General features: G+C 46.0%; 7 protein-coding genes and 1 long non-coding RNA gene across 12 annotated transcripts; 5 read left to right on the plus strand and 3 right to left on the minus strand.

The window, feature by feature from the left end:
- The first annotated feature begins 300 nt into the window (after window positions 1-300).
- On the plus strand, window positions 301-26,306 carry DHX9 (DExH-box helicase 9). Of its 2 annotated transcripts, XM_059854523.1 has the most exons (27): window positions 301-500; window positions 2,563-2,703; window positions 3,657-3,771; window positions 4,011-4,123; window positions 4,493-4,638; window positions 8,374-8,420; window positions 8,827-8,960; window positions 9,591-9,680; window positions 9,775-9,936; window positions 11,240-11,317; window positions 11,637-11,828; window positions 12,446-12,587; window positions 13,080-13,162; window positions 14,291-14,447; window positions 14,619-14,719; window positions 15,313-15,526; window positions 15,719-15,813; window positions 15,961-16,034; window positions 16,657-16,809; window positions 18,174-18,334; window positions 19,624-19,735; window positions 20,360-20,521; window positions 20,621-20,748; window positions 21,829-22,058; window positions 23,568-23,683; window positions 25,001-25,201; window positions 25,867-26,306. In XM_059854523.1, exons 1-27 carry the CDS (start codon window positions 390-392, stop codon window positions 26,120-26,122), a joined length of 3,714 nt encoding a protein of 1,237 aa, XP_059710506.1. In that variant the 5' UTR covers window positions 301-389; the 3' UTR covers window positions 26,123-26,306. The 2 variants fall into 2 exon arrangements, with proteins under 2 accessions (XP_059710506.1, XP_059710507.1); XM_059854524.1 differs by lacking the exons at window positions 301-500; window positions 2,563-2,703; window positions 3,657-3,771; window positions 4,011-4,123; window positions 4,493-4,638 and adding an exon at window positions 6,961-7,089.
- A 15,671-nt stretch (window positions 26,307-41,977) lies between these two features.
- On the plus strand, window positions 41,978-109,673 carry LAMC1 (laminin subunit gamma 1). The gene is made up of 28 exons (XM_059854525.1): window positions 41,978-42,474; window positions 85,490-85,794; window positions 87,744-87,874; window positions 89,264-89,430; window positions 90,344-90,532; window positions 92,483-92,600; window positions 92,698-92,796; window positions 92,902-93,038; window positions 93,883-94,005; window positions 94,093-94,282; window positions 94,477-94,589; window positions 95,886-96,107; window positions 96,196-96,384; window positions 97,730-97,975; window positions 98,257-98,410; window positions 98,835-98,977; window positions 99,675-99,853; window positions 100,008-100,164; window positions 102,369-102,574; window positions 102,964-103,043; window positions 103,382-103,519; window positions 103,708-103,852; window positions 104,178-104,327; window positions 104,716-104,830; window positions 105,175-105,374; window positions 105,596-105,754; window positions 106,251-106,350; window positions 106,718-109,673. The coding sequence occupies exons 1-28, from the start codon at window positions 42,084-42,086 to the stop codon at window positions 106,972-106,974; spliced, it is 4,803 nt and encodes a 1,600-aa protein (XP_059710508.1). The 5' UTR covers window positions 41,978-42,083; the 3' UTR covers window positions 106,975-109,673.
- On the plus strand, window positions 43,068-52,155 carry LOC132331260 (uncharacterized). The gene is made up of 2 exons (XR_009487532.1): window positions 43,068-46,638; window positions 52,031-52,155. It is a non-coding gene; the product is annotated as an uncharacterized LOC132331260 (long non-coding RNA).
- A 4,589-nt stretch (window positions 109,674-114,262) lies between the features above and the next one.
- On the plus strand, window positions 114,263-131,121 carry LAMC2 (laminin subunit gamma 2). The gene is made up of 23 exons (XM_059854526.1): window positions 114,263-114,671; window positions 118,488-118,676; window positions 118,855-118,984; window positions 119,858-119,956; window positions 120,420-120,556; window positions 121,003-121,125; window positions 121,237-121,426; window positions 121,767-121,879; window positions 122,150-122,368; window positions 123,159-123,338; window positions 123,770-124,003; window positions 124,215-124,351; window positions 124,653-124,803; window positions 124,926-125,131; window positions 125,399-125,478; window positions 125,904-126,038; window positions 126,779-126,923; window positions 127,136-127,285; window positions 127,757-127,871; window positions 127,959-128,158; window positions 128,698-128,856; window positions 128,945-129,044; window positions 129,259-131,121. Exons 1-23 carry the CDS (start codon window positions 114,590-114,592, stop codon window positions 129,507-129,509), a joined length of 3,525 nt encoding a protein of 1,174 aa, XP_059710509.1. The 5' UTR covers window positions 114,263-114,589; the 3' UTR covers window positions 129,510-131,121.
- Window positions 131,122-131,260: 139 nt separating this feature from the next.
- On the minus strand, window positions 131,261-154,965 carry NMNAT2 (nicotinamide nucleotide adenylyltransferase 2). The gene is made up of 11 exons (XM_059854527.1): window positions 154,831-154,965; window positions 140,404-140,492; window positions 139,615-139,682; window positions 138,832-138,910; window positions 137,657-137,786; window positions 136,961-137,041; window positions 136,806-136,850; window positions 135,936-136,012; window positions 134,559-134,660; window positions 134,261-134,328; window positions 131,261-134,140 (listed from the first exon to the last, which is right to left on the minus strand). The coding sequence occupies exons 1-11, from the start codon at window positions 154,913-154,915 to the stop codon at window positions 134,038-134,040; spliced, it is 927 nt and encodes a 308-aa protein (XP_059710510.1). The 5' UTR covers window positions 154,916-154,965; the 3' UTR covers window positions 131,261-134,037.
- Window positions 154,966-161,451: 6,486 nt separating this feature from the next.
- SMG7 (SMG7 nonsense mediated mRNA decay factor) lies at window positions 161,452-212,638 on the plus strand. Of its 3 annotated transcripts, XM_059854531.1 has the most exons (23): window positions 161,452-161,575; window positions 182,292-182,323; window positions 183,584-183,701; window positions 184,713-184,845; window positions 187,601-187,772; window positions 188,592-188,663; window positions 189,648-189,798; window positions 190,130-190,265; window positions 192,303-192,465; window positions 193,551-193,707; window positions 195,908-195,978; window positions 196,120-196,180; window positions 196,387-196,506; window positions 196,745-197,180; window positions 200,695-200,839; window positions 202,057-202,197; window positions 202,315-202,445; window positions 203,185-203,550; window positions 207,533-207,613; window positions 208,178-208,337; window positions 209,614-209,784; window positions 209,894-210,045; window positions 210,542-212,638. In XM_059854531.1, the coding sequence occupies exons 1-23, from the start codon at window positions 161,547-161,549 to the stop codon at window positions 210,653-210,655; spliced, it is 3,312 nt and encodes a 1,103-aa protein (XP_059710514.1). In that variant the 5' UTR covers window positions 161,452-161,546; the 3' UTR covers window positions 210,656-212,638. The 3 variants fall into 3 exon arrangements, with proteins under 3 accessions (XP_059710514.1, XP_059710511.1, XP_059710513.1); XM_059854528.1 differs by having other exon boundaries at window positions 202,057-202,445; XM_059854530.1 differs by having other exon boundaries at window positions 193,551-193,704; window positions 202,057-202,445.
- Window positions 212,639-213,686: 1,048 nt separating this feature from the next.
- Window positions 213,687-222,540, minus strand: NCF2 (neutrophil cytosolic factor 2). Of its 2 annotated transcripts, none has more exons than XM_059854535.1 (15): window positions 222,088-222,540; window positions 221,564-221,646; window positions 221,158-221,266; window positions 220,808-220,945; window positions 220,390-220,497; window positions 219,376-219,435; window positions 218,531-218,574; window positions 218,190-218,331; window positions 217,834-217,896; window positions 217,357-217,435; window positions 216,334-216,377; window positions 215,660-215,796; window positions 215,476-215,587; window positions 215,092-215,254; window positions 213,687-213,919 (listed from the first exon to the last, which is right to left on the minus strand). In XM_059854535.1, the coding sequence occupies exons 1-15, from the start codon at window positions 222,259-222,261 to the stop codon at window positions 213,822-213,824; spliced, it is 1,554 nt and encodes a 517-aa protein (XP_059710518.1). In that variant the 5' UTR covers window positions 222,262-222,540; the 3' UTR covers window positions 213,687-213,821. The 2 variants fall into 2 exon arrangements, with proteins under 2 accessions (XP_059710518.1, XP_059710519.1); XM_059854536.1 differs by having other exon boundaries at window positions 220,808-220,942; window positions 222,088-222,513.
- A 2,572-nt stretch (window positions 222,541-225,112) lies between these two features.
- ARPC5 (actin related protein 2/3 complex subunit 5) lies at window positions 225,113-230,099 on the minus strand. The gene is made up of 4 exons (XM_059854537.1): window positions 229,911-230,099; window positions 228,904-228,975; window positions 227,127-227,303; window positions 225,113-226,339 (listed from the first exon to the last, which is right to left on the minus strand). Exons 1-4 carry the CDS (start codon window positions 230,052-230,054, stop codon window positions 226,277-226,279), a joined length of 456 nt encoding a protein of 151 aa, XP_059710520.1. The 5' UTR covers window positions 230,055-230,099; the 3' UTR covers window positions 225,113-226,276.
- Between the last annotated feature and the right edge of the window lie 16,640 nt (window positions 230,100-246,739).

Below are 246,739 nucleotides of genomic sequence, written 5' to 3' on the forward strand. Positions count from 1 at the left end.
ACATTGCCACCCCAAATATCCCTAAAGGATCATTTCCTGCATAACTCCCTGAAACCAGTTATGCCTCTGAGCTGTTTTATTTCATTCATTCTAGGGTATTCAACATTCTTCTATTTTCTGAGAAGTCTCTCAGAAAGACCGACAACACTGAAAAAGAACTAATGTTTAAACTGAAACACTTTGCTTGGGAAACACACCCTATTCAGCAGCAAGCCAAGAAGATGGTTCAGGCAGGAGCCGGTGGAGGGGCGCTGGAGGGCGGGCTCGGGGAGCGGGCCCGGCCCCTCCCGGCCGCCGTCCGGCGCCGCGCAGGCGCTGCCGTGCGGAGCTGCCGCGGGCCCGGCGCCGGCTGGAGCGGGTGGCCGTGCCCCGATGCCCCGGGCTCGGCCATGGGGGACGTGAAGAACTACCTGTATGCCTGGTGCGGCAGGAGGAGGGTGATGCCGGCCTACGAGATCCGCGCCGCCGGCGGCCGCGGCCGGCAGACCTTCCTCTGCGAGGTGCGGGCCTGCCGCGCCGGGGCAGCGGGCTGGCCGTCCTGGGGGGGCTGTCGGCTGTGAGGGGGACTTAGGGCTGGGCCGGGGACACTGAGAGGGACTGGCGCCCTCCGGGGCCTGGGCGGGCTCTGGGCCTATTGCTGGGGCTCTCTCGGGGATCTGGGGCCCTGCCTGGGGGTTGTGCTGGAGGGCTGGAGGTCGCGACGGGAGCCTGGGCTCTACCGGAGGGAGCTTGGACCGTGCCGCGAGCAAGGGTTCAGCTCCGGGGTGGGCTCTGCCGGGAGGTCTGAGGACCCTGTCAAAGGGAATGTGGGCCCTGCCCGGCATCTGAGGTGCGTCATGGGGTCTGGGCTTTGCCGGGGGTCTCGGGGTGATGCCGAGGACCCTGCCGGGCGGCACCCAGCGCTCTGCCCCAGGGAAAGCGGGATCAGTGCCGAGGGTTTGGGAGCAGGTCTGGCAGCTCGGTCAGAGGGAATCTTGGCCCCTGCTGGGGGTGCTGCCGGGGTCTGGGCTCTGCCAGAAGGAGCCGGGGGTCTGGGGTCCTGTTCGGCCTGGGTAGGAATCACTGGAAGCCGAGGGCTCGGGGAGGGCTGGGGCGCTTTGAGCCGGAGTGTCTTGAGTGCACTAAGGTGTGAAAGGAGGGAAAAAAAGAAAAAATCCCGAATGATGTTCTTACAGGGAAAACAGATTGGTTTATTTAAAGGCGGTGTGCACTGTGTGTGACCCTTCTTACAGTTAAAATAATTGGTCAGGGGTACTATATGTCATCTTTGCCGAGAGCTTTGGTCTGCTCTTGAACGTGAGATTAAATGTATTAAGGAGTTCTTGTTGGAATGGTTGCTACTCTGCATGCTCTAATGATACTTTACTCCTACCTCTAGATATTGGGGATGTGGGAGCTGTGAATTCAGATTGACTCTGACAGGCAGCTCACTAATTGTGAGGCCATGTATAGAACAGATCAATTCATGAGTGATGCCATGGATTTGCACTAAACACCTTAAATTTGCCATTTTACCCTTCTCTCCCCTACTTATCTTCTGTGTCAGTAAGAAAACAAAGAAACACAGGGGCATTAAAGCAATTTTCAAAGTATTTTACCTGGTTAAGCAAAACTCAGATGGAATGGTTGCATGAATAGATGTATTCACAGAATCATGGAATGGTTTGGGCTAGAAGAGACCTTAAAGCTCAGCCAGTCCCACCCCCTGCCATGGACAGATACTTTCCACTCTCCCAGGTTGTTCCAAGCCCCATCCAACCTGGCGTGAGCACTTCCAGGGATAGGGTAGCCAGAGCTTCTCTGGGCATCCCATGCCAGGGCCTCACAGGGAGTAATTTCTTCCTAATATTCCATCTAACCCTGCCCTCTATCAGTGTGAAGCTGTTCCCCCTTGTTCTGTCACACCATGATTTTTGTAAAAAGTCACACTATACATATTGGGAATTTTGCAATATATCAGTATTGTACTGGGTTTGATGTGTTGATGCCCCATGATTATCTATGGAAGCTTAACAAGTGAAAGGATCAGTCACACTGAAACATCTCTCTCACTGATTTTTGCAGCCTGGTAGGATGGCTGTGAATCTTGTATGGTTACTATGTAGTTGGAGGTACCATTGTCCAGGGTATAGAATTGCTGTTCTAAAGTAAAAAAAAATCAGAAATAAATCACATCTGTGTAGTTGGAATAACATGGAGCTATGGCTGAGTGGACACAAGGTCACTCCTGTCCTTGTTGTCCAAGGGTTTGGGATTTAGGTTGAGGAAAGTGACCTTGTGCAGAGTTTGCTGCTATGTGTTGCCAGAGCCCCTTCCTACATTAATTTTTCTTCTTCCACAAGGTTTTGGGAAGCCCTTGTGCTCTGAGAGAAGTTCTCAGTATGTGAGGGCTTGCTTTTAAAGACTTACAGAAATATATAGCTGTGTATAATGGTATGTAACAATAGTTAGTAATATTAATTCTCCTGTACTTACCAGCAGCCAGGATTTGGTGTTCCTGTGGGTGTTGCTGGCCTCCAAGCCCCTTTCAGCTGCACATGAGCAGTGTGTTGTTCCTTGCAGGTCCGAGTGGAAGGCTTCAACTATGTTGGCATGGGCAACTCTACCAACAAGAAGGATGCACAGAGCAATGCTGCCCGAGACTTCATCAACTACTTAGTGCGGGTGAATGAAATGAAGAAGGATGAAATCCCTGCTTTTGGAGTAAGCTGCTCTTTCTCCTTACCAAAGACTACTCTGTTGTTGGGCTGCCATGCTCCCAGTTGTGTTTCATCCCTGGAGTTCAGTCTGTTGCCCCCGTGCAGTGATTAATGTGAGGAGGGCTGGGGCACATACAGAATATCATGGAATTGTGGAATCATTTAGGTTGGAAAAGACCTTTGAGATTATCAGGTCCAACTGTATGTTGTAGGATGAGTTGGCAAATACAGCTGCATGTTGTATTTACCAGATCAAATGATGCAAAGCTGATGAGGCTGGAAAGAATTCAGAGTCCTGCTGTGAGGTGCAGCCTGGCTTTCAAAGTGCTGAGTACTCACACCTGACATTATGAAGTCTTAGGACCAAGTTCTAATCTATAAATATGATATATAATCCTGCGTGCTTTAACCAAAACCAAACCCAAAAATAATAATAATCAAAAGTATATCAAACCAGACATGGAAAATCTGATATTTTTAAACCGTAATTGCTTCAGGCATGTAACAGGATCACTACTTTTTATGATGTTTTGTGAACACTCAGCAGTGACTATCACTTAAAGGCTGAGGAAGAGGAGGGTAACTGTCCTTACAGCAAGAAGTTATGTGTTACCTGTTGAGAGGGAAGAATCTTCCTCTATCCATTGAGGATATATGAGTTTTCTGAGTGGAAGCAGCCTCCCTGCCTCATCAGCCTAGGTGGAACCCAGTGGGAACAGGACTGCTATTTTGGTTTTAATATGCCAATTAGTTTCTTGGCAGTTCAGTGTTAAAATATTCACAGTTCTGTTACTATTGGGATTGCTTCTGAGTAGTAACTATTGCATATTTACTGGGGCTGACTGTTACATGATGTTGCCTGAGGTCTTTAAACTTCCTAAACAGTTTTCTAGTTAAATAGTAAAATTACTTGTTCTGCACTGATGTGCTGAGGTTTTCCTTCATTCTCTTCCCTAGCCAGCAGCAGGTGATAACCCCACTGGAGGACAGGAAGCAGCTAGAGATGTCACTGGTTCCAGTTCAGCTGTGGGGGGACCTCTTCCTCCACATTTGCTTTTAAAAAGTGAAGTAGGTAAGACTGAAAACTGTTATTTCTATGTATTTGAATGTGTTTTGGTGATGTTTTCTCCCCCAAATTGCAGCACTCTGCAGACAGAACACCAAAGTCAGAGTTTTGAGGCAGAGGTGTGGCTGACTACATGAGATCTGAGGGACTGGTCATGGCCTGTCAAGATGGCCAGGCAATGCCTCTCCATTACTAAGAACATTTTTTGGGGAGTTATTTTATTTTATTTTATTTCTGTGTGGTAGGCAACGGACCAGGTGCAGCACCTGTAAACTGTGGCAGTCATGCAGCTCAATGGGATCGGGGTGCAAACTTGCAAGATTATTATTCCAGAAAAGAGGAGCAAGAAGGGCAGGAGGTAAGTCATGCAGAGATATTCTCCTTTAGTTCTTAAATAGGTATCTTTCACCCCCTTTAATTTGTTATTTGCATTTATAACCAAGGTTGCAGTTTTCTTTTGATATTTTGCTATTAGTTTAAGCTGCAGATTTAAAGCTTCAGATTTATTTGTTGACTTTTAATGAAGTTAATTTGTTTAAGCTAGGGACAAATAAATCACTCTGAATAGTCTGAACATCCAGGACTTTGTATACACATTTTATTCTGAAAATAAGGAATTACTGAGGACTTTTTAGCATTTTCTGTGATATCCTAATTATTTTATAGCATACAGATGAATTACTTAATCTTTAAACTGGTAAATTATACTCTTTTTTTTCCATATTAGACCTCAGAGTCAGAAGTGCACTTAAATGCAGATGTTCACGGAGGTTGGACCTTGGAAAATGCCAAGGCACGTCTGAACCAGTTTTTCCAAAAGGAGAAGATCCAGGAAGAGTATAAATACACTGAAATGGGGCCTGATCACAACAGGTTTGGTAGTTTTAGTCACTGTCTGTGTGTGAAGGGTTCAAACTGTTTTTGACAGTGGTTGTTCACTCTCACTTGCCACGTTCTGGTTCTTTGCCAGGACCAACAACATTCCTAAGTATTGATATGGGGGTGAGGAGCCTTAGTGCAGAGATCCGAGGGATTTCCTGAGAAATTCTGGATATGCAGCTTTTAAACTGATTTCTGTCCTTAGTCAGCTGCTGGGGTGTCAGTTTCTGTGAAAAGAGAGCTCAACTGCTTTTGGTAATTGTTCTGTAAGTGTTGTTGCCTTTGTGCATTTTAAGTAAATATTAAATTTGCTTGTGTAGCAATGTGCTTTAAGGACATTTTATTTATATTTTTATTTACAGATATTATTATTATTATTATTATTATTATTATTATTATTATTATTATTATTATTATTATTATTATTATTATTATTAATTATTAATTATAATTAATTTTTTTGGCAATAGAATCTTATTTTGAAAAAAGTAGTTTGGCAGAATCATCCCAAAGGAGTTCTGAGAGTCTTAAGTTTCAGTTAAGACCAGCTGGATATTACTCTTTTTTGACTTTTAGCCTTTCCACCAGAGAATTTGCACGTGCTTCTCCCAGATGAAAGTAGTTCATAACAGATTGTGCATAAAGAATTGATGGGTTTTATTATTTTATCCCTATTAGGAACAGTCTTCACAAATCATCCAGATGTTAGCTCACTGTATTATTTCTGGTGAAATATGATGTTTTGTGGCTGGAAACAATGGCATGCTGCTGCTGCTGGATTCTCCTGAGTGGGTTTGGGGTTGGGCTTTTTTGCGTTATATAAACTTATGTTCTACAAGAGTTGTATTTTTAGAAAGACAGGAGAATTTTCCTATAACAGCCTTTTCAAGAGAGTCTCACTTGCAGGACTTATAGTATTCTTTTGTTAATGAGTCTTTCAATCATTTAGAGCATCTAAAAGATGTCTGTTGCTACAGAAAGTTGTAAATTCTCATTTAAAACCTGTCTTCGAGCCACTTCATCTCAATTTGTGTGTCTCAGGCAAGGCCAGTTCCTTCACTTGAGTGATATAAAAAGTTAGTTTGTACAGTACTAGGAATGTAAATTATGCTTGTTGTAGGCATAGCTTCTGAGCATTTCTTCTGTCTTGTAGTGTAGGCACACAGTTGGTGGTAGTTGGGAGTGGGGCTGGCCCAGCCTCATCCCCAGTGGGCACAGCTGAGAGCAGCAGGTGAGCAGCACTGACAGCAATGAGCCATGGAGTGCCCAGGGGCACTGACCAACCACCAAAGGGAGCAGAGGGCACACAGGTGCACTGCATCAACAGGAGGAGATAAAAGGCTAGGCTGAAGAACCAGAAGGACAGAGGCTTGCAGCCTTCTGAAGTGACATGGTGTTACTGTGTGTGGGTGAATGCTTAAAGCCTTCTGTAGTTGTATGATGGTATTCTGTGTATCATGGCTATCTCAACTTTGAGATGTGCTGTGACATTGTAGCTTAGGGGTTACTTGTGTAGCTCATTTTTTGTTGCACCTTCTGCAGAGTTAAACCCCATGTATTTCAGTTTATCTAGTCTTGAGCAGAATGAAATTATACTGATGGCAGTATGTTTCTCAGCCTGGCTGTTGTTCTCCTGGAATGCATTTCAGAGTTTCCTATATACTTTTTGTTCAGGGAAGGGTGTGTGGATTGCCCTGGATGGAATGGCAGAAGGGGCTATTCACTACCTGCTGCAATAAATCAAATAGGCATGAAACTATCCTAATGTGTTGTAGGGCTCATTGAGGGGCTGTTGTAAAACTGTTGGATTTAACCCTTTTTGTGTGTGTAACAGGAGAGAGATGTTTTTGGAATTTTGAGAGCATAATAAAGTTTAAGTTGTTGGGTTTTTTTAAAGAAATACCCGTTGTCATGTATCTTGCCAATCTGTTTCAGGTTTTTTGAGGTAATGATCAGAGATATAGATTATAAGAGATATGTCAGCTATGCTCTCAAAGGTTTGTGGTCAATTAATCATACTCATGGTCTGAGAACTTAGTAATAGCTGGAAAATTTGAATTTGGAAACTTTAACTATGATAGGAGGGTATAAGTTGTAAATATAAAGATGGCTGTCCTAAAACTCAAAGCGTTGAGCTCATGTTAAGGGATGGGATGTGGCTTTTCTGTGTTGGGATGCCTGTGCCTCCTTCTGTTCCTGCTGAAGACCCACACCACAGACCTGTGCCTGCTCACACATGGGCTGCTGAGGCTGGACTAGGGAATCATGTGGGATTCTGCTGCAAACTGATTTCTGGTGTTGCTGTTCTCCCCTCAGGTGGAGGAGAATGAGATTGAATGCTGACTGTAGGCCTGGCTGAGAAACATACTGTCATCGGTGTCTTAGGTGGCTGTTGTGTCCCTGAGAGCCAGTGGCCTTCGACCCCTGAAGCCACTGTGCCTGCAGGTCAGTTCACTGATAGCACAGGAAGGAGGGCTAACCTGAAATTTAAATCACTCACTTAACCTCTTTTATTGTTTGTTTGCAGCAAAAAATGAAGGATGCAGGTACAATGCGCAGCCTCCACCTGTGCAGATACCAAGCCCTAGTTTCCAAAGAGGATCTCAGTCAATAAATTCCAGTCATGCACCTTGAGTCACATTTGCCAGTTTAAATCCTGTCTTACAAGAATTCAGCTTTAATATTTCATGTGGCAAATACAGGCTTAGGTTTGGGATTCTTAAAAACATGGGTCATGATTTCTGTTCTCTACTGTTGAGGATTTTTTTTTAAGCCTGAATTCTTCCCTGTGAGGGTGGTGAGACCCTGGGATAGGTTGCCCAGAGCAGCTGTGGCTGTCCCATCCCTGGAAGTGTTCAAGGCCAGGTTGGATGGGGCTTGGAGCAAGCTGGGATAGTGGAAAGTATCCCTGCCCAGGAGATTGTAATGAGATGGTCTTTAAGATTCCTTCCAACCCAAACCATTCTGTGATTCTATGATGAATATGCCAGTTAACCTTTAACTGAATTGGTTACATGTCTACTAAGCATGCTGTTGGGTTTGCTACCCAAACTTGAGTAACTATTACTCAAGTTTGGGTAGCAAACCCAAATAGTTACTCAAATAGTTACTTGAGTAACTATTACTCTGTTACTCAAGTTTTGCTGTTTCTAGAATATGGCAATAAGGGAATAGAAATTGATGCAAATTCAAATATTCTGTCTCCTGTTCAGATAAGTACCAGGTTTTTGACTGTATGACCTGGTTTGGTTTTGTTTATGCTCTGAGCTGATCAAGTGTGTGGCAAAAAGCAGAGTAACTGTATTAAATGTTGCATCTGGTCATTAAACACAGGCTGTTAGTAGGTTACATTAGTGTTAGACCAATACTAATGTGGGATACAGTTAATGCTACATTGGGATGCATGTTAATGTTACTTCCCACCTGCTTAATAACTGTTGCCTAAAACTTGGTCAGATCAGAGCATATTTCCTAATGATGTGGCTGTAAATTTCAGTGCTGAACAGTGGCATATTCAGAACTCTTCTTATCAAATGTACTGGTTCTGTTGATGACAGGTCTGTTACCTACCACCTTGGGGTTAAAGGAACTAAGCAGTAATACTTTACCTTGGTCATTGGTAACTGACTGAGGACAGAGATCTTTGCCTTGAAATAGTGGAAAGACTAAATACGTTTGCAGAGTCAGCTGTTGGTAGTTGTACCTTTGTGTTCGTTCTTTCTCTTGCAGGAGCTTTAATGCAGAAATGAACATTTATGTGAGGCAGCTGGGCAGAAGTAAGTGTTCCTATTTATTTTTTAACTTAGCAAGAGATGGGTGTTGGTATAGAGGAACATTTGTGGGTACAGAGTTTATTATACTTATGTGTTGGAGCCACTTCCAGAGGTAAAGGATCATTTGCATGATGTTGCTGGGTGGTATTGGGCAGTCATACTTCCTTAGGCACTGAATGCAGAAAAACTTCAAAGGATTTAGCAGTAAAGTAACATCATGCAGCCAGTGTGAGCTGGGCAGTGGAGGGGCCTGGTTGGGTTTTATGTTGGAATCCTGGATTTATCAAGATTGGAGTGTCCATGAAACCTGGTCTGAGTGTACAGTCAGGTGGCCCAGTTCAGAGTAGTGTCTTCTGTGGAATGTGCTTGACTCCTCTGCTGCTCCAGCTCTGACCTTTGTGTGCTGCAGGGATTTTCAGTCGCGAGCACGGATCAAACAAAAAGCTGGCAGCACAGTCCTGTGCCCTTTCCCTGGTCAGACAGCTCTACCATCTTGGTGTCATTGAGCCTTACTCTGGGCAGACAAAGAAGAAAGGAGAATCGGTGAGTTTGGCAGGAGGGACAGGAATTATTGCTTTCATTTCATAACACAGAAGCACTCTCATAAACAGGAGTGAGTTTAGAGTTTGCTCTCTGTATTTAACATCTTACAAGCTATTAATAATTTTTATTCTTTAGCAACTGTTTCTTTTCTGGTGTGTGATTTGGATCAGAAATATAACTTCATGGGATTGGAACAGTAACTAATTTTACATTCTATTAAATGAAAAATGATTTGTAACAAATGCTATTTTCAGTATAATTTTTCTACAAGCTTGAATATTTCTGTTTAGGCTGGCTGTTTGGATTAATTGTCTGTCACATGAGCATTTTCTGGCAATTCTAATATATATACACACACATACCAAGAAATATATGTTATTTTGCTATTTGGTTGTAAGTTTGGGAACGTGTTCCTCTGGAACTGAACTCAGATATTTAAAAATAGCCTACAAATCCTTATTCAATGAAAAGTCAGCAAAACATTCCAAGAATGTGAATTCTGAACTGATGATACTCTGGCCCTGTTTCATGAAGAAGTGTTTGATGGTTCACTTGTAATAGCCCACAGTTCTGGCTTCCAGTGCCTGTCTTTTTGTGTATAATGGCATGTAGTTTTTAAATATTTCCTAGTTGGAACCCTATGAGGTGTCGCTGTCTCCTGACTTAGAAAATCAGCTGCAAAAGACTGTACGGGAACTGTCCCTGGAGATCGTGCCTTTGGTGAGTGTGGGGTTTAATACTCCAAGGATGGACCATCACACCTGCTCATTTAATCATTTATCTGTCTTTTCCCCCCCTGCTTTTGCATTTATAGCCTGAAGATCCCAGTAACCCAGTTCTGATCAGCGTTGGAAAGTTGGCCCATTTTGAACCATCACAGAGACAAAGTCATATGGGAGTTGTTCCCTGGTCACCACCTCATTCCAACTGGAACCCGTGGACTGGCTGCAATATTGATGAGGGTCCACTGGCAAATGTAAGACAACTTAAAAAATGGGTCTGTTGCTTCATTTCCCCCTGCTTCCAGAACTTCTAAATGCTTCTCCTCCCCCCGAATTTAAAGTATGAGCTGTTTCAAAGGAGAAGACAGTCCATTGATAAAATTTATTCCCTTCTTGACCTAGAGGCAGGGAGTTCTTTGTGTTTACTTCATGTATTATCAGGTCTTGACCAGCAGTGTCTTGAGTGTCCCAATTCTCTGCTTTGTCTCACCTTTTGCCTGCTATCAGGCAGCCTATACAACATTCATAATTGAAATTACAAGGAAAGTTCATGGGCATGTCATTTATAATTCTCTGGCCTCTCTTTCCCATACTTGCATGCTGAGACCCTTGTTCTGGGAGGAGAAACTGCTCCAAGCCAGTGCCACTACAAAAGCAACCAACTTCCTTACTTTTTGTCATTGCTAGTCCCACTCAGCACGGAACAAATGAAAAGCAACAGTGTGGCATGATAAAATGAAGGAGAAGGGAAAGAATTACTGGTTTGCCAAGTTTGGAGGGTAATTTGGTCAGAAAAGACTCTCGGGACAGGAACTTGATTTTCCTACAACATTCAGATTGCTTATGGCCATAATAATAATTTAATTATTTCTCTACTGGAGTTTTTTCCATAAATTACATTAATTTAGTATTGATTGTTATATATTGATTTTTTTAAATTATAGGGAAGTAATTTAAATTTAGCTGTTGCTGCATGAAACACATAACCAAGATGGACATTGCAAGTTGAGCTGGTTTCAGATCTCTTCAGGATTTACCTGTGCTAGTTCTGACTGGAACAGCTGACTTATTTGCACTGAAAAGAACTAGCCCTTTGATACCAAATTTGCATTTCTTCAGATTTCTTTTGCAGTTGTTAGGCATTGCCTTATGAATTCTCTTCAAACTTATACCTTTTCAGCTACTGTTTGAAGGGTGGGTTTGCATTTACATTAGGTCATTACTTGTATTAAAAACTCCTGTTTAAATAATCTTCTTCTCGGCTTACTGCTGAATAGGGTGCGTTTCTCAAGCAGTCAAAATGTTTCACTTTAAACAATTGTTCGTTTTCAGTGTTGTTGGTCTTTCTGAGAGACTTCTTAGGAGATGAATGTTGAATACGCTGGAATGAATGAAATAAAACAGCTCAGAGGCATAACTGATTTCAGGCAGTTATGCAGGAAATGATCCTTTAGGGATATTTGGGATCACTGTTGGTGTGACTAATCTGATCCTGAAGTTAGGATGTAGATAAGAAGAGGGGTCAGAAAGCCTTCAAATCGTGTCTTGCCCTTGCAGCTCACTCCAGAGCAAATCAGCACGGATCTGAGGAGTGATTTCATGTACCGCCTGGAGCAGGATCAGGAATTGCAGAGGGTGAGTGTGTGTCCTGTCACCTGGCATCCTTGTGCTGGGCTCTTCCTTTTCCAGAAGGGCTTGAAGGTAACACCAAGTGTAAAAGGCTGCATTTCAGCACAAATACACAGCACGTTTTCAGAAGTGCTGGGTGTTCGACTGGGGTGGATGTGGGGGTGAGGTGTGCTGTGCCAGGAAAAAGTACAAACTGGGACCTGTTCTTTGGTAGTTTTTCTTTTGGGAAAGGGAAAGGTTTAGAAAAGTGAGGCAAAGTATAGATGTGGAGCAGAACAGGGTGAGTTTTGGAGATTTTGGAAATGTCCTGGACTTTTTTTTCCAGATCCAAGAAGAGAGAGAGGCTTTACCTCTGAAGAATTTTGAAAGTGAAATTCTGGATGCAATCCATCACAATTCTGTTGTTGTCATCCGTGGTGCCACTGGTTGTGGCAAAACCACTCAAGTGCCCCAGTACATCCTGGATGAGTACATCAGAACCAACCGAGCTGCTGAGTGCAACATAGTGGTGACACAGGTGAGGAATGTGTGGCCACTGCTGTTCTGTGGGTATAAGAAATCACCTGTTGCTTAGGATAAAATTACAGAACCTTGGTATGGTTGGGGTTGGAAGGGACCTTAAAGCTCATCTTGTTCCAACACCCTTCCATGGTCAGCAATACCATCCACTAGACGAGGTTGCTCCAAGTCCCATCCAACCTGGCCCTGAAGGGGATTGAAGGATGTGTTGAGGAACCTTATTATCATTGCAGGACATGCTTCATAAAGATACCTCCTCAGCAATATAAGTAGGAGAAATCTCAGCATCACGTGTCTTTTCATTTGGAATGTTACTCTTGCATGGATTTTCAGTTTGGATTACCTGGCTTGAACCTTGCCCAGATGAAAACTTTCAGCTGATCAAGGGGAAATGATTTGGGAAAGAGCAGCTGGTAGTTGCCATATATCCTTATATCCTTCCTTTGTGAAAAGAACCCAGTGCTGTTACAATATTATTGTTCAACGATTACTTTGTAAAGAAATCTTAGGACCAGACACCTGTAACATTTAGGATTTCCTTTATCACTTTCAGTGGTATTGTGATAAACTTCTAAAACCTCTTCATTAAGTTAGGGAAAATTTTGCACCCCTCAGCCCCGGCGGATCAGCGCGGTTTCCGTAGCAGAGCGTGTGTCCTACGAGAGGGGGGAAGAGCCTGGCCAGAGCTGTGGGTACAGCGTGCGCTTCGAGTCTGTGCTCCCTCGGCCACACGCCAGCATCCTTTTCTGCACTGTAGGTCTGTATTGCATCCTTATGTTTGGAGTTTAGCAAGGGTCTGAACTCTGAGTTAGCGGCAAAAGCAGTAATACGGTTAAATTGAAATTTTAAAAAAATCTGCTTAGAAGATTGAAAAGGTTTTTTCGGATAAAAGTTTGCTGGCATGCTGTTGTGCAAAGAAAAATTAAGATTTTTGTTCGGAAGTCTGATAATACAGGTCTGATAGCACACAGAAATAATCCCATGTAGAGATAAAATTGCCACGTATTGATTGTCCTTAAAAGACAAAAGGGGAAACAGCGTCGGGTGGGAAAGATAGAAGAGTCTCTCTCGTGGTAATGCTTCGTGACCTTGCCCTTGCCCATCATTTGTACAAAGGAAAGCATTGCAATTAGAGATGGGGTTGGAAAAGGGGCTGTGCAGCCTACACACTTCCTGATTTTTAAACCAAGGGCTGGGAGGTGGAAGGTTGAACTTTTACGTGAACATTTACCTTCTGTCTCTGGTTTAGGTGTTCTTCTGAGAAAGGTGGAGACTGGGATCCGTGGCATTAGTCACGTTATTGTTGATGAGATCCATGAGAGAGACATTAACGTGAGTTAGCTGGTGATGAAAGTCTACTCTCTGTTTGCTTCTGTTCTGTTTAACTTCTGTATGTGTTTGTGTGTAGTAGCCAACATGCAAAAGGAAATTGTGTCTTAATGAGTGTCAGATGTAAGTTTTCCTTCTTGGGTGAGATTTTTTAGAACTCTTCATTATTCCTTATCTAAGTAGCAGAGCAAGGACCTGTGCTTCCTTGCTGCCCTCTGACTGTTTTCCTGTTAGGATCCCCTGTGTACTGGTCCTCTCTGGAAAATGGAATACCGGAGTACAAACACATCTTGTCCAAGTGGGGGAGCACACTGAATGACACTGTTATTTTGGAATGCTGTTTTTACTGACACTGTTATATTCACAGACCTGCAGTCTTGATAGTGATACATTGAAATTCAGGGTTTGCATGAAGTAAAATACAAGTTGATGATAGAATTAGGAGATGTATTGTATATAATCTGAAATGGCAAACATTTTCCGTTCCCTTGATTATTTGTATAGTTTTCAGCTTTGTCATACCAAGAGTGAGAGAAACCGTGAGGTTCTGACATGTTGTTTAAGCTTGTCTAGGCAGAATTTGGGGGCTCATTTGAATAAAATTGCAACAAACATTTTTCTAATGCATCTCTTAATCTATTAAATGTATGTTAATGATGTAAAATACAAGTTTGGAAATTGTGAGTGAGATTGGAATTTTGTCTATTGAGCTAAGTGAATGCCTAACTAAATACATGGCAGAACTAAATAAATGTGATATTTAAACAGAACTACAAACATCACACATACCTGCACTGAGTAACACCTATTTATTTTATGAATTATGGCTACTTTATATGTAAGCCAGGTTTAAAAATACCTGGGGTTGTAATGTGTTGTTAGGAAGGAAACAAACTGTTTTTGTAGAAAAGAAAAACCCTTCTTTACACTGGAAATCCTAAAAACTACTTATCCCAGGCATGTCAGTAGTTTCAAAATAAAGCACTGACAACTGTTTCTGGTTTTAGAAGACTTTTGTTCCACTTGTTACATCTCTTGCTCAGTAAATGTGTAATTCCTTATGGTTTCTTGGGAAGATACAGATTTTTATAGCTGTGAAGTTAATGATGCTCTTATTCTCTTTCTCTGCAGACTGACTTCCTTTTGGTGGTGCTGAGGGATGTTGTTCAGATGTATCCTGAGATCAGGGTTGTCCTCATGTCTGCCACCATTGATACCAGTATGTTTTGTGAATACTTCTTCAACTGTCCCATCATCGAGGTCTATGGCAGAACTTTTCCTGTGCAAGGTAAATCCTTGGTTGCACTTCCAGAAACTGCTTGGGTTTTCATTAATCTTGCATTCATACTCTGAAATATCCTGGTTTATTTCAGGAGACTCCTGAGAAGTGGTGTAAAGAATTATGTTCCCTTGCACAGGCTTCCAGCAGTCAGTCCTTACCATTTGTCTGTCCTTGCAGATTATTTTCTGGAGGACTGTATTCAAATGACTCAGTTTGTCCCTCCACCCAAGGAAAAGAAGAAGAAAGAGAAGGATGAAGAAAGTGGTGAAGATGATGATGTATGTTTGAATTTTAATATGAGAAATTAAACAAGGGCCATTTTTAGTACTCCAGCTTGAGTGTAATTCATTTGGCACTGTTGAAGTGAAACATCTCTAGCAGCTTTCCTATTTTTAATCAAAATGAGATTGCTGTTAACTTCAGCAGTGGAACTAAATTTTCTTCTTGCCCTTGTAAACTCAAGAATTTCTTTTTCATTGAAGCTAAGGTTCTCATGTTTTGTCAAACTACTTCTCTTTAAAGCTAAAACTGAAATGCTTTTGAAAATGAAGTTTAGTAACCTTGGAAAAGAAATAGAGAAATATGAGCTTGGTGATTCCTTCTTAGGGTGAAAATATAGATTCTCTCCCTTCTTCTCTTGCAGTTGATATTTTCAATGCTTACATACATTGGCAAGAAAATAACAGTTTTATTCAACTTTTAATTTTGAAACTTTTATTTGGGCCACTTAATTGAAATCTTCTTTTAATGGCCATTTTTTCTTGAAAGACATCTACCCAAATTTCATTTTCTTATTTGCCTGGCCAGCCAGTCTCCACAGTTTGAGTAAATTAATTTATATTATTTCCTTTGTGGTATTTTTCTTTTGTAGGCCAACTGCAACCTTATTTGCAGCGATGAATATGGCCCAGAAACAAAGCACTCCATGGCTCAGCTGAATGAGAGAGAAACTTCTTTTGAACTCATTGAGGCTCTGCTGATTTATATCAGGACTCTGAATGTCCCAGGAGCTGTCCTTGTTTTCTTGCCTGGCTGGAACTTAATCTATACAATGCAGAAGCATCTAGAAATGAACCCACGCTTTGGTACAAGCAGCTGCTTTGTTATATTTCATCTTTTCCCAAGGAAACTGCTGACTGAGTGAAGATGGGAGTTGGATGAGTGGCTTAGGGAGCTAATTTGTTGTGAGAGTGAATGGCCAGAAAAGTTTATGTTGTAGAAAGAAGAAATGAGATTCACATAGTAGTAGTTACCAACCTTTTGTATTCCTGTTGTAGGAGGCCACCAGTACAGGATTTTACCTCTGCATTCCCAGGTTCCTCTGGAGGAGCAGCGTCGAGTGTTTGATCCTGTGCCTCCTGGGGTAACCAAAGTACGGAGACTTCTCTCTGTGCAGTTCTCCTGGGCTTTTGGGGAATGTACTGCTGACTTCTCTAATAAATTCTGTACTTTATCTTGCTGGGCATTATCAGCTTTTTCAAACCAAATAACGTCACTTTGCATTTCCTGGTTTTTATAGGTTATTTTATCTACCAGTATTGCCGAGACCAGCATTACCATCAATGATGTGGTCTTTGTTATCGACTCTTGCAAGTGAGTTCATGAAGCAGCTTTTTGTTTCATAAACCCTACCCTTGGGAATGCAAAAGAGGTTTTGGGAGTGCACAGAAGTGCCTTGTGTTCCCATGCTCCCTGAGCTGAGTTTGAGGACTCTAACTCCCTCAGGACAAATCCTCATTGTCTTTAGCTGGTCAGCACAGTGACACAGTGTGCTGGCATCTCAGGGGACTGGGTTGGTCACGCTGGCACTATTCATGTGAGGTGTCACTGGGTCTCCACACCAATTTGGTAGATGTCATCTCCCAAAGGAGTTTTACAAACTCTCAGTGTCTGGCTGATGATAAAGAAGAAGGTTTTTGTAGTCTGTTACAGTTCCTGCCTCGCTGTGCATGCTCTCTGAGAAAACTACACACAGAGAGCTCATGAATTCATGAGAATTTTTTGCTTTTTGGACAGTTGTGAGAACATTATTCTGTGCAATATTTTGGGGCACTGCTTTAGAAAGAGTATGATGCTTTTAGTTTCCTGACTAACACAAACCAGGGGTGGTTGGCTTCTTAGAATCAGTGTGACTGCAAGCCATAAAATAGGAACTAATTTGGTAGGGATTAAGATGAAGGACGTTTGATCTTTAGTGGTGTTTTTCCTGTGACAGGCAAAAAGTGAAGCTGTTCACTGCTCACAACAACATGACAAACTATGCCACGGTCTGGGCATCAAAAACCAATCTGGAGCAGCGGAAAGGCAGAGCTGGGCGCGTGCGAGCCGGATTCTGTTTCCATTTGTGCAGCAGAGCTCGCTTTGAGAGGTGAGGCTGTGCTCTCCAAAAATACACTCAGGGAATTCTCCCAGAACTATTGGGTGCTGCTTTGGGTCAAACTGGGGAAATCATTGCAGAAAGCTCAGAGAGAAGATGGATGATACTGGCTCCAAAAAAAAAAAAAACAAAACATATGTTATGCTTTTATCCATAGTATGAGGTGGATACATAGTTTATGATTTTAATATTAAGAGTGTCACTGCAACCTACCAAACTTCTCAAGAAGAGAGCAATGCTGCTTGGGAATTGAGGCAAGGGAAAGAGCTTTGTAATGAGGGCAAGGCTCTATTCTGCCTTCAAACACTGGGTGCGTGTGGCATTGCCATGTAACAGGCCATTTTGTCATGAAAATGGTAAAAAGCAGAGATGGCAGATGTTAGTTTTCTCTCCATCCCCATTCCATGGCCAGGAAGCCCCTTCATAGTGGTCTAGCACATTCTCTGTTGCTGAAACTTTTGACCTCTCTGACAGACTGTTTTTCCATTACTAGAGCCTTGGAAATATCTTTGCTGGTTGGAGTAGGCAACACAGCTGTTACGCTCTTATCTCTCTCCTGGAAGTTTCATTGCCCCTTCCTCTGGCTGTTACAGCAGCTGTGTTTTGATGTTCAACTCTGTAAACTCTTGAAAGTCTCAGTTGATCAAAAACTCTCATTGAATTTCTCAAAATTTAGAACAGTTGTTGAGTACAGTGCAATGATTTTAATTAATAATTTTTGACAGTGAACTGATTTTAGGCTACTGAAGTAGTCATGGATTTAAGGTTGCCTTCCTTCAGAGAATATAAACCCAAAATATTTAAGTTCTTTGTTGCTTAAGAAAGAGTGTGTGTGAACTTGTACAGATGGTTTTTCAAGAGAAATCATCTAAATCATGTGCCAGCTGAATCAGGGTATCTGTTCAAGGTGTTTTGAAACCTTTTCTAGCTCCATTAGAAAAGTACTTTTATGTAGAGCAGGCTGAAAGCAGGTTGTCTCTCAGGAGTATAAGAGCTTCCTTATCAGAGCAGGAGAGCATCATAAAGGACAAACATGGGGCTGGACACAGCCATGCTGCTAACTGTGCTCCAGCCCTGCAGGCTCTCTGTGGTCAGCTCATGCTAGAACCCACAGTGGGCAGTGGAGATGCGAGGACTATTCCCTCTCCATTCCAGTGTGAATCTACCCCAAAGGAGAATGGAGAAGTACAGAGCTTTGTGGTAGAAGAGCCCAAGTTGCAGGAGCACAGAGAGAGCCGATGGGTGGGCTTGGAGACAGAATTTGCTTTGGAGGGCAGTGGTTTCTGCTGGTGGAATGATCCCTCATGGTGATCAAGGCCTGTGTTCAGAGAAATGGGACTTGCTTCTCATTGCAGACTTCAGACTCACATGACGCCCGAGATGTTTCGAACGCCCCTCCACGAGATCGCTTTGAGCATCAAGCTGCTGCGCCTGGGAGGCATTGGGCAGTTCCTGGCCAAGGCCATCGAGCCGCCCCCTCTGGACGCAGTGATTGAGGCGGAGCGCACGCTCAGAGGTACCCTCGTGTGCCACGGGGCTGTGCACTGATCCTGGGCCAGTGGAACTGGCTCCAGGTGGTCTGCCCTGTGTGTGATCTCTGCCAAACGGCCTTACCACCTCGGGGTGGATTGCTGGAGCAGCATGTTCTGGCTGACACAGCAACCTGGAGGCATCGTGTGGGTGGCAGTGGCTTGTGCAGCTGAAGAAATACTTGAATTCCCAGTGGAGTGTCATTCCTTTAAGAAACTTGAGCCTTCAAACTTGAGGCTTGTTTTGTTGTTTTACCAGTAAGTTATGTTAGCTTCCAGCTTCCTGTTTTCCAGCTGTGGCACTGCTGTGCTTGGCATAGACTCAGTCCAATGCTTGAGGCAGTCACAAAGCTTCTATAAAAGTACTGAAAAACAGAGGTTGGTAGTTTATTAAATAATTACCACTTTTTACAGTTTGCTGACCCAGTTTCTCAGATTTTTTCAAGAAATTAAATCTCCAGTTTATGAATCTGCATGAAAAACAAAAAAACTGCCATGTGGGTTAGGTTGTCTCCCTACTCTCTTCAAGGAACTAACTAGACTGAGTAAAATAGAGCAGGGAAGAACTCTAAATTTGTGCTTTAGATGTAAAGCATGAAAGTGACCTCAACCTCAGCACACTTTGTAAATGTCACTAAATAAGCACTTCCTACAAATTTTAACAACGGAAATATCTATTTCATTGTTTATTTTATAGTAGAATTGTGTGCTGAGCCTACGTTGCTTGTATACAGGAGGGAGACCAGAATGAAAAAATATTGCTGGGAATATGTAGTCAGGTTTAATAACTTTCTGTTCTGAGAATTATTAGTACTTTTCATACTGTGCAGCTGAGAACTGCAGAGCCAGGGGAAAAGGCAAGTGTTTTTGGTTCTAACACCAAATAGCTGTGTCTGCAGGTGCCTCCCTTTCCTGGATGACCTGTGATTTTTCAGTGCAGGTACACTGCTAGTATGTTCTTAGGAAGGTGAAACATGTTATTCTTCAAAGTATTCTTTAGGCTTTTGGGTTCAGTAGATACCAAGAAAAATTGATTTTATGATGGTCAAGGAACTCTTTGTGTTTCCTTTCCCATTTAATTGCTGGGGCTACAAAGCTGCTTTTTTTATTTTATGTGAAAAAACCTCTGGTAGCTTTGGGGATGAATACAGGTGTTAATTTTCAGGTAATGGGCGGAGGAAAGGCAGGTAAAGCCTCCAGGAAGAGAGTTGGTGGTGTTATCTAAAGATGTCTGGGGCTAGTTAACTCTCTTTGATAACAAGGGATCTTGTTTCAGAGCTTGATGCCCTGGATTCCAATGATGAGTTAACACCTCTTGGAAGAATCCTGGCCAAACTTCCCATTGAACCTCGTCTGGGCAAGATGATGATCATGGGCTGTATTTTTTAGTAAGTTGAGTGGTCTCAGTGGTAATGTTCTTGTTTCTCTGAGTTCCTGAGCCTCTTGCAAAAGAGTAAAACCAATATATCTAGATGAGCAATAAATGCAGCAGCTGGGGAGAGGTGAGTGAATCCTCATGGGAGCAGAGAAGAAATAACTTTTAGTGTGTTTTAGGCGATGAAGTGGTCATGAAATTCAGTTGAAGGCAAGACACCAGAGGAGGCTGAGTATTTCTGAATTAGGAGTGGGACTTGAAACACCTAGGCATAACAGTGAACTAGAGGTGGGGAGATGCAGAATTTAACAATGAGATAAGGAGAAAAATCAATCTCCATGTTTTGCTTTGGTAGAAGACCTGTTCTTTGTCACTGTGATGGCTATAGGGTCCTGTGATTATTGTAGGGATCTTTTCACCAGAAGAAGGTGGTGTATGGATGGAGGGGAGGGCAGATAGAGCTAATTTAACATCCACTTCCAGGGAAGTTTGTTTGTTTGTGTCATTGAAGAACTCTAGCAGATAAAGGCCAAATTCCTAAGGTCTCTAGCAGAGAAGTTTTCTCTGGTATCTGCAGCCTGCAGCAGGTGCTGGCAGCACTAACTCTGAATGACCCTGATCCCTTGGTTCCTTCCAGTGTGGGAGATGCTCTGTGTACCATCTCTGCAGCTACCTGTTTCCCTGAACCTTTCATCAATGAAGGCAAACGCCTGGGTTATGTCCATAGGAATTTTGCTGGGACCAGGTATTCAGATCATGTAGCTTTGCTCTCTGTCTTCCAAGCCTGGGATGATGCAAGGTACGTTGTCTGGCACAGCAAGTGATGGGAGGTGAAGAACACCGGGTGAGCTTTCCCTTGCCTTGGTCAGGCTTCTAATTCCCTCTGTTTATTTTTCAGAATGGGTGGTGAAGAAGCAGAGAAAAGATTTTGTGAACACAAAAGACTCAGCATGGCCACTCTTAGAATGACTTGGGAAGCAAAAGTCCAGCTAAAAGACATACTCATTAGTTCTGGCTTTCCTGAAGGTGATTCTGATTGAGTTCAACAGTTTAATGATTGCATTTTTCATTCTGAGAGGATAAATAAATAACCAGGATAGTCTGTGTTGAGCACCCAAGCATAGGGCGAGAATAGTGGATTTGCCATAACACTACTCTACTTTTACAGCTGCATTCAGGTGGAATTTTAGTGTTCTCTCCTAAAGTTGTGGTGGCTGTGGTGCAACATGGAGTTTTTGGAGGCTGAGGTTAGAGCTGCAGGATTAAAAATCTATGAAGCCGGTATCCTTGGAGTGTGTCCTCCCTTGCTTTCTTTCTCCTTCATTTGTATCTCCAAAATGTGCTGTGCTTTCCCCCTTCTTTCCATAGACCTTAGTGGGGAGTCTGTGTGATCTGAACAGTGCTCTGTTCTGTGACTTCCTGGCTTTGTGCTGCAGGAGGGATGTGCAGCAGTGTGCCAAATTACTCAATTTTCTAGAGAAAAAAATTCTTACACTTGACCAGATTCTGATTCTCCCTAATGTTGCTGAGGAGCTCAGTGAATTGGCATGGCTGCCTGGATTAAGCAGATGTTTATCTCCCCTCCTTTTCATTTTTTTGCTCCTTAAATTCCTTTATTTTTTTCCCCTCGTGGTGTTAGGATCACTGCTGCATTGGTCCGTTACTTTTTTCTGGGCAAGATGGCTTGAAAACAAGCCACCAGAGACCCTGGGGGAGATTTGTAACAAATGAACTAATAAAAACATCCATTTTAACCTCCCCCAAAGATCTGTCTCCAAAACAAATGCAGTAAACACAGTATGGTACAGCACATTCTGGGCAAACCCATTTCTCCTTGTTTTTGAAGAGTTTGTGAGAGGAAAATACCTCTTTGTAGTAATATCTTTGAGCTTTTCATTCTCCATTAAAAAATAAAAAATTCAATGTAGAACTTCAATGCTCTGAGTGTAGGTCATTGGAGATAACATCTAGCAGTTGATTCAATCAGAAAAGGCATTGATCCAGGATCCTAAACAGCTCTGCATTGATCCAGGATCCTAAATAGCTGTGTTGTGCTCTCCTTCATGTCCCATGGATTTGAGCCACCCCTCTGTTCTCTGCCAACAGAATGTTTGATGACTCAACCATTTAACAACACTGGCCCTGATAACAACCTGGATGTTGTAATCTCCCTGCTGGCTTTTGGGGTCTACCCCAATGTCTGCTACCACAAAGAGAAGAGGAAGATTCTTACTACTGAGGGGCACAATGCTCTCATCCACAAATCATCTGTCAACTGCCCTTTCAGCAGCCAGGACATCAAGTATCCATCACCCTTCTTTGTTTTTGGAGAGAAGGTAGAGACTTTGGGTTTATTCTTGATCATGTGCTGCCAAATGGTTCAAGAGGCTCTTTTTTGTAAAGAAGTAATAAGAAAAAAACCTGACTGCATTATTTACCTAGTTTTAGTGGGGAGGCATGGAGGTGTTGTTTGTTTGTTGGTTTCCTTTCCAGAAAGTAAATGTTACACGTCCTGGTGTCACTCGGCCTCCTTGTAACTTCCAGTCAACCACTTTCAGTAGAAGTGCACAGAAAGTTCCTGTGAGTTTTGTTACAACAGACAGGTCATAGAGAAAGGTCTAAATCATTATGTTTGTTAACAGTTTGTTTTAGGAGCTCTTCCATACTAATTATGCATCAGAGAATTTTTTTCCTTATCACTTCTGCTGCTTATGAATCCAGGGAGAAAACAGGAACATGGCATATGGCAGTAGGGTGCTCCTGTTCTGGCCTGTGTCATCTCCCAAGGATAATTCTCATTTCCCAAGCATCACCCAAAAGATCTCCATGACTTTTTCCTCCATCCTATGAATTTGTTGTACATTCTGTGTATGTCCATTGCACCCCCTGTGAGCTCCTGTGCTCCAGTGACAACCATTGTGAACTCAGCTGCTACTGCTCAAGGAGCAAAGGAAAACAATGTTTTTGTGTTTGGTAATAACCATAATTTTAAATCCTTTGGATACAGGGATTTTGTCTTGACAGTCTGGATTCCCAATCCATAGTTCAGTGCTGTGGTGATGCTTTGCTGCTTCTTCACCCTTTGTATCAGGATGCCAGGAGGGGTAGACCTTTGATCCACCTTGACCATCTCTCTCAAGTGAAATTCCCCTAAACCCAGCAAAGGACTTCTGAGCTCAAAGAGTTTTGCTTTTTTAAATGAAAGTACACACAACAAATGGAGAGTGACTAAGATGGTGGCTTAATAGTGGCTTAGAGAGCACCTAGGTGAGGCTGGGATGTAGGAGTATTTGTGTGCAGCTCTCTCTCTGCCCATTAGGTACGTCTTCTATTCATTCCCCTTTAAACTGAGGGGCAGGAGCCATGTAGCCAGGGTTGTTATCTCTGGTTTGATGTTGTCCAAGTTCTCAGTTCAAGCTCAAGGTCACTGTAACATGACACAGAAATGGACATCTGGCAACTCCATGAGTAGGAGCCCACTCAAGCTTTTCATCACAGCCTGAGTAACTGAAGGGTAGGAAGAAAATTCAGATATGCCCTGGTCATTTTAAGGCTGGCAAAGTAGGTGGCTCTTGTAAAAGCTACATAACTGCAGAAAATGAATATTTTAAAATGGAAGATAGTTTTTGTTGAGGCTTAACACCAGCCTGTGCTGAATCCCTGTAAACCTCTGCCTGGCATTCAATTTTGTATGTGCACATGCTCTTGTAATTTTCTAATATTATACCTATCTTTATTATGTGTTATTTGGGGTTTTTAAACAGAATTCTCCAGTTTCAGTACCCAGAGGAAGGTGCAGAGCTCTGTTTTCCATTTTAAGAGTAATTTTCCTCTTTAACTTGCAGATTCGAACACGAGCCATCTCTGCCAAAACCATGACCTTGGTGAGCCCACTGCAGCTGCTCCTCTTTGCTTCCAAGAAAGTCCTGTCAGATGGGGAGCTCATTCTGGTGGATGACTGGTATGGATCTGCTTGGTGCTCAGAATCATGGAATCATGGACTGCTTTGGGTTGGAAAGGACAAAGCTCATCCAGTCCTGACCCCCTGACTGAGGGGAAGTGCAGCTACCACAGAGCAAATGTCTGTAGAACAGGGATCCCAGAGCAAACTGTGCACCACAGGTGTGTTGGGAAAGCATCACCTTTCCTTCCTGTAAGGAAGGGACAGGTTCGTTTGAGCCCTGTTTCATGCAGATTATCTGCTTAAAATGAAAACAGGACAAGGCAATTCCCATAAAAACTGCTGATTTTTTCCTCTTTAACTGAAAGGTGAAAGGCACTATGTGTTTTCAACCTCCTCCTGAGGCAAAGGCTGAGGAAACCTTGTTTTCAAGGCACAGAAACAGCTTTAGGAGAGAAATGACAGTGTAAATTTTATGGCTGTCACCAAATAACATCTGGATGGTTGTTTTAGTTTGTTTGGTTGTTTTTTTTTTTGTTTGTTTGGTTTTTTTTTACTTTTACCCCCTAGCCAGTAAAACAGAGGCAAAGAATTCCTTAATCTTAATTTGCTAACAGTTTGAGGGTTAGACCTTTCAAAATCTTGGAGCTTCATGTTTTCGGTTTACTTTATATTTTTGTATCTTGCTGTTTTGATGCAGGAGGTTACATGTTGAATTTATCCCAGTATAGAATGATAGAATCACAGAATGTTTTGGGTTGAAAAGAACTTTAAAGCTTATGTCAGGTAGACACCTTCCAGTAGACCAGGTTGTTCCAAACCCTGTTCAACCTGGCCTTGGACACTCCCAGGGATGGGGCAGACACAGCTTCTCTGGGAAACCTGTGCTAGGGCTCTCACCACCCTTACAAGGAAGAATTTCTTCCCAATACCCCATCTAACCCTGCCCTCCATCAGTTTAAAAGACTCCCCCTTGTCCTATCACTGTCTGCTTGTATATCCTTTTGAAAGCCCTCCTTAGGCACTGGAAGGGGCTCTAAGGCCTCCCTGGAGCCTTCCCTTCTCCAGGCTGAACACCCCTAGCTCTCCCAGCCTGTCTCCGGAGCAGAGGAGTTTCAGCCCTCAGAGCATCTTCATGGCCCTTCATTAAATTTCAAGAGCAAATTTTACCAGAAGAACAGTTATGTTTTAACAATGCCAAATTGTAGGGATCTTTCAAATTCGCCTCCTGAATTTCTCACCCCTTCAATGAAAAATTAGAACTTAGAGATGAGAATATAGGTTTGTGGCTCAATGAGAAGCCTTTCTGCAGAACCTCTTCCTTCCCAGGTGCTCCCTGGCAGCCATGGCAGCTCTAACACCCTCTTTGTGCCGCAGGATCAAGCTGAAGATGCCGCACGCGGCGGCCGCCTGCATCACGGCTCTGCGCGCTGCCATGGAGGCGCTGGTGGTGGAGGTGACCAAGGACCCTGGCATCGTCCGGCAGCTGGACCCCGCCCATGAGCGCATGCTGAACGTCATCCGGCAGCTGTCCCGGCCAGCGGCGGCGGGCATGGCACTCACAGCTGCCAGCACCAGGTGAGAGCCCAGCTCGGAGCTGAGCATGGGGACTGCGGGCTGTGGTTTCAGCCCCAGTGAGGATGGGGGCTGCAGGCTGTGGTTTCAGCCCCAGTGAGGATGGGGACTGCGGGCTGTGGTTTCAGCCCCAGTGAGGATGGGGACTGCGGGCTGTGGTTTCAGCCCCAGTGAGGATGGGCACTTCAGGCTTTGGTTTCACCCCAGTGAGGATGGGCACTTCAGGCTTTGGTTTCAGTGCCTGTGCTCTGAGCATCTGTGAAATGCTTGCACTTAAAGCCTGACACAGAGATATCACTGCCTGTTTGCACAAGGACACACAATTCTCAGGAATAAAAGCTGTCATCCCTTCTTCCAAAACACAAAACACAAATTATCTTTTAAAGAAAAGATAATCCTTGTTTATTTTGGGCCAACCTTCTCCTGGAAAGAAAACACATATTTGGCTGGGCTTGCACCCCTCTGTTGCCCCTTGTTTCCATCCCTTGCTTCTGAAGCAAAGGAAACTTTTCTGAAGTGGAAAAAGTGCAAAAGTGCAGCTGTGGTTCAACCATCATATTGTGTTCACAGAAAATTAAGGTAGCTTAGCAGAGGATCGTGCTGTTTCCCATCTTTTAGAGATGCAGTTTGTGAGATTGCCTCAAGTGTGTGGTGTTGTTGTTGGCCAGGATCGGGGATGGCCCCCGCCCGCCCAAGATGGCTCGCTACAACAACGGCGCTGGCTCACGAGGCTGGGGAGGTTACACCCATGGCTCCGGCCACAGGGGCAGAGGCTACGGCGGCTACTCCGGCTGGCACTCGGCGGGAAGAGGATACCCCGGGAGTCCTGGGGGAGGCTACGGAGCTGGGGGTGGCTGCCGAGGAGGAGGAGGATTCCAAGGAGCAGGCAGGGGCTACCGAGGAGGCTATCGGGGAGGGTGGTAGTCATAGTTCAGTGGAGTCTTTCCACTTCAACAAAAGTGCGTTTCCTTCCCAAATTCCTTTCTTCTTCTTCCCAGTTTGTATGCCTTTTTTGGTTCCTTAGTACAAGTACAACTCTGTAATATATCATGCCCTTAGGGAATTCCCTGCAAGTTGTATTATTTTTAATAAAGAGTTTGTTTCTGAAGACTTGCATGCTATACCTTTGATTTTGTGCTTGGATTTGAATTTTGAAAGCTTCCTTTGCTAATTGTGATTGTTCAAGACTCAAGGCAGTCTGAGGAAATCTTGTCAGTGTCAAAGACCATTTCCTGCCAAACAGATTCCAAATCACATCTTGGGCTCAGTGGGGATTTCACTTTGTTGTCTAACAAGCTGTGCAAGCAGTCTTTGCTGCAGTGGTTTTCTAACCGTGCCAAGCAGCACTAGGTTCCTTTGCAGCCAGCCTCCTGCATGCTGTGTGACCCTCCATGGTGAGTTGTTTGGGTGATCCAAATCATGCAGGAACATGGAATACCTTTTCCAAGACTGATGTGATGCTGCTGGTCTCTGCAGAACCTGGAGTAATCTCAGAAGCATGAATTGCTCCATTCATCCAAGACAGTGTTCACTATTCCCAAACAGTCAGTCTTCATTCCTCCACATCTGTGTGGACGAGGACAGTTCTTTAATGGGAACACATTGGATTCCAGACACTGAAGCTCAGCTGGCTGCGTGGTGCTCACAGAAGTATACTGACACAGAGGGGGTAAAAAGCCTTGCAGCCCTGTTCTGTTGCCAAGTCTGACAAAATCAACCTCCCCACCAATGCCACTGCAAAACCAGTAATTATTTGTGCCTGCCAGGGTGTGGGAGATGGTGGTGGTTGCAAAGCAAGTCCAACATTTTTTGTGTTCTCATGAAGAGTTCTTAAATACTAGGTAACAGTGAAGTAGTGCTTCTTTAATCCAGCTCTGAATTATAGAGGATAGATATTAATCTCCAGATATAATTTACTGTGGAGCATGTATTATCTCCTGCTGCAGTAAACCCCACACTTCCTTCTGCTGGAAGTCCAGTGGTTTTAAAGATAACTCAATTTTAGTATCACACTCACAAGTCTGGACTAAGATCTAGTATCTGTTAAAGCTTTCAATTTCTTCTGGCTTTTACTGGTCAGCATTTAAACAGGAGGCAAGAGATGGGTGCAAGGCGAGGAAGTAGAATAGGATACCAAGGATTATCAAGTGTATGTACATTATTCTACAATACTACCAAAACATGGTTTTACTGGGGTATTTGATGTTAAAGGAGTAAACTTGATCTTCCTCTATTCTATTGACAGAATTGTTTCTAATTTGTAACTGTAAAGCAATTATTTACTATTACTGGGAAGAAAATATTAAAAAATGTTACCATTAATACCCTACTGATTGTCCTGGGAGGTCTTGCTGATTCTGGTACTGATGCAGTGATGAATTTTGTAACTCCCCAAGACATCTTGGGTACAGCTCACCCCCACAGCCCTGTTCATTCACATACAGATACAAGGATTGTGTGATCCTTGGGGTGTCCTGTGCAAGGCCAGGAATTTGGCTTAGTGATCATTGTGAGTTCCTTCCAGCTCAGGACACTCTATGATTCTAATTTCATGTTGCTTTCAAGAACTGGCAAAAAAGTTAATGAGCTCCTAAGGGAACAGGCAGGTATTGAAAAAAGTGAAAGTGTGTCTGGGAACTCAGCCATAGGTAGTGAAGGGAGAAGATGATGTGGACTTTTTAGCATCTACAAATGACAGCTTATGGTTTTATTTATGTTCTTAGTGCTTTACATATTAAGGAGTGTTGAACATGAAAGTACTGCTTAACAACATTGAGTCTGGTTTTTAATATCTAATCCATCATGGCCAGTTAAGTGGGGAAGCAATAATCCTTGCCTGCACTTGATGAATGGCACAGTCTAAACAAGGATTGACATGCTAATGAGGAGCTTAAGCAGCCGGGATACAGAAAACCGAAAATTAACCTGAAATGACATGTACATTTTCCCAGTAAAGACAGAGCCAGCAGTGAGTTTACTGTGCATGGATCTGTGCTCTGCTTCAAAAAGCCAGAGTGTCAGAGCACTCATGGGTCTTGAGCAGCATGTTGAATTACTGAAATTTAAGAAGAAAGAACTGCCTGAGCCACAGTGCCATTGACTGCTCTCTGCTGCACCCACCTGAGGCACCTTGGGTTTGTATATCACATATATCAAATATTTTTGGCTTTTGGTATCACAGAGCTCTTATAAGAGGATTTGGAAACAATAATGATTTCTTCTGTTTTCCAGTTCCAAGTGGAAAAGGAGAAAACCAGTATTAACAATAGCCTCACAACCATAATGTGAAGGATAACACTTGACAGTTACTTGAATTTTTATCTTGGAAATTAGGATTGCAGCTCACTAACTGATCTATTTTTTCTGCCTCCACATCATAAGAGTGAGGAGTGCAAGCCAGAGGAAAGCTAATGTCACAGGTACAACTTGACCAAGGTGAGTGGTTTAGCATGAAAGATCACGAGGCTTTATTTAAGTCTGTTTGAGATGACCCCTCTAAATCTGGAACTGGTCTGCTCACCTGCAGCTTTGATGGGAAAAGTTCTGGAAATGGCTGCCTGGAAGCAGTTTGGCAGTTCAAACATTGTCTGTCATAAACAGATTTATTTGTTATATAATCCATGATTGTAATTTCTTGTTGCTTTCAAAAACTGGTAAAAAAGTTAATGTTAGTTAATACTATTTGATGTTAATGTTAGTATCTGTTATTTGAAACATATTTGTCACTGAATTCCTGTTCTCTGTATTCCAGCAGCAGTATTTTTTGCTTAGGCAGTAGCTAACAAACTCTCCTCTGCTGTTTATTTTCTCACTGAAAGTTTTTAATCCCATTAAAAGCCCTGGGGAACTTAACAGTTCTCTATCATTTGCTGAGAACCATTAATCAGGACTGTGTTGAGCTACGGTTCATAAAGGTAAATTAGAAGAGAACATAATACCAAGGCCCAATAATAATGTGTTTAGTTAACAGGGATAAGTTTACAGCCTCACATTCCCCTGGGAAAATGACCTCATGGTCTCCACTGTACCACTTACTAAAGCCACATTAAAATCATGTTGCAGAAATGGAGGCTCTGTGGCAAAATCTTTCACCTCACAAAGTTGGGCACCACTTCCTACATTTGAGCAACTAAAAAAAACCAAAAAAAAAAAAAAGAGAAAAGTTTCCAATTTAAGAGCAATCTATAAATCTGCCCCACCCTGTTTCCTGCAGTCAGTTCCTTTTGCAAAGAGGTTTTAGATACCAGGACTGTATTATAGAATTCCAAGTTTTCCTCCTGCCATCTGCAAAGAGATGTTCAGGAAGACTATACTGGAAAATACATGGAGAACTGTTTTTTTCCCCATAACTACTGGTTTCATGCACACCTCAACTCCTAACCTATAGTCCGTGCCTGATGTTTATTTCCTCACTTTTCCTCTTACTTTCTACTAAAGGAATTAATAGCCACCTAGATGTTTTGGGAGAAAGGGGAGTAAGAGTTGTCCTAACTGCATCAGGGCATTCCAAAGAAGGCATGTGCAGGAAAAATCCATTATAGTGAGCAGAAAGAATAATAACATATAAAGTCATGTGGCTCTATTGCTATAATGATGGCCCAAAATTCCTACCTATGGATGGAGAACAGGAAGTCAAAGGTCCAGTCATAAATCATTGAATCATAGAGTGGTTTAGGTTGGAAGGGACCTTAAAGATTATTCCATTCCACCCCCTTCCATGAGCAGCAGGACACAGTTGCACACAAAATAAGCAAAACTCTCTTAAAGAGAATAATTTGAGATCCAGTCACAATATTAGCTGTTCCAAGGCATCTCCCAAATACATCCCTGCAGAGATAAAACCAAAGGAAGTGAGAACCTGTAAACTCTCTGCAAAGCCCACTGTGGAAGCAGAAGGAAAGGCCTACTAAACTCATAATACAAAAATTAGGCACAGCAATGGAAACTGCCTGGTTTTGCTCTTAGGAGAAACCAAATGAAAAATTTTCTAGTACATCTCTGAATGTGAGACAACTTTAGACCTCTAGATATTTATAATCTCCTGGAATGCTCCCATGCTTATAAACAAAGAAACCCAAAAGCCCCGGGGCTTGCATGGATTTATGCAGGAAAGGCAGAATGTGTATATTCAGACAAAAGTTTTCAAGTGTTACAAGTCTTGCGACCCATCTCAAACAGAACAACCAGTCTCCCACTGGATAGAACAACCCCAAATTAATGAACTAAATCTTGCTAATTCTCTAGTTTGTAATGTGAACCTCACAAAGCCAGGAGAGAGCTTTGGATTGCTGACTCTCATGCAAACAACTTAGGCATCCAAGCTGCTTGGATCACTGGGAGAGCAGATGAGCAGCAGCGCAGGTGTTTACTCTGTGACCTTTTACAGCTGCCATAAAATGGTTCATCCCCTCCCTTATGGCTAGTGCAGACATTTGCTTTGGCTAGTGGAGCTGGCAGGCTGCTCACAGGAAGCTCAGCAATGCTTCAGGAATGGAATTTGGCTTTGCTCATCCTTTGGGCGTGGCAGCAGTCTGCTACAAGAGGAGAAACAAAGAAAGAAGAGGGGGTAAAAAATACCACCCCTGTGTTTATAGAGACCAGTTCTGTGCAGTCATATGGGAGAGATGCTTCTGTATGAGCCCAGCAGCAGCACAGTGGCCCTGCTGTGCTGGTAAAGATGAGCAAGGGCAATGAAGTTGAGGGGCTAAGCCATGCTGACCTAAAAGAAAAGACCAAAAATAGCAGTGGGTCAGCATCTTCATCTTGCACCAATCCTGCCCACAGCAAAGACAAACAGTGCCTTTCCAAGGGCTTGCTAAGGAACTTGAAATTTTCCTATGCCAGGAGTGGCACTGGAGAGGCTGTCAGCTCAGGGACATCTCTAGTGCATCAATTATCGAAGATAACTTTGTTATATGAACAAAGATAACTTTGCTTCCAAAGACTTTTCCTTGTTTTCAATAGGAATGCCCATGGTAATGGTTCCCAAAGCATCTACACCAGAACGTGGATATTCGGTAAAAATTGAACGTGCAACACACATTGATCTTGGTTTGATATAAATTAGGATAAATCATGCAGAAAGATATTTCACTGCACATGCTAATGACTGCTAAGGATCATAGTCATCACCAGACAGTGGGAGAATCAGAGCAAGTCTCTATATCAGTTTGTCCCCAAAACACCAACACCTCTCTATTAAGAGGTGAGTAGAAGGTTCTGTAGGGCCCTCACCTGCCCTGCTGTGAGGTTGTGCAATTTTTTAAGCTGGCTGTGACACATAACAAAGAGAGAAAAACAAATCCAAACCCTGAGCAGAAACAGCTTACAAGTTGCAGGCTGCTGTTTGATAATCTTTATTCAAAGGGTGCAACACCAATGAGCAAAACAAATCAACAGCTGAATGTGAAAGCATTTTCAGGTTTGCAGACTCTCAAGACCTCCAGATTAAGATTTCTTCTTCTTCCCTTACTCAGGACAAAGTCCAAGAAAAATTTTTTGAAAGCTCAGAAGTTTTGTGTTTTAGTGTTTGCAGTCACATGCACTCAACAAAGTTTTAAAACTATTTAATTGTTTGGGTTTTTTCCCCCCAGAGAAACACCTCTGGGATTCAGACTGATTGTGTCACTGTGACTGTAAAGTCACTTTAAACTGTCACTTTAAATTTATCACTGGGACAAAGCCAAGTGATAAATTTAATGTTACAACAACCTTTATCTCCCTGAATGGCTCTCAATCATGAGAGCCATCAGGATCCATGCCAATGTTGCCTACTTGATATTTTTGACCAAAAGGATGTTTTAAAACATCCTGTCAGCTCTCGAGATAAATTGCTATAGCCTTAGAAGACAATGCAGGGAGAATAGTAAAGCAACATGGAACAGTGCCTGTGGAATAACAAGAGCAAGGTGGGAAGAAGACACACAGCTGGCGTGAGGAGACTAAGGTCAGAGATTTCTGTACAGCCAAGGCTGTATTATGATAGTATTTCTGTGTGAGGGCAACTGAGCCAGAGAAGTTTCTGAGCAATGTGACATTAACCTTTCCAGGCTTTTGAAGAACCTAAGAGATAGACATAGCTGAATCTTGTGATTCAGCTCACAAAGCTACTTAAATGAATGGTCTGTAATGTAAACCAAAAATCAGCATTTGTGGGAACAGTATCTTATCCTTCTGCAGTTCTTTCCAGGTAGAATACTTGCCCAAACTCAAAAGTATTAAAAAATATACATGAAAAAGAAAGGCTACATCAGGTAGCCATTGTAACCAACATCTAGAAGTGGACAACAAAGAGCATTGAAGGTGTCCCAAATTCTGGTTTCTGCATTTACTTTTTAAGGGATTGCTCCTTTCCCCATTGCCACAACTTCATCTATCCTAAGCTGTCTAAACAATGCAAGTAACTTGGCTTTTTCCCACATTATGTAACTTACTTTGCTTCCAGCTTCCATGGAGCCTTTGCTTTTGGACTGAAGATTTCCAGGTTCAGCTTCAGTAAGGTGACCTTTAAACTGACTAGAGACTCTCCAGAAGTGACCCATGGAGGAGAAGTTACTGTGAGCTTTATTACAGACTTAGGTCTGGTTTGTAAATGTCAATGAGCTTTGTAAGGAAAGCAAGTTTAGTAAAATCACACCTTCAGAAAGCATTCTCTGAAAAGAGCTTAAAAATAATTGTAAATAAATAAGGGGAGAAAAAGACCTGAATGCATAGTGGCTGCAAAGACATTTGTATGAAAACATTTATATTATTTCTGTGTATCCTAATGAAAAGATTACTTCTAAATTGTACCCAAATCTCGCATCCAGCATATTTACACTGTTAAAAATTTGGAGAGAGTTCAAAGTGGTAACAAAGTATCTAAATTGGCAATCCCCACCACAGGATGCAAAGGGAGTAACAAACTGGGAGAACATCTGCTATCCCAACTGCGACCTGGAAGGGAATGTGAGTGAGAGCACTTGGGTTAAATATAAGAAAAAGGCCAAACGTCTGCTATATACTTCAAGGGACTAACAAAGTCACTTGACATCTCTTTGTGCTGCATTGTTCATTCTGTTTTCTCTGTTTGGAAAGCCAGATGTTGGTAAACTGGGACCTGGCCTGGTGGCTTCCAATGAGGGAATGGTTGTTGTTGCCTCTTGTCCTGAGAAAGTGAATTTGTTAAAACTGAGGGTACCTGTACTTGTCCACAGGTGAGCTGGAGATGAGGTAAAAATGAGCAAAAGCTTTCAAGCCTGAGTTTTACAGGTTAATAAACCAGCAAAGTCTCCTGCTGCTTAGCTCCCTTGGACTTGAGGTGTCACATCCAGGAAGAGCAAAGAATGACTGGAACACATAAACATGAGGTGGGGCTAAAAAAAAAAAAAAGAAAACCGTAAATATTTTAATACAATTATAGTATCCCAGAATGGTTTGGATTGGAATGGCCCTTAAAGCTCATCTTGTTGCACCCCCTGCCATGGGCAGGGACACTTTCTAGTAGACCAGGTTGCTCCAAGCCCATCCAGCCTGGCCTTGGACACTTCTAAATTTAGGTGAGCTGAAAAGAACTCTTGGTGATTACGTGGAAGCTTATGATGCTTTCAAGTACTCTGTGGGGAACTACATTTTTATTTGTGTAAATTAATTGGAAGGGAGCAACCCTGAGGGTTTTGCTGGAAAAACTCATTAAGTCAAATTTACCTGTTGTGTGATCAGCTTCATTGTAAGAAGAAACATGGGTAGTTCAGCAAAATGAGGGAGAAGCTGAATATTTCTGTGGATTTGTAAAGCCCTCAAACAAGGGTATAAAGTTAATACAGTTGTTATGTGGTGGTGTCAGCTAAATCAATAATATTCAATATGTTATTGATTTCCCTGCTCATGGGCACACCCAGGGAAATTTCTTAATTTTAACTATAGAAAATGCAGGACAAACACATATAAAGTTTCCAGTATGATTGTGGAGCTTTGGGAGTTGCACAGAAGCATTGGTGGCAATGGTATGATATCTATTAGTGCATAAAGATATTTATGTTCTGGAGCCTTTTTGTTTTCTTAACCTTTGAAGTCAAACAGTTCAGGTGGCAAAAATTTGGTTGCCACAAACCACTGGCTGATGGGGAGGTGTGAAATGTGTTTTGAGAATGACTCAAGTCAAAAAGTAGTCCAACAAAAACTACATTCTAGGTTAAAAAAACACTGGGCAGTCACAGTGAGATGCTATTTTAAAGAGCATTCTGTGATTTAAAATAGTATCTAAATCTCCAATGTTGATTCAATGCTACTTAAAATACCTTTCACTGACAGGAATCTGAATCTTTGTGAGAAAACAGGACCAGAAGAGATTGACAGTGTCATTCTAAAAAGATGTAGGTTCTCCTCTGCAACTTCCCCTGGTGTTTATTGTAAGTTAACTCTATAACAAACAATTACAATTCATTGTTTAATAAGTCAACATGCTAAATCTTGATTTTGCTTCTTCATGTGATTTTAAAATAATGGGCTTATAGCTGGAGGTAATTTACTGTATCAAAGATGAATGTTGCAGTTGATTTAGTCAGATAAATGCTTTTAATACATTCAAGATACTGCTTTTAATATAATTAAACACATGATGTAAAAAATTTTCCAGAGCTCCAAAGTGGAAGAAATTAATAACAGTTCCAGGAGCTACAGATTTCCTATTGTTTATATATCTGACAAGTAAAGAACAGAATACAGGGTATAGAATTTCCCATCCCTTTAAAACCATTCCATTTTGCTGAACACTTGACTTTGTTCCTCTGATATTTCCATGAACTGAGTGTCAGGAATGAAAATGTGGGTAGTATGCTGAGGTTCCCAGAAAGCAAAATGCAGCCTACAGCTATAAAACCTGTGGTTTTTTCTTGCCTACTGAGTAATAATAATAATAATAATAATTTTTAAATCTCCTCCTTAGGTAGTTTGCTAGTGGAAGTTAAAAAAAAGAGAAGATACTTTAGCAGGAAACAGTCTATTTATAAAGTATTTTATACATTTTCCCACTGTTTATGATATGCAGTGATGAGTTTAAAAATATCATTTCCTTTCCAACAATCTTGATTTTCCTCTTTGCTTTGATGATCTTTAAGTAGCTGTGTGAGTGTTTACACAGCATTTTGCATACCTCAAACCAGCAGGAAAAATCCTTCTGTTATGAAAAAAATTATGGGTACAGAAGGAAACAGGGATTCAGTTCCACCCAGTGAATGAGGTTCCAGCACTTTGCCTTATGGATCATATGGATAAATTGTAAATTAAGTGCTTTCTTTTATTTTGCACATGCAATTTATATCAAAGCCACTGTCCATATTTCACAGTGACTCTGTTTGATCTGAATGGCAGTTTGACATGGGGATGGTATTGATGTTAAGAATGAGCCTTCAGTGTTCTTGCAAGCATCTACCTAAGGATGGCTGGGTTAGAAACCTCTAAAAATTGCAGTTCATGTATGCTCTGTAGCTTTGCAAAGACTCTGTAGAGACAATAGCTATATTTTCAGAAGATTCTGTTCATTCCAAGTAATTTTTTTTTTTCATTTTGTTTCTTGGCTACAGAGACCAGACAGATTTTTCCTCAATGGCTTCTTTTGTCTATTTAGTCTTTGGTGGCAGGGGGGCTTTGAGTTCAGAGAATGTCTCTGCTGTCCTCTCAACTGGTAATTGTCTGACCATCAACAGAGCGATGCAGGGGAGGCATAGTGAGCTGGGGGTACCTAGACTAGAACTGGGACATGCTGCCAGACAGCCAAGGACATGGCTATGTGTCCCAAAAGCAGCCCTGTAGGTCAGATTCCTTGAAGCTGCTCACCCTTCACTCTATTCTTCCTGTCATGTGCCAGGGAAGCAGCTCTGCCTTAAGTCCATGTGGGAGCAGAGACAAATTATTGAGCTGTGTGGGGAGGGACAAGCAGCTGGTGCAGATCAGTGATCTCCAGATCCCAAAATTACATCTAGTGTTCCCAGCCTCCAGATGTCATCCAGGTTTAACTCCTTTGGCAGAACAGCAAACCAGACTGCAGCCTGCTTATCAGGACAAACTATTTATTTAGCAGGAGAAACAGGAGCTCTGCTCATTCAAAGTCTGTCATTGAAAAGACTGGGTTTCTCAGTTGACTGTCAGAGAAGCACAGGGTGGTTGCAGTTGGAAAAGAACTTTAAGATCATCTAGTCCAACCCCCCTGCAGTGAGCAGGGACATTGTCCACTAGATCAAATGTTTCAGAGCCCTGTCCAGACTGACCTTGAATGTCTCCTTGAATGGCTCCTCTATTAGATGATTGAGCTGACCTTGGCTAAGAGTCATTAATCATCAGTCCAAAGGCTAAGAGACACCTTAGGCTAAGAGCTTAAAGTATACAATGCATTACAGGTTTTTTACAGGAAAAATAAAGGTCAAAAAGAAGATGGAGTTTCTCAGAGACTGCTTTTTTCTTTTGTTTTTGAAAAGCAAAGGAAACTTCATGAAAACTGGACTTGAAGAACATCAGACTGCAAAGGTGAGCTCTTGTAATGATGGAGACACTTGTACCACGGTTGCTCTCAAGAGCCATCATATATGAAAAAAGGAAGGGTTTTACATATGATAGAACATCACAATTCACTGGCAATGAAATTATAGTCATGGCAAGGCTGATTGGCAGATGATGCCATGAAAAGACAGGCTGTGACCATAAAGAACTGGGATGAAAATTTCATCCCTGTAGTTAGTCAGCAAAAGAAGTTAGCCAGCTTTCTGTTGAAACAATCTTGGGAATTCTGCTGGAAAGCCAGGAAGTTGTTTAACAACTTCATTGTGGTCATGCATCCTGCATGGTGAGATTCCCATGACCACCTCCAACACACACACTACTTTCTGGGATGCATTTTATCAGGCCTGGAAGATAGCTTCACTGAGAATGTTTTGGTGTAGTGTAAACAGGCCCAGCTCATGCATTCGAAGGATTTGTGTAGCCAAGCAAGTTGGTGAAGAACAGGACTCAGGCATTATCCAAATGGATTAGGGTAAATGAGTCCTGCTCTTTCCAAAGCAAACTTCATTAGCATGTTGGAAACCTAAATATTGCTGGAATTCTTTGGTGGCAGAGACTCCTTCAGCAGACCCTGTAGAGCAAGGATGATGGTGGCTAAATTCTCAGAGGATTTAGTGTCTCTATACTTTAAATTTAGTACCATACAGAAATAAATCTAATCAATTCCCCTGGTGCACTTTCATCCATGCAGTGCTCCTGTACTATGTAAGAACGGGAGTGAGAAGGGAAGGGAAAAGAAATGCTGAGGAACATCTCTTCTCCAAGAGATCCATGGGACTTTTCAAGGCTGAACACTCCTATCCATGCATGTCTCTTTCTCCATGGGAAAGGTGTGGGACAGGCAAGGGGAGAGCTCAGAGAGGGGATGGGAGTATAGTTTGGTTACTGATGTTACTGCCACGGGCTAACGCAGACTGCAAGATGTGCTTGATTAAATTCCACACAGGGGTACATGGCAGAATAAAAGCAGGGAGTAAAGATAAAATATACAAATCTTATCTGCTAGGAATAAAAGATTACAAATTCAATTTATATAGATGAAAATAGTTAAGAGGATGAGCTGTGTTTGAATCCACAATAGGAAGATGGAAAGCTGCACAGGCCTTTCATGTTTTATTTTTGTTTTAGCACTTTTTTTTTCCCCAGGATTACCAATATTAAGAAGAAAAAATGAGACTACACCCCAGACCCACTTGAGAAGAGATAAAATTATCCACTTACATCTTTCATTTCTCCAGGGTTTGCAGAAACTTGTAAAGAAGAAGCTTACCTCACGTGAACAGATTCAGAGATATATTTTTATTCACCTTTAGAGCAACTACTCACAATTGCTATACAAGACTATTTAGGACATTCTGCAAAAGAGTGATGAAGACAGTCAAACCTAAATAAACAAACCATTTTAATGAAACACCTTCTGCTTTCATGGCTAATAGCTCTGTTTTTCAGTTCTATTAATAAGATTAACTTTCTGCTTCCATAAAACTGTGATGAGATATGAATATTTAGTAACTAGTATGGTTGTCTGATTTACTCTGTATTTGTACTGGTTGTGACTACCTCAGGCCATTTACCAAAAAAATTCACATTCCTTTCCCACCTGTCCTTGATTGTGGAAGAATTTCTCCTGAGCAGGATGGCTTTAAGCCCTATTTTAATACAAAATTGCATATCTCATACATTGTGACATCAATCCTCTGCTGTGTTAGTCCCCAGGGCACTACAGGAGACTGCAGAGGGGTTTCTTTTTCCATCCACCTGTAAGAGCAACTGAATTGTCACTCAGCCTTTCTGAGTTTTGAGTCATCCTCACCAACTCTTTGGTGGATCTGCTGACTCACTTGCTTTCTTTAAAGTCTTTTTGGCTGTTTGGTGGCCAGGGGTGGATGTCTGCTGTGATTACTGTTGTTTTGTTTGGGTCTGCTGAGAAAAGTCCTGTAGAAGGACAGAGGCCAACAGTGCTCCTAATTATTTCAGCTTGCTTGTGGGCACACATAACATTGTTGCTTTTTTTTTTTTTATCAAAAGGAAAGAAAATTCTGCTTTTCTTTTTCTCCTTTTTTTTTTCCTAAAAAGGGGTCTATTCTAAGAGGGAGACCGCCAGCCTTGAAAGTTCTGGCCTTTTGAGAGCTGACAGAATTTCCTGTAGGAGTTGCCTTTATAAAAGCTGTTTCCTATCAGAGTTTTATGCTGCTTTTCCTTTTTTGCAATTCTTCTCTTTGTTCTTAGTCTCTCCCTGCTTTTTCTCAATCATTTAACCTGACATGTATGTCAAAAAAGAACTGAAGTAAGAACATACCTATTTCAACAGCTAACTTACAGTAACAATTAACTTACAGTCAATATGTGTGTCTGAGCCCAGCACAGTCATGAACCTTATCCACAAATACTCTTATTTTACAGCTGGCTAACTGTAGGTGTCCATCCTATCAAATAGGATGTCACTTCCTTCCAGGCCACTTCTGCCACACAGGATGACTCACTCTGCATCAGGGGTGTTTCCAGCTGTAACAATTTATTTACCAATGCATTTTTAATATTATTCGCCCTATAAGCATTGCAAGGTCACAGAAGTTCCCTAGGTTCTGTGCTTTTAAGGCACAGTTATTTTACACAAGGATGCTTTTTTTCTCTGTCGGGAAAAAATGGGTTTAAGGGAATATGTCGCAATGCTTTGATAGATTATTTCAGTAGGGAAAAAGGGAAAAGGAAATACAAATCATGTCTTCACAGGGATATGAGATTTAATTCTGGTTTCAGTTAAATGAGTGTAGGTTTACTGAATGAAATATAACTGCATCACTCGATCTGCCAGAGTGTTTTAAGGTGAAACTGCATTAAGAGTATGAACTGGATTTTGATGGCAAATAGTAAATATCAGCAAATATCTCTTTGTCAGGATTTATTACAATCAGTACCATTAAAATGTCAGGGAGGACTTTAAATAAACTGTGGAGCATGGTCCTATATAGGAATTTTAAAATGTTGGAAACTGAATAGTTAAAAATCCAAGTAGGTTATTTGGTTTAGGTACTAAGACTAATATCTCTAAACCTAAGAATAATGTTGTGTGAAGCTGAATTTTTTCCATTATCTATGGGAACCTTCCGCATATGGACAGATGATCTCATTGCATCGCTGATAGGGATTTGTGGCAACACCCTTTGATCCTGCTTGGAGTCCCTGCCCCCTTCTCCCCTCTATCCTAATCCTTCCCTTCTTCACATCGAGCTGTTCCATGTGCCTTCCTCATTGCCTGTCCTGCTGTGTCCACTCTCAGCTGCAGGCACCAGCCAGCCTGTTGCTGAACCTGAGGAGCTCCAGCAGCACGTTGTTTTCAGAGCTTCTGCCCTGATGGCATCAGCTCGGCACTGCTTTCACAACAGACAGCTTGTTTTCAGAAAAGGAGGAAAAGTGGGGGAAGCAGCGGAAATCCAGCTTTCCACTGGAGATGTGTCATCCCAGCCTGAACAATAGTGAGGCAGCGGTGACTGTGCTGCACTGCGTCCCTTCTGTGGCTGCTGGGGGTGCCAGGAGAACTCTCAGCACAGACATTCTCACCGTGGCTCTGTGGGGAGGGAGAAAGAGGCATCACCCCACTGATGTGTAATAACAGCCACACATGTAAAAACAACTCCCAGCAGCAGGATAATTTCCAGGCGTGCTGACCAGTATGTGCTGCGCAGACCTTGTGAACAGTCCGGCTCAGGCTCTCAATGCAAGGACTTCTGTAGGATTCATGTGTTTACTTTAAAACAACAATGTGCATTTCTTCCCAGAACAGACTGTATTTTTTCAGATCTTTCAGCCACAGGCTGCATTCAGGCTTTCTCAGGATCTAACCAAGTTTACAAGGCCTTTCCTTGACTCCCCTATCAATTTTTTCTCAAGGAGTAGTTTCCTGTTTACAGGAGGCTTCTGGAGGCACTTTCTCCTGTAAAAGCAATTTTATAGATTCACAGAATGTCTTGGGTTGGAAAAGACCTTTTAAGGGTCAAGTCTAACTTCCTGCCATGGGCAGAGACATTTTGGCTTTACAGGATTTCTGGATTTTACACAATCTTTACACAATTCCTTAACCTGAAAAGTTGTGGGGAGATCTTAGCATAGCTAAAAACCATAATGCAGTCTATGGCCAGGTCTGACAAAGCTGATGCCTCTAAGCAACAGAGAGATCTGGGTTATGGTAGGGAAATACCAAAAGTTCATTAAAAATTACAGTAGCTGAGGTGTGTCCCCTCAGATCTGCTTAGGATCGTGTCCTTGGATGGCACAAACCATCCAGGTTTGGTATAGTTTAGCTGGGAATCCACAAACAGTTTTCTCGCATTTCTCAAGAAACTTTTTTTTCCCCCTATGAAAAGCATTTAAATGCAAAAAGGACCTGCTGGTGGTGGTCGACAGCTGGCTGAACATGCGTGCCTAGGTGGGTGAGAAGGCCAGTGGCACCCTGAATCACAAATAGTGAGACCAGCAGAACCAGGAAAGTGATTCCTTCCCTACACCTGGCACTGTTGAGGTACCTTGAGAGCTGTGTCCACTTTTGGGCCCCTCAATTCAGGAAGGACATTGAGGGGCTGGAGTGTGTCCAAAGAGGGAACAGAGCTGGGGAAGGGCCTGGAGCACCAGGAGCAGCTGAGGGAGCTGGGAAAGGGGCTCAGCCTGGAGAAAAGGAGGCTCAGGGGGATCTCGTGGCTCTGCACAGCTCCCTGACAGGAGGGGACAGCCGGGGGGGCGTCGGCGTCTTATCCCAGTGAACAATGACAGGACAAGAGGACATAGTCCTAAGCCGAGCAGGGGAGGTTCGGGTTGAACATTAGAAGAATTGCTGAGACAGTGGAAGGGGCTGCTGTGTCCCCATCCCTGGAGGCGTCCAAGGAACGACTGGACGTGGCATTCAGGGCTCTGGTCTGGTTGACAAGGCAGGGATCGGTGGAAGGTGGCACTCGATGATCCCGGAGGTCTTTTCCAACCTGAGTGAGTCGGTGATTGTGTAGAAGGCGCCGCTTTGCGGGGTGTGCCGGTGCGGGGGCGCTGGCAGGCCCGGCGCTCTGCCGCGGTCACTCGCTCGGCGCCGCAGTGAGGCGAGGGCAAGAGACCTCCCCGCGCTGTGGGAGCGGGCCCACAGCCGCCATCGCCGCTTTAAGCCGGCACATTCCGCGAGGCGGGGGCAGCTCCAGCCCTGCTACGCTGCGGGACTCCGCTCCCGGCCTGCTCCGCGCCCGCCCCGCCTCGCCTCGCCTCGCCCCGCCGGGCCTCGCCCGTCTCAGCCCGCGGCCGGCGCGGAGCGGTGGCACCCGGCGAGCGAGCGACCCCCGTCCGTGCCCCCGCCGGCTCCCGCAGCCCCGCCATGGGGGGCGGCGGCGAGCGCTGGGCGCTGTGGCTGTGGGTGCTGTGGCTGTGGGCGCCCGCGCGGTGCGGCGCTGCCATGGACGAGTGCGCGGAGGAGCGGAGCGGGCGGGCGCAGCGCTGCATGCCCGAGTTCGTGAACGCGGCGTTCAACGCTACGGTGCTGGCCACGCACACGTGCGGGACGCCGGCCGAGGAGTACTGCGTGCAGACCGGGGTCACCGGCGTCACCCAGTCCTGCCACCTCTGCGACGCCGCCCAGCCGCACCTGAGCCATGGCGCCGCCTTCCTCACCGACTACAACAGCCCGGCCGACGCGACCTGGTGGCAGAGCCGCACCATGCTGGCCGGCGTGCAGCACCCCACCGCCGTCAACCTCACCCTGCACCTGGGTAAGGACGGGGGGCGGGCAGGGGGCGAGGGCACCCGGGGAAGAGTTAGCCTGGGCACCGGCGCAGGCTGGGGGTGAGCTGCTGGAGGGCAGCTCCGCGAAGGAGAGCTGGGACTCCTGGGGGACACGGAGGTGTCCACGAGCCTGCCCTGTGCGCAGTGGTGTCCTCGGATGCGTTTGGACCAACACAGTCAGCTCTTCCAGGGCTGATCCTGCTCCTGTCCTCAGGCCTAGTGAGGCACATCGGGAATGCTGTGTCCAGGTCTGGGCTCCTCAGGACTTGGTGCAGGACTGCAGAGGCTGTGGAGATGATGGAGAGATTCGAGCAGCTCTCTCATGAGGTGGGAGTGTTCAGCTTAGAGAGGAGAGGCTGAGAGGAGCCCTGTCTGTCCCTGTCTGCAGGGAGGGCTCAGAGGTTGGACACAGCATACTGCTTCCTGGGACCCAGCAATGGGACAAGAGACCATGGGCAGAAATGGATGCCCAAGAAGTTCCACCTGAACATGATGGAGAACTTCTTTCCTGTGCAGTGACCGAGCACTGAACAGAGGCCAGAGAGGGTGTGGAGTCTCTCACTTGGAGGTATTCCAGACCTGTTGGGACACAATCCTGTGCCATGTGCTCTGGAATGACCCTGCTTGAGCAGAGGTGGGACCCAGTGACCCACTGTGGTCCCTTCCGACCTGCCCCGTTCTGTGATTCTGGGCTGAAAGGTCACCTGCACAGTGGGCATTGCTGGGGCCATGCCTGGGTGAGTGCCAGTAACCAGACCCTGGGTGGTCCAGTGTTCAGGGAGAGTCATTGAGTCCCCACTCTGCAGGTACTCAGCCATGTTCACGAGGTCTAAATCAATGCTGCCTGTACCCCATGGTTGTGTTGGGATGTCCTCAGCCAGGGATCTTGCCCTGCACTGGTTCTTCGCCCCTTAGCTGGTAGATCACTCACATCTGCTCAACAGTGCTTGGTAAACTTGATTTTCAGCATTCTCCAGTGAATATTGCAGGGATTGCTCCACTGCAGTCTGTATTGGAGGTGCTGTTGGTTTGTGAGAGGAGAGGCTGCCCTGCCAGAGGTGCCTGGAAGTGGAGCAGGTTGCAGTGGTCATGTCCCACCCCACGCACCAGGGATCATTGAGCCATTTAGGTTGGAAAAACAGTAGAAAGAAATTGCTCCCTGTGAGGGTGGTGAGGTCCTGGCACAGAGAAGCTGTGGATGCCCCATCCCTGGAAGAATCTTAGGCCAGGTTGGAGGGGTCTTGGAGCACCGTGGTCTAGTGCAAGGTGTCCCAGCCATGGCAGGGAGTGGAATGAGAAGAGCCTAAAGTCCCTTCCAACTCAAGCCATTCTATGATTCTGTGAAAAGACCTTTAAGATCAAGTCCAACTGGTAACCCAATGCAGCCAAGCTCAGGATTGGAACGTGGAGTTTTCCAGACAACAAGCTTTGGATGCAGGTGGGAGATGTTGGTTTGAAAAGTGGCAGGCACTGTGGGAAATCACGTGTGCAAGGGCACATCTGCCGTGTATCCTCTTACCCCCTGGGGCAGCATTGTCCTTTAATTGCTGGGTGGGTTAGGCGTGTCAACAGCCAGCATTGCTGCTGAACTGCAACAGCCAGTCAAAAAAAGGTGAATTTTCTGGTTGGTTGTCAGTTCCAGAGGTTTCTTTGGCATAAAGTATTTTGGCCTTCACTTTGGTTTGTGGACAAGCTTTTCTTTTCTGTTCATTCAGTTATTCGAGCTATCATGACACGGAGGAAGGGTAATCATTTAAGAACTGGAAGACAAGACAGCTGAGAGAAAGCTGGAACCACAACTTATATTCTCATGTCATTAAATCAAGTAAATATTAAAGAAAGCCCCACTGCAGCCATTCACAGCTTCTAGTTAAGAGCAGCTGTTGAGCATTAAGTTTAGAATCAGTAACAGTCTAATTCAGGGGAAAAATTGTGTTAGGGCTTGGAGAGCTGGATCATGTGAGAGCTCTCACCTGCATTGGTGAGATGTAGTTGATGGCACTGAGTCCTGTACCAGGGGTCACCTGATGAGCACATCCATGTGCCCCAGAAGCCTCTCTGCCCTTAAGTGTTTCCTTCTGTTTGGAGCTTCAGCATAAATAAACCACATAAGCATATCTCATTGTACATTAGGAATTTTTTTTCAAAAGTCCTGGAAAGCAAAGATTTTATCTCAACTTCTTTCTTAATAACAGTTATTATAATTCTCATTATCAAGGCAAGACTTAGAGGCCCATCTGTATTACTGCTGTCCTTGGTTTTGTGTATCCATGTGTATATGGGTGTTCTTTGAAAACAGTACTGAGAGCAGTGTGCTGTGTCCTGGGCTTTGAAGAAATGCACACGTTTTGCTGAAAACATCTGCATCTTCAAAATACTGTAGCACTGCAACACTTTCACTTGTGTTCCAGGTTTCTTTGCAGGCTCTTGGAGCTTTGGGAATTTGCTTTGCTGTGTTTTTTGAATAGAGTACAACTTTAAAGCAGAAGCTCCCTGACCGACTTTGATATATTTGAGTGGGTTTTTTTGGTCTGATTTTTCCTAGTTAGGTTTTTGGGTGGGATATTTTTAGTATAAAGCCTTTTAAGAATCAGAAGCTTGTTGTGGGCATGGTGGTGGTGGAGCTGGTTTAAAGATGATAGCAGCAAAGCATTTATCTCTCTGCCCATGTGCTGTGTGATTGTCTGCGTTGCTGAATTCGTGGCAGGTTGAAGAGCTGTTGAGTACTGACAGTGCCTTTTTAGCCTGGAATGCCCTAAACTTCTCTGCAGCATTCCTTTTCCCTACTTTTGTGAGGTCTTAAAACTATCTTTGTTTGAGTGAGCTGCTGGGTGCTGCTTTTGGGTTCTGTGTGCCCGCAGGCACTATGGTCTGTGGGACGCATAATTATTGACATCACTAAGAGAAAGAGGCAAGGAGCTTGGCAAGTATTTATGCACTTGATAGGACATAAAGGCATTCTGGGGCACAAAGCCCTTTCATGCAGTTAGTTCTGCCTGGTCTTTGAGGATTAAGCTCTGTGCTCAGACCCATGTCCTTATTTGATGCTGCAATTGCCTTAATTTCTGAAAGCGTTGGTGTCCTGAATGGTTAATGCTGTTTTGCACCTGGTCAGGACCAGCTGCATTGACTCTGGGTTTCATGTACATGCTGCCCTGTGCTGAGTTTTTTGGCACTTTGAGATGTCTTGATTAACATCCAGCGATGTTCAGTCCGTGTAGAACAGCATTAACATTTCAGAGGGGCCTGCAAAAGGTCAGTAAGAACTGCAGGTCTGTTGCCAACATGTGAATGTGGATTTCTTTGAATCTCTTTACAATGTGCAGTTCAAAACAAGTTTAAAAACCTTTAGTTTTGGGACTAGGTGCCAGCACAAAGCCTGATACAGAAAAACACAGCACAGATCACTACAACTGAGTTAAAGGCTTAGATCCTGGGAGTGTTTGGAGATGACATCTGTGTCCAGAAGTTAGGGTGCTCCCTGGGGAGAGGGGAATTGGGGTAATTACCACTCCCTGCACCAGGAACATCTGGAGTTACAAAAGGCTATTTCTCTTTGTATGAGAGGGTATTAAGACCCCCTAAGTAAGGGTAGGTAAAAGGCCTGGAGACATGAAATTGCAGCTGTAAGTCAGGAGAAGAGGGAGCTGAACCTGTTCATAGGGTGGTGTCTGGATAATTGGGTTGGTGAGTGAGAGGAGGGGAGGGCATTGCTGTGTCCTTTCTTTTGCATTTCTTAAAAGTATCCCTTGGCTTCCCCATTTTCCATTTCCTCAGAACTTACTACTTATTTAGGCTTGACCCAGCCAGTCTTTTTTTTCCTTACTGCTCTCCCACTCTGTTCCCATATATTCCCAAAAAAAGGAACTTTGAGGCAGTGGTGCCAGCTTTCAAGTAGAAGATGGAAGCCAAGGCCTTAGAGTGCGTTCGTTGTCTGCTTTGTTTTTGAAGCCAGAGTGTCACGTTATTTTTACTGTCTGTGCTGTTTGCTTGTCTGTGAGCACTGGGATAGCTCTGGCATCTCCCCAGTGCTTTGTGTGCTTACACTTGAGCACAGCATTGCTGTAGACCCCTGACACACAGAAACAACGCCGTGCTGTTGAAGATGCTCTCTTGAATGCCGGAAGAAGGGGGAAAGAGGCAGCATGGAGGTACATGGAGTATTTTTGGTACTGGGTGCTCTTGCTGGGGCAAAGGTTTGCATTTTTTCAGAGCAGATTCTCTCTCTTTCCTTCTGCAGCTCTAATTTCTGTGTGCTTTCTGTTGTTTCTACGCTTTTAAAAATCCACTTCTACACGTGCCTTTGTGTTCCCTTCCCAACCAGCTCTGCTAGAGCCACCTCTCATTTTTCCCCACTGCTTTTACTTTCTGGACCACTCTCACACCTTGATTTCAGCTATTGTGATTTGTGACTATCCCAGGGTTTTGTTCCTTGGATAAAGAGGAAGCCTCCTCAGCATGCTGGTGGCTGTTTCATGGTGGGGTGACTCCGTCTCCACTGAGAGCAGCCGTGCTTATATCGCTGTGAGCTTGGAGCACTCCAGTTCCTGGGGCAGGTGACTATCCTCTGCATCTCAGTAGGGATGGTGTCCAGATGTGCTTGACTGATGATGCTGGTGGCCTAACTATGAATTCAGGACTATCTGGAAGGCAGAAAAGGTCAATTCCTTCCTCTTCTGTCATTGCCTCAGAAGAGAAGAGTGTTTGGTGCTGGAAGCAGCCCTCTGGTAGGCTGCCTGTCAGAAAGAAAGATGAAATTGCTGGTTGCCTTGGTTAAAAACATGTCAGCTCCTGAAATCCTTACTATAGACTAGCCTGGAAACTCATGTCAGCAAGCTGGATGGTGTCTTGTATACATAAAGAAAAACTTGTGAAAGCTGTTGGTTGCTAAAGAAATGAATTGCCCATCTCCTTCCCCTCCCCCTTTCCTGCCCAGTCCTTTATTTGGCTCTGAGGAGAGCCAGGATGCTTGGTTATATATACTTTGCCGGCAAAGCATGGTTTGAGGCATGACTGCCATTTGAAGGCATTTACAAGGAAACCCAGGCAAGTTGCCAGTTCTTGTGCTCAGCCCTGGCTTGAGTTGCCCGTTGTTTTTAGCAGGGCAGAGGTTTTTCTGAGTACAGAAAACCAGTGGGTTTTTTTTTTTCCAGAAGGAAGAGCTATAAAATGTGACTTAAATCAAGTAGATAGTTTATAGCACTGGGATGCAGTTGCTCTGTTTTATTCAGTGCAGCAATGCCCTCAGTTTGCCAGTTATCCCATTAAAACTTTATGAGGCTGTGGTTTGCTGCTTTCCTTAGGGAACCACCGTGGTAAAGCCAAGTGCAAGCAAGCAGGGTGTATGTATGCACGTGAAGCTTTGCCTAGTGTAGCTGCAATTTAAAGACTCAGTGGTAATTAAGGTGTTGGGAGGGCATTTCCAGCTCCAAGGCCGGAGCTCAGGGCGTGTCGGGAGCCTGGGCTTTGCCGTGGTATTTGCGGAGCCCTCGGGGAGACACTATTTAAGTTGGTCTCGCAAAGGCTTGATTTACATTTTGCAGGTTTCAACACGAGTACTGAAGAGATCGGGGCTTTTAGTGGCCAGCAGTTATTCAGTGCACTTATATAAAGGTATCACTTCCTGCGTACACTTCAAATTCACAAGTTTTTCTCCTTCTCTGTCTCGGGATGCTGATGCCTCTGCCTGACGCCTTTGGGAATGCTATACAGGGCAGACCACCGACTTTGGGGGGTGGAGAGAGCTGGAACTGTGTGGTATTTTGCTGCAAAACCTTTTTGCTGCTATTTGTGGTGCTTGCCCTGAGTTGGTAGAAGAAATAGTCGCAGGTTTTCACACACTCAGTTCCTTTTGTAGGTTTAAACCTTTGAAACAGTTTGCTGCTCAGAACTGTTAGCGTGCTGAAAAGCTTCTGGCTTAATTTCTCTTGTAGCCTGAGGCTTTGGGAGGCTCTTGTGGCCTCTCTGAGTCTGCAAGTGAAAATCCCAGGCTGCCTCTTCCCATGGAAATGAAAAACGGGATTGCTCTGCAAACAACACTTAAAATTTCCAGTGTAGATGGATGGGACAGGAAACTTGGATCTTGGGTTCACCATAAGAAGCAAGGCTGTGAGCTTATGCTTACCACCTCTGTCTGGCTGAGACCTGCTGCTTGTGTCCTGGGGCCCTAATTCAGTGCTCACCACCACTGGTGAGGCCATGCTGAGTGATTTTACCCTCTGGCTGCATGCTCTTCCCGTGGATTAACTGGGGTATGAGATCTGGCATGTTAAACATCACATCTAAAGTCACCATCTCTGGTCTGTAACAACCTTTGGAAACTCACCCTGGGCTGCTGCCCCCCATGTAAGCTCTGGCATGCAAAGAACCATTCTATCCTGCTATTACACATCTCTTAACCATGAGATCTTGCTTATTGGTGGCTACCAAGGTGTGTTTTGATCAGAAAATAACATGAGTTTCATAGTTTTCCAATAATTTGCACAAATCTTGCTGGGTCTGTTGTCCTACCACAAAGAAAGGGATATGTTTCCCCCCAGATAGCCCTGTGTGTCTCAAATCAAGCTATACAGCCTTTAAGGCAAATATGAATGTGGCTGCTTGTGTTGAGGACATCATTAGCTGTGGTAGAAACTCTTTGTAAAATTAGGATAATCTCTTAGCCATTTCCAGAGGGTGTACTGGGGATTGCTCCCATTGTCCACAGTATTCCATGAGTAAGGTTGGGTTTTTAGCAGTGTGCTGGTGATGTTGGTCGTCACATCAGCATTGATGAGAGCTTCATAACAGCTGCTAGCAAACCATGAGATCAGAGAGCTGCTGCTAGTAGGCGTGTGCAGGTGTCAAACAGGACCAGGAACGTGAGAGGAGAAGCTGCCTTTTGTAGCTTGCCAGACCAAAGGTGCAAGCTGCTGATAGCCTTGGTGGGCTTTTAGGGAAAACATAATTTCTAGGAATTATTCTCCTGTAGAAGCTTGGAAAATGGTGAAAACTCATCAGCTGTAACAGGATCTGAAATAACAAGGTAATTTTATTTAAATTTAAGGAAAGTCTCAGTCTTTTTTTCTACCAGCCCAGCCCTATTTAAGAGATCCTTCAACAAAAAAACCCAAATTCCCACCAACCCCCTCATATATTATTCAGTGGTCTTCAGCATTCTGTTTGAAACTGGGTGGCAAAGCACTTTTTGTTTCCATGCTTCTACTTGTTTTAGATATTCCAGTGTGATAGTCATCAAAGAGCTGTTTCCAGTGGTAATCATGCCTGCAATTCTGACACAACACAGCTGTGTTCAGCAATGCAGAATTTCAAAATTTCCTCATTTAGAAATATTAGCCAAAAACTATCCAAAAACTATCAAAAAACTATTATTGGACTTTTTTTTTTCTTTTTTTTTTTCCTCTTTTGGCAGGTAAACTAGTACCATCTTGTGCATGGGAGGTACATTTCCAGGGAGCTCGAGGCCTTATTTGTACAGTTGGTTGGGGGTTTGGTGTTTTTGTGGGGGAAGGGGAAGACTTTTAAGATGTTTGTAGAGATGATATATTGAGAACTTGAAAAGACCCAGGGTTTGTTGGTTCTTGGCTCAGCTTTCTGCAATGTTCTCATTTCTGGTACAGACTTTGGTGTGCTTGGAGAACTGTTTATCTGACTTGGCTTTGTGTGGGTCCTGTGTTTTACAGGAGAACAATGTAAATAGCTGTTTCATCCTCTGGGGCTTGAGATGTTTCTGTGGGCAGGCCAGGGTGCAGAAGCAGAGTTAAATGGCTTTAGGAATGGCACCTGGCATGGAGTGCAAAGCAGGCAGACCTGACCCTTCCATTGCTGTTAACCCTCTGTAATGGGAAGATCACCTCTTAAAAAAACATCCCAAACCCCCTTAAACCTATCAAGTATTAAAACTTGCTTGATAACAGAGATTGTTCATCAAATGTGTGCTCAAGTGGGCAGTGGCTGGCTGAACATGGTAGCCCTTGGTTTCCCAGTGAGTTGCCTGAAATGCTCATTCCTTTTGGTGCTCCAAGGCTGAGGGAGCGCTGTGGAGTTTGGGCTTGGCACTAACCCAGTTCTAAGCACTCTGCTTTCTTCTTACAAGTTGTTTTTTTTTTTTTTTCAAAGTCTGCTTTATAGCTCAGCCTACTTGGCATCAAAAAAGACCTTGTTCCTACCACAGTGAGCAGCTGCTTGTGCAGCATGTTGCACTTGGTCCAGTTTGGTTTATTTTGGCGGGGGAAAAATATCAGAGGTGCTCAGCAGGTTGATTTAATTTTTAAAAAACTTTTCCTTTCCCTGTATACTTTGTTTCAGGAATGTGAATTTTTCTTATCTTTGAATTAAAAGATAATGTGTCTTGGAGTCTTTTTAAGGAAATGGTTGCATTGAACCTCTTCAAGAGGGATAAAGGGACTGGTTTTTTGGTGCCTTCTTATACTCCACAATCTTGTAAATACAGTATAAGTCATGTACTTTGAAAGGCTCAGTTTGTTTTGGGTTTATCTCTTATTGAGATTAGTGGAATAAAAAATCAGCCCCTTCTGGAAAAAGTACCATCAAAATGCTTCTTGATGTCAGTTTTGTGTGGGACTGTTTGACTGAGAGAAAAGAAAATGTTCTTGTCCTGGGTCAGCTCTGATTATGATGATTATTTATAGTCCTTTCATCTGCAGTCCTTTGCATGCTCCCATCTGGTGGGATATTGCAGTGGGATTTTCTTCCCAGCAGCTTGCAGGCCTGGTCCCTGGGGAGCAGCCCTGGTCAGGCTGCCCTTGCTTCTCAGCTTCTGAAAAAACATGGGTTGTTTGTGAGGATCCAGCATGTCTCCCTCTCTCCTGCTCCTGGCTGTGGCTCTCAAGGTGCTGGGCTTACCCCACAACCTCCTTTCACTGTGTGACAGCAGCTGATGCTTCCCTTCCAGCTGCTGCTTCCTCTGCCTTCTCTGGCTGCCTTCCATGGTCTCATGGCTCCTGCTGTCCTTGCTGGAGTTTCATAGAACAAGGGATTTCTCAACACTGAATCTACTTGATGAAGCTGTTAAGAAGCTGTTGATGAAGTCTGTGGTTGCTCAAAGCTTGCAGATCTGCTTACTGTCTCCTTTCTCCCTTTTTTCTCATTCCTGAAGCTCCTTGCAGTCTTCCTGGGTTTCCTTTTCCCCCCACTCCTGTTTTCCTGGTGCTGACATGTCCCTGGGCTGTGCAGATTGGGAAGGTAACCCACCCCCTTCCTGGGATGAGGTTTTTTAGCTGAGATCTCCCACAGTTCTAGTTCTAGCAGCAGCCTTGGTCTGCCTGGGCAGCATTGCTGCTGCCCTTGCACACTCACTGCTTTATACACATGTACAGACAAGGTGCTGGTGGTTTCATCTTGGTTAGACTGAGAAATACAGTGCAAGTTCAAAATCCATAAATGCTCGGTATTCCATGGTTTCTCATCTTGCACATGTTAGGGACTGGGGGGGATGGGAGCCCCTCATCAAAGGGCTGTTACAAATTGAAGCCATTTTTTTGGTCATAAAACCAAATGTTTGTCTCTGTTGTTTCCCAGCAGGGTTGTGAAGAAGTTACTACAAGCTCAGAGTAAAGAGAGTTGAGGCTGCAGGGATGGGGCAGCTGCTGCAGAGCTGGTGCCACTGCCAGAGCAAAATGTGAACTCTGAATAAAGCCATAACCCACTATCATTGTGCAATGTCTACTTAATGAAATCTAGTTTTTGCCCTGCTTGCCCTCCCTGCCTTGTTCTTCTGGGCTTGCAGGTGGAGCTGAGAGGGTTGCTGGGCACTGGGATGGCTCTTTTGTGCCCTCCATCCGTGCTCTGCAGGCATGAGTTTACTGATCAAATGACGGGTTTACACGAGTCGCTGCCCTTGTGCTTTCTAAGCAGGTGACTCTGCACACATCCCTGTGTGCTGCCCCTTTCTCACACCTTCCCTCCCCAGGGCCAGCCCACATTGCAGGGGGCTGAGCAGAGACGGTCCTGTGGCAGCTAAATCTTGTTTCCTTGTGAACAAAGTACAGATTATTTGTAAGTAATGATACAGTGACGAGCTTTTCCAAAAGCTCTGTAGCACTTTCAGGAAGTAAGGGCCTTTGTTACTGTTAGCAACTTAACACGTATTTTCTCTGCCACATATTTCCTTGTGGCCCTGTTTTCCTATACTTCTGTTCCTTGTAAGATGTAGGAGCTGTGTCAGGAGAAGCCACAACTTTTCTGGGAGATGCTGGAAAGGCTGTGAATCATGAACTTGGGGCACTCCTTCACATCCCACATTGGCTTTCTCAATTCTCTGTCAGACTGCTACCAGTTTTTGAGTATGGAGCACACAATTTCATGAAAAAAATAGTCCAAGAGGCACTCCTAGAAGATCTTTAATTTGATATCTAGTGATACATTTAGAACTCTCTAGGAAAATGCATTTTTCTGTGGCTCTGAAAGTACAAGGGTAGCCCTGGGAAAGAATATCACAAGATTCCCAAAGCCAGGTTTGTTGTCTTTCTGTGCTTTGATTTTCTTCAAGTTCAAGCAAAAACATGGCAGTAACATGGTTTTTTGATGCTAAGTCATGTTTTGCTCATAATTCATAGCCCCATGGTGTTGAACATTGCTTGGAGCAGCTATGGTGCAGCTGTGGCATTGACAGCTCATGAACACCACAGTCACCAGCTGGGTACAGGCCTTGTAAAAACTCTTGTGTCAGGGAAGACACTAGGCTAGTTTTGTGGTGTATTTGAAGTAGTTGGCTCTGGTTTTGTTGTAGTTACTCAGCCAATTAATGGTTAATTTATCAAGGATTTGGATATGCATTTAGAGCAGTGCTGCGGTCTGACACTGATCTCTGCCTGGACAGTGACACTAACTATTGTGTGGAAAAAGTTAAAAATGTTCATAGGAATCTCAGTTCTTCCTGTTGTGAAACCTTGTACTGAATATGTCTCCTCGTTAATTTGTCTGTGAATTTATCACCTTCATCATATCAACCATTTAGTCTGTTTTGTAACTTCAGGGCTGTGGTATGTTCTTTTGTGAGCTGTGTGTTAGAACATTAACATGCTGCTCTGGTGGGTGGGAGGGACCCTGTCTTCTGGTCCTTCTGTCCTATAAATCCTGACTTTCTTTATTGCTGTTACCCAGAAAAAGTCAAAGTTGGCTTGAAAGCAGTGGGAGGGAATGAAGTGTTTTGAAAGGATGATGCCATGGATGGGAGCGTTATTGAATGCTGGGGTGCAGAGATGGGCTGTGGGAAGAGAGGTGGTTCAGCCAAAGGGACAGAATTTGGAGTTGTTAATCTGCTTCATTAGAGCTGTGTACCGGAAAGTTTGAACTGTGCTTTGAAATTCACAGTGGTGCTGGCAGCCCGCTGGCATTTGTCCTTCCTGCAGACAAACACAGCTGCTGGGACCCGGCATCCCGGTGCTCAGCACCCCGCCGTGTCCTCTGGGCCCCTGCAGAAAGCTGCTCTTGGCTTCTGGGGAACTGTGAGAGAGCAGTGGGAGAGACCCCCAGGAAAGGAGGTGGTGTTGCCATTGGAGCCATGAGGACGTGAAAGGATGAAGGGTTTGATTCACATCTCTGCTCTGTGTCTGGGATTTGCGTCACAGGGTGAAATGTTCTCTGATGAACCCCTCTGAGGAGGGACCTGGGTGCTGGCCTACTTAAAAAAATTGCTGGTAAGAGTCTGAGCTGTTGTTGTGGTTTGACACTGGCCAAAAGCCAGGCACTCATGAAAATCATTCACTTCTTTTCCTCTGCTTTAGCTGAGCAGAGGAGGGGGAAAAAAACCTGAAAGGCTAAATGATAAGGATTAGAAGAAAAACACTTTATGGGCAAGACAGGTTCAAACTTAAACAGTATAAAGAAAATTTATTATTAACAGAATTAAAAATGGGTAATCAAAACTAAAATAAACTTTTAGAACACATTTTTCCACTTCCAGCCCCTTCTTCCTTCCCACCGACAGTGCAGGGAAACAAAACATGGGGTCTTGAGTTGGTTTGACACTTCTAAAAATCTTTCTTCAGATTGCTTAGGGAGAGGAGTCTCTTTTGCTATGCCATGGGGTCCTTCCCATGGGAGAGGAATTTCCTGTGGACTTGTCCAACACAGTTCTAATGTTCATGAGTAGCAGTCCTGCCTGAGCTGCTGTAATGGGAGTCCCTCCCATGGGCAAAATGGTCTTCCCAAACTATGTGGCACGAGTCCTTTTAGTTCATGGGGTGTAATCTATTAAGGATGAGCTGTTCTAGTTTGGAAGCCAGGGTCCTCTTATCTCTGGAAGCAAGGGCCTTTCTATTTGGGTCTCTAGAGCTTCTTAGCATCCACTTGCTCCAGCATGAGCACCTTTTCTCATGGGCTCCAGGTGGATCTCTGCATCCCCCCATGCACTTCATGAATTACAGGAAGACAGTTGGTTATATTATAGTCCTCACCATGGCTTCCAGAAGAGACAGCTGGTTGTATTATAGTCCTCACTCCAGAAGAGTCTCAGCTCTGATGTTTGGAGCACCTCCTCCCCTTCTTTCCTTTCACTGACCTTAGTGTTGGCCATGTTGTTCTCATGTGTTTTCATCTTTTCCTTTTCTCTGATTTGGGAAAAAATTGTTGTTCATAGGTTTGTGTGTTCTCAAACTGTACCAATTGAAAAGTTCTTACAGGGTTTTGCAGTGCTGAAAGATTGATCTTGTCTGGGCTCCTTATTGAGGTGTTGCTAGCTGTGGTCCCCACCGCCGCCACAGCCCTGGCACCATTCAGCTCCTCTCTTCATGTGGGGTACTGAAAAGGAGAAACTGCTGCCACCACCTCTGCCTTTCTGCTCTCAGTATGGTTGGCTAAAAGCAGCTAAAAAGGCAAAGTTCACTGTGAGCTGTGCTGAGATGGCAGCACCTGCATGATCCCAGCTCTATGGCCCCAGCTGTGTGGCTGCTCCTGGTGCCGGGAGGGCCCGGATCCCACCACCCTCAGAAAAAGAAGAAAAAAAATGCATGTGTTATTTTTCTTTCTTAAATAAGTCATCACAGAGGCATTACTAACGTCTCTAATTGGGCCAGCAACGTGTCCATTGTCAGAGCTTTCAGAGATTGACTCTGCTGGACAGTAGAAGCTTCGAGCAGCTTCTCTCTCAGAAGCCACCTCTGTGGCTTCCCTCACCCACCAAAAAAACCCCAGACATACAGTTAGAAATTCACATTTCTAACTAACAGAAATGTGAATGGAGAAATCAAGTATGTGCTCCTGTAACAGTCTCTGGTCTTGCTTTGTTCAGGTACCTGTGCTCAAGTGAATCTTATTTTAAAGCATACAGCTGAAATCTATCAACTTTTGGTTTTCTCCTGCTGATGTCTTAAAGCTGACTTTCAGCAGAGGTAACCCTCCAGAAATGGCAATGGATTGCCAAGGGTTTTGGCTAGATAGTAGGCGTGGAGGCTGTTAAGGGTGTCATATGTTCCTCATCAAGTTTGGCTACCCTGATGTTTGGCTACCCTTGGGAAAGAAGTGGCAGTTGCTTCAGTGGTACTACAGGGTGTCTTGTCAGGTATAAAATAAGAATAGCCTCAAAAACAAATAATAAAAAATCCATGGTGGCTTTCCACATGTCCTGCTTCCTGAGGTAGTTGCTGAAGCCACTTCTTTATTCTTGCATCTGCCTGCAGAGGAGAAAGAGCCTTTAGGCCAAGTGACCATGGTTTGCAGAGTGGAACATCATATGCTTTTTATCATAGAGGTAATGGTTAATTAATTAAGTTCTAGTAGCAGAGGTTTGCTTTGAAGTGTAAGCAAGCATTAATAGTTAAAAGTGTGTGTAACTCCTGGGTCTGTGAGCTTTCTTTGCATCCTTTAGAAAGGCGTGTTTAAAGATTCTGAAGGGGAAGATTCATATCCTGCCTGGAAAATATTACTGGTCATTCTGAATCAGTAATTAAAAAAGGATAAATAAATAATTGGTAAGGAATTCCTGAAACATCTTCATTTACTGTGCCTAAAGAACACATGCCGCTGTTTTTTTTGAAGTATGTTACCAAGGTAAAACAATCAAATCATCATTAAACTTCCTTTCAGTACTTAATGGGAACTAATAAGAAAGGTGAGGACAGACCTTTTGAGAGTGATAGGAGAAGGAGTGATGTTTTTAAACTAAAGCAGGATTGGTTCATTTAGATATAAGGAAGAAATGAGGGTGGTGAAAACAATGGAACAGGTTACCCAGAGAGGTGGTGGATGGAAACATTCAAGGCCAGGCTGGATGGGGATCTGAGCCACCTGCTCTAGTTGCAGATGCCCCTGCTTGTTGCAGGGCATTGGACTGGGTCGCCTTTAAAGATCTCTTCAACGCAAACCATCCTAACATTCTCCAGAATGAAGTATAAGCCATAAGGATGAGCTGGTGGGGGCTTGGGTTTTCTGTCAGGGGCTGCTCCAAGACTTGCCATGTAACTTTGCACTATATCACTGGGCCGTTTTTGTCCTGCACATCTGCTGCTTCCCCTCTCTCTTCTTCACCACCCAAGGCTTTCATGCTGACAGTCATGCTTTGTGTTCTGTTGCTGTGACAACAGAGTGCAAGGCAGAAGCATTTTGTGTATGTGAATTGTGCAGTGCCCTTGCAGAGTAGCTGTCCTGGGGCTCAGTGGAGTGCTAGAAATCTGGGCAGCAAGGAATGAAGGTGTGACTTCACAGCCTCTCATGTGTGCTGTGTCTCTCAGCCCTGTCCACTTATAGCAGCTGGGGGCAAGGAACCACACAGCCCTTGGTTGGTAGGATCAGTTTGCTTGCTTAAGTGCCAGCAGTTAATTTAATGCAAAGATAACCTTTTGGTGGCCTTGGTGATCCTGAGGTGTGCCTGTGACCAGGTAAGTGCTGGCTGGGGGGAAAGAGGCACCAGGATACACAGCTCAGGGACCGACGACATACTTAGACTAGTCACAGACAACTTTGAAAACATCCTAAAACTTTTTTTAGAAGAACTCATGTGATGAGAATTGAGGAGGAAATTCCTCCCTGTGAGGGTTGGCAGGCCCTGGCACAGGGTGCCCAGAGAAGCTGTGGCTGCCCCTGGATCCCTGGCAGTGTCCAAGGCCAGGTTGGATGAGTCTTGGAGGAACATGGTCTAGTGAAAAGTGTCCTTGCCCATGGCAGAGGGTGGAATGAGCTTTAAGGTCCCTTCCAACTCAAACAGTTCTGGGATTCTCTGATGCTAAGACAAACTCACAACTGTGGATTTTGGATTATTAGAAGCTATTGTGAGCTTTCAAAACTCAGACTTCTATAAAAGGAATTTGAATTTCCACTTTTATGTCTTGCACATGGGAGCAGCTCATTAGGTGAAGCAAGAAACGAGAAAAAGGTGAGAGCAGAGAACATTTCTGGGGGAGGGCTTTCTTAGAAAAGACATTCTTGTCTGTATTTAAGTTAAAATACTGAACTCTTGTAGAGTTAGACTTTATACAAAACCTCTTTATTTGGAGATTGAGCTGTCCTATCTTGTTTTAGCTGGCTTTGCATAAGAAATAATAATGAGATATGGTTTTTTAAATAATAGCCCACTAAGTGGGCCGGGTGATATTTATGCATTTGCTTGACTAGCGTAGAAGCAGATTCAAGGGCAACAGATGGATCTAGACTAAAAAAATAACTTGATAGATAGTCCACTTGTTTGTCTTCTTAAAGCTTTTCATCACAAAGAGCTGTTAAAAAAATAATGTGAAAGTAAAAATTTCCCATCAATTATGCTGAAGATGGAGCTAGCAGATTCCAGTGCAATTAAAATTATAGGCTTATTCATTTTAGAATTAATAGCACCACAATAACTTGCTTTTCAGTTGGTGAGCTGGAAGTTCTCATGGTGATGAATGAGATAAAGCTCATGAAGGAGTTTTGCACCTCTGATACTCGTTGCATATCTAAGAGTTAAACATAAGGAGAGAGGGAGGCTGAAATGATTTGGTTAATTACTAGAACAGCTCTTGCTGTTGCGTCAGCATTTCTTTCTTTTCATCTCTTAGGAAGCTTTTCAACAAAAGTTGGCATATGTTTCTCCTAGGAGGAGGTTTTCATGCAAGTCACCTGCCACCTGTACAGAGCTGCTCTTCAGAGACAGCCAATGAATGGTGATAAATCTTTGCAGTTTATAGTAGTAAAAATGGTCATGCCTTCTGGTTTTGGGGGCAAAAAAAAAAGGCTTTCTTTGATCCTGCAAATGAATTGTATTTATTGGTTCTAGAGAGAGGATTGAGGTTTTTTATGCAACTTTCACCTACTTGCTTAATCTTCCGGGTGCCTGGAGGAATGGAAAACAAGTTTAGCATACCTGAGGGCTTTTCTTACTGAGGTCTCCCTTTAGTCTGTCCTGCCCACACAGAGCTAAAGATGAGCAAGAAAACCCCCAGAGCAACACATTTTTGCATGGGTATGCAGCAGTTCCTGCCCAGTCAACTTTTGCTGGAAAGATCCAGCCCATCTGCTGACCTGGAGCTGCCTCTGATGTGCTGGGAAGAGGTACTGAGATCCCCAATAGGGTGTTCAGGTTCTGGGGGTGCTTGTGTAGAGGGTGCACCAAGGACATTTCTGGTTTAATCCTGACTGGAAGCAGAGCATGTGGACAGATGCTCTTCCATCAGATCAGGGAAAGCTCCTTTGCAAGGCCAGGCACAGCATTGTAGTGCAACTTCATCTTTCCCTCTCACTCTCACCTTTGGGAGAAAGGTGGCGAAGAGTCAGCTCCCTCCTCCCCAGACAATGCTTGAAAGCTGTTCCCAGTGGGCTTGGTTTCAAAAGCAGAGTGAAGTCCCTGGAAGATGTAAGCTGCAGAGTCTTGCTGGGGCTTTTGGGGTGCTGAGCCCTTCTTCCTGAAAAACCTCTGGATCTTTTCATTTTTGCTGCTAAATGCATCCTTTTCCAAAGGCAATGAGTTTATGACTGCTCTGGAGCAGGGTGTCTCCAGCTCCAGCACAAGCTGAATCCTGCCAGCAAGGCAAGCAAGGGCTTGTTAGCTAAAGATAGCGTGCACACATGTACACGGGCCAGGGGGGTAGAGAGCTCTGCAGGCAATCTGATTTACAGTCATCCTAGACATCCTCAGCAAAATTAAAGGAACCAGATGCCTCCAATAAATAATGAGCCATTTAAGGTTGGCTTTATCCTTTATAGCACCTATTCTCAATGGCAGCCATCCCAGATGACACTGCATCACATATAGGGCACTGACCTTTGCATCAGATTCAACTCCACCATGTGCCCCCAGGAGACCAGGCATTGGTTTTTGGCATCTCTCCTGTCTTTGAGGCCAGTATATGTTTGTAATTCAGTAATCCCTGCAAATCATTTGGGCTGCCTTCAGTTGTGGCTTGTGCTCATGTGATTTGGGCTGGCCCTGAAGAAAGTTCTGTTCAACTCTCATTTAGTTATACTTCCTTTAGATTTATTAAATAGCTGTCTTTTGCGTGGATGGAAAAAGTTAAAAATAGAGCACTCGAGGAGGGGCTATTGTGTTGGTGCTGACAGGTTCACTTTAAGAAACACCAGGTTTTGGAAGGAGTTGTGCTCGCTGATGTCCTCTTGACCCCATACTAAGGACCTGCTTTTTGGAGCTCAGAAGAGACTGTCTCTTGGATAAAGTGGGGTTTAGTGTGCTACTATTCACTAGGTCATGTGATTATTTTAAATCATTGACTGAGCTTGGGATTTCTGAAGAATTGGGGTCTTTTCTTGTTGATTGCTGTGCAGGCATATATTAAGGAACAAGGCACAAGGGGTGATACAGAGGAAAAAATGACAGTGTAGTGATCTGTACCATACAGAAAAATAAGTTTTTGCAATTTCCCTTTCCCCAGTAGTAGTAACTGCTGTAAAAGCCAAATTCTTTGTTTTCAGGACACCTAACTTTGCCGAGCTTGCCCCAAACCAAAGCCATGCCTTTCAGATGAGAAGGTAAAGGCAGGCAAGACTTTTATTTGATGGGATTCTTTAACCATGAAACTGTGTCTGTCCCCAAACATAAACCTGAGCCACAACTATCTCTGGCCATATTGGTTGCAGAGACAAGATTCCAGATGTAAATAGTGCATGGAATGATGGAGAGCGTTTTCCTGATTCTCCCATCTCAAGCTGTTTTCTTTTCAACAGCTGTCAGCTGTTAATATCTGCATTTTGTCATTGTGGAAATCTCAGCAGTGACCACACAGCTTTTATTGCACTGTGTCTGGTGGTGTGAGCAGACACACAGGCTTATGTCAGGCCTGTGTGGGTACTTGCCAGGTATTGTCCTGTATCTGTCTGTCTGTCTCTTGTGCAGCTGTGAAAGTCACCTGTAACTTGTGTGGAATTGTAGTTCTGTGGGAAACTGGGACATGGAACAAACATGAGGGAAAGGTAACAAGCTGTGGGGTTGTGCTTTTTTGTTTTTCTTTTTTGTTAGCCTTCCCAAAATGGTAGGAATAAGGGGAGGTTTTCTGAAGTTCAGGTTTTGGCAACATAGTGATTGCTCTCTTCTGCCTTCCATTGCACTGCACAGATGTCCTTCTTGCCTCCTTGTCCAATGAGGATTCCCTCTGATTTAGTAGGATCATCTAACCTTGATAAAATAACTGGGTTACTTCCTGTTGGTTACTGGTTGTGCCTTTGTTCCAAAAGTGCTAAAGTTTGTTGCTTTGTGGGCAGTGCTGAGGCTGGAGCTGGTGGTAAGCACTGCTCCCTGACTTCACATGGAGCACAGCTAAAGGTGTTCAGAGTGAGTGCATGCAGGTACTTTCCGTCTTCAGAAGTTAATTGTAAAATGATTTTAATATATCTGGAGATTTTTAGTTGAGGAGCATTCAAATTTCTTTAAAAAATAGTGGGGACTATGGGTTTTTTTATGAGAAAATGCTGTTATGCTGAGGCTTTTTTTGGAGTTCAAGTGAGTAGCATGCTTCTGTAAGCCTTTTTTTAAAGCTTCTATTTATCCTTGTGGTCATAAGTTATGAAATAGTCACTGCCACAGGTCACAATAGTTCTGTGCTAAATTTGGGGATATAACTGGCAGCTTGCGTTTTCCCTGGGAACTTTGTTGTCAGGTTGGTACAGCAAGCTTTAGCTCCTTAGCTGTTGAGGGGAAAGAGATTCTTCATTCCATTCCTTTTTAATGTTTTTCTATTTTGCTTCCAGTGCATTTCTATTCACTAGCTTTTCCATAGCTGTGGAAGACATTGAGACTTGGAGTGGTAGAGCTGTTGCAGCCACTTGGTTTTAGTGTTTGTCTTGCCTCTCATGTCCAAGATTACTTTGTTCTTTGTGGTTTCTCATTGTGTTTTGCCAAACCCCTGTATTTCAGAGCTGCTTCCTGGTTGTGGCTTTGTACCAGCTTAGGAATCTCCACATAATTGTTCTTTGCTTTTAGTGTGTGATAGAAGCAAAACTGTGCGGGAGGTGAAAGTGTAGAAATAATGAAACTCTGTGAAAGAGATCCAGGGGTTTTCCATGTTTCTTTCCAGCTTTTTGCATAGGATTATTTTGCATTTAAAAACCAACAAATAAAGCTATTTTACTTTTTCCCCTATGGTATTATAGCTAGTCAAATTTTTATTAAAATAAATAAAACTAAGAAAGGCAGACACAGAGATCAGTGGTCTTCACCTGGCTGTAAGTGCCTGGACTTGAACAGCCATGGCAAATGATGTGGTTTCTTTTGGAAAAGTGCACTAAAAAGCCAAGCTCCTCTTCATGCCTTCCTCTTTTGTTTATTGGTGATTTTCCCAAAATGAAATGCTGCTGACAAAAGGGATTGCTCAACATGTGGGAGTACGTGTCCCACTGGGTCTGCAGATGATCTGCCCTTCTGGCAGAGGCAGTGCAGGACGCTCCATGGCCAGTGGCTGGCTGGGCTACAGCTTCCAGCTGGGGCATGTTGGAGGTGACATGTGGTCCAAGCACAAGCAAACGGGGGTGCTCAAGCATGAAATTTTTTCCAAGGTACTGCTCTAGTGAAAAGAGTAGAAATGGTACTGGACAAGCTGGAAACCTCACGGCCAGGTCCATGCTACAAGTAGATGGTGGGTAGAAAACCACCATATCTGGCTTGGTGCCCAGAGTGCATGGTGTTGGAAATTCAGGTGTGCTGCAAAAAGTCCTTTATGTGTTTTACTTATTCCTGGGCTTTCCGAAGGTGTCATCATTTGGCTGCTGCCAGCACCAGGTTGGACACCTGAACAGAAAAGCACTCAATCCCCCCCAGCTAGGTTCATTTTATCCATAATGGCCTAAGTGCTGTTGCTGTTAGCTGGAGTACTGGAATACCCCTTGCCAGGCTCACCATGGCCCTCAGAGGCTTGTAGGGTATGTTCCAAGGGTCTGTTGTCCAGCCCAGCTGCCCTGTGGCACTCCAGCACACTGCTGGAAGCTAATAGGCTTTTCTTGAGGATTTCTTAAGCACATAGGCATTAAAATTCTCTCCAAAACCACAGGGAAACAGTTAGGGGTAAAACCCTAGGAAAGGAACCTGGCTGATCCTGTTGTTTCTGGGATCAGCAGCTTTCCTGTTTACTCAGCCGGGCTTTCAAATTTTTGTCCTGCTGCTTAGAAGTAAAGTGCAACCCAAACCAGTATTTAGTTCCTTCTGGTTTTCTTTGTATTCTAGGGACAGCATAGGCCTTTGAAAGAAGGCTTTGCAGAGCTAGAAATTGCCAGGTACTGATTGTTACTGTGCTTTTCTACTGGAGACTTGCTGCCTTTGAGGTGAATTAAAATGTTTAAAATTTTCAATTATAAAATTGTAAAGTCCTCTATGTGCGTGTATTGGGAATTGACATATGGCTTCATTGCCTGACCCTGCTCTAAAAAAGTTCAGTGGGCAGTGGAGAAGTAGAAGATCAAATGGACAAGACTGGATGTTCTTTAGGGCAGTCTAGTAACTGACCATCAAGTGGCCTTTGCCCCTCCAATCCACTTGGTCTGTGTGGGTGAGGAGAAGGTTCTGATTTCTGTCGATCTGGGAGTGGCAGGCAGCTCTGAAGTTGAGGGTTTTGTCAGCAAGCCGAGATTGCTGGGGGCTCTCAGCTAGACACTTCCTTCCTAACCTCTTCAGCAGAGCACTCTCAACTAAATGAAGTTTTGCCAAAGTAAGCATTCCTGCTTAACAGCAGTATATCACCAGGAATGACTCTGACTTTAAAGCCTTAGGAAGAGGAGTTGTCTGGACACTGTAGCAAGATAACATTTTTATGTACTTGTTTTTTAAAGCACAAGCCTGGATTGCAGAGACAGGGTTTCAAGTTCTTGATCTGAAGTGAACTGGTAGGGAAAATGCCAAATTATTTTTCTGGAGTGAGAAATGTTTTGTACCTCTACTCAGCCTACTCATGGGGTGATGCCCCTGGAAGGAGCAAGGTGCTGATCTACAACTGTGATAACTCATTACAGCTTTGTTCCTGAAAAATGTCAGGGACATTCTGTTTCTGTCCCAGAAAAAGAACAGAAACAAACTTCAAAACCTTGGAGGTTGCTATGAAACAGAAGTGTCTTCCCCTTGGCTCTATTAATAAAGCCTTTAAATGTACTCAATGCTGAATTCCCTTGCCATTGCTGGTGAGGTGCAGTGTCATGTATGACTGGTAGGTATGTATCTTCTCTTGCCACCAAACATGTCTTGATTGTGGATTCACTGAACTACTTCAGGCAGAATTAGGGTCCTGTGTGCTGCCTGTCCTGTGGCACTGGTACAGAGGAGGGTGGTTTTCTGTTCCTATTTTGGAACAGAAAACCTCTTTTTCCTCCTCCTTTGGTGAAGGAAAATAATTTTGATCTTTTAACACTTCAACAATTTTTGAAAGTATACTTATTTTAGAAAATACAACTGTCCTGCAGATAACACTTGTGGTTATGTTTTTTTCTCTCTGGCTTTCACAGTTTCCTTAAAAGGGTTTGTGATTTCTTTGTGACTTACCTCTGGAAAGCTTGATGCAGTTTGCAGGAAGGACCATGTTACCCCAGACACTGCCTTGTGTGTTCCCTGCAAGACCCAAGGATGCAGCACTGCCTTTGCATCTGCTGCATGCAGACTTCCTGCAGGGGCAGGTTTAGGTTTGCAGAGCAGAGATGAGCAGAGGGTCCTGGAGCCAGCTCAGAGGATGCAGCATCTGTTTCCATCTGCAGTGCTCAGCAGCAGTCCTGTTCATTTTGGATAATTTTGTGTAAAAATTAGACCTGAACAATCTGTTCTATGGAGGATAACAGCTCTAATGGGGAAACCTCTCTGTGTGCTGCTAAGGTGTTTTGGAGCCCTGTGTACCCAAATGTTTGTCCTCTGCATGGAGGGCTGTGGCAGTGAAGCACGTTGCCCTGCAGCTGGAATGTGCTCTGGCTGTGTTATTGGGCTGGATCCCCTCCCAGGGGTGAGTGTCCATGTGGAGCTTAGGTGTAGCTTTTGGTCAGTGAACCCTGAGACCCCTTCTCCTGACTTAGTCTGGTTGCTCTCCAAAGTCTCAGGCTGCTTTAACTTGGGTGCTGCTGATTCTCACTGGAGATCAGCCATGTGTATTCTCAGTTTATCTGTCTGCAGCCTGGACCTTAATTCCTTTCTGCTTCTGTTCATAGAAGACATAAGTTTGGAGGGGAACCACAGACCCTTCTGGACTTCTGATCCAGACTTCTGCTTGGAGCAGGATCAATGTTGAATTGAGGCCAGGTTACCCAGGGATTTGTCCAGTCTCATTCTGGAAATTTCCAAGTTCTCCTCCTGATGTTTGTTCATGAAGTGGTACAGTAACTCACATTGGTGTTGATGCCAAAGCATCTCTCTGTGTAGTTGTGCCTCTTTGGATTTGTACAAGTTCTTGGTCATGGCCATCATGATTTTCCAGGTAGCAATCACAAAGCAGACTGCCAAGCCTCTGCTTGTTAAGCATCAATTATCAGATGACTTTTCAGATGAGGTTGGTTTGGGTGTTTACATCTGTGTAACATGGAGATACTGCCTTAAGAAAAAACACTTAAGTGACTGGAAAGAAGGAAAAGGAGAAGTTGAATTGGTGACCTCTCTGCTGGGTCACTTATTTCTGTAGCTGACTGCTTGGGAACATGTCATTCAGTGCTAGTGCAAAGCATGTGCTGGGTAGGGTTGAAGGGTGGCTTGTTGCCCCTCCTGTTCCCCTTGTTGGGATGTGCTTGCTTTGAAGGCCTCTGGACTTGATGCTTTCCTACTTGAAGACGTTCTTGTCAATTTATATTTTCTGCAGAGCTTCATGCATTTTTTCAAGGAGCAAACACATAACTGAAAAGTTTCCAAAGCCGCCTTAAGGAATGAGAAATGTTCTTCTCTTTAGGTGTTCCCTGAACATGAACCTCAGTTGCAGTAACTGTAGCAGTAAATGAAAAGTGCGAATTGTCCTGGTCTCCCCAAGGGGTTTTTAAATATCTGAAAGACAACAGTGGTGTCTGTGCCCTGGAGCTAGGGAGTGCTTCTGACATAGCAGAGACTAACATGCAAGGTGAGTGTTGCACAACTGAGTGTTAAGAAAGAGTGGATGGAGCTGACCCTTCTCATGGATAAGTGTGGTGGAGCAGATGTTGCATCCTGTTACTGAAGCTTGGAAAGGACCTGAGCTGTTTTGAGGTACCTGAAAAGCCTTAATTCTGAATCTTTCTTTAAAGCTTTGAAGTTTTAAAATGTTTGAAAGTAAAAAGATGTGGCTAGGAAAAACCTGGAATGAGATTTCCCCTTCAGGCAGTTTAGAACCCCTCTCCACATCACATCTCCCTGGGCTGATTTCTGCTAGTGTTAGTAGCAGGCTGATCTCTGCATTTGAGTTTTCCTTCTAGTTTGCAAAGCAGAAACTGAAGTAAAAGTAACATCTCAAGAAAAGTAGGAGGTGTGTATGGAGTGTTGGCTGAACAAGCCTGTACTCTGTGTGTGTGTGTGTGTGTGTGTGTGTGTGTGAAGGTGAGGATGATGCAGAAGGCACCTCTCCTCTCCACATTGCTGCAGCGTGCTTCAAAGAGCTCACCCAAGCTGGAAGGGTGGGCTGAGCAGCCAGAGGAACAGATGGTGCTCATTTCTGAATTTACCGTGTTTCCTCCTCTGTCCCTGCCCCCTGCAGGCATATGAAATTGCTTACCATATTAATTCCAGAGACTTTAGTAAACAGAATGTGTAAATACATATAAACATCTACTTGATCTGCTCTGGTTTGCATGTCTAGGAGCAGGGTTTTCCAAAACTTTGCTCCCAGCCTTGGGGCAGAGGAGGAGGAGTGGGAGAAGGAGCTCAGGCATGCACCTCTTGCCTTTGCTCAAGTCCACCTCTAAAGCAGCCCCCTGAGCTGGTCTGGTATGGCAGCCCTTTACCCAGGGCAGGGTCACCCCAGCTGTTTCAGCTGGGCTGGGAGGCTTAAAGCTCATCTGCCCTTTTGAAGCTTGGAATAAAAATGGTCCGTTGTGATGGAGTGGAAATGAACCTTGGTCATGGTTTCATCTGCCTTTTTAGCATCCTCAGGGTGGATCACTTCGTGCTAATCTCCCTTTCCAGGTCGGTCACCATTCTTGTTTTTGCTGATGTTTTGATTACAGCTGGTGATGTTGAGCTCCTGAGGAGTGGCTGTCATCAGTTAAATGGGTTTGTGCCACTCAACACTGCAGGTGTTGGCAGGAGCCCTGCTGGACAGCCATTGGGTCACTTTGATGACCATCTAGTTGGAGGCTTGACTTGGTGTAGAGCAAGTGATGCAAATGCTGTTTTCTGCTCCTTGTTGCTGAGCCTCAGGTGGTGAAGTCTGCCAGATGCCAAGTCTTACCAAGGGGGAGGGCAGTCACTGTCCTAGTGAGTTTAACAGGGCTTGGGCACAGTTATCCATCCTGGGACAGCAGTAGTAGCACCTCAGAGTTGTTGTTCCAGTGATCTTAAGGATTTTTTAAATGGAAGGGAATAACCCAGTTCCTTCCTAATCCTCCTCTGCAGCCAGGAGGGTATTTTGGTGAGCAGCAGGTTTTCTAGGAGAGAGGAGGAAGAGACTCATGGCCAAGTTGTGCTGGGAGTATGGTAAGGGCAGATCAGTGCAGTGATGCTTCTAAACTTAACTCACCCCTTTTCAGTGAAATTAAAAAACCAAGAAGTTGTCTAAGGTGTGTTCTGGAATTAAAAAAAAATTATGAGATTATTTGCTAGAGCATGGGGTAGGCTTGGAAAGCTTTTACACTTCAGGTTTTGCTTGTGGTGAGAAGGGAAAAACTGGTGCAGTCACTCATTAGAGGTTAGAAATAGGTTTCTTAAGAACCTCTGTTGGCATCTGTGGTTTTTAATCTCTTTAGAAAGTGAAGAGGTAATATTTTCAGATAATATAGCTACTGAAGTTACTGCTAATGAAGTTGGTTACTTGGTTTCTGAGGAGCATAAAAGGCTGGAGCAAGATCAGATTGTTCAGTAGCACCTCAGCAGATAAAAATACCCCATGGATGTGTTTTGTATGGCATGCTGGAAAGGAAACATTGGAATTATTCTATTCCATTCTACTTCTATTGATGATATCTGTATTAACTCTGGGAGAAACACTCACCCATGCATTATTTGGTGGAACTCCAAGGGTAAGTGGGTTTAATGGTATCTCAGCTCTAATTTTAGTAATTTCCAAGTGATAATGGGAATGTCCAGTGGCTCCTAACACAGTATCACTGTGGCTGCTCCACAAGCTTTGTGTGGAATCTGCAACTCTAAAGAGCTCTCTGCTGGTTGGATTTGGTGATTGACTTTGAGAAGGTTTTTGGGGAAGTGAGGGGGTTGACAGCATTCATTAAACTTCAAGAAGTTGAAGAAAGGGGGGAAAAAATAGAGCGATGGGAAGACCTGAGATGGAAAAGTTGTTATAGGAAATGACATCTTGGATGTTTTTGGGAATACCACAGTGATGTTGGATATCACTGGAGTCTCACTTCTGAGGTTATGGAGCTCTGGTAGCATTTGGCAGAGTACCTGGTGCAGAATACCTTATTGCCCATGAGCCACTGCTGTAGATAATTTAAAGTCTGCTGACTTCACTTGGAATATCAGTTAAAGCTCTCTGGACTGTTTTTTTCTGAAAGACTGTATGTGCCTATACAGTCTCAAATCTCCTTCCTACCTTTTTCTGAAATTGGGATGGAGTGGATGGTAACTCGCTGAAAGGAGCAAAACATCTCAAAACGCTGAAGTGCTCCAACTGTTAAGCCAGCAGCATGATGCTGTGATTTGCTGGATAATGCCCTGATGTTAAACATAAAGTGCTTGAATTAATATCAGGTCTTCTGTTGATGTTTTTTGGGGGTAAAAAAGTGACCTCCACTACCCCCTATAAACACTTGTCAAAGGAGATGGCCATGTGGTCAAAGACAGAAATTTCTCTTGGCTGTCTTGCCACTCCTCGTGGGGAATGTGCAAGTCTGGAGCACGCTCTGACTACAGCACTGGCTCTTTTCCTGTCCCTCATCCATAGCTGGAATTGGCTTCAGCTCCCTGCATGTTTGGTAAGGGCCTGCAAGCTGAAGCAAGAGGAAAAGAGAAGAAGCAAATGCTTCTCTTGTGCAGAAGAGGGATCAGGCATGCCCTTATGGTGACACCTCTTTCATTTAATCTCCAAATTTGAAGGACAAGTGATTTATCTGTTGCTCATGTCACTTGGCCGTTGCCCTGTGAAATGTGGTCCTGCTGTCAGGATGGGCTCTGGACCCTTGGCTGGGAAGTTTTGGATTTCATGCTCAGTGGGGTGGGGTGAGCTGGGGCTTTGGAGCTGACATGTGGGAGTGGAGATGCTGGGTTTGCTCTACGTGCTGTTCTGCAACTTGTGGCCCAGTGGGGCTGCTGTGAGGAGGAGAGACTTCCCACTGCAGCTGCAAGTTTAAGGGGTAAACAGGAGGAAAACCAAGAATGTTAGTACAGTTTGTGCTGGATTGGGCTGTCCAGACTGTGAGTGATCAAAAGGGAGCAGATGTGTGTCTGGGCGGATTTGGAAGCCCTGGTCATGGAGCACAGCCCTTCTTGGGCTTGCATGCTCAGCTGGATGCAGGACATTAGGCTTCTGCCTCTCAACCACACTGCAAACCTGAATTGTAGTCATTTCTTCCTAATTTTTTAATAGTTTCCCTTTGGGAGAATGGTGACTGTCTTGAGGAGTGGTGGTGATTTGTCTGAGCAGAGCAAAGATTAAACCAGCTCTTTGCCTGCAAGTTCTTTATGAAGCTTGTGCTGGTTTATAATTTCCTTTTACACAGGTTTGAAGGTACCTTTTTTCCTCCCCTCCTGAATGCTGTTTCATTCGAGTACACTTTTAAGATCTGTGGCTAGTGGCAGATATTAGGCTTGAGGGTTTATCCAAAGAGCTGCTGGAGCACTTCATTGTTAGACTCAGAAGTGGGAACTGGGTGAATTAGTTGCTTATAAAAGGATTTAATAGCATTTTGAGAAAAGGGGGAACTGTGAGTTTCCTCTTTGTGCTGGCACTCAGCATCCACCCAGTCCTGGAGAACAAGCTCAGAGATCTCATAACCAGGACTTAGTAATTTTTTTTTTTTTTTTTTTTTTTTTAGTTTAATGCTAATTTAAACATTATGTGGAAACTATCCTGTGCAAATAGAATTGGCACAGCTCCATGTTTGTTTGCTATAGAGATAGAAATATTTAGGAAAACCTTGCTTAGCAAATCCATCTTTTTCAGTTGTAAAAGTGTCTGTGTCATAGGGACCTTGGAAGCTCAGTGTGTTTTGGAGAGAAGGAGCTGAACCTTGAGAAGAGCTGATTACAAAAACCCAACAATTACAATTATTTTCTGAATTGCACTGTAATAAATGATTGCAGCTAGACAGCACAATGCTTTTCTTCTGCATCTTCATGCTCACAGATTTATCTGTTGAAGTTCATCTTATTTCCAGAGCTTATTGGTGTGTCCATGAAAAGGCTGGGAACAGCCTGGCTGTGTTTTCTCAGGAGCTGTGGGAGACTCAGCTGGGGGAGCATAGATTACTCTTCAACCAGCAAGTCTGGAGGAGGATATGCTCATGTTGGACAATGTGGTTTAAATTTGCAAGCTGTTACTATCTAGTCAGTTGGTTGATGAAGCAGTGAATAATTTGTGTACTTAATGTTCCTGGGAGATTGAAATGTACTTAAGAAGCCAATCTCTCCAGCTGCCTTGTCTTTGTGCAACAGAACTTAGAATAAAACGTAAACAGACCTGGTTAGGTGACCAGCTCAGTAATACCTGAGGAAATGAAGCAGTGTGTGATCAGCTTAGTGACTTATTTATCAGTGGCCTTGACATGGATGAAAAATACTTTGTGTACAAATTTTTAGCTGCACTCTCTCAGACTTCCATTTTTTTGGGGTTTTTTAGTGATTTTTTTCCCCACTCATATTTACTTACCTTCAGTACTTAGGGCTCTAGATAATTTCCACTCTTGGAGCTGAAGTGAGAGGTAGGAGGTTAAGCATGAATGCATCCTAAAACTCCCTGAAGGTCTCTTCTCATGTTTTCCAGAGTAAGCTCTGCTTAGTCTAGCAGTATTTTACCAGAGTGATACTGCTCTGTGAAGTATATGGAAAGCTGTTCCCTTATCCTCAGCAAAATCAGCTATTCCAGCAAAATGCCCCCTGCTAAATTGTCAGCACTGTCAACTTCTTGTCCCTCATCTCCACCATCATCACTGTCCTTCAGAAATCAGCAGTGCAGATCTGGATCTCTTTATACACTTGTTAAAAGAAATGTTAATTGCTTGGTTTTAGTGGACTGAAGATTTACTTTTTACTGCTATCCTTAGATTGCCAAAAAGTAATTGTGTTAAAAGTTCAAATAATTTCTTGTAAAAGTAAAACAATGTGATCTGGAAGTGATTAAATCATTGCTGGTATTGATATAAGGCTTTCTTCTTGTCATTTTGTGAAATCTTGTGTATCTAATCATGGGCCCAGAGCTTCTTCTTTCTTTTAATAGCAGTGCTTTTCTTTGCATTGGCTTGTATAGGGAGACCTGAAATTAAACTAGACTGTACTTGAGTCTTTTTGTGTGTGTTAAGAAAATTCAGCAAGTATTGGGTGGTACTATGTGCTGGTAGTGGAAATGTTGAATTAGCTTAAAAGTTACTTTTGTTTTCTGACTTGTAAAAGAAAATAGAATATTTATTTCATAAAAAGGCTTTTTGAGGTAAAATACTACTTTTTTTTGGTAGTCATACAAATAATCTCTAGCAAATATAGGGTCATCACAACTTGGTGGAGGGAAATCTGAGCATGCAACTTGTCCACACATTTGAAGTACTTGAAGCCTTCTTTTTTGGAAACTGGTAACAAATCCATTCAGTAAAACTGCTCTCCAAGTCTTTGGAGGAGTGAGGCATCCAAGAACGTTATCACTGTCCATTTACTCATCCAGAGGGAGGCTGTTCTATCTGATATTGCTGCATAACTTTGTTGAAGCTTTTTTCCTGACAGTGCCCCTGAGAGGCTTTGGAGTTATTTGCAGTGACTCAGGCAGGCATGGCTGTTAGCTGACTCTTAGCAAACAGTTGTGTTCCTCCTGTTGGAATGCATTGCCTTATGGAAGTAACACTCACCTAAGAATTTGGTCTGTGCCCTGTCATGTCTTGCATAGTTTCTGAACCCTTTGCTCTTCTGCTTGAATGGGTAGAAGGAAGAAGCTCTCCGCAATAATGACAGTTATTTTTAGTGTTAGGGAAAAATTCAGCCAAAGAGGGAACTGGGATTCAAACATCATCTCTCACAGCTTTTGGCTTCTGCAGTCAGATGTGACTCTGAAGATATTCTTGTTGTGGAGTTGAGAAGATGCAAGACTTGCCTCCTAAAACTCAACCAAGAAGTTGACACATAGGAAGCCCGGTGTTATTAATTCCTCTGCTCCCAGGGCTCCTTCTCACCCCACTCCACCTGTTTCACCAAAACTGGGAATTCAATGTTATTTTGGTGAGTGGCTGCAAATGTCTCACTTTACCCACTTGGATCTTGGCAGTCATTAGTATTTCTTCTGCTTATTTTGTGTCCATCTGCTGCCTTGCATTTAAGGAATCCTTCATAAGATTTTAATCTCTAGCAAGTCTTCTTTTCAAACTGAAGCAGAGCAAGGCTTTTCACTTTTAATTTAGTGTGGAGTTCTCTAAGGAGAAGTTTGAGGATAGAAGGAAGAGTCAGTGTTGCACGTGTTTATGGTGAACCAAGATCCTTTCACCACTGGTCCACTGCATTTGCAGCATTGCCTTTACATGGACAGACCCTGGGTTTGACTCATTTTCTCCTTTCAGAGGCTCTTGCAACTGATGAATCTCCTGTTTTGGCTCTAAATTTTATGTCATTGAAGTAGAGACCCAACAGGAAATGCATTGTGCCAAAAGAAGAAAGCTGTCTACCATGGCTGATGTATGCTGCTCTTAAGGGTTTAAAATTAGCTTTTAGGGTTTTTTGCCTATGAGTGCAAATTTTGCCTTATTAATTGCTTTAAAGATAAGGACTGATATTCAGTTGAAATCAGAAGTCTACTGGGAAGTGGTAAACTTCAAAAAATAATTACCTGATCAGACCATCAAGGAAGCAAACTGCTAGAATTTGTCGTGTTTGATATATTTTGGATTGTCCTCCATTTCTATTGCACTGTTGTACAGATCTTTTTTTTTTTAAATGATACTGTGAAGATTAATATTTGGGGTTGTGTGGTAGTAGCTTTCTGCAACTCCTAAGTGAGGTACCTGTCTAGGCAGGTATAGAGGAACAGAGACATGGAATACTATGGAGCCTTGGGAGTCTGAGCTTTTGGAGAAGCCAAAGCCTCGCTGCTGAGCCTCAGCAGTAGATTGAAGAGCATGATGCTCATCATCTTTCTTGGAGTGTCTGTAGATCGAAGGACTACAGGTAGCTTGGTTTGGGTTTGACTTAGCACTAAATTTAAGAATTGAGTGAAAACAAAGCCTTGAGAACACTGTATTGTTTTAGACTTGACAAAGGCAGAGGCTTTACAGATGGGCTGTTTCTTTCTTTAAAAAATACTATCAAAAGTGTCAGCATGCAAACTAAGGACCCTGAAAGGAGAGGGGAAAAGAATTCTTTTGACCCCTATTTTGTGGGCTTCTACTGATGGGCAACAAATTACTTGAAGCTTTAATGCACGGTATTTTACATTACTAACTGAGTTATGAGTTGTCATCTAACTTCAAAATAAGTTTTTCCATTACCTAGGGATTCAGCATTTTTAAAATCAATGTACTTAGCAGTACTAGTAAGAAAATGAATTTTCAAGTTCCTCTCCTGAGAAAAATATCTTTCTTCTGGTAGAGTTCCTTTAGGCTTCACAGCACTGTAGTGTGTCTGAAGAAAATCTCACCACTTGGCATTTGGTGCAGCTGGTTAAACTCACTTTCTGTGCAGTGACCCTCTTGGGCAGTGCTGTTACCTGAGGAAATCCCTGCTTGATGTTCTGCTTGAAGAACATGTGCAGGGGAGGGTGTGGTGTGGTCCAACAAGCTGTGGCACGAGCCTCTAACACAGGGCTCAGGGATGTGGAGTTTGTCCTCCCGTGTGCACCATGGTCCTTGGTGTTTGTTGGGAGGTCTGAACCATCTGGGCATGAAATGCATTTCTCTGCATAGCTCCCACCAGACTGCTCAGCCTCTTCTTGGAGCACAGCTGCCTCACTGCTCTGCTGCTAACAAGGTGAATTGATGGCACATCTGGAATTCCCAGGGTTGCATTGCATTGCTGCCACTGGGAACCAGACGCTATCATTTCGCTTCCCACCACACTGGATGGCCCAAGTTTCAACACCACCACATAAGCTCAGACAATTAGAAGTTCCTGCAGAAGCTCTTTTAAATGCATTAATGTTTAATTTTCTTACATATGCTGAGGCTGATGTAGGAAAGCACTTTTTCCAGGAAACTCATTTGATATTATACTGTCTCAGCAGCATCCCAGGTGGTGTTTGGTCTCACTTCAGCAACTCTGTTGGTATCTTCTCAATCCTTCCTTCACAAAGCAGCAAAAGTCTGGAAATCTCCCTCACACACAACAGAAAGGAAAGACTGTTCATGTACCCATTCTTTTTTCATAGTTTTCTCTGTTCCTGGATGGACAGCCTTTAGCCTGTAAAAGGAATTTTGATCTATAGGTAGCTTTCCAAATTGATGTGGATACACAATTGGTGTGGATACATTGAGGTGTGGATACATTGAGGTGTTTTGAAGCCTGATGTGGAGCAGATCTGGCTCTCTTCTAATCTGTCAATTAAGTCAAGAGCTGCAGATTTTGCAGCTGGACGTATCAAGAAGTCTGGACTTAACATTACCTTTGAAGGGTCAGCAGGGAAGCATCCAAATTTATTCTCTTTGTTCATGGTATTCCAAAATAATGTTACAGAATTGCTTCTGTCCCTTCATGCTAAGTCATGCTACCTTCTCAGGCACTTGTGGGTTTTGGCTAAACTCTTTTCTCAGAAATAGCCACTGCATTAAGTAGTACTTTGTCCTCCATGTGTCTCCAGATGGGATGTGTGGGTGAACATGAACTCACAGACTTGTGTGTTTAACAGTGACTTCCACAAGCACTGGCAGTGTGTACAAATTATTCTCCAGAGGCAAAGTTGAAGGCATATTCTGGCTATTACATGGGAATCAGGAACTGGAGTGCAGTTCCTTCTCTGCCTCAGTAAAAAATTTGGAAGAGCTTTGCTTCTAAATTCCCAAAACATATTTGAAACATAACTCAGTGGCAAACTTTGTTTTGGAAATGACCTCGCTCCAGCAATGGTTTTGTCAAGTCTGTTTATCCCAATTTCTTCCCCAGCTTAATAGGCTGAGAAAGTAAAACCATTGTGTGTGTGGGTGGTTGGAAATGGGCTCTATGGATATTGCTGCAATTTGTGTTTCATAAATAATGGTAGCTTGTGCATAAGCCTGTAATTGACTGTAAAGGCATTAAAAGTTAGCATCAAGGCAGGTCAGCTGCTGCTTAAAATCCATTGCTGGAGTCTCTTGGGAGGAGGGGAAGATGGAGAGGCAGGAGATACACAAACTGTGCAGCGTTAAACAGCACAATTCAAATGTGATCAAAGTTAGTTTTCATAGATGTTTACTGAAGAGGGCAACACTTAAATACTTGAGAAAAGAAAGCTGTTGATTCTGCATCGGGTCAGGTGATGGATGCTTGCAGCAACAGTATTATTCCCAAATAACAGTGCTGTTAATTATGGCCTGTGTCTGAAAAAAATCTGGGGCTGGTGAGTGGGAGTTGGAAAGGCTGAAGGGAGAGTAAAACATCAAAATTCCAAAGAATTCAGCATTCTGTGTGAAGAACATTTCTGGCCTCTCCGTGGCTGTACTGCCAGCAGTGCGTGAGTCAGTCTGGAGGGTCATGTTACTCCCAGAGCTGCTGAACTTGCTGCTGCTTAGAGCACTCATTGTATGTAGACATATCACTTAATTTGTTCTTAATTAAGCTCAACAATACGAGCTGTGTGTTTTTGATATCTAATTCAGATAGGAGCAAAGCCAGGTGTTAGAGCTGTTGCATGCTGTTGAGCCCATGTGGGTCAGGGGTGAGTGGGTAAAGTGTTGCCTTTTGACAGGGAAAAGGCTTCAAAATGTTATTTAATAGAAATTAGTGGCTGATTATCATAAGTGATGGAGCCATTGAACTGGGTGGAGCAGCAGTGCTCCAGTGGGAGCTGGTGTGCCCACCTTCAGGAGTGCTGGGCCTGGAGCAGGGGACATCTCACCTATATGGGCACCATACAGATTAATTTTCATGCTGCCTTTGGTCAGGACACCTTTGGCTCTGATCGTCTGGGTTTGTTGAACTTCTGAAACTTCAGCATCACATGCTTTGGCTTTAGGTGGGCTGGTTGAAAGAGCAGGGGAGGACATTGAGCTGCTGAAGGGTGAGGCTCCTGGGAGGGTATGCGGAAGGAAAACAGGCCTTAGGAAAACTTGCTGTTCCTGCACTGACAACATTCACAAAATGCTTTTTATTTCATTTTTTTCCCCTCAGAAGTCAGTAAAATCTAGTTGTCCTTAAAAGAAATGGTTTCACAATTCTCATCAGATTATGTGATGCTACATTTCTTGCAAGGTACTGCACTACAGTCCAGTAGACTTTTTTTCTTTTTACAGGAAGTTGGGTTTTTTGCCAGTTGGCCAAATACCATATTTAAAGAAGCTGTTGCCTCAGTTTTCTTTAGCTATTTAAACTTTTGGAGTTTTAAAGTAGTTTTTAGTCTCTTTCTTCGCAGCCATTCTTCCACCTCCACATCTCCACCTCTGAAAAGATACAGTTGGAGCTAAATATCAGAAATATTCCCTCCAACACATCCTACTGTCAAATTAAAATTTCTAAGGGGAAATTATTGAAATGGGATTTGCTCTTTAAGTTGAAGACTATGAAAATGACTTGAAAGTGGGTAAGACTTGTTGCTTTCTTGTGATTCCTGTGGAGATGTGGTCTTGCACAAGAAACATTCATGAGAGATGCTTTTCTGTGTTGCTGAGGATCAAGGATGGAAAGTGTCCAAGTCAATGGAAAGCTTTTGGTGCATCTTCTCTGGCCTGCTGCTGCCAGCAGCTCTGATCTTCGTGGGGTTGTGGTGCTGGTGGTTGCTTGCTTCAGATTTTACTGCATGGTAGTTGTATCTCCACCATGAGAAAAACTCTTTAGAAAATGTAACCTTGCTTGGTCACCAAGGTCCCACAGTGACTTGGAATGGGTGGGAATTGTCAGTTTTCGAGGGCTGTTAGTACTGCATGCACTGTTGGTGTTCTCATTGGTCTGTCAGTAATGAAAGGAAGGTAATAACTGCATTCTTCTGCCAAGAATAAAAGCAAAAGACAAGTTTTGTCTTTTCTGCATACGTAAATTTTTCTGACTTTTTTTTTTCTTTGCTTCTTGGGTAAAACTCCTGTTTTTTGAGAGTAAACTCCCACTTTCCTGTGTTTCTTCAATTGTGGGAGTGACCTGATTTCACCTATACCAGTTGTGTATGGGTTGTGGAGGAGCTTCTGGACCTTTGATACAAGCAAATGAAATTTCCAAGGATGCCAACCCACAGTAACACCAATCCAGCTTGTTTTAGTGATGATACTGGTGACAGGAGGTAGCTTTGCAGTCCTGATATGTGAATGAGATGGAGCCCTCCCCAAAATGGCCCATGGCATCCTTGATCATCTGTGATCTGCTGTGCTTGCCAAGCATAAAGGGCCTTTTTAAAACGAGCTTTTATCATTTATGCTGAAAAAGGACTTTGAGGCTTCCTGTGCAGCTAGGATTTTTGTGTTGGACATGGGATCTTCCCAGTCCCCAGTGAATAAACACAGCTGGCTGTTTTGGGAAATGGACTTAACATCTTTGCATCAAAGCTGTACAAATAAGGCATCAAGCTGTACTGAATTATTGGATAAGGTTTTCTGACTTTTACACTGACTTAAAAGTGATCAAATAAAAAATGCATTTTTCGCAAGGCTGCCTTCAGCCCAGAGCAGGGGGAAATACCCCCCCCCCCCGGATACATGACTAAAACAAGCAGCCTCGATGACCTATCAATGTTGGATTATCATGCAATAATTTACTGGGCAGCCTTTTGCTGTCCAGAGCCGCCCACACACAGGAGTCAATGGTGCCTTTGTTTGGGAGTGCTGGAAGAATGCATGATCTAATGGGGTGGTGGGAGTTCACCTTCGTTCCAGCATGCTCCAGGCTGTGCTCATTCCCCCAGTGTCCCAAACACATTTCCTTCCTCTGTCCCCATCTTAGAACGGGCTCCCAGAAAAAACAATCCATGTTTGTGTCTCTGTCAGGCTTTTTTAAAACTCCAGCACCCGTCTGTGGTGGAGCTCCCCATGCCAGAATCTTTGGTTTGGTCAGGCATGGTTTAAGAAAAGACTGTTAAAATTCTTCAGGCCTTTCTTGTTCATGATACATGCACATAAATCTTGAGGCTCTTCAGGTGAAGACAAGAAAATAAACCTAAGATTTATTATTACTAGTCTGTGTTCCTGTAAAGGCCACAGCTTGGAATGTGAGACCTGTTGTCTGTGCTTCTGCGTGGAGTTGTTTCCCTAGTGGAATTCCTCAGAAAGTGGAAATCCTTTACTTTCATTTTTCAGATGCTGGATATTCCATTTGCTTGGGCAATACCAGTGCTCTTATCTTCCTCCTCCTCTACAAATTTCTGAGAAAGCTAGGATGTAGTTGTAAAAGGACATTTGCTTCAAAACTTCAAACATTTATTGATTTTGGTCATAAGTCTGGCTTTTTCATGCACATGTGATGCAAGGGATATAACTTAGCACTTACGTGTCTTGCAGGTGTTGGGCTGTTGTTTAATGAAAGTCCTTTATTCTGAAGGAACAAGTGTCTCCAGGTGTTTCTCACTCTCCTCCCCTCCTTATATACCCTGTCCTGCTTGTGTTACCCATCTGAATGCTGAAAAATCCTGTCCCATTTCTATTAGATGGGATAACTCATTCTCCTTAAATACTATCCCTGTGATTCAGGAGGGAGGGCTCTGGCAGGGTTTTTGGCATGAGAGGCTGAGCAAAATACTGCAGTAGCTGAGAACTTGGAGTGGCCAGTTGGCTCAAGAAGCAGCGGCTGGTCTTGAAGAAGACCTTGTGAACTTGCTGGCCCCTGTCTGCTGACATCCAGATTTCTGTCCCCTGCTAGGAACACACTGCTTGTGTGAGGTTCTGGGATCTGTGTGTCTGAAAGAATTGGACCTAGTCTATTTTGCTCACGGCTGGTCCAGCATTGTGTTGGGTTCTGGGAGAGCTGATGGTTCGAGAAGGGCAGAGTTGAGGCAGGAATAAGGGTGAATGGCATGGGGCACATTTTGGTCTAGTAACTGGGAAAGCTGGCATGTCTTCCTGGAAATGATGGGGAAACAGGTCAGAAGAAAAAAGCAAAATGAAATGCCAATTATATTTGATTGCTCTCTGCCCTTCACTGCAAAATGGAAATGAAATCCAGTCAAAAAAACTAAGTAGGCTTTATTTGTTACTGGGTTTGTTTTCAATTCTTTTAACCTTTACTGAGACATAGGTTGTCAGCAAGTACTTGTGTGGGAAAAGCTGCCTTGAAACAGGAGCCAACCAAAAGAGAAACAGTAACGTTTAACCATTTCATTACTGCCCAGTGGATTTTGTGGAAAACAGATCTTCAAAGGTTTGGTTCTTTGCCCAGTCCAGTCTTCTCAGGTGGATTATTTTTTTCCTCAGCAAAACTCAGTGGCTGTATACAGGAGCGGTAGCATCGATTCTTTCCATGTGCCAGTCCCATGTGCAGGAGATTCGAGTGGATGGATAATGAAGGAGGCTGTGAATGTCCTCTGGGCTTATCTCACCCAGGCATCTGCTCACAATTCAACACTTGTAGTCACCATGCCAGCTGGCAGGACAGTTTTCCTGATGTAAATTATCCATCCGTTCTGAGGGGCCTGAATACAAGGAGGTCTTTTGTGTGTAGAACGAATTCCTAACTTCAGGGAAAAGGGAGGAGTTTCTGAAGATCTAAATGGCATTGGCTTATATGGGTTTTAGCATGGCACATTTCCTGGTGGACCTTGGGATACTGAATTTGGCAATGACCCAGCTGAGGGAGGGCTGTAATTGCTGATGACAGCTGGGCAAGCCCAGCAACGTGAGCAGGCTGTTTGGGGCAGTATGCCCTGAATGAAACAATGCTGAACATTTTCAATGCCACTTCTGCTGCCTCTCCAGGCACAGGACTTGCTCATTCCTTTAAATCTGTAATTGCAATATTGTCTTGAAGGCTTGTATGTGTGCTTGCTTACAGCAGAGAAAAGGATTAAAGGTTTTTTTCGTCATCCTGAATTGTCAGAGGGGGCTGCTTATTTTGCCACCTTGTCACTTGCTGGTGAGCAGCTCCATGCTTCAGAGAAGATGCAGTTTTAAAATTTGTGGCTCATGATTTTGAGCTCTGTATGCTTTAAAACACACATGAGGTTGCACTTGGGAAGTGCTAAGCTCATGGTCACTGATTCCAGCATCTGGAGTTCCTCCTGCAAAATGGATCTGTCACCTCTCAATACACGCAAGGAAATACTACCTGACAGTTGGCACTATCAGACAGTTCTAAGCCAAACTGAGCTCCAAGTCAGTACTGACTTCTAGGAAGAGGAGAACAATGTCTTTTTGTCTTCTAAATGTGATGTTTAAAACTGCCTTTCACCTGGTTATTGCTGTCACCGTTTCTTAGTTTAATAGCTGTATATGTTTATTCAGCCCGCAAGACATGAAAGCAACCTGGGCTGCTTATCTTTGCTAGAAAAAGTCTCTGCAGCCTCAAAGAACTGCTAGGCTGTTAAGCACAGTATTTGTGTTCAGTGTGAACAGTGGGGAAACACATTTCACATTTCCACACTGTGTCAGCTGGTCTTGGTAAACTCCATTGTTCCAGCAGTATTTACCCAGCAAGGCGCTGCACAGCCTCTCTGTGTGCATTAACTGCATTCCTCTGTAATGCCATTAACTGCACTGCTCAAGGAGTTAGGCTGCCAGCTGCCATAAATGTCTTTTTCACGTGGGTTGCTCACTTGGGAGGGGTTTGAATGCATTTTCTTGGCCTGCCATGTAAAACTGGAGATGAAAAAGGGAGGGTCCTTGCCATTTAGCAGAAGGGGTTCCCAGGGATAATGTTTTCATGCTGCCCAGAGCACAGTTGGCATGTGCTGTGCCTTTAGCTGAGCTGGGGTTTTCACAAGGAGCAGTAGGAGACCTTGTCAGGCAACAGGGATCATAATTCAGTTATAGTGGAGAGCGAAAAAAGTAGTTATTTTCTGGGGCAAGCAGCCTGTGACCCTGCCTTTCATCTAGAGCAGAAAGTTGTGTGTGTGAGTGAAAGCACATGCTCAGCCCCCTCATCATTCCCAGGATTCTTTTGAAGCATTTCCTCCCCATCTTGATGAAGCCTGAACACAGGGGTTTTGCTTCACACCAGAGGAATGCAGTACTAGTAGAAAGCTAACCACCCCAATTCAAAAGAGCTGGGTATTCCTGACAATTCAGCTGACGCTGTTTAATGAAGTGACCTTCATTGTTGTCTCTGGCTTATTTTTTTATCCCCTCTTGACTTAGGGAATGGCTGCTCTTGCCTGATGTTTTCCTATTTTCACTTGTCATTAAGGTTGCCCAAAGAAATCCCACCAGGGCTGACTTTCAGCAGTAGATTTTGCTTTATCTTAACCATGTGAGCTCTCTCATTAACCTGATGACACTTTTACTAGTGATAAAACTATGGTAGTAGTTGTGTTTTTTAGTTGCTCTCCATCCAAGATGTTGGTGAAGTTCTGGGATAGGCTGCCAAGTTGCAGGTCAACACACGGGTATGCCTGCAGAAGAAAGAGTATTGGCTTCCTGGGCCCCTTGCCTTTTACCTAGAAGAGGTGTGAAGTGTATCTTGGGTTTGTGTACCATGGACCTGAAGATGATGTTTGTGTGTCTCCAGCCTATTGTCTTGTGTCTGTCTTGAGTTCCTGCAGGTGCACTTTGTTCATACCTCAAGCATATTTTGCCTTCAGTGAGGAGCTCCCTTTCAGAAGAGCCCATGTTAAGAGAAACAGGAAAGCTGGGAGGGTCTGATCTGTACACAGGATGCCTACTTCTTACCTTTATTGCAATTCATGAGAAAACCACTCCAAATGCACAGGAACAGGATTCATCTCTTGTATGGGGCAGGAAGGGGAGGGGATGCCTAAGCTAAGTTAGTGCTGATCCTTTGGAAGAAAGCAGATTGGCATTAATGGTGGTGCTTGCTTCTCACTTGTCTTCTGTATGTAAGAAAATCTCATTAAATAATCAACCCCAAACCAACAGTGGGCTGCTACTGAGCAAGAGCCATGACTGTGAATGTCTGGCTTCCAGTCTTGTGCTTAGGTTATCCATAATACATGATCCATGCACACGTGATATAAATAGTAAAGGGTATTTTGTAAGAAGTATCAGGGGCCTTGTATCTATATATTGTCCCAGCTGTCCTGGATGTCACACACAGACAATACTATTTGGTGGGTAGTTTAAACACCAGATTGGTCTTTTTCTATTCTTGGGTGTCATGGTTTGACACTGGCCAAATGCCAGATATCCACAAAGTTCGCTTACTTTTGTTACAGCTGACCAGAGGAGAGGGGAAAAAAAATTTAACAAAGGGCTCATGAGTTGAGATAAGGACTGGGAGAAAACAATTTAAGGGCAATAGTTACAAAAAAGTTATAAAGTGAATTTAATGTTAACAGAGTGAGAGGAGGATGATGAGAAATAAAAGAAGCCTTTAAAGCACCTCTTTTCCCCCAGCTCCTCCCTCTTTCCCACCGACAGTGCAGGAAGACAGGGCATGGGTCAGTTCATCATTTGAGATCTTTTTCTGTTCGCTCAGGGAGAGGAGTCTTTTCTCTGCTATGCCGTGGAGTCCCTCCTGTGGGCAAATAGTTGTCCCAAAACTGTTGTGGTGTGGGTCATTTGTCCACGGGGGTCGAGCCTTTTAAGGGTAGCCTGCTCTAGTTTGGAAGCCAGGGCTTTTTCTCTCTATCTCTGGAAGCAGGGGCCCTCTCTTTCTCTAGTCTGCTCTCCCACTGGACTACAGCTTTCCCTGCCATCCACCCACTCCTCTTTTCTCATGGGCTGCAAGTGGATCTCTGCATCCCCTATGGACTTCATGCATGAGTTTATTTCACCATAGTCCTGTCCACAGCCTGCAGAGGAATCTTGGCTCTGATGCTTGAAGCACCTTCTCCCCCTCTTTCTTTTCCACCTACTTTGGTGCCTCCATGTTGTTTTCCCTCACATGTCCTCACTTCCTCCTCTCCTGTGACTAGAAGAAAAACTGCTGCTTGTAGGTACCACTGCCAGCAAGTTCCACTGATTCAGACTGTTGCAAGATCCCACAGTGCTGAGAAGCTGATCTCCTCCAGGTTCCATGCCATGGAAATTGCTCATCGTGGTTCCCCTGCTGGGCAAGCAGCCCGGCGTGTGGGCAGTGGCAGCTGCTGTGGTGCAGGTGCTGTTTAGTGCCTCTCTTCACGCGGGGTGTCAGGAGGAGAAGCTGCCAGCCCTGCCCTTGTGCCTGCAGCACGGCAGAAGGGCAGGGGGTGGCCAGGCAGGCAGGGCTCGTGTGGCTGCCCCGAGATGGCGCTGGCCCTGGTGCATTGCCACACGCCATGCCAGGGCTGGCCCCAGCAGCGGCGCTTCACCAGCCCTGGAAGAAGAAACTGTGCGCGTGCTGTTTTGATTTTCTTCTTAAATATGTCATCACAGAGGCACTACTGACCTCTGTAATTGGGCCAGCAGCATGTCCATCTCCAGGGCCGTCAGAAACTGTCTCTGTTGGACATGGTGGAAGAGTCTAGAAGCTTCTCACAGGAGCTACCCCCGTGGGCCCCCCTGCTACCAAAAACTAGGCTGTGCCAAACTAACACATTGGGGAATGTAATTTTTCAAGTGCTGTGTATCTTGATTTTTACTTTATTTTTTTCAGGTGTGTTGGTTTCTGGACCCTTTTCTGTGCTTCTGCTGCTACTTTGGGTCCTCCCTTGTGCCATACAGGCTTTGGGTGTGCCGTGCCTAATGCAGGCTGGCCCCTGGCCTAATCACCGGGGGCTGCAGGGCAGCTCTGTGGTGCATGACCTAATTCATGGCTGTCGGGTTGTGCGTGTGTTCTTTGAGGACACACTGTTCTTGGTCCATGGTGCCTCTGGTCTGCTCTCACGTGTGAAGGAGGTGAACACTTCAGCGAGTGCCAAGCCTCATGTTAAAATTTAACATGGTGCAGTTCATTCATTTTACAAGTTGAGGTTAAATATGTGTGACTTCTGCAGGTTGAAAAAACCTGTTTCTCAATCAGCTGAAACTCCTCTAGTAGCTTTTTTTTTTTAACTGCAAAAGAACCAGTGATGGCTGCAAGTTCTGCTTAGAGCACTGTTTTTCTTGGAAGTGGTGGGAGCATAAAAGAGCATGGCAGGGACTAAACACCCGAGGTTTTATTCCAAACAAACTCAACATTGTTTTAGCAAGCTCCCTACATGCTCCAGGATGTCCTAGTAGTACACAGTCTGCTTGCTGAAGTGGAGCAAGAACAGCTGGTACACAGCTGTATGCCTCCTCCTGGGAACCCCTGGCCAGCCCGTTGGCCAGTGTGGATAGCAGACGAAGGTGGCTGAAGAGTGTTGTGTTCCTTTTCTCCTAATGGGTTCTCTCAGGGATGTGACTCCCGTGGGCACTTGGTTTATGTGCGTGGGGGTAGATGCTCAAGTCACTGGAGAAGACTAATGAGGGAGGATGATGTGCTGATTGCCACAGACCAGTTAGGAGGGGAACAGAGGGCGAGGAGGTGAATTTTCTTCCATTCTTCTAGGAGATGGAGAACATGGGTAGCTTGGAAATCATTGCACTCTGATCTTAAAATGCTTTGGTGACTTTAGTCAAATGATGTGGGAAACTTAAACCTCATTTTGTTTTTCCCAGGGAATGAGTAGAAGAGGGCTGTAGTCGGTAGGTTCAGTGCTGGAGGAAAAGCTTTGTGAGCTGTAAAAAGAGATCAAAATATTGTCTGTTTAGGGAGGAAGCAGAGGTACAAACCACACTCTACAGTGTGACTTACTCCTCTCTGGTTAATACTGTTTCTCCCATGCAAATATTTGGGAGAAATATCATCAAATGCCGTTATTAACTTGTGCCTGGCCTTAAATACACACAAACTCCTTGTGGGTCTGATGTACTCTGTCATCTGTTAGGGATGTATGCAGAAGAGAATTGCAGCTTCTGAAATGCCTTTGGTTGCACAGAAGCTTGTAGGTCTCTTTGTCTATCTATTCAGCTTACCCTCAACTTCTGCTTTCAGTTCCTTCACCTTGTCTTTGCTTGGAGATACAATACTGGACTGGAAGAGATACTTCTGGTGTTGCTGGACATGCTCATCCTTCTGCATGATGCTGGGAGATGTTTCTCCAGAGAGAGAAATGCAGTGCAGCTCTTTCCATTCTTTTTCAGTTTTGAGTCTTTCTCATAGGTGCCTCCTCTCCCCTGCAGGAAAAGCCTTTGACATCACGTACGTGCGCCTCAAGTTCCACACCAGCCGGCCCGAGAGCTTTGCCATCTACAAGCGCACGAGGGAGGACGGCCCCTGGGTGCCCTACCAGTACTACAGCGGCTCCTGTGAGAGCACCTACCGCAAGGTCAACCGCGGCTTCATCCGCACCGGCGAGGACGAGCAGCAGGCGCTCTGCACCGATGAGTTCAGCGACATCTCCCCTCTCACCGGGGGCAACGTGGCCTTCTCCACGCTGGAGGGGCGCCCCAGTGCCTACAACTTTGACAACAGCCCTGTGCTGCAGGTATGTCAGCAGGACTGGCTCAGTCAGGTGGGCTGAGTGAGTCTCTGTGCATGGTGGCTTTGTGCCCACTGGGCTGCACTACAGCCCTGACTCATAGTGAAAGGCCCTTGCTCAGCTGAGTTGGGGTGGACAATCCACAGAGATGCTTGTGAAGGAAGAATTGAACTCTTGAGTTTATTGGTAGTACATTTATGGTACAAAAAGCAAACCCAGTGGCATTAAGGGTGATCTGTCAGTAGGGATGATGGAAGTCTTCAGAGGATGAGTGTAGATCTCTGCCAGGTTAGAAAGCAGCTGTGGACATTCTGCTTTGTTTCACATACAAGGACACAGGGAAGGAAAAATCTCAGTCCAGTTAATATTTGAAGTATCTGCATGTGTATTTCAAGCAGAAAAGGTAAGAAATATAAGATTCTTCTAAATACATAAAGCATTACAGGAATCCCTACCTTCTTGTCTTACATGTGTGTTGAAGCAGAGAAGTTTGATTTTATCCTTGGTATTTTTCTCTTACAAGTGGCTTGGCAAGGGAGTTTTGGCAGGGGTTTTTTGTTGTCGAAAATTCTTGAATGGTTTTTTTTGCATTCACGGGAGTGGTTGGGCAATGGTCAGGAGCATACAGTTTTATCTGATTTACTTGCCAATTTTTGTGTTCTGCTTGATGATTTCTCCAGTTTATATTGCAACAAGGAGCTAAAGCTGTGGTGTTTGCTCACTGGGACTCGTTGTCTTCCTTTCAGAGCTGTAATTACCAAAACTTGCCTTTGCTCTTAGAGTAGCAGGAGTAGTCTGAGACAGGCATTCAGCAGGCTCAGGGCTTGCCTGTTTCCAATTCCCAGGCAGGAGAGCAGAATCTGGTATGGTTGATTCTGCAAACTAAAGTGAAATGAAAAAATAAGATTAATGGGAAAGGACAAAGAACTGCTGAAGTGGAAAAGAACCAGTTTGGCCACCTCATTGATGTAGCCAGCCCTTGCAGAAAACCATGTCTTATCGTTAAGGTGAACGAGGAGATTTCAAGTTAGCAATTGTATAATTTTCTGATAAGCTTCTCTATGTAAGGAATAGAGATCTGACCACCAGTTTCCTAAAATACATACCAACTCCTGGTGTTGCTTTTTAGAACTGAAGTAAATGTGTGTATTGTGATTGGTATTTCTGTGTGTTTACATCAGTGTTTGTAATTCAGTAAATAAACACTGTGTTACTGGCCGAGCAGTGACACAGGTGCTGCCCAGTTGTACATACAGGGATGTTTCTTTGTGTTCTTTTCTATGGTGTTTGAAGGAAAACAGCTTTGTAAGGGGTATAATAAAACCAAGGAGGTGCCAATGTCAGTGGCTGGCAGAATGTGATATGGAATTTGGCAACAGGCTGTGTGTGCTGGCTGCTGCTGCACGAGGGCAGGGCAGTGTGTTACAGACACTGTGTAAATATTATGAAAAACTCTTGTGTTGCAAGTCAGATCTGTCTGTTTTTCTTCCTCAGCCTCCCCCAGCCTCACTCATTTGTCTGTCTCTATCTTTTAGTCTGGTGCAATATGCCTGCAGACAAATGTACCCTAAAGCTTTTCCCATTGGTGCTGCATAGCTTTGCAGGAAAACTACAGCCAGACAGATACGTACAATTAGCAAGCTGGCATTATTGCCTGCCCTGCACTTTTTGCTGGAGAGGTTACTCAGTGCTTCCCAGCTGAAAGCAGTCAGGATGTGAGGAGGCATTGGAAAGGGTCTCCAGAGATGAGAAAGGGTCAGGAAAACCCATGTGAACCAAGAGGATGTGGCATAAGGCTTCTGGGGCAGGAGCGTGTGAGATCCTGAGGTGCAGAGGGGAAAACAATGAGGAAGGAACCAGCTGCTGAGGAATGACTTCATTAACAGAACTGCTAATGACTGGTGCTCTCTCAAGGGAAAGAGTGTTTCATCTGATGGGATTTCTGTCTGCTCTAGGAATGGGTGACAGCTACAGATATTAGAGTGACCCTCAACCGTCTGAACACATTTGGAGATGAAGTTTTCAATGACCCAAAAGTTCTCAAGTCTTACTACTACGCAATTTCTGATTTTGCTGTGGGTGGTAGGTGAGTAGACAATAAAACTCTGAAGTTTTTGGTTAGTTTTTCTAGATTGCTTTGAAGATACTGATTGTATTCACATCATACCAGTAGGCTCTGGTCTTTACTGACTGTCCTAAATCAAGAATGCATTAGAACGAATTTTATATAATTTGCAAATATTGTATATAAGCTTTTGTGGCATAACTTCAGGGCTGGCAGAAATATTTTTTTCCTTGAATAGACAAAATATTAAGTAATTTGAGAGGGTAAATGGTGAAAAGAGCTAACTAAAATGAAAAACAAAAGAAGATTTTTTTTTCTGCTTTGTGGTTTGTGTGGTTTTTAATGTGTTTTTAAATTATTCTCGCCTGTGTCTGTACTTTCAAATAACAGTAAGTAGAAAATCTCTGTGTCTCTACTTCACATATATTGAAGAAGCTATCTGCTTTGGAGGTCTGGAACACAGTACAACGTGGTTGTGGTTGTCCTTTCCTTTTGCCAAAGTCTATTATAGAATGTTTTAACTTTAACTAGTTGATGATAAAATGTTTTACTGAACAGAGATGAGAGCACTGCAGGGTTTTGGCCTGCTTGCGTATGGCGGTCCTGAGACTGGGATTTGGCCACATGGGCATTTGTATTGGCTGCACCGCCAGTCTGGAGGTGCCTGGGCTTCTGTATTAGTCCCCTTTGTGCTATTTAATTTCCTACTGGTACCACAATAGCCCACACTCAGTGAACCTACCATGTTCTGGGCTCTCACAGGAGAGATGTTGTGGAAAATTTACGAACATAAAGCTGGCTAAATCTTTGCTTCTCCTACTCAGGTTAGTCTGAAGACTGCAAAGGAGTTGATTAACTTTCTTCCCTTCCTAAATGCCTTCCTAGAGCAGGCTGCACCTCTTTGTTTCGTAGAATGGTTTGGTTTGGAAGGGATCAGAGATCATCCAACCCTCATCGTGGGCAGGGACACTTTCCACTATCCCAGGTTGCTCCCAGCCCTGTCCAGCCTGGCCTTGGACACTTCTGGGATGGGGCAGCCACAGCTTCTCTAAGCAATCTGTACCAGTGTCCCACCACCCTCATTGATTCCTTATGCCCAATCTAAAGTAAAATTTGAAAGATGTTTAAAATTACTGCCCCTTGTCCCAGCACTACAGGCCCTGATAAAAAGTTTCTCTCTGTCTTGTAAACCCCTTTTAGATATTAGAAGGCCTCCATAAGATATCCATGAAGCTCTCTCTTCTCCCGGCTGAATGACAGCAGTTTTGTTCTTGATTTTGTTGTAATCATTTATCTTCAAATTTCTCTCATCTCAGATTTTGAGATTTGGGCCCTGTTTTTTGCTGTTGCTTTGCGAGTGACCTGGAGCCCTGGAGTTTTAATACCTGTTCCTTACCTCTCCTGAACCAGGTGCAAGTGCAACGGGCACGCGAGTGAGTGTGTGAAGAATGAGCTTGGCAAGCTGGTCTGCAACTGCAAGCACAACACCTTTGGGGTGGACTGTGAGAAGTGCCTTCCTTTCTTCAACGACCGCCCGTGGAGGAGAGCGACCACCGAGAGCGCCAACGAGTGCCTGCGTACGTGCGGCTGCACAGGGGACAGCCTGGCTGGGGCAGGGCCCCTGCCTCTGCTGGCAGCCACAAGCTGGCCCTGCCTTCTTTTCACTTCAGCCACAGCCAGCATTAAGCTCAGTTCATGGGACTGTTGGTCATTCCACTCCTGTCCTGTGGGAGCTTTCTGGTAGATCCCTAGGAATGGGCATCTCCTTCCCATCTTTCCTAAAGAGAGAGGTGGCCTGCAGAAATGTACAGGCTTGTACTTCATGAGACCCATGGGGAAAAAAATCTGTTTACGATGCTGGAGTATAATTGGCCTTTCAAAAGCTCCTCATTTAGCATCATCTGATTTTTGTGTTTGGGTTATTGGTTTTTACAGTTACTTGTTGATTATTTAACCTAATTTCTGGACCGCCAAGGCAGGTCTCTGTCACAGAACACCAATTTGCTTGGTGTTTTGTTCCAGACTACAGCTCCTGGTAGTTTACTTTATGGGGAAGCTTTTTCAGACAGAAAAGTTTTCTTTCTGTCTGACCTCTGTGTGTCTAGATAGGTCCCAGCTGTCTGTGGCTTCCCTCAATGGACTGGTGAAATTGGGATGTCCTGCTGTCTAGGGATTTGCAATCCAGGGGAAAGGCTCTCATTACAGCGTGGAGTAGCCTCATGTTACCTTTTCATGCTTGTTTGGACGACAGAGATTGGTGGTGCTATGTGGGAGGACAACATTTTAGCTGCAAGTGGCAGCCTGATGCTGAAAGAAGTGGGATAGCAAATGCTGGTTTTCTTTTGGGCATTGATGAGCATGGTGCCAAGTTTGTTTCAGGTCTCAGAGTGGTTAAAAGCTCCTTCCCCAGCTCATCTACAGCCGAACTGTGCAGGGTGGGATTTGTGCAGTGGGGACAGGCTGGTCCCTGATGTTGCCATGTCTTTGCAGCGTGTGACTGCAGCGGGCGCTCGCAGGAGTGCTACTTTGACCCCGAGCTGTACCGCGCCACGGGCCACGGCGGGCACTGCACCTCCTGCGCCGGCAACACCGACGGGCCCCGCTGCGAGCGCTGCCGCGACGGCTTCTACCGCCTGGCCAGCGAGCAGGGCTGTCTGCCCTGCAGCTGCAACCCCGTGGGTGAGCACTGCTGCTGGCAAACTGCCACACACAAAACCCACCTCTCCTTTCCGTCATGCTGGTCACTGCCAGCTCCGGGGTAAAAAGAGGGAGGGGTTGTTTGGATTTCTTTTTTTCCATGTAGGAAATGTTTGTTGGGTTGTATTTTGGTTTAAGTTATCCTTGGATCTAAATGGAGTTAGGGTGGCAAGGGCAGATGTGTCACCTCTGCAGCACTTACTCCTTTGAGTGTATTCTGAAATAGAGGTGGTTTTTTTTCCACTGTGTATGTGTTACCCTAGATGCTCCCAGTACTAAAGAACTCATTTAAATTCTTAATAATCAAGATGATGTGAGTGGGTATTTCTGGAAGTTGTTCATGCTGAGAAATTGTAGTGAACTTTAGCTGCTGCATCAGTTTCTCCTACCAAGTATCCAAGCACTATAAATACAAACCAGTGAAACATTAAACACAAAAAGGGGTGGGGTGAGATAAAACAAATTAAACTCAAAATATGTAGTTAAACTCCTTTAAAATAAATGGGGATGGGGATAATTGTGGCAGGAGACTATATCTTTTGTTGTGTAGGGAACCACCTAACCTGTAGGGAGTGATCCCATAACTATACCAGCCCACAGCAAGTAAGGTGGAAGGAGGGAAAAGGGTAGCACATAATAAGATATGATGTGAGGTTTCAAAAGAGAAGCTGACATAAGTCATTGCTTGCAGCATGCCCTAAAAGCAGCCATGGAGAGGTCTGCCAGGGTACATCTCCTATCTAATTTTGTCAAGGAGTCATTCACTTGTGAAATTTTTGACCAATAAAGGCCTTTTCTTCTTCTGACAGCTTTCGTGGGTCCTTGTGTTAGACCTTATTTTAAGAGGGGTGTGGGTTGGTGTGAGCTGAGATGGTTGGAAAGATGCAGGGAGTTGACTTCTCAGGTCTTTAAGGACAGCTTTCAAAGGTCTTTACTTAGCCATTAGCTTGTATGCCGTGATGCACTGACACCCAGAGTGTATTTCAATCTCCTGGATATGTTTGGATTGGTATTTTTTGTCAAGTACTCTTTTTTCCTAAATAATCCTAAGTGGGACTGCAAAGGGGATTTGAACTTTGGCTGTATATGGTAAAGGTTTTGTGAGTTGTTCTGTCCCGTCCAGCCTAATCATCTTATAACTCTTCACTTTGCTATAATCTTCTGGTGTGGATTGAAGTGGAAACAAGCAAATATTTCTGTATATTAAAATATTTTTCCCCTGCAAGTTAACTCTTACAGTGCTGACAGCTGCGAGGCTGGCAGCTACGTGGATGCTTGGGAGAAAGCATTTTGTCCACTATGGATTAAAGAAACCTGCTGCTGCATTTTGTGCAAGACCACTTGAATGGAGGAGTACTGAGGAAGGCATCCTTCCAAAAATGAGGGTTTTGCTCATGAGTTTACTAGGATTCATAGTGGCACATGTAGCTTTGTTTCAAAGAGGCAGTTTAGTCTTTAAATGCAACTTTTAGGAATCAAGGAAGGAAATTGGAGTGTAAAAGGGAGAGGTCAGGGTAGGGGGAGATGCTGATTATGGGGAGCACAAGGGATTCAGGAAATAAAATTTTGGAAATTACATATTGCAGAGTAAAACAGATCTGGAATTGGAGGAATGCAAATGTAGCATTGAGGATGAAGCAGGAGAAGGCGATTTGAAGTCAAAATTATAAATTATATATAAAAAGATTGGTTGGTAGGAACAAAAGGCTGAATATCATTTGGGAAGACTAGATAACAGTTCATCTTTCTAGAGCTGCCAGGGGGGAGATCCCTGTGAGCTAGAGCCAGTCTTTAGGTAAGGTGTCACTCATCAGCTTGAGGCTGTGCTTCCCTCTTTCTTCTTCCTCATTTCTTGGCCGTTGTGTGAAGTCTGAGTAGCTGATGGAGCCACATGTGTGTGTGCTGAGGTGCCTGTCCCTGCTGTCCCCACAGGCTCCCTCAGCACACAGTGTGACAGCTATGGCCAGTGCAGCTGCAAGCCCGGTGTGATGGGGGACAAGTGTGACCGGTGCCAGCCAGGGTTCCACTCCCTCTCTGAAGCTGGGTGCAGGTAAGGAGGCTTGCAGCTCTCTAAAAGGAAAACTAGGCTTTTTTAAAGCTTTCTCTTTTGGCTCTTACTGAACTAACCTCTCTCCTGACTCTCCCAGGCCCTGTTCTTGCAATGCTGCTGGCAGCACAGGGGAGTGCAACGTTGAGACAGGGCGGTGTGCGTGCAAGGACAATGTGGAAGGATTCCACTGTGAGAGGTGAGTTTCTCTTCCCGTGGCTTTGTTTCAAGAATGAAAAACATTTGAGCGGGGACCTGGGGTTAAGCATCAGGGAAATTAATTCTCTTTCCTTCACATCTTCAGATGCAAACCTGGATTTTTCCATCTGGAGTCCTCCAATCCAAGAGGCTGTACCCCCTGCTTCTGTTTTGGACACTCTTCAGTCTGCACCAGTGCTGTAGGCTACAGTATCTATAGCATCACCTCTAACTTCGAGTTTGGTAAAATTGAGCTTTCCTTTGTATCTCAGGTTGGGCTGTAGACTCAAGTCAGAAGCTATTAAAAAACCCTGACTCCTTATTTTCTGTGCAAGACCACAAACCTTGGGCAAACAGGTCTAGGATCCCTCTTTAGGAAGTGCTGAAGCTTCCATGTCTGCAGCTTGTTTGTTCAGATGGGGAGGCATGAATTCACAGCTCTGGCCTCAGGCACACAGTTATTGTACACCTTGCAGGTGCAAGTGGGAATTGCAAATAGAAACCTTTTCTAGCCTGAGAGGTGTGCTGACAAAGAGTTTCCTCAGTTCTAGAACAAAGTCAGGACTTTCTGATTGAGAGGATCAAAATCACTTTAGATTCAGGGTTTACATGGCTCTGGATAAAACACAGTTGTGTTTCCAATGAATCTGTAAGCTCAGGAAAAATCTTTTTCTTTAATGCAGTCAGTTTCATGTGTATGCACGTTTTCATGCTGCGTAGTCTGAAAAGAGCATCTTTTTTAATTAAAATTCCAGTGGAGAACAGTTCATATATAGGCTGCAGCTCTCAACAAATTGTAGTGGCCTGCAGGTTTTTCTATCTCTGCTTAAGCTCTTTAGAAAAGATGGTTTTGGACAAGTAGTCATCAGAGGGTTGAAAGTTCAGAGGTTTCAAGTCAGCACTTGAGTCAGGGGCTTAAATTGGAAGGCTGGTGTTTACTATCTAAATTCTTCTGCACAGCTGCTTTCTGCAGCCTGTCAGTGCCCACGCACATTAGATTAGCTAAGACACGAACAATGTGACGCAAGAAGTGTGTGCAAATCTCCATCTTCCAAGGGTGTTAATTCTTGCCCATCTGATTCTTCAGGAGAGGACGAGTGGCGTGCTGAGCAGCGAGATGGCTCAGAAGTCTTGCTGCAGTGGAGTGCTGAGACCCAGGATATCTCCGTTATCTCTGACACCTACTTCCCCATGTACTTCGTTGCACCACGTAGGTCATTCTAAAAGCATGGCTTTCTGTGCTGCTCGTGCCCTTTGTGTTCTGTCCCCTAACTGTAAGGATTTCTTCCCCTTTCAGGCAAGTTCTTGGGCAACCAGGTTTTGAGTTACGGGCAAAACCTGACCTTCTCCTTCCGTGTGGACAGGCGGGACACGCGCCTCTCTGCAGAGGACCTGGTGCTGGAAGGGGCTGGGCTGAGAGTGTCCGTGCCTCTCATTGCCCAGGGCAACTCCTACCCCAGTGAGAACGTGCAGACCTACACCTTCAGGTACAGTGGGAGCAGCTGTCACCTGGCCCGGACTGCCTTTGGCCTCTGAGCTCTTGAGGAAACAGAGATCATTAGGTTTAAACTTATGTGGGTGATGTTGCAATAGCACAGTGCTGTTGCAAAGGGAGCTTTTGAGAGGGTGCAGCTGTTAGCAGCTGAGAACTGTGCTGATCATGCTTGGCTCTTCTCCCCAGGCTGCATGAGGCTGCAGATTACCCATGGAGGCCTACTCTTACAGCATTTGAATTCCAAAAGCTTCTCCACAACTTGACTTCCATCAAGATCCGTGGGACATACAGTGAGAGAAGTAAGTCGCTGAGCAGAACATTGCAGAAGAGGGGGCAAACTAATTTATTTAGTGCTTGGGTTGCTTCATTGTAGGGCCCAGCCATAAACAGCTGTGGCAGCTTATTTGGCAAAGCTTGTGCCAGCTTTTCACCTGGCTTTCCTGTGTAGCATCTTCTCCCAGGCCTCCTGAAGAGGATATGGGAAAGAAAAGTGTTATCTTTGAATGTCTGAAAGCTGAACACTTAGCAACTGCTGATTCCTTGCTCTAAATGTGGTAATTTTTCTTTGTTTAATAGCCTGTGTCCTCCAATTGGTAAAAATACGTAGTACAGAGTACTGAAGGAGGATGTAGGAAGTTTATAGCACTTGGCTTTAAGTTTTGCTACACTGGAAATGGTCACATCCCCCATCTTTCTGGGTCTTGCCTCGACATGACAAATGGGAAGGACAAGGTCTAAAGTGCTGCCTGTGCAGCACCTGAGTGAAAGTTCCTCATAATGAAGGTTTATAAAAATGGGCATGTGTTGGAAGCAAAAGTAGGTCCTTAGGTATTGCTGTGTGATGAAGAATTTTTGAAGAAAGATGCAAAGGATGAATTTTCATTTGGTAAAGGTGGGAAAACTGCAAGTGTTTTCAGAGAGGTGGTCCATAATGAGGAATGTGGGGTTGTGAAATGGATGGGTAGAAAGGTGTGGAGCAAACCATCCATGAGTGCTGTAGCCACTGCTAATATGTAGGAGCTGGGGCTCTGCTCAGTGCACTGGAGCTGCTGCAGTGGTACAAACACAGTGGTATAAGTTAAAAGTCAGCTATGTTGTGTCTGGGCTCTGTTTTGCTCCAGGGAAGGGGCTGGGAGTAGATGAGGGAAATGCTGAAATGCCAGAGGAAGGAATGGCTTGAGAGGAATAGTTGAAGAGTTTGTCCTGAGGCGTGCTTTGCAGATGGTGTATTACAATTGCTAGAGACATGGTCTGTTCTGTCTTGAAAGCCAGGAATTGGTTTTGGTATTTGATTTGGAAATGGAAACCATACACATGTAAAATATAACTTAATTTTAATTGACTGTACTTGCTGTTCTCAGATTCTCCTCTATATTGTCATTCTCAGCTTTCCTACCCTGCACGCTCCCTCCCTTGGTGAGCTCTAGTGCATCTTTGCTCATCTCTCTAAACCTTCCTGGAGGGTTTTGCATGTTGTTTCATCTTACCAACTGCAAGCCCCCCCCGTCTGCCCCTCGTACTGTTCTGCTGTGTTTGGGGAAGAGGTGACGATAGCCTTTGTGGTTACAGAGGGTTTGCCCCTTGGTGCTTTCTAGGTGCCGGTCACCTGGATGATGTCACCATCACAAGTGCTCACCCCGGACCCGGTGTGCCCGTGGCCTGGGTGGAGAGCTGCTCGTGTCCCGTGGGATACGAGGGGCAGTTCTGTGAGCGCTGCACCTCTGGGTACCGCCGAGAGAGCCCAGGCCTGGGGCCCTACAGCCCCTGCGTGCCCTGCGCGTGCAACGGGCACAGCGAGACCTGTGATCCTGAGACAGGTAAGAGACAAACAGGGGACAGCAAGAGGGTGGGTCTTCTTCTCTGGATTGGACAATGAAGCAAAGCTCACATCCCTCTCTCTTCCAGGCATGTGCAATTGCAGGGATAACACAGCGGGGACTCACTGTGAGAAGTGCAGTGATGGGTATTACGGCGATGCCACGGCTGGCACAGCCTCGGACTGCCAGCCCTGTCCGTGCCCAGGCACCTCGAGCTGTGCCATTGTGCCCCGCACCAAGGAGGTGGTGTGCACCAGCTGCCAGGCTGGCACTACAGGTGTGTTCCTACACAGAACATCTTTTTCTACCTCCACATGCTTGTGGAAATGTGTCTTCTGCTAGTTCTTGTTCTCTGATCCACAGTGAGTAGTTCTGAAAGCTGCTCTGTCTTCTGGCTCCAGTGTCCTTTTCCCTTCCTCAGCCCTGTTTTCTGTCCTGTGTGAGGCTTGGGGCTTCACATGTTTTTCATGCCTGTTTCTTGAGAACAAAAGGCTTGATCTGCAAAGTCTGACCATTTCTGTGCTGTATAGGAGAGCTGTGCTGCCTTCCAGCAGAGCTCTGATGATGGCATGGTGCTGGGCAGAAAATAGATTTAAAAGAGCCAGGAAGGCAGGTCAGACTGAAATAAAATTAGAAGGTGCAGTTTGCCAGCAAGTGAGGCACTGCAGGATGCTTCCTAGGAAGAGCAGGAAGGCTGAAGTGACTCACAAAATGCTGTCCAAAAAAATTGAAGATCAAACTAGTGCTCAGCAATTTTAAGAGAAATATGTTAACAGATACTGATCTTTTTTTCTTTGCAATAAACAGTGAAGTCCAAGCATGTAACTGAGTTGTTAAGCAGAAACTTTTGTTCTGCCTGCAAGCATCAAGGAAGCCGTAGGATGATTGGCAGCCTTCATGGTTCTCTGCTGATTTCACGCTTGGCATAGCAGAGTACAAAGTACAGAATACCTGTACATTCTTGAGTGCTTAGGAACGCCTCTGACCAAGCACATAAGCAGCTCATGGAGCTTCCTGTGGGTGCCACTGCCTTGTGAACCAAAGCAGAGTCTAGGCCCCAGGTTCCCTTCAGTTCAGGTGTCTGTAGCAGCTGATCTTTGTTGTAGCTATGTGATTGCAGAAGAGTTCCTCCTGTCTCACACCACCTTTTTGGGATGTGAGGAAAAAGGGGGTTTGTTTGTGCAAGAACTGCCTATGAAATGGAGCTCATAACTGGCTGGGGAGGTCAGATCTGCAGTTAAGTGTAGGAAGCTGCTGAATTGGATGCTTCTGTGGCTCCCTGTGGAGGTTTGGCAGGTCTCATTGGCAGAGGAGCTTCCTGGAGCAGTGATGCCCCATGAAACTCTACCTCTTGGGATTCTTAAATTAACAAATTGCAGCAAATAGGTTTGGCTTAAAGGGATAGAAGGGGAAGGAAAAACAGAAATCATTCATAATGCAAAGTTCCAGTGAAAAGTCAGCTTGAATTTAGAGATGAGGAGGGATTTGTGTCTGGCCCCAACAGAAGGATGAAAGGGAAGAAGCTGAAGAGTTTACTTTTCAGAAGGGACTGCAAGGGGTTCCATGTGAGATGGCAGCACGAGGCTTTCTGCTGCAGCACCCGTGTCTGTGTTGTGTCCCAGGCAAGAGGTGTGAGCTGTGTGATGACGCCTATTTCGGAGACCCACTGGGCAGGAACGGTGCCGTGAGGCCCTGCCGCCTGTGCCAGTGCAACAACAACATCGACCCCAACGCCGTGGGCAACTGCGACCGCCAGACCGGCGAGTGCCTCAAGTGCATCTACAACACTGCTGGCTTCTACTGCGACCGCTGCAAGGATGGCTTCTTTGGGAACCCTCTGGCCTCTGACCCCTCGGACAAGTGCAGAGGTGAGATTGCTTCGTGTTGCATTTAAAAATGGTTCTGTCCCCAGGAGCTGCTGACACTTGTGCCTGTCAGCAGCATTGTGTGGCTTTACCCTGATTTAGTGGTTTGAGCTTGCTAAAATCCTTGTGTTTGTGGGCACTTAGTGCTATCAAAGCAAAAGCATTGTGTGATGCAGGGGCTGGGTGTCTATGTGGTTTGGATCCAGGCCCATTAGGGTAAGTACCAACACCACAAGGGATTTCTAACTTTGTGCGTGTTCCTCCATACCTTTTTATTTTTGCAGCTTGTCACTGCAATCCCTACGGCACAGTGAATCAGCAGACGATCTGCAATCAAGTGACTGGGCAGTGTGAGTGCTTGTCTCATGTCACTGGGAGGGACTGCAGTGCCTGTGAGCCTGGATTCTTCAACCTTCAGAGTGGACGTGGCTGTGAGAGGTGAAGTTTGGTTTGGCTTGGCTTGGAGGGTCTGTGCTTACATTGAGCAGGAATGTGATGTTTGTCACAAGTAACAGGTGTGCCTCTGCCGCTGTGGCTGGGGAAGAGCAGTGGTCAAGGAGCAGCTACTAAGGCTGTACAAAAAGCCTGACTTATAAATAGCTTTATAAAGAGCTCTAAATCAGGGTTTTAAATAGAAAACTGCCACATGACTTTGTGATTGTAGCAGGGGCTCTTGGGTTCTTTTTTTAGTGCAGGCAGCGAGTGACCTTGCATGGTTCAAAAGCTCAGTGCCTCGCCTGCTGCATCTTCACAGCAAGAAAAGCAGCTTTTGGCAAATGCAAATGTTGAGCTGTGCCCTTCAGAGAGGCCCCACTTGTCACTTCTGTGTCACATCTGACGTGTGTGTGCCTGCCTCCCCCAGGTGCAACTGCCACGCTCTGGGCTCCACCAGCGGGCAGTGTGACATCCGCACGGGGCAGTGCGAGTGCCAGCCAGGCGTCACCGGCCAGCACTGTGACAGATGTGAGGCCAACCACTTCGGCTTTGGCTCTGAAGGCTGTAAACGTAAGTCTCAGGGGTCACAGGGAGGCAGATGGGAAGGATGTTGCACACCCAGCCCTGCCTTTGCTTTCCTTCTGCCTCTGGGAAGGTGTTTTGTCACCTTGCTCCTCATCACAGCAGAAGTTGGCACTTGTATGTCCACACTGATGAAATTTGATTTCTGTACTACAGCTTATCCCCTTCTTCTTTTGTTACCTTTTTCTTGTCTGACTTACTAGATATCCAAATTAGTAGATACATACTTCTCCTTGGTGTAAATACGTTCTCTGCATCTTGGCCTCCGACAGCCCTGTTTCCTAATGTGTCCCTGCACAGTTACTCTGCAGGTGGCCTCAGTATCCAGGTTCTGTCTTGAGGAACAGCTGATCTTGTAAACATGATAGCAAAGCAGGCTGTTCCGAACTTTCCTCATTGATATCCCTGCCTGTGAAGAGCAGGAAAGCTAACTGCAGTTGGTTACAATGCAGTATGGTAGAATAATGCTTTGTGGGAGAGGTAATAGCAACACTGATCACACACAGTGAACGATGGATCCTGCTTGTGAGTAGAAGCGCTGCGATCAGGAGGGAGGTCCAGCTGTGGGTTTGTGCCCCATAGCTCTTGCATGTGTTTTAGGGTATTAAGCATATGCTCTCATCCTGTGAGTTTTAGGGGATTTCTGCCTGTTCTGCAGTCTGACTGAGGTTTAACTCCCCTGCAGCCTGCGACTGTGATCCCGAGGGCTCGCGGTCCCTGCAGTGCCGGGAGAACGGTCACTGTGAGTGCAAGGAAGGCTTCGTGGGGAGCCGCTGCAACCAGTGCGAGGAGAACTACTTCTACAACCGCTCCTGGCCTGGCTGCCAGGAGTGTCCAGCCTGTTACAGACTAGTGAAAGATAAGGTAAGGCCACAGACACTGCTCTTGGTACCACTGGAGATGGTGGCACGTGTCCACTTGTGCAGCATTGCAGCCCATGACTGTTGGTGATTGCTGAAAGCGGAGTGGCTCGAGGTGCTTTGCTGTGTCAGAGCTGTGCTCTGTCCCTCTCATGCAGGTGGCAGAGCAACGTCAAAGGCTGCAGGAGTTGGAAAATCTTATAGCAAATCTGGGTAGCAGAGAAGAAACTGTAACCGATGAAGCCTTCGAAGAGCGGTTGAAGCAGGCAGAAAGAGAAGTTACGGAGCTGCTCCATGAAGCACAAAGGAGCAAAGGTGAGTTGACCTGATCAGACATGGACCAACTAAATGAGTTCTTTGCCTGATGTTCCTGTTCCCTTTGGAGACAGCGTGTTTTATTTCAAGCCAGTTTTGTGCTCCAGAATTGACAGCAATTTCAAGCAGCACTGAGTCAGTGAACGTTATTATCATAACAACAGTGGCTGTGCTTTTATCCATGCTGTTCTACCAGTGGTCTTTGTTGTACATGGAAGTAAATATCTGCCTCTAGCTCTGTATGGATGGAAGTGTTTTATGTGTTACCCTCTTCTCTCGATGCAAAGGAGGGTTTTATTACACAAGAGAAAACTTTCCAGTATGCTTATTATGCTTTAAATTTGCTCAGACATCTTGGGCTCAAGTAGTTGTTGTTGTTCTGATCATTGGTGATCAGAATGAGCTTCAAAATTCTGATGGCAAACTTAATTATCCCACCATCAAGTGTAGAATATTCTGAAGAATGCTGTTGTTCCTGTTAAACTCCATTTCAAATTGATTCTTGTGTTGTCACCACTACCACAGGATGTTTGTCATGTTTGTAACAGTGGTTTGTCCTTAGGGTCTCTTTAATGTATAAGATGATGTGTGTTTTGGAAAAGAGAAGCCTGAAGAAGACTATTGACTTTGCAGTAAAAGATGTTCCCCTGGGAGCTGGTTCAGTGATTTCAGACCATTTTGGGAAAATTTTTCCCCTTTGTGTGAAGCTGGGAAAAAGCTAACACACATCTCATGCTGGCATTTGCTTGGGAAGATTCCTGCCAGTGAGAATGGTTGCTTAAACTTTTCTCAGCTTTAGCTGAGGTAGATTTATGCTGCCTGCTTGGCATCCATGCCTAGATAATAGTCCCACATAAGTGGGTAGCAGGATGGGAATTGGAGAAAGATGAGGGACTGGATTTGGTTTTGTGGTGGAATTTTTGATCACTGTCTCTGTCTTGGAATCATTAGAATAATTTTTTTGGAAAGACTCTTAAGATCAAGTCCAACTGTTCCCTGACCTCAGCACTGTCAAGGTCACCACTAACCCGTGTTCCCAAGTGCCACATCCAGCCAGCTTTTAGATCCCTCCAAGGGATGGTGATTCCAGCAATTCCCTGGACAGCCCTTTATGTGAAGAAATTTTTCCCACTATCCAACCAAAACCTCCCCAGGCACAGCTTGGAGGTGTTTCCTCTCATCCTGTCCCTGTTGCTTGGGAGCAGAGCCTGACACCCTGGGTGCACCCTCCTGTAGGGAAGTTGTGGTTAGACAGAAGGTCTCCCCTGAGCCTCCTTTTCTCCAGGCTCAACCCCTCCCAGCTCCTTCAGCTGCTCCTCGGGAGACTTGTGCTCCAGACCCTTCCCCAGCTCCAGGTTCTTCTCTTACTAAGAGGGCAAGGTAAATGCAACAAAAAGTACCCTTGCAAAAATCTGTGCACACCTGAAAAAGTTATTTCTGTTTTTCTCTGGTAGTATGTTTTTGAAATGTGTCAAATGTTCATGTTCAATACTTAAGATGTGCTGCAAGGTCAAAGTATTTGACCAATCTTAATTTTGGAGTTCTGTGGGCTTTGGCTTGCACTTTATTTCTTGGTAACACTCTCAGCTTTTTAAAAGTTACTACCTTGATTGTGAGGCACATACATACCTGTGCTGTGATGCCTCCATTATTAAGATGCTGTTGTGGGGAGTTACCTAATGGTCCAAAAATTTGGTGAAGTGTGGGTGCCTTATAAATCCTACATATGTGAGAACCAAGGCTCATAGCTTTTGCCAGCCCTTTGGTTTGGGGAGAGTTTGGAGTGGGTTTGCTATTCCACACAGCTTCTGGCTGCTCCATATGGAGCTCCTTAGGTCTTTCTTTGGAGTAGCCATTGTTGCCCTGAGTGTGGAAAAATGGATGTCTGCACTATTTGTCCGTCTCTGCTCAATTTCTAGGAGATAAGCTAAAGAGAATTCACCAAACAGACTTTTCATACCTATTGAGGAGCAGCTCTGTTGTCATTTTAAGTCAATGAGAGATTCTGAACACAAAATCTCCCATCAGAGTCAGTTCCAACACCCAGCAGGATTGTCTTATTAGCAGTTAATGGCTTTTCATTTCTCCTGTTTGCTGCACACACATTCTGATTATGACTTTGATCTCAAGCTAAGTGACTTGTGACATGGCTTTGCCTGATTCTAATTAATTTTGCTTCCTCTCTTTTTTGTCCTGCGTTTCAGACGTAGATCAGGGCCTCATGGATCGTCTCAAAGACATCAACAGCACCTTAGTGAGTCAGCTGAACAGGCTGAGGAACATCCAGGGCACAGTGCAGGACACGGAGAGCCTGGCGGAGCAGGCGCGGGTGCGGGTGGAGGACACGGAGGACCTGATCAGCATGGCTTCTGATATGCTGGAGAGGGCCAAGATGGCAGCTGACAACGTGGTGAGTGTGTGCTGAGATCCCACAGCTGGGAGAGGCCGAGGGCCTTTCCTTCTGTGCCTCTGGTGTGTTTCTCCACTTGCTCTCTCCCTCAAACAGTAAATTTGCATCAAGATCATGGGAAATCAATGAAGTTCACTGCTGTCAGTCACAGATAGTATCTTAGCCCAAACCAACATAAAAATCTTTAATAAACATTAGCACCACTGTTTTTCAAGGAGTAACCAGTGGTGGAAACTACATGGACTTCAGAAAAACATACAGAGAAGTGAGAAGTAGGTTAGACACATCTCTAAGCATTTAGATCATGACAATAAATATTTAAAGCAAATTCAAATAAAAGATTAAAAAAGAGCTTTAAGGGTTTTTTTCCCTTTCTTTTTCTCTTCCAGTCCATTACACCTCCAGAGCAAAGCGGGGACCCCAACAACATGACTCAGTTGGCAGAAGAGGCCCGTAAGCTGGCAGAAAGGTGGGCCGTGGCAAGACACCCTTATCATGGTCTATGTCAGGGCCCTGCTCTTCTCAGCAAGGGGGAAGCAGAATTTCATTTGCTGGCTGGGAAACACACACCCTTTGCTGCTTAAGGGACTGGTGCTGTGGGATGGTGGCTGTGTAGCTCTGAGGGTAAACATTGCTCGTGTGGATGACAGACATGGCAACCATCTTCCATAACAAATGCTTCAGCATCTCCCATATGTAAATGTGGGGGAAGGAAAGAAGGAAAGCTAAGAGAGAATATAATCAAGAACTGAGGATAGAAACTCTTGGCTGACAAATCCAGTGGCATTATTTTTCTTTTGTCATCAGGCACACAAAGGAAGCTGATGAGATTGTTCGCATAGCCAAGGCTGCTAACGATACTTCCACAGAAGCATATCAACTGCTGCTGAAAACCCTGGCTGGAGAAAACCAAACTGCAATTGATATTGATGAGCTCAACCAGAAGTGAGTCAGTAACAGAAAATTGGTTTTATTTCCTGACTTCAGAGCAGTGCTTAAAACTAAGACAGCCCCTCTGTATGCTTTGGATTTTGTGGGTGGTGATTTTTGATTTCTTAGCCTCTCCACTCTCTTACTAAGTTCAGTTCTACAAAAATTCCTGTTGCATAACTGGATCCTTGGGGATTTTTTAGGTACAATCAAGCAAGGAATATCTCTCGAGACCTAGAGAAACAGGCCAACAAGGTGCTGGCGGAGGCAGAGGAAGCTGGAAACAGAGCCCTGCAGATATATGCTAATCTCACCAGCCTGCCTACTGTGGATTCCACGGGGCTAGAGGTACATGTGGGCACCATCATGTGCACTGTTTCCTGAGGATTGCTAGGTTGCTGGCATATCTCACATGAGCTCTGCTAATGTTCTCTGCTCTCTGGGTTTCTTGTCCATCTAGGCATAATCCAGCTTTTATGCAATTGCAACATTTATGCAGGAGATGTAAATGCAGAAAACCACCTACATAAACCCCAACTCCCCCAGTTCTGAAAGACAGAAATCTGAAATGTTGGCCAGACGTCTTGGCTTGAATGTAGAAGTGGAAAAATTTACCACCTGTTCAGGAATTCTGTAACATTCAGGAATCTCTGTGTGTGATTTCCACCTGCAGAATAAAGCAAATAAGATCAAGAAGGAAGCAGAGGAACTGGATCAACTAATTTCCAGAAAGCTAAAGGATTATGAAGACTTGAGAGAAGATATGAAAGGAAAGGAGCTAGAAGTCAAGAACCTCTTGGAGAAAGGGAAAACAGAGCAGCAGGTCAGTTCCACTTTGTGCAGGCTTTTGTTCCCTGGGAAAAAAAACAAGGAAGACAAGTAACCAGCCAGATACAAATTATTTCATCTAAGTGTTATTTATTGATTATAAGAATGCTGAAGAATGGCCCCAAAAAGGAGATGCAGAAAGAGGTTAAAAGCAATGGCTTTGAGGCTGTGTGGGAAAATAGGAGATATTTGCCAGATGTGGTGTCAACTTTGTATTCAGAGCAGTATTCCCAAAGTATGTACACTCATCTGGTCTCAGAGAAAGCACTGCTGTTCTGGATGTTCTGGTGTTGTTGTTTGAGGCTTAACAGTGCTTTTTCATCCACTTGCACGATTGTCCTTCAGAAAGTGGGACTACATTGGTACATGTCCTGTCTCCTCAGACTGCAGACCAGCTCTTGGCTCGAGCAGATGCAGCAAAAGCCCTGGCTGAAGAAGCTGCTCGGAAGAGCAGTGGCACACTACAGGAGGCCAATACCATTCTCAGGAACCTGAAAGGTAAAGAGGAAGCACTTGGAGTGAATCCTTCAATTCCAGTGTGACAAGTCACTTGGAAGTAGGATATTGTGGTTAAAGAGGCCCTGCTATTGCCCTTATCTGAGTGTTGGGCACGTTCTTTTGGCTTGTTTTTCTTTAAAGAAAAAGTGTAAGCGTTTTCAGGGTCCAGAAATTTCCTTTTAACCTCCTTATTTAGCATCAGAAGATGTGCAATAGGGAGAGCTGACCCCACTTTGCTCTTCATCCCTCCAATGTCAGGGCAGCAAAGCCTTGGGTAGCTTGGTCAGAGGAGCATCCCAAGGCTCTCCTGGAGCACGTGATAAGGATCTGCTTTGCCCCCTTAGACTTTGACAAGCGGGTGAATGATAACAAGACGGCGGCCGAGGAGGCGCTGAAGAAGATCCCTGCCATCAGCCAGACCATTGCAGAGGCCAACAACAAGACTCACCAGGCAGAGCTGGCACTGGGCAACGCTGCTGCTGATGCCCGTGAGGCCAAGGCCAGAGCAGATGATGCTGAGAAGATTGCCAGCTCCGTTCAGAAGGTGGGTGTGCTGCAGCTCACCCCCACTGAGATCCTGCTGTGGGATTGCAGGAACTCCTGTTACAGTATTTCCTTGTGGGCCCCCTGTGCTCTCTGCTGTATTCACCACTGCAAATGCAAAATCTGGCAAGATAGGGAGTCAGTGCATTTTGATGAGGAGGATTGAAGGAAGTTCTGCCCCTTGACCACCTTTTTCCATCCTCTCCCACCCGTTGGCTGCAGAGTGCTGCTGCTACCAGAGCCGAAGCCGACAAAACCTTTGCCGATGTGACAGGACTGGCCAGGGAGGTGGATGACATGATGAAGCAGCTGCAGGATGCAGAGAAGGAGCTGAAGCGGAAGCAGGCTGATGCTGAACAGGATATGAAGATGGCAAATGAGGTGAGTGCTGCTGGCAGGTGACAGCAGTGGCTAGGAGCTGCCTTCTCCCTGCTGTCCTGGCAATGGAGCCTTTCCTCCTGCTCTCCTCTTGCAAAGACAGTGCTGGGTCCAGGCAGTATTCTGACTCTTCCAAGTTTTAAGTGGGACTGAAAAGGAGACAAGTTGTGGTGTATTAGCATAGGCTTGCTGCTGGAATTTGGGAGCTACTTTTCCTTTTATTATAGCTGAAACCTGACTCTATAGCACTATTGATTCCATCCTGCCCTTTACTGCAAAATCCTGCTCAGTGTTCAGGGGTCCCCATCCTGAAATACTCAGAAAACTGATGCCTTGAAGATTGTCAGTCTTCTCCCCAGCCCTGTGGTAAAGATCTTTGTGCAGGATTGTTATCCTGAGGTGAGAAGGCAGTGATGTGCTGACTAACTGCAGAGAGGAGGCAACAGTTTTGTAATCCCTACACTTTTTTTGTACTCTTTTTTTTTTTAATATCCTACAGGCCTCACAGGCTGCCCAGGAGGCAGAAGACAATGCAAGAAAAGCTAAGAACTCTGTGAACAGCCTGCTCACTGTCATTAATGACCTGTTGGATCAGCTAGGTAGGACTGTCTGTAACGTGCTGTATGCCTTTGAGTGTTTTCCTGATGTGTGCTGGGTTTGCTGCCAATTTTGTTTGAGGAACCAGATGGAACTGTTGATATCTTGAAATTGGGTTTGTGTGTTTTTGGCAAGGACTTTGGGTTTTTTTCTTTCCTGAGTAGCCTCAGAGCTTGTTCAGCAATGCTCTGTGTTGGTTTTCAGGAAACTGAAGACTTTTTGAGACAGTGGAGATGTCACCCATATGGTTGGTCCTGTTTCAGATGCTGGAGATGTCCTGATGGAGATCTGCTGTGGGCTCAGCTGTGTGAGCACCCATGGTGTCACAGAAGTTTAAATGCACTTCACTCTTTGCTTTTGGCTTTTCAGGGCAACTGGAGACAGTGGACTTGAACAAACTGAATGAAATTGAAGGTACCTTGAACAGTGCCAAAGACCAGATGAAAGACAGTGACCTGGACCAGAAAGTGTCTTTCCTTGAGAGAGAAGCCAAGAAGCAAGATGATGCGATACAGGCCTACAACAGGGACATTGAAGAGATCCTGAAGGACATTAGCAACCTGGAAGACATCAGGAAGACCTTGCCATCTGGCTGTTTCAACACCCCGTCCATTGAGAAGCCCTAAGGGTGTGCTGGGGGTGGGGGGAATCGCCCTGGTGGTTCAGCCATGGAGTGCCTTAACACACATTACCTTCTCCAAATCCCCAACTCCTTGCTGCTCGCAGCCACTGTTTCCTTTCAAATCAGGATAAGTTGAAAGTTTTTTTTTTTTCTTTTGGTTTGGCTTTTTAATTTTTTTTTTAATTTTGTTTTGTTTGGGGTTTTTTGTGTTTTTTTCTTTTTTTTTGTTGTTGTTGTTTCTTTCTTTGTTTGGGGTTTTTTTGAGAAGCAAATTAAATATCCGTCTTTGGGCATCAAAGGGTTTTTTTTATATAGATTGTTTTCCTGAGCACTCCACCTTTGCCCCTTCCTCAGACACAGTTTCCCTTTGATTAGTGCAAGGATGAGAGATGCTCTGGACTCTTTATACTGTGGTTCAGAAATAACCATGTGAGCTGTATACAGCAAGGCAAAACTAACACAACTTTCTCTCCTGTCTTCTCCCTTTGTAAAATCCTCAATCCTGGAGCTCTTTGTCCCTATGAAGGAAGGGGATGGCTACCAAAGTATTACTGTAATGGCCAGTATAGCTGCACTCAATTCAGATCCTTCTTCCCAACTTCTAACCCTGTGAATTTATTTTTTTCATCATTACGTAGTGGCCAATCCAACAGTGTTGGTAGCCTTTGGCAAATAGCTGAAGCCTCTTTCTGAAATGCTTTCTGTGAGGATGCATTGCTATGAGAAAAGCCTCTGATTAGGGCTCTTTTGGAAGATGGGGTACTGGTGGAGTGGTGGATCTTGCCAGCCCCACTTCTGTTCTGTGGAGAAGTTTTGGGTCTGGTCTGAAAGCTGCTACCTGCTGGCTAGTCCAGACTGCCGGAGTGTGAAAGCCACGAGCTGCATTCCCATCTCTTGCTACTGAATTTCCAGAGGATCTGGTTTTCTGGGCTTGGAATGTCAGACTGACAAATGAGTTTGTTGAAGCAGGACAAGTCTTGCTGAAGAGGACAGCTGCCATCCAGACAGTTCTGACAGCTGCACTGGCCTCCATGCTGAATGTCTTTGGGTGGGGAAGGAAGGGGGCACATGAATGGAAATGGAAAGGTCTTTTTTTTTTCACCCCGTCTTTTTCCTGAAGGAGGACAGTGGGATTTTTATCTCTCCTGCCATTGCTCTTGCCTTTTGCCTCTTTTAAAGCTGGGAGGAAGAGCTGGAATTTCCTGGTGGCCTCCTTTCTTTTTGCCTCCGAATTTCCCAGTCACCATAAAGCTGCCACAGCACAGGGACCTCAGGCCAGGCTCAGGTGGCAGCTCTGCCTTACACACCACTCCCAGGGCTTCCCTGCAGGCTCCCACCCCAGGCAGTGCTCGCTGCTGCTGGCTGGGAGCAGCAGAGAGCCCCTTGCTCCCAGACAAGAGCATCCTCCGCAGCTTCCTCCTTGCCTCCAGCCTGGCATCCCTCCCCCCTTTCCCTGAGATCCAGTATATATCTATCCTTAAACACTATGCAACTTTGTACGTTTGCGTAGCGGGGAAGAAATTATTATCTGACACACACTGGTGCTATTAATTATTTCAAATTTATGTTTTTTGTGTGAATGTGATTTTTTTTTCCATTTTTTATCATGATTATAGTGTGAGGAAGTCTCTCGTGTGTGTGTGTATGTGTGTGTAAATATACTCAGCCAGATTTCCAGAGTGGCACAGCCTGGCCTCCTCTATGTGCTTTCCCCTGTAGCCATTGGGGCAGGTGCACCATGTATTGCTTCTCTCTGTATCATTCCCTTGGGATTTCTCCTAGCTGGGCTCCCGCTTGCTTCCCTCTGTTGTATCCCCAGCACCCATCCATAACCACTTTGCCTGTCGGGTGGATGCTTTCCAGCCCTGTTCCCCACGGTGCCTGCAGCACCCAGTTCTGTGTCCCCTGTGCCCTGGGATGCTGTGCCAGCAGTGGAGCAGGGGCTGTGGCTTTGCAGCTGAGCTGGGAGGAGCTGTAGCGCTGTTGGGGGACCACACCAGCACTGAGGGGGTCAGAGAGCTGCGTTTGGGGACATCTTGATACCACTGTGCAAGGCAGGAGGCTTGGTGCAGACAGTGCTGCTGGGCAGGGGCTGTTCCCAGCAAACTCTGCATGGCTCTTGTATCCCTTCCCTTAATGATTGTGGGATTTCCCTCCTGCCTGGAAACACCTCTGGAGGAGAGCTCCCTGTGCCTGCACACACAGGGACATTGGGTCACTCTGGGAAGATAGCTGTGACCACATCACCTCTGCCAAGGCTGTGAGAAGAGCAGATGTGTGCATGCCCTGGCTGACCTCAGGCCTAAGGTTTCCTGCTCTCTTGTGTTGTTTTTTTGTTTTTTTTTCTTAAGCCGTTTTTGACAGAATTTTATTTTTAAATAAAAAAAAATCTTTATAAGCGATCTGTTAATCAGTACTGCATTACAGCCATTATTCATTGTATAAGTCCAGTTATTTCTTTACGTAATGTGATGATGTGACAGCTGCTGGTGGAGTGCTGGATGTCATGGATGACTTGTGACATCCCTTCATCACCTTATTCCTGACTGTGGCCCCCTCAGTATGTGCCTTCACTCCAGCTTTTTTTGCCTTAATCTGTGGTCTTGCTGTCTGGGGCGGTGAACAAAATGCAACACTTGCAGTTTTTATGTATAAAACAGTATTTCTTATTTATAATAAAGTCTGAATATTTGTAACCCCTTACACCTGGGAATTCTGTTGAGTGTTACTTTATTTTTGGTTGTAGGGTATTGATGGTGATGTGTCTCAGTTGCAAGATTCACGTCTTGCTTTTTAGACAACCTGATTTGGTATGGGAACAAGGGAGAAGAAACTTGGAAATGCATGTGGTGGGATACAGATGACAAGGATGATGGTTTTTCCTTGTATCCACTGCTCCACCGCCATGGCTGTGATGGATTTTAAGCTGCTGGTTTTCCAGGGCTTAAAAACATACTGTGTTGTTGGTGCTGATGCTGTTGGAGTGGCACCGTGTTCCTGGAAAGCCCAGAGGAACTGGGGGGAGTTTATTTATGCTCTAAGGGAAAAATCCTTTTTACTAAACAGGTAGAAAAGGATAAGGCTCCTGGGGAAAAAAAAAAAAAAAACTGAATAAAGAAGCTGAAATTACTGGGAACTGCCACAAATTTGGGTGCTCTGAGTTGTTCCTGGGTCCTGTCTCCCAGAGCCTGGCCTGAATGAAGCAAATTTTTAAGGACAGATTGCAGTGAGAAGAGACTAGGCTGTTCTGCATTCACACCTGTCTTACAGCTCCATCTGGATTGCTTTTATTTTTCTCAGCAGAGGAAAATGCACAGGTCTCATTAACTTGCATCAGAGCTAATCCCATCTCAGCTGGTAAAATCTTTTTTGCATTTTTGCAGTTTGTGTACTTTTGACCTTTCATTTTCCAGTTGTCACTAATGAATTTGTTTTCTAAAATATGTCTATTTTTTTTTTTCTTGACAGTTTTTTTGTGAAGCAAATCCCAGCTGATAAAATCTGGCTGAGGTTTCAGCTGGATTGTGGGCAGCAGTCAGGGAGAGCAGACAACTGGGTGGTGGGACAGTTCTGACCTTGCATGGGCTGTTGGTTGACATGGAGCCTCTTACCATTTTGAGGTGAAGATGCTTAGATTAGGAAGCAAGTCTGTGTCCTTTATTTTATCTTCAGGATTTTTATCTCCAGAAGTGTTTTGAGGGCATTTTGCAAATGTGTCTCAGAGGTGATCTTGAGGATGTGCCTCGCATTCATGTGGTTTTCAGAGGTACTGCTGGAGGATAGTGGAGGATGACAAGGTAAGAGTAGCCTGAGTTACTCTTAAACTCAGAAATCTCTTACAGGGAGGAGCAGGCCCAGCTCCAAGGGACCATGACAATGGCTTACAGGTTGCCAAACTGTTCTACCAATATTTTGAAGCCCAAGTAGAGATGCCCTCCTCAGATACTCTCTGCTCAGTGTAGCCAGTACCTGACATCAAGGTGGGTGAGGAGGCACCTTGCTGAGCAGTGACCAAGCCATGCTCTGGTAGTCTTTATTCTCCTTCAGTTCTCTGTTCCCTGTTGGTTTCTTCTCACTGCCCAGGTTCAAGCTCCATCATCTCTCAGGTGCTCTCTGGAGAAGCAGGAGGCTGGCAGGGGGCCTGGTGAGAAGGTGGCAGTGGGGAGGGCTTGGACAGACCTGAGCTTGGGTTCCCTCTCATTTCTGGGGAGGACAAGGTCTTGTTACAGGTTATAAAATGCTGGGGAAAACTGCCTGGAGGGAGATGTCTCTGGTGTGTTTGTGTGGATCTGAGGAAGTGGAGGAGGTCATACAGCTGTCACATCGAGCTGGCAGTGTCCTGTGCACCCCATCTACAGCTGTGACATGTTGGACCATGTTGTGGTTAGTTATTTTCTGTAGTTGGCTGCTGGCTTGATACCTTCAGTGCCCCCATCCCAGAAACATCAGGAATGCCATGTAAAAGTTATCCCACAGAGGCTGGGCATGGGGACAGAGAGGGGAATGCAGTTGGATGGCAATGCCTTCTTCCTTCATCCCTGTTTGTCTCAGCCCTCGCTGGGCCGGGCAGGGCACAGCAAGGCAAGGCCAGACATGACCGCACTTCCCTGCTGTGCCCCTGCTGCTGCCCCGCCCCGCCTGCTCCCTGCCGGCGTGATCCCTGCCTGCCTCTGCCCATCCCACACAGCTGCTGCCTGAACGATCCCTGCTCCAGCTGCTTCTGGATGCCAGGAGGACTTCTTCCCAGGGCACCCAAATGTCAGAGGAGAGACTGAAGTCCAGGCTCCATTGCTGCACTGGTGTTTGGTGATACCAGCACATCATGGTCACTGATTTTGCACACTGGGAGGAGTGTGCAAAATCAGGATTTCCTCCTGGATGATGTGGCAGATCAGATGGGCCCTTGCAGGAGGAGGCTTGGGGATGCAAGGGTTGACTTGGGCTGCAAGGGCTCACAGCATTATGGTGTTCATCTGGCATAAGTCACCAAAATGGGTTTTCTCCCTTGCTTACATTAATAAAACCATCACTCCAGAGTTTTTACACATCCATCACTTTTCACCAGCAACCATCAGCAAAATTTAGATTATTATGTTCCAGACTGGTTTTGGAGCGTTTAATTCTGCCACAGCCCCGTCTTCAAGGACTGATGAACTTGTGAGCCACAGCGGTCTGCCTGCAGGAGCAGCTTTTTTGGCTCTGTTGGGAATGAACATAAGCCATCTTCAAGAAGGACTTCTCTTGTCCTTCTGAAGACTGAAAGACAGGTTTTCAGGTGAAACAAAACTGCTTCATTGCAGTGTCTGATGAGCACAGCTGTTCTTTATGCCTCCCTTTGCTTACACTTTTGCTCAGTTTAAAAGGTGAAACATCCCTGGTAATCATGTTGGTGTGAGACCCTTTCTAAAGGGTGCTGCCACAGGTCGCAGTGGGACATTTGCTCTGTGGAGGCTGATGGGCAGCTGCTCACTCCCAATCAGATGTGTTTAGAAAATCAGGGCCCCAGGAAATACATTCTTGCTAGTCTCATGGCATGTGGTTTCCAGAGGTCCTGTTGAAGCGTAGTGGCAGATGGTGAGGTGAGAGTCATCTGAGTCAATAAGCAGAGATGGCTGAGGAGCGAGCTGTCACAGCCTTGTTTGCACAAGTGGAGTCAGAGGTGGGGTGGCAAGGGCGAGATCAATGGGGTAGCACAGAAGAGACAGATAAGGGAAAAGCTTCCTGCTGGGGAGGGCTGGTTTTCCAGGAGAGAAGTCAGCCAAGGATGTGGTCTGGGTGAGGTCTAAGGGAGCTACTGTTGTGGACCGGGCTGCTGGAGATGCCTTCCCGAGCAGAGGGATGTCAGCAGGGAGGAAGGACACAGTAGGGAGGAAGGACACATCACTGTGGGCAAGTGATGTACTTAAGAGCAGAAGGGCTTGTGTCTCCTCAGAGGTATGAGTGGATCCTAAGAACTGCTGAATTGATGGGAACACCATAATTAATTTTATCTCACCTAAAAACTAGTCATGAAAACCAGATAAAAGAACCTCAGGTGCCAAACCCACCACGCCACTATTGCGTTTGGGAAGCCATGTTCCTTGTTGTGAGCTGTATTAAGATCCAGCAAGTGAAATGAAAAGGAAACCTCCTGTTTATAAAAGTGAGTTGACTCAATCAGCAGAGGCAGGTACAGTTGGCAAAGGGAGGTGCAGAGATGTGGTGTGTTTGGGCTAGCTGCGCCCATGAGATCACCAGGAGCCACAGAGGAAAGCCCTGTGAGTCAGCTCCAGGTGTCTGGAGTGTCTGGAGGCTGTTGGGCAGTGCAAGAGGCTCAGACAAGGAGCTCAGCGTTAATCACCCTGGTCTGTCAGGCCTGAAGTGAGCAGCATGTCACACCTTGGATTGAGTTTGAGTCCCTAGTGCAGAAGGGGATCTAAAAGGCAACTTGTGTCTCTGGGGATGGACTTGTTAGGTGTTCTCATTGTATTTAAAGGTGCTCCTGGACCACTCACAGTTCCCTGTCACTCACTTGTGACACAAGGGCTCTCATGGCATTAGGCAGGGGAGGTGCTGTGATGCAGCACGAGGGCCCATCCCTCACTGTGCCCCTCTGATGGGCTGCTTTCACAGGACAGGAGCTTGTGCTGGAGTCCTGCTTGTCCTGATGTGTGCAGGATGTAGAGAACCCCTCCCTCCAGATTTCTCTATTCCACTGTAGAAGTGGTCATGTCCTCCTGCAAGGCAAAGGCAAGGAGTGAGGTGGCACTGGCCTTCATGCCCTGTGTGGCTTGTCAGCTACCCTTGAGAACAAAGTGCTAAGGGACCTGGGACTGTGGAGCCTGGCATCTTCAGCAGCTCTGTCAGCAGCCTCAGACAAGCGTTTCTCCCCTCTCTGTCTCCACTCCTCATCCTTCTTCTAGCATAGAAATGATGTGGTAGGTGAGGCTAAGGACCCATCTAAGCTCATTTTCCCTCTCAGGAGCTAAAGCAGACAAATATGTGTGATGATTTCCTTCTCCACCTCATTTCTAGGTCTGGGGATTTCCTGAACTTGGTGATTTTCTGGGAAATCCCAATCGATCTGCTTTCCGGGCATTTATTCAAGCTGTTCTTGGGTCTCTTTGTATCCCCAGTCCTGCTAGTCACCTGAAATGAGTCCTGCTCTTGCAGGTTGGCTGGCTGGACCTGGCTTGCGAGCAGGCAGCCCCCATCCACCCTTCCCAGGCTTCCTGTGAGCTCATCCCGTTCCACTTTGTTCCCTGCAAGCCTCTGGCGTGCCCGGACAGCCCGGCTGTCCCCAGCCAGCCCCGCGGTGGGGGCAGCGGCGGCGGGGCCGCGGAGCGGGCCGGGCAGGAGGGTGGCCAGGAGCCGCAGGGGTGTTCGATCTCCCTAGGAGGGGGCTCGCAGGGGGTCCCTGGGTGCTGTGCCCCCCCAGTGCCCCTCTCCCGCTGGGGCCGGCGCCTGCCTGCGCTCCCTGGGCTGGGCTCTCGCCGTGAGTCAGCCCGCGGCACAGGCGCTCTTCCTGTTGGGAGTGACTCAGGTGGGGCAGCGATAAAAAACGCCCCAAAAAAAGGCACCTACCTGGCAGCCGGTGCGGAGCCCCGCCGGAACGGGTCCTGCCGCTCCCGGCAGCAGCGATGGCCGAGCTCTGGCTGCTGCCCCTGGCCTGCCTGGCCGCGTCCCTGCTGCCCGCAGCCCGGAGCGCACGCAGCGGAGAAGGTGAGCCTGGGGCTGGGGCCGGGGCCGGGGCTGGGGCTCTGGGGCGGCTTTTCCTGCCCTGCTCCGGCCGGCAGGTCAGCTCGGAGAGGGCCGGGAGCTGGAAGCTGGCTGGGGCACCCTGCTAGGGAACTCTTCCCCTCCTGCCTTCGGCAGCGGTACTGGATCTGAAGGTGCTTCTTAGTTTTCCTCCGAGGTTAAATATCCCATGCACAGCTGGTCTTCATTTGGCCACTGGCATCCCCTTTCAATAACTTATTTGTACGCAATTACCTTCCTGCTGTCGGTGTAGGGCTTTGCTCCCGGGGTGGGATGCGGGTGTGAGCACAAGCATCGCCCAGGCAGGGGCTGATCTGCCCATCACTGCTGGAACCAAACCTTTCTCCGAGCCTGAGGAAGAGCTGGAAGCATCCAGGATCCATTTTGCTGTAATAATATGGCAGTGTTTGGATCTTGTGCGAGTCTGTGGGGCTCACAAGGTGCCACATCCTAAGGGAGACAGGAGTCTCCTGCAGTCCACAGCTTTAAAAATCCAGCAGATCCTCTTGCACATGCATAGCTCGTGTACTGCAGAGTGTCATGGAAAGAGATTTAAACATGTTCAGCCCAGTGGTATTTCAGCTATCCGAATTTCAGTTACATTGGCCTATAGTCTGGAGATGGGTGTGTTTGGCCAAAATCAGGTTTCTGCATGTATTTTGTAAATACTGAGTGATTTAATTATTTTTTTGTCCCCAGTATTGACGTTCTGAAATAAGCTCGCTGGGCTTGAAGTTGAATTTTATCAGTTTTGAGTTTGGTGAATGGGAAATAAGTGCTGAATAAGTGTTTTGGTTTGGGGTTTTTTCGAAAGAAAAAAACATCTGCTTTGCTGTAGATGCTACTTGGATTAATTATTACATCACCTTAATTACATCTAGGTTTTAAAATACTGATATCAATTCTTCCTCTGCTCCTTCCTGGCAGTGTGTGGGAAACTACTGCTTTCCCAGGGACTCTTGAACCCGTTTCTGTGTGTATGTAAAGCCAGTCGTTGGTAACAGCTGTGTTTTTATGGTGCAGCATAAAAATTCATGTGGGTTCAGTGGTGTAACTGAGTCTGCTGATGGAGCCCTGGAAGCCCCAGGCAGGTTTTCCTGCAGTGAGAAAGTGTGAAGGTGGGCAGTGGGGACAGCCAGCCTTGGAGCAGCAGATGGGACAGCCTTGTGGGTCACTGTCCCAGGAGCAGGGAATGGCTTTATTGACTTGGAGCCTTCACTGCCTGCACAGCTCTGTCATTCTCCTGATGGAAGGAGGGATCTTTGCAGGCTGGCTCATGTGGACAGGGCTGTTGGATCCTCACAGACCCAGGGCCACCCTCATTGTCTGGTTTTGTGAATTTAAGGAGACAGTTTAAGAAGCTTGAAGCTGCCTGTCTTCTTCTCCAAGCCTTTCTGATGTGAGAATTCATCTGAGCACAGCCATCAAGCACTTCAAATGCTTTCTTCTTGGGTGGGAGCTGGGGGAATGACATCCTGCTGGATGTGTGCCGTGGATCTCCTGCATCCTGACATAGCACTGGAGAAACCCAACTGCAAAACTTTTCCTCCAATGGAACCTGCTCTTTTCCATGGATGATCTCAGAGCGGAGCCTCAGGGCACCTGGATACAGAAGTGATCCTCTCCTCAGTTGGTCCTCATCCTCCAGCAGCTCCTTCCTGCTCCACCTCGTTATCAATTGCAGCGCCTTGCAGCCTGCCTGAGCTCCTGGGTTTCTGGGAGATTACCAGGAGCAGACACACCAGTGCAGCAGTGGCACTAACCTGCCACAGTGCCTTAAATGGCTTTGAATCAGCAAGACAGGAATTTGTTCCAGGGCTGGAGAGCTGATTCCTGACATGCTGCAGCAGTAGAGAAACACTCAAAGAAAGGTTTTCCTTCCCTGGGGGAATGGTGCTCATGCCTGTAATTTAGCAAGCCAGTAAATCCTCTGGATTACATAGACGTAGGGTGATGCATGGGTGGAGTTCAACTCAAAGATCCTTATTTGTCCTTCCAACTTGAGATCTAGCTGGAGTGTAGAGGGATGGGGAGTGGCATTAACCCAAGTGGGATCTTTCTGCTGTGAAGATGAGCACAAAGACTTGAGAGAGTCTCACACTGCTGCTCTCCAATGGTCCTTTGTGTTGTCCATGCCCTCTGGTCACTGGTGGTGCTCTCTGAGGCTGGAGTTGCTTTCCCAGACCCTAGAGGCAGGAATTCTGTGCCCACAGGTCCCCTCCCAGCAGGCTGGGTGGCAGAAGATCTCCTGAGCTCGGTCTCAGATTCCCGGCAGCCAGATTGGGAGGGAAGAGCTGTGCTTGCTGAAGTTGGAAAAGCCTCTCTCCCTGTTTGCTGGCGCATGAGGTCACCTCTCCCCTTGGCAGAGGCGCTCCTGAGTGCCTCCCTCTGGAATGCGGTGCCGATGGGTGTGTGGGAGGGCGGCGCCCAGGAGTGAGCAGGAGGCTCTGCCTGGCCCCAGGAATCACGGATGCAGAGGACAGGGACGTTGTACCCTGGGGCTTAACTGTGCCAGAAGAGAGCTGGGAAGGAGGAGGCTCAGTGTGTAGGAGCACAAGGCACTGTCTGCACCCCTGCAGCAGGCTTCTGCCCGCTTTTGGGCTCCCTCCTCCTCCTGTGCTCTCCGAGGTGACCTGGGCAGGGGTTGGGTAGCTGGGAATGGCCTTTCCTGTCCCAGGGAGGTCAGCAGTGAGCAGAGCTCCTCAGAGGGAGGTCGAGGCTCCCATGGCAGCATCAGGATGGTTTGGAGCAGTTCCTCAGCAGGCTCTGTGCCCCTGAGGACCTGGCTTTTTCCCTTGGGATGTTTCTTTCTCATGCCTGTCTTTGCCAACCACTCTCTCGGCTGTGCCTGCTCTCCCCAGTGATCCTGAGGAGCATGTCTGCAGTAAAGGTCCTCAGGATTAAATGCTCCAGGTCTGGCCTCTGAGGGATTGCCAAGTAGGTGCAAGGTGGCTTCAAGAGAGCAACTGGACAAGGCAGTGCAGTGCTGGGGCAGGCACATCTGGTGAGATGCCTGAGTCTGATGTCCAGAGGGACCATCTGTCTTGGCTATAGAGGAATGCAGAATCTCATGCCTATTCTTCCTGACATCCCCCATGCAGCAGTGTGGGCAGCTGCAATTTTTCTTCACAATGAGGGAGGGTGGGGTCCAATCCCACCCAAACCTTTTTTGTTAATCTCTCTCGTGGCTGGCACACTTCCACCAAGCGCCTTGGATCACAGACCACTCCTCATCACCCTGCACTGCAGACCTGGGTGGGGGGGACCTGGTGGGATTTGGTTGAGCTTTTCCTACTCAACTCACTCCAGGCTTGGTGAAACAAAGAAAAACCTCGGGAAACTTTCCCTTTTCCCCAAAGTCTCCAGTAAGGTTTTCCTTCCTTTTTCTCCCATGCTTTTCTCAGGACAAGACTGGGGTTTTGTCTTAAATCATCTTTGCTTGTTCAACGTCCTGGTTGTGTTGCAAGACCTGTGAAAGAATGGAGAACAGCCCTGGCAGTGCTGCCGTGTGGATTGTGGCTGCTTGGCTTGGGTTCGTCCATCCTCAGCAGTGAAATGGGGCATTCCTCCCTAGTGGGGGGATGCAGAGCACGGTGGGGATGCCGGTGGCACCGGGGTGGCTGATGGACACAGACATGGGGACAAGCACAGAGATGTGGGGAAGCAGCTCGCTGTTGGCAGAGCAGGAAGGGGAGGTTTGCAGCACCTGCACCCTGCTCCTTGCCCCTTGGGTGGGATTGCTGCATCATCTGAGACGTGTCTCTGCTCTCCTCTCCCCAGTGTGTGACTGCAACGGGATGTCCAGGCAGTGCATCTTTGACTGGCAGCTCCTGAGGGAGACGGGGAATGGGTTCCGCTGCCTGGGCTGCCTGGGCAACACGGAGGGCGTGCGCTGCGAGCGCTGCAAGGAGGGCTTCTTCCGACAGCACGGGGGGCTCTGCTGCCTGCCCTGCCTCTGCCACCCCTGGGGTACGTGCACAGCTCCTGCCTGGGCTAAGGGGGCTTCGGGCACCTCCTGAGGTGCCCAAAGCTCTGAGCCCCTGCCTACCAGACCACCGGTTTCAAGACCCGCCTGCCCTCTGAAATAATCACAACCATGTGGGTTGGAAGGTGCCCATCCCAGCCTCTCTCTCCTGTCTTCCTGCAGGTTCCCTTGGCCCACAGTGTGACAGTGAGGGCCGGTGCAGCTGCAAGCCCGGAGTGATGGGGGACAAGTGTGACCAGTGCCAGCCGGGCTTCGAGTCCCTGTCCGAGGCCGGGTGCAGGAGGAGCGGGCAGTGAGTGCTGCTACCACCAGTGCCATGAGGCCAGAGGGAGGGCCAGCCTCCAAAGCTCTCTTGGGGCCTGTGCTGGCTGAAAACAGCCCCTACAAAAGCAGGGCTGGTTTTATAGCAGCTCATGGACAACCTTAAGCCAACTGTGCGAGGAGAGAGTGGGTTTGAGTGAGGCTGGACCTCCCTGCCAACCTGCAGGGCTTGGTGTCCTACAACACCATCAAAATCTGAACTTAGCCACACTCTGAGGTGATGGTTTCATTACCCAGATAACGCCCAACATGCTACAGCCCTGTGAAACAAAACCTGCCCATTGTGGGGCTGCCTCATGTTGGTGCCACTCACAAGGAGATAAACATGCAAAGATGAACCCTTTCCCTTTCATGAAGCATTGTTTAAACACTTTGAGAAATGTTTCTGATCTGACTTCCTCAGCTATGTCCTCTTCTTCCTCACCTCACTCTGCTGTTACTCCTTGGGGGCTGCTGGCAGGCAAAGGATGTTAGACTGCCTGCAGCCCTGCTGCTGGCCTGGCCTTCTGCCCAAGCCTCCCTGGGGTGCTGCTGCTTGGTGGAGCTCAGCCAAAGTCTGTTAAACTCAGCCAGGGTTTATTAAGCTCAGTGGAGCTTCACTTTGCCCTTGTGGGTGGGTCTGATGCTATGGGATGCCCTGGAGCAGTAGCAATGGGCACTGGCTCAACCTGGCACCCACAGAGCAGCAGATTCTGGAAAGAGGTGGCTGTGCAGCTTATTTCCCCACTTCTTGCATGGGAATTGTAGCTGGGAGGGTTCTCTGCTGTCTTGTGTAGTAGCAGGAGGCAGTGACTCCCAGGTCAAACTGGAAGCCCAGGTAGAGGTTCCTGCTGTGCCTTTGCAGGAGCCTGCAGTGTGAGTGTGACCCAGCGGGCAGCGTGGGAGGCTGTCACTCTGGCCACTGTGTCTGCAAGGAGAGCGTCACTGGAGAGCAGTGCCAGAGGTGAGGGGCAGGAGGATGTGCTGGACACTGCCTAGCACAGCCTCCTTCTCTCTGCAGTCACTTCCCAAGTTCACCAAGTCTTAGAATGGTTTGGGTTGGAAAGGATGTTAGGGCTCATCTCATTCCACCCCCTGCCATGGGCTGGGACACCTTCTACTACCCTGGGTTGCTCCAACTCCATCTAGCCCGGCCTTGGACACTTCCAGGAATCCAGGGGCAGCCACAGCTTCTCTGGGCAACCTGGGCCAGTCCCTCACCACCCTCACAGGACAATTTCTTCCCAGTATCCAATCTAGCCCTGTCCTCTGTCTGGTCAAAGCTATTGCACATGCCCATGTCACCATCCCAGCCCAGTGATGACCTCAAACCCTGCTGACGGCTGTATTGCGTTACAGGGATGGTTGTGTGGGCCAGTAAAAGGAGAAAACCACTTGAACATTGTCACCTTCTTGCATTTTCCCAGGTGCAAGCGACACTTCTACAACCTGGATGCCAGCAACCCTGCAGGATGCTCCCCCTGCTTCTGCTACGGGCACTCGGGCACGTGTATCAGTGCAGACAACCACAGTGTCCACAACATCACCTCTACCTTCCAGCAAGGTGAAACCCAAGCAGGACACCCCCATGGCTCCTGGGCGTGTTTGTTTGCCATCCCTTCTCTTCAGTGGGCTGGAGGAACCACGTGGTTCACAGCCCTGCTGGAAGTCAGCCTTGAGCTGTGCTTGCTCCTTGGGTGCTCATCCAACCTGCCTGTGGCTGCAGCAACCTTGCTATGATGGGATGGCTTGGTCATAGGCAGAAGTACAGTCCAAGGGTTGAGGGGAGCATAGGATTTCTTCATTATGTCTCTCCTGCCACTTGGAAAGAGACCTCTGAGCCCATCCAGGCTGATTTACAGATGTGTGGGCGCAGGGATAACTGTGCTGCCCCCTCAGACATCGAGGTGGGAAGCTGGAGAGTTTTGATAAGGCACAGCTCAAGAAGGTTGCTGGAATCCTAGAGATACCTTCCCTGTGCACACTGACTGCTCCTTGTTTGTGCTCCAGGTACTGAGGGCTGGCGAGGTGTCCATGAAAGCGGCTCCCCAGCCCAGCTCCAGTGGTCCCCACGCCACCAGGATGCCTTCATAGCAGCAAGGACATCGGAGCCAATATACTTCATGGCACCTGGTAGGTGTGGGATCAGTGGTGGCCAGAACGAACTCTTTGCTTGCTCTGATCCCATGAACTGAGCCTTTAGGAGGAAGGAAAGATTTTAAGCCTTTGATTTTCCCTTTGCAGCAAAATTCCTTGGGAACCAGCAGCTGAGCTATGGTCAGACGCTCTCCTTTGATTACCGCCTGGACCGAGGGGGCCGCCAGCCATCTCCACATGATGTGGTCCTGGAAGGACATGGCCTGAGAGTCACTGCCCCCTTCCTGCCCCAGGGAGAGGTCCTGCCCTGCGGCATCAGCCACATGTACACGTTCAGGTAAAGTGGGAAGCTGGAGTGCTAAGCAGGGGGAGCAAGAATGGTTGCAGCTTCAAGGAGGTCCTGGGTTCAGCTGTGGTCCCTTGGCGGTGACAAATGGCTGCCTGGTTTGGGCTGGGTGCTTCTGTCCTGGATGAGGAGGTTACTTTGTGAGAGGGGCAGCAGAAAATGTGGCTTGAGGTCGGGTTGGGTTCTCAGCTCTGGATCAGTTGCACACATGGAGGTCGTTGCCCAAAGCCTTGAGCTCCCAGGAGGGAGATGGGCGAGGGCTGTTGTGTTTTTCGGAAGAGGCATCTCAGTTTTTTGAAACCAGTTCCACTTCCTCCCTCTTCCATGGCAGGCTGGACGAGCACCCAAGCAGTAAGTGGAGCCCAAGGCTGAATCACTTTGAGTTTCGCAGGCTGCTGGGAAACCTGACAGCCCTCTGGATCCGAGCCACCTTTGGGGAGTACAGTAAGTGCAGAGAGAGCTGACAAGGTTGGCTTCTCCTAGTTGTTGGAGATGGGTACACCTTTGCTAAAATTTATTCAAAGATAAAACCAGTAAGTGCTCCAAGGGGGCAAAATGAAACAGCAGAGAGATGGAGCAGGATAGCAACCGATGTGGCTGCTCCATTTGCCCCTGGGCACTGCAATGGAATGTGTGCCCTGTGCCGGTCCTGGCTGTGGAGGCCGGCGGGTGGAGCCGCTGTCCCCGCTGGTCACTGGCCCTCCTTCCCTGCAGGCACCGGCTACATCGACAACGTCACCCTGGTGTCAGCACAGCCCGTGCCCGGCGTGCCCGCGCCGTGGGTGGAGCGCTGCCAGTGCCCGGCGGGGTACCGCGGGCAGTTCTGCCAGAGCTGCGCCCCAGGATACCGCAGAGACGCCCCCGGCCAGGGGCCCTTCAGCACCTGCGTGCCCTGCAATTGCCAGGGGGGAGGAACCTGTGATCCTGACAGCGGTAAGAGAAGCCAGCACCACGCTGTGCTTGTGGGCTGTATGGGGATGCAGGGAGGCTGCCTGTGTCCCGAGAACATGGACACGGGAAGTGAGACCTCTGGCTCCGCAGAAACTTCTTCATGGAAGTGTCAATAGATATTGTAAGGGGCTGCCCAGGGAGGTGGTGGAGTCATCATCCCTGGAGGTGTCCAGGGAAGGACTGGACGTGTCACTCAGGGCTCTGGGCTGGCTGACAAGGTGGGGATCTGCCACAGGTTGTACTCAATGGTGTTGGAGGGCTTTTCCAACCTTAATGAGTCTGTGATTCTGAGATTCTGTCTGTGATCATGAATCTGTGACTTGGGTCTGAAATGTGGGGACCATCCAAGACAAAACTCCCCAGAGCCTAGAAGCACTGCAGTCAGATGCATTTGGAACAAATTGGATGCATGTTGGAGAGAGAAAAACCATCTCCTGCTGCCTAGATAGCAATATTTCTTCACTTCTGACTTCTTATTTGAAAGTTAAGCATGGCAGTGCCGCAGGTTGGACAGAGCTTGAGCAACCTGGTTTAATTGAAGAAGTCCTTGCCTGTTGCAGGGCAGTTGGACTAGATGACCTTTAAAGGTCCCTTCCAACGCTAACCATTTCATGATTTTATGTGGTGCATGATGTGGGCGTGCTGGGGATCTGAAGAGATCTCATGAAGGTTGCTGGACCATGGGTGCTGTTGTCGCTGTGGCTGAAGCAGTGGAGGACGTCCCACTGGGAATGTGAGCAAACTGCCCTAAGCCCTTTCCTTGCTCCTCTAGGTGAATGTTACTCAGGAGATGAAAACGTGGGCAATGGTGCCAACTGCCCCTTCGGCTCCTACCGAGACCCCCGGCAGCCACACAGCTGCAGGACCTGCCCCTGCGGGCCCGGCCAGGGCTGCTCCGTGGGGCTGGGTGGGGAGGAGATCACCTGTGACCACTGCCCTCCTGGAGCTGCTGGTAATTCCCTTCTGCTCTGCCTTTTCATACAGGCGTGCTTGGAGCTGGGCAGGCTGCACCATCCTCTCAGCCCAGCTTGCGTGCAGCACTGCCCCTCCTGCCTGCAGTGGGGTGTCTGAGCCCCAAGGGTTGGGTAAACACACCAAGATCACTGGGTAAAGGTCTCCTCTAAATGTAACATGGGTGGAGAAAGGATGGGTAGGAAAGGGAGGGGAGCAAAAGCTAAGGAAATAGATACAAAATGACTTGGAGAAGGTCAGCTGTGGCACCCAGTTTCAAGAGCATGCGTGGGGCATTGTATGTTGGCCATAGTGGTGCTGACAGCAGAGCAGCTGGGTGCCAACCCTGATGGGGCTGAACACCCCCATTTCTGAGTCACCCTCTGCCTCCCAGGCACAAGCATTAACTTCTGCTCATGTCTCCTTTCCCAGGTGCCCATTGTGAGTACTGTGCTGATGGCTATTTTGGAGATCCAGCAGCTTCCCAGCCCTGCCAGCTGTGCCGGTGCAATGGCAACGTGGAGCCCAACGCCGTGGGCAACTGCGACCGCCGCAGCGGCGAGTGCCTCAAGTGCATCTACAACACTGCTGGCTTCTACTGCGACCGCTGCAAGGATGGCTTCTTTGGGAACCCGCTGGCCCCTGACCCTGCTCACAAGTGCAGAGGTGAGACCCAAGTGCTGTCTGAGCTGGGGATGAGTAAGAAAACCCATAACTGACTTTGGAGTGGTTTGATGGGAAGGAGGATGCTGGGAAGTGGGAATGGTGAGCCGGAACCAAAGCACAGGGTTGAATTGGTGGGAGGAAAGCAGGGAGAGATGTGCTGTGGCTTGAGGTGGGGCCAGGGCCCCTGAACCTGTGTCGCTCTGACCTGCAGCCTGTAACTGCGACTCGGTTGGTGCCGAGCCCCTGAAGTGCAGGAGTGACGGGAGCTGCATCTGCAAACCTGGCTTTGAGGGTCCCCGCTGTGAAGAGAGTGAGTGCCCAGCTTGCTATGGCCAGGTGAAAGTGCAGGTGAGCATCTGTGCCAGCCCCAGGGCCACTGAGCAGCAAGGAGTGCAGCAATTTGCTCACCCTCAGGGTCTCCTCCTCTACTCCTCAAGCATCTATTCCTGGTGCAGGTGAAATGTGAATTCAAGCCTTGGCTTTGTACCTGATTCAACTGATTCTTTGTGTCCCATCCTAAAATGATTCTTTGTGTCCCATCCTTTGTTTTGGTCTCTGTCCTCGGGCCTGACTGTGGCCCTGGCTCCCCCCTGGTCTTTCCCCCGTGGGGTTAGTGTGCTGCTGGCTGATGCCTGGTCTGTGGTTGCAGGTGGAGCTGTACCTGCAGCAGCTGGCAGAGCTGGAGCTGCTCTTGTCAGAGGTGCGAGCTGGTGGTGGGACCAGCCAGGAGCTGGAGGGGAGGATGCTTGTGGCTGAGGAGATGCTGCGGACCATCCTCAGGGAAACCCTGAGCCTTCAAGGTACCACCTGCCCACTGCCCTTGGATGGGGCCATCTGGGCTGCATCAGGGAGGGTTTTGCTGCCTGAGCCTTTTTGCACAGCAACGAGTTTTCCTTCAGCCTTTCTCTTTCCTTCTCACCAGCCTCCGACAGGTCTCTGGAAGGCCGTGTGGCCAGGATGAAGGGGCAGGGGTCCAGCTCCCAGAGTCGCTTGGATGAGGTCAAGGCAACAGTGGAGAGACTGAGGTCTCTGGGCAGCCAGTATGAGAGGCAGGTGCAGGAGACCCGTCAGCTGCTGGAGAGAGCCAGACTGGACCTGGATCGCAGCGGCGCCTCTCTCCTTCGGGTGGTAAGAGCATCCTGTGTGACAAACCCCTAGTTCAGCTCAGGGCTGAAAAACATCTACAGAGAAAGCAAGGATTTAAAGGATTACAGATGATGTTTTGTGAATGTGGGTGTTCTGGTGGTTCTTTTTAGGGGTCAGGATCTTGAGAAGAGCTGGCGGGGGTCTTGGGGGCAGTGGAGGTTTAACATGCTGTAGTTGCCTCTTTCACTGCCAAATTGGATGGAGAGCAGGGAAGAGCACTCACACCTCTCTTCCTTCCTCCCTCCTCAGACCATTCCTGTTTCAAGCTTTCCCGGGGGTTCCAGTCAGTTCTTGCTGCTGGCCCAGGAGGCTCTGAGGCTGGCCAACAGGTGAGTTGCTCCCACTGCTAGCTAAGAGAGAGGGGAGGAGGACTGAGATCTGCTAGGTGCCCAGAAGATCCTTTTTGGGGGATTCTGTTTGACATCTGCCAGCCCTGGAGCAGGGGAAATACAGCTGCTGGGCTGTCTTTGCTGCACTATAGACTTTCCTCAGCTGTCTTCAAGGATGTAATTGGATGTGATTTAGAAGCATCTTTAGGATCAGAGTTTTCCCCTTGGATATCCAGTTGGAACAGAGAGCTTGTGCCCTCCCCAATGCTCCTCTCTCCTTGGGAGGAACAAGCAAAATGCAGGTCGCCTTTGCAGACACGCTCTGTTTCCCAAGGGGGCGAATCAGTGAATGCAGCAGTAAGGGAAGCTGGTGGAGAGAACCTGGGTGGGAAGTCTTTGTGACAAGCCCACTCTGTGCTCTGCAGCCACACTCAGGCAGCCAATGCCATTGACCAGGCGGCCAAGGCGGCGCGGGAGGACGCACGGCAGGCGCTGGAGCTGCTGCGCGCCGCCGGCGGCAGAGAGGGCACCGAGGGCTCCCTGCCAGGGCTGCCCGGGAGGTGAGCACAGCCTGCCTCGGCCTCAGGGTCTGCGTGCACCCGGGAGGGAGCAGGGGCATGGCCAAGAATCCCGGCCCCCTTCCCATCTGAGCTGCAGAAACGGGCAGCTGGAGGCAGGGAATTCGCTGACACATCTGAGGGGTGCAGATGGAGGGTCAGCAGCTCTGTGGAGGGTTTGCTTCCCACCTCACAACCCTCAGTGCTCCTGGGGACTGCCTGCAGCTGGGAAAAGCATCAATACATGTGTGAACAGGCTTCTGGGGATGATTTCCACATGTGGTTGAAAATCTGGGCTGGGTTTAGCCCAAGGGTGAATTTAAAAGGTGTCTTCTTTGGTCAGACTTGGCTTCTCCAGAGCCCACCATGGTGGTGCTGGGACTTTGCACACCATGGGTGGGATGTGAGCAGGAGCCTTGAAGAAGTTAAGAGGTTAAACAGGGGTTTGCAGGAGAACACACACAGTGGTAGGGCAGGGATTAGCAGAGCCACCATGGAGCCTGTGAGGGTTCAGCAGTATGAAACAACCTCTGATTTTGGAGTGGGAGTAAGGAGCCAGCAGATGCCCTGCTCATTGGAGGGGCTGGGATGCAGGGAATGTTTGTATTGACCTTTTACGTGTGATAAATCTGCATGGAGCCCTGGAGAATGTGAACGAGTCAATGCAGATGGTGGTATTAATGCTGGGGTGAGAGGCTGGCAGCTTGGCTACTACCAGGCTCTCCAACCTCACATCTGTACAGGTATGAGGAGCTCAAGTCACTGGTTGGAGGCCTGAAGGCTGATGCTGATGGAATGGCCTCCAAGGCAGACATGGCTTATCAGGGCAGCCTGGTGCTCCTCAGCTCCCTGTCTCACCTGACAGAGATGGACATCAGCTCCTTTGAGGTGAGGGCTTGTGCCTGTCAGACCAGGAGATCCCCTTTTGCTCTTCCTGATGCCATCCCTGCTTATCCTACCACCAGCTCAGCCCTTCCCAGGGCTCCATCCCTGTTGGAGAGCCACTAGATAGGCATCTTCCTACCCTTTTCACCCTTTTGCCTCTGGCTCCTGGTGGGCACTGGGGTGATGCTGGGGGCCTCACTGTGTCTTTGTTTCAGGAAGAAGCCTCGAGGCTGAAGCAGGACTCAGGTGCCCTGCTGGGGCTGGTGGACACGTCCCTGGCGCAGTACCGGGGTCTGCGGAGCCGCGTGGGGCAGTGGGAGCAGCAAGCCCAGCAGCTGCTGCAGGGGCAGGAGGGCCAGAGAGCGGTAAGAGGCTGGCTGGAGGGCTCATCCCATCCCCGCAGGAGCTGCAGCCTTGTGGGGGTGCCTGTGGTCCCACCACTGTCCTTGCCTGGCTGTCAAAGGCAGCCCTGCCTGCCTGGTGCAGGATTGGACCCTTCCTTGGGGCTGGTCTGCAGACTCAGTGTGCGCGGGGAGCTGCTGGTGAAGGGTCTCACCTGCATGTCTCCTCCATGTAAGGCAGGATGAAGACCTGCTCCTGCAAAGATTAGGTCTAAGATGACTTGGGATAGAGATGGAGCTGGTTGAGGAGCACCAGCATAAGCTTCTGATGGCAGATCAGCCTGTGGTTACCCTTGATTAAGGGGCAAGAGCAAGCATTTGGGAACAGACTCCTGGGTCTCTTCCAGCCCAGCTCCTTCCAGACTGCTCTGTGACCGTGTGATGCTCCCATACCATGTCCTTCACCCACCTTTTGTGTCCCTTGGTACATTGCAGAAGCTGACACAGCTGCTGTCCCGAGCCACCCTTGCCAGGAGCACAGCCCTGCAAGCCGTGAGCGCTGGCAATGCCACCTTCTACGAGGTGGAACAGGTCCTCAAGAGCCTCAAGGGTAGCATCCCAGAAACCCTTCATTTTCCTTTCCATGTGGGGTCTCACAGAGGTACTATGGCTTCATTGCCACTTGTGTTTCTTCCAGAGTTCAACCTGCAAGCAGATGACAAGAGGAGGCAAGCCAAAGATGCCATGAGGAGGCTGCCCATGATCAGCAGCATGGTCACCACTGCCAGGGAGAGGACAGACCGAGCCAAAGGGATCGTGGGCAGCGCTGCTTCTGAGTCAAAGGCAGGCAGCAGCGTGGCAGAGGAGGTGAAGGAAATCTCCACGGGGATCCAAGAGGTGAGGACGGACTCTGGTGCTATTGCTGGCAGAAAAGGATTTGGAAGGGGTAAAACATGGAAGGAGATGGTTAGCAACCTCTTGGTGGACCTGATGGGTTGATTTTTGAGCTGAAGTTTCTCTACAGTGGGTCCTGCAGATACCAGTTTGGCTGTAGGTGATCTCTGCAGGCACATTTGTTCCATGAGGATCTCTGTGGCATCTCACTGTAGCCACTTTTCAGCGACCAAGGGGATGTTTTTACTCCTGCAGCCAGTCACTGGCAGGCTTGTGATGTCCCAAAACTGGTGTTTGTGGGTTCTCTTCCCAGATGTGTTGCAATTCCTCAGGGATTTGCTGATGTGTGAGGGAGGGATTAAGCCATGAGCATAGAAACATCTCTCTGGAGATGTTGGTGGGAGAACATGAGGACAGCTTGTGATCTTTTGGATCCCTTGTAGAAGGAACCAGTTTCTACCAATTCCCTTTTAATGTGCACACAGAATGATTTTGGTTGTGTTCTGCCCTCTAAAAGTGCCTTTTCCTAAACACAACACCAGGAGATTGCCCGGCTGAAGGAGGAAGCCAACAAGACAGCTGACGGCGTCCTTGCCCTGGAGAAGGCAGTGGCCACCCTGCAGCTCGAGGCCAAGGAAGTGGATGATGCATTCGAGAGGAAACTCTCTGAGGCTGAGACAGATGCTGCTGTGATAGAGAAGGTGGGTCCCCATCTCCCTTGCCTTGTCTCCTCCCCTGTTGACCTGTGGGCTTGATTTCACCTTACGGCTCCTGCCTTTCCTCCTTCAGACAGCTCAGGAAGCTCAGAGGGTCCACGACAAGGCTGGCCAGGCAGGGGCGGCTGTGCAGCAGGTGCTGAGCGCCCTGGAAGAGCTGCTGCGTCTCATGAGTAGGTTTTGTGATGCCACTGTGGGGTGTGGATGGAGACAGTTCCCCATCCTGGGATCCCATCCTGGGGTCTAGGCAGGGCTTCTGGGAGTTTAGTGGGAAGCTAAATTACGTGATACCTGTGAACAGGCTGGGCAGCAGGGTGGAAATGAAGTGTCTAGGAAGACCTAGTCCATGCTTGCTTTCCCATTCCTTGTTTTCCTTCTGTGCAAAAGACCAGCCTGGCGCTGTGGATGAGGATGGCCTGAGGCAGCTTGAGGAGAATTTCAGCAAAGCCCAAAGCAGAAGCAAGCAGCTGAAGGTGGAGATGTCAGAGCTGGAGCAGACGGCAGCCCTGCAGAAGGCCCGGGTGCGCATGCTGGAGAGCAGCATCGATGACATCCTGGCTGATATTAAGAACCTGGAGGATATCCAGAAGAGTCTTCCTCCAGGCTGCTACAACACAAAAGCCATTGAATTGCCATAAGCCAGCTCTGGAAAGGCTGTAGCACCTGCCAGGCTGAAGGCAGGAGGCCTCCCCAAATCTGGCAGAACTGGCTGTGTTTGGTTGTGTTAAACTGATCCTTACCCTCAAGACCAGTGTGGCACATGAAGTTCACAATGTTCCACTGGCCCTGGAAAGTCCCTCATTTTTCCAAGTGCTCCGTCCCTTGCTCATGGGAGGAAGGAGACTCCTGGTTTGTGAAGGTGCTACTGTCTGAAAAACAGCCCATCCCTACAATATATCTCTGAGGTGCAGGGTTAGGTGTCAGCCTTGTGAGTTGACACAGTTTGGACCCTGAAGCTCATAACTGACAGGTTCCCATCACCTGTGGATGTCCTGTCCTGATCCAGCACACACAGAAGGACTGGGGTCTCTGCCCATTCTTTTGACACTGCCACCACCAGCTCCTCCTGTTCTCCGTGGGGTTTCCTCACCTTCGGCAGCGACAGGGAGCAAGCAGCATGAGAGGCTGCTGGGGGACATGAGTTCTGAGTTGTGGCACTGGTGATGCTTCATGTGGTGTCTCCTCCCAGGCTGGCAGTCCTCCCCTTGCTGGAGGTGGTGCTGGGGTACTGTGGCTCTTGTACCTGAGAACCCCATCCCATTCTGCTGCAGTGCCTGTAACCTGATTTCATTAGTTTAAAAATATTGAAGATGCCTTAAATGTGTCTCAAACCAACCTCTGGTTGGGTGCTGCCTGTCCTCCCTCCCTCCCTCCCTCTTGGTATGTTTGTCAGAGGCCACCACCACCACCAAGTTAGCTCTCCACAGGGGTTTCCCACTGTTCATCTTAACAGAGCTAGGATGAGGCAAAGACCACAGTGATCCCTTCACTGTAGCACTCATGTGGGTCCAGCTGCATTCTGGGACACTGCACACTGCTCCCACCTTCCTTCAGATGCCATGCAGGGGGAAAAAGTTTCAGGGGAAAGAAGTGCCACCAGATGCTGGAAGCTGAAGCTCTGCTGAAGCCTCTGCCCTGCATGGTGGTGAAAGAGGAGGTCCCAGATAGAGAAGGACACTGGGGACTCCCTCACCCCTCCTTATCTCTCAAGTCTCTGATAAAGTGGTATCTGATAAAGCACCATCCGTGCTTTTGCTTCATGAGTATTATGTCTGCTTTCCACTTTAAGTGAGGTGTATTTTAGCCCCTGGAATGTGTCCCTTCTCCTATTGTACAGCGTCGGGACAGCCATTAGGGAACTTGTTTTTCCATGAGCTGGCTTTTTTGAAAGGCAGGTGTAGGCACACAGTGTGTGGTAGTTGGGAGTGGGGCTGGCCCAGCCTCATCCCCAGTGGGCACAGCTGAGAGCAGCAGGTGAGCAGCACTGACAGCAATGAGCCATGGAGTGCCCAGGGGCACTGAGCAGCCACCAAAGGGAACAGAGGGCACACAGGTGCACTGCATCAACAGGAGGGGATAAAAGGCTGGGCTGAAGAACGAGGAGAGTGGACACTTGCAGCCTTCTGAAGTGGCAAGGTGTTGATCTGTATGGGTTGAAGCTTTCTGAAATTGCATGGTGATACTCTGTGTACCGTGGCTGTCCAAACTGTGACAGGTAAGAGGTCAATAAATGATGAATACTCTTGGCTAGATCTTGCTTATTTACTTTCTTTTTACAAGCTTCCTCATTTGGGGGGTTTGGCCATGGGTTATCCCAGCAGTGCAGGCATTTGCTCTCTTGTTCTGACTCAGTTTTGGGGTTGTTGTAAAATCCCACCAGTAACATCTCTGTTTTGTTTTGTTTATTACATAATTTAAACATTTTGCTGATAAAGTATTTTTTGTCAATGACTGTTTTTTCATATAGCAACAGAAAAAAAGAAAAAAAAAAGGCTCCAAAACTTTTGACAAAGGTGAAATTGGTGGCATGGCAATTTCAACCCCTTTCCCTCCCCCCCTTTTTTTATTTTCTTTTCCCAAAAGACGTTTGAAGTTCATTTCACTTTCAGCAAATTGACTGTTAAAAAGTGGCGGTTCAAAGACCAAAACCCACAAGCTTCTTCCCACACCTCTCCCTGGAAACCCCCATCCTCACCTCCCCAGCGGTCACATGGATCATCACAGATGATTATTGTCTTCCCATGCCCACCCAAAGACAATTTTCTAAACCAGTCCCAGAGCTGAAGGCCCCATTACAAACCCCCATCCCTCCCCCCATCCTGTGAGTTTTACTGAGTGGGTACACGAAGGTAAGAGCAGTAGGACAGAACAAACTCAGCATCCTCACCACAGCTAAGCTTCACCATCCCAACCACGTGGATCAGGAGGCCGTGACATTCCCAGGTCCCTCTCTGTGTACTGGAGGAAGGGAGGGTCAGAGATGACTTTTGGGCATGACTCTTTCTTTCCCCCTCTCCATTGTTTAATTTTCTGTCTTTCCTTGGGGCAAACCCACTGTCTTTGCTCCCACCTCAGAGGTGCCACTCCCCAGGAGGTTCAGTCCCTCTGTGTGTTTTGGAGGCTGGTTGCCACCATTGCTGTTTCTCTGGCTTGGAGCTGAGGAACACAGGGGACATGTGGAAAGGAGGGGAGGCTGCTATCTGGGATAACTTGTGCGTTGGGGTGTTGAGGGAAGGGAGGCTGACAAACAGAGGGTGTGAGAACAGCAGGCAGAGAGCAGTCCAGCGAGTGGCTGACATGCGCTGGGTGTCTCAGGGCACTCAGAGGTGTCACTGCCGGGGGAGCTCATGGGGTGGTGGCGACCTGGCTGAAGGCTTCCCTGGAACAGAGTCCCCCACACACTCACCACCTTCTCTGCTTTGGCATCTCCATATCTCCTCATCCTATGGGATACATACTCAACCCCCTGGAGATACCAGAGCTGGCACTGGGGGACTCAGCTGCCAAATTTAGAACAGTTACCAAACAAATCTCTCCATGCAGAGGGAAATCCCTGACAAGGAAACACCTCTTCTGGCCTTTGGGTGAGTCACATCACTTCTGTCTTTCTGGGAAGGGCTGTGCCTTCCTGAGAAGTTGTCAGCTACTGTTCCTAATATCCTGTCTGCTGCAAGAACCCTGTGGCTGTGGATTTCCTTGTTTGTCCAAAGTGGCTCGCTGTTCCAGGGATGCCAGCAGCACCCAGCAGGTCACCAAATTTAGCACTAAGCCCCACATTTGGAGCTTGCCTGAGAGTTACTTGTGACCCTTTATGGACTTTTAAGGGACAAAATAAAATAATTTTCACATCTTTCCTTGTAAGACCCTGGAGGATTCTCAGCCACAGGCAGAAGGACTGTACCCAAAGTGAGACAAGGTTACAGGGAGCAAAGGGAGAGGAGAAGGTGAGGGCTAAACCTTCCTCATGGCTGTGACCCTCCCCAGGAGCTGTTCAGGATCCTTGTGCCCTAGGGATGATCAGCAGGACAAGGCCCTGCTCTTGCAATCCTCCTCTCCACAAGACTTCAGGAACTGCTCCATATTACCTGTCCTGCTTTTACTGTGAGCATCTCCGCGAGGATCCATCCCCAGCATCAGGGGGTGGATCACAGGAGCCTGGCTTGTCCCAAGGAACCTGCAAAATAGCCATGGCTGGCTGGGGAGGGGGAGGTTATCATGCATTTAATGAGCTCTTCAAGGAGAGGCAGAGAGTAGGTGTGGTGGGAGAAGGCTGATGGAGCAGAAATGGAGATCTGGAGGGTAGGGGATAGGGATGGACATGGCCAGGTTTGGGGCAAATTCTCACTGGAGGCTTTGGCTCACCACCTGCTTCTTTCTACCCAATCTCTTGGCCCCATAAAAGGCAGATCCCTTTCTAGGTGCTGTGGGATGCCCCCTCTGGCACTGGGTAAGAATAGAGCATCACCCCAACTTCACTTTCCTAGGGAGTGGCTTCAGTTCTTGCAGCTAGGGGAAGGTGAGATGTGACATTCTCTGCATCATGCTTCAGCAGCAGTGCTTACCAAGGCCTCTGCTGCCTTTTAGAAATGCCTTCTCTATGATTTTCAGGGGCAGGAGGAGGATTTTGTTAGCTGGGTTGTCTCATGGCTGGCCTGAGGAGGTTCCCCTGCTTTTGGGGACGGAGCTGGTTGTGTTACAACTGTCTGCTGCCAAAAAGGGTTTGGTTGGTCACTGGGCTGAGAGGCCCAAAGGGCTCACACTCAAGTTATTTAATAAATAAAAAAATCCACCCAGATTTATTGAGCTTAGGTTGTGTAAGATGATGCAGAACAGGCAGCCCCTGCTCTGAGCATGCTGGGAAGATGGACTGAGGGGACCATTTCCCGGGGACATGCTGGGAGCACAGGGAGCATGTTGCTCCCTGACCAGCCCCTCCTCCCTCCCCATGCACGCAGGGCAGGGCAGTACTCCAGAACAAGAGACCAAACTATTCCCTGGACATGGCTGCACAACAGAGTGTTGGTGCTGGGGGTGAGAGGCAGACATGGGCAGGAGGCCATGGGGTGGGGAGAGAGATGGAGACACGGACTGAGAGAGAGAGAGGAGTGATGCAGAGCTGCAGGCAGGCGGGACACGGGGGCTGTCTCGCTGCAAGGTCTCGGGCTCTTAGCCAGAGGCATTGATGTAGAGCTGGCTCTTGAGGATGTAGTCAATGACAGGCTGGCAGAGGTAATCCACAACGTGTCCATCCCCATGCTGCAGGGCCAGTCTGGGGTTGTGGGGAGAGAGAAAGGTGTCAGCCCACTTGGGTGGGTCAGGTGCCCCTGCAAATGGAGAGGCTGGCTGGGAACACGCTGCTCTGTAGTGGGAGTAGCCCTGCTTCACTCACCTGCTTTTGGTGGAGCTCACAACTGACATGGGGTGGTTTGAGTCATCCTTCACCACCAGGATGTTGTTCTGCAGGGGAAAGAGGAAAAGAGGAGTGAAGGGATGGCTTGAAAGCAGCTATCTGCCACTCCAGCCTCCCCATCCTGCTGTGTGGTGACCCATTGCTCATCCCATCCACCAGCTGAGAGCACTTGACCCTGAGATGCTTTGTGTCCCATGACAAAAGTGTTCCCCTGGGCAAGAGAGACTGTGAGTCCTCTCTCAGCCTCCCCTGGGCACAGGTGAGGCCGCTGACTCACTTTGTACTTGCGGAGGATGGAGGAGTGGTTCATGATCCGCTCGGGGTCTGCTCCGTCCCGGGGCACCACCACGATCCCAAACTCCCCGACAATCACCTCCATCTGGGAGCAACACAAAGTGTGGAGAGCTTTATAGCCACCCCGTGCAAAACCTGCCACTGTCTGCCAGCCCCACCCTGCCCTGTGAAAGCTGGACCACAGTCTGGAGGGAGATGGTGGGTGACTTTGAGGCTACGTCACCGGCCTTTGGCAGAAACATGGAATTGTGCAGGTAAGTGGTTGGCAATAGATCAAATAAAAGGCAGAGGGTTAAATCCTATCAGTGGATGTTGAGGTCAGGCTGTGAGGAGAACTTGTGGCAGAAGGAGGTGACAGCAGAAGAGGTTGCCCAAGGTGAATGTGATCTCTGCCTCGCTGAAAGGGTTCATGAGCAGGATGGATGTGTTGGTCCTGACAGAGGTCTGGGAGGATTGTTCTTCCAAGCTTGTTTGGCCAAATTTGCTGCTGTGTGAGGACCACTCATAGTGCTCACACCTCTCTCAGATGAGACAAATCAGGCTCTTCCAAAAGAGCTTTTGGTCAGCAAATTCAGGCAGCAGGAGTCTATGAGGAAGTGCTGCTGCAGAATGCATCTTCTGCCTGTGCTTTGATGTAATTTCTGCATCCTTTGTGCTGGGCTCAGGGTTTGGCTCACCTCGTTTCAGTTTTTGAAGCCCTTCAAAGGAGATGCCTGCTGCCTAAATGCTTTAAAAAGTTAAGGATTGAAGATGTGGTAACTGATTTTTGAAGGCTGAGAAGTTCAAGGAGGGAGGTTTGTGTTGACTGACTGATTTCAGGGAGGAGCTGGGGGAGCCCTCATAGCCAGCATGGCTCCAGCTGCCAGGAGCAGCAGGTGGGGCAGCAGCCCAGCCCCTCTCCGAGGCTGGTGCTCTTCCATGAAAATACAGCTTCTTCCAGCAAGGACCAACAGTGAAAGATGTTGATTTGGCTCTAAATATGTTTAATTCCTAACATCTGGACCACTCCTGTAAATACCTTATTTCCTACCTGCACACCTCACTCTGCTGGGATTGGCATCTACTTGATACTGGCTTCTTCCAAGGGACAAGGAGTGGGAGCACAGCCTTTGGACATGCCTTGGGATGGGCTTACCCTCCACTCCAGGTGACATCCTCTGCATTAACAGGGTGCAGGGCTTGGGGCCATGGAAGCCCTGTGGAAATGTGTGGGGGAGATGACAGGGTTGGGATGGAGGAGGCAGTGGAGATGGTGGGCATGGCTCCTGCCATCCCAAGGGACCTAGTGGCTCCTGGGAGCCCTGGCTGTGGGAAGAAGAGGAGGAGGAGCATGGAGGGGTGCCTGGCAGTGGTGACTCACATCTGCCTCATTCCAGAGGCCTGGGATGCAGAAGGACTCCAGCAGGTCACTGCCACAGAGCAGCAAGATGCGAAGCTCTGGAAAAGAGAGGAGAGAAGCCCAGAGGTGGGAGCACAGGGAGCTGAGAAGGAACCCACTCCCCCCCACCCAACTTTGAGTGTTGGCTTTGCAGCTCAGCAAGAAAATTGTGCTGTGGGAAGTTTTCTGGTCTGACAGGCCCATAAAGATTAATTTATTAGCACAACTGCCCGATAAAAGCCATAACCCCCCCTCCCCCAGTGGGGTGAGAAGAGGTGGATACATGGGAAAATTCTTCCCTATTTGGCATTCCCAGGTGGCCAAAGCCTTTAGGCTCTGCATGGTGCTAGTGCTAGGATGGCTGTAGTCCCAGGCTGTGTGTGAAAAGGGTCTCAAAACTCCCCATGCAGAGCTCTGGGTGATGTCTGATGGGGCTAAACCCCCTAAAGGCCTTTAGAGCAAGGGGCACCGTGGCTGGTCGGGCAGCCAAAATCTCTCCTGTTGCTGTGTGAGGCTCTGCAGGGCTGCAGGCAATGAGGGCATGGGGTGACACCACCATGGGAGGCCAAGTTTGATGGCACTTGAGGGGACTCTCAGGACAGGGTACCATGGCAGGTCTGAGCCAGTGCTGGGAGCTGTGTCCCCATTGCACTCCCTTATTTCAGGCTGTTGTCTGTCATGGGACAAGGCCCAGCCCAGTTAGAGCTGTTTCTGTTGCATTCCTGAGCCTCAGTAGCTGGCAGCAAGGTGAGATGATCCTGTGTCTGCCAGAGCTGTCATGCAGCTGCTCCCAAGCCATGCAGCGCCGGCCCAGAGGAGTGGGAGCCCTGTGGGGAGGGGCTGTGCACTTACCAATCTCCTCGTATCTCATCACTGTCCCCAGGTTGGCATTTTCATCTGAGAAAGGGCAGCAAAAGAGAGGTGCTGGTGCCCAGCCTGGAGGAGGGGTTGGGAGGAAGGGGGGGAGTGGGTCTCTAGAGCTGATGCTGGACCTTTCCTCTACATACCCACAAAGGTGAAGCGCTCCATGGGTGGGCGGACACAGCAAATCCGGCTCAGGCTTTCTCCCACCTTCCCCAAGATCTTTGCTAAAGGGGAAGAAGGAAAATTAATGGGAGAGAGATTGTGCAATTAACCCTTCCATGTGCTTCAGCCACCCTGGTTCTGCAAAATGCTCCTGTGCCTGGGTGTGTAACTACTCCCAGCATCTTTCAACACCTCCTCTCATGGTCTTAACTCCCAAGAGTGCTCCACTGTGCCTTGAAGGGACCAGCTAGGCAGCTAAAATCATGAAGAAAATCATAAGATGTCAATTTTAATGGGATTTAAGTAATGTTCCCTCTTCTCAGCTAATACCTTTATGGTGCACATCCCTCTGATTTGTAGGGAATCCCACTGCATCATCTCTCCTGCCAGTTCATCCCTTGGTACCAGGTAGCCTTTCCTTTTGTTGGTCTCACTGCCTAGACAATGTTCAGCTGAAGTCCAAGGAGATTTCACAGCCATTTTAAACTGTTCTTGGCTTCTGTCCTTGCTGTGCTGGATACTGACTCCTGCATCACACCCCTGCCCCTCCCTGGACTTGGTGCACCAAGACTGATGAGACAGCTGTCCAAAAATAAGGTGTTCTAATATTTGGCAGCCTTGGCTGGGAGGTGGGGGTAAGCAGCCCCCCCTCTGTTCTCTGTGCCACCACCACCTACCCGCAGTGGGCTTGCTGGAGACGCTGTTGTTGTTCTGGTAGATGTTCTGCGAGGACTCGTTCTGGGGCTGGCCGATCACAGGGGTGATGGAGGGGGTGTTGACATTGGAGAGGATGCAGCCAGTCACTCTCTGAAATCAGGGAAGGATGTAGTTGGAACAGTGTCTTCAACCTAGCAACCTCACAAAACCTTTCTGACCCTGTAATGAGCCTCTGCACCCCTGGTTCAAGGTTACCTTTTGTTACAGGTACATCCCAGCCCACTTTAGGGTCTCCAGTCCCATCTGACCTCACCAAATGGGCCTGGGGCTATCAGGACCCTGTGGATAACGACTTGTGTTTAAGGTGGTATCAACTTTTTTGTGTGGGCTAGCAAGGAGCATACATGTCTTCTTCTCCTCCACCCATCCCTGCAGGAAAAGGAAGGTATCACCAGCAACTACCTGGTTTCAGCACCACAGTCCCTGAATGCACTGGACATCCTGCTGGGCTGGCTAATGCTACTCTTATGTCTCCTGTCTGGGCTGACTGTGAGTTTGTACAATGCTCTTTCATCCTGTCTTTGGTTTTCTTCCTATATCTGAGTGTACCAGTAGCTCTGCTACCCCTGTCACCCAAGGGCAGTCGCCTTTATCCTTGGCTTTCAGGACTGCCTGGAACTTTTCCTCCTGGGGCTGTGCTCCCTGGGGAGTTCCCAGATACTGAATTTTCCTGTCAGATCTCTCTGTCAGGTTCAAACAGTAGTTCTGGCTCAGCTGGTGAGTGGGGAGGCCCCTCCACCCCCCCTCCCTCCCTCAGGGAGGAGGAAGCAGGGTGTCACTAATGATGTGGTGTATGCCCACCCCTGCTTTGAGTCTGCCTTAAGCCCTGCTGCCCCCCCTGGTGTTGCTGCGTTCAGGATGGCTGCTGGCTTCAGCTGGAGGGCTCCATTTCCTTCTGCCATCAGGGCCCAGACCTCAAAGCAGCTGTGACAAGGTCTCACCCCTTCCAGGATCTCACTGTGCTCCTGCAAGTCTTCTCACTGTCAATCTCTGATGTATTTCTTCTCGCTCTCAGTCTCTGATGTGTTTTGACTGATGTGTGTTGATGGCCATGAGCTGGGGGAAGGGCACCCCCACCCCTGCACTGTCCCCATGCCCTCAGCCTGGTGCACCCACGGTGCAGGGGCTGCCTCACCTTCATCAGGTCACGGTGGTGCTCCAGCACGCTGCAGGTGGTCTGCCAGGTGTCCTGGTAGCACTCCCAGGGGTCCACCCTGCCAGAAGCACAGCAAGGCAACAGTGTCACTCATGGCCACTGCCTGGATCTCCTGTCCATGCCATCTCCTCCCCACTGGGCTGGCCAGCAGTGCCATGAGCAGCCATCCTCAATCCCTCAGCCCTGGCATGGACCATGTCCTTCCTCCAGCCCTTCTGCACAGCGATCCCTAACAGCTTTGGAGAGCTGAATGGGTGCCTGGTCATCTTTCCATGCTTGGTACACAACTAACCAGCTTTTTTTTGGCTTGGATGTGACTATGTGTGTCATAGCCCTCTTTCTGAGGGTAGCCCAAGAAGCTTCTGGTGTCACTTCAACCACCAGATGCCACATGGCAGTGCTGGGAAGGTGAAAGTCTGCAGGCTGGTGCTACATGTGTGGACAGGGGAGGTGCCACAGCACAAGGCTGGAGGGAGCTGAGCAACTTTGGGCATCACCCAGACACCTCAGGCTCAGCGAGGGGCTTGAATGACTCCCCAGATCCTGAGGGCTCCCCTGAAGGGCAGTGTAACCCTCTTTGTTCTCTGCTGGACTGGGAGTGGAACGTCTCTGATTTTTAGTCAAGCTTGAGCTGAGAGGACATTCATCCTGGAGCTCTACCAGCTGTTGGCATCTCTACTTTGCATGCAGGACTTTGCCCCCACGGTGCAGGGAAGGGGCAGGGGCTGCTGGTGCCATGGCAGTGCCAGCTGTGCCACCCACCTGATCCAGTCGGAGGACTGCACGGCCAGCTGGCACATGGTCAGGCGGTGCCGGCTGGACACCAGCCCCTGCACAAGAAGGGGAAGGAAGAACAGTCATGAAGCCTTATGCTCTGGCCAGCCTGGGCTTGCAAACCCTTCTGGGGCAGAACATCAGGCTCACTCGTGTGAGACAGGCCAGAAGGATACCTTCCTGCCCACAGAAGTTTATTTAAGCTCCTGTTTGCTGGAGGGGAGGAGTCTCTGTTGGGCTCAGCCTTGGCTACAGGCTTGGGTGGTGAGATTTGCTCAGCAGCACCACTCCCAGACCGTGCTCCAATGGGGCCAACCTGAGGGGGTGGTTCTTGATTAAATTCCTCCAGCTTCCAGGACACAAGCGGGCTCACCACTCCTAATTTGACAAATGCTTCTAAAGGTCACTCATCTGCATAATTTTGATATTTCCACACCCCCCCCAAAACCCCCCTAATTTGCTTTGAAATAATTAAAAATATAAAAACCCCACCACCCCCCACTTAAGGCATCACCACCACGACTGTTTTGGATGGGACTGTTTCTCTTTGCTGTCCAGTACTTGGGCTCATTTTAGGGTCTCACTGCAGTTTTTATCTAAACAGCGAGAGGTTTCATCCTCCCCCTTCTCTCTGAGACTTTCCCAAGGTCAGAAGCTGCCCCAGGCAGAAGAGGGCCATGACGGGAGCACGGGTCAGGCAGTGCTGCCCAGGGCTCAGCCCTGATTTCAGAGACACCATCTCAGCCAGGAGGCAGAGAGGAAATGGGGACAACGCACCGTTTTCCCATAGGAGTCGTGCACGGGCGAGACAATGCCGCCGATGACGATGAAGCGTCCGGTCTTGTGCAGGTAATCCCGGGCTCGCTCTGCAGGGGGGACAAGGAAAAGGGTGGAGGGAGTTTAGCAGGACCCACTGAGCCCTGCACCACCATGGCAGCCACCAGCCATGGCCCAGCCAGTCCCTCCACAGCCACACTGCTGCTACATCCCTCCCTGGCCTGTGTCGGCACTGTGTGCTGCCCATGTCGCAGCTATGCTAAGAGATGTTCAGTTTCAGGCTGGTATTTCCTAAAGAGGGCATTTGAGGATAAAAGTGCTGGTGACAAATTGCCAAACTCACCTGGTCTCCTACGTATCTACCCCAGCTACTGAGACAGTAGCAAAGGAAAAGAAGATAAGGAAGGTAAGAGCAAAAAGGCAGATAAGATTGATGAGCCTTTAGAATGATTTTTTTTTCAAGATCTATAAAATACCTTGGATTTGCAAATAAAAGGAGCATTTCTGAAATGGAGGTGGTGATTTCAGGATCCATCAGCCATCCCAAGATGTCACTGTGCATCACATCCTTCAGACACTGAACTCAGTGTCTGGCACTGCCCTGGGGGATGGTGAGAGGTCCTTCCTGAAGGGTGAGTGTTCCCAGTGGAGCAGTGGCTGCCACATGCCTGGAAGTGTCCAAGGCCAGGTTGGATGGGGCTTGAAGCAACTGGAATGGGATGAGCTTTACGGTCCCTCTCAACCCAAACCATTCCAGGATTCTAAGTCACTGGGGCAAAATTTTTTTCCTCCAAATTTTGAAATTTCTGATAGGGAATATTTTTCAGTTACTGTCAGTTAAAAGTAAATTAAGGAAATATAATTGCCATGGACCTTTTTTCCCCCTCGAGAGCATTGAGCAGCCTCAGGCCTCTGTGACAGCCTGTGGGAAATTTGCCAGCCTTAATATAGCCTCTTCCTCAGACTCACCTGAAATCCTCACTCTGGCCTCCTTCCCAGCTCTTGTGCCTTGGACACATCAGCCTCCAGAGAGGGAAAAGTGGGCTTAAATCATTTGATTGATGCAGGGAGTAAAATTTGATTGCCTGAATTGGATGCACCAAAATTATCCTTCCTGCCCTCAAAATCCCACGAGAGCACATGCAGCAAAACACAGTATGCTTGGGTTTGATTTTTTTGTACAGGTAGGGAGAAGTGAGGATTGATGGATCAGCATTTACCTTTTTATCATAATGCAAATTAAAAGAAAAAGGAAATTCCCTAACAAAAAAAAAAGTTGTTGAGTTTTAAATGAACACATCCTTTCATTATTTCCTGATTTGCCCTGACTTGATTCTCCTTGCCAAAGGAAGATTAAAAACACTCATCTGTCCCTCTTCATGTGTGACCCCTTTATAAAGTTAATCTTTCAGAGGAACTGAACTCTTTGCATGTAAACTATGCTTCAAGCTCTACAGGGTGGCTGATGGTATTAATTTGCTCTGAATTCTTGGTGGCAAAAGCCAAAGGTTTTTCCTGGCTACCAATATCTCAAGGTCTGTATTTAAACAGCCTGGCACCCTCCCCACATCTTCAGGCAACGTGACCCATGCTGCTGGCATGTCATCTCAGCTCCAGCTTCCAGCTCACACCCAGCATCCACCACCACCTTCTGCCTTAACAGAACATTTCTTCTGCACAAAACAGGCACTGGAACAGGATGCCCAGAGAAGCTTTGGATACCTCATCCTTGGAAGTGGCTAAGGCCAGGTAGGCTGGGGTTTGGAATAATCTGCTGTAGTGAAAGGTGTCACTGCCCATGGCATGGATCTGAGGGGTTGTTGATGGCCTTGCAGCACTCAGGGAGGCTCTGCTGCTGGCAGGAGAGAGATGCTGCTGCTCTGTATTGCCACCAAAACTGGTCATTTGGGTTTTAACCGGCAAAATCTGTAAAAATGAGGCTGCTTTCTAAGTTGGGATCTGAATTTCCAAGAGCTTGTTGTCTACCTCAGAAACACCACATATAATTTAAATATGCATGGAAACAGGAACATATTTATTGATAATTAAATCCCTGCAAGGGAAGTATTTGGGCAAACGTGGGCTAAGAAGCAGCAGTAGAGTGTAGGGAATGGAACACCTGCCTTCTGGTTCTCTCTTGCCCATAACTTTCCATTCCTCTCGTCCTCTGTCACAGCTTCACATCCCTTTCCCAGCCCATTTCTTGCCTGTTGAATACCTGTGATGTCCAGAGATTACACCAGACCACAGAAACCCCCTCCAGTATTATCTACCAGCACATTTTATCCTGCCACACCAGTGCAAGGATGTCAGATTGTAAATGCAGAGCTCATTCCTTGTCTGGAGTAAATTGTCCGTCATGCTCCAGGCAGCCTCCATGGCTTTTAAACATTGTTGACATAAATAAACTTGGGATGGTGGCTCTGCCAAGACATGCATTAGCCTCCTGGAAGCCTACTTGTGGGATGGGAAGCTTTCAGCCATGGCCCTGTGCCTGGCAGCTGCTGGATGACCACAGCCTTGCTGTGTTGGGGAGGGAAGGGACAGGGGTGACACTTGGACCCATCCCAGCACTGGTGACATTTTCCTGCTTTCCAAGCCCAGCTTTGCTTGCCTGCCCTGCAAATCCACTTCAAGTATTTTCATCCCTGCTGCTTTCCTTTTCCAAGGGAAAGACAGTCAGAGGATATGCTCCAGGGCTACAAAACTGAAAAGCGATGGTTTTGTCCACTTCGATTGAAAAAATAGCATCCCACTTGCCCAATGGGAAATCAGTCCTTTTTTAAGAGATGTTACTTTCTGGAGGTTCTCACTGAATATATTTAATCACAATGTTTGGGCTCCTCTGGCAGTGCTCTATCACCTAAATTGACATTACTGAAATAAAATATTCATCATGTTCAATGTTTCAAGGTGTAATTTCAAATTGTATTTGCTTTGCTTTTGTACCTGGTTCATCTGCACCCCTAAGGCTTCATTTTTTCTATTTTTTTTTTTTTCCTTACAGAGTAAAGCCACAGGCCAGCTCTGATTTATGCCCTTCCCCCCACAGGGGACTGAAGCTGCAGCTTGCTCACACTGTGCCAGCTCTCTGAAAATACACACAAGGTAGCAGGGAGGCAAGAAAACTTCACACAGCCTTCATTGCACAGCCCTGAGAGGTGGGACAGAGAAGTTGCACAGCCACAGGTGATGGAGAAGGCAAAACCATTTCCCAAATGTCTCATTTTTATTTTCAGCAATTTGACCTCTGACAGCCTTGGACAGGAGGCGGGACATGGCCATTAAAAAATCCCCTCTTTTGCAGGAGAGAGTGACCCAGATATGCCAGCACACTTTGTTTTATTCTCAAGCTAGCAGCATTGCAGAACCTAAATGGTGCTTCCAGAGCTCAGTGTGGGCAAGGAGCCAGCAGTTACTCTCAGTCTAATTGAATGAGGTGTATGTATATAGATGTATATATAGATACTAAAAAAAAGCCCCCTCTGAATGCCAGATCAGGGATGTATTCACCAGAGGTGTCCTCCTCCCAGAGCCCAGCTCTCCTGCTTACCCCAGAGCCCTGTTCTGGGTCCCAACCAGTGTCCTCACCCACTGTCAGATCTTGGTTAGAGCTGGGGACACTAATGGCATCTCCCTTCCCTGGGCTCCCAGAAGAAACATCTCCACCAGAGCAAGCCCTGGCTGCTCTTCAAGAGAGGTCCCTCCTTGGGAAGAAGCAGGAGACTGATTCTTCACTGTGGGGTTGGCCCTTCCCAAGGCATGCCTGGGGAGATCCTAGTGTCCCACTGACCCAAATAACCTGTCCTACCTCGTGCTCATTGCCTCTTAGACAATTTCAGTAAGATTCTCAGGAGACTTCTAGCTGGTAGAAAAATCCCATTAAGCCCCCTAATGATTTTTTAAAAGATTTTAATCTCTGAGCTAATTGCTCTGTTACACTTTCCCCCACCCCATCAGTCCATAGCTGTACCCAGGCACTGTGGAAATAACAAATATGGGAAGGGCTTTGTAGGCTCACAGTGTGTGGTAGTTGGGAGTGGGGCTGGCCCAGCCTCATCCCCAGTGGGCACAGCTGTGAGCAGCAGGTGAGCAGCACTGACAGCAATGAGCCATGGAGTGCCCAGGGGCACTGAGCAGCCACCAAAGGGAACAGAGGGCACACAGGTGCCCTGCATCAACAGGAGGGGATGAAAGGCTGGGCTAAAGGACAAGAAGGGTAGATGCTTGCAGCCTTCTGAAGAGGTAAGGTGCTCCTCTGTGTGGGTTGAAGTTTTCTGAAATTGCATGCTGATACACTGTGTGCTGTGGCCATCTCAGCTGTGGCATGTGCTGTGACAGGGCTTCAGGTGTTGCTGCACATTTGTTTTATCAGCTTTTCATAAGCAAAAAAAGCACTGGCCACCAAATGCCTCAAGATATGTGGTGGAAGAAGAGGCTGTGAAAGGCCCTGAGAGGTGAAGCTGCAGGACCTGACCCTGCCAGCCCACCCAGGTCCCCACCAGTGTCCAGCTCAGAGCCACACAAGGGATGACTAATGAGTCTCATGCTGTCACCATCTGTTGATCACGCCTGGCTTCAAGCAGAAAGGTGAAACTAGGTGTTTAAAACGAACTAACTAAAAATAAAAAAAGTAGGAGACTGAGTAACAGTAAGCTGATCTAGAAATGGCAGAGCATTTCCTGGAGCCCCAGCTAGATGGGGGGGAGCTGGGAGGGGACCCAGAGAATCCGGGTTTCCTCTGTGAAGCTGTAGAGGGACAACCTATTTGATAAAATTGAAAGTGAAGACATCCTATCTTTTCCTCTTTTATTATAAGTGAAGAATTACAAGAGTCATTGTGTGTGAGAAGTTGCACAGGACTCCAGGAAGAAGAGCTCTCAGGCCCTAGAGCTTGAGAAGGAGCATCTGAGGGAAAGCATGGCAGAACAACCCAGGCCAAGATGCTTTTCCCTCCTGGAGCTGCTACTATTGAGTGGAAGGGAGCAGGAAATGCCCATCAGGTGAGCAACATAAGGAGAAGTACAAGGAGTTATTCTTGAGTTGAAGTGCCACCAGCTCCTCCAGGAAGGGACTGAACCTACTTTTCTGTGGTCAGCACAGTGCTGCCACTCTCTCCACTCCTACAGTGGAACTTATTGCTTGGAGTTCTCCACTCTGGTATTGCAGGGAGAGCAGGAACATTCTCAACACCCTGCTGGATCTCACCTGAGGTGTGTGCAGCTGAGTGGTTGGATGTTCAATATCTCCATGAGATGTTCAACACCTGGGTATCTCAGAGGTCTTGGGGATAAAGAGGTAAGGGAAATCATCTGATGAGGTAAAAGCAACTCTTACCAGAGAGCTGGATGGGGCTTGGAGCAACATGGTCAAGGGAATGGTGTTGAAACAAGATGATCTTTAAGGTCTCTTCCAAACCATTCAGTGATTCTAAAAATGGATGAAGAAGAGGCCTTCACCTAAAGAAGGTTTTTTGAACTGTCTTCTGCTGGACAGCACTGAAACAACTTGCTTAGAAGCCATTGGAGAAGGATTAAGCATCTCTAGGTAAGATGATTTTTTGTATTTGTTGAATTGAAGTGGAAAGTGAAAGGTCATGGTGCATTAGCTGTCACCACACCCAGCAAAAGGGTAGCAGCAAAAGGCAAGATTTTCACTATTCTGCCATGGTTTTATATGTCACTTTAGTAAAAATGTGGGTAGAAAATCCAAAATAGGACAGGCACCTTAATGTACATCCCTGGAGAGGTCCCAGTCCCCATCTCACTCAGGGATATTGGTGTCACACAGTGCCTTTAAAAAAAAAAAAGAAAGGGAAATAAAACCCCAACAGACTTTCACACTTGTTTTCCAGTGCCCTAATTTCCCTGTGGAAGCACTCTGTTTGTTTTCATTTCCAGGCTGTTGTAGCACATCAAAGGCAGTGCTTTTTACGTCCTGGCATGTGTGGTGCTGCTCCTTTGGGCTGGCACGTGGCAAGATCACAATCCTACCAGGAGCAGAGGATTTATGGTTCCCAACTCCCCATGTAGCAGAGATGAGCAGCCTTTGTCCAGCAGCTCTTGGCTGGTCTTGGGCTGCCTCCACATGGAGCTGACCCCCATGTGTCTGACCCAGGGTTTGCCTTTGCTGGCAAGGTATCTGAAGATGCTGTCCTTGTCTGGGCTCTGTGTTGGCTGAACCAGGACTGTGCAGGCAGACAACATCCCAGCTACAGAGAGGCAGAAAGGCTGGGGGATGCTGATCAGGGTGTGGGGTGACAGAACTCTGGTAGGATTTCAGGCTCAAGGTGACACCAGAGGGATGTCACATTCCCATTACTGCAGCTGTGTAGCAGTAAAGCCCTGTCTCTTTGCAGACTCATTCCCAAGACCCCATTTTCCCCAAAAAGGAACATCAACTATGTCTTTGCACAAAGCAAAGGTGCCAGAAGCATAGTTACGTGTTTAAATATCCTCAGCCCAGCTCGTCCTGGGAAAAGTGGATTTTCTGCTTTCCCTTGCCAATGAAACACAGAGAAACGTCATCTCCTCAGGGAAGGCTTAAGCTCAATTAGGGGCTGTTGGATTTTCAGTGAAAATAGAAACCTTTGTGTAGCAGGGGCTGTGCAAGTTTTTCCTTGCCTGGCTCAGAGATGGGTTCTCCACCTATCCCATGGGGGCTGCCTGTGCCTCTTACTCCAGCTCTGAAACAGACTTATCTCAATAAATCTTCTCCTGGGGCAAGCCCTACAGTGGCTTTTGAAAATGCATATTTCTGAAGAATCTAGGCTTTCCTGTTCCCAAATATTGATTTAGCAAATTTCTGCTGTTATGGCCAAGATACATCCAGTGGCTCAGGCTTACTGAAGAATACTAGTTGATGCTGAAAAGGGGGAGGAAAAAATGGTGTTTCAGAGCCAGGTTGCCTTTAGTGGCAACAACAGTGTTTCAGTGGGATGAGAGCTTGTGCCCTGGCTCTGGTTTATTTTCAGGGTTGTGATGGCCACTATTGATTTTCTCCACACAGGCATCTGAAAATTTCTCCCAGCTTGGCTGGGCACTGGTGGCATCATGGAAGTGCTTGGACTGAGGAATTATAAATACCAGAGAGGGCATGCTCATGTCAAAATCCAGAGGTGCCTTGGCTTTGTGTCTATCTTATGCTGATTTTTCAGTCTTCAGAGATTGTTGGGTCTTCCTGGAGCTGCTCTGGGCTCCCTGGTCCCAGGTCCTAGTTGAGGTTAGGGTTAGGATTAAGGGTGGATGTACCTGTGCTACACTTCAGCATAGGTGGACTTCCTTGGCTCAGAGGACCTCTTGCAGCCCCCCAGCCTTGCTGCCAGAAGGGATTTTGGAAGCCAAAGTGTTCAGAGGTGAGGATGCCCATTTTGGGCCAGTTGCCACTCAGATTCAGGAGCATCAGCACAGTCATGACCCACTCCTACCCCTGGCCCCCATTCCTGGGGTACCTGACCCACAGCAGCCTGGCAGCAGAAGGATGTGGCTCCCCCCACTGCACCACTCAGGCAGCTAAATGAGCTGCCCAAGGTTACATGAGAGATGTGGGCTGCTGGTGTTTAGCATGCAGCTAATTGATACCTTGGCATTGCACAGGCTGATGTTAAAAAGCCTCAGAGAAGACAGTGCAGGAGGTGAGAGCATCACAGTGAGTGCAAATGGTTTTTAAATAGTAGCAGAGCCCCTGTTTCCTTCTTGAATGAGGTTGTAGGACTGGATTTCTCACTGCCACGTTTGTTTATAGTCGGTGGAAGTAAAAGAAGGTATGTGGCACATTTTGGGAGGTAGCATTATCATGGAGCCAATGTGATGTCTCAGAGACTGTAATAAACACTGCTAAATATTTAATAGCTCATAAATGTTTTAAAAGAATCCCTGAATAGTTATTGATGGAGTTTAGTCTCATGCTCAGGAAAACTCCTCACTCTGAGTTATGAAGAGGAGATGCTTGAGATGCAGGAAGCTGACAATAAAGGCTGTGAAAAATGAGTCTGTACGGGGTGCAGTGATAAGAATGTGACATCAGCTGATATAAAACGGTCCCCAGAAGAGCCATGGGTGCTGCAGTCCTGCCAGTGCTGCTTTGTCCTCCCAGCACAGCAGTTTCAGTGTGTTTGGGGCGAGTGCTGGGCATGGAGGTGTGCTGTGACCCAGCCGCCGCGGCACCAGGGCTGGGCTGGCCGGTGTCGCTGCCCCGCTGAGCCAGGGGCACTTGCGCTAGGCACAGCTCACCTTCCCAGAGCCCTCGTACCGAGGAAAGGTGTCGGCTGTTCGCTGTGATTTCAGCGGCTCGGGTGTCAGTGGATGTCTGTGTTGCAGAGGGGTGAGCAGGGGTGCCGCAGCTCCCCGTGCCTGACACATCGCCCCGGGTGCTTTAAGTGAGCTCTGTCCTGGCTCTGCCCTGGTCAAGTCATCCCCACTGCGCTCTGCCGATGCTGCTGAGTTCTAAAGCCGGGCGGAGCTCAGCCAGCCTCTCCCTGTCCGTCCGTCCGTCCTCCCGGGGCCGCACGGCACCTCCCGCTCCATCCATCGATCCCTCCTGCTCATTACGCGGTCCCACTTCAGCCGAGGAGGAAATGGAACCAGGAGAAGAGGCAGCCTCACAGGGCCCCACTTCTTACTCGTGTTGCAGACAGCAAAGTCTCTCTCAAGCTCCTGAGAATCTTTTGTTAGATGGAGGGGGAAGGAATTTTGCTTCTGGACATTTGCCGATGTATTCTTATTAAAGCAAAGGGGAAAGGGTGAACCTGTCACTCTGCTCAGGCATTTCTCCCAGCTCTGTCCCAGGCAGCAATGCTCTCATTAAACTGCTCTGCAGTTCAGTCATCTCAATCAAGGACGAAAAAGTGATTCTTGAAATTCAGGACATTAAGACAATACATCATTAACAAAAGCCTCAGCTCCTGCCTCTTCATCCCTCTTTACTTAGAGACTCCATCCTTTCATCTCAAATCCCTTGCTGTGGGATGTAGCAGCCCTCAGTGTTGCTTCTCTACAAGGATTGCAGTGGATAATCAAAGAGCAGCCTGCTGAGATTTTAATTGCTCAAGTTTTCCTAAGAACCAAGCAAGAGGGTTTTATGTTTGATAGCAGAGTCCTCTTTCATTGTTTTCTACCAGAAATGTTTTTTACTCAACTGTTGGTTGGGATATTAACTCTGTTCAATAATAGATGCACATAGGACCTAAGGAAAATTTAGACAAAAAGGAAAGAGTAGTGGGGATTTGCTGACTTTTAGGGTTCAGGCTATTTACTGGCAGTGTTTTTCTGCGCAAGTCCAGGTCCTGGGCACTGCTTGAAATGAGGTAGGTGGGGAAACTCCATAGTCAAACAGGTTTAAAATATCTGAGGTACCAAAACTCCCTATCAGAGGGCCACATCACAGTGACATCTTACAAATCTCTTCCAGGTCTCTTCCCAAAGAAACTGACCTGGAGCAACCCATCACCCCATAAATCCACACGCAGGAGATGAGGCATGGAAACAGTCAGATGATACAGATTTGATTAGAATCCTCTATTTGCCGTCAAGTGCTTTCTCTATTTGCCATCAAGTGCTTCATAGTACCCCAAAACTAGCTATAAAAAGCCAAGTCAGATAATGTCCCATTTTTGGGGGGGTTACCCAAGCTGCTGAGACCAGCTCTGAACATCCCCATGGACCCCAAACTCCACCTTGCTGGACCCTGTGGGCACTGTGCATCCAGAAGGGAGGGAGGAAGGCTGAAATCTTCCTCTGCAAGAGCAGGGAGGCCTCAGTGAAGCTCTGCTACTTGCAGGCTGATAAACAGAGGTGGAAAGGGGAATTGAGGGGTCATCCAGTCCCTGGAGATGAAGCTGTTCTTAGAGCTGGGCAGAAAAAAACCTGTGGTTGATGAGCAAGGCTTTGTGAATGAAGACAGAAGTCTGCACATGAAAAGAATGGATTGTGAAGAATTTCAGAACTTTAAAAAGGCAAGGAAAAAAATGTCTAAAGTGCCAAAATAGGGGGTGTGGGCAATTCCAGAGGGGCCTTTTCTTCTACAATTGAAGAAAAATTAGAGAAAATAGAGGGGAAAATAATTCAGTATCAAAAGACAGCATATTGATCAACCAGGTACCATTTCACTCCACAAAATCCTCATTTCAGTTTGAAGAAATCATCAGAACTATCCTTCAATTCTCTTGTATCCACAGCACAGTACAAGCCCTTCCCACTGCAGAACCTACAAACAAACCACTCTCAGCACCTTCCTTCCAAAACCAGCTATTTTTTGGCTCTGTCTCCAACTCTGAAACACCATGACAGAGAGCCTGGAGCCTCTGACCTTGTCTGGTGATCTGGTGATGCCTTTAATCCCAGCATTTTACCCAAGACCATCTGCAAAATGAACTATATTTTTTTTATTTAAAAATTTGCTTTCTCCCATGCTCTACAGAGCTGCCTTTTGGTTTTCAAGCTCTGGCCACAGTTGTATTAGGGCTCCCTGAGCTGGGACCACAGGGGGAAGTGATTTAGTTGTCAAAGCAAGCACGAGCTCGTTGTCTGGCAGAGTGCCAGCAAGGGCTGTGGTGTGTGAGGAGAGCTGCATGGATTAGGTTTTGATGTTGGTGCCTTGGCTTTTGTCCTTTGGGTGGCATTGCTTGCATGAGAAGGGAGGAGGAGGCAAACTGTAAGGAGGCCAAGATGGAGAAGATGCACTTTAGCCATCAGATCCCACTGCTGGGTGTCTGTGCCACTCAGTGTGCCCCAGTGCTTTGTGCTGAGACCCAAAATCAGCCTGGGGATGACTCAGAGGTTCCCCTCCTGAGCTGGCTGCAGGGCAGGAGGGACAAGCAGCAGCCCATGCTCTGTGCTCCTCTGAATGGCAGCAGAAATGAAAGTGAACATCCTGGGGTTGGTGGGTGCTGGCTGAGGTGAGCAGGTGGGCTACCTGCATCCAACAGTGGTGGGGGTTTCATGTGGCTTTAATGCAGGACTTTGTTCTGAATCTTATTTTTCTTCAATTATTAAGATTTTTGATTGGGCTCTGCTTTTTCTTTTCCATACCTCCTTTGGCTATAAATGGAGTTTCATTTTGGGCTAAAGGCCACCAAGGTTTGTGTCAAGGTTGTTTGGAAACAACCTTTGCCTCCTCTGTCCTTCTGTCTTTCCTCCCCATCACAGTAACATCCCAAACTTTTTCTCATAGCCACATACAGCTGGAAAATACAACTGAAATTTGTGATTCAGAACCCTCTCAAAGCACAGCTGATACCACAAATAACTCAGAGTGTTTTCAGGACTATGTGGGTGTTTGTCTCAACCCCTTGGTAGGGATGGCTGTACCTGACTGTGTCTCACCTACTTTTTTGTTATATGTCATATATCTTAGGCAAAGTATTAATTTATATGTATGATATTCATTTTGTATACAGATAGGATTCAGCCTTATTTGGGGAGCCCCAGTGATCCAGAATTTTAACTGGCAGATGAAGCTGGGATCTCTGTTGCAGTAAGTTCAGCTCACAAGGTTCAGTGGTGGGATGCAGTTGCAGATTTGGGGTTGTAAGAAGAATCCCAGCTTTCTGGAATCCTAACGATGAGTCTTAAACTCATATGACCAATGGAAAGAATAACTCAATGAAAATCTTTCCCCCTCTAGAAGAGACTTCCACATAATTAACTAATCCTTATTCAGGCAAAAATCCTATGGGAAAAGGTTAGATTTTGGTCTGAATAAAACATGGTAAAATCCACACTGAGAAAAATGATGGTTGACATACAATAGTGTGTTTACAGTGACATACCTGAGCAAATATTGTACTTTCTTTTGGCTTAATTAGGGCCATATGTTAAAGAGATAAATTGTCTTTCTCAATGCTAAGCAAAAAATCCTCCAATTAGGTTTTCAAAGTACAAATATTTGTCTGAATGATGAAGACAATATTTTTTTGCCTAAATTCAGCTGTTTGAAATGCATAATTTACAGAGTAGAGCACTGTTTTGGTTGGACTCTATAGTGCAGAGCTAGAAGAGTAATTCAGATTTTTGGTTGAGATTCCTATGGCTTCACAGGATTACACTTTTTGGGGGGGAGAAGGGTTCCTCAAATAAAAATGATGATGGATTTAGAAGCTAAATTCTGTGTCCTTTCCTCATGGAAGTCTCCTTTGTCCCTATCAGGTATCTCAAGTATTGTATTCCAGGAGCTCTACAGGACGCATGCATAGAAAAATTCCATGTCAAACCACCCTTTTTGAGCTAAAACCTGTCTTCCTGAAAGATGTCTGAGTATTCATTTACAGCCTTCATGTGACAGAGAATCCACCAGGTACCCAGGTACTTTCTCATACTACTTGATTACCTTCACTCAAACCCACAAAACAGATTTGTAGTTTGAAGTGGTTGTGTGATCCACTCTTGGCATCTCACCCATACTTATTCTGCTGAGCAAAGTTGCCCACTTTCACCACATATCACATATCCCTCCCCTAAGCATAGGGCAGGGATATGTGATACCCCTCAACATATTTAAGGATGGATCTAGACTGAGCCTCCCTAGTCTCCTGCCACAAAGCCTGGCTTCCAAAACTAACGTAATTCTTCTCACTGTTCCTCAGAGAAGGGTTTTGCTAATGCTGTACATGAAAATAATACAACCTTTCTTCTTCTGCTTGATATTCCCCTGCTCATATCTACAAGGGTCACATTTGCTGCTTTATTTGCAGCACCACACAGAGTTTGCATTCAGTGGGTTGTGCACAATCCCCCCTCAGTCCTTGACACCACTGCTGTTTGGCAGAAGACATTTGCCTTTTGTTTATATTTGAAGTGTGTTCTTCCCTGCTGGACATATGACTTTGCCTTTGACTCTGCTGTTGAACAAGCCCTTTTTATCAAACAAGCAGAATTAGGCAGCACAACTGACTCATTGCCAGCAGGAATTGCTATTCTGCCCACTTTGGGGTCATGGCCACTTTTTGCCATCAGGGATTATATATTTTCTTTCACGTCTTTGATAAAGATACTGAAGAGTACTGAGCAAAAAGAAAATCTTACTGTGAGTCTGTAAGAACATGCACTGCATACTAATATCTCACTGATCCTTATTTTCTAAAATACATTTTGTTTCTTGTTGTTACTTGTCCACTGAAAAAGGGCTGCATGGATATCTTTAGTATTGCTTAAACAAAATAAGACTAAACAGAAATTACAGAAATCTTTTTCATCAGTGGTTGCTTACATCAACCAAGTTCTTGTAATTAAATTTAATAATTGTTTTTATTTTTAAATAGTTCCTCTTGACCCTTATTGGCAATTTCTTTTTGCTTAGGGGATAGGATATATATATATTTAATTTCAAGCATATTGGTGTCCAGGCCTGCATTTTGCTGGCACTTATGAAATGGAATAACAATATGATCCTTTGCATCTAGAAAACCATCATTTTCTAGCCTGATGTGCAACTCATTATGTTCTACGAAAACAAGGTCTAATGAAGAAATACCCCAAGCTGATTTAAAGTATTTTTATATAGTTTATATATTTAGAAACTTATATACAGCTTTTAGAAACCCCAGGGATGCTTCTCCACTGGTAGCACACGACCTTCAGTATCTGCTTCCTAGCCTTAGATCTCCTATCAGACATAAAAGATGAATCCTGTCTCTGCACTCCAAGGTGGTCTGCAGTGGACACTTCACCCTCCCAGGACTCCTCCCCAGCCAAGAGAGTCACTGTTTGCATTGGGATTTCCAGGCATTTTGAGCTTTACCCAAACAGTATCTATGGCATGTCAGACCGCCTTTGATGGAGACTGCCCTTCCTCTCTCCCTCCTTCCCTCCCTCTTGTCTTGCCAGGCTGTAGCAGTGATTCCAGCATCCCCATCATCTGTATCATCACAGGGACGCTCGGTACTATCCATCATCAACACAAACGTTTCCCGTTCCTTCGACCTAGTATCAATCTAATGGTTGAGTACTCCAATATGTCCATTAAGTGCCTGCATTTCTGTTGACTTTTGTACCTGGCTATGGCTGCTTGGTTCTATCTCCTCCCTGGTCAGAGGAAATGGAAGTGCTGCAGCGGCTGCAGTCTCGCAGACCCGAGGACGAATAGTCGCGGACAAACAGCGCCAGGACCGACCCCGGGGCTGCGGGGCGGGAGAGTGAGAATGTGAGTGCAGAGAGGGGACCGCGGCCATCCGAGGGGGACAGCCCCAGAGGGCTGGCGACAGCTGCCAGGGATGGGGAGCAGGTTCGGGAGGCCCCGGCGGTCCCCGCCCGCGGCGCCTTCAGCACCACCGGCCGCGGACAGCGCCCGGCCCCGAGAGCGGAGCCGAGCCTCGAAACGCGCCCCGAGCCCCGCAGCGGCCCCATCCCCACATCCCCACCCCGGGCTGCGGCCCCAGGCGCTCTCCCGGGCCTCCCCCCTCCCCCGGCCCGCCGCGCCGCCGCGGACACTGACCGAACATCTGGATGTGCCCCTTGGTGATGGGGTTGAAGCTGCCGCAGGCCAGCAGGATAACGTGGGTCTTGGTGGTCTCGGTCATGGTGCGGCCCTGCCCGGCCCCGCCGCGGTCTGAGGCTCGGTGCGGCTGCGGGAGGGAGGAGGGCGGAGGATGGAGCGGGGCCGGGCGGGAGCGGGGGCGGCGCCGCGGCTGCGGGAGCCGGGCCGGGGCCGCCCCTCGGGGTCCCACACACGCGTGTGTGCTCTGATGTGCACAGCCCGAGGGCACACGGCCGTCCCGCGGCGGGGACAGCGGCACACGGCCCGGCACAGCTGCGCCGGTGCACCCACACAGGGATGGGCACGCACCCGCATCCGCTCTCTGTGCGCTCACACTCACAGAGGCGCAGCAGGGACACACACTGGCATCCACAGGACTGAGGAGATGTAACGGGAGATTTAGCCTGCACATGAGGAGGCTGAAGGGTGACCTTATCATGCCCTACAACTCCCTGAAAGGAGGGTGTAACCCGATGGAGGGTCAGTGTTTTCTCCAGGCAACCAGGGACAGGACAAGGAGACATAGTCCTAGGCCGACAGACATAAGGAGGAATTTCTTCACAGAAAGAGTGATTAGACATTGGAATGGGCTGCCCAGAGAGGTGATGGAGTCACTGTCCCTGGGGGTGTTTAAGGAAAGGCTGGACGTGGCACTTAACACCATGATGCAGTTGACAAGGTGGTAATCAGTCATAGATTGGACTGGATGACCTCAGAGTTCTTTTCCAGCCTGATTATGTGATCTGCACAACTCAGTGCTCGTGAGCAGCTATGTGTGTTCCCCCTGCTGCTCAGGTGGTCCCAGCCTGGGACCTGCATAGGTCTCCCAGCTGCTCCAGCCCCAGCCCAACATTGCTGCAGCACCCTTTTCTGGGGCTCTACAGGGAAAATAGCTTGTGGGGCTTCAGCTTCACCCAACACATCAATTTCATTGCCTGAAAGAGACCAACATTAAATAGATGCTATGCATTCACCAAAAACCAGACTTTACTGCAAGGCAAACTAGTACCAGACTACCCAGCTGTCTAATTCTCTAAATGTCTCATTTTTAGGACTGCAGCATTGCTGTTCTCCACTAAAGAAGCTCCTTGCCCTGAGCAAGGGCCGGCAGAGCTCTCTCTGCTTACAGTCACTAAGAAGGGCTGCATGCAGCTGCCTTCAGCCCCTTCCTGAGGGCTGCCCTGGCCTTATCTCTGGCTCCTACACACAGATTTTCCTCTCAGCAGGGACTTATTTCCCACCACAGGTCTCCTTTGCTACCTTCATCTGTCTTCCTCCTCTGTCTTTAAGAGGACGCTCCCCGGACATTAATTTCTGCCTTCTCATGGCAGAGGCTTTTAGCCCTACCCACAGCACTGTGCTGTGTTTCTCCTTGTCCTGCTAAGATTAATTATTCACAGTCTTTTGCTTGAAAACTTTTCCTTCCCAGTTCAGCCATGTGCTGGGGTACTCATCAGCTTGAGTGATATGAAGGAGCAGGACCACTAGGGAATGAACCCGAGATGATGCTGAATCTGTTTTTTCAGGGAACCCTTAAATCCTTGCTGAGGAGGGCCTGGCTGCACTCACACTCTTAGGAGCACACACTGATAGCAAAGGGTGGTCTGTCTCACTGCAGAGGGGTGTGGAAACACCTCTGGGGTTATATTTCTATCCTGAATTTTAATTCAGACTAAGCTGGTGTTGAGGACGAAAGATGCTGAGACAGGTGGTGTGCTCTGCCCCTTGTTCTCTGCTCTATCTTCTTACTGGCTCTGTATGGACATATGATGATTCAAAGGGATTAGATTTTGGGGTTGTGTTGGACTTTTTCTCTGCTGTTCCTCCAAGCTTACCCTGAAAAGGAGAGACTCATGACTTCAGGAAAAAGTGTCTCTGCAGTTTACCACTGGTATTGTGCACAGCATAACTCTGCCTTTTAAACCACAGGTCTTGCCAGCAGGGAAATGGGTGCTCCTCTCCTGCACATTCCCACTCAGGATGTTGTCCTACCCCTTCCCTTGGAGGGGGTACAACTGCCCTGATATGAAATATGGGGTTGTGCCTTTTATGAGAAGATTCTTCACTGATTCCTTTTATATAGAAGAGGCTGAAGTTGAGGTGAGACAGCTGAATTTTTTGTTAATCCTGACCCCATTCCCTGCTAATTTTGCATAGGAAATTTTGCAGGGGAGCATGTTTTCCCTTCTGCAGCTTATACAACCTGCAGATGTAGGAGTATTAAGTGCTGCTGTTGCAGAAGGCACAAGTGGACAAAACTGCTGGTGGCCAAGTTCTCCCACTGCCTGGTAATGCCAAACACATCTTGCTGGTCCTGACAGCTCCTGCCAGGCAGCTGAATCTCTCTGCCTGCTTTGTTTCACACCAGGGTTTGACCTTAAACACCAGTGAAAGATCAAGATCACCTGTCCAGATGTAGATTATGCACTGCCTGGCCATGGTGGGGACAAGGTCTGGGTGAGGATGAGGTCTGGGCAGCCCTGTCTGTAGCTCTTCCCTGCCTTTCCTGCTGCCTGCTGGATGGTGAGTGATGTGGTAAATCAGCTGTCACTTAGCAACGCTGCCGGCTGGGGAGCAGCGGCAGGTTTTGGCGCAGGAGCGACGCCTGCAAGGCTGTGCAGTGGCTATTCACCTTTTCCCCCTCAGTGTTTTCCAGCCCAGAATGTATTTTCTTTCACTTGCTGCTTTGCCTGAACATGCGGGTGCAGGTTTCCCATGGCTGAAGACAGCAGCCCCATCTGCAGAAGCCAGATGTTCCCTGCCAGCCCTCCCTGGGATTGTTGTGCAGAGCACCCCGAGACCCCCAGCAGATCTGAGCTCCAACCCAGCCCATGGTGGCAGGCAGTAATCTGCCATCTGCAGAGCTGGCACAGCAGGACACAGAGGGGACAGAAGGATGATTAGCTGGGGTTTATTCTCTGAGGGAGAAAACAGCATGGAGAAACACAGGGACCTGCCTACACAGGGAGCTCATACCAACACTCGTTGCAGAATCAGTCGTTGTCTATGGGACTTGAGACTTGTTAAGCATACCTGAAACATGGCCTGAGGCTCACACCAAGGGTATTTCTGCACAAGGATTTCTCCAACTCTTCACCATCTGCACAGCCAGGCCTCAAGAGCAGGGGCTGTGCAGCAGAAGGCAGGAAGATTATGGCTGTGTTCACTGGAGTGAGGGAAGGGGACCTCTCAGTTCTCCCAGCACTGCCTCTCACCTTATCCCTCCTCTGGGAACAGGAGGAGAAACCTTCCAGCATAAGGCTTTTAAACTGACAGACTGCAAAGTCTTCAAAAGAACTCAAATCTATCAGAGAAAAGGATAATTAGAGGGGCTTAAACCATTTGTGAACCCATCCTGGCACATTTTGGAGCCTTTTCTGATAAGGGCTAAGAAGCAGATTCAGTTTTGCTCCCCACGTGCCAGCCTATGACTCTAAGAAATTTTTCTAATGAAACAATGCATTTCAAAAGAAAAAAAAAGAAAGAAGTCTTTCCTTGAGAATTAATGAGCAAAAAGTCTTGAATAAGGGCTCACCTGGTGGCCCAGTTGGAATAAAACCCCTGGTTCCCACAAATGCAGGTTTTTAGTATTTACCCATTTTTGAGATATAATCCGAATGTATCTAGCCAAAACTCAGGCTTGCAAACCCAGCCCATGGGAGGGAAAGGATTTACAAATATAAAGAAGTCAGACTGAGCTGGCAGATTGGGCCAGGCCAGACAGGCCAAGCTGACCCAGTTGCTCATGGAACAGCAGAGAAAATAAATGGAAGCACTTGGGAGTAGCTGCTGTGGTGGGAGCCTTGTTGAGATGGAGGGAGTTGTGAAACCCACGGTGACCAGGTCTGAGGCCACATGGGGTGGAACAGCCTGGGCCAAAGGGAGAAATCTTCCATTTTGGATGACCCTTTGTAGGAGCAGACATTCAAACCAGGAAGCAGTAAGCAAGGCTGAAAAGCAGCCAGTGAAAGACATGATTTATAACTGAGGTTTGAAGATTTATGAGTAGCCTGGGGAGCTTTTCTTAGGGCTTGGTTCCTCAAGCACTGGAAGAAGATGCCCAAGGGTACCATGAGATAAAGCTGGAAATCTATCGAGGTTGAGGACTTAACACCCTGGTTGTGGCCTCTGTGAGCTGATCCCAAATGCTGTGCAATGTTCTGGGACACTGGCCTGACATTTGAGGCAATCTCCTGGGGAAGGTAAGCCTGGGAAGCAATTTCTCTCTTGCCCACACTCAGCAACACCAGCTGAGCACTGGCCACAGGTGCAATTATCTTGGCAGCCCTTTTAATGTGTCTGAGGTTACAGCTGGGATCAATCTGTGCAGGTGGGATTGCAGCTGGGTTCCTGGGATGGGCAGTGAGGCTGAGGCACTCAGCATGGATCCCCAGGAATGGCTGCTTGCTCTCTCCCTTCCAAAAGTGAGCTAGCTTTTAGTCAGCGTGAAAGGGTACTTCTGCCCAGAATGTGCAGTACTTATTCTCAAAAAATTAAAAGGAAACCTGTCACTTTATGAGTTATAAGGATTAGAAGAAATTTCTCTAAGAAATGAGGCCTATTTTATAAATTTTTCTTTCTTCTGGGTGATATTTGCAAGGGAATAATGAAAGTTTAACAAACCTCTACACAGCTGAAATTCCTGAAGATTTACATACAGGTTGTATTTGGGGAAAAGAGGTTATTATTAGGGTAAGATGAGGCTTTTGTCACTAACAATTCAAAATCTGAGTAGGATAATCTGGGATGACAACAAATACACTTTACTCATTATAACATAATTACCAATCAGGAAGAATAGAGGACAAAATTAGGATTGTTTAGCTATCTTCCTGCTTTGTTTCTTCCTTCAAATGCTGTTGAGTGCTCATTCCCCACATCACAACATTTAGATTGAAATAATCACCAAACCTGCAGAGAATTGGATGTTTCATCATTCAGCTGTTGAGCTGTTCACTCATCTTTGCTCGATCCTGGGTTTTCATGCTGAGCAGCAGGAGAATGTGATGTCTCAAAGACATAAAAGCCAAAGTTTGGCACAGAGACAGAGGGCAGCCCAGTGCCACCTCTGTGCATGAAAATATCCATACCTGAATGTATTTTCAATATATATTTTCAACCTGAAAAAATGTGGGGGACTTATTTTTGAAACATGATCTTTCATTTTGTCCTCAGGTCACTTACAGACTGAAATGACACAACTTTTATTAGCCAGATACCTTGTGCTCATCTGATCCCAAATTTTCTTCTGCCTCATTTCTTCAGGCTGGCTCATTTGCTTGAATGGACACTGAACTCAGTGGGATTTTTCCTGCCATAAAAATACGAAATTGGAGCACAAATCAAGTCACCAAGTCAGCATGGGGCGTGGCACCACATGGAATAAATAGTGGAAATACTGTAAATATTGAGCTGTGATAGAATGTTGCACCCAGGTGCAAGGTTACTGCCTGATGTGCCCATGTCCTGGATCCATGCTGAGGTGAGCACTATGTCCAGATCCAGAGTCCGCAGCACAGGAAGAGCATGGAGCTGTTGGAGTGAGTCAGACAAGGCTACCAAGATAATCAGAGGGATGGAACACCTTTGTTATGAGGAAAGGCTGGGAGAATTGGGGTTGTTCAGCCTGGAGAAAAAAACCACTTCAGTGTGACCTAATGGTCTCAGGACAGGAGAGACCTGGAGCAGGTCCAGAGGAGGCTGAGGAGATGAGGAAGGGCATGGAGCAGCTCTCTCGAGGGACCTATGGCTGTTCAGCCTCAAGAGCAGACCCAGCTGAGGGGGGCCCTCATCCCTGTCTGTCCCTGTCTGCAGGGAGGGCTCAGATAAAGGACCAGGCTCTGCTCCCTGGGGCCCAGCAACAGCACAAGAGACCATGGGCAGAAATGGATGCCCAAGAAATTCCACCTGAACATGACCAAGAACTTCTTTCCTGTGCAGTGACCAAGTACTGGAACAGAGGCCAGAGAGGGTGTGGAGTCTCTCACTTGGAGGTATTCCAGACCTGTCGGGACACAATCCTGCGCCATGTGCTCTGGAATGACCCTGCTTGAGCAGAGAGGTGGGACCCAATGACCCACTGTGGTCCCTTCCGACCTGCCCCGTTCTGTGTTCCTGTAATTCTGTGACGGGGCTCCCGCCAGCCCCATGGGCCTCCCGGCAAGCCGCCGCCGCGAGGGCCGAGAGGGAGCAGTGACAAAGCCGGTGTGCCGGCGCGGCTCGGGCGGCGGAGGCAGGCCCCGGGATGCACCGCGGTTGCCATGGCGACGCCCCACCGCCCCCTCGGTTGCCATGGCAGTGGGCGGGGGAAGGGTTTGCCAGTGGCGCCGCCGGAAGTGCCGGCGGGGGCGGGGTCCGGCCCGGAAGCGCGGCCGGCGCGGCGGGAGGGCCGCAGCGGCTCGGCGGGGCGGGAGAGCGGCGAGCGGACGCCGCCGGTGCCGGAGTGGCGAAGCCGGGGCTGCCTGGGCCGCCGAGGGGCCGGAGCGGCGGGGCCGGCGGGGCGCGGGCGGGCCTGCCCGACCGGAGCACAGAGCGGGAACACCCCGCCCCTTCCTCCCCGCGGGCCCTGCACGGGAAGATGGCGGCGGCGGGAGGCGGCGGCGGCGGTGGCGCGGGGGCGGCGGGCCGGCCCGGGCTGTGAGAGCCGCGGCGGGACGGGCGGCGAGCGGCGGAGGATGAGCCTGCTGTGCGCGCAGTATCTCCGGTGAGTATCTCCGGAGCGCGGCGGGCGGGTGAGGCCGCGGCCGGGCGGCCCAGGAACGGCGGGGAGCGGGCGGACCTGGAGCCCTCGGGCCTCACAGCGGCACTGAGGGGCGCTGGGCTGTGCCCGGGCCGGTGTGCGGGACCCGGCCGCCCCGCTCCCGGGCCCCGCGGGCGGCCGGGCTCGGTTGCCGCATGGCCCAGGGCTCCCCAGCAAGGTCACGCCCGTGCCTTGGAGCCGCGGGGAGGGTAGGAGAGTCCGGTGGCTTCCCTGCCGGAATTCCCCATCGCTCCCCGAGGGGGTGGCGGGGTAACCCAGCGCTGCGGAGCGACCGCGAAGTTTGACCCCTGGCTGTGGAGCGGGAGCCGTGCTTGCAGCCCCGGGAGGTGCTCCGGGAGAACGGGAGTAGCAGGAGTCGTGTCTCAGCCCTCGCCATCAGCTGGAAGTCCTCAGTCACGGCTGACACAGCCGGTCGGTGCCGGGGACGGTCGGCTGAGGGCTTGGGAGAGGAGTGAGGCTGCCAGGGCTGTGCTTTGAAACAGAACCCTTCCCGAGTCCCTCAAGTCGAGAGCACGAGATAGCTCACGTTGATACCAGCAGAACTTTGATAGGCTTTGGGGTGAACTTACCGTTTGGGTGAACTTATACCCAAATGCTCGTTCTCTAGTGGTTCTCTAGTGGTTTTGGAGAGCAGCTTCGTGAGCTACAAATGGCTTTTCAGTAGCTGTAAAGTACTAACTGTCCAGGTTGATCGTGTTTTGTCGACCCTGATGCTTCCAGAACACCTCATGGAAAAGGAGTAGGTATGCCAAAAGGGCATGCACATTCCTTCTGAGGAGTTCGGGACTTGGGAAGGATTTAGAAGGAGTGAATTCAATGAGGATTTTACATTTCGAAAGCACTTTCTCTACAAAGTTCTGAAACACTTCATCAGTCTCTCCTTGCCAGCTCTCCAAATTCCTCCCTTCCTCCTCATCTTGTCTTTTACCTCTGCTTCCTTGTGTTATCCCAGATCCTACCTCAAGTTGATTTCTTCAAAAAAGAAAAAAATGTAATCTTTTTTATCTCATAGTGAGTTTATGACCTTTTGTTCTTCCAGGTGAGTACACCTATGTTGTCATGAAAGTTCTTCATTCTTTCTTTCCTCTTACATTATGACAAAGCTTTTAAATGCTTTATTATTAGCAATCTTCTATCAGAAGAAGACTTGCTTTTTTATTGTAGGACATGTCTTAATAATATTGTAACATCTGGCTCCCTGTTCCTTCTTGTGAGTGCACGTGTCCTTTGGGTTGTGGGAGGCTGTACCATGTTACACATGTCCCTGCTCCTGTCACCTTCCTGCACCACCAGGCTCTTCCTTAGCATTTTGCTGTGCCAAGCTGGAAATCCTTCCTGCAAGCTGTGGGCAGGAATCACCAGTTTCTCCTCTCTTTGTTCCTCCCACACTTCAGCTCATCCTGGGTTGTTCCTGCTTTTTCCTGACTGCTTTGTTTATATTGAGCCAGAGCAACAGGACTGAAGCATGTGCACATAACTAATGTGTTACAGTCAGTGTCTCTGTCACCAAGAACCTTATCTCTTCCTAAAACAACAGGACAATCCCCCTTGTAAACTTTTCATCATCTTCCTTCTGCTTCTGAAGACCGTTTGGGTTTGTTCTCTCTGCAGAAGGTATGCTTGGGGAAGGTTTCCTTGAAAAGCTGTGAAATGCTTTTTGCATCCATAGAATGTACATTTAAATTGCTTGATTTGCATAGGGCAGAAATGCAGCTGCAGATTGCTGCAGCCCAAGCTCATAAAGGGAACTGGGAATTAAGCCTCAGAGCCAGTTCTGTTAGTCCTCTGTCTTAAGGAGGAGGGCATGCTCCTTTTTATACTGTGGCAGAGCAGGCTCAATCCAACTATAACGAAGAAGGAATAGACCAAAGTGTAACAATGTGAGAGGGCAGCTTAACAAAACATTGTGCCAAATGAAGACATGAGGCAAACAGTCTCTGCTGTCTTCATTGTCTTAGCACTAAGGAGGGGCAGAAAAGTTTCTGCAAGAAATAATTTTTCTGTGTATTTGGATTTTAGACAGATTTCTAAGGTGAACATGTAATGATTTAATACCTAGTGAAATAATGACTCTGCAAGAATCAAGCTGTTGAAAAGATGAGTGGGGAAGAATGGACTTTTAGCTGGACTACCTTAACTCTTCCACTTCTGGGTTCTTGCTTTCTGTATGTGTGTGAATCAGCTATTTTAAAATGCTATCCTTGAAGGACTGTGCCACTTCAGTCAACCTATGAGAACTGAGGAACACATGAGCCCCCTACAGAAGTCTCCCAGGAAGAGCAAATAAGGTCAGGCTTCATGTACTGGGTCTTAGAAAAGTTGCAGGAGAGTCTGTTTTTAAATAATCTTCCTATGTTATGATAGATTTTTGGGGATTTTTCCCAGTTTTGTCCTTTTCAAAGTCATCTGTCAAGAGTATTGGAGTATATTCTCTCCCGTGTAGTTTCCTACATACTTCACTGGAGTCGTTGTTTGAGTCACTTCTCAAAGATTTGCATTGCATCTGATAAGGTGAGTAGACCTTTCAAAGGGTTCTTTCAGGAGACAAGAATCTAAAAGGTATTTTAGGAAATGGGCACTGTTCAAGTCTCCCTGTTGAGGTGAATCTGTTCATCACAACTGGCTGAAAATTTGTATCCATGCTATTTGTGCTACTTGGGGAATCTACAAGTACTCCCCAGGAAACAAATTAATCTCACAGGGCACTTGTCTTAAACTACACATTTAATGTATCCTGCTAGATATAAAAGAAAACACTTTTAAGCAAAATATCACTGATAGGATTTCTGACACAATAGCACAGAAACTTCTGAGCATGTCCATTTTATAAGCCAGTGTTGAGCTTTAGTCTATGTTTATTCACTTTATAGAAATGATCTTCAATGCCAATTTTATGTGTTAATGTTCAAAAAGGAGCTAAGGATTCAGAAGTTTAGCAGTTTGACAAATGATTGTTTCAACTGCATTTCAAAAAGATGTGAGCTCAGTTACCAGTTAAATGTGGCATTGCTCTGGTAAACTGTGGCTTTTAGCACAAGCACAAATGTAGAATAAAAGGTGCTTGAATTACAGGGCTGGAACACTGCTTAGAAATTCCAGTGCTGATGAACCAAGAGGTAGTTTCCTGTAGCCTTATGATGAGGCTATAACCAAATTCATTAAAGGTTTGACTGCTTTAATAATTCAAATTGTGGGTCTCTTTTTTGAAGACTCATCAGTAGCTCCATTAACTTCTGCATCTGCTGTGTCTCTTCATGGTTACTCCTCTGCTGTCTGCCAGCCTGTGACACACCTCTTTGCAGTGTTTCTTCTCAGTTAAAGGAGGAGGCTAGAGCAGAGATAATTGCAGTCTGTGTGTGAGCATGTTCTGGTACTGATTCCTGGTCAGGATGATGTAGAGGTGATGCTTGTCTGTGCTGGAAAGGCACCAACCAGAATACTGTTTGAATGAGTCTCAGCAAGACTAAGTCATTTATTTAATTATATTGGGAGTGTATGAAGGAAAAAGTTTGTAAATGTAACCTCTTAATAGAAAACCCTGTGTCCCTGCAATGGACTTCCTGGAGTTGACAGGGTCACAAGGCTGGAGGAGAGGCCTCAGGAGGCTCCTGTCCAGCCTCCTGCTCGCAGCAGGGACAGCTCTGGGCTCAGACCAAGTGCCTGGGGCTTGAAAACCTCCAGGAATGGAGACATTTCAGCCTTTTGGGGCTGCTTGAATACCATTGTGGTGGAAAAGATTTTCTGTACATCCAGTCTGAACCTCTCCTGTTTTATCTTCTGCCCATTGTCTCTTGTGCTCCCATATGGAGAGCCTGGATCTGTCTTCTCAAGGCTCTCCCTGGAGGCATGTGGCATGTGTGGGTGCCCTGGAGCTTTCCCTGCCTCAGACTGACCTAGCCTGGCTCCACAGCCTCTGCTCCAGTTCCAAATGCAAGTGCTCCAGCCCTGACTGCTCTGGAGGCCTTGCTCCAGTTGTTCCACAGCTTTCTTGATTTGTCTTGGTATCTGAACATGACCAAATCAGTCTTGGAAAGTATTCTCTCCAGCTTTTTGTTTTCTGAAATGATTAATGCTACTTTCATACAGTGTTTACTCTTGAATTTTAAGCAAGATAGTGGGGCTTGCTTTGGCCTTCCAGGAGACACCTCATAGCATTATGTTTTCTTTGGGGAACATAAAGTGTCCCTTCTAGTTTTGTCTTTTTTTTTTCTCTATACAAGATGCTTCACCATTTAATAACTAGAATTTCTGCCAATATTTAGTCTGAGCAACACTTCTTATTCTTCTTTGAGGGTGAGAATAATGATTTAAAAAGGCAAAGATTGATGATAGATACTGTTTACTTAGGATTAACAAGCTTTTTGTGGTGACCTATGAAATGAAAAGAATCACAATCAAAAAAGTGTCAAGCAATTCCCTACTGAGCTTTCTGCTGAAGGAAATACATCTTGCTGAGAGCCCCAAGACACACACCATACTCCTCAGGTGTCTGGGCAGCAATTATTTGTTCCCTTTTTCTTATCATGGGCATCCAAATTATTGAGCATCCCTCCAGTCATCCAGGGACAATTTGTGCTAAAGTCACTGTCACACCTGTGATAATTTTTGTTTTTCATACCTAGATTCCTAAGGAAAAAAGGTGATTATGTTTGGGTGATCCAGATGAGTGTGCCTGGTGAGAGAGAAGCAGGCAGAGCCCAGCTGGGGTATAGCAGCACTTCCAGAACTTTCCTGAGCTGTGGTGTGCAGGTTTCTGTACTGGGGTGTGAGCATGCTCCTCTGTAGGGAGGGACCTGCAGGGATGGCAGTGCCTGTGCAGGTTAGCATGTGCTGGGCATATTTTCCTGCTGGAGGGGCTGGCAGGAAGGTGGACATGTGCCAGTAACCAGAGAACTGCACTAACCAGAGAATGTGACTTGCTTAGCGCTTGGCAAAAGCTTGGCCAAAGCTTGGCCAAAGCTTGGTGGGTTTTAAACTTGAACAGCTCTTGACAGAAGTTTCTCACTCTCCCTCACCCCTGATGTGATGGCATAAGTTTGTAGGTTTATGGCCAAGTCTAAAGAAGCTGAACTGGGGAACCACACTAGGTTAAAACTGCTTTAGTTTTGTTTTTTACCCATGGGGTTTGTTCCAAGCTGGTTTCCTGATCCCGTCCATTGTGTTACTAGAGATGTGCTGACAAAAAGGGTGAAGTTTTGTGCAAGAGGATTGAAGCACTAATGGTTAAGGGTGGGGTGGGACTGCTGCTTGAAGTGATAGTGCTCATTATCAATAAAGTGCTCACTGACCCACAACCCCAGTAAATAGTGTCCTGTTTCCTAGAATATGGCTGTAGCTATATATAGAATAGCATCCTTATAGAATGTACCTGGTCTCACTGTCAACAAACCATACCCCTCTTTCCAGTCTGGACTGGGAGTCTCCCCTTGCTGCAGAACACAGTGTATGCTCTTACTGCGCTCTCTATGTGCTCTGCTGTGAGATTACTTGCACCACAGTGTTCCAGTGACCTAGAAGCGCAGGTTAGTGTAAGTAAAGTTGCAACTGTATTAATTAATTAATTAATTTATTTTTGATGGCTGGGATGATTCCTGTAGCAATTAGTTCTTGTTCTAACCTGCATATTCCTATGTTGTTTGATCTTTATTGGAAAAGAGAAAGTTCTGTTGTGGCAGTAAAAGCAGGTGATGCTCATCTGAAGTGTTAATGAGGGAGGGCACCAAAGCATTTTGAGAAGGCTGCCCCTGTCCCTGAGTATGGGGGTTGGAGGGTTTTTTTCCTCAGTTTCTTCATTTCAATGCATGGTAAGAAAGTACATTTTCTTGGTGAATTAGCTGTTTTATTTAAGTATTCCATGTAAAGTATTCTGTGATATTCTGGCTACTTTTAAAGTCTATTTCTTCTATCCTAAGAATTCGTAAGAAGTAACCATAGCTTGGTCCAGTGAGATGATTTTGGCCTCTGAATAAGCTGCTCTGGGCACTGAATTGTATCACAAACTTTTAATTTAAGCAACTTAAATCTGTTTAAATCAATGTATCTGGAAACTGAAGCTTCCCTGCTTTTTTTTAGTTTGTCACATTGGCTGTTGTGGGCATTTCCTATTGGAGAAAGAAAGGTTGGGTTCATGGGAGAAATCAGTGACTTAATGGATAAATGCCTTGGTATGTTCCCTGCCCTGCTCAGCCAGCAAAAATGAGTATAGAAGAGGAGTAATTGCAGTTCAAGTGCATGGTGGCTGGAGAGGGAAAAGAGGATCATTTGCTGTAGGATCTGATTTTTTTGGATGAGGAGCTGCTGGGGGTTGTAGAGCTTTAAGGGTTCTTCATCTTCACAACAGTAGCAGAGATTCACTCATAGCACCGGGCTGGTAGAAGAGCAGTTAAAGAATGAAGCTATAATTTATAAGGAATATATGTGGGAGGACACTAGTTGTTGCTTTCATTACTTTGAACTTGAGGATTGTCCTCATCTTACTGGAAAAACAGCGCAGCTGCTGTCAGGCAGGAGAGGGATAAACCCACAGATTTTTTCCTTAAAATCATTAGCAGAGATGCATACTTTGATTCTGTGCTTTTTAATGTATTATGAGGGAGGTAATATATTTTAGTGGTGTTTGGGAAGCACAGGTTTTCCTGTGCTCAGGGAGGGATATAGTATCTTATTTCTCCATGTTGCTGCTGTGGACAGAATAGAGGAATAACAGACTATTTGTTGTGAAGTGACATGAGGACTCTGGGCCATCATTTCTCATGATTCCAGGGTGAAGGGCTGGTGGCTTTGTTTGTGTGTGCCTGCTGAGCACTTGGGTTGTTGCATTGGACAGGGTATTGCTGAAAGCATTGCAGCTGTACTGGAGTCATCACCAGCTGCCACTTGTGCAGCCCTGCTTCAAGTCCTGCCTTTGGGCCACATTTCTACACTTGACTGCCCAGTGCCACTCTTACCATTTGAATTTAAGACAAATTTCTCATTGGAAACCTGGGGACTTCCCAGATGACCAAATGAGGGGGAAATGGCTTAAGCAGTGTTCTGAAGTTGGCTTTTTAAATTCCTCTGAGTGAAATCAGCAGGTACTTGTTCAGATCAATGTAATCCTCTAAGTTGGGGTGGTATAAACTTTTTGGAGTGACATTAGGTGTGCTTTCTCTTCTTTCTGTGTTCCAGTCAGGCTTCTCTTGGATTATTCACACTGGCTTCTACACTCAAGGGATTATCATAAGGAACCAGAAGGCTGAGGAGTCTCTGAATCTCTTGGGATTGTTACAGAGCTGTGGGTGACAGACTGAATTTCACTGATGGGACTCAAATCAGAGATACCCTTGAGGTACTTGGGAGTCCTGCTAGAATTAATATTCTCTTCCATCTTCAGGGAAAACAAAGATAATATTTCTGAAAGTACTTACTATGTCCTGAATACATCAGCAGTCTATTTCTCATTTTTTTATTTCATGTTTTTGGTGCTGAAAGTGTCCTCTGGTGCTCAGCCTCATTGAACAGTTTTCTGCTATGTCTGATGGCGGTATGGGTAAAGCTGATTTTTATTTTATTTTTCCCCATCCTCTCCTCTGAAGCATTGTCTGTTTTGAGTCTGCAGGCCCTGCTTGTTGTACAGCTGAATTACCTGAGAGCTACTCTCTAGCTGTTAGAAAATGAGAAATTAATTTTGAGTGTGGAACCTTTAAGACTTATTCTGCCAAAATAGTGTGGGGAACATTTCTTGAACTACTTAAAGGAAACTACTTTTTTCTTTGGAAAACAGAAAAACAGGCCTTCTGGGCATGAAGCATCTTTATTTCAGACTTTGGTGTTTCATGATGTCTTGATTTAATGAGACCTTGAGAGTTGTTCCTGTTTGGTCAGGCTATGGCAAAGGGCAGTTTGTTTGGAGCCTGCCTGTTTTGGGCCCCCTGAACCCTCCATAGTCTGTGCTATGTTATTTGCCACATCTTAACTTTCCTACACATGAAGAATAAATGATTTTTTGATAAATCTGTTGCGAAGACCCTTTGTTTTATGATAGTCCTGTAAATTGTGCTACTGTCTGTTGCAGTGAAATTCTCCTGGTATTTGATTTGCCATGTTCTGTATTGCTCTGGCCATTATGTGGAGAAAGCATGTAGATATTGCTATGTGTCCAGCAGCTATGACTGTGGCAATCTTTTTTTAACCCAAACAACCTTTGACAGCTTTGGTTCCTTCTGCAGACAGTACTGGTTTTGGCAGGGCCTTTGGGCATTCCTGCTCTTAATTCAAGATATGCTTGAGCTGTTATGAGGGATCTTTAGGGCAGATTTTCCAAACTAGCCTAATAATAAGTGAAAATGGAAATGCTAATCCTCTATATCTATGGAGAAGGAAGGATGGGACAAGACTTCTGGCTGTTGAAGTTGTCTGTCTTGAAGTAGTGTAAATACTTGTTGATGACATTGCCATAACTAAACTTGTGAGGAGGGAGACTTGATCCAGCCCGATATTCCCAGGAATAGCCAATCTGTTGGTAAGAATAGTGTTCAAAGGATTTAAGCTGCATTTATAAGTATTAAAGAAAGACCCAGACCAACCAGAAGTGTATAAAAACATGAAAACTGAAGCAGCTCTTAGCGCTCAAACATGTTGCTTCAGTTACTAGAAAAATAAAGGAAATATTATTTCAAGTTTTAAAAAAAGGTGAGATCTCTATATTGGTCAATGATTGCAAATTCAGTTAATAAAATATGCAAAGTAAACTTGCAGTAAAAATCTAGAAGGATTTAAATTTGCCTTAATACCATTGATAGGTGTAATGTGGAACATATATGTGAACTCTTTTTAACTAGAAAAGAAGTGATAAAATCGTTAATATGCATTGTTGACATGCATCTGAATTATTACAGCAGGCCTTAATTTATGAGTGTGTCACACAGATTAAGCCAGGACATGAATGTCTGGCAGGTATTCCACCCAGCTGGAACATACCATGACTATTTAATTTAGAGATTTATTTTATTTTGAGGTAAATGGTAAGAGAGATGGGGCTTGGGGCAAAGATATCTGTAGGGGATTGTGGCTTGCTCTGACTTCAGCTGCAGTAATTGTTTTCTGGTTTTGATATCAAGGACTAAAATAATCTTTAACATTTAAAAGTACCCAGAAAAATATTTCCAGTGTGTTTCTAATAAAGATGTCAAGTGCTTGCTGATGCTGCTTGTGCAACTACAGACTATTTTGGTCCCTTCCATCATAGGTGGCCAGTCAAAAGTCAGCACTAAAAAAGAGTGCTGTGTCTGCCTGTAACATTATGTTACGTGCTAAGAATTTGGGGATACTCATTCAAGATCAGTTAAAATTCTGTACTTTTTGATTAAAGATGGTTACAAAAATGTATCTTCTGTCTTGCATAACTGATTGTTAATTCCTGAAATAATTATTTGAGAACTGCTATGTTGGAGCACTAGGTGATGCGGGTCAAGAGTGTTTTGTCTTCAAGAAGGACAGATCCAAAAGACATGAAGATCTTTAGGCCTTTAAGGACTCAGGTGCAGGAAATTGTTTGTGTATAATGGAAAATGCTCTTGAACATTCGGATTTCAGATTTTGGTATTAAAGCAGCATGATTCACCTCAGTTCCCTGCTTTATTGTCTTTAAATGCTGAAGCATAGAGCCAAAATTATTCTATTTTCAAACTTGTTTTGGACATGTTGGTATACTACACAAAACAAATGACTGTGAAATCCAGTCTATAATTGATTGCAAAATGGAATGCAGGGGCTGCATTTGCTTGTGCAGCCTGAGTAACACACAAATGCTGAGTTAATAACTGGTACCTATGTAGTCACATGTTGAATCTTTTGATGGCATTGCCTCTCCTTGCTTGATGTGTCTCAGAGATTCAGGGAATGTCTTCTCTGAATGAGGGAGAGTCACTACCCTTCCCCATGTTGCAAAAGTAGCAGTGGGTTGAGCAAGGCTGGTGATTTTTGCTGTGGGAGTTGGTGGTAGGAAGGAGCTGGAGTGGGTGAACCCAAGGCACACAGCAGTTCCTGAAGGCAAGGCATGTGGGAATGGTTTGGCAGTGTCTGGGGTGCTGCTTTGGGCTATGGAGGTGACTTGGTAGGACTTTAACAACAAGCAATGATTGTCAGAAATAACATCAGGGTGATGGAATCGGCTGTATAACATTTTGAGGGCCTTTCTAGGCTTACGATTTGATCTTCAGGTGGGATGTGTTAATCCATTGCTATGGAGCCTTTTCCTCAGCCTTTGCAGAAGATAATGAGGTCTGGTCTGACTGCTGAAAGGGAGACTGCAATCTGGAAAACTGCATTCATGTTATTCTTTTCTACAGTTTATGTTTAGTAAAGGTTTGCTAAACCCCCACGTTTTTCCTTATGTGATTCATAAAGCAGATTTGTAGTCAGCTGAACATCATGTGAACTCTTCTGACATAGAATTAGAAAAGACTCTGTCTTTAGGTCTTTAGATTTAAATTTGAAATAATTTTTTCATTTTTTTAATAAACATATTTAGGCCTCACAAGTAGATTTAACCTTGGGAGTTATAAATTTACTCAGGTGCTTGCTCCTAACCAATCCATTAGTTTTCAAAACAGGAAAGGAGGTTACTGGTTAACTGGGAGTACCTGGCAGCACTCAGTGGGGCAATTGTGGCAGCAGATCTCCTCAGAGGCAGTTTGGGCCTGCTGGAGCAGAGCTACATAGGTCAGCTGGACTTGTGCCATGGAGCTGCATATCTTCAAGCAGGATTTCCTCCAGACCTGTTGTTGTTTGATGGGCCTCAAAAGCTTCAAGCTGCACCTTTCCTGGAGAGGACGGTTCTTGTATCCAATATCTTGTACACAGTAGTGTATCCACCTGCTTCCCTCCTGTGCTAATAACATTTGCTAGATCTAAGGTGGTTGGATTGGTCATAGGTTTCCCTTTCAGCTGAATACAGAACAGAGTAACTTCCCATATTCCAGGAGTACCATGTGTTTGGTGATGGGCTTGGGTATTGTAGGCAGCAGTTCTCCTGTATGAGCCACTCCTGAACTGAGGAGAACCAACAGCAGAGGACTGCAGGTGAGTCAAGTGTTGCTAAGCCAGAAATTATTCAAATATTCTCTACTTGGAAAGTAAGTTTATCTCAGAACATATTGCTTATGTGTTTCTGATAGAGAATGGGGAGCAGCTAATGAGACTCCTGTAAATGATTGGCAGTGATGTACTGAGTACCCATTTAATTATCATAAATGGAGGATATAATTTTCCCTGACTGGTGTTCAGCCTTCTGCTGTTGCTGTGCTTTCAGAGTATGGTTTGCATGTAATTTCAAGATGGAGAATTGAAAATAATTTCTAAGATGCGGCTTGCAATTAGGATCATATCCAGATGTAATCAGGGTGTGTTTTTGTCAAGGCTGGTGTGTGTACCATGTGGTGTCCTTTCAAACCTCTTAATAATAAAGAGCTTTTTAAAACTTTTGGTTATGTCATGTTTTTTCATAGATGTGTGTTTTGTGTGCTTTTGATGTGATTGGGAGTTTATAAAACAAATGGGATTGGCAAAAAAGTTTACAGTTACTGAATGACCACAATATTTAAGTACCAATCATTTTTCTTTAAGGCTTATGTTTTGGAAGGCCTTGACTATCTGGTCATAGATCTTAGTATTAGGACTTGGAGAGCACGTGTTGAAAATGCTGAACTCCGCTGTATCTGTCATAGCTAACCTGCTACAAACACAGTGTGAGAGATTACTTGTGCTCTATTTCTGCCCCCTCTGATGGTACCTTCTAATGGATTTGCTCTTTATCCATCTGCTGCTTAGCAATGAAGACAGTATCTCAAATTCCCAGTAACTAACTCCTCTTAAATGATCATTTCCTCTGTGTTGGAGTCATTCCAGCCTTACTGAGCATAAAGGTCAGCATTTGCTTCTGTGCAAGGGGCAATTTGAGGCAGGGATTGAGAGGAAGGGGTTCTGTAGGGAACACCAAAAATGAAAAAGAGATCTGAGTTTTATATTCCAAGCTGTTAGTGGAGGTTGGAGGCAGCAGGAAACTTGTACAGCTGAAAGTCAGAATTTAGATAGGCAGTTGTTGCCCTCTTGATGTGAAGTGGAGTGATCTTTCTAGGGGAAATGTGTGTCACTGCTCTGCAGCTCTGCGGGCAGGTGAGAGGGCACATTTTGTCTGCATGGCAAGTGGAGCACTGAACTGACTGTAATTTCCTTCCTTTGAACTGGATTCTCTACGCTTGTCTGGGAGATCCTGTGCAGCATCCAGGAGGGCTGGTATCTGCTGCCTCACCTGATTTGGCTTCTGCAGGGCTGACTTGAAGAGCAGAACTTTCTGAAACTGATTTGATGATACCCATCTGAAGCTGATCTCAGTGCTCAGATATCTGCACTTTCTGTAATTCTGGAAATGGTTTTCATTGCAGAAGCTGTTAAAAGAAGTAATGTTATTCTAACATCTGTTGTCTGCAGTTTCCAGCCCCTTAACACAAGTGGTTTTACCAAGTCAGGAACTGTCACGTAGCAAATTACTGCTGGTGTTACTATACATTTATCACCACTGAGACCTGATAGTGTACGCTCTCTTCAGGGTTTGAAAGAGAAAAAAAGGGTGTGAGAAATGATGCCTCACTTCTTAAAACTTTCAAAAGTTTATTGAACCACAACAAGGGACTGAATAAGGAAAAAGGGACAGTGCTGGGTGCTTAGCTGCAGCCAGAGGCACACGGCCCACACCCATAGCAATCCTTATTTATGCTATTGACAAGCCAACCATCCCTACACTTGTGCACATGTCACTCTTCCAACCCAGCTCCTCCTTCATCCCACCTCTGGGAGTTCTTCAACCTTCCCAATGGGTGGAGATCAACTATCAACATTACAAAACTTTTATAAAAAAACCACCAGATCTTAACAGAACTTCGTTTAACCTTATACATTTAATATTTGCAAGAGCAAACATCACACTATATGTTTATTACAAGGGCATAGTTTGGGGGGGTTTTGTGGTTGTTGTTCAGAAAATACTTCTGTTGCTTCTCCTTGCTCAGTCTAAACCTTGTGGGAATTATCATGGCAAATTCAGTTGTAAACCTCTCACCTCCCTCTTAGGGCCATAGTCCTAAGAACTGGTAGCCCTTCTGTGTGCTTTCTCAAAGCTCCTGATTGCGGGTAGAGAGGCAGCAGTGCTTTATTTTGGTGTCTAACTTCCTCTAAGGGAGAGGACTGTCAATGACTGAGAGGTTTGGAGGGCAGTCTTGAAGTTTTTGTGCACTTGTACCTTTAAGATTGCCTTAGTTTTGAAATATCTGTTTATCTGAGGAATGGTGTAAAGATTGGAGGAGATATACAGATAGATTATGTATTTGTTCTTAAATGTTTTGCCTTTCACTTGTTCTCAGGTCAGCTGCAAAGCTGACATATTGTCAGCCAGTGTAGTAAATGTGGTACTGTATGGATGTGCCAGGGTATTCCATAAAAGTATTACTTTTTTACTGTTTGTTATTAAAAGTTTTCTTTTGAAGGTATTCCTTAGCATGAAAATATATCAATGTCTTGAATTGCCACACATATTAAATATCCATTTATTATTTCTTGAGCATGCCTTTTTTATAGCTAATAAATTCTTATTACTGTTACTAAAACAGAATTTTTCTATACTGAAAATAGTGTCAGGGTTACCTATGGAGCTCCACTGGACACTGTCATGTCCTGGAAGGTAAACAAGGTAAAGTTGACTGGAGTTCTTGTGCTTTTCTTTGTTGGGCAGCATCCATTTAGAGGTTATTTTTATCCCTGCTGTGTTTAATAAAATTCCACATAACTAGTAGGTCAAGATGATGGGTTAAAGAACAGCATAGTCAGAACTTTTTAAAAATTATTATGGAAACACAGCTGAGCTTTCCTGAACTAGTCCTAACATTACATTTATTGCCAGCTGTTCTTGCTTGAATTGGAAAATCCAGGTTGTTGGGTATATAGTTTTCAGGTTACTCTCCTGGCATAAATTTTGGAGTTCTGTGGAACAGATGGAGGCATACTGCTGATCCTGAATGGCTGGACCCCATTTCTGAGGATTTTAGCTCATGTTCTGACTCCAGGTTGTGTCAGGAGGGAGAGAGTGAAGAGGCTGGTGGAGGCAGTGGAATGCCAGAAGCCTGAGCAGTGTAGGAGGTTTGTATTTCCCTCTCTGTAGATTAAATCAGAGATTAAGAACACATTAACTTTCCTTAGGAGTGCTTTTACCTTTGGGGCACATCGTTTTAAAATCTTGAGACAAAGAAACTGACTTCCTTGAAACTGGAAGAAGAAAATGAGTTTGAATGAAGCTGACTGCAAGGGTACTTCTACCCTTATCCAAGGAGGAGGATTGTCAGCTCTGATCAAACTTGGGAAGAGTTGCTTTTAGTTGTTGTGCTTTGAGGATGATTATTATGACGTGCTTCTAATAGAGGAGAAGGAAGGAAGATGGGATAAGGAAAAAACATGCTCTGTGTCCCCATTTCTCAACATCCTCCTCAGCTACAGTGAGAACACAAAAGGAATAGAGCAGGGATTCCCTGTGAAGGGGGTTTGTATTCAGGTGGTGATTGCTTTGCTTTAATATCTACTTGCAGAAGTGTAGGGGTTTTTTTTTACTGGTGATGAAGTACTTGTTTCTGTGGCTTTGATCTACAGCTATAATCTGATTAAACTGCAGGTCAAGGAAATTAGCTGTACCCTGGCTTCAGCTGCCTGTAAGAGGAATAATAAGATTTAGACTACTTAGCACATAAAATTGACAATAAGATGATTCTGTTAAAGGTGTTTTTCATTGGTGTGTGTTAGCAGTGGCCTTCCAAGGCACATGGAATATTTAATTCCATGACCCACAGGCTGAAGATCTCTTGCTGCCTCAGAGCTGACATCACTCAAACCTGCCAGCTCCCAAAGAAAGCAATTCCAGAACTTTGTCCAAACTATGGTCATTTAAATTAGGTGGCAACACCTGAAAGTTTGGAACAGTAAGAACTTGTTCTATAGAAATAAAACTGTTACCAGTACATGTCTGATGTATGAGTAGGTAGAGTCTTTACACAAATTAATAAGTAAAATCATTATTGCATGCTATATACCCCTGCAAAATCCTGATTCCATCCATTTGCCCTTCAGGAAAAGGTATGTGAGGCTGTTAACAGGAGCTGTTGTCTGAAGCCTGTTGTATTCAGGTGATGTTGAATTAATGGGTGGAGGCAAAATAAAAGCTGAAGTTTACCCACAAGTTTGCTACTACTGTACTTCAGGCATAACCATCTAGGTTTATGCACAATCCTAAGATTGCTGTAAAACTATTTCCTTGTGACAGGTCATAGTTAGAGATGCAGTTACTGTCTACAAAAAGTTTAGGCAAGTCAGAGTTATGTTTGAGAACTCAACCTTTAGCAAAGTGTACCAGCTGTAAAGGAGTAGTAGCCAGAGTGTCTCTAAAAACTGTAAAGAAAGTTTTCAGTTTTAGCAAGTATTAATGGTAGCTCTTAGGAGTTGAAGGAAAAATACTTATTTTCCAAAAAACTGTCAACCATTTGTATCAGCAAGTTTTCTTCACATCTGAAGTGCTAAACTCCAGATGTGAATGATGTCTTGGATACAGTGCTTGGGGGCTTCTGAACAGTCAGTCCCCCCTAAATATGCTGTGGAATATTCAGTGTCCATGCTGTTAGTGTTTCCTACTGCTTCCACCTGCCCTGAATCAGCATGGGTATGCTTAAATACAGACAAATAAAGAAAAAACCCCCATGAGTAATAGAACTATTATAAATTTTTGTTGAAGATAACTTATTTTGAGGAAAATCTAAAATGGCAGTTTGTTGCTTTGAAGTTCCTTCCGCTGTGACCCTTGCCAAACATTGAAATAATGAACTTTAAATAGTGTTTGACTTTTAGTATGCTAGTATAGAAAATTCACCTTTTCTACCCAAAATGAAACTTTTCACACATTCATTCTATATATTCTCTGTATTTTTTTATTGCCTTTCAGAAGAATTTAAGTTTTCTGACACTGCCCTTGATGAGCCTTGGGATCAGTCACCTCCTGCTAAGGCACATAAGGCTGCAGCTGCTATTCATTTTGGTACAGTTTCTGCACACACCTCCAGGAAAGAGAACTGCAGGAGTGTGAATTTCTGCTTGGAGTGAAACTCCTGACCACTTAATGTTTTTTGGTTTTTAGTAATGAGATTGGATTCTGATGGCTTTTATGAGCCCAGCTGCCTGGATTCATTGCCCCTTTTAGTCATGTAAATCCTCAATTCCTTTTTGGGGGTTGTGTTACTGAGATTTGATGAGAGAACTGATACAGTTGCTGATGCTTAGGGCTGTCAGGGGAAAACCTGGAGTTCCCCTTCAGGAAGGGTGAAAGCAATGTGGTGTTCTTGTTGGCTTTGTGAGATCTGGGATTTTCCATGTGTTTTTGTAGAACTTGTCATGCCACAGCAGATCATGCCTGTCGGATCCTCACTGCGAAAATGAGAGAGGTGTGGTGTAAACTTCCAAAAAATAGAGGATGGTAGCTGGGTAACACGAAACTGCTGCTTTGAGAAGTTGGGCTTAATTTCATTGGCTTATCTGTGCTTGATAATGAAGCTTGTTAGCAGACCCCTGCTTCTGTAGAATGGGTACAGCCCTATTAGAGATGCAGGGTGGTGTATGCAGAGCTGAAAATTTGTGATTGAGTGCTTGAATTATAGCTGTACTGAAGACAGATATTGGAACAGAAATGAGTTCTTTTGGGGACAATGGTAAAATAGATCCATTTGTTCAGTGATATGCAAATAGAGTTGGAAGTCAGATGGCAACAAGAGGAAAACTTGAATAGAATAGTTAACCAAAGAGGCTGTATGATCTTTTCTTACATGATTTTAACATCAAATTGAGCAAACTTGCTCTAGTGTTAAAGAGAAGGTGTGACTACATGATCTTTTGATGTATCTTTCAGTGTGATGGGGTAAACACTTCAAAATATATATATGGGAGAGACATCTCAGTACTTGTGGGATTTTCTTTCTGTAGTGCTTACCAGCTTAAGGGAAACAACTTGTTTTCTTGTTCTGATTTGGAAAACTTAATTGTTCAAGAATGGTAAAAATTTGGAAGAGGAAAAATGAAATGTGTCTTTCTTGTCTTCCTTTGCCAAGTCCAGTGGTTGATTCCAGATTAAATGTAGCCTCTGAGTTCCAGCAAAACAGAACTATATATACTCTCAGGTTCTTAAGAGAAGTTTCTTTTATCTTCTGTGGGTACTTAAATTTTTATTTATCTTATACCTTTAGAACCTCAAGAGATGGTCCTGACTACTGTGTTTTAAAGTTTTGAAACTTTTTAATTTTATGAATAAAATGAAAATTCCTTTAGCTATGAGACATTTTTACTGAATTGGATGGGAGGCTGTTGTATTTCAGTTTAAAGTTTGACTAAAGCACAGAGCTGAATCTACATATTTGGTTAGGAAATGATAAAGAGTAGCTATTATGCTATATCAAGGTGGTATATGGAAATGCTTGCAATATAATTTTTTTGAACTGTGGTTTGGATTAAAAAAAACGTTGGGAAGCTCGACTGAACTGCGAGTCCAATTGAGCAAGGAGGTACCTGAGAATATTCTTGTGATGATACAATGTGTAAATAAGCCCTACCAGGTTTTCTAGCAGGCAGCTTTTTTTGCCCCAGAATGAGTCATTCTAGTGTAAATTCAGTGTGAGGTGGTGCAATAAAATATATGGCCAGAAAAGCTTGTTAAAAATGCTGGGTGATAGAAGGAGCCATTGGCACTGTGAGAAACTCCTATTAGTTGTTACCAGTGAATTCCAGTCAGTGCCCACTAGGAGTGCCTAAGCACCAGCCAAGGCCCATTGTAAAGTTTGTTTAATGAACAGGCAGTGCATCTTCTCTCTATCCTCTCTCTCTCTTGCTGCTAATATTTTGCCACTGATGCAGAACAAGTTTTGTACCCAGGCTGCCTCCTCTTATCCTGGCTTAGAATGCAGCTATTTGAAACAAATTGTTTCTAGGTGGAAATGAGAAGCAGCATACTAATGTTAGGTTGACTCTCCTAATTTCTTTGGCATCTAGAAAATATTGAAATGATTTCTATGCATTTTATTGAAAATGACAGTGACAATCTCTTCAGTATTGCTTGTTGCAATTTTATAAATTATGCAAGGCAGTCTGTGTTATGGCCAGTGAAGTGATTGGTGCTAAAGTCTCTTTTTCTGTGAGACCATGAGTCTTCTCTTCCAAAAGAAAGTGTTTTTAAATAAGTCTTTTTGGTAGAAGCTCTGGTCTAACCAAATTATTAGGTCTGTGCGTTTACAGAGAGTCTGTCAGCAGTTGCACTGATGTAGAGGCTGAGGCTCTCTTCACCAAAATTCTCTAGGCAGCAGTGAGGACAAACTGCTGGTGGAAGAAAACCGGTGCTAAAAAATGCTATTACATTTCCCCTTTTAGGGGTTATACTTAATGGAAGGTAGTTCTGCACAAGTAATTTCCAGAGGAGCAGTTCTTGGCTTTTCAAGGGAAGAGCCTTTGTGCCTGGAAGAGAATTCTGGGCTCGTGTCTGTGGGCGCAGTCCTGTGTGTCCTGCTGGGGCTGAGCCTCTCAGTGTTCGTGGCTTTGGCAGCACAGATTGTGTTCTCAGCTCAGAGAGACCTTCACAGCACTGCAAGATGTTTGAAGCATGAGCCAGACTGTAGGAACTTGGCTGGCTGCTCAGAAAAGTGAGATTCCAGCACCTGAGCAAGTCAGCTTTTCCTTGGGAGCAGTGGCATTGCTGGCTGCCAAGTCCCAGCAGCACAGCTCTGGCTCAGCTCTGTGCCTGACCAGACTTGCAGGTCAGCAGTGCAGGGGCTGCTGAGGCACAGCCTGAGGAGGAGATGGCTGTCCCTCCTTGTCTCTTCTTGGCTCCCTGGGGGCAGGATCTGCTCATTCCCAACCTGCTGGCTACAGCCACAGAGAGTCATCACTTAGGTGCCTTCACTTAAGTGCCTTTTGTTACCTCTGTGTGGATGAGGAAGAAATGTTTCTTGGGCTTTCAGCTTTCTCCTCATACATTAGCTAAAATTTGCATTGCTTGTCTCTGTTATCTCTTCTTTCTGACAACTGAAAGAAGTTGTCTTAAAGGCATTAAATGCTCTTCATGCTTCCTGTTACTGAATTTGGATCAGGTGAGGAACATACACGTTCACTTCTGATATCAGTTAAGATGTTCTTGACTTTTGTTCCTGACAGTTAAAGCTCTTGGGGCATCCCATTGCTTTTTAGATGGAGGTGGCTATGGTGAGCTGTTATAGATAATGCTTGCATTTAATAAACAGAAATTTTGCAAAGGAACTTACCAATTTACATGTTCCTAATAATGTATATCCTATTCTAATACCTTTTTAATTCTCATGTGGACCTCAAAACCTTTCCTATAATTTATGGCCAGTAGGTAGATCCCAGAACCAACTGAAAAACTGTTTACAGTCACCACAACTTCACATTGGCAAGAGAAATGCTGATTTCCACAGCCCCTCTAGGGATTAGGTGGTACATTCTCCTGGCTCTCCATTCTTTTCCAAGCTGGCATCTGACATTCATGTTAGGCACAGTGTGTTTTCCAACCCTGTTTTGTTTTCCAACTCTGTTTTGTTTTTTGTTGTGGTTTTTTTCTGAGGCAGGTGAAGGGAGCATTTCATATGTTGGGAGGATTCCATGTCCGGTGTGGAAAGCTTGCACTCTCCAAATATACATCACCACCTGAGTGCATCAGGAGCAGAGGGACATGTCTCATCCCAATCCAGCCCAAGCAGGCAGCCTCGTGTCCCCTCTGCCAGCCCTGGATTAATTGTGTCCATCAGACAGGCCAGCAGGGCTGCTCCTTGAAGCTTTATGTACTGCTGACACAGTGCTTAACTCTAGCACCCCCATTGCCTGCTTCAGCCAGGCACTGGCCATTCAGAAATATTTATTTATTGAGGACTGCCCCAGTGTTCCTCTTTTTGGGAAGCTACTTGCCAGCCTTCACCAGCAGAGGGGATTTGCAGAGGATGCTCAGTGCAGGAGTTGTAGGTAATCCCCTGTAGTTGACACACCTTTCTATGTGTACTGTGTGGTTTTTTCCTTGGAAACCTGATCAAAGCATTACTTTAGGGATGCAGTTCAAGGAAGAGAGGCAATTGGGGAAACCATAGTCTTATCCCTTCTCCCTACAAAAACTTGTGCAGCATGGGGGGCAGGAGGGCTGTATTGAGGTGCTGACAGACACTGATGGGAGTTTGTGTTGCTCTGACTCTGTTGGCTCCTGTGTTTCATGTGTGACAACTTAGAGTTGATAAAAATGTCCCAGGCAATTATCACTAATGTTGGCAGGACACTGCTGCCAAATAAAGCTGAAAATATAAACTGTAATGTAAGCATTATTTGTATTTGTTCAGAAGGAGGCATAAGCAGGGACAAGTGAATAGTTCACTGCTGTTATGGGATGAACTAAAAGCAGTCATGCTGTTGAACAGTAGCTCAAATCCTGCATGGGGTGAACCAGAGCAGAGTAAGTTGTAAGCAGATTCACCATTGCATGAATATGCTTTGGCATAATTCAGTTATTTTGATCTTTCTGTTTATAATTTATTGTCATTTTGCTTTCTTACAGGCAGGCAGAAGTCCTGAAGGCTGACATGACAGGTAATTGCCTTTATTATACAGTTTATATAGCTTATTAATAATATTTGATTCCTGGTTTTGTTTTCCTTTTGTGTTCTTTTTGCTTATTGTTCCTAAGAATTTTCTGGAAAGTGTGTGACCTCATGTTAAAGGCTTGTCCTCTGTATATCAATAAATAATTAGTATTTTTGCAACTGTGCCCCTTTGGCCTGTACCTAATAGATATTTTTGAAGTTGACTTTGGATGCTCTAAACATTTGGAAATAAAGGTCATGTCTCTGCTTCTTTCTGAGACTCCTGCCCAGACCAGCACAGGAACTGCTGTACTTGGCATTAGCCAGGATTTGGGTGATTTTAAGGAACCTGGGTGAGGAAATGCTGATCTGAGCACTACCACGTGTTGTGAAAGTGCAGCCCTAGATGCAGTGAAATGCTAGGAGCTGTGATTCAAGCTATATATATTAATGGGAAATGGAAATGGTTTATATTAATGAATCAGGCCTGCAGTAAAATTAGCTTCTCTCATGCACCTTTGCTCAGCTGTGCTTGCCACCTGGGTGTAGTGAAAGTAGCAGGCTGGTGTAGTCCCCATAGGACTGTTAAAACCACCTGGATCTACTTTACCCAACAGGAGTGGCTCCACCATCAGTATCAGGATGGTTTCCCTGGGGTGAGGCCCATCCCTTGTGCCCCTGCAGTCCCAGCCCAGGTGGTTGTGGAAGCCATGGAAAATTGGACTCTGTAACTCAATAGCAGGGAGCAGTGTTTGCACTCACCCTCTGGGATGGGGAGCAGATAGCTACTGAAGAGTTAGAAAATGGCAAGCACACAGCAGTACTTGCCTACAGTGTTCTTTAAACACCAACAGTGTGTGTCCATGCACTGTCCTATTTAGCATCCCTCCATGGATTTATTGTCTGCTAATCATTTTTTGGCTACACTGGAAATTTTTCTAAATTCATCGAGTGGCAAAAAATTCTGCTGTTTAACAAGTTACGGAGAACCACATCCTCCTACGTGTTTTGTTTTTTAACTTGCCAGCTGCTAACTTTGTTCACATCTAGTTCTGGAGTTGTAGGAGACTGATCAGTTAAGCAGTGAGCCCTCAACCCCTCTGTAGTTCTTGTATTTCACTATTCAGAGGAAACTGATAAAAGCAGGTGTTTGGTGGTGTGTATCTAACACTGAACTCTATTCTTTCATTTGGTCAATGAGTGAAAAATCAGATTAACTCCATAAATTTGTTTGACTTCAGGTTTTTGTTTCTTTCTTGTTGCTCAGATTCAAAGCTGGGTCCAGCAGAAGTCTGGACATCCAGACAGGCTCTACAGGACTTATATCAAAAAATGCTAGTGACTGATTTGGAATACGCTTTAGATAAAAAAGTGGAGCAGGACCTGTAAGTACCTCACTGAATTTGTGTATATGTATGTGATCTAGGCTGGGGAGCAGGAAACCCTGAGACTTCCAGAAAAGCAGTTGAATTCTATGGAATGGTTGTCTTATTTCCTTTAAAATGAGAGCTGTGCTGTGGGTGAAACATGAGAATGCATTGCAGAGCTGATAAAGAACATTCAGTAGGTTAGTGTTTTACCTCTGGCAATTCAGAGGCAGCCATGTCATGCAGGACTGGGTTTTGGAGAGCCAGGTGGAGGCAGAGAAGCTAAGGAGCACCAGTCTGCTCTGCTCTCAGGGAAGGGCTGAAGTCTGCATTTTCCTCAAAGAAGGAAATTTGCCTGATGTAATCACCTGGAGCTTTGAGCAAGGTCTAACAGGAGCTGCTGAAGACCAGTGTTTTAAGCCCTGTGAGGTAGAGCTGGGCAGAGGGAGGAATAATCAGGGTTGCTCATGGGGTTAATTAATGGGTTGCTCATGACAGCTTAGAAATCAGGGTAAGATCCAACTGAGTTTTCTCCATGCCCTGAATCCATTCCCTGTTATTTAAGGTGCAGACATGGGTTGTATTAAGTTTAGTTAACAGAAGCATGTGGTTCTTTCAGCATTGAGGGAAGCCAGGTGAGTAGGCTGGCTGAGTTCTCCTCTCCAGGCTTCCAGTTACTGAATGATTTTTAACCCTCTTTTATGTACCCCACATCTTGTTTTATGGAGGGACTTCTCTACTGCCTAAAATAGAACAATTGCAAGCAAATATTAATGATGCTAGCATTAGCCATATACATATATACACATGTATGTTACCTATATATATATGAGGATCTGTTTCCCTAGATAAGAGGGGTGAGGAAAGGTGGTTATTCCATATTTAACATTTGTTCTCATCTGAATGTTGCCTGAATTTGAATATTCTTCATGTCTGATGCTATGTAATTAAACAGTTCTTTCCTGTTATTTATGCCATCTGCATAAGACACTTCCAAAGTAAAAAGATAAATGCTTCTTTTATTTTCAGTTGGAATCATGCCTTTAAAAATCAGATCACAACACTCCAGGGTCAGGCGAAAAACAGAGCAAATCCGAATCGGAGCGAAGTTCAGGCGAACCTTTCTCTGTTTTTAGAGGCAGCTAGTGGCTTCTACACACAGGTGAGTTGCACAAAGTGGAGGATGGGTGAAGGATCAGTTTTAGGTGGGAAAAATCTGTTCTTTGCCCTTAGCTTATGAAACTGCTGCTGTATTGGATTGAGCAGTGCATCTTGCGAACCGTGGTGCTCTCAGCAGGAGAAGTCTGCAGAGCTGCTGATGGGCTTTCTTTTGATCAGTCTTGAGCTGAAACTTCTGTGCATCTGGTAGTTGTTTTGGTGCAATTCAGGTTCCTTTCTAATAGAATCTGCTTTAACACCTAAACCCCACTGTTTTGGGTAGTGCCAAGGTCCATTTCTTACTATGCTCTGTGCCTGCTCAGAGCAATCATAAAGCAGCAGAAGAGGTTAGTATGTTGCTTCTTTGCACTGTCTCTTGCCTTCTTGCTGTGCATCTGTTGCCTTCTACTACCACCTATGTGAATCCTCTAACTATTAAAAGGTATAGCCTTCACTGGCTCTCCAGTCCCTCTTAAAGCCATTTACTCTATCTCTGCAGCAACCTGTGGTGAGGAATTTTGTCTTTTAATTGTCATGTCTTACAGAAGTGATGACACAAAAAACCTCAAGCCCAGCAGCTGAGTTAGTTGATATACTCTTACTACTTTTTTCCTGCTGTTCCTCTAAAAATTCCCATTTGGCTTCTCATTCCTATGTATGTGTGGGCCATTGCCTTCATTCCTTTTCATTCGCTGTATAGTGAAGGATAAGCAAGTATAATCAGTTTGTTCTTGGATTAAGTAACTCAGGAACAGAAATATGTGCAGAAAATGCAGATGCACAGGATGTGTGTGATGGCCTAATATTTTGTTCTTTGCCTCTTCCTTGTGACTCCTAACACCAGCAATGAGCATTGAGGTGTAAGTCTTTATTTTTGACAACAATTAGAACAATTCACTTCTAGGAACTTTTCTTCCACTAAAGCAAAACTGTATTGAGTGCTCTTGGGCCAAGAATCTTTTGCAATGTTTTCAGTTAATTGCCAAAGGAGTGTGGTTCATATTCATATACTTATTTCTTACTGACATATTTTTGCCTATGTTCTTTCCTATGTTAGATTTCAATAGATTTAAATTATGAAGAATAAGAGTCAATGTATGATAATGGCCTTAGTAAAGATAATAAAGTTGTCTTTCTTTCCTTTTCCCCCCTCATTTGATGTCTGCTTGAACAACATCGTGGTTGTTGAATACTCCTCTCAGTATTCATAGTAAGCTTTGTCATGGCTAATTTACACTGTCTTCAGCTTACAGCACTCACAGTTGGTCATTTGTACTGTATCATTTCCTAGCTGGATTCCAGACACCTGCAATGCCAACCCCAGAGTATCCTTGTGGCTACCCTTTTTCCCCCTTCAGCACTGTTTTTTTGTAAAGCTGCTTGTTGGAGGTAGCCAGTTTCACAGGCTGTCATGGTTGCCAAGGGCGTTCCAGCTCTACACAGTTTGTCTTGCAAAAGCCTTGTTCTTTCCTGCAGTGGATCAGGGAATTTTACTCTTTCTAGAAAGAGTTTGACACTACAGACTGGGTCATCTTTCTCTGTTTGCTGTGATGTTAATTACATTTTCAGTCTAAAGCCTTGGCTCAGCCAAGGTACCTGTTCTCCAGCTGTGAGGCTTCCCCAAGTGACATCTTTAAACAAGAGCATGAATTTTCTTAATTTGGCATCTTTGAAGATGTCAAGATGCTCTCTTTTATCCAGCTTTAATCTGTGAGATCTCTCTTGTTTAGGGATTTTTTGTTTACTGTATAAAGACAGAGGCAAAGGGGTGTGAGGTGTAACACAAACCTCTTTCTGCAGCAAGCAAAAGCATCATGTCACAACTTGACAGAGTATGTGTCTCTGTCAGCCATGGGCTTTCTCTGTGCCTTTATCTGGAATTGCAACCCTCCTGCAGGTCTGTTTTATTTGGAGACTGAGCATGTTCCCAGCTGGGAGAAAGTCTGTCACTTCTTACCTGCATTTTTTTACCCTAGTTATCAGTCCAACAAACACTGTTCACTCTCTGATTGCTAGTACTTTACAGAGTATTTGCTGGAGTCTCTTAGGAAAAACTTCAAAAGCACTAATTAGAATGGTAGAGTTGAGGCTTTCTTTCAATCAGCTTTTGAAATATTTGATCAAGTAGCTGATGCCTCATTCCTTGAAAGAGTCTCAGTGTTCGTTTAGTGCAAATATTTGCTGACACCTCAGCCCCTGAACTGTTAATATTGCCTTGTGTTGCTTACCAACTTGGTTATGTTCCAGCTTCTTTGAAAAGTTAAAGCTGGGATAGAGTAGTTTCTTATGTTGGAACAAGCTGCTTTGGAGGGTGAGGGATGTTCCTTTCTATTATTTTCAGAGAGCAATGTCACTTCTTGAAGGTATAAAACCCGCTGTGTTCGTCTTGAGTGTCCTACTGAAAAAAACAAAACAAAAAGACAAAGCAACACCATAAAACCCAACAGTATCTGTAGACTTCCCATAGTCAATAAATCCTTGGTGATTTAGATATCATGAGGATTGAGTTGCTTTCTGGTTTGGGATGCAGAGCTTTTTCTTACTGGGCAGATGACCACTGTGGACACAGTGGAACTCAATGAATTCCATATGGAGAATGTATTTTCAAGTCTCACTTTTAGTAACTCGAGCTTGTTCACCTCGAGTTACTCATCAGGGGTGAGCACACGCCTCTGAGTGGCGCTCTGTTAGTTTTGAGACTTGTTTTGATGCCTTTCCAATGGCTGGCTGGCTGCCACTGACCCAGCCCATTTTTGTAGCTACTCCAGGAATTGTGCACAGTTTTTAACGTAGACCTGCCGTGCCGGGTGAAGTCTTCCCAGCTGGGGATCATTAGCAATAAACAGACGCACACCAGCGCCATCGTGAAGCCGCAGTCCAGCTCCTGCTCCTACATCTGCCAGCACTGCCTTGTCCACCTGGGAGATATTGGTGAGTTTCAGAAGGAAAGGGCTGGGACGTGGAGTTCCGTGTTCAGCTTCTAGAGAGGGATCTGCATGTACCAGGGTAACTGCTGGGACAAGTGTGCTCCACTTCAGTAGCTAGTTGCTGATTGTGCCTGTGGTGATTGCAGCCGGGGAAAAGACCTGGGAAGAAACTCTGTTCAGACTTATCTAGTGTGCGTTACACATTAACACATGGAGACAGTTAATCACTGGCTTCCTAGTGATCTGCTAGAGTCTGTCTCCCAGCATTTAATCATGTTCTAGCTGGCAGGCACAGGAAAGTGCTGAAACTGATAACTATTACAAAAGCTTGTTGCAGCAGGCTAGCACACTTCTCCATTCCAGAACACTAATATCTTATGTACAAGGGCACCAGTTAGAAATCCCCCTTAAATGGGGTTTCTTCTTTACATTAAGTTCAACAGGTTTATTTCTTTCTTGATTTGAGTAAAACTTTGTGTTGTAGAAAGTTCTCTTTTCACAGGAATCTGCAATTGCTTTTTGAACAGCCTATAAATAGATCTAGTTGGTGATTATGCAAAGAGGGATGAAAAATATTTTTAGCTCTCTGTATGTGGTGTTCTTGGCACTGTTGTCTGTAAGACAGTCTTAGGTCTGAGGCAAAACAGTCACCTCAGAATTAAATGTGTTAAATCTTGGTGCTGTTTGGTGTAATTGCACATTCTTCTGATGCTTATTTCTGAAATACTAGTGAAATGCTCTTCAGGTAAGTTGCATTTTATGAAAGTAACCACAGGGGCTGGAGTTTTGTGCCTCAACTTGGGGTTTTTTTCTGTTTTCTTAGCTCGCTATAGGAATCAGACCAGCCAGGCAGAGTCTTACTATAGACATGCAGCTCAGCTTGTCCCTTCTAATGGTGAGTCTGGGATACCTTTCCAGTTCATAATTCCAAAGGAAGATTTGGGATATTGTTTTCTTCTATGGCAGTTGAAAACCTGGGCTTTTATATAAATATCCCTCTCCAAATTCTCCACACAACCATACAACAAAGCCTCACATGTCAGTAAATCATTTAGATAATGGTTGTTTGCATGATCTGTGTTGCTTCCTTTTGTGCAGGTTTAGAAACAAGGAAAGTAATACACAGCTTTACTCCAAGGCGTCACTACTGTTATACTCTTACATTCATACATTGTAAAGTGCAGTTAATGAAATCTTGCTTTACACCAGCATTGGTTTTTTTCTTTTATTGTTTATTCCCATGCCAATTTATAGTTTCTGATGGGAGTTAATGAGTTCTTTAGCTCAGGGAGCTAGCTTTTTAGCTATTGTCTTCCAGTGGCCCAAAATGTAGGGATGGTGATAGAAGGATAAGTCACTTTTGAGCTGCTGAAACTAGTAATTCAAGTTTTTAGGCAGTTGCATTCTAACTGAACAAAAAAACCCTCAATCCCTGAAACAAACAAGCAAACAAAATCAGAGACCTTCATACCCAATTCTTCTCCATCCAAAGTAAAAAAAGAAGAAAGGCAACAAACCAGACAAAGAAACAGAAACCCACAACCAAACAAAAACAAAAAAAGACCAAACCCCTCAAAAACCCAAAACAAAAAACCAAAGAAAAAACAAACAACAAAAGCAACACAAGCAAACTAAACAAAACAAACAAACAAAAGCCACAAAAAAAACCCAAACAGCTGATGCACCACAAATTTAGAAGCTTTTCCACTGAAGTGCAGAGCTGAGGCTGGGGTGGAAGGGTCAGCAGATGCATCTAAGCTTTGTCTGTTGAAGAACTGAGGACTTTATGCTCCCTTTCCAAGTGACCACGTGTACTCTGAAATCTAGCATGTTTCCCCCCAGGACAATTTGTTGGACAGCTTGTCTTTTTCTCCCTTAGGTCAGCCTTATAATCAGTTGGCTATCCTAGCTTCCTCCAAAGGAGACCACTTGACTACAATTTTCTACTACTGCAGAAGCATTGCTGTGAAGTTTCCTTTCCCAGCTGCCTCCACTAACCTACAAAAAGCACTTTCTAAAGCACTGGAAAGGTGAGACTAAGTAAATTATTGCCACTCAGGTAAGTTGGAAGATATTTCTTCTAAAAGTACTGGCCTTGCTAGAAGTTATTTGTATTTGGCAGTGCAAACAGAATTCCCTCAGCCCTTGTCCAGTCAGAGCGTCCTCAGAGGTGCATGGAACAAAGAATAGTTTGTGATGCTCCTGACTGGGATTAGTGAATGCAGGAAATAAGCATCTTGTGCCAACACAAAAAGTAGCTTTGCAGGACATTCCTCCCTCATTTTTGAGTAATTCTGTGGTGTTGTGTGCAGCTGTGTGTAATTCCAAAGACTGAGTCAGGTATTTCTGTTCTAAATGCAGTCGTGATGAGGTGAAGACTCGATGGAGCGTGTCTGACTTCATCAAGGCATTTATTAAATTTCATGGCCATGTGTACCTGAGTAAGAGCTTGGAGAAGCTGAGCCCTCTTCGAGAAAAGCTGGAAGAACAGTTCAAGGTTAGTTCTAACAACATCTTAATTATTATATTGAGGAGAATATTTTTAGCAGCTGAGTTCAGAAATTACAGTCCAGTAATCATTCTTTCACATGATAAAATATAGGTTCAAGTAGCTAGTTAAGGAAGATTTGCATTGCAGCTAGCATTGGATAGTTCTGGTAACTTCTGCCAGGATTAGGGATTTTCCCCACTTGACACATGGTCCATTGTTGGTGGAGATACAGGAGAAATCAGGGATCTCTGATTCTCTGCTCTTTAACCTGGATAATTCTTGGATACCTTTGAAAAGGACTTGACTTGTGAAGTCTTGGCTTGGTGGCCTGAGGGATTTAGAGAGCTTCATGTTTTGGATGTTTATCATTCACTCTCAGTGGTTATTAAGACTGCTTTTAATCTGCCTTGGAAAACTTGCTTGCTTCTCCTGTTAACAGTTTGCCCTTGAAAAGTGTCCCATACAACCTTACTTTGTGCAGAGTATAACTATGCTGAACACGTTTTCCATGGAAATTCCAGGAGTCCCATTGGTTACATACCCAGCTCATTATTATGTTGGACAGTACAGCCAAGATCAAAACAAAAGAATTTTGTAAGGTATTTATGCAAAGTAGTATAGTTTCAGGGAGGACATAGTGTTAACTGGTAAATACCTTTTGGACCCTGCTCTGCTTCAGCTTCCTAATTTGTGGAAAAGCATCAGGGAGGATGAATATGTTCAGCAGAGCAGTGGATGCTCTTCAAAAATAGGAAAGGGGAATGTGGTCTGAGCAATATAAAAAAATCACAAATATTCTTTACAGTCCTTTTATACTTTTTTTGTCTTGAATTGTGCTGCTGCAGTTAGGTTCACACTGTCTTTAAAATAAATTCAAAAATCCACAAAACTTCCTATGAATTGGCTGCTCCAACCCTGGCAGTTTATGTTGTTTCAAAATAAAACACTTCTCTCTTACCATGTGTGATGCCTTCTGTTGAAAAAGTACTGCTTTTTCCACAGTGCTTATAATCAATAATTATGATCATTGCTCAGGCATGTGGAGCAGTCTTCATTTTCTGGACTGATCCAGAATGTTAAAACAGCTAATTGAGCCCTGCTTTGTTGCTCAGATTGCCTTTTTTTTGTTTATATTATCCAACACAAGGTAATTTATCTGAGAGCAACTCTTCTGGCTTCACCAAGTTGAATGTGGATGTGAAGTTGGCTGTATGGTAGTGAAACAGTTTAACTTTGTGGCTCATTTTAACTCTGAGGAGTGCAGTTGCAGGGTTGAGAGTATTCAGCCAGGCCCTGGCAGCTCTGCCAGTCTCAGTTGTCAGCTTGTGCTTGTACAGTTGTACAGTGCTTGTGCTTCATGCCCTAAATGAGAGTCAAGGGTGAATGTGGAGCTTAAACCTTTTTCCTGATGCTTACACTAGTTAATCCACCTCATTCCCTGATTGTTCTGTCTGAAGATGCATTGGCTGAGATTTAGGATAGCTCCTTTTTTCACCCAAAAAGCCTTGGTCTCTTCTCCTGTCCTGAGAAAGGTGTCTTTTCTAGCAGAGTTACTGAAAGACATTTTAAATAGCTGTCTCTATTTTAGTCCACTGAGGCATTTCGTGACCCATGAAGTCAGGTGTGGAATTAGTCTTTAATGCATAACCATGCAGTAGTTAAATTTTCCTGGGGTGTTTTTTTTAATTTCACCTTCTCCATGCTGGTTCTTTGAAAGGCAGACAAACCCAGTGGATCTACGGGCCTTTGCAGTGCTGTCTGTGCACATTCCAAGTTGCACTTGCTCTGGAAGAGAGCCATATGCAAGGGGGATGTTGATTTGTAGTGTGTCTGAGCTGGTGTACGAGCAAAAACCTTGTGCTTAACAGTGGGGTCCTCTTGGGAAGCCCAGTGCTGTGCTGGGAGGGATGACCTGAAAATAAAATCCAGAATGAATGTTGTATAAGAGCAGAAACATTAGTCAAGCAGTGAGGGAGCACCTACCAGTCCTTTCAAGCGTGTTTTGCCATCTAAAAATATGTGCACCATGTGTCTTTGTTGCAGAGGTTGTTGTTCCAGAAGGCCTTCAACTCTCAGCAGTTAGTCCATATTACTGTGATCAACCTGTTCCAACTGCACCACCTGCGAGACTTCAGCAACGAAACAGAGCAGCACAGCTACAGCCAGGATGAGCAGCTCTGCTGGACACAGCTCCTGGCTCTCTTCAGTAAGTGTGGGAGCTAATTGATTTTTGTAGTTCTCTTGATTTTAATGTGGAATCCATTAGTAATTTCCTGTCAGGATCTAGCTTAATGGCTGGCTGAGGTAAGTGCTGAGAATAGACATCAGGGAGAAAGTTGTGAGAGATGGTGGTCACACAGGATCATTTATGTCAGCAGTGCTGACTAACACTGGATTTCTGTCCGGACTTACTCTGTTTGAAGCTTTACAGAACTCTGCATCATTTTCCTGGTTCTGAAAGAGCATTTTAACTTGGGTGCAAAACTGGATCCAGCTTGGCGGTGAGTAGTACCCCTCTTGAGGGCTGCTCCCCAGTTGGCTGCATACAGTTGGAGTTGCTTTGAATGGAACTGGTTCTGATTCAACAGGGCTGAAGTTGAAGTTGAGTCAACCAGGACCTCAGCTACTTCTTTGCCTTTAGAACTATCAACCAGGAGATAAGTGAGAATGCAGAGCATTTTAGACTCTAGCCACATAATGCTGATTTGCTTAACCTGTTTGAGCCTGTTGTCAGCTTGGCCTTGTTTGTCAACACCTAAATTTCTGAATAGCTGGATTTCTCCAAATTCCAGCCTGGAGGTGATTCAGAAGGCACCATGGTCACATGGATGTAGTTACTCTTTCTCAGCTTCTGTGCTCTGAGGGGTCTGGGCTGGGTGCCTGCCTGCAGAGCTCCAGTGCATTTGTGTGCCTGCTGGTTGAAGTGAATAAAGTGGAGGTAGGTAGTTGAGTTGATAATTTCTGATAAATAGGTGAGTGACTGTTTTTGCAGTGGACTTGTCTCAGCTGACTTTTTTTAACTTACCAAAATGACTTCCAATGACAGTTGAAGAGATACAAACATCAAGATTCTGTTCCGTAGTAGAAAGCTATTAAAAAGCCCTGTACTGTGATCTATTGATGGATTGTTTAAGATGAGGTAGCTGGTCTGCCTTGTTCTAAAGATCTAGCTCTTAGAATAGGGTTTATTGGGTGGATATGTTTGATTGAGTTATTTGGTCAACTTTGAAGTGTCATTCCCATATAATGGGGTTTTTTTTCTTTTGCCTTTTCCTCTTACTCTGTTTCTAGTGTCATTTCTTGGAGTTCTGTGCAAGTGTCCTTTACAAAATGACTACCAGGAGGACTCTGGGGCTGCATATCCTCTTCCAGCTGTGAAGGTTTCGATGGACTGGCTGAAACTTAGGCCCAGTGTTTTCCAGGAGGCAGTGGTTGATGAGAGACGGTAGTGAGTGTTAATCTTTCTCTTGTTACATTTTGTTGCATGAAGGTCCTAATTACTGTTGATCCACAAATTAGTAATGGAAAAAGTGATCATACAACTCATCATCAAAACGATAGAAAGTGTATGTGCTAAAAAGTTCATAAAGTAAAACATGAGATTTGTTGGTTACATTTATTGGTTACATCTTTTAATTGTCTTTAGGTTTGCTGTAAATTTTTTACATTCGGGGGGGATCTATTTTAAAATGTCCAGTTTGAGCATAACTACTTGAGTGTTCCTGTAGTCTTATCTAGTATAATGATTTCTCAGATTACTGGGGGAAGTGGCAGGAGAATACTTGCCTTAATTTTGTGCACTAAACCATCACTTGGGTAGTGCTGTAATGTAGTCACCTAGGAGTTAAATTCAGTTTAGTAGAGGGGCTCTTTAAATGTCAACGCAGGCATAACTGTTCTGGACTGTTGCTCTGATTTTTCACTTTTGCCACTAATCTCATACATTAAGGCTTAAATTCCTCAAAACTCACAATTTTTTAATAGTCTGTTAACTTTTCATTAATGTTGTGATTCAGTACAGTGTTTCTGTAAGGTGATTCTGTAAGGTGCTACTTATGCAGCTGGATGAGTATTGTTCCTAAGAAGGGCTCTCCAAGGAAAGCGGTGTGATGCATGGGGAGCAGGGGTGCCTGTAACTTTGGTTTGTTAAATAAGAAACAAAAAGCCCTGTGGAGTTCTGGGAGCTTAAACCACAGAATTCCTTAAGGCAAGGTAAAGGAAAAAAGAGTTCAGATATGGTTTGGAGATGGTGATAACTATTGTCATTCATACATCCTGAAGGAAGACCTATGCCTGTATTTTAATAGGCAAGATACCTCTTGATATCAAGTAGTCTCTGCAGAGAGGACATGCAGGTAGTAATTCATGGAGTAAATGGCTTTAAGCTGAAAGAGAGTAGATTTAGATTGGTTAGAAGGAAATCCTTCCCTGTGAGGGCAGTGAGACCCTGGCCCAGCTTGCTCAGAGAAGCTGTGGCTGTCCCATCCCTAGAAGTGTCCAAAGCCAGACTGGATGGGGCTTGGAGCAACCTTGGGGTGGTGGAAGGTGTCCTTGCCCATGGCACAGGGTGGGGTGTCCCTTCCAGCCCAAACTGTTCTGGGATTCTCTGAAAGAACTAATTTTCTGGACAACATATTATTGACTTTACTTGCGTTGAAGATATCTGGAGTGTTTTTTCCTTCTTTTGTTCCTTGTCAGTCATGGGAAGGAGCTGTTGCTCAGTGTAGTGTAGAGAATAATCATGAAGATCATGCTGTCTATGCCTGCAGCCATGCAGGAGAGCAGCTGAGGGTGTACAGTGCTCTTGGGGGCACAGTGCATTCTCCATGCTGGATGATGGCTGAAAGCCTTGCTGAGTAGGACACATTCATTTCTCCTATACTGAGCGCAGTGGGCATCCTGAAATAGTTTTCTGTTGTTTCTGTGGTGCCCATCAGTAAAGCAGAAGGATTTTTGGACTTTTGAGTGGGAGCTTCTTGCAAACAGTCTGGTGGTAGCAGTTAAACGTTAACACAATGATCAGTGTGATTTAAAAATTGTTTGCTCCAGGGCCTTTGGGAAGAATTTCCAGTCGTTGCTTGTCACTGGTATTGTGAGGGCAAGGCAGGGGACTGCAAGTTCACCTCCAGTTTAGTGGTCTTGCTTGGAGCAGCCCTTACTTAGAGTCTCTTCCCTTGGTGGTAAATGCTCCAGCATTACAGTACAGTGTTCTTGTTCACAGAGCAGAAGTACTTCTGCACATCTGTGACTTGATAAATTCTTTTGCTGCCTGAACTGATTCATTGACTATGCCTTGAGAGCCATCAACTTGGGACTGCAAAGCATGAATTGCAGACAGGTGCTTGCAGCACTTGCTCACACTCTAGGTTTATCTGGTTAAATTCACAACAGGCTCTCTGGCCTGCTGGATAATGAACACTGTGCTGTGAGAGCCTGGCTTCCTTGGGAACTTTAGGTTGGCATTTTAGTAATAGTAATTATTTCAAGAAAGTGGTCTTTTCACTGACACTTTGCAAGAAACTTTTCTTGAGAATCAGAGGGTTAATGTAAACTGTGATGGTAACAGCATTCAGTGTTTTTTTGATAAAGCAAACACATCCCATATTACGCAGTTTTCACTCAGGGTTTGCCTGTTTTCTAATTTTTAGCATATGGCCCTGGCTGATCTCTCTTCTAAATAGTTTCCAGCCTCATGAAGAAGATCTATCCAGTAATAATGGTAAGGACACTTATAGTCTGTGGTGTAAAGAACTGTGAAAAACAATGTTTTTCCTGCTGATTTGGGGAGTTACAGTTGAAGAGCAAATAAGCAATAAGATACTGTGTTCAATGGTTTCATGCTTTCCTGTCTATTTGCCAGCAACCCCGCTTCCAGAAGAATTTGAGTTGCAAGGATTCCTGGCTCTGAGGCCCTCATTCAGGTGGGTGAACCTCTTTAATGTAGATGCATCTTACCAGATGAGAATTACATGTGTAAATCAGACATCTCTTAACAGCCAATTTTGAATAATATCTGGTGAAAGTTCAGAGCTTTTAATAGAGCAGTGCTGACACATATTTCTAGAAAAATAGATTATTGCAGAGGGTAATTGTGTAATTAATATTCCCTCTTCTGCTTCAATACTAGGAACTTGGATTTTTCCAAAGGCCATCAGGCAATTACAGGGGATAAAGAAGGGCAGCAACGTCGGATACGGCAGCAGCGCCTGATCTTCACAGGCAAATGGATTGCTGATAACCAGCCAAGGTAATTGCAAATACTTTGTATTTCCCATGCTGCTGGAAGCTGAGGTGACACAGGAGCCAGTGGTGGAGTGTTATTCTTCTCTCTGTTCAACACAGCAGTTAGCTGTAATTTGAGCACAAGATGCTGACAGCACTAATAATATGTTCTGTGGGTCAGCATGCTATTCCGTCACAGACTGATTATGATAAGTAATGTAGTGTGTGTACTTGCTTTTTAATTCCTTGTTTGTCCTTTTCAGGTTGATTCAATGTGAAAACGAGGTAGGAAAGCTCTTGTTTGTGACAGAAATCCCGGAGCTCTTACTGGAGGACCCTAGTGAAGCCAAAGAGAGTCTCACCTTGCAGGAGACATCCATGGTGGAGCCACTGTGTGCTGATGGGAGCCCTGGACTCAAATCAGTGCTGTCCTCTGGCAGAAGCCTGAGCAACAGCTGCGATGCAGGAGAAAAACCCATGGTCACCTTCAAAGAGAATATCAAGCCCCGGGAGATGAACAGAGAGCAAGGGCGCATCTACCCCCCAAAGGACATAGCGAGGGAGAGACGGGACTTTAGCAAAGGAATAGTAGCAAATAAGAATGATGGGAAGAAGGATAACAATAAAAGAAAGAATGAGACCAAGAAATGCGGCTTGGATAAGATGCAGGAAGCAGGAAAGCAGAATGTGGCAGTTCAGGTAAGCCTGTAGCTCAGAGGGATACTGTGCTGAGACATGTTGTGTCAGGGCAGTCTCTGCTTGTGTAGAGTATGGTAGAGGTGTGAGGTCTTGCTGTGAGCGCTGCAGCTAATGCTCAATAACATAAAATATTTCTACCTCAAAGACCAGGTGATGGTGATCTTAGCATCTCTTTATTTCTCCTTGATGCTATCTTAAAAGGAGAGAGAGGGAGAAAAATAGTGCAATGAGAGGTGCTATAACTGTCCTAAAAACCAGATTTCTACCTATTCCACAGATTATTTAAGCCACCAAGGCAGTTCATGTGGCCAGGTCGTAGTGATGGTGATGCCATTCTGGGGTCTGTTGTCAAGGAACTGGGTACTCTGCATTTTCACTTCAGTTGACTGGTGCACATTCAGCAAACTGAACACAAAAAGCAGCAAGTTGTATATATGTGGAGTAAGAGCCTCTGTAGTGTGGGTGCAACCAAGTTTCTGTCAATGTAAAGAAAGCCACTGTGCTCTTAAATCATCAATCTGTGCTCAGGCACTTGGTCAAAATGTTTTGGTTTTGGCTGCTCTTTTACCAGTTATATTTTTTAGGGGCATGCTTTTTTATCTATTTATTTGAGCATTAAATATGAAATATATCAAGTAAACAGTGAATTTGCTGTTCTGCCTTCCACTGAGTCATAGTAAATGAGGGGTAGAGAGTGTCAGGGCTGATCTGATCTGTACCTGGACAATTTGGCTGTATCTCAGGTCATTCCCTGATGATGACTGGAACCATTCAGTGGTAATGATGGGTGTAAGCCCATTACTGCTGCCCAGGACAGGTCTGCAGAATAACTCTTCTTCCTCTTTGCAGCTGCTCCAAAGGCCTGTGCAATTGAGGTCTTTTCCCCAGGCTAGACAAACCATCTCTTTCAGTTTTTCCAGCTTGTGTTGTTTAGGAGCCCTGGATTATTCTCCCTGTTTTCCTCCTGATGATTTACTGTTAAACATCCTGGTTATGAAATGGAATGTCTGAACTGGCAGCATTATTCAGTTGGTTTTGCAGGGGAGCCATACCTCAGAGTACAAAGGGTTTCTGTAAAGGCTACAGAAACCAGGGGGCAATCATTTGTGAGTCATGGAACATGATTCTGGTGTTTGAAAACCAACATAGGTGAGTTAGAATAGCAAGTTTCTTATTTATTTGTCAGATGGATCTGGAATGTCATTGCAGGTCTGAGCATAACTCCCAATTTTTCATCTTTGTGCCCCTGTTTTGCAAAATAAGGACTTCAGGTGGTAAAAACCTGCCAGATCTGAGGATTATGTGTAGCTTTCTGGATAGGGACAATAGCTTATGTATCAGAAATTTGCTTGATTTAGTCTTAAGATACAACAAACCCAGCTGTAGCAGAATCTGTTCTGATGTTGTCTGTTATTGCTTGTCTCTTCTTGAATAGAAATTAATTTTGGCTTTTTAACTCCATCAGCTGTATTTAGGTAACAAGTTCAGTGAAATGCCTTTTTTTTTCATATAATTTGGTGGGCTTGCTTATCCAGACCTGCTCCAGAGTAGAGGGAGGGCTTGCTTCCCCCCACACTGAGAAACCAGGGTAGGTTTTATACCAGTTGATGGACTGTGTTCTGCTTTGGCACTCCTGATGATTTCATGCTTTATTTCCTACATAGTTCATTGCCTTCAAAAGCTTAAATGCTGTAGTTCCTACTTTGCAAAAATGTGAAGAATGTGGTACAGAGGTGATCAGTCCTGCTTTGCAGATACATGGGAAACTTGCATGCTCAGGCAGGGTGTGATCTGGGTTGAATCTCTGCTCCCTAGGGAAGATAATGTTAGGAGCCAAGGAAGCTCAGTGCAGACTAACTCAAAGTGTAGCACACTCTTAAGAGGTCCCTGTGATAAAATGGTGCCTCTCTCAAGCACTGTGTAGGAACACTTAGGGCTATTGTGGGGGTGAATATTTGGTAGCATTGACACTTCTGAGATGGTTATCAAATAGAAGCAAGGAAGGAACTAAAATTTTTCTGGATTAATTAATTTTAGTAATTTTTGTTTTTATAAAATTGACCATAAATCATGCAGGGGGCCTTTTGGAAGCCATCCTCTGGAAATGTGTTATAGCATACTTGAGTTTTTGATGGATAGAGCTCGAGTTTTAAAATGCCACGGCAGGAAGAATGTCTTTGATTTCTCCAGCATTTCCATAAAAGAATGCATAGTGCTTGATATGGGTTATAAAAATATTTGGCTTATTGTGGAGGGAAAAGGGACAGCTCAATGTAAGTTAAATTTGCTGAATGTGATGGAGGGTGAAGAGGTGCAGCAGGAGCAAGGGCCTGCATTGTTCATGGTGCTTAGCATCAGCCAGAACCTTGAGGTGGAGTTCCCTGCAGACTTTTTCTAGTGGGAAATGAAAAATCCACCCAAATCTCCCAATTTTACAAATGCAGAAAGAACACTACACTCCCATAATTTCTAAATGGAGAAATTCAATTTGAAAAAGAATTCAAGAAAGGATATGAATGCATCTATCCCTTTAGTACTGTAATTCGGCAGAAAACAACTGTCCTGTAACTCCTTTCAACTCAGCAGTACTAAATGTCTAAATAAACCCCACACAGTTGTGGTGTGGGGATTATTGTTGTTGTTTGGTTTGGATTTTTTTAATTTGATCCTGATACAACCCTTTCTTTCACTCACCTTTGAGGCTTGGTGTCAGGTCTGCTCCTGGGCCCTTTCTGTGTTGCCCGGGTTCCTTGCTTGCTGTCTTTTTCCTGCCTGCTCCATCTTGCATTCCAGGCAGTTCTGCCGAGCTGAACAGAAAGGGAAAGTAGTCTTCCCCTCTGTCTTCCTCCCCAGGAAGACCCAGACCGCGGGAGACTCAGAATAAGGTAAACATTACATTCCATTCTTCTCTCTGCCTTTAACTGGTGCAGCTCTTTTTACATAACACCCCACAGTTACACAGTAAACTGAATGAGGTGAAGCACTTCTGCTGTTTGTCTTGTATGCTCTGGGTCAAAAGAATTCCATAGTGTGGAGTTTGTGCATATGCATCACTGTATGGATTAGGCTGAGAGTACTCCCCGGGAAGAGTGTGGCAGTGTTTGTTTTTCAAGGTGCTGCAGGTAAGTAGCATAACTTGGTTGAAGTAGTGCCCTAGGAGAAGCATAGTAGCATCTGCACTTTTTGTTGTTAAACACTGCAGGTGAGCAGCCTGGTAAGTTCCTTGGATGGTGTGAGTTACTATGTCTGTTTCTCACTCTCATTGCTAGAGAAGGAGCCTCTTGCATCTTCTGAGTAAAAATCTTTGAGGTGAGAAGTGCCTGAGGACATGCAGGATAATCTGCCTGAGGTCAGTGAGGAGGGCTCTGTGTTCCAAAGGTCTCTCAGTTACTTAGGGGAAAAAAAAAAAAGCTCAGACAATTTGAGTGTTTAATTTTTGGCTTGAGACATGTTGTAGTTAATGTGGAAATTTAGGACAAGTGATTTAATTTCTTCGTACTTTCTTTTGCATCAGGTGAAATCCCAGACGGAGATGAGGAAGACTCCAGTATCTGAAACCAGGAAAACACCTGTAACTCAGACTCCAAGCCAGGCTAGCAGTTCCCAGTTCATCCCTATTCATCACCCAGGAGCCTTCCCTCCCCTTCCTAGCCGGCCAGGTAATTTCCATCATTATTTTGAAGTGTCATTTATTGTTGACTGAAGAAAATCCTGTAATAGTGGTTAGTACAGCTTCTGGAAGGTCATGTTAATGACCATGAATTTTCCTGTTGAACATCTTATCAAATGGTAAAAAGGGGCATAGCAGAACTGAAACAAGATAAGTAACATTCCTTATGCTTTGGAATCGAGATTTGTCATGAAATCTGCCACCTGCCTTCTGGTTTAGTGGGTGTCAGATCAAGGAACTTCACGCTAGGCTCTTCCTGTAGTTAGTCTGAACATGACAAAGCTTTCTGCTAGCACTGCTTCTGAAGCATTCCCTGTGCTTCAGACTCCATTGCAAAAGATCAATCACACTGCTTGCTTTAAAACTCACTTTCTTTTGTAGTGGTGCTCATGTTTGAAGCTGTAATTTGTGTGGTCTTACTTGTTGCTGTTGCTGTGCTGTGTGTCCCATTTTGCTGTGGAGTCTGCCTGTCATACCTTGCTATCCATGTTTGCCCAGGGAATGACTGGAAGCTGTGTCTTCCCTGCATGTGTTATATGGAGCTCCTCAATATAAGACAGTTGGGCATCTTCCCTGTCCCAAAGTCAGAATAAAATCTGACCTGGGAGACACAGAATTAAACCTTGCCCTCCAAACCTGGCTTTTCAGTGTGAACTACAGGGAAGGAATTGATCTTACAGATATGAGGATTTGTTTGGTTACCATCTGTCTCTCTCTAAATTGATCCAGAGACTGGGGATCCTCTGAGAGCAGGCAATACACTTACTGTATTGATTGCTTCTGTTTGTTCCTGCAGAAATTTAGTCCCTGAAAATGTGTTTGAAGGGGAGGAAACTTTGGGGGTAAAGCATCAAAAACCTAAGAGCAATGAAGGGAAAAGGTAGTGGGGGTCAGAAAAAGCAGGGAGATTGGGAGGCAGGGAATACAGGAATGTGGAAACATATGACCCTCAAATACTGCCATGCTGACTGCTCTCAGTCCCTGGAATGTCACAAGAAAGCTCCAAAACAAATTTGGAGTTCATGTGTGATCACAGCCATGCACATGCCAAGGTGAGGAACGACATTGTAGTGCATGTGTGCAGACTGGTGCCTCCTTCCCTAAATGAACATAATAGGAAGAGAAACCCCCACTAAAAGTTTTCTGGAGGGAGTTGTATGCTCTGTCAAATTGTGTAAAGGAGCATTTTTTTTTAATATTTTCCAGGATTTCCTCCTCCAACCTATGTTGTCCCCCCTCCTGTGGCTTTCTCCATGAGCACGGGGTACACCTTCCCAGGTGGTGTTTCCGTCCCAGGAACCTTCCTCCAGCCCACAGCTCACTCGCCTGCAGGAAACCAGGTGCAAGGTGGGAAACAGTCCCACATTCCTTACAGCCAGCAACGGCCCTCTGGACCAGGGCCAATGACCCAGGGACCTCAGCAAACACCACCTCCTTCCCAGCAACCCCTCTCATCTTTACCAGCTCAGGCAACAGCACAGTCCGCAAGCCAGTTACAGGTCCAAGCTCTGGCCCAGCAGCAGCAGCAGCAGTCCCCCACGAAAGCTGTGCAGGGCCTGGGGAAGAGCCCACCACACCACTCTGGATTCCAGCAGGTAAACTTGGCCTGTGCTAGATGCCGGGCTTTATTTAAAAATAAGAGACAATGTTCAAGACTTGTCTTCCTGGATTACCTTTCAAAATTGTCATTGAAGAATTTTTTGATTGTGAACTTCTGGGCAAATTTGAAAATGAGCTGAAGTTTAGTGGGTGCGAACATATGATGCTGTAAATGAAAGGAAGGTATGTACTGGAATGGAATGTCTGGTTTGTAATCTGTTTGCTGTGTGTTTCTGATACAGACAAAGTATGGAGGTGATATGTCTGTCTCAGGCCTTTCTAGTGTGAGTGATGAGGACTGAGTGTGAACCTCCACCTGCACTCTCCTTCTGGCTAACTGGTTGCAGTGTCAGTTCCTTTACAGCTCTTAGTTCTTTTGCTCATCTTGTGCTGGAGAAAATCTCCCTTCTGGCAAATCTGGACCCAATGGTGAGACCCTGCTTGTGTTCTGGGCAGCAAACTGCTGGCTCAGTACCTTACTAAAGGTTTAGTTTGTAGGCTTTTGGGTTAAAAGGTACTGGATAGAGTAAGGATTATACTTGGCTGTTGGTTTAGAGCTTGACTAGAGAGCATTGGATGCCTATGGAAATTGCTTTTGATGAATAACACAGACATTCCACAAACATTCTGATTTGCTATCACGCATGAGCCAGGCTGACAGCTTGGATGGAGTTAAGCATTCAGGTAACATGGATTGTTCCTCCCTGCTGGTGAAATCCTGTGTCTCTGCCTCAGTATCCACAGACAGACACGTCGAAGCAGCTCTGGAACCCCCCTCAAGTCCAAGGCTCCCTGGGGAAGATCATGTCTGTAAAGCAGCCCTATTACCTGCAGGCCCAGGACCCTCTCAAACTCTTTGAGCAGTCATTACAGCCTCCTGTGATGCAACAGCAACCTCTGGAGAAAAAAATGAAGCCTTTCCCAATGGAGCCATATAACCAGAACCCCTCAGAAGTCAAGGTGCCAGAATATTACTGGGACTCTTCCTATGGCATGACGGACAACAGGGTGATGACCCAGCAGTCGAGCATGGACCGCAGGGGGAAGCGGCAGGGAGTCTTCCGCTCCGAGCAGGATGCTGTCTCCAGGATGACCTTTGAGGTAAGACTCATGCTGCAAGTGGGGAAAAATAAAGCTCTTATGTTCCTGGCAACTCTTGGCATTTCCCTGTTTCAGGAATGCCCTGTGGTCCCAAGTAGGTCAATGTAAAGTTATTTAGAAGAGACCTGAGCGTCGGTACCTGGGGTTCCAGCACAAAGGAATGAATTCCCCATTGTAGTAGGCTGCGTGTAGTATCAATCTCTTGAAGATTTGGTTTCAAGTAGATGTACGTCTTGTTCACTATGGATGTGACATCTATCTCTGTGCTGTGTCTGCCAGGCTGAGAAACATAGTTTTGGGGAAGATTCTTGTCTGCAACTGGTGGAAACCATAAAAGCTACCCAAGTAATTGCAGTTGAATTATTGCACTTTAGGTAAACTCCTAACACTGCTATAGTGAACTGAATGGCTGAGGCTGCAATAGGTTGAGCAATCAAGGATGGTAGCAGTGGTCTTGTCTTGGATTTTTTTGTTTGTTCTTCCTGAAAATCCCACCACACTGAGAGAGCTAAATGTCTTCCTTAGCTCGCAGTTGCAGTAAATGGAATATTTTACTTCTGTTCATGTAATTGTGCTTCATGTTGGTGTTTATAAACCCACCAATCTCTTATTTATTAACAGTCCTGGAATCATCTGTGAGTGCTTCTGGTGATGCTTATAAGGAAGGTTTAACAGAGGCCTTTTAAACCTTTGGTTGGGTGTGCCTCTGTAAATGCGCTCAGAACATGGAGAAGATCAGCTGATATCACTTGGCTTTTCCTTCCAAGAGAAAAGCCAGACAATGTACAGGAGTACAATGTACAGTACTACCCTGATGTCAGGTTGTGGTTTTTAGATGGAGACAGGGTCAAAGCCATGTCCTCTTTCCTAAAAGGGAAACCTTGCCAAGGTGCCAGCACGTTGTGCTGCAGAGAGAAGCTATGCCTGTGATGCTTGTGCTTTAAGCATCCCTCACAAAAGTAAAGATGTGCAGTCTGACTAGCACTGAGCAGATTTACTGGCCCAGGGGGCTGGTCATAGCATTGGCATAGCAGCTATCACCAGTGGAAATAAGTCTCATGGGATTTAAACTCCACAAGCAGAGAAAAGAGGATGAAGCAAACATAATTCTACTTGAAACCTAAATTACTCCCAGGTCAGCTGTAGAAGAATGATGATAAGGTTTTGTTTGTTGTCCTTGCACGTGGAAGCAGGTTCAGTGTGTGGCATAGATGCAAGGGGAAGCACTTGCTCTGCTGATTAAAGCTCCCTGCTGTCACTTGGGTGCATGGTCCTCTCCCCGTGCGCTTTTGGCTACGTGGTTGTTTCTGCTCAGAGTTCTCAGTGTGTGCCTCAGCACCATTCTCACCTCGCCCTCTGCATGCTGCTTTCTGCCTTCCTCTAGCTTCTCTCTCTCCTGCTCTGGCTGTTCTTTCTGCCTTCTGTTGTCTCACTGTGCTCATTTCTGTCACTAGGACCCCAAGAGCTCCCCTCTGCTTCCTCCGGACCTGTTAAAGAGTCTGGCTGCCTTGGAGGAGGAGGAAGAGCTGATTTTCTCTAATCCTCCTGATCTTTACCCAGCTCTGCTGGGGCCTCTCGCCTCTCTTCCTGGACGAAGCCTCTTTGTATGTATTCGATGTAATACTGCTGCTTCTCACTCTTAACTAGCATCTCTTTCTTCTGTGAAATTATAAGAAATGTGAAATTCCTTTCTCTCCCCCATACCTCCTGTCTACTTTCCTGCCTCACCTTTGAGCTAGTTTTCCCAGGGGTGAAAACTACAGCTTTTGGGCTGAATCCAGGCCTGCTAATTTGTTCAGAAATCAGAGTAACTGTGGGGTTTTTGTAAGTACAGTCCACAGTAGAGGTGTTGATGCATCAAGATACCTCATTTATGCACTTGCTCTTCTGTAATTGTATGGGTTTAGTAATAAAGAGTGGGAGGGAGGGACACTGATAGGGCTGTGGGGAGTCTTTAGAACCAGGTGTAGTGACAGGACAAGGGGTAATGGCTTCAAACTGGCAAAGGATAGGTTTAGATGAGATACTAGAAAGAAATTTTTCCCTGTGAGGCTGGGGAGAAGCTGTGGCTGCCCCATCCCTGGAAGTGTCCAAGGCCAAGTTAAATGGGGCTTGGAGCAGCCTGGGATAGTGGAAGGTGTCCCTGGGCAGTGGGGTGGAATGAGATGAGTTTTAAGGTCCGTTCCAACCTAAGCCATTCTGCAATTCTTTGATATGATTCTGTGATTATATTCTGCATATAAAAATTCCATAGAGGCAGGGGGATGGTGCCCTATTCAATGCAGAAGAGATTCTTAAAAAAGAATGATGGCTTTGGAAGAAAATAGCAATTAACTGGATAAGTATCCAGTAACTCTTATAGAAATACAGTCATTTTTGACAGAGGTTTTTTTTTCCTAAATTTTTTATATTAAAACCTCCCTAGTTCACTAGCTGAGGGGTCTCAGAGCTGTTGAATTTTTAAATTGCCTCTGAAAGTGCAGCATGCCTTTCTACTACAGCTACAAGCATGTTCATTAAATCATACTCATTCAGATTAGTAGCTGTAACGAAGAATTACTTGTGACCGCTCCAAATCTCTGATTAAGTCTCTTCCTCAGTTATTTTACCTGCCATCCCAAGGAGCCAGTTGCAAAAGACACTAATTTCTGTCTCATTAGATAACTTTGCTAAGAAACTAATAGCTGCTGCTTTAGCAGCTTCTTTTGAAGCTCCTACTGTTGTGTCTGCTGACAAATGGAAGGAAATCCTTCGCTGTGCAAGCCGTGTGGATGTGCAGAGTGGGAATTTTGTCTGGCTTTTTAAATGTGCTTTCAAAGTAATGAGCTGTCACTTTGAAAATCTAACAAGCTAGGGGCTGCTTGCCAAGAAAATGAGGCTGTTTGTCTGAAGTTTACAGGATGAAAGCAAAAATATTCCAGGTACTGTGGCTGTATTAAAGACAGAAAGATGCTAGTTCTGTTTTTTGTGGTTTGAATAATAAATTTTAAAACGCCTGACATACTGAGCTGGTGAGAGTGCAGGACAGGGTTTATTTGTAACAAGATTACAGCTTTTGTTTTGGTTCACACACAGTTTTACTTATGGTTTTACTAATTTTATGGTTTGGTGATGCACATCCTAGATTTGAGATGTTCATTATCTACCAGCCAAGCTTGGTAATTTTTCTTTGGTGTCTGTCAGTGATAACTTAGCTATTTTTTCTCTGAATAGGCTCGTTTCAGAGACACTGTTTTTCACTCCTTAACCATAGTAAGAACCAAACAGAAAGACAAGAAATATTATACTGGAAATAACTGTGTGAGAGGGAGGTGGCATAGATGATGCAAAAAAGGTCATGTTCTGTAATATCTTTACATGGAAGTAAAAAGTCCAGGGGAGTTTTGGCACCTTTCTTTTAAGCATCTGAGTTGGATATTTTTTTCCTTCCTCTCTACAAGTAATTTATAATGGAAATGAGAGAGTGCTAAATGACGTTGGACTACTAAACCTAATTTGAAAAGCACTTAGCTGCTCTCGCTGTCTAAGAATGTCTCTACAGCAGAGATCCCAGAAATGAAAAAATACTCTGTCAGTAGCCACATACAAGAGTCTAATCTTGTTTGAAGGAGTCCTTGTGTCACTGGGAGGGATCCTGTCTCACTTGTACAAGGTTTTACACAACCATAAGGTATTTTTGCCAGGAGTCTCTCCTTTGGATGTATCAGAGTATTAAACTTTGCATTTGAAAACCTGTTCTGGGTCTGAGACTCTCAGCTGTAATGCTTGATGATTTGTAGATTATTAATTACAGGTAGTAGGAAAACTACTGATTTTTTGCACTTGTTAGCTTGCCTCCCCTGTCCTCCAAGGTGCTGGAGGTAAAATGCAAGACAAGTTGTAAATGTGACCAAAACCACTTTGGCAGTTTCTGATTAGACACTTTCCTCCTGGTCCCTACACTGAGCATTAACTCTGCTTTTCCCCTTTTTGGTTTCTGAAGAAGTCCCTGCTGGAAAAACCATCAGAATTGATGTCTCAGTCATCATCTTTCCTGTCCCTCAGTGGCTTTTCTCTAAATCAGGTGAGTGAGAACCAGAGTCCAACATCTTTTGCTGTTTCAGCTTGTGGTTAAGCCAGTGGAAAACCTGAAAGAAATCCACATTGATGTGTAATTCCACTCTGTATCAACCCTAATCTTTGCCTTTATCAGTTTTCTTCCCAAATTCATGTTAGCTATATCTCTGCAGATGTACTCTTGAATCTTGCTGAGTTCAGGGGCCCTTTGCTCTTAGTGAAGTAATGAAATTGACTTAAAAGATGCATCTCAGGGTGCTATGGTGTGTAGGTTTTTATTTCCTATGAGCAATGAATTACCTGTTCTCTTCCAGAGAATTGAGCAGGGTCTTGATAGAACTTTTCTGAGTACTGGGAATCAGGATTTTGTGAAGACTTTGTAGTTCAGCCAGGAGAAATCTGTCCTGATTCAGAATGTGATGGACTTAAATTAAATGGTCAAAGAAGATGGGGCTGGGAAGTAAAAAAGGAATTAGGAACTATTTTGAACTATAATTGTTTCCTTTGTACAGTCTCAGTGTTTGAAATAAGTCTAACACACAAGCTCTTATATTGTTTGTTTTTTTTTCAGGAAAGATATCCAAACAACAGCATGTTCAATGAGGTGTATGGAAAAAACATCAATACCAGCACAAAAACAGAAGTCACCCCTTCAGTTGCCCATCAGGAGACTTCACTCTATTCTCTCTTTGAAGGGACTCCCTGGTCTCCATCCCTTCCAGCCAGCTCAGGTAATCCTGGTATGGCATTTCTTGTGTCTAGTGATTTAAGAGGATTTGAGTTAATTCTAAACCAACTGCAAGTTATATGTAATTGGAAATAAAAAAAAACAAAAAACAAAACCCAGACTTGCTTGGCAAGATCTCTGAAGGTTTCTGTTTTACTTTATATATCTGCAGAAATAAGAGGGGATTTTGTAATTAATACAGTGTAAGAACTTGGATTTTAATTTAAGTAGTTGAGCAGGATAAATGTTGTAGGAGGTGATAAATCCTGAAATCTCTTTAACTTGGTTTCCCGACTACAGGGAGTAGTGCTTTAACTCAGACATCCATATACTTTGTGTTGCATTTTTTTGGAAAAAGCAGGAGTAGCTGGATTTCATAATGCAAATATTTGAAAAAGAAACTGTATGAGGGAAGAGCGGAGGAAAATACAACAGAAGTGGGGTTTGTTGCATTTGGTTTTTTACTGTTAAGCAGCCCATAAAGCAAACCAGCTTCTTTGTTAGTAATTATCTTAAAGGCATAAACCATAACTATTACATCTGGATTTTAATCTCACTGAAAATCCAGAAGAGTGTGAGAGAGGAATTAGTTGAATCTAAGAAAAGAGTGGATTTTAAATAACATCTGCACTGGATGAGATGTTTGGGACTTGTGCAACCAACCAGGAGAAGCCATTGTGGGTGAAATGGAGGGAGTTGCAAAGTGCTTTATTCTAGCAGGATTTTTGGCTCACATGGCTTCAAGTCCCTCTCCCTTCACCTCTTCATTTATTCTGTTCTGCCTGTGGACAGCCTGCTTCATGTTCCCTCTCCTCTTTTGCTCACTTATGAGTTCTGGTCTCAATTGTTTTAAGACTCACATAAATGCTAAAACATTCTCAGACCTGGGAGTTGAAGTTGTAAACTTGCAAACTCCTCAAGGTCTAATATAATTTTTCTACTGGTTTGTTGAGCTTGGAGACAGTTATTCTTTTAGTTTGACACAAGTTCTTCAAGAGACATGGGGGAAACTGGCTTTGCCTAGCCAGCCCTCATGAGGTGTCCTGGATTTTGTTTTTCTTGGAAGCATTAAACACAGTCATTCTGTTCTTGTAAATTTTTCATTCAGAATTTAGGAATTTGCATTACATTCATGTAATGGAGGGAATAAAAACTGACTTTCAGACTTTTTTGTAGCAAAGTGGGTGATGGCAAAATTTGCAGCAGCACTAAGAAATTCAAAACTGGGAGGCTCCTGCTGTCTCTGCTGACCTTTTTTCCTCTTCCCTTGTAATCCCTAGATCATTCAACACCAGCCAGCCAGTCTCCTCACTCCTCCAACCCCAGCAGCTTGCCAAGCTCCCCTCCAACCCATAACCATAATTCTGTTCCTTTCTCCAACTTTGGACCCATTGGGACTCCAGACAGCAGAGACCGGAGAGTCGCAGACCGCTGGAAAACAGATAAGCCAGGCAAGTGCTGGGTGCCAGTTAGCACAGAGCTGTCAGACACCATCATGATTGTGCTGGTTTTGCACTAGTTTTGCCATCTCACTTTGAACTTGTCTTTCTGCCATTTTAGCAATGGGAGGGTTTGGTCTGGACTATCTCCCAACAACATCGTCCTCTTCGGAGAGCAGCTGGCACCAGTCCAGTGCTCCCAGTGGTACCTGGGCAGTCCAAGGCCCTCCTGCCATGGAGGATTCCTCAGCTGTGCTTATGGAGAGCCTGAAGGTGGGTTTGGCTGGGGCTGTGCTCAGGGATGGGTCTGCAGGCTGGATGATCAAGTGATGGGCATTAGCCTGTTGGAAGTGTCAGAGTCCAGTGCCAGAAGCCAGAGTTTTTCCTGCAGATTCACTTTCACGAGGCAGTGTGGGAGGTGTCACCAATGTAGGAAGATGTCAGAAATTTACAGTTCTTGCTGGTTTTGAGATTTTGTGGAACAAGCCCAGGCTGGCAGAACTGGAAGAAATTCTAACATTAGCTTTGACTAGTCTGAAATTAGTAATAGTTAATGTGGGATGAATTTTTATGGTAATGAGGATTCTGGAGGAGGATAAAATTCTTCCAGGGAGCCTCTTTTTAGGTCTTCTTTGAAGCTGGTTAACTTTTGTGATAAGCCGGGTATGAGTGATAAAGAGGGAGCATATACAACATAGTGTCTGCTTTCCCATCTGGCAGAGGGGCTGTGTAGTGCAAGGAGGTGCTAGTGTTGGCTGTTTGTTTTTAGTCCATCTGGTCCAGTTCCATGATGCACCCCGGCCCCTCGGCCCTGGAGCAGCTGTTGATGCAGCAGAAGCAGAAGCAGCAGCGCGGACAAGGTGCCATGAATCCGCCGCATTGAGACAGAGGAGACAACCCTTCCAACGACGGCTCCATAAACCATGGCATGTTGGGTCTGTGGGACTGGCACACACAGTCCTGTGCAGGTGGCAGCCCTCTCTTCTGTTCCTTGCTGTCAGGAGGGCGTAAGTGCTCCACCAACCCACTGAGTGTGCACAAAATGTCTGCAGTGCAAGCAAACAACATCAGGAACTCTCCCATCCCCCAGGCCCTTCGGAGGGAGAGAGGAACTGCTGTTTGGCTCACTCAGTAACCCAATATCACCGCCTCTCACCTTCTCCATTGTGCATGTCCCCAGCCACATGGGAAGCAGAAGCTGAGAGCAAAGGGCAGATGGGAGAAGCCAATGAGAACTTCTCAATCCTTTTCCTCTCTTTGGGGAGATAAAATAGGAATCCATTAATGATTGCTTCGCTGACTGAGAATGTAGTTGAAATTACTCCTAAACATCTTTATTACTCTCTCAGTAGTAAGATCACACTGAATTCTGTACACAGACGTGCTTCATAGTCAGTGTGTAGCAATGAAAGCCCCAGTTGCTGCTCCAGTCACAGTGGGTGGTGATGAGGTGGGGCTCTGTATCCCGGGCTAGCAAAGGAGTTTCATGAAAGAGAGTCTGGCACTTGGCATTGCTTCAGCCGGAGGCTTTGGGTGGGTTAGAGACTCCAGCATGAAATGTCCTTCTCTGAGTAGGTGTTTGAGCTATAAGGGGTGACATGGGGCCTCACAGCACTCTGCTGAAAAGCAAGTTAACTGCTATGGGGTTTTAAATTAATGTGTGATTCCTGTACATTTTACTGTAGCATAGTGGCTAGCCCCACAAAGGGCAGGCTAGTCTGTGCATTCACAGCCTGACTCATTTTAATAGGTAGGTAGAAAGCTTTCAATGGTTTTTTTTTTGGTTTTTTTTTTGTTTGTTTGTTTGTTTTGTTTTGTTTTGTTTCGGTTTGGTTTCATTTTTTCTCTTTCCATCCTCCCATCTTCGCTGAACGCTCGTAGTTTCATTACCATGGCAGAAAATAATCAGGGGTCCAGCAGGGCTGGGTGAATCCGACAGCCAGCCCAGACAGCTTGGGGCATCCGCACGCCCGGTGAGGCACAGGTCAGCTCTGCAGAAACCTGTCCCAGCTGCAGCCCCAGGCTTTCAGTGCCAGAAACAAATCCAAGGCACCCATGGACACACGGAAACAGCACAGTGCTGTTCATAGACGAAAAGGTGCAGAAGGGAAAAGGAAAAAAAACGTTTTATTTGCTATTTATTAGGGGGAAGGAAGACTGGAAGTTTTGTTAAAGAAAAGGACAGCGTTTTTGTTAGATTTCCCAGGGAAGTTACAGAAACAGACTCAATGTCCATTTGCTGTTTTTAGCAGTAGGGGTTTGTGTGATGATTCAGGATCTCTGGGCTAGAATTCAGCTGCAGAACAAAGCACATGCAGGAGCCGAAGTGACGCTGGAGTCTGGGCAGCCCCAGAGAATACAAAAAGGGAAGGCGGAGGAGACCCAATACCCTCGGGGGTGCGAGAAGCTCCGTGCGAGCTCCACCTGAGCAACATCACTGTTCTGTGTTGCATTTCAAAGCTGTATTTCCTTTAACAAGTCCAAAAAGTGAAGTTCCCACCTGGTGGTAATCCAGCCCACCCTGTGTGTCCCCTCCAGCCCTCCCGCTGTGTGTCCAAGCTGTGCGCCCAGGCAGCTGCGGCATTCCTGTGTTGCACCGTCACTGACTCTTGCACCCCAGACCAGGAGCACCATCTCACACCCGGCCGGGCCAGGTCCCAGCTGCACCGTTCCACTTGTGCATGAGCACCCGGCCTCGGGAATGCATCTGAGCCCGCCTGCCCTCCAGCACCTGGAGGAGCAAGGCAAGGGGCCCCCAAAAGAAACTGGTTTGTGTTGTAAGCTTTTTTTGTGTTTTCTGTCTGTCTGTGCAAGAACTGCAGCTGCCGAAATCAGCTTTGCCTTTAATTAAACCATGTTCTCTCCATCCAGGTCTGTGTGTAGCATTTATTTCCTGTGTGACTTGGCTTCAGGCCTTTAAAAATGCATTACTTTTCTGTAGAAGCCAGAAGAATGTTTGAAGTTGATTTTTTTTTTTTTTTTTTAATTTGAAACAGACCTAAGTGAATCACAGCGATTCTGGCTCAGGCTTGGTACAGATAATTTGGTTGTGGTTTTGTGCTGCCTTTGTAGAGTGTTTTACATACTGAACTAAATATGTAGGATGGGACCAGCTTGCAAAGCTCCTCCCTAGTTGCAGACTCATCCTGGTACAGTCTGTAGTGTGCAGAGGGAGGGCACAGATCCTTCTGCCAATGACTTGCCTGCAGACCAGAGTGTTCACTGTTTCCATGCTTCCAGGTATGTGACAGGAAACTCCAGAGAGTTCTGGTTTAGAAATTACAGGTGTTTATTGTCTCCAGAATAAGTTCCTTTAAAAAGAAATGTGATATTTAGGTTAATGGGGCAGTGGGGTTTTCTGGACTTGTGTGATAGAATCCAGAGTGTGGCAGCCCCTGCCCCCTTAACATCTTTGGAGTAAAGCTCTGGGATTCCAGGCTCTGTCTTTCGAAGTTACTGTGTCTTCTGACTGATCAGGAAAAATTTTGAAGCACAGGTCCCAGACCTGAAGAAAATGTATCTGCTGTTATTGGTGGGAGTTTTAAAGTCCTTGTGAATTTGAATTGTGAGTTGGAGCAGGGTGAGGCTATGTGGTGTCTTCTAAGTTCTTGGGGTTGACTCTGATGTCTTAAGGAAGTAAGTGCTTTCCTGGTCTGTAGCTTCCTGAAGCTTCCTGAAGCTTCCTTGAACTCGCTTCCCCTTTGGGATCTCCTGGCAGGGCTGTAAATGCAGGTTGCACCACCCTCTTGTGGGGGTGTTCCCAGCTTCTAGCATTTCTGTAGAAAAGCTTTTTTAAGGATGGGGGAACATGGCAAGTCTCTTGGCAAGCACAGGATTTAGGAAAGAACGTATCCCTAATGGGAATTAGCAACTTCTTAACAAGTTCCTTTTTAAGAGAAGCAAAAGGTGCAAGATAAAATATAAAGATTTTAATACAAGTAGCAATAACATTTAAAGTTCATTTTCAGATGCAGGGATTTATATGCAGACTACATAATGGCAACAGTTGAATTCTTAATTTCTCTCCACAACTTCAAGCTTTTCTGCGATCACTTCTCTGGGTGTTCAGTGTTGGGCTGTTGAACAAATGCAGATGGGAAGATGCCAGTCCTCCCCTTGCACTTGCCTTCAAACCAGTCTTCATTCACTGGAAGGGAAAATTGACACAGTTCTTATGACCCTAGGAATGTACAGGAGCATAATGTGCTGCAGACAGGCCTGAGATCACTGTTTTATGGTGTTTCTGCTGATAAAACTTGGAGCTGTGCAGACCCAGGAGGGAGTGGAATGTGGAGGAAAGGGAGAAATGAGGAAGAGAGTAAAGTGGTAAGGTAAGAAGGAATATCAAATGGGGCTGGGAAACTGGATCAAAATAGAGACCAGGGGGCTTGGAAACTGCCTTGAGTGGAAACCAAGTGAGTGTGGAGAGTGAGGAAATTAGCTGATACTTGGTCTGTCCTCTTCAGGATACATCTGAAGTGTTTTGTCAGCTATTTCTCATGTTCACATAAAAACCCTAAAACACCCCCCCCCCCCCCCCAAAACCCCTTACCCTGGGTTAAGTAAAGCCAAGGAGCTCTGACAGTTTTGCTGTGGGGGAACCAGCTTTGTACTGGGAAATATTTAGCTCAGCAATGAAGGGGAAGGTAGGATTTTGGGGTGGAGGGGGTCATCAGTATTGTGTGGTACAAAATCTAACCTGTCAAAGGTTAGATGGGGGACTGATTGTGTATTACTGCCAAAGCCTGCCAGCCACCAGAAATTAGGGACATAACTACAGATAGCTAAATATAAGGGAGTTTTGCCTTTACAACTTTTTCCTGATGGCTTGATTTCACTCAGAGGCTCAAATAAGACGGGGAGTGTGCCCTGTGTATATAATTCCTCATTGATCTTCCTGAGATTGAGTCTGTATTCAAGCCTCAATTCCCATAGAAACACTAAGGGCTAATATTGAACGACTAATGAAAGATTGTACTCTTAACAAGAAAAGGAGATAAAAAAAGGTTCCAGGTGGAAGGAATGAGAGTTGAGAGCCTGCTCCCATTGTGGGGATGGCAGCTAAAATGAGGCATCTACTTGAAAGAATCCACTGTGATCAATAAGCTTAAATACAGTCCAAGTGTAACTCCTGTCTTAGATGCTTGGTAGGGCTGCGGTGGAAACGGGATTGATGAAAATCTGTTGGAAGAAGTGTGTGTAACAGGGATGTGGAATCCCAGGGCAGAGATGGAGGGGCTCTGCTGCTGCCACACCACCCTCCCTGTCACCAGAGCTGGGGGTCCCTCCCCACTCCTGTCCCAGGAGGAGCACAATTACCTTTGGATAAAACAAGGATCATGTCTCCTGCCTGAAACTCCAGGTCTTCAGGTTGGGTGGCTTCATAACTGTACTGAGCTACAACATGGTTGGGTCTCATCTCCCCAGGTGTTGCCTCCTGCAGTGACTCCTCTGATTTGTTGTCTGGTACAAGCCCCTCTCCCTAGGCAGGAAACAAGCTGGTGAGGACACAGCCTCTTGGTTTCTTTCTCTGTAGCAGGGCAAGAGACACGAGCTCTGCTTCTCCTCTCCACTCAGTCTTTGCTCCTCTGCCTTTCATTAGGTTGCTGGCTTCTGTTGAAAGCCACAAGCCCATTCTGGTGGCAAGGAAAAGAAAGGCAGGAGGGAAGAGAAGGTAGGCTGCCCTCTGTAGCTGTCACTGACCTCTGTGCCATTGCACCAGACTGTCAGGCAGTTGTCCTTGCTCTGGCTCCAGGCTGCCTCCACGTTCTCTGCACTCAGAGTCACCAGCTCCTGGCCTTCCACAGGCTTGTACCTGGTGTGCAGGGGATGCAGATGAGGAGTGCTGGAACACAGCCCTGGCTCACTGGGGCTGGCAGTGCCTCACCTCAGCTCCGTGTGCTCGGGCTGCAGCTCCAGCTTCTTGCAAACCAGCTCCAGGAGTTCCCTGTAGGAGTGGCCTCGATCGACTCTCAGGGCCACTGTGAATTTGTAATGCACCTTGAGGACAGTTGGTTCAGCCTCCTGCAGGCAGGAAATGGGATGTCATCTTGTGTGGCTTGGCAAGCACAGGGATGTTGAAACTGTGGTTGCCCGAGTTAGATTGTGCCTCCCAAGCTGTGCTTGGACATTGGCTGGCAGACCCAGGCTTGTCCCAGGAGAGAGCTCAGTAATAGATTAGGGACTCGGCAGCAAACTGGGGCTTTGGGGTGATCAAATTAGAGCTGTGCCCACCCTCCAAGCCCCTCTTTTTTTTTTTTTTTTTTTTTCTTTTTTTTTTTTCTTTTTTTTTTTTTTTTTTTTTAGTTGGAATTGCTGTATTTTCCCATCTCTTCCCAGTGTGACTTTCTGATGTGCTGACCATACCCAGGAGCATGTGCATTCCAGTCAAGCTCTCTCCTGTTTCTCCCTTCTCATGTGCCTCAGGTTGACTAAGATGAGAGTCATCCAGTGGCCCCCTCACCTGGGGCCTGGAGAACTCCCAAAAAGCAGCCCTAAGTCTCCTGGTAAATGCAGGTTTGTATGACAGCAGGACCTCAGGGTGCACTCACAGGACGTTACCTTTGCTGTGTCTCTTGGCTGCGCCACGGTAGCAGGAACGTAGTCTGGGGAGGAGGAAAAAGGTGGCTCAGGAGGGATGGTATGGGATAAATGTTGTCTAAACACACAGCCAGACCTCCTGCAGCCCATCATGATCTCCAGCTACACCAAGCAGCCTGGAGCCAGCAGCGGTCCCTTGAATGGATACAGCATCTGCCATAGGCATTCTTCTGTAAGGTCTAGATACAGCCACTAAGCAGAGGTTTTGGCTCTGTGCCTTCCCTCTTGCAGAGATGGGAGCATGAGTGGTGGGATATCTTTCATGGGTGGATTCAAAAAATATCAACACAGAGCTGCTGGTTTTATTATTGTCTTTGCTCTTCTGATTTCCCTAGGTCCATCCTGAAAACCAAAGGCAATCCCTGTCCTTCAATGGGGCTGTAAAGCTAAATTCAGGCTCCCGGCAGGGTAATTCATGCAGCTTTGTGGGAGCCTCTTCATGAGGATCTGATTTCCATTTTGGCAGTGCTTTGGCACAACTGTGCTCATTCCAGGAAGAGCCCAAGCTACATTGTTGAACATGGTCCCACTAATGGATCTGAGGTGGCTTTTGGTCCCATAAAGATGATCATTGGGGTTGTTGTGTCCATGAGGTGCTTGTCATTAATTCCATGAGCCACAGCCTTTTGTGACAGCTCTACAAGGCTACTCTGTTGGGGACATGAGCTTGGGATGTGGAACTCTGGGTAGCACCAGCCAGGAATCCCTTCCACACAGCTCCTTTAAGTCTAGCTCAGCTTAAGCAGCACTTAAACTATCATGGATATCCTTGACTCCAAGCTGGTCCTTGCCCCATTCCTATCTCCAGGCCCTTTTCCTCATTACTCCCTGTGCAAATTAAAAGCACAGAGGGACTTGCTTTCCTCAGGCACCCCACAGACACTATTTTACTCAGCACTGCAGTTGCTGTCTCTGCCTCCTGTTGTAATGTCTCTCAGCCTGCTGTGGGTGATGTCACCCTGTGCCCCCCATCCCCTCACTGACCTGGTGCCAGCCGCCGCGGCTTCTCGGGCACCCTGCAGGTGGGTGACTCAGGGATCTCAGCTTCCACAGGGGTTTCTTCCTGTGCCATGGGAAGAAAACAGTGCTGTCAGTCCCACCCTTACTGAGGGGCTGGGGTGGTGCTGCAGTGCTGTCAGTCCCACCCTTACTGTGGGGCTGGGGCCTTGTGCAGCCCCCCTCCAGCCTGCTTTTCCCCAAGTCTGTTTGTGGGGAGGGATGACTTAGCTAGATCCATTATCTCCCCAGCATTGCCAACCAATGCTAGGGTGCCACCAACACAGATTTTGCAGGTCTCTGAACTCATGATAAGGTGACCATGAGGCAGAAGAACCAACCCCAGCATCATGAGGGGGTGGGGGGAGGGAGTCACATATATGGGTCCCACTGGGAGGCAGGTGTTAGGTGAATATTTTGAGATCTACCCTCCCCAGGACACCAATTCCTCCTGGGCCGCCTCACCTGGATATGCAGCTTATTTTGGAGCTCCACAGGCTCGAGGAAGTTGCAGGGGACAATCCCTTTCTGCAGGGGGAGGAGAGATGAGTAGTGATTGCTTGGCATGAAGGCAGCCCACTGCTGGAGGACACAACTGGATGTGTCCTCACCCTCCCCAGTATCCAGGAGGGTTCCTGAGGCTTGCAGTTTAGTTTCTGCAGGTTGGGTGGATTTCACTGAACCCTGTGGCCTAAGCCAGGGTGGACATTAGACACTTTGGTCAGAAATTTATTTAATTACTGTTGGCAGGCTTCTGCCTCTGTAGAAGATCAGCCATAACCTGCTGTCTGCCCCTCCTGTCCAGCACACTCCTGGAATACCTTTCCATTGAACATCACTGTAGCCCAATTGTCCTTCTCTTTCTTCAGGACAAAGACAATGTTTCCTGGCAGGACCTGCAGCTCCTCCTCGGTCTCAGGAATGAACTCGTACATGACACGGTGTGGCTGCCCTCTGAGGGCCCTGGGTGTGGGAGCAGTGCACAGGTCAGGAATGTTGGCAATGTTGTTTTACATTGTAGGGAGAATCCAGACCTCTGCCTCCATATTTCTACATTCCCCATTCCCCCTGAGTTCTGGGTGCCAGCTGGATGCTCAGCTGTGTGAGTGCAGGATGGGGTTGTGCCTGGCTGCATGGGTTATCCATCTTTCATCCAACTTACCTGAGGATTTCTGGGGTCTTGGGCCTGGGTGGAGGACCAGAGGCCTGCCAATAGGAAGAGAAAAAAGAAAATACCAGTAACCCAGAGGATTTTGTTTGCTTTGCAGAAATGTCCTGCAGCCTTTTACCATGCCCTCACCCCAGCACTGTTCCTTCCTCCACATGCAGGTGCCTTAAATGCCATGAGGAATATCACTGGCTTTGTTCCTTCTAAGGAACAATTTCCACATTCTTCAACCTACAGTTGGTTTTCAGAGGCATGATCCTTTTTTCACTCCTGATTTTAGTTTCAGTTCACAGAGGATTGAAATTGTCAACACTGTCTGCATTGAGAAGGTTGTCATTTATCTTACGCAGTGGTGCTGTGCTGTGTTTCCCCATATCCACCCAAAACCTCCTGGAAAAACTCTCACCATGTTTAGGAATGGGAAGATGTCATTACATCATCTGGAAAATGGCATGGGAAGTGCAAAGGAGTTGTGGAATGGACAGGAGGGTGCAAAGTGAAAACAAAACTGCGATTGTTTCTCCACTCGGGCTTAGGCAGAGGATCCCTAATGAATCCTTTGGGGAGGGTCAGGGATGGCTCCCTGCAGAGAGCCATCACTCCACCTACTACTTCCCCATGCAGAGAACCAGCTTAACCTCAGCCCCAGCTGTGGGTAGGTTTGGGATGAGCTTCCTGATGGTGGAGGGAGCAGCTGATCCGTGGAAGCAGTGCCTGCCTCCTCCCCACGGCGGTGGCACACAGTTCAGGGTGGTAAGGGTCCTGCTTGCTCCCCAGTGTGGATGACAGCCCCCCACGTCACCCTGCCCTGAGCATGCTGTTCACTGACAGAGTCTTACCTGTGGCTGCAGGGGAGCGAATCCTGAAAAATCATCCTTGTCCACCACAGAGGCCACTACCTAGGGCCAGAGACAAATAGTGACTTGGTGCCCATAGACCTCTCTCAGACCTCTGATGTCCACCCTCCTCCTTTGCTGTTGGCCAAGCCAAGCTGCTCAGGATGCTTTAAGCTCAGGAGATGAATTTAGGCTAAGCATCTTGGACTAAAGGCTGAGTGCCTCTGGTACAAAAGCTTCCCTCTCAGCTGTGGTAAGTTTTCTGCTCTTAGCCTGGCTGTTTCTGTGGTTTGAGGCATTAAAACTTAAAAGTTTCCCATTCTGTTTTAATCACAAATGTTGAAGGGAGCCAAAGTGTTCAGCTCAAGCACATACCTCCTACAGGTGACCTTAAATGTAATTTAGAAAGTTGATACATGTTTTTATGCCTGCTTCTGGCACTCAAGGAGCTGCCTGGCTCTCGGCTGTCTGATTCCCCAGTGCCTGGTCCCTTTTCTGGATGAGTGCTGCCTTCCAGAGCCTGAACCCAGAGGTGGTATCCCAGTGAGTGGATTTTGCACACTCACAGGAGAAAAGCTTGCTTGCTTATCTGAGCTGAAAAGCCCTTTTCAAACAGAGCGGTGGAAGAGCTGGAGGTTGATTGTGGGTGTCAAATGTTAAACAGCTCCTTTCCCCCACCCCTGAAAATGCCTTGGCTTGAGTTGAAGCTCCAGTGGGATCATTCCAGCTCATTGCTGACTATCCCTCATGTCTCACTAAGGAGACAAACTAGAAATAAGCCATGCTCAGCAGGAACATGCTTTTAGGTCTTGTATTCTTGCAGTCTCTCTGTTTCGCATGAGATCCCTGTGTGCCATCCCCCTCTTCATGCCTGGGGGATCCCTGAGGCAGAGGTCAGCTCCCTGTCTCTGGCTGCCTACCAGGCAGCAGACAGCAGCCCAGAGGGATGATAAGGCAGTCAAGAGCTCTTCTCAGCCCACAGGCTTGGCCTGAATAAATAGTATAGATCTTTCTTACCATTGCCTTTCCCAGGTAGTCCTTCTTCTCCAGCTGAGCCACTTGCTTCTCATTTGGCCTGAACAGCTTCCCTGCAGGAATGGCCACCAGCTCACAGAGCTTCTGCTTCTGTGGCACAGACAAGTCATGGAGACTTTGGAGGCGAGAGCAGGGACTGATGAATATCCCTTCTGCTCTGGGCTTGGGGGCTGCTCCAGACCACCACCATGACAGCCCAATCCCAGCCTGGGTACAGTCCATGGAATCCCATCTTCCCCCATCCCTGCCTCCCCAGTGACCCAAAGCTCTTCCCACAGACTTGCGTCCCACTACAATATCCATTGCCACAGCATTTTAATCCTGCCAAAAGCTGGATGTGCCATCAGTGGGATTCCCCTCCCTTTCTCCCTGAGGGGCTGTGAGACCTGCTCCTCCATACCAGGATGGCTTCCATTGCCCTGTCTATCTTGTTGTGCTGGGGCTCACTCTTCATGCTCATGGCCAGGGTCAGGTGCTCCTCAGCCTTCTCCCAGTTCTCTGTTGTGGCATACACCAGTGCAATGTTGTAGAGAATCTGCTGGTGGGATGGGAGCAAGGGAAAGAGCTCTTGGAGCAGCCAGAGCTTCCAGGAAAGGAAAGGAAAAGACAGTGGGGCAGTGGCACTGCACCCACTTGCTTGGTTTTTGCAAGGTACAAAAGAGGCTGGCTGTCTCCTCTTTAGATTTCTCATGCTGGAGGATGCAGGAGAGCAGAGCTTTGGGATCCAGCTGGTGGCCATGTGTGTCTCACCTCGCAGGCAAAGAGCCGGTAGCGCAGCCCCAGGATCTTGTAGTCGATGAGTTGGTTGCCTCGCAGCTGGGCCAGTGCCTCTTTGAAATCCTCAATGGCCTTTCCGTGGCTGGGGAGCAGAGGACAAAGGTGTCACCAGCTCGTGGTGGCAACCTGACTGCCTCTAAGCCTGTACTCGGTGAGTTCAGGGTGTCCCCTCTATCCTTGCAGTGTTTCAGATACCCCAGGGGAGGAGAGAAATTTTGAAGGTTAATCCCAGGACTGCAGTGCTGAAGAGTAGGTGCCTGTTTGACCTTGACAGGTTTCAGTCTGGGCTCTGGGGCACCAACCTGCCTGGGGCCATCCTCAGATGAAGGCTTGCATCTCTGTAAGTGGCAAAAATGAAACTTGAAACTCTTCCACTCACTTCTGGCTCCGGTAAAACACGGTCCCCCGCTGGAAATAAGCCACAGCCAGGTGCTTGTCACAGCCGATGCTCCGGGTGAACGCCTGCAGAGGTAGGAGTGGGGAAAAGAGGGGTAAAAATGGGACACCTAAAAAAAAACACCTGAGGGCGTAGAGCAGTTGTACCTATCCTGCCTTAGCCAAGCTGCCCAAGCTGAGCTCTGTGGGCTGTGTCTCCCTGCAGCACTGGGCATTGGGTGGGGGAGAGCCTGGACCAGGCTCCCAGGTTTTTTTGAGCTGGAGCCATCTGCCAGCATGGTCACCCTCCTGGAGCGGGAGAGTGAAGAGTGAGCCGTGTATCACTGCCTCACCTCGGGGTCACTGGCAGAACACGTTTGGCAGCCTAGTGCTGTCCCCTTCCTCACAGCTTTAAAAGGCACTGAATCCATCCCTTAGACCGTGATCCTTTTAATTCCTTCCTTCCTTCCCCACCATGTCCATGTACCCGAGAGGAGAGGATGAGCGGCCCTAGGGGCTGTATCTTACCTCCTCCGCCTCCGCCAGCTTCCCCAAGACAAGCTGGATGCAGCCGATGTTAAAGCAGATTTTGGCAGGGGGGTTCTGGACGGCCGTGAAGGCATCCAGGGCAGCGCTCCACTCCTTCCTGTCCGCTGCACACACCCCTTCTTGCCACAGCCGGATCGTCTCCACCAGGGACATGGCGTGGTGGGAGAGGGATGTACGATCCCCGTGTCGTCTCGCCCTGTTTCTGTCCTTCCTTGTGGCGCAGCTCAGCCTCTCTGGCTGCCCTCTGCCCGTGCTTTTGCCTTCCCCCGCCGTGTCACAAACCCGGCAGGAAGTGGCCTCGCTCGCATCAGCCCCGGCATGGGGAAGTGGGGCAGAGGCTGCCTCTGACACAGCGGGTGTCTATGGGGGGCATCCCTGCTCCTCGCGGGCAGACACTCCTCGCCCACTCGGGTTTTGATCTTCCCGTTTTTACATTAAAAGCCGTGGATTTTGTCAGCTTGGTAGTTCATTAGGTCAAATTTCAGGTTGCAAAATCCCAGGATGAGCGCTGGGCTGCTGGTGCTGCTGCTGGGCTGCGGGCGCCTCGGTGCCCTGCGGAGCGCAGCCTCATCATTGCTGAGCTGTTCCTGCAGACGATTCCTGGCTGGGCTGGGGCTCCCCTGTCGGCCTAAGTGGGGAGGTGAAGTAGAGCCCAAGGCACCGCCTGGGAAACCCTCCGTCCTTCCCGACCCCACCGTTTTGTTCCTGTGTGGAGTTCCCTGCTAAGGGCCCACGGAGCTGCCCATGGATGAGGTTCCCGGGGCAGTGGCCGTGCTGCACCATGTCCCTAGGGCTCCCTACTTCTGTCCAGGTGTTTTAGAGCCAAGGAAGCATAACTGGCTCTGGAGCACTGCTGGGAGCACAGGGCCAAGAGATGAGCACGGGGCACGTGGTGACAGCAGGATTCTGACCTGCTGCTGACTCACCGGTTTGGAGCACATGGTTTTTAAGCATTTTTGGAAGTACTTTGCCTCTGCCCCACCTACCAACAATGTGATATATATTTTGTAAGAGCTTAAAATATTTCAGCAAGACTCAGCCCTTGAGCCTTTACCAAAACTTCCCTAGCAAATTACATAACTCCAGCAGTGGGAGGGAGGCTGGGGAGGTGACTTCTGAGTACTGCTGATGGAGAAACCTGTGCCCCTGAGCAACAAAGACTGGGGTTTTAATCCAAAGTAGGACCAAACAGAACTCTGAGCCTGGGGCTGTCTGGTTCTCCAGCTGTATGTGTGCCCTCAGCATCCCCCCTGCCTCCTATGGGCTTCCCACGGGAGCATGGAAGACTCTGATCTCCAGGAAAGCAGAGGGAGATGCAACAAGCTGAAGTGATGCCCAGGTAAAAGGGCAGGAACGACAACATGGTGAGTGTAAAAACACCCCTCTAGGTGCCTTTTCTGATTCCTGTGAGGGATGGGAGACCCCATGGAGCAGCAAATGGTTCACCTTATTGGAGGCTTAATTTCCTGCTCATTTAATTATCTGAATAGGTGTGCAGCTCAGTCAGGTTTATCCCAAAAGCAGTACAAGGGGAGCTGGAGGAGTATGAGAGATCACCCCCATTGTAATGCTCACAGCAGCTGTCCTTCTGCCCGGGTATTTGTAATTTAATAGTGAGATTTCAGAGTGTGATAAACACAGCCCTTGCAGCAGAAGTGAATCTCTTGTTCCCCTTTCTCTGCCCAAAGCTGACTCAGTAGGTAAACTTGTTTCTTCTATGATAACGTCCAACAGGAAGTGAGTAACAGAGATGGTGACATTTCCTGTGAAAGACTCTTGGAATCCAGCAAACCCAGATTGCCAATAGGTGGGTCAGAAATAGAGAAATGTCCAAAATCCAGCTGGGGTGCAGTGCACAGGTTTTGACTTTTTACAGCTACAATATGTACCAGTTTATAATTTCTGAAGGGGTAAAAAAAAGATTCAGAAACAAAGAACCCCCCATTATGCACAAGGGAAGATCTTTTTGTGAGCAGATTTATTGGGCAGGAGAAGTGGAGGAGCATGTCCAGCTCATTCCCAGGAAGGCAGGTTGGAGCCCTCTACACAGGATCTGTGGGCTTTAGCTCTTTTCCCAAATGGAGGTAGACACTGAGCTGGATGTGAGGACAGCAGCAGGTCTCAACTAGCACAAAAGCAGGATCTGATGAGAAGGTGCCACTGCCATGTACTCTGGCTAAAGCTGAAGGCAGCAGAGCTCTGCAAACCTTGCCACCCTTCCCAGTCTGACCTGCATGAGGCTCTCCATTGAAGGCTTCCTTCTCCTAACAGGAATCTGAACCCCTGTCATGGTATCTATACCATCCACCAATGCAAGCAAGGCAGGATTTAGAGGAAAGAGGCTGTTTTTTAAGTCTAGATTTACTTTTTCCCTTCCTGTCACTCATTACCAGTAGAGCTGCCCCTGCAAATCCTGCCCTATCCCCCTATCAATGTGTGTTTTAGCACATCCCTGAACAGAAACACTGATGTACGTGTTCTGTGAATGTTCCTAAATCCATCACAGCTTCACCCAAGGGGATCTGCAGAACCTTAAGACCACTCCATTTATTCACTTAATTTATCTAATGCCATCTAGAGGCAGCTGATCTGCTTTGGCATCAATTGCTTTGGAAAATCCTTTCCACTTCTCTGGGATTACAGCTTATTTTTTTCAAATGAGGTTCCTAGATGTCTTAATGCAGATCTGGGCAAGCAGAAAGAACCAGAGGAGCCACTCACAGTCCCTGGCAGAGCTCTAAGGACAGAACCCTGGCTGCACAACCAGGAGAATTTCTGTACAGATCTATGGATGAAACCTGGACGCTTTCTGTAGCAAGGCTGAGTCTCCCACCTGGTGATCTCAGTGCCTCCTGTGGTTGTGCCTGTGTTCTTCTGGAGGCAGTGAGCAAGCAGAAGCATCCAAGGAAGAGAATCAGGGAGGCGCTGAATGGTTTAGGGGCAACCATGCTGGTTCCTGTCTCCACTGAAGGCATGTCAGACACAGTGAGTAAATATTCAGTGATGATTTATTGTCTGGTCTTTATTATTATTACAAAAACAAAGCAGATATCAAAAAACAGCAAAGATTTCACAAGGTCCCCAACAGTTTTACACAACCCAACTGTAGTAAAATACTGAAATTAAAACACATATATTTCAGTCCTGGCCCTAAACCTTCTACAGTGATCCATGGTCTGGGATGCCCTGGGCTTTCCTAATTCTTTAAAATTCTCTATTTGGGAACCTGACTGGCCCACTAGCTAACATGATGAGGCACAATGCAACAGGAATGTGAACTGTCTGATGTCCTTACAGACCCTACACAACCAGAAAACAAAATAGGGGAGGCTCTGCAAGGATGGTGTCGATACCAGGATATGTTTCTCAGACTACCCCAAGCAGCCATTTAGTTGTGCTTGACAAAACCAAATCACTTTCCAATTGCTGAAAGGTGATTTGCTGTGTAAAAGCTGCTTTTTCTTCTTCTCCTCAGAAGCTTTGCTCCCCAAAATAAGAAGAGTTCACTGGGCTGGGCTCCAGTGTAAATGGACCATTAACCCTTTTTCCAAACTGTATGATGGACAACTCCATCCCACTGTGACCTTCCTACTGTGGACCCAGCATCAGACTGATGGCAAGGAACCTGAGCAGGTTAAGGAAAATACTCAGCTCTCTGGAATGGTAATTGAGGTTGGAAAAGAGCTTTTTTTCTCTCCTATTCACAGATATAGGGTCAGAGGTTGACCAAAGGCAATATGGTCCAGTTACCTGTGTTAATAATAGCTGCCCCACTTCTCAAATACAAGATTTTAGCTCAAAACACTGCTTGCTAGCAAAAAATTAAGACATTGCCCTGTGTCCCTTAGCACTTGCTCAGAGAGTCAGGTCCAAATCTGCCACAATTATACACAAATGCAAATCACTCTAAACACCAAATTGTTTACATCACTGAATACGTCACTGAAAGGCTGGCGAGTACCAAAGATTCCTGTTAGAAGTAAATTCCACCTTCATAATTTTCCAGGATTGAACTGCAGAGGAGATCACGATGCATCATTGGTGGGGTATGACAGAAGCAGCAGGGCAAAGGCAAAGCTGGGGCCAGAGCTGCCCGGGGGCGGCCGTGCCGGGAGGGGGTCAGGGGTGGTGCTCCCTGCTGGAGTCACACCGACACTCCCTGCTGGAGTCACACCGTCTTCCTGGCAGTCAGAACACGCACAATGGACCCAACGCCTCCGGCAGCCAGCGCCTGGGAGAGGAAACATGGCAGTGAACAGCAGGCCAGGGCAGCTGCAGCCTGGAGCTCCCTTCCAGGACCTCAACAGGCTGACAAGGACGATGCAGAGGGACTTTGGACATGGCCTGGAGTGACAGAACAAGGGGGAAAGGCTTCAAACTGACAGGAAGTAGGGGTAGGTATCAGGAAGAAATCTTTGCCTGTGAGGGTGGGGAGGCCCTTGTACAGATGTGCCAGAGAAGCTGTGGCTGTCTATCTCTGGAAATGTCCAAGGCCAGGTTGAACGGGGCTTGGACCAACCTGGGCTAGTGGAAGGTGTCCCTGCCTATGAAATGAGATAAGCTTCAAGGTCCCTTCCCATGAAATTACTTGGATCACATTTATATTGCACATGAGTATCTGTCTGCCCTCCACAAAACACCAGCAGCCAGGGTGCCAGGGTATGATAATCACACTCCATTTCAAGAAAGCTTTTTAACTTTAATTAAGCTTTCATTTCCCTGCATAACCAAGCTGCAAATTTTGCTTCCCTCCAGGAAAGAAATTCTCCTTGAATCACTGGATGAAACTATTTTGTTTGCCTTAGTCTAAGAGAAACCCAACTTTTGACTGTTGGGTGTTTACTCAAGGAAGCAGCAGTGGGCAGGAGGGTATAACTCAGCTGTGAGCTCCAAATTCACAGCCTGAATCTGGCACTTGAGTCTCACCAGCCAGTCTCACCAGTCTCCCCTTCAGGAAGGGGGTTCTAGCCAGGCTCAGGGCCTGGCCACTCTGGCAGGAGCTGTCCCCATGCACTCACCTTCTCATGCCACTGCAGCAGCACAGCACTGCTGTTGTCAGAGGGGCTCTCAAAGCCCTTGTAGATGTACTTCATGAGCAGGTCCACCCCGTTCTTGTCCAGCGACTGCACCGCCTTCTCGATGTCGTTGGCTTTGAAGGAGATGAGCACCTTCAGCACGATGCTCTCAGCACGGTCCTGTCAACAGGCAGGCACAGACACAACCATCCTGCTGTGAGGCACAGCCAAACACTGCTTCTCTCTCAAACTGCTTTAGAGCATTTTTATCTTTAACACCTCTGAAGAGGACAGTGTGTTAAGAGCTTGTCATAGTAAGGTATAAGAGACACGTCCTCCCAAAGAAAAACAAGGTAAGAGTTTAACACATTTGCCCTGCTTTAGTTTTTCTGCCTCTGTTAGTGTTTGTAATTCTGCACCCCTTAATTATGGCTAAACAGTAAATGCTCATATGGGAGTTCAAAATCTATCAAGTTCCAAAATAATTATAACAATCAAGTGCTTGTCTGGCCCCGCTTGCCACCAGAGCCTTTTCCATACCTCTGTACTGCTTAATGTGACACAACCATTAATGTGATCCAGGGAAATGCCACTGGCAGCCTGGAAGAGATGACTGCTGGAAGCCATGTGCTTTCCAAGCAGTCCCAGGCACACTGGATACAGACTGGCCATTAATATTAAGAATTAATAACTTTTGATCTGGATGTCATTTCAGGCCTGGGAATGTGTGAGATGTGCTTACAGCAGCAATTAGCCATGTCATCAGCAAGGAGCAGCTCCTCCTGTTCATCCATCACTAACTGAGGCAGGATGAGAGAAGAATGTCTCAGGGTTGCTGGCCTTTTGAATAATTCTATCACACAACCACCTCAGGCATCCTCCCCCTACAGCAACTATGGATGTCAGTTTTCCTGCCCAATAACCAAAAATTAAGGCAGGTATTAATGTTTAGTCATTCTACCCTCTTCAATTCCACCACAACTTGTATTCTTAAATCCTTCAATAGAGGGCTAATGGAAACAAGTCATTAATGTGAGGACAAAGCTATAGAGCTCTATTTGTAACAGCTGGTTCCCAGAGCTCTGTAAAACCCTTCAGGAAAGGGCTGGGGCTGCAGGAACAGCTCTGCCTGGAACCATGACCCTGGGCCTCTCCTTGGGCAGGCAGAAGTGACTGCAGGCACTCACCAGCTGGGCAGTGCCATATCTTATCAGCCTGTTCCTCCCACCACTGCAATCATGAGCTATTCAGGATCCATCCTGGGGATATTCAGAAATGCACGTACCCAGCAGACTCCCACACTATCACAGGGGGAGGGCTTGCTTTTCCTGAGGTTTTAACAGCTTCACTTTGATTGGATGTGACAAAAAACAATTCTTCCTTTTTTGTAGGCTCACTGCTGGTGGTTTCATTAGTCAGAGGTGAGAACTGCAACCCTGGTTCCCTGAGCACACAATGATTACATCTGCGAGCTGCCATGTCTGGTCTGAGTCAGACACAGGCACCTGGTGACACCTGGGCACACAAAGCACAACCAGCACTGGTAGGAGAACCCCACCTGACCCAGCACCAAGGTAAAGGTACGTGGACAGTACTGTACCTGAGCTACAGTATTTTGAACAAGATTAAAACACTTGTGGTCATGGATGTTTCAACATCAGGGAATACACTAAATTCTGCTCCTCTGGCCTCCTCAAGGTACAACTAAGTGGCACAGAGGTAACAGAGACAGGAAAGGATTTTTAGGGAGTAACCCATGAGTGAGCAGTCGCTATTTTACCTTCACTGCCTGGTTCTTTGTGTTGATGGGAGGGTTCTTCAGAGCTGCCTGCAGTGCAGCCATCATGTTCCCTGTGCCAGATGGTTAAGGACCAGTATATGGACATCAAGTACCAGGACAGCTCTATCTGTAGTTGGCTTGTGCATGACTGAAAACACTCTGATGCAGGGATTCCCTCACCAGCTAAGAAGACATTACAGCCCAAGACAGCAATTTTCAGGCCATTTGAGGTAGGAGCAGCATCAACAAGCAGCTGTATAATTCCAGAACTGTTGAATACTTCCTAGGCCTTTCCCTGAATGAGCGTCCAAGCAAAAGAAACCACTACCCATCGCTTCTGCAATCTGTAGCCCTCGAGAACAGGTCTCAGCTTGTCACATCCAGCCCCAGCAGCCACCGGGACTGCAGCCCAGGGAAAAGTGACCAAGGGCCAGCTGGGCGAGGCAGCCCCTGTAGTGGGCATGGGAAAGTCTCTGAGCACAGGAACCCCCTGTCTGCATCCCCCGGGACACCTCCCTGAGCGCAGCCCTGGGGCACTGCGGCTGCTGCGGGCAGGGGAGGGAGGTGGACCGCCTTCCCTCTGCCAGCCCCTTCCCCCTTCAGCCTCTTCCCCCTTCCCTCTGCCAGCCCCTTCCCCCTTCAGCCTCTTCCCCTTCTCCATTCAGCCTCTTCCTCCCGCCAGCCCCTTCCCCCTTCAGCCTCTTCCCCCTTCCCTCTGCCAGCTCCTTCCCCCTTCAGCCTCTTCCCTCTGCCAGCCCCCTCCTCCATTCAACCTCTTCCTGCTGTCAGCCTCTTCCTGCTGTCAGCCCCTTCCCCCTTTAGCATCTTCCTGCTGCCAGCCCCTTCCCCGTTCAGGGTCGTCCCTTGTCCTGTCAGCCCCTTTCCCCTTCAGCCCTCTCCCGTTCCAGCGCTTCCCGCCCGCCGCGGTGCCGCTCGCGGATGTTCCCCTATAAGGCCGCCCCAGCGGCGGCCGCGCCCGCTCCGCCCCCGCCGCTGCCCTCAGGATATTGTCGCAGGCACGAGTCCACCTCGCCCTCATCAGGGCCCGCTTGCCCGTCGCCCCCGTCCTCCTCATCCACGAACTTGTTCTCGTCGTACTCGTCCACGTCCACCCGGCGGAACCGCGCCGAGGACACCGTGTGCTTCGCCATGGCCGCGCCCGCCCCGCGCAGCCGCCGCCGGCCCGGCCCGCCCCGCCCGAGCGGCGCCGGCGCAGCGGCAGCGCTGTCAGCGAGCGGAGCCTGGCGCGGCTGCAAGGGCCCTCAGAGCCCGGCCCACCGCACCCTGCACGGCCCGGGACAGGCCAGGGACACCTCCCACGAGCCCAGGCTGCTCCAGCCTCCGTCCGGCCTGGCCTCGGACACTGCTGGCGATGGGGCGGCCACAGCTTCTCTGGGAAACCTGTGCCAGGCCCTCACTCACGGGGAACAGCTGCTTCGCAGTAGCCAATCTAAACTTAGTCTCTTTCAGTTTGAAGTTTCGCAGATTCACAGAATATTCTGAGTTGGAAAAGACCCACAAGCATCATCGAATCCAATTTTTAAGTAAATGGCCCATACCAGAATTGAAGTCACAACCTTGGTGTTGCTGTCACCCTGCTCTGATTGTCTTTGAAGCCATTCCTGCTTGTTCTGTCACTTCAGGCCCTTGTAAATAGTGTGTCCTCGTGATTCCCATCAGCTCCTTCAGGCACGGCAAGGCCCCTGTGAGCTCACCCCAAAGCTGCTCCAGGCTGCACAATCCCAGCTCTCCCAGCCTTCCCTCCCAGCAGAGCTGCTCCATCCCTCTGCCCATCCTGGTACCTCCCCTGGGCTCCCTCCAGCAGCTCCAGCTCCCTCCTGTGCTGGGGCAGCTCTGCAGGTGGGGTCTCACCTGAGCTCAGGGGCACAGGGGCACAATTCCAATCCCTTTCCTGCTGCCCAGGATGGGGGCTCAGCCCAGGGCAGGGGCTTCAGGGCAACTCCAGCTCTCACCCCCAGCACCACCAAATCCTTCTCCCAGGGCTGCTCCATCTGCTCCTCCCAGCCTGGACTGATCCCAGGGGTTGCCCTGACCCAGGTGCAGCACCAGCACTTAGCTTTGTTAAATTCCATGAGATTCCCACGAGCCTCTTCCCGAGCTTGTCTGGGTCCCTCTGTCCCCCCCAGGACAGCGCCAGGCTGGGCAGGACCCTTGTGGCTCCCGGTGAGGTCGGAGCTGCCCTCCCTGTACTGCTCAGCTCCTACTCCAACAGCACCTAGTGACCTTAGAGGTTAAAAAATAGCCACAGCCTGACTGTTTTTTTTTTTTTTAAGTTACACTTGGCCTGTGTAGATAATAATTATCCTATTATTAATTAGGAAATGACACAGCTTTGTGAGGTTCCTCTTAATAGAAAACAACAGCCCTGGAAAAAAATAAATAGGCACACACACACATATACACATATTAGACCCACCACCACCCTTGTTATGAGGAAAACAGTAGGTGGGAAAATGTGCTCCTGTATCAGCCCTACCTGCAGGACCACCCACCTCCTCGACAGAGGAGGAATTTGGGATATGTCACATGTTCCATCAAAGCTGCCTCAGCTTGGGAAGCTGCAATGCAGCTGTAGCTGTGGCTGTAGCTTGGGACTGCTGGCATTTTTCTGCTGGAAATTGGCTTAAGGGCAACAAAGTAATTGCAGGAGGTAAACAGACTGTCAGAGGGTCACAGAATGGTTTGGGTTGGAATGGACCTTAAAGGTCATGTAGTTCCAGCTGCCTGCCATGGGCAGGGAGTACTGAGGTTCAGGGTTTACTGCTCTGCCTTACGAGGTAGAAGATTAAATCAAAAGGATGTTCATAATCCATTATTTGAGACCCACGGTTATTCCATGGGTTAAATTTGGCAGGAAGGGACTTTATTGGTGTTTTTTGCCATCTGTGATCTCAGTTCCACACCAAAAAGTGGATGGGTCTGTGCCATCCTCAGAGCAGGTGTGTGCCACAGGGAAACACTTCAGAATGAGCACTTCCACTGAATTATTCCTCTGGCATTTTTAAATGCCTTATTCTATTTCTGGGTCTGGGGTATAGCTGTTCCCTCTGAGAGGGCAGAAATGTACCTGGGGAAAGCCCTCCTTGGCTTGGAGACATCAGAGGAAGCAGACTGCCTTCCACGGCTGGGAAAGGCTGTTGGGAGGCTGGCTGATTCTGCTGTCCAGCTGGGATCCCCTGCATTCCTTGGGGAAAGGCTGTCCTAAGAGATGTTTTAATTCCTGTTAGGTTAATTTGATGTTGGTTTTGTACACCTGCTGGCAGAGCTGGGTGACGAGGGGCTGCCCCTGTGATGCCACACACAAAGTGTGTAATACATAAATTATAGTGTACAGTCTCTTCAAGAAGCTACTGAAACTTCTGGCAGCATATGGAAACTTGGTTGTTGATACAGAGAACAAAACTCTTGGAGCCTGGGGGCACTATTCACAAATCAGCCTTTTTGCTAAAAAAATTAGTAAAAATTTCTCTTTCATCCTAGAGAGGATAAACTGCACAATAGAAACAGACACACTTCAGGATTGTTACAGGTGATTCCATCATTCAATATGGCAAAAAAAAAAAAAAAAAAAAAAGCAAACACCATCAAAAAAAGAACTTAAAAAGGTATTATTACCATGTCAGCAGGTCCAGCTCAGGGTAATAGCAAATATTTATCTGATTGCCTTCAGTGGCTTTTTACCTTTCCACTGTAGGGCTGTTGCAATCTTTCTTTGCAAATTCTGTGGTGCAGAAGAAGGTTCCTCCCTGGTCTAGGAAGTTTAGTGGAAAAGCATCTTTCCCAGCTGAGATGGTGACAGCAGGCAGGTTCCTTTAGATGTTTCCTGGTGCCAGTTTCTGGGAGACAGAAGCACAAAAATAATTTGCCTTTGTGGGGCCAGGCATCTGTGGGAGTTGAGCTGCTGTTCTGTGCCTGTCAATATTTTTTTCATTTCTCAAGTAATGCTATTGCCCTTTTTTATTAGTGAAGTTTTGCTACAAGATTGTTATAGCTGAAATCTGGGTGTTCCAAGGAACGTCCAGCTGACTTTCTTTCCAAATAATTTGTGTGTTTATCTGCCTGATGTGCCAGCTGGACAGAAAACTCCTGTTGTACTTCTGCATCAAGGTTTTCCCTTTCTTAGGAAGTCTTTGCCCCCCTCCCTGAGGCTGTAATTCCAGTAAGTAGTGGGCCATTCTGTGAGTAAGCTGAATCATGATTAGTACCAGGGTGCCAGAGGAGGGCAAACACAGATTTTGTGTGGATGAACAGCTTTTGGCTCACGCAGGAAATTATTTGTCTTCACTGCTGCTCTTGTTGCCCTTCATCATTCCTGGATCCAGTTTAATTCTGTTGCTGCTCCACTATAAAACATTGCCATCTGCATATTTTATCACAGCTACTTTTGCATTCCACCCTGTTTTGCTCTCTGTCATTATTTATTTTTCCTTAAATTAATCATTTTATTAATTTGCCTTGCTTTCCACTCCTGACTCTATACTAACTTCTGTATATTGTTCTCATATATTTTTGCATGTATATGTGCTGTAGTTCCTTCCTGATCCAGCCCATTGTGCTGTTCTCATTCAGATTTCTCCTAAAGATTGGCCGCCTCACATCAGGAATTTCCATTTGTCATTTCTGGTGTTTCTGTACATTTTGGATGGTCAGTTGTGCTCTGTTCTGTGCAGGGCAGTGTCACCCAGGCAGTGCTGTGCCTCGGGAGATAGAAAATGCCTCTGCTCCCTGGCATAAAGGAGGGCAGCTCTGGAGAAACGAGTGTTTTTCTTTGGAGAGGGGTGTCCGGAGAGGGTCACCCCCCGCCAGCTCTCCTGTAGGCTGCCAGTGCCTGCGACAATTGAAAAAGCTGCGAAGGTGGGATGACGTTCCGGTTCCTCCTGTCCCTGCTGGTGTTCCTGCAGAGCTGGGATGGCCACAGGATGGCAATGTCGCACCTCAGGGATGTGTGTCGTTTTCTGCCGGATGGAGCCGATTGCTTCTCCCGCTCCGTTTAAGTGTCTCTAGAGCTTTTCAACCAGAGGCACTGGAAATTTTACATCTCCCCCTGAAACTTTGCCTCTTTTTCTTTCTTTGGTGCTTTGCCCTGATCAAAACCTGTCAAATTTTCAATCTCCTCAATCAACAGTATCACATCCTTACAGGATGGGAGTCAAATCCCAAACTACCCCATTGGATGGATTAATTGGAAGAGTGTTCCCCCAACCAAAGTGCATTTCTGGATGTGCAGCACCAGCCTTTGGCTCCTTTGCCAAGGCTGTTCCTCTCCATGAGCCACCATTCTGATACAGGATATAGTGTCTGATGGATCCCTAGGAGCTCAAAATGAGTGTTAACAGATCCATGTTTATCTATCTCTATCCCTATCTGATCTCTCTCTATTTCTCCAATTATACTTAAAATTATAATTCTATCTCTGCCCCTCCCAACTATATTTGGAGGGGACTGGGACATAATTATACCTTTAAGTAATTATTTAACTTTTTGCTAAAATGCTTGTCTGGGGCAGAGGGCAGGAGGTACTGATTAGTGCCCCATGACAAGGTACAAATGTTCACAGGAGGAACTGAAGAGGAATGCTTTATCCAGTGAAAACCACAGGGAAAACAGTCTCTAATGACTCTGTCTGGAAGTGAGCCAGGGTCTAAACCATATGGTCTGCACCTAGGGAAAAACACCCTAATGATCAGGCCTGGGATTTTCTTTTTCTTTATCCAAGCATTAGATAAACTCTGGTATCTCTCCAGGCTAAAAAGCATGCAGAAATTCTGAACCATCCCAACGTGGCCAGTCTGGATGTGATTTTACTGATGTCAATGTGTGGTTTTGGGATTTCTGTAGATGTCTTTTGGAAGCAAAATTGTGTGCATTGATTAGACAGAAGCTGATGTGTGATTAGATGGAATCAGGATGTTTTATTCCCCAAACTAAACCTTGATCTGCTTCCACAGGCTGGCATAAGTGTTGCTGTTAGTGTGGGGGGAAAGGGAGGTGTGCTCTGGAGCATCCCCCAAATGCTGCACTCAGGACAAGGATGGTTCCTCTCTTTTGTGTCTCTGAAATGTCAGTGTTGAAATTCTCCTGCATTTCTTAGTACAGCCTGGTGCAAAATAATCTCTGCTGGAAGCATTTTACACATTTTCATTCAGTAGGGAGTTTATCTGAGTTCAAAGTCCAGAGCAGTCACATGGTCCTGTAATGAGCCGGAGACTTGATGTTCCTGTGCAGCCCTAAGGTTTAAAAAATAAGAAACAAAGGATATGAGGGAAGAAGCAAGATCTGTCCACCATATCCAGACCATTTGAACCACACTGCCTGCTCTCCAGCTCACTGAACACAGGAGGATATGGGATATCTCGTGCCACAAGAGCGCTGCTCCTGGCCCTGGAGTGGGGCCCTGGTGCTCTGCACTCTGCCAAGGGGCCATAAAGATTAGCCAGGTTTTAGGTCCTGAGCTGGGAATGTTTCCTGCTTGAGCTCCTGTGAAAGTAAGACCTTCACAAAACCATTCCAGTAAATTTGCCTCATGTAGCTTGTTTAGCCTGAAAGTGATTGGAATTATCACCTCACTCCCAGAGATTTTTCCAGGGCTTCATTTTCTTGGTTGTTTCCCTTTCTATATGCCTAAAAAGAAGTGTTTTTCCCTTTTCTGTCTATTAAGAGTAGAATTAAAAGAGTAGAATTCTGTCCATTAAGAGTAGAATTGAAACCCATAGAGCAGCAAGCAGTCCCTAAGGGAAATGACAAATAAGGACATTTACATGCCATAGACAGGGTAACCAGGTTAAATTTTAGGACAGCAAAAATCGTAACGAAAAATTACATAAATAACCCAGGATTTTGATTATTAAAAGAAAAAAATAATTCCATTCTATTGAGTGTGGCCACACCAGAGATTACAGGCAGAGAAATTCTTACATATTAATTTTAAAATGTTATCAGGATGCTTTGTTTGTCAAACAATTGGACAGATTTCCTCTTGCCCTAAGAAAGAGCCAGGGAGCTTGCCAAGAGCCTGTGTTTACAGATTGGAAATATGGAGGAAGAAAATGAAAGTTTAGAGATGGAAGGAGATGAGACCTTTCCTATATTGCACATAACATATAGATTTCACACACACACACACACACACACACACACACACACACACACGTAACATATACATATATATAAAATATTCTGCTTCATCTTCTTTCCCTTTAAAATGAAGATGATTCTTGGTACTCAAAGAGATGTATTTTATTCCTAGAAAATATTAGAAAATAATTTAAGATTTGGGGTCAAATGATTAGTGTGCACACAGGTTTGCTTCCATGCTAATCAGTGGAGTTTGGATGGTTTCCAGAAGCACGGGGCCAGGGAAGGTTTTACCAATTACTGGCCTAAGTGCTATGAGACAGACAGTAAGGGTCATTTTAATTTTGGTGTGAACTATGAGCCTTGTACATGTAGAATATTGCACCAATGTTCAGTCCAAATCTGATCACATTTCTACCTGTCTCTATTCAGGCTCTTCTCTAGGAATGAGGAGAGCTGTGCTGGCAGAAAACCCACTGGAGCTGTGACTCTGCTCACAGAGGTAAACCAGGCAAATCCTGATTACCAGGGCAGTAATTACACCACCATCTCCTCCTTCCAGAGCAGCTGCCTGGTGATTCCTATCAAACTGAAAAATGCTGGCTGTATGTCAAGAAAAAAGAGAAGGCAGAGTTTGGTGTACTTTGGGAACACCCAGAGATGCTGGGGATGCTGTGAGCCTGGGCATCCCACACAACTCATATTTCTCTATCTGGATATCCCATTTTCTTTCACTATGCAGAGATGGGTGTTGGCTAAATAACATGATTTAAGACCTGCTATTTTCTAATAGAATACGACTTTTTATAGTGTAGGAAAATCTGCTTTCAATTGCCATTGTTGTGCATTACTTTAGTCAATGAAAATAAAGTGTGCTTGGGAAGCTGCCTGGAAGCCATGTGATTTCAGGGTATTGCTATGTCCCTTTTTAAGAGGAAGGAAAGCCAACTTTTTTCTTTTATGTCATGGTTGAATACAGTGATGGATCCAGTATGGAGGAGGGGAATTCACTCCAACTCCTGTGATATGTGTAGGGCAGCTCCATGTGCCCATTTTCAGGCATTTGGAGACTCTCAGACCTGCCTGAGTTATGCAGCACCCATGGTGGGCAAGTCCTGCCCAGGAGCTGAGGGTCTGGCAGCCCCTGTTCTATGGCTGCTGCAGGTATGATCCTCATTTGCATCACTATGGAATTTGGGATTAAGCTGCTTCTGCCAGCTTTGCTCTGAACAGAGTCAGACTGCACAGGTGAAGGCAAGAAGTATTTATTTCCCTGTATATATGTAGTAGTTGCTGTGTGTTTGATTTAATGAATGTTTTTCTTCGAACAGTTTATTATATTTGGATGTTTTGGGATTTTCATTTTGCCTTGCTGCTTATGTAACAAAAACCAGGCCAATGCTTTGCAGGTATTTCTCTGCTGCCCACGTTCCCCTTTCCAAGTGACTCTAAATGATTATATCCCATTCCTGCATCCCTTCCATCCCTGGAAATGTCCAAGGCCAGGTTGGATGGGGCTTGGAGCAACCTGGGATAGGGGATGATGTCCCTGCAGGGGTGGAATGAGATGATCTTTAATGTCCCTTCCAACCCCTTTCATGATTCCATGAAAGAACCTCTGTTTGCCGGGCAGCAATGTTCTATACTTCACTTGCCCTATTCTACATGACCTTTTGTATATTAACAAAGATATTGAATCACAAAGAGAAAAGACTGCTCTAAAGTATAAATTTATTTTTTTTTTAAGTTAGCCTGTGTAGATAATAATTATCCTATTATTAATTAGGAAATGACACAGCTTTGTGAGGTTCCTCTTAATAGAAAACAACAGCCCTGGAAAAAAATAAATAGGCACACACACACATATACACATATTAGACCCACCACCACCCTTGTTATGAGGAAAACAGTAGGTGGGAAAATGTGCTCCTGTATCAGCCCTACCTGCAGGACCACCCACCTCCTCGACAGAGGAGGAATTTGGGATATGTCACATGTTCCATCAAAGCTGCCTCAGCTTGGGAAGCTGCAATGCAGCTGTAGCTGTGGCTGTAGCTTGGGACTGCTGGCATTTTTCTGCTGGAAATTGGCTTAAGGGCAACAAAGTAATTGCAGGAGGTAAACAGACTGTCAGAGGGTCACAGAATGGTTTGGGTTGGAATGGACCTTAAAGGTCATGTAGTTCCAGCTGCCTGCCATGGGCAGGGAGTACTGAGGTTCAGGGTTTACTGCTCTGCCTTACGAGGTAGAAGATTAAATCAAAAGGATGTTCATAATCCATTATTTGAGACCCACGGTTATTCCATGGGTTAAATTTGGCAGGAAGGGACTTTATTGGTGTTTTTTGCCATCTGTGATCTCAGTTCCACACCAAAAAGTGGATGGGTCTGTGCCATCCTCAGAGCAGGTGTGTGCCACAGGGAAACACTTCAGAATGAGCACTTCCACTGAATTATTCCTCTGGCATTTTTAAATGCCTTATTCTATTTCTGGGTCTGGGGTATAGCTGTTCCCTCTGAGAGGGCAGAAATGTACCTGGGGAAAGCCCTCCTTGGCTTGGAGACATCAGAGGAAGCAGACTGCCTTCCACGGCTGGGAAAGGCTGTTGGGAGGCTGGCTGATTCTGCTGTCCAGCTGGGATCCCCTGCATTCCTTGGGGAAAGGCTGTCCTAAGAGATGTTTTAATTCCTGTTAGGTTAATTTGATGTTGGTTTTGTACACCTGCTGGCAGAGCTGGGTGACGAGGGGCTGCCCCTGTGATGCCACACACAAAGTGTGTAATACATAAATTATAGTGTACAGTCTCTTCAAGAAGCTACTGAAACTTCTGGCAGCATATGGAAACTTGGTTGTTGATACAGAGAACAAAACTCTTGGAGCCTGGGGGCACTATTCACAAATCAGCCTTTTTGCTAAAAAAATTAGTAAAAATTTCTCTTTCATCCTAGAGAGGATAAACTGCACAATAGAAACAGACACACTTCAGGATTGTTACAGGTGATTCCATCATTCAATATGGCAAAAAAAAAAAAAAAAAAAAAGCAAACACCATCAAAAAAAGAACTTAAAAAGGTATTATTACCATGTCAGCAGGTCCAGCTCAGGGTAATAGCAAATATTTATCTGATTGCCTTCAGTGGCTTTTTACCTTTCCACTGTAGGGCTGTTGCAATCTTTCTTTGCAAATTCTGTGGTGCAGAAGAAGGTTCCTCCCTGGTCTAGGAAGTTTAGTGGAAAAGCATCTTTCCCAGCTGAGATGGTGACAGCAGGCAGGTTCCTTTAGATGTTTCCTGGTGCCAGTTTCTGGGAGACAGAAGCACAAAAATAATTTGCCTTTGTGGGGCCAGGCATCTGTGGGAGTTGAGCTGCTGTTCTGTGCCTGTCAATATTTTTTTCATTTCTCAAGTAATGCTATTGCCCTTTTTTATTAGTGAAGTTTTGCTACAAGATTGTTATAGCTGAAATCTGGGTGTTCCAAGGAACGTCCAGCTGACTTTCTTTCCAAATAATTTGTGTGTTTATCTGCCTGATGTGCCAGCTGGACAGAAAACTCCTGTTGTACTTCTGCATCAAGGTTTTCCCTTTCTTAGGAAGTCTTTGCCCCCCTCCCTGAGGCTGTAATTCCAGTAAGTAGTGGGCCATTCTGTGAGTAAGCTGAATCATGATTAGTACCAGGGTGCCAGAGGAGGGCAAACACAGATTTTGTGTGGATGAACAGCTTTTGGCTCACGCAGGAAATTATTTGTCTTCACTGCTGCTCTTGTTGCCCTTCATCATTCCTGGATCCAGTTTAATTCTGTTGCTGCTCCACTATAAAACATTGCCATCTGCATATTTTATCACAGCTACTTTTGCATTCCACCCTGTTTTGCTCTCTGTCATTATTTATTTTTCCTTAAATTAATCATTTTATTAATTTGCCTTGCTTTCCACTCCTGACTCTATACTAACTTCTGTATATTGTTCTCATATATTTTTGCATGTATATGTGCTGTAGTTCCTTCCTGATCCAGCCCATTGTGCTGTTCTCATTCAGATTTCTCCTAAAGATTGGCCGCCTCACATCAGGAATTTCCATTTGTCATTTCTGGTGTTTCTGTACATTTTGGATGGTCAGTTGTGCTCTGTTCTGTGCAGGGCAGTGTCACCCAGGCAGTGCTGTGCCTCGGGAGATAGAAAATGCCTCTGCTCCCTGGCATAAAGGAGGGCAGCTCTGGAGAAACGAGTGTTTTTCTTTGGAGAGGGGTGTCCGGAGAGGGTCACCCCCCGCCAGCTCTCCTGTAGGCTGCCAGTGCCTGCGACAATTGAAAAAGCTGCGAAGGTGGGATGACGTTCCGGTTCCTCCTGTCCCTGCTGGTGTTCCTGCAGAGCTGGGATGGCCACAGGATGGCAATGTCGCACCTCAGGGATGTGTGTCGTTTTCTGCCGGATGGAGCCGATTGCTTCTCCCGCTCCGTTTAAGTGTCTCTAGAGCTTTTCAACCAGAGGCACTGGAAATTTTACATCTCCCCCTGAAACTTTGCCTCTTTTTCTTTCTTTGGTGCTTTGCCCTGATCAAAACCTGTCAAATTTTCAATCTCCTCAATCAACAGTATCACATCCTTACAGGATGGGAGTCAAATCCCAAACTACCCCATTGGATGGATTAATTGGAAGAGTGTTCCCCCAACCAAAGTGCATTTCTGGATGTGCAGCACCAGCCTTTGGCTCCTTTGCCAAGGCTGTTCCTCTCCATGAGCCACCATTCTGATACAGGATATAGTGTCTGATGGATCCCTAGGAGCTCAAAATGAGTGTTAACAGATCCATGTTTATCTATCTCTATCCCTATCTGATCTCTCTCTATTTCTCCAATTATACTTAAAATTATAATTCTATCTCTGCCCCTCCCAACTATATTTGGAGGGGACTGGGACATAATTATACCTTTAAGTAATTATTTAACTTTTTGCTAAAATGCTTGTCTGGGGCAGAGGGCAGGAGGTACTGATTAGTGCCCCATGACAAGGTACAAATGTTCACAGGAGGAACTGAAGAGGAATGCTTTATCCAGTGAAAACCACAGGGAAAACAGTCTCTAATGACTCTGTCTGGAAGTGAGCCAGGGTCTAAACCATATGGTCTGCACCTAGGGAAAAACACCCTAATGATCAGGCCTGGGATTTTCTTTTTCTTTATCCAAGCATTAGATAAACTCTGGTATCTCTCCAGGCTAAAAAGCATGCAGAAATTCTGAACCATCCCAACGTGGCCAGTCTGGATGTGATTTTACTGATGTCAATGTGTGGTTTTGGGATTTCTGTAGATGTCTTTTGGAAGCAAAATTGTGTGCATTGATTAGACAGAAGCTGATGTGTGATTAGATGGAATCAGGATGTTTTATTCCCCAAACTAAACCTTGATCTGCTTCCACAGGCTGGCATAAGTGTTGCTGTTAGTGTGGGGGGAAAGGGAGGTGTGCTCTGGAGCATCCCCCAAATGCTGCACTCAGGACAAGGATGGTTCCTCTCTTTTGTGTCTCTGAAATGTCAGTGTTGAAATTCTCCTGCATTTCTTAGTACAGCCTGGTGCAAAATAATCTCTGCTGGAAGCATTTTACACATTTTCATTCAGTAGGGAGTTTATCTGAGTTCAAAGTCCAGAGCAGTCACATGGTCCTGTAATGAGCCGGAGACTTGATGTTCCTGTGCAGCCCTAAGGTTTAAAAAATAAGAAACAAAGGATATGAGGGAAGAAGCAAGATCTGTCCACCATATCCAGACCATTTGAACCACACTGCCTGCTCTCCAGCTCACTGAACACAGGAGGATATGGGATATCTCGTGCCACAAGAGCGCTGCTCCTGGCCCTGGAGTGGGGCCCTGGTGCTCTGCACTCTGCCAAGGGGCCATAAAGATTAGCCAGGTTTTAGGTCCTGAGCTGGGAATGTTTCCTGCTTGAGCTCCTGTGAAAGTAAGACCTTCACAAAACCATTCCAGTAAATTTGCCTCATGTAGCTTGTTTAGCCTGAAAGTGATTGGAATTATCACCTCACTCCCAGAGATTTTTCCAGGGCTTCATTTTCTTGGTTGTTTCCCTTTCTATATGCCTAAAAAGAAGTGTTTTTCCCTTTTCTGTCTATTAAGAGTAGAATTAAAAGAGTAGAATTCTGTCCATTAAGAGTAGAATTGAAACCCATAGAGCAGCAAGCAGTCCCTAAGGGAAATGACAAATAAGGACATTTACATGCCATAGACAGGGTAACCAGGTTAAATTTTAGGACAGCAAAAATCGTAACGAAAAATTACATAAATAACCCAGGATTTTGATTATTAAAAGAAAAAAATAATTCCATTCTATTGAGTGTGGCCACACCAGAGATTACAGGCAGAGAAATTCTTACATATTAATTTTAAAATGTTATCAGGATGCTTTGTTTGTCAAACAATTGGACAGATTTCCTCTTGCCCTAAGAAAGAGCCAGGGAGCTTGCCAAGAGCCTGTGTTTACAGATTGGAAATATGGAGGAAGAAAATGAAAGTTTAGAGATGGAAGGAGATGAGACCTTTCCTATATTGCACATAACATATAGATTTCACACACACACACACACACACACACACACACACACACACACGTAACATATACATATATATAAAATATTCTGCTTCATCTTCTTTCCCTTTAAAATGAAGATGATTCTTGGTACTCAAAGAGATGTATTTTATTCCTAGAAAATATTAGAAAATAATTTAAGATTTGGGGTCAAATGATTAGTGTGCACACAGGTTTGCTTCCATGCTAATCAGTGGAGTTTGGATGGTTTCCAGAAGCACGGGGCCAGGGAAGGTTTTACCAATTACTGGCCTAAGTGCTATGAGACAGACAGTAAGGGTCATTTTAATTTTGGTGTGAACTATGAGCCTTGTACATGTAGAATATTGCACCAATGTTCAGTCCAAATCTGATCACATTTCTACCTGTCTCTATTCAGGCTCTTCTCTAGGAATGAGGAGAGCTGTGCTGGCAGAAAACCCACTGGAGCTGTGACTCTGCTCACAGAGGTAAACCAGGCAAATCCTGATTACCAGGGCAGTAATTACACCACCATCTCCTCCTTCCAGAGCAGCTGCCTGGTGATTCCTATCAAACTGAAAAATGCTGGCTGTATGTCAAGAAAAAAGAGAAGGCAGAGTTTGGTGTACTTTGGGAACACCCAGAGATGCTGGGGATGCTGTGAGCCTGGGCATCCCACACAACTCATATTTCTCTATCTGGATACCCCATTTTCTTTCACTATGCAGAGATGGGTGTTGGCTAAATAACATGATTTAAGACCTGCTATTTTCTAATAGAATACGACTTTTTATAGTGTAGGAAAATCTGCTTTCAATTGCCATTGTTGTGCATTACTTTAGTCAATGAAAATAAAGTGTGCTTGGGAAGCTGCCTGGAAGCCATGTGATTTCAGGGTATTGCTATGTCCCTTTTTAAGAGGAAGGAAAGCCAACTTTTTTCTTTTATGTCATGGTTGAATACAGTGATGGATCCAGTATGGAGGAGGGGAATTCACTCCAACTCCTGTGATATGTGTAGGGCAGCTCCATGTGCCCATTTTCAGGCATTTGGAGACTCTCAGACCTGCCTGAGTTATGCAGCACCCATGGTGGGCAAGTCCTGCCCAGGAGCTGAGGGTCTGGCAGCCCCTGTTCTATGGCTGCTGCAGGTATGATCCTCATTTGCATCACTATGGAATTTGGGATTAAGCTGCTTCTGCCAGCTTTGCTCTGAACAGAGTCAGACTGCACAGGTGAAGGCAAGAAGTATTTATTTCCCTGTATATATGTAGTAGTTGCTGTGTGTTTGATTTAATGAATGTTTTTCTTCGAACAGTTTATTATATTTGGATGTTTTGGGATTTTCATTTTGCCTTGCTGCTTATGTAACAAAAACCAGGCCAATGCTTTGCAGGTATTTCTCTGCTGCCCACGTTCCCCTTTCCAAGTGACTCTAAATGATTATATCCCATTCCTGCATCCCTTCCATCCCTGGAAATGTCCAAGGCCAGGTTGGATGGGGCTTGGAGCAACCTGGGATAGGGGATGATGTCCCTGCAGGGGTGGAATGAGATGATCTTTAATGTCCCTTCCAACCCCTTTCATGATTCCATGAAAGAACCTCTGTTTGCCGGGCAGCAATGTTCTATACTTCACTTGCCCTATTCTACATGACCTTTTGTATATTAACAAAGATATTGAATCACAAAGAGAAAAGACTGCTCTAAAGTATAAATTTATTTTTTTTTTAAGTTAGCCTGTGTAGATAATAATTATCCTATTATTAATTAGGAAATGACACAGCTTTGTGAGGTTCCTCTTAATAGAAACAGCAGCCCTGGAAAAAAATAAATAGGCACACACACACATATACACATATTAGACCCACCACCACCCTTGTTATGAGGAAAACAGTAGGTGGGAAAATGTGCTCCTGTATCAGCCCTACCTGCAGGACCACCCACCTCCTCGACAGAGGAGGAATTTGGGATATGTCACATGTTCCACCAAAGCTGCCTCAGCTTGGGAAGCTGCAATGCAGCTGTAGCTGTGGCTGTAGCTTGGGACTGCTGGCATTTTTCTGCTGGAAATTGGCTTAAGGGCAACAAAGTAATTGCAGGAGGTAAACAGACTGTCAGAGGGTCACAGAATGGTTTGGGTTGGAATGGACCTTAAAGGTCATGTAGTTCCAGCTGCCTGCCATGGGCAGGGAGTACTGAGGTTCAGGGTTTACTGCTCTGGTTTATGGCTGAAAGATGGAGGATTAAAACAAAAGTATTTTCATAATCCATTATTTGAGAGCCATAATGGCCTTTTTGAGCCATCATTGTGTAGATCCTCTCCCAGCTGTAATGCACCTTTATTTGCAGTGAAAACATGACAAACTGCAAAGATTCCCTTTTGGTCTTCATTAACCATTTTTGAAGATGGCCTTTTTCCCACTTTGCACTGTTGCTGGCCTGAATACCTACTTCAAAGGAGACTGTAAAACAATTCCTCAAATAATTGAGCAGGAAAAGGCAAAACAGTGACCCAGATTAGATACTTTTCCAGCATCACAATAATGTCCTGAGAAGGGATTCCATAGTCCCTGCTGTCTCCCTCCCCTGGAGAGTAATTAAGTTTTGCCGTGGATTCTCTTTTTTTAGTATACCTGTTTAATATCTGTGTTTGATCTGGGTGGTGTGTTCTGTTCTTGAACGAGCACAGAGACCAACAGAGATTAGAGAGGGCAGGTTAGCACAGGCAGAGGATTTGCTGCCGTAGGATTGCTCTGGGAGAGGGCTGCTCCTGGAACTAGTCATAACATGGACTTGATACATGTATGTTCTTAAGGCTTTTGATTAAATATGTAGGAACAAGTTCATTAATGCCCTCTATGTTACGTGCAGGGCATTCCTTTAATGCATTTTTATGTTAATCAACATTTAATGAGTTGAATGTTCCTTTGGATTGTTTTTTTCCATCCTTCTTGTCTAAATACTTATTAGAGGAACTGCTTTCCTCGTCCCTCAACTGCAGCCTGAACCAGAGGAATCTGTCATTTGTCCACTGAGTAGGCTGAGAGCTGGCAACAAGGTTACAGGGAAGGAAATTCATGGTGATTAAAGAAAGGGAGGTATGAGAGGAGGAAGGGGACCCATCCTGTGTGGAGATACAATCGTGAGAGTGCTGTGGTGACACAGCCTCAGGAAAAGGCCAGACCTTCAAATTTGAGTTAAATTGCCTTGGAGGTACAACACTGTTCTCTTCTCCCCCCTCACTAAACCTTCAGTAGCCAGGCTGTTGCAAAGGTTATTTAGTGTTATCTAGATCTGATTAGTGATGAGAGGCAAAAGGTCACCTTTTCTTAAAAGGAAGAAATTAGTGAAGATGAAAAAGAGGGGAAGATGCAAGGCTGGAGTGTTATCCATTATCACTGTCATAAAAGCCCAAATATATATCCCTGTCTGAACCCAATTATCAGCCTTGCCTGACTTCCCTGGGGATTTAACTCTTGGGTCTCTTCCAGAACTCAGCTGTGATCTCAGATGCTTTGGATGTTGGTATTTAATCATAAGGAAATTAGCAAGTAATATATGGATTTTCAAATTAAAATTTGGGGAGCGGTCTGCTTGAGAATAGGAGGATTTAATGACTGTAATCCTTGGATTAAACTTTGGCTTTCCATGCACTTGTAAACAGACATTATGTTTCTCAGGAAAATAAATGATGTCCTTCAAAACAATCTTGAAGGCCTGGGAGATGTGGAGATAGCTGCATTGTTAGAGTTGCTTGTGAAAAGGGATTTGCAGTAAATCTCTTGGTGTTCAGATTAAACTGGACAATATCCTTACGTGCCTGCATGGCAGCTGTTGGGATTGCAGCCACAGAATTATCCCCAACCATCCCTTGGCTTTTCCAGGCCTCTGGTGGCTCAAGTTGTTACTGAGTCCTGCGTTGCTGAGTGTTGGAAATAACATCTTACCAGAGTTCCTTGTGCACTTCTTTGTCAGTGATTCTATGCTGGTTTCAGCCTCTCTTTTTGTAAGGCTTTGTTCTGAGGCTGCCAGGCCTGAATGGAGAATAGGAAGTCACTCCAGCTGCTTTCCTCGTGCTAGCATTCTGTGCTGAACAGGAATTGCTGAGCAAAGAACATCATTTCCCCAGAGAGGTTTGTTGGGGTAGCACAAAGGCAGTCTGGTGTTTGTTTTTTCTTTTTTTAA

This window comes from Haemorhous mexicanus, chromosome 9, assembly GCF_027477595.1.
Source record: "Haemorhous mexicanus isolate bHaeMex1 chromosome 9, bHaeMex1.pri, whole genome shotgun sequence".
Taxonomy (NCBI): Eukaryota; Metazoa; Chordata; class Aves; order Passeriformes; family Fringillidae; genus Haemorhous; species Haemorhous mexicanus.

Bases quoted from the DNA above. Each gene is read 5' to 3' on its own strand.
- DHX9 (XM_059854523.1), top strand. From the start codon at position 390: ATGGGGGACGTGAAGAACTACCTGTATGCCTGGTGCGGCAGGAGGAGG. The intron at 9,681-9,774 runs GTGAGTGTGGGG...TTGCATTTATAG, and splicing joins CCCTGGAGATCGTGCCTTTG to CCTGAAGATCCCAGTAACCC. The intron at 15,814-15,960 runs GTACGGAGACTT...TGGTTTTTATAG, and splicing joins TGCCTCCTGGGGTAACCAAA to GTTATTTTATCTACCAGTAT.
- LAMC2 (XM_059854526.1), top strand. From the start codon at position 114,590: ATGGCCGAGCTCTGGCTGCTGCCCCTGGCCTGCCTGGCCGCGTCCCTG. The intron at 118,677-118,854 runs GTACGTGCACAG...GTCTTCCTGCAG, and splicing joins CTGCCTCTGCCACCCCTGGG to GTTCCCTTGGCCCACAGTGT. The intron at 121,126-121,236 runs GTAGGTGTGGGA...TTCCCTTTGCAG, and splicing joins AATATACTTCATGGCACCTG to CAAAATTCCTTGGGAACCAG.
- ARPC5 (XM_059854537.1), bottom strand. From the start codon at position 230,054: ATGGCGAAGCACACGGTGTCCTCGGCGCGGTTCCGCCGGGTGGACGTG. The intron at 228,976-229,910 runs TATCCTGAGGGC...CCATCTGGCACA, and splicing joins TGGACTCGTGCCTGCGACAA to GGGAACATGATGGCTGCACT. The intron at 227,304-228,903 runs GTAAAATAGCGA...GCCTGTTGACAG, and splicing joins CAAAGAACCAGGCAGTGAAG to GACCGTGCTGAGAGCATCGT.
- NCF2 (XM_059854535.1), bottom strand. From the start codon at position 222,261: ATGTCCCTGGTGGAGACGATCCGGCTGTGGCAAGAAGGGGTGTGTGCA. The intron at 217,897-218,189 runs GTATTCCAGGAG...CTCCCCCTGCAG, and splicing joins CAGTGATGTTCAATGGAAAG to AAAGGGATTGTCCCCTGCAA. The intron at 215,588-215,659 runs GTGAGGCACTGC...CCTGCACACCAG, and splicing joins CCCGAGCACACGGAGCTGAG to GTACAAGCCTGTGGAAGGCC.
- SMG7 (XM_059854528.1), top strand. From the start codon at position 161,547: ATGAGCCTGCTGTGCGCGCAGTATCTCCG. The intron at 196,507-196,744 runs GTAATTGCAAAT...TGTCCTTTTCAG, and splicing joins ATTGCTGATAACCAGCCAAG to GTTGATTCAATGTGAAAACG. The intron at 210,046-210,541 runs GTGGGTTTGGCT...GTTTGTTTTTAG, and splicing joins TGCTTATGGAGAGCCTGAAG to TCCATCTGGTCCAGTTCCAT.
- NMNAT2 (XM_059854527.1), bottom strand. From the start codon at position 154,915: ATGACCGAGACCACCAAGACCCACGTTATCCTGCTGGCCTGCGGCAGC. The intron at 136,013-136,805 runs GTAAGTGCACAG...TCTCTTTTCCAG, and splicing joins GATGAGATACGAGGAGATTG to AGCTTCGCATCTTGCTGCTC. The intron at 134,661-135,935 runs GTGAGTCACCAC...TGTTGCTCCCAG, and splicing joins GCCTCTGGAATGAGGCAGAT to ATGGAGGTGATTGTCGGGGA.
- LAMC1 (XM_059854525.1), top strand. From the start codon at position 42,084: ATGGGGGGCGGCGGCGAGCGCTGGGCGCTGTGGCTGTGGGTGCTGTGG. The intron at 93,039-93,882 runs GTAAAATTGAGC...CTGATTCTTCAG, and splicing joins CACCTCTAACTTCGAGTTTG to GAGAGGACGAGTGGCGTGCT. The intron at 103,044-103,381 runs GTGGGCCGTGGC...TTTTGTCATCAG, and splicing joins GCCCGTAAGCTGGCAGAAAG to GCACACAAAGGAAGCTGATG.